At 39.6% G+C, this 288,358-nt stretch overlaps 4 protein-coding genes across 13 annotated transcripts; 3 read left to right on the forward strand and 1 right to left on the reverse strand.

Annotated features, from left to right (window-relative positions):
- Window positions 1–35,336: 35,336 nt before the first annotated feature.
- LOC102777429 (glucocorticoid receptor-like) lies at window positions 35,337–97,726 on the forward strand. Of its 4 annotated transcripts, XM_006784962.3 has the most exons (11): window positions 35,337–35,828; window positions 37,512–38,755; window positions 72,767–72,936; window positions 75,239–75,265; window positions 79,218–79,334; window positions 82,468–82,521; window positions 82,994–83,266; window positions 85,442–85,586; window positions 87,343–87,473; window positions 92,650–92,807; window positions 93,132–97,726. In XM_006784962.3, exons 2-11 carry the CDS (start codon window positions 37,521–37,523, stop codon window positions 93,282–93,284), a joined length of 2,463 nt encoding a protein of 820 aa, XP_006785025.2. In that variant the 5' UTR covers window positions 35,337–35,828; window positions 37,512–37,520; the 3' UTR covers window positions 93,285–97,726. The 4 variants fall into 4 exon arrangements, with proteins under 4 accessions (XP_006785025.2, XP_006785026.2, XP_006785027.2 ...); XM_006784963.3 differs by lacking the exon at window positions 82,468–82,521; XM_006784964.3 differs by lacking the exons at window positions 75,239–75,265; window positions 82,468–82,521.
- Window positions 97,727–100,502: 2,776 nt separating this feature from the next.
- Window positions 100,503–190,787, reverse strand: LOC102778086 (rho GTPase-activating protein 26-like). Of its 3 annotated transcripts, none has more exons than XM_006784965.3 (25): window positions 190,366–190,787; window positions 190,027–190,290; window positions 143,671–143,766; window positions 140,769–140,830; window positions 140,478–140,549; window positions 135,030–135,131; window positions 134,806–134,916; window positions 134,383–134,487; window positions 133,697–133,826; window positions 133,209–133,309; window positions 131,291–131,385; window positions 129,678–129,756; window positions 128,837–128,873; window positions 128,582–128,647; window positions 127,466–127,540; window positions 127,254–127,338; window positions 126,016–126,074; window positions 120,927–121,032; window positions 117,998–118,157; window positions 117,065–117,203; window positions 116,231–116,414; window positions 106,920–106,955; window positions 106,666–106,776; window positions 105,204–105,295; window positions 100,503–102,707 (listed from the first exon to the last, which is right to left on the reverse strand). In XM_006784965.3, exons 1-25 carry the CDS (start codon window positions 190,442–190,444, stop codon window positions 102,619–102,621), a joined length of 2,535 nt encoding a protein of 844 aa, XP_006785028.2. In that variant the 5' UTR covers window positions 190,445–190,787; the 3' UTR covers window positions 100,503–102,618. The 3 variants fall into 3 exon arrangements, with proteins under 3 accessions (XP_006785028.2, XP_006785030.2, XP_087703540.1); XM_006784967.3 differs by having other exon boundaries at window positions 190,534–190,785; XM_087847414.1 differs by having other exon boundaries at window positions 190,027–190,785.
- A 4,540-nt stretch (window positions 190,788–195,327) lies between these two features.
- LOC102778774 (putative fibroblast growth factor 1) lies at window positions 195,328–200,285 on the forward strand. 5 transcript variants are annotated; one of them, XM_006784968.3, is made up of 4 exons: window positions 195,328–195,464; window positions 197,521–197,737; window positions 198,225–198,328; window positions 198,795–200,282. In XM_006784968.3, exons 1-4 carry the CDS (start codon window positions 195,423–195,425, stop codon window positions 198,978–198,980), a joined length of 549 nt encoding a protein of 182 aa, XP_006785031.1. In that variant the 5' UTR covers window positions 195,328–195,422; the 3' UTR covers window positions 198,981–200,282. The 5 variants fall into 5 exon arrangements, with proteins under 5 accessions (XP_006785031.1, XP_006785032.1, XP_035761223.1 ...); XM_006784969.2 differs by lacking the exon at window positions 195,328–195,464 and adding an exon at window positions 196,448–196,508; XM_035905330.1 differs by lacking the exon at window positions 195,328–195,464 and adding an exon at window positions 196,459–196,512.
- Window positions 200,286–248,271: 47,986 nt separating this feature from the next.
- spry4 (sprouty homolog 4 (Drosophila)) lies at window positions 248,272–255,149 on the forward strand. The gene is made up of 2 exons (XM_006784971.3): window positions 248,272–248,515; window positions 250,656–255,149. The coding sequence occupies exon 2, from the start codon at window positions 250,703–250,705 to the stop codon at window positions 251,849–251,851; it is 1,149 nt and encodes a 382-aa protein (XP_006785034.2). The 5' UTR covers window positions 248,272–248,515; window positions 250,656–250,702; the 3' UTR covers window positions 251,852–255,149.
- The last annotated feature ends 33,209 nt before the right edge of the window (window positions 255,150–288,358 follow it).

Here is a 288,358-nt window from a genome sequence, read left to right on the forward strand (position 1 = left end):
GTGTGTGGAGGACATTAGAAAGATTACACTGAAATCCAATTTGTTCTGAAACAATGCCACATGTCTGCAAATGCAAGAACCTGCAGCTTCCTATTGAAATAATGGATTCAAACCGGTTCTTTTCTTCCCTCTTTTAGCTTTTCTTTGTTTTATACACACGCATACAAAGAGCATCCTTAAATGGATAATAACCCACTTTAGATAGATGAATAATTCAACAATTTAAAAAGGACCCTTTTTTTCTGTTCCAACAAACTTAACACCATAACAGACCTAGCATTTCAAGAAGACCTAGTGGGAGAAGTCTGATCCAAGGCCCCTTCATATAGACATTCTGTGTATGTGTGGTCTTAATTTGAGTGTCAATTTCAACCTGTACTTTTATAACGTGTCAAAGCTATTAATGGATGGAAGACTGTAATGTTGCACTTTGATGCAGATGTTCTCAGTTTCTCGATTAATAAAAGATGAGTCATTTCAGGAATTTTTAACTCATGTTCACCGCATTGAGTGTCTCGGGTGCTCCAAATTATTATGCAGTTATGCATCGACTCAGCTCTGGGGATCAATGAAGCCTTCTCTGTACGATAGAAGCGAACAGGATGTTGACATTCAAACATTCTAACGTACAGTATTTGCTTTCAGGCGGTTTCCAGAGCTCATAGATTTCAGTGCCTTGCATCTCCATTCACTCAGAGGTTCACTGTTACATTTTCCTCTTGGGCTTAGTTTTTTTTCTCCTTCTTTCTGTCAGTAGTTGCTGTGGGAATACTCTGCGCCCGTGGCAGTCCTGTGGTAATGTTAAGGAAAGGAAGTTGATACGTCTCATTTCCTATTTGTAAAGTAGTTCCTCAAAATCATTTTAGTCACGATTTAACTGTTTTGTTTCTGTTTTTGAACATCAGTTCACAGCTGGATACAGCATTCACTGAGAGGCAATAGTCACTCTTCTAAACACATTTCTCTACAGTTTCCCAATTGCAGAATTGCAACACCCTGGAACATCAAAATTCCTCTGGAAAACCCCCAAAATGTAAAAAAAAAAAGATTTAAGTGTGTATCCAACAGAGGCAAAAAATATTTAAACACCACGAAGTTGAGATTCCTAAAGTCTAATAGTTAAGAATTGTCAACAAGATCAAGTACTGTTTAAAAGAGAATCCAGCTTTTCCCTTTTTCATCGCCTCCTGAATATTTACACACAGGCGCCTCCAGGTGACAGTGTTGAGTTACTGTCCTTATGACTCACTGGATTTTGTGTTTTTCATGTACTCACTGGTTACAATATGAAGTATATATCCCCTGGAGCAATGACTGCATCCTCGCTTCTTTTCACATTTAGTCATAAAATTTATGTCTCACTCTAGCCCAAGATCTTCCGGTAGCCAAACACACCCATCCCATTTTACTCTGTACTCTGACTTTTTTTTTTGTTCATTTTTCGTTTTTGTGATTGGCTTTTAAACTTTCGGTTTGTTTCTTTTGTAATTACTTAAGTGCCTCAAGTAGGAGAATATATCCAAATCCAAATCTTTTTCACCCATGTAAAGTTCCTATGAATAAATAAATAATTGTTTGAAATCAAAACCATTTTATTTTACGACATGGGCGCAAAGTAATATTAATCTTTGTATTCACTGGAATAGATATATAGTGCCACTTTTGCTGCTTCTGTTGTGCCAGTACTTGTATAGCTAGTAAAATATTACTAATCCTAAAATTCATCTTCACCTTCATGCTGTTTTAGGAGTAGCTTATCATTCTGTTTGTCTCTGAGGAATAAGGCCCACCATTATGTCATCTAATGTTGGATAATCTCACCTCCATCTGGCTGGCCTGGGACACAGTCTGTCCTACCCAGCAAGCATGCCTGGCTGACCAGTGAGCTGCAGATAATATTGAAACTGTCCCCAAGAAAACACCCCATTTTTACACAGAGCTTGAGAGAAATACATAGAGCGATAAAAGCTTCTGAGATTACAAAAGAAGGGGAAGAAACTATTATGGGGAAACCACTTAAAGCTCATTGTTTAAGAAAGATTGTGATAATATTGCGGGTCGCTTGCAGGCTGAATCATTGTAAATCAGGATGCAAGTGGCATTCGTGCAGCCTTGGAAAACAAAAGTCAGCATTTCAACTTTTTCTTTAAAAAAAAGCCACATTGGAACCTGGAATTTGTTTTCCATTTCCTTCCTACAGTTAACATGGTTAGCATGTGCAGTGCCTTCATGGGAAGATTTTCATTACTCAGGTTTAAAAACAAAAAAAAAATCAAAGAAGCCACAAAATTGTCATTGCTGGATTTGGGCGGGGGGATGCAAATTGAAAGTCACTGTGTAACTCCTAACTCTATTTATTGAGAATGTCATTTTTTTCTTGTCTAAATGAAAATGTTCATTTTCAACTAATTAAAAAAACATCAGCAATACATAATTGAGTTCATGCATCTACTTCTATAACATTTTTTTTTTTTAAAAAAACATGTTTAAATATCATATTTTATGAGAAATTATTTTTATTTTAGGTCACTGACAGCAGCAGATTTTACTGGATAAGAGGTGTAGCTTGTGTAAGCAATACACTCCAAAAGGCCTTGGCGCAGTGAGGCTGATAAGGATGTCATCTTCAGTGAGGTGCCAGAGAAGCGACGGGTGGAAATGTAACAATTTGTATTCAGCAACGCAGTGCTGCCTTTTAATGCATCTACAAAGCCAACAGCACATGAATATTCACTGAGCAACTGTTAGCACAGCACTGAGTGTGATATGCTCCTGCACTTCATTAGGCTAATTGTACCCCTCATTGTACTGTGGACTCTTCTAACAGTTGATTCAGAACTCAATGAACTAATGCAAACACTGCAAGGCCCGATCAGCCGAGTCTGGCTAAGATGAAATATGGATGTGTATGTGAGCGCGTGCATGTACTTCAGTGCATGCTCCTGTGTATTCATGAGTCTAAGTGTAATTTGTGTACAAGCACTCCTGCACAAGCATGTACTTCTGTGTGCATATTGCATATTTGTGTGTTCTAAGCGACATGCTCACAGGAACTCCTAATTCTTTATGTAAAAAGATTGTGATCTTTTTTTGAGAGCAAGGACAAATGCATGCATAAGCTAAACATATTTTAAGAAACAAATGCATTTACACATCAACATACACTCACCACAAACCTTATTAGGACTCCCTTTGATCTTCAGAACTGCATTAATTCAGTTCATGTTGCAGATTCGACAAGGTGCTGAAAACATTCCTCACAAATTCTGTCTTATTTAATGAATCATTTCAATGTAAGCAGCTATCTCCTGGAAGTTTTCAGTCTTTTGAATATGTGGCTTTACAGCTGAAGGCCCCATTCAAAGTTGTGTTTCTTAATTTTTACAGGCCTCCCAAATACTGCACAGACTTTTTTAATGATCTCAGTGAACTGCTGTCTGTGATCTGTGTTGATTTCGACTGTGTAATTATTGTTGGAGATTTTAACATCCATGTGGACAACCCTCAGGACAAAGGGACTAAAGGCCTGAGTAACACTCTGGGCAACTTTGGGCTGACTCAGCATGTACCAGAGGCCATACATAATAGAGGACACACTCTTGACCTACTGATCTCCAAGGGCCTAAGCGTTTCAAAGGTTACTGTGTCTGATGTGGGTCTGTCTGATCATTACTGTGTTTTCTTTGAAAGTAAAATTTCAGCCCACACAAATATATCAACAGCAGTGATCACAAAACGGTGTATAACTGAATACAGTAGTGAGATCTTTAACCAGGTCTTCCCATTAACACCTGACCTGTCCAGAGGTTCAGTCAATGAGTTCGTCAATAGCTTCAGTGCTAAAATGTTAAATCTCATGGACACTATTGCTCCCATTAAGGTGAAGGTTATCTCTAGAAGGAAAAAGTCTCCATGGAGAAACTCCACACTGGTGAAAAATGAAAAAAGACAGTGTAGGAAAGCTGAGTGCAAATGGAGAAAAACAAACCTCCAGGTTCATTATGACATCTATAAAGAGAAACTTCACAATTATAATTTACAACTGAGGAGTGAAAGAAGGTCCTACTTCTCTGACATCATCTCCAAAAACAGTCATAACGCTCGGGTCTTATTTTCTACAGTTGACAGGCTAACAAACCCTCCTGTGTCAGTGGCAGCTGAACTTCATTCGACCATGGCCTGCAACGATTTTGCCAAATTCTTCACAGAAAAAATCCAAAAGATTAGACAAGCAATTGGTACATCAACGGCAGATTCACATCTGTAACTTCACATCTGAGCAGACAAGTATCACATGTGGAGTTCCCCAAGGTTCCATCTTGGGACCCCTTCTGTTTAATATTTACATACTCCCACTGGCACAGATTATAAAGAACAACAAAATAAACTATCATAGCTATGCAGATGACACACAAATATATATCACAATGTTACCAGGAGACCGAGGCCCTGTAAAGGCTCTTGGTAAATGCATTGAAGAAATTAATGACTGGCTGTGCCACAATTTTCACCAGCTAAACAAAAACAAAACTGAGGTAGTAGTCTTTGGTGCCAAAGAAAAACGATTACAGGTCACCAGAGAACTTCAATCTATACACCCAAACACCACAAACCAGGTGAGAAATTTGGGTGTAGTGATGGATGCAGACCTAAACTTAGAAAAACACATTAAGACAATAACAAAATCAGCTTACTATCACCTCAAGAATATTTCAAGGATAAAAGATCTGATGTCTCAACAGGACCTGGAAAAACTAGTCCATGCATTCATCTTTAGTAGGCGTGACTACTGTAACAGCATCTTTACAGGTCTACCTAAAAAATCAGTCAGACAACTACAGCTCATTCAGAACTCTGCTGCTCGAGTCCTCACTAAGACCAAAAAAGTGGACCACATCAGTCCAGCTCTGAGGTCTTTACACTGGCTGCCTGTCCGTCAGAGGATAGACTTTAAAGTTCTGATGCTGGTCTATAAAGCTCTGAATGGTTTAGGACCAAAATACATCAGTGACCTCCTGACCCAGTATGAACCTTCCAGATCCCTCAGGTCATCTGGATCCATTTTTTTATCAGTTCCCAGAGTCAGAACCAGACACGGAGAAGCTGCATTCAGCTTTTATGCTCCATATATCTGGAACAAACTCCCAGAAAGCCTCAGATCAGCTGAAACACTCAGTTTATTTAAATCCAGGTTGAAGACTCACCTATTCTCAGCTGCATTTGAATAAAACACCAAATCCCCACTGTTAAGCTTAAATTTCAAAACTTACATTTTAACTACTGATTTTATCTACTGTTCTGATTTTATCTACTGTTTTTTAATCAATTTTAAATCATGCTTTTTATTTGTTTTTGTTCTTTAATGTCTCTGTAAAGCACTTTGAATCACCTTGTTGTTGAATTGTGCTATATAAATAAACTTGCCTTGCCTTGCCTTCCATATTGACCTGATTGAATCGCACAGTTGCTGCAGATTTGTTAGCTGCACATCAATCATGTGAATTTCTCATTCCACCACTCCAAAGGTCCTCTGTTGGATTGTCATTGTCATGTTCAAAAAGCCAGTTAGAGATGTTGGAAGCAGTCATCATTACACTGCGGTCATGAAGGGGTGGACATGGTCAGCAACAATACTCAGGTAGGCTGCGATGTTTAAACTATGCTCAGTTGGTACTAAAGGGCTCAAAGCATGTCAAAAAACACTATTACCACCAGCCTGAATTGTTGCTACAAGGGAGGCTGAATCCATGATTTCATGTTGTTTATTACACATTCTGACTCTAACTTCTGAATTTTGGAGCCTGTTTGAATTGTAGCTACAGATTCCCTTTCCTAACTGAGAGGAGTGTTGTCTCCTGCTGCTGTAGTCCATCTGCTCCAAGGTCAATGTGTTACGCATTCAAAGATGCTCTTTTGCATACATTGTTTGCAAAAAGGGGTTATTTGAATTGTTGTTGTCCTCCTATCAACTGGATGTGGCCATTCTCCACTGAACTCATGTACATTTCCAAATGTACATAAGCATGTGCAGAAACACAAACTTATAGCAGTGACATCATATGTATGGCCAGAACCGGTTTGCTGAGTGTTCCCGTCAGGTCCACTTAATGGCTTTGCAATATGTGTAAAGTACAGGAAAATCACTAATAATTTCTTAATTCATTAATGAAGTTTTCAGTAAATTGCCATTCTAGTAAACATACAAAAAAATCAGGTTATTTCTAGGCCTTACCATTATCTGAAAAATAAATAAGTAAATTATAAAAGTGGTTTACTTCCTAAATTCCATACATAAGCAATGCCTTGGTATAAACTGTACTGTTAATGTAAACTCTAAAGTTTTAAAGTTTTGTAACTGATTGAAAGCAGGCATTGAACTTGTTTTTGTTAAGACATCTCATGGTGCTCATCATTTGTTTTGTGCAAAAGCCTCAAGACTGAGCCACTTGAGATGAAATCGATCTCAAGTGTGCCAGAGTTGATCTCAAGCAGCTGTACATGGCTCATGAAATAACATCTGAATTTATGATTAAGTAACACTGATTTGCGTTTCCTTCTTCCAATAATCAGCTGTGTCTCATATGTATGTTTGAGAACAAAACTCCTCTATGTGAAAATAAATAAGAAGAAACAATAAATAATACAATTGTAGTTGAACTTACAAACAAACAAAAAACATGTGTAACTTAGAAAAACTATTTAGACAAAAATCAGGATAAAAAAACAACTGCACATATGTGAAGCCATGATCCCTTCACCAAAGACAGATTTTCAGGCACTCCACATTCTCTGAGCAAGAAATAATGAATCACTCCTGAGACACCATTGTACTCTTCAAACCATGCTTTCTTTTTGAAACCATCTGTACAGCTGGGAACCATCCACAGTCTAGAAGAAGAGCTAATTTTCTCCTGCCTTCTCTTAATTATTCACAAAATGTGTGTTTGCAGTAGTAATGCATCTTTGCGACTGTGTTTGTGAAAGTGCTCTCCTCTGAGCCAAAATGGAGTTTTCAGGATGCCAGAGACAATTACCAGGCTTTAAATGGCCCGTCATTACAGTAGTTTTTATGTCAACATCGAGAAAGAAGGAACAAAAAACCTTGGTGTCATATTTAGCTTTGACATAAAGATTACTAAGAAATACTGACTGACAGTTCTGTCCTCATGCAGTTTCTGTTTAGGCCTTTCTGCCTGAAGGCCTTGTAAAATGACTTTAGGCTTTAGAAGAACTGAAATCCAACTTTACTTGCTGCAGCTGTTCTTAAAAAGTACATACTAAATAAAATGTTCACGGTATTTACAGTGAATATGTCTGCTCTTATACATATTCACTAATGTTTCATGTATGATTAAATTAAAGGCTCCACCAATAAATAATATGCACACTATAAGGATATGATGGAGAGTATGTTGAAACTGCACTATAGAGTGTCAGGGCTGCTTCTGAAAAGTTGCTAGTAAATCCACTGCTGCTAGAATTTATTTAGCCTTTTCTTTCTGTTTGTGATTTAGATTTCTGCAGCAGGCCTGGATTCTTACATAACATCCAGACAAAAAACAAACGGCTTAAACAGCATTTGTAGCTTCAAAACGCAGACACAATGCCAGGTGCAGTTGTGCACATTTTCAGTATATTTAGATATAATATTTATATACTTAATTATCAATTTGTGTGTCATGTTGACCAAATAACATCAAAATGTGCACAAAGTTTCACAGGAAAATACAGTAATGGAGTATAAATAAACTCTAATGACGGTCCAAATATGATGTCAGCTGAGTTGCTGCTTGCTGTGTTAGGATAATGTTTTGAATTATGATGCTTGTGCCATGCATTTTTAATGCTCTGGATTAGAATAGAGAACAAAAAAACTGTTTATTATATTATCGTTCTATTTAGTTTGGGCCAGGCTATCAGTTGGATTTATTATTTATTGTTTAGGAAAGTAGAGATAAAATCACCATCATTTTAGGACTTTTAAACTCAGTAGTCCATGCTATGTCTGCAGCTGTGTCTTGAACCACTCTTTTTTATCCAGGAACCTGGAAGTAATTGTCAACATACTGGAGAGCTGCAAACAGCCATGGACTTTATTGCAAGTCCAAAGGGAAGAGCTCAGGCAGAAGAAAAATTCTTCACATGGTTGAATAACCTTGTGGTTTTAATTATTTATAAATGATCCAGTGACCAGAATGTTGGGTTTCACGCACTTGACCAAAGGGTGGAGTAAGGAAAAAGAGAAGCTAAAAAAGAAAAGAAAAATGGAAAAATGCATCCATCCATCTTCTTCCTCTTTATCCGGGGCCGGGTCACGGGGGCAGCAGCCTAAGCAGAGAAGCCCAGACCTCCCTCTCCCCAGCCACCTCCTAGCCTATCCGGGGGAACACCAAGGCGTTCCCAGGCCAGCCGAGAGATATAATCTCTCTAGCATGTCCTGGGTCTGCCCCGGGGCCTCCTCCCAGTGGGACATGCCTGGAACACCTCACCCAGGAGGTGCCCAGGAGACATCCTTGTCAGATGCCCGAACCACCTCAGCTGGCTCCTTTCGATGTGGAGGAGAAGCGGCTCTACTCTGAGCCCCTCCCGGATGAATGAACTTCTCACCCTATCTCTAAGGGAGAGGCCAGCCATCCTTCGGAGGAAACTCATTTCCACCGCTTGGATCCGTGATCTCATTCTTTCGGTCACTACCCACAGCTTACGGCCATAGGTGAGGGTAGGGGCGTAGATCGACCGGTAAATTGAGAGCCTTGCTTTTACGCTCAGCTATCTCTTCATCAGGATGGACCAGTGCAGCGTCCGCATCACTGTGGCCGCAGCACCAATCCGTCTGTCAATCTCAGGCTCCCTTCTCCCATCACTCGCGAACCAGACCCTGAGATACTTGAACTCCTACACTTGGGGCAGGAATTCATTCCCGACCCGGAGTGGGCACTCCACCCTTTTCCGGCTGGAAAAATGCCACTCTAAAAATGAATATATAAGTAAATAAACAAAAAGCTACAACATATACAGACCACCACCATGTCAGTATATGACTTTGATTTATCCATCCAGACATCCATCAATTTTATCCCACTTATCTGGGGCCAGGTCACTGGTATTATAGCCTGATTGGAAGTCTCCTTCTCTCAAGTCACCGTCCAGTATATCCTGGGTTTTCCCTGGGGCTTCCACCCAGGAGGACGTGCCTGGGACACCTTGCTTAGGAGGAGTCCAGGAGGCATCCTAGCCAAATGCTTGAATTCCCTCCACTGGTCCCTTCCAATGTGGAGTGCTTGCCTCCACATTGGAACTGACAAAGAGTAGCCCTGGTGAAGTCCAACACTCACAATAAGTCTGACTTATTGCCAGAAATGCAGACTGAGCTGTCTCTGTATTTCTACAGCAATGGATCAGATACAAAATTGAAGCACATCTTACAGGATGCCCCAAAGAATGTGGCTGAATGCCTTTTCCAAGCCCAAAAGGACATGTAGATGTCTGGGGAAAGTTTGACGCACCATAGAATATCCATGAAAGGATCAAGAGTTTCATCAAGACTCTGCTGGAGGTAGGAATTGATGATCTCACTAGTGCCTACACCAGATGCTTCCTGAGAAACCTCACTATATGTCTAGGTAAACCAGCATTCTCTCCTGCCACCTGATCCAACTCACCACCAGGTATTAATCCTCTCTTTACTTGAGTGTCCAAGAGTTGCAACTGTAGATTTGAAGACTTGATTACAAAATTGTTCATCAACATGAGTATGGCATTATGGACAAAATGTGGATTGCATAAAAGTTCTAAAACAGAGCACACATCAGGTTCAGGTTCATTACAGACACTCAATTGCCCAATTAAATGTCTTAACACAATCTTAAGTCTGAATAAAGATACATGAACACTCACTGATTAGTTGGATGACTGAAAGGGGGGAAAAAAGCTTATGAACCAAATCAAACTGTTTTCACCATTTTTCCTCTGCTACTCAACCTGATTGGAACAGTGCAGGTCACTGAGTAATTTGAATTGCACAGCTGAATAAGTGCATTTCAGTGAGTAATATAATATACTGAAGTACAAACTAATCATACCCTCTGCAAAGTGGGTTGCATGCTTGTCAGGATCTGTTTGTTTGTTTTCTGTATTGCTTAAGTCCATGACAGTTTCATTAGACGGTGAAATGTTAATAGCAGCCACTCAGTACAGAGAGCACAACAGAGAGTGTACTTATTTTTAGGTTATAAAATAGGGAAGCAGATATACCCAAATACTCTTTTACTTTAAAGCACTGAAATATGCAGTGCTTTAATCCAGGACATGTTCCTCCCACCTTGTCTTTGCTGTGGTTTTGTGTGACACTGTAGCTTTGGTTCTTGATTTTATTTCATAAGACTGAATATTTACCCTTTGTTTCTACTGGAGCTTACTACACATCAAGATTAATGCCTTAGTGAGATATGATGATTTTAAAGCAGTGCTATCAAGCATGAAGCCTGCAAAAGGTTCCAATCCAATGTCTTTTCATAGATTACAAAAAACCCAGCAAAGTTATTAATAATTATATTTATCCATCCATTTATTTCCACTAATCTTAAAAGATTTTAGATTCACCAGTGTGAGTGATATCAAGCAGAAAGGGGGTTTTAGGGAATCTGGAGACTGTAAATCATGCTATGTCTGTGTGTATTATTTATGGGACAGTGGTGACAGAGTTGAACAGGCACCTGGACACTGTCATGAGAACTCTCTGTGTTCCCACCACATTTGCCCAGAAAGGTAGCTGCTGGTCAGCTTGAAGGGTCACGTACGAAACTCCAGGCAGTGAAATAGTTAAATAATACAGCTCTTCATACACAATGCAAGAACTCACTCTGAAACTCATGATTTCCAACAGCTTGCAGAACAGTTTACCCCTGGATCAAGCAAAGCAAAGCGCAAGCATGCGGTCTGGGCAATCCTCGCGCATTAACATACTTAATGATAACTTTTAGAAATTAAGAAAGACTGGACAAATATAGTCCCCATAAAGACAATGAACAGGCACAATAAATGGCATAGTGCACATACAGAGCGGCAGCCAGCGCAATACAAATTTTGGGTTATCTGATGGAGCTATAGGAGTGATCATAAACGGTGCACAAAAGGGAAACAGGTCATGGAGAGGTCAAAGGGTGCCTAGGCATAGATGAGATCTGTACTTCCAAGCACAAGTACCCGCAGAGAAGCTAAATAATTCAAAAATGAACAAATTAAAATAAAAACGTTTGTAAAGACAACTGACAGCTGTCATTTCAATGACTGTGGGAAAACACAGGTGCAAGTCCCAAACCCACAAGGTTTCATATCAGTGCTGTAAATGCACAGACTAGTTTGTGTTAAGCAGTTTTCATGTTTTGTGTGATAAGTGTTAATTAATGCTGAATATTGATAATTTTAGATAGATGATGGATGTGTTCATTAGTGTTTAACAGTTGTAATGGTTGCACATAATTACACAAATAAATCAGAAGTCAATTCCTGAATGTTCTTGCATTTTCACTTTTAATAAGATATATTTAACTTATTATTCCTGTTGTGTTTTTGTGATATTGCATGATGCTGTGTGATAGTAGATTTTTTTCTCAAACATTTCTTTTCCTTCTTTGCACTAAAATAAATTTGGAAAGTTTCAAATAGGGCTGTTTGTGTGTATCATGCTCAGAGCTGTTTGTTCACGCTGGAGTTAATGCTTTCATTTTTGGTGTTATTGGCACTTTTAACTGTATATTGGCTATTGGGTCTGGCTTTGGGGATCGTGGCAGGGACACTTCTTCCCACACCTTTGGTTGTTTTACTTTCTGTCTTTGCCTTTTCCCTACATTTCTCCTGGCTTCCATGATCTTCCCATTCTGTAATTCCCACTTTTTCTCCAACTTTGGTCTAGCATAAGTTGTCTTGTTTGGGTGCTTTGTCTGATTTACTGACCAAGAGGTTTTGGAAAATTACACTTTGTTTGTAATTTGGTCTCTGTACACCACTACAGTGGATTTAAAATCAGCCAATTAAGAAGCAATTGAAGAGCAGAATTTCAGCTTTAATTCAGTGGGTTTATCAAAAGTAGTCCATGAACTGTTCAGGACTTACAGATGTTTTTGTATATATACTACTCCAGTTTTAGAGGCTCAAAAGTAATTGGACAATTGACAGACAATAATTTGATATCCAGTTGGAGCCTGTTTAGTTGCTATTCAGTTACAAATAAGTGTTGCACTTGCATTTGATAGAGAGAGATCCATACAGATAGAAGATGCACTATCATGGTGACTATCATTGGGCTCAAAAAAAAAAAAAAGAATTTGTTGCAAATCACATCTAAACAAGCCTGCAACGCTTTAACAAACAACTCGTTAGACAGATGAAACTTATAGCAGAATGATAGGAAGAGAACAGTATGAAGAAGGAAAGGAACAGTGATCTGAATTGTACCACATCATCTGTCAAACATGGCAGAAGCAATGTTATGGCATGACATGGCTGATACAGCCAAATGCTGCAAAACTGATTGGAATCTTCACAGTGCAAATGACCCACAGCATGATGTAAAGGCAACCCAAGAGTCTATCATTGCAAAGAAATGGGATGTTCTTCAGTGGTCACTCAACCCAAAGCATGCTTTTCTGGTTAAACAGTTAATGCAATGCTTTTGTCAGCCCCCTTGAGAAGCCCAGACTTGAGAAGTCGGTACTTTAATCACGAAGGCAAAACAGCAAAAGTTGTGTCATTTCCCAAAAACTAGTTTTAAGAAGCATTATTTTCTCCTAAAAGCTAAAAACTACATTATGCAATTACAGGATTTTGGTAACTATCTCTTTAGGTAAAGCAATAAAGAAAGCAACATTTAATACAGATAAGGAACCTTTATCCATATATTTTATTTTGAACTGGCCATCCAGCTCAGCAGGGGGCTGGAGCCTATCCGGGTTTTCATTGGGCAAGAGGTGGAATATGCCCTGGGCAGTTTGCCAGTCTGTCGCAGGGCTAACACAGAGAGACAGGCAGCCACAAACTCTCACATCCACACCTAGGGACAATTTACAATCATCACTTCACAAAACAAGCATGTCTTTGTGCTGTGGGAGGACACCAGAGAACTCAGAGGAAGCCCACACCGGCACATGGAGAACACGCACACTTCACACAGAACAAAAGTGAAAAGATACTATAACAGAGTATGAGATTAAAATGAATGAAATTTAATTTACAGTTGAGCGGTTACATGATTTCACTGTATCATTTCCTTATCGCCATTATCTCATTAGTCTCTTTTACTGTACTGTACAGGAAGTAGGTCTTTGTCTTTAACTGTTCACGCATGATGCACAACAAAAGAACAAACTGGATCATTGTGTTCAGTTCGTTAGAGCACTAATGAGCTTCTTCCTCAAACAAGTAGATTTTTCCATGTATACTAATATCAGGAAATGAAAAGTAGGCTGAGTAGACATCACTGCATCACCAAATTTTATCAGTACAAAATAGACTTTAAATAATTTAAGGGAGGTGACTGTATGAGCTGCATTCATATTGGACAAATTCTGTTTAATGTGCTGACTGGGTACAGACAGCACATTAAACAAGCGTTTAATGCACATTAAACAAGCGTTAAAAAATGGTAGCTTTGCTGTGCAGCACTCCAGCGATGTTTCCTCTTTCATTATGCAATCAGATAGGCATTGTATTGCTCCCAAATTCCCAACTATTGTAATGTTCCCAACATGCAAACATCACAATAATAATAAGCATAATAAATGTTTTCTGTTCACCATGTATGTAACAGAAACAGTCAGTTTGCATATAGTTTATCCCACAAAGGCACCCAGATTTAATGCAACAGCTAAATGTAGTATTCACTGTGAGATTTAGAGTGGTAAGGTATGGTTTTTAATCTTGTACATATGTTTGGAAAGAGACCAGGACCCAGATGTTAAATAATAAAAGAAGCATTGTGTTAGTTCACTGAAGTTGCACTTTTTTGGCTCTTTCATACCATCTGTTTGCAGTATGCTTTAAAATACCTAAATAATTTATCACTGTGGGGCTAGTAACATCCTATCACATAAATCCTGGTTCCCAGGGCGGGATTAAAGTCATTCTCGTTCTAACACAGTTTGTTTGTTAAGTGGTATTTTGTACAGTCCATTTAACAATTGATTAAGGTTTAGTTTTAATGTATGTTCTTAGTTGGGATATTCACGCATAAGCAGTAGTTTATTTGAGTGGTTGTAATTACTACGAGTTCGCATAAATAGCAAAGACATATCATGTGTACAGAACAAAAGAAGGTGGAAAAAAAGGTTTTCACAGAAGTTCTGTGAGGAAACAAAGGACACCTTTACTGGTTCGGTAAGAATTAAGAGGGTAAGTAGCAGCCAGTTGCTGTAAACCAAATGCACTTGATTAACTTAATCATCAGCAAGTGTAAGCAGCACTCTAAAAGCAGATATTTTTGGCAGCTTGCCAGGAGTGGATCTAGAAGGGTGGCACCCTAAAGTGATCTCTTGCCACCCCTAGTGCCACCCTAGTTTTGCATATGACAGCGTTGTTTATTAAAATAAGATAGCATTAACACTTTGAGCCTAGCTACAGTTAACACTGAATATAAATTATAAAACTGAATACATTGTATAGTGTTACTAAATTCAGAGTTGTGATATAAAATATATATATAAGCCATTCTTTTTTCTAAATACTACCATCATGGTTTAAAAAAAAGAGCATTATCTAAGGACAGCGCGAAAACAGTAAAGAAACACAAAAAAAAAGCCGCCTCGTTCCTATTGGTGGAAAAATGTCGACCAATAAAAAAATGGCAACACATGGGATTTGGTTGTTTAGGAAGAGGGGAATGTTTCTGGAGTGTCAGTGAGACAGAGCGAGTGAGAGGGAGAGAGAGAGAGACATCAATAGCGAGTTCTGAGATGTGAGAGATTTGTGACGTTTAGCGTGAAAAATGTATTGTTAGTGTGTTGTGTAGTCGTTATTTTGTGTGTCAGTGAGGGCACTAATGAATGTCACAAGGGCAGATTTCAATGTAAACATTGTCTCCAGGTGGAAAACCAGAGGAGTGATACACCTCCTGCTGTCAGGCCTGCAGGGTTTATCCCTGTGGTGTTCTTCTCTGTCTTCTGGCAGACTTTTTTTTTTTTACCGTTTCAAATAATTTGTGGGGAATCTTATTGTGACACCTGATTGTTCTCTCTAGTTTTATATAACTTCTCGTTTACAAAATTTCCACATGAGTTTTCAGAATTCATAATTTATATTTGCATTTCAAGTTATGGAAATAATTCACTAAACATGCCTGTGGTTTTTACATATGTATATATATATATATATATATATATTAGAGAGAGAGAGAGAGAGCTAGGATTTCATGTTTCTTGTGTGATTTCGGTTGCGTTAATGCAGTATGTCAATGAAAAAATAACTGTAAATTCAGACATGTGAGATTGAGCTGAAAAGAATGATACCAAGAAGCAAGGCAAGGAAAAAAAAATAAAATGAAACAATTTGAGGATGAAATACAGAAGTAAATCAAAAGTAGTCAAAAACGGGCAGTTATATTTTGGACCTGAGAGGGTTAATCCAACAAATCATGAAAAATTAGGTTTACATTTTTTTCACAACAGTGCAGCTTTCTGACATTTTGTGTAAATTTAAGCAACAATTTGATTTTTTTCTAACAAAAGATATTGTGAAACTTAAGTTAGACTTGTGTTTGTAAGTGAACCGCCCCATGTTGTGTAGCCTTCTGGATTTTATACTTATTGGGCTACATATTTATTTATTATACAGGCTATACAGAACATAAAACCAAAAATTCACGTTTTATGTAACTGAAGTGTTTAATTATGACAAAAAAATGCAGAAAATAATTTAGTTATAGACAATATTTATATGGCAAATGTGCATACTTACTGGATTTGAATAATTTTAGCCATATTTAACACCTGCATATGTGTTTTTAAAAAAAAGGCTCTGCTTTTGCCACCCAATTTGATTTCCATGCTACCGTCATGCCACCCTAAGAAGATTTCTCTAGGTCCACCCCTGCAGCTTGCTGTTCTGGAGTAGGAGTGTGTCACAATGTCACAATCTTCCAGGACCGGATGTCCCAGTAAATTCACTCCAAGGTCAGACTGTGTAAAACCCAGGGTCAAATTCTACAGGCCTTTGTTTGTATGTTAAATGTTAAAGTTCATGACAGTACAGTTAGAAAAAGACTAAGCAAGAAAGGCTTGTTTGGAAGGCTTGCCAGGAGAAAGATTCATCTCTCTAAAAGGAACATGGCAGCAGAGCTTAGGTTTGCAAAGCTGTACCTAAGCACAACACAAGACTTCCTTTGAAGCCGTCCTTTGAAGTCTTGTGGTTTGTCTTTTGAACAGATAAGACCAAAGTAGAAATTTTTAGCCATAACACAATGAAAACAACACAGCATATCAGCATAAACACAAATATCAAATGTCAAGCATGGTAGTAGGCTACTGATTTGAGCTTGATTTACCCAGTACCTGTGCACCTTGCAGTCATCGAGTCAACCCTGAACATTATGCCAAAGTATTCTTTGTGAGGCCATATGCCTGACAGCTGAAGCTTGGCCAAAAGTGGGTCATGCAACAAGACAACAATCTCAAGAACAGCAGCAAATCTGCAAAACAATGACCTAAAAAGAAAAAAAAATCAAGGGCCCCTTTAAAATCTAAACTTCAACCTGACTGAAACTCTGTAGCAGGACCATAAGAGCTGTGCATAAATAAAGCCTGCAAGAGAACTGACGCAACACTGTCGAGAAGAGTGGGCCAGAAATAATTTTTTTTGTTTGTTTTTTATTTTTTCTCCTACAGGACCGCACAGTTATGACAACGTTCTTCTTCACGCGACTGTATAACTGTTTTCTATAAATGGCTGATTCCTTGACAAAGCTCTGGCTGTCTGGACTCTATATTCTGTATTCATATACTGCTACCAAGACACTCTTATTTGGACTAAGCACTAAAATATATTTTCTGTTCCTGAGTGGCCAGGTTACGAGAACTCATCCCCCTCTGTCTTGGGGCAAATTGTGCAAAGTATCTTTCATAAAAGCTGTGCCCAATCTGGAGTAGGCATGGGAACATTCTTTCTGGCTGCATCCTAATGCCAGATTAAAACGCCATGGGCCTAATTGATGCTTAATGACACATCTAATTACTCCTCCTAGATAAACAAGCTTCTCATTAGTGCAACAATTACCAAGGTAATGAAACCCTTGTTTTGGATGACTTCTCAATGTTATAAATGATAAAACAGGAAGTGAAAAATGCTTAGGAAACAGGGACATTTTTGTACAACTGATGCATGAGAAACCTTCTTGAGGCTATTGTCTTGAAAGGATGACTTGTTTTCTGTGTCTCATTTAATATGAAGTAATCTGTCTGCAAAGTCTTTCTACTTAAGCTTCTCTAAACTGAAGCTTTTTTTTCTTACCTGATTGTTGTTATGTGTTTGTGTTTAGCGAGCTAGTGTGTTATAACTTACCTCTCCTTGTTACAGTAATTATACAAAGAGCTATTTTAGTTATGTGTGTGCATGCCTGCCACCTCAAATAAATATTATTCTTCTAAATGCTCATTATTAACGTTACTGCTGCCAAGACATTTGGCAGCAAATTAATATGTAAGGTAGTATCACAAAAGCTTTAACCCCAACATATTATTTCAGCCAAATCTGGCAAGTTAAGACTATTTACAGAGGTCATAAAGAGGTCAAAGAGGGTGCATTGGCATAGACACAGATTCTGCACATGCAAGCGCAAACATCTAAAATGTAGCTTGAGCTACAACCTAACCCTAACCTTGTAGCTCTTATGTTTTAAGTTCTAAGGGTTAATTAATTAATGTTGCACTAATATTGATAATTAGTTATGAGAATGTTTTAGAGCTGGGGGAGTTTTTAAAAAACATCGATATATTTTTATACGAGATATAAGATGTGACAATATCCTTTATATCGATATAGTCTATGTTACGTTATAACTATACTTGTGGAGCCGCAAGTTTGCCTCTCTTTCGTCCACTTTTGTCTTTATGCAACATTACTCGGCCTCGCCTCTCCTTCACTGAACACAACTCCCCCTCCTCCCCCATCGCATCACCTGCAGGAAGCGACAAGATGGACACGGCAAATCTCCGTTAACGAGTTACTGCACTCGCCCCGTGCGTGGGGCTGGACGCCGTCAACGTGTTAGCTAGCTAACCACGCTAACGAGCTAACCACGCTAACGCCATGCAGCCCAGAGGCGCTGCACAGCCTAAAATCCTTTCATTTTCTCAAAAGTTGACAGTGTGCCTTATGTATGAATTCTGGTTGTGCTTGATGGCCGCGAACCGATTTTATGTGGTACACAGCGCTCAGCAATCTCTCAAAAAATGTTTTAGTACGACTTTGGTAAGCTACGGAGCTGCACCGCTTGATGGATTGTCGGAGCATTACGGCTACCGAGGAGCCTCGCGGAGTGATACGTACTGTGCTTCAACGTAATATTACCCTACTGTGTATAAGAACCATAAATGGCACCTGTTAAGAGACGTGGTTACGAAGAGGATTTCAAACTCCAGGCTGTCAGTCACGCAGTAGAAGTTGGGAACAGAGCAGCTGTGAAATCTGTCTTTGTTACTATGCTCAGCGTCTGTTAGTTTACATTTTGACTGCACAATTGTGAGCTTTTTGTTATGCACAAAAACAACATTGTTTTATTTATGGAGCATTATTATTTAATAAATGCGCATAATTTATTTTTGAGTAAATTTTATGTACATCTATGCTCTATGTTAATAAAAGTGCCTGTGTGACATCTGGGACACAGCTTTGACTAAGAACTCTCTTTTTGTTCTTACTTTATGGCTTTAAAAAAAATATATCGAGATATATATCTTATATCGCCGTCCAGGTAAAAAATATCGAGATATGAATTTTGGGTCATATCGCCCAGCCCTAGGATGTTTTATGATAAAGCACTGAGGATAGTGTCTAATGGTTATAATGGTTTACATGGTCATTTAAGAATTTATAACAGTTCCAGAATGCCTGATTCACATTCACATTCTGAAATCCTTATTGTACTATTATAAGTTTAGAAAACCTAAAAATTACACTTTTGCTCCTCTCTAAAACAGCAAGTGAAGTCATTAGAGGGATGAAATACAAACTCTATGTTCTTTTTTTTAACCCTAGGTTCAACTGTTAACATTATTGCAGTTGTGAGAATGTGTCTTTGTCTCTATGTTGCTAGCTTCATTGATTTCTGTTTGGATTACTGTGATGGCTTTTATTATATTTTTTACACTATGGCAAACACTATTTTCAAATGAACTCAAATAAAGTCCTAATTGTTTTACTCTTGTAATTTAAAGACACAAATTAGCTGTTTTTGCATAGGCAGTTTAAACTGACATCACTTTGTAAGTGAGGTTGTGTTTTTTTTTTTAATGTAATATAGAAATATTGTATTTACCGTTGGGATGTGATGGAACTCCGGTACTGCAGTTAGCATTGTTGCCTCAGAGCAAGAAGGTCAAATCCACCAGTTGCCTGGGACAATTCTGTGCAGTTAGAATGTTGTCCCCATGCATATCGGTTAGGTTAGGGATATGCTGGCTTCCTGTCCTGGTCAAAAGTCAAAATACTTTTACTGGTGACTCTAAATTGGCTGCAGGTGTGAATGGTTTGTTTGGCTCCCTGTGTCAGACCTGCAATAGATTAGCGACTTGTCCAGTATGAATCCCACCTCTCACCATATGAAAGTTTGAGCGTAACCAAACGCTAAACGTGGCCTTGAATTGGACAAATAGGAGAAAATAGAGGGATTCAGATGGGTGAATCTGATGGACAGACTCACCCAAGGACACACCAACCTAAGTCAAAACAACACTAATTACATTTTGTGTAGCTCTAGGTTTTATTAATTAAGTTAATTTAAATATGAAGAATGAGGAGGCCTGTAGAAAAACTGAAGGTCCTGAGGAAAGCTAAACAGTGAAAACACTCAGACTAGCATACAGCTAACACGTGCACATTTTTAAAGATCTTTGGAGTGAAGAAAGAAAACAATAAAGTGCCCACACACAACAAACGTAAGGAAGAAAGAGACAGAGCAAAACTAAGTCTGAAAGATATAAATGTGTTTGCTTCATTATCCTACAGCGTCAGATGAAAAAAATGTGTCCATGATTTTAGAAGCATATGAAAAGCATTCTGATCCATGATGGAAACTGTTTAATGTTTCAGTTGGGGTGAATTTACTACTGTGTGACTCATTGCATCAGATCACCCTCCAACCACACAAATGTTTCCCGACTTGGGTGTGTGCATGTGTGGATCTGCCAACCACGACCAACCCCTTCCTCCAGCATGACTCTTACTCAGTCTTCGATGATTAATATATGAGATATGCACAATCATTTAGGAACAGATAGCATCATCTTCTGCAGAGTCATAAGTCGAAGTTGAAAAGGACTCCAAAAAACGGCACATGATGAGCCGCAATATAAAACCACTGACGAGTGAAGTGAATAAAATTGCTACACTTTAAATATTTTTGTGAATCCAGACCAAAGAGACCCCATATTGGCAGTTGCATTATGCTTCGTCAGCAGCCTCCCACTCTGCTCTTTGCAGAGTTAAGGAACAAAAAACACAACAAATAGCCATCTTGATCAAATATCCATGTGCGAGAACCAGCTCTACCCTGCATCCCACAGGACCTAAAAGATTCAGTGCCAACATCCAGATGCCTTTAGAGGTCACATACTGTATCCATCCCCTCATCAGAGTTGTTTTGGTGGCATTGGCTCTCAATGGCTCAAAAGAACTAGAATGAAAGGTGTGCGTTTCTAAAGAACAAAAAAGCTTCCTCCATTTCTCACAAACTTTTATACCTTTGTGATGAAGACTGAATCATCAGTACATGAATCACAGTTCAGTTCTACCTTTTTGAAGTTAGATTCTTCAGATTCACTGAACTCTTTCAGTTGCCTGTAATCCTCTTACTATTACATATAAGCAGCTATTTGGTTAAGAATAGGAGGTAAAAGAATGAGCCTAACTGAATGTCCAGAATAACCCAATCAAGGAATTACAAGAAAATATTAGACAGCTATAACTAAATATTTAATCAACAGTGTTGGGGAGTAACGGAATACATGTACCGCCGTTACGTATTTAAAATACAAAATATGAGTAACTGTATTCCGTTACAGTTACCGTTTAAAAAGGTGGTATTTAGAATACAGTTACTTTGTTGAAATAAATGGATTACACGGCGGTACTTCCCTGTTTCATATTGTCGCAGGTCAGGCCTGTTTGGGTTTTGTTTGACAGCTACGTTCTGTTGTTCCAGGCGGCAGCGTTACGGTTGCCATGGTTACAGGGTGACGCTCTCTCTCTGCGTGTTTCCTGGGTGAGAGAGCGCCTGTTGTTGTTGTTGTGCTAAGCTAATAGGCAGAATGCTACAGGTATAGCTCTAAAGAATGTAGCATCATAGGCAGTGTAGTCCGTGCTGCAGGGAGAATGGACTGCCATACCCGTTATGTGTCTGTGAGCGAGGGAGGGAGATAAAGGAAAAGTACGAGCTGTCATCGAGCAAAAACGGGAGCTGGAACCATGGAAATATAATAATAACCACTGCAGCCAAGAAGAGTGCCAGACGAGCCCAGTTGTAAGTAAGCTATTAAGACTCGACTGTACACTGTGTTCGTGTTTTCCTCCAAAAACAATAAGTTCTGTTGGAGCAGCCTTTCAATGCCTCTCTCTGTCTCTGCTAGCAAAGTTGACCCAGACAACAAAGTAAAGCTAGTTTTTGGCTACGAGCCGACACAGAACTCACCGTATTAGCCAGAGGTCCCTTTACTACGGTTCGGAGCCGCGGACCTTCAGTAACAGTAATAAATCACAGCAATAGTACATTCATGTAGTTGTAAACAGCATGATAATATATTAAGTAATCCAAAGTATTCAGAATACGTTACTCTCATTGAGTAACGTAACGGAATACGTTACAGAATACATTTTGGGGCATGTATTCTGTATTCTGTAATGGAATACATTTTAAAAGTAACCTTCCCAACACTGTTAATCAATTCTTATTTTGTTATAAAACATGTATATAGAAGTTAAAGAGCTGATGTTAAGAGTTGTTGAAACTAGATTAAGAAGAGAGGTGATAATCAGTGAGCATCAGTAGGGCTTCATTGCTCTTGCACTACAGATGCAATGTTTTCTTTGAGTGTTGATGGAGACGTCAAACCTGGTCAAAAGTGCACTGTGTCTTAATGGATCCAGGAAGCATATAATGGGGTGCCAAGAGATGAACTGTAGTTCTGCATGAGGAAGTCAGGAATGGCAGAGAAATATGTGAGGGTGGTGCAGAACATGTATGAGGACAGCTAGACAGTTATTATGTGAGGTGTGTGGTAGCAGTGACAGATGGGGTTCAAGGTCAGGGTGGGATTGGCCCTGCGTTCCTTCTTGTTTGCAGTGGTGATGGACAGGCTGAGAGACGAGATCAGGCAGGTGTTTCTGTGAACTGTGATGTTTGCAGAGGACATATGTAGTGAGAAGAGGGAGGAGAATGATAGCCTGGAGAGGTGGAGGTATATTACGGAGAGAAGAGTAGAAATAAGTCAGTAGTACATGTGTGTAAGTGAGAGGGAAGCAGATTAAAATGCAATGATGTAAAGAGCAGAGGTAGTGAAGGTGGATGAGATTAAATGTCTGGAGTCAGGCACCCAAGGCAACGGGCAGTGCACAAGACAGGTGAAGAAGAGAGTGCAGGCAGAATGTAGTGGGTGGAGACAAGAGTTAGGTGTGATTTATGATGCAAGGATAACACCAACAGTGAAAAGGAAGGTTTACAATGTGGTAGTGAGACCTGAGGCACTGCTGAAGGTGGCAGAGTTGAAGTTTCTCAGATTTTCATTGGGAGTGATGTGAATGCACAAGATTAGAAATAAGTATCAGAGGAACAGCTGACGCTGAGCAGTTGGGAGACAAAGTTCGAGAAGTGAAGTTGAGATAGTTTGGACATGTGCAGAAGAGGGATAGTGGATATATTAGAACAAGGAAGCTGCCAAGCAGAAGGAAAAGAGGAAGCCCTTAGACAAGACTCGTGATGTAGTGAAGGAGGACATGGAGGGGGTTGGTGTGGCAGAGGAGGTTAGTTAAAAGTTCCAAATCAATATTTATTTGTAGTGGTGGTCGTGACCACTCTTAAATTTAAGTTCTATTTGCTTTCTTTCAGTTCAATTTAGAGCTTCACAAATCTGCTGAAAGAGCCAAATTTGGGTCAAAAGTAGTTGAGTGGCAGATCTAAGTGTTCTAGCAGGAGTATGTGATTTGAGAAGTTCACTAAGATAACTTGGCGCTAATTTATTAATAGTTTTGAATGTAAGGAGTAATATTTTAAATTGAATACGGTACTTTATGGGCAGCCAATGCAAGCTAGCTAGAACAGGAGTAATAGGGCAAAATTTCCTGGTACCAGTCAAGAGGCGGGCTGCTGCATTTTGGACTGTTTGCAGTCTAAGAAGAAGAGAAGAGGGAAGACCGTAGTACAAGGAGTTACAATAATTCAACCTGGAGGTCACAAAAGCGTGAATAACGTTCTCCAGGTCCTCATGCGGAACATAATGCCTAGCCTTAGAGATAAGGTGCAGTTGGTGGAAGCTAGATCTCCCTACAGCAGGCACTTGCTTATCGAGTTTGAGAGAGCTATCCAGCAGTACACCCAAGTTACTGACATAGTCACAAGAAAAGCTAGCAAAGGAACCCTGGGCAAATGTTCCACTGCTTTGCATCATCCATAAAATGTTTGGCACGCACCTGAGCCAGATATGACTTTTCTGTTTTCATGGCAGTCAAAGCATAGTTTCCAGTAGGCTGTAACTAATGAGTAGTTGTGTACCGGTAGTGGACTAGTAAGGGCCAACTCTTTAATTTTGCCCTCTCTGTTTTATACAGCTCTTGTATACACCTCACACCTGTGACTCTGAAGGGCAACTTGCTGTTGAGTCATTGTAGGCAATCTAAATTGTGTCACGCTGGCCTTCTGTCTCGACTATGTAAATTAGTCTGCATGCTGTTGCTATCCATCTGGCAAATGACACTGTTAATTTCCTGGAGGCTGATTTGTCCATTGTTTACCACCAAACACTAGCGTGCATGGTCTGCACGTATGACCAGGGCTAACAATATCACCGTTAGCTGCGTGCTGGGCTTGCGCGCACCCTACATGCATTCAGCGACGGCTAGCTTTCAACTTCTAAAGATGAAACTTCCCATTCAAGAGGTCATTTTATATCATTCACTGTGAAACATTAATAACATTAATTGCTAAAGTGATATTGCAGTAACATGTTACAATAGTAATATGTTACTATGGCTACATTATTATGTCAACATTAGAATTCCTTTAAAAAGCTCACTGACTAATCATTTCTGCCTCTCTTTAACGTTGTTAAACGTCTATCTGGCTTACAATATTGTAGCCATACATACAGATATACTGCATTGATAATTATGTCTAAACCAGCAGACACTAGGCAATCTTTTTAAGACTGCTGCAGGTATATATTGTATATGAGCTTTATTATTTAAATGTGTAATGACTGTTAAAACAACATAAAGGTTGAGGCCTGATGTGTCTGTGCAGCACTTTTGCTTGTGTGAGTAAGTGTGTGCTTGTGGGTGTGCTACTACAACCCTGCACAGCCATGTCCTCAGTGCTTAGAGTATGCTAGCCACTTTACCCATCATAAGTTGACTCCAGAAGGTCACAACAGAACATGTAGCCATGGTGACAGCTTTGCCAGTTTAAGAAATGGAATAAACTAGGCAACAAAATGAAACCAAATCTGCTCAGAAATCTGTGTGTCATATTAAATAAACACACAAAATTCATGCACACGCACACTCAAGAAAATCATGTTCAGGAAAAAAATATGTTGCAAATGAAGGAGAAGGAGCATGACGAATTATTGTTTAAACTAAAAAGCTAGCTGAGATGTGCTATTTGTTCTTCACTTTTATCCTCACACGGCACCAGAGAGCGCCGGGGACACAGATGTGTTCGTTTCACGAGTGTACATTTTATTTTGTCTTTTCATTTTTTAAATAGATCTTGACGATTAAAAAAAGCATTCCAGTTCTTCCCCCAAAAAAGCTTCTATTCATAAAAGATTTTGCTTATTGTCAAGTGATTTCCACAGCTGGTTGAGCTTGGGCGCCAGCCTGAATCAGTTATTGCTGAGACAAAAAGAGAAATCAAATGAACCAGACTCTTCAAGGTTACTTTGCAATGACCAAACATCAAGTTATTATCTATATGGTTAATCTGTCACTTTAGATATTCACCTTTCATCCAAAGATGGTTTAAAACTAATACAATTCCAGTAAGCTACAGCTTTATCTTCTTATTAAGTGAATATATTGTCACCTCCTATGAATGTGCTTTACAAATATTTCACACCAGTGTCACTTTGGCCTACTAGTCATCAACACAAGACCCTGCTCTTCTCACTTAATCTGAACTTATATTTATTAACTTCTTTGTATTTGCTGGAAGGCATATCTTCTATAAACGCTGGCAAATAAAGCTGCATTGGTTCACACTCTCACACAGGAAGTGCTTACTTTGTTGTCACCTCACACCAGCAAAATCCTCCTACGATAGGAGCAAAGCTACAGTTGTTATGCATTGGGTTAAACGTTGAACAGAAGTCGCACAAGATGTATTTAGTCAACAGTTTATTATCTAAGTACTATACAAATAATGTTTCTGCTTTATTTATTTATTTATTTATTTTAATCTCTTTTTGCTTTATGAGGTTGGTGTTTTTGAAAGGTTCTTTTTTTAGACATAGTGGCTGTTAAACCTCCCAAAATCCATTTACAAAACTGGGGATTTGTTACCTGATCATGTTTCACTCTCTTTCTCTCTTCCATAAAAGAATACGAGAATGGGATCTGTCTCTGTATGTCTCTCCAGCACTCTGATTGCCAGGTGAGTAAGTCACCCTGTTAAATAGAACATCTGTTTGCCACGTGTCAGCTGTGAAAACAACAGCTGGCTAAATCCTAAAAACAAAAAAGCAAAGGACCCAATGAGAATTGCACACATGAGATAGTTTTAAAAACTAGGTCAACCTGTCCATATATTCATACGCATTATGCCAATAGTGACACATTAAAGGAAAATGTTCATGCTTGTCATAAGTGAGGACTCAGCTAAACTGCTGAGGACATTTACCTTATACACATTTTCCCTTTAGAGCAGAGATGTCAAACTCATTTTACATCATGGGCCACATAAGCCCAATTTGATCTTAAGTGGGCCTTTATGTCAGTGTAAATAAGTTTAACTGCACATTTAAGCCCTGAGACATCTTAATATAAGAAAAGAAGTGCAGTTTCAACAGATAAAGGAATGTTGCTCTAATAAATGAAATAAGTCTTTTAGCACAACTCTTTGGGCACAAAATATAAGAAACGAATCTGTAAAATTACAAAGGTTTTGTTGGCTCGTTGCCCAGACTGACCTGCAATTATAAAATAAATATTTAAAAAGTTATTCCTGTTAATACACAGAAAATGTCCTATTTGTTTCCGCTGTGGATTGATTAAAAAAATCTATAGTAGATATTGAAAAAAAAAAACAGGAGCTTTTCTGTCATTTATCAGTTAATCTATTACTTTATTACTTTGGCTCAGTATGAATGGCCACTGGGGAGGACTTTGTCAGTAAGAAAATCTGTAAATGTTGTGAAAAATCTGCTAAAAGTCCAAAATTTATGCTCTCCTTCACATTTTCATATTCTTTAAGGGGCCAGCGCTGTGCACCCTAACTCGTATTCATTAGATAACACCTGAGTGTTGCCCTGTTCTCTTCACAGATAATTCATGCTTTGGTACTCAGTATAATTTAACCGCACCCTTTAATGTAATAGGTACTTTAGAAAAAAATCATTCTGACTCAGACACAAAGTTGCTTCCGACTTGTTCCCTAATCTCTTATCTACACGTTTTCCCTGATGTTCATGATATAAGTATCCTGTATAACTCAAAAACACTGTTATCTAAATAATTACTTCATACTTTTGACAGCAAAAGTTAGGACGATTATAATGTGGCAAAAGTAAAAAAAGAAACAAGTTATCCACAAAAAGAAGAGTACTCTCCTATATGGCACGTTATTAACCATACAACAGAATAGCGGTGAGAGAACTTAATAGATCTGGATTTGGCTTCGGAGTTCTCCGAAAAGACACACATCATTGTACAGTTCTCATAACTGACTTTAGATTTCTCAAACGTGGTTTGATTTGGTGTGTACTGGCTGCTGTGTTGCCAAAATGCTAAAACCCACATTTAGTTTCATGTTCATCTTAATGCCTGAAACTGGAATCAGACATTGACTTTGTTTAGGCAAAAAAATTGACCTACTTTACAATAACTGCATGTGGGTGTAGAGTAGACCTAAAAAAATTAGATTTTTCTTTGGAGGAACATTGGTCTGTGGTTGCCTTGAGATTTCTGAAACAGCCGCATAGTCGCTGCTGATTTCCTTAGATAACTCAAGGGATATTGGTTAGCTAAATTTGTGCTGACAACATGAACAAAAATATAAATGCGCTATGGAGGCAGCAATACAAATGGAAAACTAAGCACAGTGAAACATCCAAATAGGTTATCAGATGATGGAAACAACGAGGAACATAAAGTTACTGAAGCTTTCGATGAGCCAGAAAATCAAACGAGGTTAGGGTGACATTGGGTTTCATTTCTTAATTCACTGCTGCTCAGGGTGAGCTTTAATCCACAAATTAGAAGGCCAGACAATCAGTCTGAACAACATGTGCACTCAGTTTTTAAAATGCCCTACTGTGGAGGTTGTTTATAAAAGCTGCATAAATGCCATCGAAAGATGTCTTTGTCATTTAGTTCTAACTCAGAAATGAATCAGATGCATAAAATGTGTGTAAATGTTGAGGATGAACAAACTGCAAAACACTGAATTACATGGAAAGGCATTTAAGCTTAGCAATATATTTCTTTATTTACTAATATTTTGAATATGGAATCAATTACTATTTTATTTATTTTTATATAAAGAACCCCATTAGCTTCCACAATAGTTGTTGCTAGTCTTCCTTTAGCCCAAGCCATCGAGTATAATCTAATAAAACATTATAAAATAAAGTAGATGCAAAAATGTCCACATAATTTGGCTCTTACATCCACAGTAAGGTTTTACAGCTGTAATAATATAAGCATGCAAATATCAATAATAATGAGGCACAATACACAAGAATCAAACAGGTCACAGCATTGCCCTCCTACAATATTTACAGTAATGAAAAACTGTAAATAGGCTTTTAAATATTTGTTTTTAAATTGCTACTTTACTATAGACTTCAAGGTACTGTAAGATGTTTTAAAACATATTTTTACTTGCATTAGCAATATAGTGTCTAATTATTCTGGATTGGAGGCTTAATTAATGATAGTCAGACATGGTTTTTAGATTTAGTTGTGTCTGGCCTTTCAGATGATTTTATGTGTTGTTTTTTCAGGTTTATTTCTCCAAATAAAATATTAAAAAGAAAAAAGAAATGAGGATCTAAAGGAGCTATAAAAACTGCTCTTGCATTATTAAAGTGGGTGCATTATTTAGCGACGTTAAGGGCTGGCTTGTCTGATTCTGCTGGGACAAATACAGGCAAGCCTTTACAATAAGGTCTGCATTCCACTCTTAATGACTGTGCTTCTGTAGAAAAGAATCATCCCGTGTTTTGTTTTGTTGTTGTTGTTGTTGTTTTCCCACAAAAAAATCACGTGTGCTCAAGTTTTTATGGATTTTTCTTTACTTTTCTGTTCCGTATTAGAAAATGCATCGTAATAGAGCATCGATCGCATTAATTCTCCTTCTGATTGCACCACGACACGATCCTTTGGGGGAAACTACAGTAACAGTCGCTTACTCAACTGTCTCAACTGTTTTGTGTATGGCAGCAGTGGCAGTTGGCTGTTTTTTTTCCCCCTCCGGATGTTTGTAGTTGTACATAAAGCATAGCGGACTCATTCCTCAGCCTTATGTTCTGTTTATATGCTCACACATTTACTGTTCTGTGTCATCCTGACTGTCTGTGTGTGTACAAAAGCCATGTGTCACATTTGCATCTTTGTGTGTGTGCGCATGCGTGTGTGTATAAGTGATTGTGGAGAATACTAAGTTTAGAAATGACTGGACTAGATGCAGGCTGCAGCTTGTGCAAAGTGTAAGTTTGGTGGTTCCAGCTGTCAGAATTTGCTGTTCTGAACGTGAGTGGCACACTCTGTTACTCAGACCCCAAAAAGTTGCCATCATTTTTAAAACAGATATCCAGAAATCCAAATTGAGTTATTTGGTCTAAGAACAAAATAAAATGAACAGTGTGTTCCAATCTTGCATTTAGTACAAACCCTTAAAAAGCTGATTTCCCGTACTAGGTTAGGTAAACATCCACTCATTACTTTTTGAGTTCTTACTGGGGATGCAGGAAACAATAGGCTTCAATGTGATGCCACTGTTACTGGCATCATGCATGATGTGACATGGAAGGCACACCAAAGTGAAACTTTTCGTTCTTCCTTCCTGTATCGCTGCCTTTCTGTCCTTCTTTTGAACTGTCTCTTTCTGTGTTAGCCACAGGGTACATCTGATAATTAGCAACACCAAAAGTGAAATTTGTGGTTTGCTCACAGAAATGTAAACAGCACATCGGCTAACCCGACAGGATAGTTGCAGGGAACTAAGCAACTAGTTGTCCAGATAAAGTGCTTAAAGAATACATTTACAGTTTGAACAACAACAACCGGTATCTTGTCACTCGGCCTTCTCTTGAGACCTTTGTCTTTCCTTATGTCAGGTTCTTATTACAGGTACGTTGGGTCTGGATCTTTGTCCTCCAGGACATTCTAATTTTGCTTTTTGTCCCTTTCTTTTTCACGTCCACCTCTCTCCAGTATGTTTATTTAATTTGTGAGTGATGTGATGTCAAGTTTGGCTCTTGTTTGTTTGTAGTCTGTTCTTCCTCAAGATCTCTGTTGTGATCATGTGTTCCAGGTCTGTTTTGGGGGTCCTGGAGTTCTTGAGGTCCTTCCAGATCACATTTCTCATTCAGTATACAATTCTGTAATTTTATCATCTTAATTGTTATTACTGTGTTTTCCCATTGTGTATACACAACATCGATTTTATGTCTGTCTGTCTCTTCTGGAGAGGCCACGTCCCCTCTGTTATTCTTACTGAGGTTTATTGCATTGTTCGCCTTTATTTTGTTGTGTAAGAACAGAGGTTGTTGTATAATCTGTATATTATAGAAACAACTAAACTGACTTGCTTTGAATGCAAAATCCGTTTTCTTTGAAACGCTACTCGTGCATTCGACATATTGAATTTTGTAACATTAATAGCTTTCATCTCAGTGTTCTGATTCGTAAAATTCGAGCTTTGAAAAGCAGATAATGGTACTGATAATGTTATCATTTTGCAAAGCTAGTCACAAAAGAAGAAGAAATATCTGTTGGACATGTTTTAGATTTGTGCTGTGACATTTCTGCCTCTGGGGGAGTGTGAGAGTGGGTGTGAGAATGCAACAACAAAAGAAACAAATGAGCAGGATGGAATCAAGTCAAAACAAGGTGTTCTATCCCAAAGTTTAAAACTTCTAAAGTTATTTTTGTTACAGTAAAAAAAAAAGGCCAAATGTTGCTAAATGATAACTAAGTGATGAGTTAACAGTAGCTTATCTAGACAGTATGAATGTTCACAGATGAGGACGGATAAAAGAGCACATACTTTGTTAAATGTGTAATTTTTTTCCCAGCATGGTAGTTTCACTACACAAAAAGCAACTTGAATATAATGTTTTCTAATCATACAGCTGTGTAGATGTATAATAAATGGCTTCTACTTTTGACTTTGACATGCACTCATCTGTCACTTCATTAGTTAAATCTTCTCAGTATTGGGTTGTACCTTTTTTTTTTTACCTTCTCAACTCCATTAATTCTTCATGGCACACATTCAAAGTGCCGGAAACATTCCTTTGAGATTTTGGTCCACATTGACATGATGGCATCGCACAGTTACTGCACATTTGTTGTCGCACATCAACAATGAGAATCGCTTGTTCCACCACATCCCAAAGGTCCTCTACTCAACTGAGATCTGTTCACTGTGGAGGTCATTTGAAGACAGTGAACTCATTGTCATGTCCAAGAAACCAGTTGGAGATGAGCTGAGCTTTGTGACATGGTGCTGGAAGCTCACTGCGGTAATAAAGGGATGGAAACGGTAGGCAAGAACACTCTGGTAGGTGGTAGTGTTTAAAGAGTGCGCTCAATTTGCACTAAGGGAAAGAGTGTGTCAAGAAAATATCCCCCCACCTGTGACCAACAACCACGCCACAATCTAATGCTCAGTGTGAACTTCAACAGGTCATCTTGACCATATCTGCATGCCTAAATGCATTGAATTGCTGCCATGTGATTGACTGATTAGATAATTGGGTTAACTAGCAGTTGAACAAGTGGAATACATGAATTGGATAGTGGGTGTTTATTAAGGGTTAAAATTGTATCATTTTTAATCTTTTTTTGTTTAGAACAAAGAATTATATGTTAATGGAAAATGCCTATGCCACATCCTTGCACTTTCTGTATTCAAAATATTCACTACACTTGAGTTCTGGGCTTTGAGGTATACTTTAGAGTAGTGTTTTGATGCAAAAGCATCACTTTTCATCCAAAATGTACTATCAAGTGGGATCAATTCTTCCGTATCTCTTCCGATGTTTCCTATGCCATTGACTCAGACTAAAACATGACATTTTCTCCACTGATGCAAAACAAGTTGGCAACATGTTTTTTTAATCAAATGCTGCTCCTGTCCTTTTTTCCCAGTATTACTCTGACTCAACCAGATGCTAATTTGCATACTTCAGATATAGACTTTTCTAAAAGGTTATACGTTTGTGGTCGTGGTTAACTAGTGGAAAAATACACTGCCACTTCTATGCCAGTTCATCCACTCTACAGGTCATATGGTGGTGCTTTGTCAGTTTCATTTAGCAGTTTTCTTTCATAATTTGCAAACTTTCATTTCTTAGTAGTTTCTTGGACTGACGTAATGGACCCAGGGGTCCTTTGACATGTTTCAAAATTATTTGACATTAAAATAATTTCCCCTAGGAATCAATAAAGTATTCTGATTCTGATTCTGATTTCCTATAGTCCTCACTTTATAGGCTGTTGTCATGTTTTGATCAGTCAGATGCTGTTGTTGTTACCACATAAGAATGAGGCTGAAATACTTGATGTCAGTTCTTGACCTTGCTCTAAAAGTCCTGTTGAGTTTTACAAGGTCTAATCAGTTCATTAAAGTCTGAGTCACTCTGCAGATTTCACAGTATTTTTAACCGTTACGTAAGATCGCAAAAGAAAAGAAAAGTGTACTCTAACAATTCAAGAAATTACATTTTAGCTCATTTGTATTTAGGGTGTATTTCTTTAAAAGATAAGCAAAGGTTATATTTTATCCAATTAGTTCCCAAATATTATTGGCTGACTTGTGAAGTGATGTGACTTTTGGTGTGACTGCTTTGTAACTTTCTCCTTTCCCCTGAACTTTAATTTGAAATGTGCCTTTTTATTGTGTCCTTTGTGTCGGCCCATGTACTTAATGGAACCTAATGGACAATTAAAATCACAGGGCAGATGTTTATCAAGTTTTTGCACAATAAATCCCAATCGCTGCAAAAAAAACAAAAAAGCAAAACAACAACAACAACCAGCTACTACTACCATTATTACTACTACTGGCTCTAACCGCACTGGAGACCTAAATGATTAACAAAGCATAATGAAGAAGATAAAAGGAGACACTGAACTCATTCACAGAATAATGAACACAAACACATCTGATGGAATGCTAGATAATTAAGCCCGGCCGGCTTTCATCACTGAAATAAAAAAATAAAGGAAAGAAGAAATAAACAAATACACGCAAATACCAGTGACACCAACGATTATTCTAGTATACAGTGGAAGACACAAGCGAGCTATATTACACAACCACGATAGCATACTTCTACATGTACAAGTTGAACATACATGCACATGGAGCACGGCATGTCCAATGTTTTTATTGCTTATTGGTAAATAGGATCACCCATTGTTACCCAGCATTAAAAACTCACTGTGTTCCCGGTGATGTTTTGAGAACAGTGTGGTTTTCTCAGGCCCTGGGGAGCTCCTGCATCTCTCCAGCCACACGGCCGTTAATGAGACATCCGCATGCACTGGACACACTTTACTCCTCCTAATAGGATGACATACATGGACGGCCACGCCTGCTACATCTTCCCATTTTCCTCCCGCCCCTTTAGCTTGTCTGTCTTTCTTCTTTAGGCTGTTGGTTTGGATCAAGTTATCCTATTTTATTTCTTCCCACCTGTCTGCACAGACTCAGCTGTCCCCCCTTTCCTTTCCTCACCTTGTATGTCTTGCTGAACAGTCATTGTTGCAGTCCACTGAATAAATGGGAAATAAATGTCAAAAATAAAGGCTTTTTTCTGGTAGAAGAGACCAACAGAATCATATTGCTAGGCTATTCTCACTCAAGACTCACTATTACACTTGACTGTAAAGACTGATCAGCAAGAGTATTGCCATAATTACTAGCTAATGCTTTCTATAAAAACGTATGCCCTTGCTCTTAATGCCTCCTAAATGAATAAGGTAAAATATACTGGGTCAGTTTAATTTTCTAGTGTCTACTGAAATGTGTTTTTTTAAGATGCAAGTGAAATGACCAGGCTGCAGCTCTCTCAACTTGCTCAAAAAAAGATTCAGATCTGTTGAACCCTCCTAGTTCTTGAAATAGACTCAGCCATTTAATTTGCAGCTATTCTCCTGAAAAATGAGTCACTGTAACTGTGCTTCTTTTAAAATTCTGCTGCATTGCCTGCCCGGGTAGTTTGACCTCTTATTTGTTTTTGGTTTTTTTTACAACTGCCATTTACAGATGTCCCGCAAACGCAACGCGTGCGCACACACCCACAGACATGAGAGATTATGCCTGTTCAAGATGTGCTTGTGCAGAACAGCTAGATTGTGTGTTGCAGCTTTATCAAGACGCATTCGTCCAAAAAACATGAGTAAGTGATTGAAGTCATTTATAACAGGAAACCAGATATATAAAAAAAGGCTCAATAAAAACATAAAGCAATATAGTGTGAGTTTTATCCAGTTATCTCTGAGAGCCTGTTTCAGCTCTAATAACATGACAGTGATACAAAATTAGGGATAAAACCTGATAAAAGCACTTACGTGGGTGTGTTTGCTGAAGTTTACTTTTGGAGGGTTTCTCTGTCCTCTTCTTCAGCAGCTCCTGTAAGTTCATTGCCTGTCAGTAGATTTTCGGTTGCTTCAGGCAAGACTTCACTTCATTTGTTACAAGTGTGGGATGAACAATGTCTTAAGTGACATGACACAAGGTATCATAATAAGCAGGTTTCATATGTTTTACTTACATTGCATATGATGCGTGTCTAAGAACCCTCAAGGTACTTTTGCAATTTAAGACGTTTCATAGCAGCAAAGATTTGGGATATTTTAATCAATCTCTGACATGAACTATGAAAGGCGAGTCTTTTAATAACTAGGCTTTTAAAGGATTTGATCTGAGATTTTCTCCTTTATTATTTTCACCTTAACTCTAAATAGAACCCCAAGCTCAAGTAATTGTTATTAGCAGCCTTGATTTGATGTCTGAGGAGCTGTAGCGGGACATAGGTCATATGGCCTAAGAACTGTCTGTTTAGTCCTGTGCCTGGTGGATATAAGGGGCCGATGAAGACACGTTTTGACAGATTTTCCTGCAGTTTTCAGTGGGCAAAGGGGCGTTCACCAAGTGTCAAACCAACTGCGTCAAGGTGGCACAGACAAACACGGGGATATGGGAACACACGACATCCTGCCTTACACTAAAAGCGAAAAGGTTTGATGTGGAATAAACCTTAATAGAATAGTATGAAAAGAACAAAAGCTGGTGCGTTTCAATCTGTAAAAAGCGGATATTTATGTTGATTATTAAATACCTCGGCACACATTTTCATTTAATGCTAGTAAAGACGATTGCAGCAGAGAAGGCTTTTATTTTTGAGAGCTAAAGGAAGTGCGGATCGCCTTCTGTTTTAGCTGTCACCATTTCACTAAACGATCGCCCTGCCCTGTGCCTGAGTTTGCAGTTGAGTGCGCTAGGGATCGCGGCTCTATTATATAACTTTAGAATACTGGCGCTTTTAATGGCGCATAAGCAGAACATTGTGCCATAGATATGTCGATTTCCTGCGGATTTATTCCGAGTTCTGTGAGCGATCGGTCACTTTTTTTCGCCCCCTCCTGCCGGTGGTGAGCATTAAAAAGTTATCGAGTGATCCGTGAAACGGCGCACACGGCGGATCTCGCCAGCTCGAGCTGGGTCAGCGTCGGGCTGTTGATTTTACAGTTAGATATATTGCGGAGAATGTATTCTTGCCATACGGGCACAGAGGCAGCAACAAATACAGCTGATACTTCACCACAAAACAAAACTGCAACGAAGGGGTTTTATTCAAGCGCTTCACCTTGTGGACGTTGCGGCATTTCTTACATTTTTTCCAAGTTGGACTACTAAAAGATGACCTAACCGGTGGAGTACAGGTCAGGTACTCATACTACAGGTATGAAATCTTTTCAAGTGGAAACACTTGTCTTCTCGTTTGGTCACTGCAGAAATGTTGGCAGGGGTGAAACTGGCTGTTCCGTGGAGTAGGCCGACGGTGAGGGTCGTGCGCGCTGACAGCTCTGTTTGACAGATCGCCACGAGCGCTCGAGGAAAGCGTCTCTTTTGGGTCGGAAGAATTTGTGTAAGAAATGGGAAAACGTTGCACAAACTTCAGCCTACCAGCTGCTTATCAGGCTTTGCGGCTAGCAAGCGTGTGATCTGTGCAGTTTCCCATATAACCAACAGGTTGCACTAATGGTGTTGTCATGCTTGGTGGGAGTACCATGTAGAAAGTCAGGAAATCCCAAAGTTCTTTTTAAAAAAAATATATATATAACTTTAGCATCCAACTGGTATTTATTGGTCAAAGTGAAGTTGGAAAGAAATGGTTGATCTCATTAGCTTCAGTTTTGAAGCTGTGCATGACAGCTGGCAATAATGCGTTGTGGGTGTGGAAAAGTTGTTGAACCTTACGGCCAAAACATAAATCGTTTTTTGCATTTTCTGTAAGATGCTCAATAAAACAAAGGAAAAAAATAATCATGTGTGCACGGTAATCCCGCGCAGCCACAAAAAACCCTTCATAAATCCTTGGACTTCAAGCACAATACTGCAGTGCTATAGCTATTTTAGACGCTTTAAAGTGTTTATGAATGTTATATAAAGTATTCCGGAGGAAGAATGTCACCGCTGCGCCTCAAGAACTGGAAAAGATGTAGCAGAAAAGACCCCGGCGACTTGCATTGATCAAAACATCACCGGAAATTATCCGGTCGTCACGCACGATTCGGCAGTGCGTTATTTTAAGGTTTTGACATTTACAGCGTATCAAATGGTCGACGAAGTTTGCGAGCTAATATGCTGGCCTATTTGTGTTCCCGCTTTATTTTTAATATATAGTTTATTCAGGGACACCGCTTCGAAACACTCCAGACCGATCCTCGTTTTAATCGGTTTAAAACTTCTAAATTGGACTTTGAATGTATTATTTACTCGCTCCTTCTTGCAAGTGGGCAGAGGCAGACGTTCACGCCAGATGCCTAACGTGGTTTAGTGTCTCACGAGTCCAACGGATGCATGTTGTTACAAACGCTCAATGGGGGGCTGACGGTGCGGATACCAGTAACGCAAGTTGTCCGGGCATGTCTTGAACTTCTTTTCCCTGTTCACGGAGGAAAAGACGCAGTTCCTAGAAATAGCACACATATTTTAGTCATTTATTTCACGCAAGCCTAATAGCTCTGGTCTGATTTTGCAAGTCGGTTTTAAGTGTTCTCCCATTTGTGTGTCTGCCACATTGTTGGAGTGTGGGTGTTGGGGGAGGGGGTCATTCAGCTGCTGTCATTTATATAAAGATGAAAAAATAAATAAGTAGAAGCAGAAGAGCGTAGGCAGAAGCACAGCAGCGGAACACTGCTTTTAAAGAGCGCCACTTTGTAATGCAGATGTTTTCAAACACCTGTCAACATCAGTGATTAGTATTTCAGTAAGATTTTCTGTTTGTTTCGCTTCTTCATTATCTACTGTATGGGTCATCTCATTCAAGGCAAATTTTGTCTCTTTAGTGTGCATGTGTGTCCTTGTGTGTGTGTGTGTTGTGTTTTTGATTCACCCTGGCTGTCCTCACTGTTACCCACAGGACAAAGAAATGGATCAGAGTGGACTGAAGCGCAATGGTAATCGAGACGACGGCCTGACATTTGCGGAGATAGGAGGTACTGGTGACACACCTGGTTCACTGTTCCAGACTGCAATGCATCTGCCTGGGTCTCTGCCCCCTGCCACAGTGGCCCCCAATAGACAGGGTGGAACCAATGGCCAGGGGAAGCTTGGAGGCTTGTTTGAGTCTCATCAGCACCATGTTCTGGGTGAGGGGACAGACATGAAGGAGGGTAAAATGATTCGAATGCAGAAACAACAACAACAGCAGCAACAGGATATTGGTATATTCGGCATGGGGGACAGCTTGCCATTGTTTAACCAGTGTATTTCCGATACACCCACATCTGTCATCAACACCTCAGACACTTCCGTCCTAGGCAACCTTCCTCTGCCTGACCTTTTTTCCCACCCCATAAAGACGGAAAGCATTCTTTCTCTGGACAAAGACTTGGGAACTTATAGTGGGCACACAGGCACTGGTCCATGCGATTTGGATGGCAACAGTGGCCGCCTGATTGAGGATACAGAGATTTGGCAAGATCTGGACCTTCCCAGCTCACTGCCAGAAATCAGTGCTTTTGAGTTGGATTCAGAAGTGGCACACTTGGATAACATTCTACAAGAGAGCACCGGTGGTGGCTGTCCTGTCAGTGGCTTGCCAAAGGAAATAAAGCCTCTCATGGGTAACGGAGAAAACTGTACCAGTGTTAATGGCACAGAGCAGCAACACCATGCCCTACACCCCCATCAACAACAACAGCAGCAGCACCACCAACTAATACATCACCAGCAACATCAGCCCCAGCATCACCAGCCTCAGGCCCTTCTCTCCACTGTCATCATCAAGGAAGAGAAGGATCCTGATGAGTCTTTCCTCCAAATCTGTACCCCTGGTGTGATAAAACAGGAGAAGCAGGATAATGGTTTCTGCCAGCCTCAGTGTCTCCAGAGCGGCATCAGCTCTCTCCATGGAGGAGGACCACGCCCCATGTCCTCACCTGTGAGTGTCGGCGCAGTGCCCGGCTACCACTACAGAGCCAACCCGAGCTCAACAATGGACATACAAGACCAGAAGCCTTTTGACATGTACTCAAACATGCCTCTGATGGGGGATGACTGGGCCCGGGGGAAAAGGTATGGAGAGACATCTGGGATTCAGAGCAGCGATGATGGGCTCACTCCTGTCGCGTCCTTGGCACCTTTTTCTGTTGGCTTCTCTGGGTAGGTTGAACTTTATCCCACTATGTTTGCTTTTGACTTCATTGCAACGTTTGTCGTTATTCTCAGTCATCATATGATTGGCTTTGTATTGACAAAGAAGAGTATGGCTGTGCTTTGAAAAAAGAAGTTTAATTGTAAGGAGAAGGGAAGCTGATAATGCGTTATTTGCTGCAGTCTTAGGTGTGAATACTCTAAATACAAACTGTGAAGACTAACTACTGCTTTTTAGTCCACTAGATGGTCAATTAACTTTAGTAGTATATAAGCACAATGATTGCAGCGCTTCCTTTTCCACTGCGCTACAAAGATTTTTGTGCTGCTCACTTAGCTCCTGAAATGCTAAGTTCAGTCTGGCAACTTGACATCTCAGTCAGTTTTTTCATAACATTTAACACAATGTCCTCTAGTGTGATGATTTTTTTTAACACAAAATCACTTGAATAAGTCAGAAAAGATGCTCAGGAGCTGTTGTATGCTTCCCTGTGACATTCTTAACAGAATTTGGATGCAGGGCGTCTGGTGCTCATCACATCTGCAGACACTGCAGAGCATACTCTTAATACATCCACTTTGCAGCACATTGTAAATCTGAATCGAGTTTAAATTAAGAGTAAACACTACGTATAATATGTATGCAAGAATAGGAGACTGATATAAGAGAAATATTTTGCTGTTTTTGACGAGGCGCAAGGTGACAGTAGGGAAAGTAAGCGGTCTAACTGAAGACTTGATATGAGAAGGTGTGTGAGAATAGCCATCCAGGTGAGATCTTATGTTTTCCAGTGTCACAGTATTGGGGATTCTGGATTCCAATGTCTGACTAAGCTATATTGCTTAAATGTTCTCATATAAGGTATCCAAGAACTATTCATTTGGTATTTTTCCTCTATTGTTTTGTTTTTGTTTTGCTTGTTAGAGAGCAAAACGTGTCATCCCACCACGATTTATTAGAAAACGTGTTATTTGCATCTCTAAAAATGCAGTGTGCTCCTGTTTAATTTGATGGAAATGAACGCTGTGAGAAAGTTGTGTACGTGCAGCTTGGTGAGCATGAAAAGTGTCTGGTCGACACGCCTCGCTTCAGCTTGGAAAGACTATCTGATAACTGAACCAACTAAGAGCGTGACATTGATAGAGGTTGAATTTTTAGTTTTATGAGTCTACATGGTTATATGTGAAAGTACAAAGATGGTGTTTGATTAATGTCTAGTAATAATGTGAGCCCGTACTGGCCTTCTCAAAGAGCTGTTAAGGGATTTAGCTCAGGTCAGCTGTAAACAAGTTGTATATGAACGAGTTTCAGCTATCGCTAGCTCTTTTCCGTCAGTCTGATTTTCTGTTGATCACATCTCTTTGTTCTGGTAAATAGTGCAAGTCTCAGTCTTCCCAAGCCACTGTCGTTCTCCTGTATAATAAACTGTAGTGAACTTTATTGCTAAACACGGACACGGGACTTTTGTAACCGACTTCCTGCTGTGTTGATCCCTGTTGCACCAGCATGAAGTGTGATAACGTACTGTGATGCTCTTCGGGACCTGAACACTGCAATGAAAAATCTCTTACAGTACAAACAGCTTAATGCAAAAACAAACTCACCTAACAGTCCACTGACCAAGCAAGTATAACTGGACTATACGATTTATATATCCTCATTTAGCAGTTAAGCTGTTCCCATGATGTATAAATTATTTAAATCAACACTTTAGATTTACCAATGAACAGTAGTGACACTTTAATTGACACTAAGCTGATTATTTCAAATGCGATTTCACATAGATGGATGATTATTTTAAAATAAAACTTTTAAATCATACACAGCTAATAATAATTCAGTATATGAAATCATTAAATATTTAAAAATGTTTCATTTTGTGTTAAATTGATTTTAGTTTTTTTTTTTTTTTTTAGTATGAGCAACAACCCGGAAACAAAATGAATCAGCTTTTACATGAAATAAAGTAAAGCATTAGATTTTCACAGTCAGAAGTTAAAATACTGAATTTTGAGAAATTGTTAATGATTTTTTTTAGCTATATTATACATATTTCTTTTTAGGGTCTCTGTTTTAGCTACAGACTTTCTTTAAGGAATTATACACTGTGAATTATAAAAGTGGCAGGGATCAACTATAAAAAAAATTGAACAGTTATGCAACATAACAAAGAACAGCATAAGAAAAAAGAAACTGGTCATTCTGACTGAGTCGTTTAATACTTTAGAATTGAATAAAGATGCACTGGATAAGATAATCAAGCAAAAATGAACTTTTAGACAGTGCTGAATTTTATTTTAATAATAAATTACTAAACTTTACAAACTGCACCAAACTGCAGCAAGTCGCAGGACGATCTCTCACTTAAACAACTGGAAAGAAAGTGCTCTGCCACTGGAAGGAGGTACAGCTAATTCACCAAAATATTTTATATATTTAACCTTATTAAACAAAACCGAGTGCAGAAGATTTACACTACAAAATTTTCAGGTACTTCATTTTCCAGTAAGCTTAGCTCTAGTCTCTGGCTAGCCTTAGCCACTTTTCCTTTGTTAGCTTCTTCAAATTGGGCATGTTTAGCTGGGTCTAGGTCATATAAGAGTCTCATAGGTTTGTTGTTACGAATGTTTTCATGGTGGTTCCCCTGTGGTTTACTTTGTCTTCCTCACTTACAGTTAAGATCTCGGCTCAGTCTGTGAGACTGTGAGTGTGAGAACAACTATTTGCCTGTGTTGCTGTGCATGTGCTGTGCATGCATGAAACACACTGGCTGGTAATCAGACATATGCGTGATTAACAGGGTGAAAGTGCTGAAATTTGTCCGTTTCGGGTCCCTGGAGAGTCGATTGATGCGTCTCTAAAGCAGAACTGTATGTATAGAAATGTATAGTGTTGCTGTACGTTACGGTGCTTTTGCATTAGATCACATTATACTGTATTATTTCACAGCTATGTGTGTGATACATGCCATATCTTAACGGAGGGATGAAAACGGTGACTGGTGGCTATATTATATATCATATATCATATCATATCAACTACACCCTTCATATCATTTAGGCCACAGGTGTCGAACTCCAGGCCTCGAGGGCCGGTGTCCTGCAGGTTTTAGATGTGTCCTTGATCCAACACAGTTTATTTAAATGGCTAAATGTACCTCCTCAACATGTCTTGAAGTTCTCCAGATTCCTGGTAATGAACTAATCATTTGATTCAAGTGTGTTGACCCAGGGTGAGATGCTAAAACCTGCAGGACAGCGGCCCTCGAGGCTTGGAGTTCGACACCCCTGATTTAGGCCATCTAGCTGTTCTATGAGAATTTTCGACACAGTTTGAATGCAATTTGGCCCAACCACATTTCTTGGCACAGGATTTGTGTTACATAACTGATAATCAAATAGACAAATGTTTGTTGCTGCATGCCCAGGGTAAAAGGAGGCACTTACAAGATGCATATCAATTCTAGAAATAGCATGACACACCCTCTTATTAGGAGACATTTGTTTTTACTTGTTTTAACCTGTTATACCTCCCAGTCTTCTTATTTGTGTGATGCTAAGTTCAAAATGTTGTGAGTCATGCAAAGTAAAAAAGGGTTAAAAAGCTGATGTCAACTCTTCTCTGTTGCTCCGTTGCCTGCATCCGTGTGTGTAAGAGCACAGCTGAGGATAGCAAGCTGTGTGTGTGTTTGTGTATTTGTGTGAATGTGTGAATGTGTGTAGTGTACACAGCGAAGCTGGGAGGCCACGTGTACATATCTGCTATGGTGTGCTGCTGTCTCGCTCTCCTTACGCTGTCACTCAGTCACTTTTTTTCTCTTCACCTACTTACCCTCGCTGGCCCCCTCAAAGCTCTTTATTTAACAGAGGCATGCAAATGCTGTACACACACAGTTGTCACGTAAACACAGACACACACACACACAACCACATTCATGTTAGAAGTACAGATTGTGGTAAAGCTGAGACATTTTTTTTCTTTTTTTTTGTTCTTTTTGCATGTTTTTTGCTCTTTTTTTTAACAGGAAAATTATGCTTTTGTTTGACAGTTGGGTGTGTTGCGATTTGCATCATAAAGTAGTTGTTACTGTTACTGAGGACTGCAGATGCTTTGTGTTATTGTTAAGTGGTTTTCACACTCTGTTTTAAAAAAAAAAAGTCAGCATATGTCATAGACTGTTATTTACATTTTTTTAGAAAATATATTCTGGAATCATTGCAGCACATTATATAATATAAACTTTAAGACAAGAGATTAGAGAGACCACATGTTTGACAGCATGTTTTGCAGCCATGCCCTGCACACACAGTTCTGGAGCATGCATGTTAGATTTCTCATAAACTGTCAAAACCACTGTTGCTAATGCAAAACATATGTGTTACAGGGTCCAAAATAAGTGATATCTGCTATAAAGGTTGTTAGGCACAGCAATATACTGTATAGTATATAATATACCGTGCTGTGCAAAAGTCTTTAACCATTCCTTATTTATTTATATTGTGCAAGGACAGTGGGAAACATACATGGAAATACAGAGTGTTATGCCAAAGCGTTCTCAGCCAATATGACTCCATACTGCTTCAATAATACTGAGGTCCACCTTTTGGGAAACTCAGTTCACAACTGATAGTGATCCACTGTGGGTTTTTGTTGGGGTTTTTCAGTATCATGCTGAGAAAAAGAGCTTTTAGAGTCAGATGGTATTGCATGGTGTATCAAAATCTGATGTTATTTTCTGCATTCATAGTTTCATCAATTTTGCATTGCAACACCCCTGGCTGAAATGCAACCCCAATCACGACAGAGCCTCCACCGTGCTTTACAGATGGCTGTAGACACTCACTGTTGTAGCTCGCTCCTGACCTTCTCTGTAGATATTCACGATTTGAACCAAAACATTCGCATTTTGATTAATTACTCCGTAAGATCTGTTGCCACTGAATTTGAATCCAGTTCCTGTGTAATTTGGCATAGCTTAGCCTTTTCTCCAAGTTTCCTTTCCTTAAAAAATGGCTTCTTAACACCTTCCTTTGAGACTATTTCTGATGAGGCTTCAGTGAACACTAGTTAACTGAAGGGCCAACTGCATCACTGTGGTCCTGTGTCAGGCCTTTGTTGGATACTTTTCCAACTTTCAGATGCTGTTTATATGCTGTACATGGTTTTTACAGGCCTGCCACTTCTTCTTTTCTCTTCCACTTGACCGTTAGGTTTAAGGGTTCACTGCACGCCATGTCAAGTTTTTGGCTAATAGTCCTTTGAAAATAACATTGTTGGTGCAAAAATTCTATTTTATGTCTGCCAAACTGTGTTATCGTTGGCATTTTTTTATGGTTTCAGCTGAAGAAATGTGACCAAATGAAGTGTTTTTGCAACAAGTGGCTTCAAACAAGGTGCCTAAAGATAAAAATAAACCAAAATAAATTGGTTCTGTGCTAAGTTGCCTTGAGTTAGATGCATTTTCTATGATTCATAGGTCAGTGTTAATGACCTTCAGCATGAAGAGTATTGTAGGCTATAGCAGCAGGGGAAAACACTAAATTATACTTAACCGTGTTCAAATACAGTTATTACTGATTGTTTTTTAAAACCATAATTAGTGAACTTAAATACACAGATGTCACCCGAACACCTGAAAGAAAAAAATCTTTTAAATCATACTATTAGTCTGATATTTTTTTTAACTACTTTATATTTCTGTAAATTCTTCCATGCATTGTGTTTATATATGTAACAAGGAGAATAATAAGATGTATTAGCTCAGTTATCTGTAGTGGCTTGTGTCTAAAAATAATAATAATTATCATCATCATTACTGTAATTATCAGACTTAGGCCCCGAAGAGGGATAACTTGAAATTGAATGACATTGATCACTTATTTATTAGCATTTGTAAACACAAGGAACTGTATGCCAAGATTCACCATTGCTGATTTACATAATAACAGTAATTGTGCTGAGCGTGATCAGTTTCTCGTACAGTATATTATCTTAAATAGAAGTATACATTGCAAAATAACAGGATTGCTTTGTATTGCCTTGCTTAGCACTATTTACCTCACTGCCTGAAGGTTCATCTGAGGTTTTTCTGTGTTGAGGTTGCCTGTTTTCCCTGTGTGTGTTTGGGATTCCTCCCACAGACCAAAGACATTCTTGTTATATAAACGGCAGGCTGGGAAACTCGAGTCAAACCGACAGCCGCTATAATTTTTAAAACGGGAACTACCAACAAAAGGTCGCTAAACTACGGCAAAAACTAGGTCAGCTTCACATCTGTTGTGTCAGTTTCCTGTATTTCTAATCTCCGAGATAATCCCACCCTCAGTCAGCTTTGTTTGTTTGAGTTCAGGTTACTTAATATCTGTACAAATAGCTATTTGCTGTTTGATTAGCTGTATAAAACATTGCATTTCTCTTTACTGGCTGATTGATTTTAGGTACTTAGTATTAGCCAGACAGTTCATGTGGGATCCAGATATCCAGGCTGAGTAATGTGAAGTGTGTTGAAATGTTCTGTGATACGTTATATTAATTCACGTTAATGTTGTACAATTCTCCTCTTTCTGTTTGTCTTGCTATCTGGCACTTTCTTTGGTTTTGTTTTTTTCTAGTTCCTATTGTGAGTCTTTGAAGCACAGGGTCAGAGTGGTGCAAAGAGCTAAACTGAGGTGTAGTCCTGTTCCAGCCAAGCTGTTTCCTTTTTGAAGACTATTTTGGTGGCTGCCAGCTTGCTGCTGTTGTCATCTGTAAATGTCTACATAGATTTTAACATGTATTAATCACTGTGTATGGGAACTCTCATACAATGTCAAAGTTTTGTTTCACTTTCTCTCTCTCTGAAATGACTAGTCTGTGCTGGGAAATTCAGATTTTTCATTTGAGCATTACTTCCTTCTCTTCCTGTATTTTTACATTTTCTTTTTCACAAGAACCGTTGTTGAAAAGCCAGATTTATTTGGAAAATGTTTGTGGGCTTTCCAATTTATAATAGAATTTTTGGATGATTGGACACTCACTGACTTCTTAGATTTACTTTAAATCTGAGAAGCTTTGTATGCACAACACCCACCAACATACTTAATTGATCAGACAAAGACTCAGAAATGCGTCATTACTCATTGTGAGATGATTGTGCATTGTGAACAAAGCTAGCTGGGCAGGGGAACATTTCTTGGTATAGAATACCTGTACTCCGAAAAGATTCTTGTCGTATTCTCAAGAACCTATTCTTAATAATGTAATGACTATCAGCACTACGATTCAAAATTCCTGAGTGCATAGCTGTCTCTGTCACATGTCTAACCTCTCACTTCTTTTGATGACTAACCTACCAATGCAAACTAGCTGAACCTGGAAAAACTGGAGGGAGACGGTAATGGGGCTTGTTTGTGACACTTTTATGTCCTTCTTGGCGATGCTTTCGCGAACGTTTTAATATCGTAATACGTGCGAAAGCACCAGGTTCTGGTAACCGTATGAGACAGACCAAATGGCAAAAGCTATAGGCACTGGAAATGTCTACATGCTGCAAATAGAATCACAAGGTTTTCCACAGGAAATTGGTTAGTGGAGGTGGTGAGCGAAGTCCCACCACTTCATTCAGCACCCCTGTCACCCGCACACTAAAAACATCCCCTAGCATGCAAAGTATACATTTGGGTGACAGGTTAGAGAAAGAAGCCAACAGTCTTAATAATAATGACAGTGGGAGTGCTGGGTGGTGGCTGTCTGATATAATGCTGAATCTTTCAGGGTGATTTGAAATGCCGCATTAAATCGTTTTATATAAATTTTTGTGCTCCTTACGCATATCCTAACTTCTCAGCTGTCAATTGACTTTAACAAACTTTGTACTGCAACATAGGATTTAACCTGTTGTTCAGAGCCTGAATCACAGAAATCCTGATGCATTTCCTCATCCATTTCTCAAAATCAGATTAGTAACACATTAACTGCACACTTTCCTCAGTTGCGTTATGCTAGTTATGTTTCCCGTTAAAGGGGAGTTCACTTTGTTTTGCATTCCTAAAAAATCTCAGCATTTGATAATGGTTTGCCAACACAAATGTCACAGACAAGTTGTATTTTTGACTGAAGCTGAACGTTGACAAACCGACAAGTATTAAACATTATGACATCATCCCTATCTACTGCATCTGTTACCTCTCTCTACAGTCTTTCTGCATTTCTCTCTTTACATAACTCTGTCGCCTTTGGGATTTTTGGAGACCAGTAGAAAGTTCAGCATAAAAATTATAATTGGACTTTGTAGGCATTGTAAATAGTAAATGACGTGTCATAACTTATTTTCTTATTGAGTCGAGTTGGAGGAATTTCCTGCTCGTCGCCAAATATAAAAAAAAAAATCCTCAGAGCAGTGTGGGCACTGTGCCATGGTGCGCTCTTTCAGTTCTGAGAGTGAGAGTTATTAGATTTGTTTGTTTGTGAGATATTTTTGTAGCTGTGTTGCTTTCGTGCTGCCTGTCTGCCTAAATGTGGGTCATCTAGTCTGTGATAACCTTTAATCCAGTCTTCCTGACTCAACGAGAGGCGGTTAAACTCTAGAGGGAATACAAATGTCTCCTGTGTTGACACAGTTGTTTTTTCAGTGTTACTGCTCAGATTAAAACTCGCTTAGGTGCAGCACGGTTCGACCGCCAAATTTCTGTTAATTTTTTACAGCAGAAGCAAAAGGTGGAGCACTCTTGAAGTTTGGGTTCAGCTTGGTCAGCGTTTTTCTGTCTAGACAAGATTCATAATTCCTGTTAATGTAACTGACTTATGCTTTATTGATCCTTCTTATCTTGCATCGTAAAAATTTAAGGGTAATTTAAAATCTGTATTTCAGCACATTTATATTTCACTAGGAATAGGCTTCAATTTTGATAAGATTTAAACTGAATTATAAGTCGTTCAACAGGGTTGAACTGGATCTCTTGCTCCTTCTTTTGTATCTCTTTGAGGATCACTTTTCGAGAATGCTGTATAAATAAATTAAGACTCCTTTGTTTGTAACTGTGTACACTATTTAGATATGAGAAACTAGATTACAGCAGGGCTGCTGTTCTTTTATTCCAAGGTGGGAAAAAACTTTGAACACCATTTTAACTTTGGGATTTTTATATTTACCTACATTCAGTTTTTAACATCTCAAATATATTTAATTCTATTTATTTATATAATAATTAGCAGCATAGAAACATTGATTTATGAGTTGAGCTGAAAAAAAAAAACCTTAAGAGTTAAGTGTTTGGTTTTTTTTTTTTTTTAATTTACTTTTTTTTCCGTACAATAAAATATTGTAGTACGGTATTTGTCATAAGTTCAACTAAATTTTAACTGATGTAAGTTTATCAAATGTTATCTTATCAAATCTTATCTACTTATGCAAAAACTGCTAAAACAAATTCCCCCAAACTTAAGGGAAAGGGCAAAGGAAAATCCTAATAACCCTCAAGCTGATTGAGCTTATCATGCTCATGCCGTTTCGTTTATCTATGCCAGATATTCTAAAAGATTCTAACATAGTTTAATCATGATTTCTATGCAAAATGAATTTTCAGCATCACAGTTCTTCCATATTTTTATGCCATACTCGGGTGGTTTAGACTGAAAACAATTTGCACCTGCCTCTGGAAACTGCCAGCTGTTTATCTGCCAATTTGATATCTAAATTTGAATTTAAGTCTGTTAGCCGTGGTTCACAGCAAAGCATTATAATCTTCTGATCAGAAGTATGCAATTACAATAAAATTAAAGCCTGTGATGTTGAACATATATTTGACCCCACTCGTTTTTTTATTGTCGTTGCTGAACCAGTTGTTTTAGTAGAGCATATATCGTAAATGACCCATTAGGTCACTCAAAAGCGAAGTTTGGAGGCAGATCAGAAACAAATTCATTAAAATTACAACACTTTAATATTTTATGGTATATGCACTCTTTGAATACCTTTCAAGCATTACAGTAAAATGCATTTTATCGTATTTTATTATCTTAGACCTACCAATAAACATCTTCTTAACGTTTGCATGTAGTGATGCACGCAATCTATTTCCTAAAAAGTATTTACATCTTCATATTCTCAGCTCTCTTTGCCACATGCATACAAAGTTTAATGTATGAGGTTGCCAAGGACCTTGAACCATAGGCCCGTCAATTATTTACCTAACCAGGCTTACTGTACATGTTGAGGCAAACATTCTCTCCCTGAAGCCTTTGTTCAGACTTGCACTTGTGTAGTCTCGCATTTCAATCCAGCTTTGAGGGAAAACTTGACAATGGCCCCGCTTAAAACACTATTAAGGAAATTAACAAGTTACTCCTGGTGACTAACTTGTGATCATGTGATTGTAGAAATGCTGCTACATTCTTAAATTCAGCTTTAGGTTGAGATGACACACCAATATTAAGAACTGATTGCATGCTCATTATCGGTGTGTTTATTTGCATTGTTTCTGAGCAAACTAAAAGCATTTTGCATGAGTCCTAATTTCTTTTGCAACCACTAAATAAGCATGTTTTGAAGTTAGTTCGATTCTGACCACAGGTTGTCTGATAAGTCAGCAGCAAGTGTGGATGAAACTGCAGCTTGTGATAGTAAAACTGTACTGAATGGATGGAGTTATGCTGATCCGGCATGTGTTGGTATCAGCGCTGGTCGTATCGAACAGGCGTAGACTTTGTTTATCATCCTGACTAAACAAGCAGCTGATTGAACGACTGGTTGGTGAGTGCGTTTATCACCGGCTGGTGTTTGTGCAAGACACATGGGAGGGGGGGCGGGACACAATGGTAGATCTATCTGTTTCAAACGTTTTCTAACAATCAAATCTGTTCAGTTTGAATTGAACTAAAGCACTTTAAAAATAAATTATAAATTCACATAATAACAACCATAACAGTAGAGTTTAATACATTTATGGAATAACTGAGTAAAGATGGGGCAAAATATCAGTACAGCAATACAATATATCTCTTCCTATTCCAATACCATTATTAATGCACTGGTCCAGTATCAGTTGTTCTGAATTAATTACTAATATGTCATGCATTTGTCTGATATTGACCTACCTCTCAGACACTCTTATTTCATCATTTAAAACAGAAGCCCCCGTGTGTCTGGAGGTTATGTATTTTCCGCACAGCTACTGGTAAGGCCAGTCTACTATTTTTAAAGGTGCTTGTTGTGATGATGTTACATTGTGCCAGTTTTGTGTTGCCAAAGCAATGTTAGAAATAGACCTGTGTGCTGGAAGAAGCATGCCAGCCATGCCGTTTATTGTATCTCTATTGACATGAGTTGGCCATAATTCATATTTGTCAACAACACATAAGATTTTTAAAGCTTATGCTTTTTTTTAGGTTGTTGTCGAATCACTAACCTGCCCATGGCAGGGGTTATTTTGAGGGGGGAAAAAAATCGCACAGGCATTCACCATCAGTGCATTTTGCATTCACCAGTGTTTTGGTTTATGGAAGTTAGCATGTTAACTCGCCTCAGTTACACAGGCCTAGACCATCTGGCAGTCACCAGTTGCTAAGGAAAAAGAGTGTATACTGGTTGAAGAATGGTGGCTGGAAGTTTCGCACAGCTGGTGTGAATTTGTTTGCAAAGAGGTGCACAATGCTGCACGAAAAAACCTTCTTGCAATTTGCTCTGCTGGGGTGTTGACAGGGCATCACTGACCAATTGCCGGGCATGTGAGACTGAGGCCTTTATTGCATGTTGGCAATCTGAGTTTACAGTTAGCTGAAAGCATTGCTGTGCCTTAATCTCAATGTGCCGCCAGTAAGACTGAACACTTTTAAGAGCAGTTTAGCAGTTTTGGTATTTACTAATGATTTACTAATGAGCTGTAGTGACTGAAAGCCCAGAAGGGCTTCTTCTGTTTTTTGTGTGTGTCGCTGGTCTTACTGCATATGCATCTGCAGGAATTTTCTCTTTCAGGTTTGCTGCTTGCAATTCACTGAAAGTTGTGCCAAATTTAGTGATGTGAAAAAGGACGTTTTATTTTGCACCTGTTGTGCCTGTGATAGTAGCTGTTAGGAGGGTTAATACAGTTGGAATGCCAGAGGCTGATGTTATCAGGACGAGAGCAAAGCTCGGGGTGAATGATGGATGTCAAAGCTGTGCGCCAAAGCTTAAACTCCTGCAAGCTCTTCACTGAGTAAAGAGCTTAATAATGCTGGTACTTTTGTGTAGCAGAGCAGAACTTATCTAAACGGAATCAAAGTTAGCATAGATCGTCAGCTTAAAAGGGAAAGCCCCAACACAAGTCGCTTTTTATAGCACGCTGGAGGGTTTTCAGTATTTTAGGTTGTTAGTCACATTTCTGTACAGAATGATACATAATGGAAACCATAATTGGCAGAACTAATGGAAGACTCTGTTTGCTGGCATTTTTATTGTAAATTGCAATATTATTAGATCACCCCCTAGAACTTCAACTTACCCTCTGGACATTTTAGTGATTGTGGCCTAAGTAACAGTGCTTTGTAGTCTTATTTGTCTGTCATGTGTCATGTTGTCATCGTCTTCCTAGACCTTAAGTGGCTCTTTCAACATTTTACATACAGTGCTTAACGCATTTATTAGACCACCTGTCATAAAAACAAGAAAACACTAAATATAGTAATAATGTTATTATAGTAAATAACTATAACAACTGTAATTTGATGTCTCTACTCAATATATTATTGATGATGATAATAATAATAATAATAATAATAATAATAATAATAATAATAATAATAATGTGCCTTACCTTTTTTTTCCTGCTTTCAATTAAATTAATTGATAACGACATTATATTTTTTCTTATATGTTTTTGTTTTTGTTTTTTTGCATGATGCATACCTCTGTTGGGTGGCAGTAGTTCAGGTGGTAGAGCAGGTTATCCACTTATTGGGAGGTTGGTGGTTTGATCCCTGGCATGCTCCAGTGCATGCCAATGAGATGTGAATGTGTCTGTCTGCATGCGTGTGACCTTGTGTGACTGTTAGACAGAAGCATAGAAGTGCTTGTGGAAATATGGGTGAATGAAGCATGTTTTATAAAGTGGTTTGAGTGCTCAGTAGTAGAAAAGCACTATATAAGAGCAAGTCTACTGCATAAGAGTATACTTGCCACAACCTCCATATACCCTCAAGACAGATCAAGCTTTATTGTACTGTGCTTTTTAAAAACAGAGTAATTAACAAACATTTAGGCTGTGTAACCAGCTCCAGCCCACACATCATACCCTTGTTCCTTTCCTTCAGAGTCTCTCTCTCTTCTTTGATGTCACCTACTTTGACTGTCTTCTTTTATAAAGGTTTCCTTTTACACTTTAAGTTTCTTTCTATGCCGTTGCCTTCATTTTCTGTCCCTGCTTGGCCCCGACGTTTGATTTCAAATCCTCCACTGCACTCAGTCGACAGTAGAAATCATTAAGCAGATTACACGCCTTCAGTACTGTGGCAGTAATTTCAAAGGTAAAGGAAAACGGTGGTCACTGCACGCCAAGGCACCCTTGAAAACAAGAGTTTGATTCTCTGCAGGAGGGAATGAAGTAGCAAAGACTACTTTATCCATTTCTCACACTTTCAGACATACTGAGCAGGATAATAGATCGCCAGCAATAAATCACCTACTTGACATTTACTGCAACAGTAAGGTGTGGATCAATTACCTTCACTCTCTGTGTTAAACTGAGAGGACTGTGGGCTTGTATGAGAAAGTTATACTATATTTCCTAAATAGGACACAACTAAAAATTAGATTTTTGGGTCAGATACCTACTGAATTGGGCTCCAACAGTAGCCTAATTTCATTGCTAATATGTTTCTATTATTCAATTCCTTTTTATTTATTATAAAAGTTACATTTTCTGTTTTTACTGGCAAAGTAGAGGCCGTTCTGCCAATGGTTTGAGTGAAAGTAAGTAAATCCCTTGCTGCTTTGAAGTGGTGCTAGGCCACTGTAGCAGGAAGAATCATATATTACTGCGGTCATCACTCTTCTCTATAGATCAGTCATCAGCTCTAAATTTAGAATAGTGGCCTTGGTTTCTCAGGCACAGTGATTCAGGTTATTCCATCATAACATAACAGCAGTGCATCAACTCTGAGATTTGTCGCAGGCATTTTGAGAAAAGTATCCCAGTATGGACTGCTTGGGTTTGGAAAATCCTGCATATTTCAGTTACCCAGCAGCTGGACTGGTGCAGGTTGCCTGCTTAGCCCATAGCTGCTAACATTAAAGGACCTCATTCTACCAAAGCTGGAGTTTGAATAATCTAGAATGGCAGTTATCCTCTCAGTTATGTAGACTCAAAGCTACATGTTTGTTTCATGTAATGTTACGTGACAGATCTTGATGAAATGTCTTACTTTTCTTTATCCCCATCCAATTGTAGAGTAGTTGTATGACAAGAACGAACAAGTGCAGGTTTACTTGACTTGAATGCTTTTGCATTTGTACACTGCATGCTGATGAGGACCGCAAAGGTACACTTTGATTCTGATTCTGAATTAATTTAAAGAACTTTTGGTCTTAACTTTCATTTAATCTTGTGTCATCTCTTGTAAGAGAAAGCAAAATGCTGTGGCAACTATATCTGGAGGTATGCACTCATTCAGATGCGAAGTGAAACATGCGTTTTTCTGTCCAGGCTGAAACAGACTGACAGAATGCTTTTGTTTCTTGCATTCGGAGCGAGATCATTCTGCCTTACTTGCTGGTACTTTCGATATGTTTGAATTTGTTCTTGAGCAAATTCAAACCCCCCCTATATCTGATTCTTTGTGTTCTTTTGCTAACACTTGGAAACCAGCCAGTAGTTTTATGTAACCACTTTTTTTGCAGCAGACAGTTGCAGTGAATTGTTAGTTTGGTGCAACCTTCTTATGCATGCCTTGAAGTGCACCACAGAATACCATTATTATATGCAAGTGGATTTTTCCTTTATGCATTACATGCATCATCCATCCAGTGCTAGTCAACTATGGATGATAAACTCTCATGAATTTTGATGCATAATGCCTATTTAGCAATTTAATAGTACAGTTATTTCACATTGTAGTAGAGTTAGGTTGTGATGGAAGATCTTCTCTCGCTGTGGGTAAAACTGCCACAGCTGCCGGTGACCTTTCCTATCCAGCCTCTATAAAAGGACACGTTAGTAAGAGATGTAATAAGGAAGCTATATGACATGAAATCAGTTGTATTTCCTCTTGATTGGCAGTAATATGTAAGAAAAGCACTGACAAATTGTCTATTGTGAGTAATGTTCTTTTCCTCCTTTTCTTTCTGCCTGTAAATACAGGTCTCCTTAATTCTACTCTGTTCCTCCTTTAACTGTCATCAACATGGGAGCTGGGCGATGAAGAAGGGGAGGAGTCCAGCTCTACTGTAAATGGGCCATAATCCAGCTGGGCCAAACTCTGCCTCTATATCTGACTGCAGCTTTCTCTCCCGTGGCTTTTCTCACTTTCCTCTTTCTCACTCTTTCCTCATCTTAGCCCTTCTTTTTTCTCACACTCTGGGACACTAGAACTTCCCCTTTTTTATATTATATCTCACCTCATTTCAGTTTGCTTTAAGCTACTGTAACTTTCTCTGGACTACTGTTCTGCTTCTAACCTACTTTCAACACTTTGTGTTTTCTTTGTAGATGAAAGCTGCCCAACAGGCCTCAGCTTTGTTTGTGTATTGTACTTTCATGTTCATTGAGAGCCTTTCTCACCTTGTTATTGTTCTGAAATGGTAGACCAGGGCTGGAATTCCTGACGAGCTTCCCATTTCTCAAATAATGTAGACTATTTCTTCCTATATTCCTGCAAGCAAGCTCGACTTAAGGGGCAAATTCTCAGGTGAGCAGTCCCAAAAAGTTGACACAAAAAGAGAAGAAAAAAAAAAACATGAGCGTTTGTACACAGCAGTGCTGATTGCCACTGGTCCTAAAATGAATAAACCATCAACGACTCTTTTTTTGTGCTCCACCTTGCACATTGCAGGACTTGAATAACCTGCTGCTAACGTCCTGGTGCAGACAGCAAGATTTTCCATGTTCACAGGTGGCACACAAAGGACAAACATCCTGCAGTATAGCAGCCTAACTACCAATTTTAAAATCTATATCTATATATATAACGAATCAAAATGGCGGTCACCTCAAGGCGCTTTATATTGTAAAGACCCTACAATATTGGAGAAAGCCCAGACAATCACAACGTCTTATGAGCATGTTGATGGTGGGAAGGAAAAACTCCCTTTTAATGTTACGAAACTTCCTGCAGAGGCTGAGGGAGGGAGGGAGGGAGCCCTCTGCTGTGACTGGTTGGGGTTAATGGGAGGGAGACAGGACAAAATTCACACTGTCTAATGATTAACTGTATCATTAGTCATTATTAAATCCAGAATTGATATTGTTTTTGTTGTTGTTGTTGTTGTTGATCTAAGTCAGCCATTAGCGCCATTATGCTTTGGCATAATAATGCATAATTACACTTGGAATAGATGCATGTATGCATATGCAGTAAAAATAATACAAGATGGAGATCTTTTGGGTCTGAAATATGAAGCCAGTGCAAAAATGTGTACAATTTCCCTGTCACTTTGCAGTAAGTGCATTCTGTGCACGCACGCACACACTCACATTAGACCGCCACTTGCCCAAGTGAATATGATGTAATAAATTAAGAACTGGGAACCTGTACATAAGTAAGAATGCAATTTGATGTCTGTAACTTGACACAAAGTGCTTTTCTGTTACAAAAAAAAAATGTGAACATTATTACACCCCCTCAGGCCTGTTTCACTTTCATGAGTTTGGATTTTGCCATTTAATGTCTTGCATGTTTAATGCTGGTCATTGCTCAGCTGCTGTGTGCTCGCTGCTGCTTTTGTACATTAAATAAATTCAGCTTGTACAGCGACAGTCTGAGGCCTCGTCATAATGTCTGCTCTTCTCTTTCCTGCACATTTCCCTCCTCACTGCATGGTCTATCAGCCTTTCAGCCATTAATTACAGCTGACACTCTATGCATTTTCCTCAATCTGCTCTTCGCTGTACTCTCTCCTTTCTCTGTGTCTGTGCTCTCTCACCACTGATTCATCACTCTTTACTCTCAGTCCACCCCCTCTTGCACAAAAACGATAAATTGTGTTTGTCAGAATACATTAGCTTTGCCACTACAGCTCATCTCTCATCTGCATGATTTTAGTCAATAACATTATTATTGCCTATTACAGAGAAAATGTGTTTAATTTATCTTGGCAGTTAAAAAAAAGAAAGGGAAAAAAAAAAACGCATTCATTTTTAGACATTTATTGTAATGGATGTTACAGTTCAAGATAATTTTTTTTTTGCATTCATGTTTTATCTGTGCCACATAATCCGCTAATAATTTTCTACATAATTTTAGATTATTTCTGGTGATCTTCCACATGCTTGCTGCTAGCCCCCCCCCACCCCCTAAAGAAATCCTGCAGTCAGGTGCCAGAGATTTAAAAAATGTAATCTGAGAGATATGGTCACAAGTTCGTGGACACGAGACAAGAATTATTAGGAAAAGATCGTCTTGCTTACGATTGCTGGATGTCTGCAGCCTAGCCCTAAAAATCACAACAGTACGAGTGAGGCGGCTTCACTGCACTTAGTCATGCTGTTCTTTCACTGCTGTTGCTATGGAGCTGAACTTCAGGTTCAAGTTTTTGTTTTTTTGTTTTTTTAAATAACTCTGAAATCGGATGCATTTTGAGTTGAAGTGAGCATCATGCCATCCAGAGTAGACAGTAGACAGTTTTCTTAAAGCTAAGGGGTTTTTTTGTGCTCCTGGTGGAGATCAGAAATTGGTGCTGCTGCAATCGGTCATATGTCCATATTATGAATGGGGACTTGTTTAGAGTGCAAATGAAGGCAGGATTATATGATGTAGCAGATCTGCAGCTGCATCACAGTGCACTGCTGGATAACACTCTGCCTCGTCTACAGCACACAAATTGTGACAGTGTGCCTATCTCAATGAAATAGATGGCTACAGAATAACGTCATCTGGAGGTCTGTATGATTATAAAGTGTCTTCACTGAATTGTGAGTCATGGCTATCAGTGGAAGTTGAAAATAAGTCCAAGCTTATCAGTCCCTCCTGTCAAATCAGGCATGTTTTTAGCTCATCCGGTTGAAGGACCGATGAGCTCATGCAGTGGGAAGGTGTCTGTCATCCTTCCTGCTCTGTCCACAATTCACAATAACTGCTACTTCCCTTAGAGTATTGGTCAGGTTTTAGTGAAACTTGCAAACACAATCCTCACCTAATGGATTTTCAGTATTTTCAAAATATGCCCAAGGACAAGGTTTGTCATCTTACAGGCAGTTTTTGTGCTTTTTCTGGCTGTGTTTACTACTCACTGTGCCACAATACTCCTGAACTCAAACACTTTTGTTTGGTGTTGAGCAACATCACAACATTTGTGCAGGATATGATTGTTTGAGAGCCTCCTTGACTTCTCAGTGGATTTCAATTATCATTAGTTTGTGCAGTACAGCCTATCAATGACACTGAAAGTTAGATTTTTCTTTGTGTCCAATTCTATGAGCTGTGAGCTGTGGTGGATCATGAGCCAGATGAGCTGCTGTGTCACTGACATTAAAAAATAATTTGGCCAGACTCATAACACTGGAGCTTTTTCATGTCTGAGTCACAGGCCAGCTTGTGTTCAGGCACACAGATAGTAAAGCAATTGCACTGAAAATGTACAGGCCTTCTTGTTTCAACACAGAAAATTCACCAAGAATTAAAAAAGGTCTCGACTGAGCAGAAAGTCCAAACATCAAAATGGGCTCTTTTCTATTTTCATTTGCTGTATTATTATTATATTGATAAGTTAACATGTACGCAGCATTTAAAGATTGTAGGCAACTGAGCTAGAGCTGGTTTTATTTTTATTTTTTGTATATACCATCTGGTGACTTACTTTGCTGCATAATAAGACACTGAATTTTGTATCTTTCTAGTTTGACTGCGCATTATTTCAGATGGAAATACAGTTACCCAAGAGATGAGAATGTAATATAATGACTGATGCATAACATTTAAATTCTTAAGTAAAGTCCAAACACCTCATCATGGTTAAATTACAGTAAATTCATTATACTCAAGGTATGGCCTTTGGTTTTGGTGATGTTCAGTGGTCCTATCTGTCCACACCTTTGAAAGATTTCTGGGACTGGAGAATTGAAGTGAATCTCCACCAAATTAATTCTGTAAATACTAAAATATTCAACTGTAAGTTTAGCTTAGAGTTTGTATGCTTTTATTAAAAAATGGACTTGAGTTTATCCTCCATTGGTTATTTGTGCTTTAGACTTCTGTGTTACTGTATTGTGATGGGTATACCCACTGCACTGCAAAAGCAGTCTTACTCACTATACACCAGCATACACTGATTTCACCTGACATCAGAAAATAAGCACTGAGTGTGGTTTGCAAAACATTTCAACCCACTTGTTAAATGAAACAAAGCTGATAAAACTGAGTGGTAGTCAGTTTAAACATGGGGTGAAATAAGCAATGGGGGGTCTGTCTTTAAAAGATCCTTGCAAGCCTTTTGACATATGTTTACTATGCACTGAAATGAGAAGACTACAGGATGGGTATGGTCAGATAAGCAGTGATTTCAACAGGCAGGAGGACCTGGGCAAAATGGAAATTGGGTAAGTGTGTATGTGTATTCAGTTAAAACACACGTGTGCTTCCAGCTTACCTCTAATGCATTTGCTAGCGAAGTCTATGCTTTACTGTGTTTGCTCAATTATGGTTGACCCGCAGTGAAAAATGCTACTTTTTGCCATTAATGGTTCTGTTTACTTGTATTAAATCAATGCTGCAGATGGGATCCGGAAGGAGACAATTTGGGGAGATTTTTTGTTTACGTGTGGCTGACATTTCCTTTTTTATATTATTTTTTAAGCTATCTGTTCCCTGTGTGTGTTTCTAAACAAGCTAGAAAGCATATGGGTTCATTAATGTTAATAATTCCAAAAAATAGATTGTTTTTCAAGCTGACGCCAACTACTGGAAATCTAATATCAAACCTATTGTTTTTTTCAGTGTTTTTTCTCATAACTTACCAATTACCCTCTTACATACTGGAAATTGTTGATAGCAATAGAAGCAGGGTTATCAGACACACCTTCTCTAAGGTCTTCTCTCTTATCTTATCTGCTCCTCTTCATCAAGTCAATGAGTTTGCTTGAGCAAAATCTGACACATGGAGGTTTCTTTCCTCCCTCACCCTGGGCCCAAAATCAGCTTAGAGGCTCATATTCCACTTGCTTTTCTCAGAGGAAACCGAAATGTGCGGTAGGGAGGGCAGTGTCCGAAGGGTGGGGCCTTCAGTAGTCCGACCGCAAATCAGAATCTACACATCTAATTTCTTCCAGGGGTTTTTACAGTGGTTTCTGTGGAAAACCACATTTCATCACTTTTCAAGACATCGGCTCATCCTCATCCTGCTTTTCTGTTTCCTTCTTTCACAACTTACTTATCTGTCTTCAAATAAGGCCATCTGAGTTGTGAAATCTGTGAAACAATTCTTGCAATGGAATGATCTCCCAATTAAAAAAAAAAATATATATATATATAATCTTATATAAGCAAATCAGTTTTCTCTTCATGTTTTCTCTGCTTTTTTATTTTTGCTTTCCCTTTCGGCTCAGCGGGTTCGTTAAGGGGCTTTGTGACTGCTTTTTAAGCGCACTTTAGTGGGTTAACGATCAGCCTGTTTAATCCCGTGGGTGTGTTTGAGCATGCATGGGTGTGTCTGGTGTGAGTGTGTGCATGTGTGTAAGAGATAGAGAGGAGGAGGACGATAACCTTGAGTGAATTAGAATCAGAATATCCAAAGAAAAGTAGCACTGTCCCTCATGGACTCGAGGTAAAAGTCTGCTTTTGCACCTTTGATGCTTCCCACAGAAACACAGCAGGAGAGTAAAGCTGTGCCAGCAAGGACCACAGGAGTCTCGCATCAAACTCACAACCCATAAAAATCTATTATTTTTCGGGCTTTCACAAGCTTTTATTAAGGCTCTTCCAAGCTTGTGTGTGCATTTGCTTGGTTACGTGCTTGATTTGTTTTGTTTATTGTCTCTTTGTTTTGAGCTCTGTTGTTGTTGTCATAATGTATTAGCTTTCAATGAGTTTGGTACAGGCTAAGAAAACTATTGCTGCACTTTGACAGCTAAACAGATGCTGTTTCAGTTTTCTAATAGACGGTAAATATTTAATTGAAGTTGGTCGTTACGCTCCAGACTGTACTGTTTGCAGTGCGCCTTGGGCTAGAGCGGATTAAAATTACATACCCATGCATGCTTTAATTTGCCGGTGTTTTTGGCCAGAACAGGTTATGTAAACCGCAGTTGTGTGGTGTTTTAGTTTTGTTTTTATTAAGCATGACACCACCTGATTTTCAACCACATTTCTGGCCTCCATTAGCAACTTTTCTTACAAGATATTTTGCTCCGTTGTTTTGTTTCTCCTCTTCTTAGGTTTAAGCGGGTTAGATTGTCCTAACCTATATTAGTGTCAGCTTGAAATTAGTTTACTACAGATAAAAAGACAGTGATAAATTCATGAGTAAACATGACACGCAGTAACTTGTGACATATAATGTCAATTCTTTTGAGAACTGGGGGAAAGCTCTTAGCTTGTCTGTAAAATCAACATGTTATTTTATAAGGGTCTCCTCCTGAGTACGACTGATAAAACAAACCACCTACTTTTTACAATAATTATTTTTTTCCCTTTGCAAATCTTGCACATAATGCTCACGAGTTAAACATTTATGATGAAGTGATGATATGTGGGAGCAGCACAGCTGCTTGCTTACTAACAGTCCAGTGGCGCTCTACGCAACTTAATATACTGTTTAAAGTAATCATTTGAGACTTTGTAGAACTGCTGTTTCTTTTTAACTGTAAAGCAAACAGAAAGGCAGCACAACTACATGAAAACAAGTTTTCCACTCTGCAGTTGCAGGCTGCAGACCAAAGCAGATTGACTGACAGGTCTAAAGTAGACTTATCACTTAATCTTCTAACTGTATTTTCCAGCAGAATTATTTTGAATTAAGGAATAAACTGTCGTCTGATGTGTATCAGATCACATCAGCCTTGTTATTTCCACTTTCCAGTGGTCTGCTGATAATGCGGGATACGTTTCAGTGTTAGAAAGAAATCATGTGGGTAAATCATAAACCCCTTATTAGCTTTTAAGAGAGTTCTAGGCTCTGTATCAGAATAGCAAAACATTTTAATTATAATTCTTCTTTTTTTTTCTTCTGTACTGTTAATGACTGATTATCATTTCATGGTGCAATAAGCACTTGGTCAGAGTTCTTTGTGAGAGGAAACTAGTTTAACAGAGTGATTACATTGGGTTTCCAATGCATCAGAGGCACACAAAAAAGAAATTAAATAGTTCTTTGAACAAATTCCAGCTTGTTGTAAATTTAAAACCCTTCTTTTTATTTAGTGTCGATTCCTGAAACCAGTTCCCGTGTCCCCCCCGCGCAAGCAAACTCTTACTGCCCTGCTTCTGTGCTCCCATAGTTTTCTCACTGTACATCGACAGATTTCACTTTGCATCTACCAACTTCATTAATCTTTTTGCAGACAGAGGTGGGCGTATGTAAATGTAACCCTCTATTAGTCAGCCAAAGCCATCACCACTCTTCTCTGCTAATGCTTCCAATGTAGCTGGAGACATTTTCTCTGGCCTGGCCTCTAGTAAGACTACATGCATGTTTCCTTTTTTTCCCCTCAGACCTCAGAAATTGATCTAAATGATAATAAAGTTAACCAACAGGCTGGTGAACCTAAATAATCTCAGCCAAGATAAACGTCAGGGAAAATGATCACTTTCCCTGCCGTGCTTCCTTTAAATTGTCACTCTCAGCACTTTTTGCTTGTTAGCGGGTAATGATATAGAAATCAAAGACGAGTCAGTCAGTATTCTTACTGCCATCTCTGTCTATGACTTCAGAAACATTTAACTTTTTTCATGCGGCGTGTCAGGACAGACACTGAGGTGATACCGGCGTTTCAGCTTCTTCTGCATTTACAAAAATAAGTCTCACAGTCTAGTATTTCATTGAGCCACTTTTTACTTTTGATGCTAAGGTTATGGTTGCTTCTATTCTTACGCAGTGTTGCAGAGTGGAATTCATTTGTTTTTGAAATCTTGTATTGATGATGGGAGAGTCAGACCGCTGCATGAAGCCTTCTCCATCACATCCTAGAGATTCACAGTGGGTTAAGGTCTGGACTCTGTGGTTGCCAGTCCATGTGTGAAATAAAGAAAACACTTGTGACCTGGCCAGTATTGACACCCCTCCTGAATCACCATGAGTGTGCTTCTGAAAAGTTTTGTCCTGATCTATCCCCGGTGTCCAAAGCTCTAAGCTTTGCCATGTAGTTTTCCAGCCCCAGTACATTTCCTTATTATTATTTACACGTTCTGTACTATAATTACACATGAAGAAGGTTACTTTCAGTTACTTCCTTGTAACAAGGGGTCACTGCAGCAGATAGTTCTGCACAGATAATCTGGGAGATTTCTACACCAGATGCCAGGGGTTTTGTTTCTCTGGCTGAAATCTTTTACTTGACAAGTAAATGTGTGAACTACTACACTGCAGAGGCATCTTTTTCATTCATTCATTTATGTTTGCCTTTATCTCTTCTTCTTTTATTATTATTTTATTGAATAAAGCCTTCGCGTAGCCACAAAATTGCAAGTTCTTCGACATGCAACACACACACATACTAACCTTAATGAAATATGAAATATACGAATCTGTATTTTTTTCTTTTTCTTTTGTTTCCTTTCTTGTTTCTTTCCAGTTCTTTGTCTCTGTTTAGTATTGTGTTTTTTTAATAACATATTGCGAAAACAAAGACAGAAAGAAAATGATGTCTCATGCTCCCTGAACCACTCTTTCTCAGTGTGAGTCTGATGAATCCTGGCGTTGTCATCTTGGAATATGTTTTAATCTCCTGCTTACTTCACTAATTCTTTCTTCATAATAAAAAAGCAATGTTATATTCTGAGAAAACACGTGTTTGGGCTTCTTATCCCAGCATTATCATTTTTTCCAGTTCTCTTAAACAGTCGGATGTTCACGTCTCTGTACAGTCCTTTACATGTTTATGCCATAATAAATATTTATTTAGCGTAAATATTCTGTTAGGTAACTGCTTCTTGCTTAACATTGCATATGTTGTAAAAGGAAAAGCAGCATGATAAGGAAATACTTTCTGTCACCCTTTCAGTACTTTTTAGACAGCAGTACAATATTTCTGACATAATGTTAAAAATAGTGGTAATGATGACATTTATGGTAATTAGTCATGAGTTGCTGAGAGGAAAAGTGTCTTTCCTGTCAAAATGCTGTTGTGAGAGAGAAAGAGGAAAAGGTGCATGAAAGGAGAGAGGAGACTTTCTTCTGAGGCCGAAGCATTAAAGTCCTAAATGAAGGCTAATTACATAAGAGGACAAGGGGAAATGCTGTGCACCCTGAGGCCTTGGCCATCTATCTGATTTAAGACACACAATGTGTCAGCGGTAAATCGAATCTGCAGGGAGCAATTGGAGGTTCTCTGCACACACACACACACACACGCTTGTATTGTGATAAGGCTGCGCAGCACACAGGATTTATTGCACTGGAATTATCCTGTCATCTTCTTTATTTTATTAATCAGCTTTTGGGCAAAGATGTGATGGGAAAAATGTTGAGCATTTGTTCCACAGTGAGGTTTTAGAGCACAGTGTTTGGCTTTGTGGTATCGGTAAAAGTGAGACAATTTTAGATGTGATGACTAGAAAATCTGTTTTATTTAAATTTTGACATTTTGTCTCCTTTAATTAACAAATTAGCAACAAACTGACTATTTGTGATTTTTAATCAGTGATGACAAGTTCTTTTTGTGTTGTTTTGCCGAATCAATTTAGACTGCTTTGTAAAGAAGTGTATAATATTTTGAAATGTACTAAAGTAGAACAGGGTTGTAGGAAAAAAAGGTGACACGTGAGTGGTTGTACTTGAAATATTCCATTCTTTCACAGTTATATATGTTAAATAGCAAATTATTAACTTTTCCTTTTTAAATGTAATTGTTTAGCTGCTCCTGGGCTTTATTGTATTTAAAAAAAATCATCTATTAAAAGCTGCCTGTTGTATTGAAATGACACACTGTATTTTATTATACACTGTATATACTTATAAAAATGTAACATGCTACTGGTCTGAAAAAGTAGATCATCTGTATCTCACACTGGAATAAACTTGCAAGATTGTGCCATTGCCCTTCATTTTGCTCCCTGTGGTCGACACCATGTGGCCCAATTTCCTGTAAAGCTCCACATTCCAATACAGCATAACTTCTCTCCAGGGATTTAGCACGTGACCTCATCTAGCCTAAACCATGCCCTTCTCAGAGAGAAACAGTAGAAGTTTTGTCTCTTGGTTAACTGCTCTCCTCTGTTCTGCAAATTATCTTGTACATCAAAGTGGAGAAGGGCCTTACTGTTAACACACTTTGCAGTTTGACTCTTACTGTAGCTTTGATTTGTTCCTTCCTGGCTTCGTCTGCCTACACACATGCGCTTGTCTTTGCTGACTGTGTAACTGAAGTGGGGCACAGAGACGAGACTCCTGCGGGGTAGTTTTGGTGATGCTGCACGCTCTCTGCCATCTGTCTGTCTGTCTGGATCTTAGTAATGACATGCACGACATCATTACTGTAAATGATAAAGTACAAGAGAAATGGTGAAAAGAATAGCAGGGATTAATTGCTGCGATGGGGGATTAGCAGAAACAAGGAAAGATAAACAAAGTATTAGCCCTTCCACAACCAACTGTCCTACTCTACTGTATCCTACCCACCCAATCTCTTCTTTGTTTTTGTTTTTTATTTTTGGTTGTTGTTTATATCTTTTTTCCCTAAAATATTAAAGCGTGTAAGCTGCTAATGTCATTATACACTCACAGGTCATTATATTAGTTACACATTGTTAGTGGGTTCCTCGTTCATGCTCAGAACTGCTTTAATTCTTCGTGGCATTGCTTCAACAAAGTGCTGGAAAGACCCACATTGACATGATAGTATCACACAGTTGCTGCAGACTTGTCAGGTGCACCTTAATGATGTGAATTTCCTGTTCTACCACATCCCAAAGGTGCACTGCTAGATTGGGATCTAGTGACTACGAAGGTCTTTTGAGTGCAGTGAACTCATTGTCATCAAGAAACCAGTTTAAGATTATTTGAGATTTGTGACATGGTGCATTATCCTGTAGCCATTGTAAGATGGGTACACTGTGGTCGTAAAGGGACACACGTGGTCAGGCTGCGGTGTGGTGGTGTAAACCAGCGGTCTCCAACACCCGGGCCTCGGACCGGTACCGGTCCGTGAGTCGTTTGGTACCGGGCCGCGAGAGTAGAGGCTCAGGTGTGAAATGTATGGTTTTCAGGGTTTTTATCGGTTTTCAGCGTTATTTTGTTATCATTTTTATCGTTAACTCTGTTTTCCTGGGTCTTTTCACATGTGTTATGAATAAATCTTCTTTTTTCAGTACCGGTACTAGTTTTATTTTGTTGTATTTATCCGCGACACCTTAAAGGCCGGTCCTTGAAAATATTGTCGGGCATAAACCGGTCCGTGGCGCAAAAAAGGTTGGGGACCACTGGTGTAAACAATGCTCAGTTGGTACTAAGGGACCCAAAGTGTGCCAAGAAAATATCCCCCCATACCATTACACCACTAGCAGCAGTCTCAGCTAGTAACACAAGGCAGGAAGGATCCATGCCTTCATATTTTTAAGCCAATTTCTGACCTCGCAATTGAAGCAAACAAAATGTGGCAGCAGAAACTGAGACTCATCAGGCCAGGCAACATTTTTCTAATCTTCTGTTGTTCAATTTTGTTAAGCCTCTGTGAATTGTAGACTCAGTTCCTTGTTCTTACCTGACTGGAATGGTACTTTTGTGGCTTTCTGCTGCTCTAGCCCATCTGCTACAAGATTTGATGAAGCTTTCAGAGATGCTCTTCTGCACACCTTGGTTGCAAAAAGTGGTTATTTAAATAACCATTGCATTCCTATCAGCTCAAGTCAGTCTGGCTATTCTCCTCTGGCATCAACAGGACATTTTTTGCCCCAATAAACTGCCGCCCACTCAATATTTTATCTTTGATGGACCATTCTCAGTAAACTCTAGAGATAGCTGTGTGGGAAAATCCCAGCAGATTCGGCAGTTTCTTAAATACTCAGACTCGCCCATCTGGCATCAACAACCATGCCACTGAAATCACCTTTAATCCTCATTGTGAAACTTGTTTTGAACTTTAGGTCATCCTGACCGTTACTACATGCATAAATGCAATAGATTGCTGCCATGTGATTGGCCGAACAGGCATCAGGGCAGCTGGACAGGTCTTCCTAATAAAGTGTAGTCATAATGTTGAATATTCCCTATAAACAGTTTTTAGATAGTCTAGTTATTTGTTTTCACAACACAACAGCATATCATAAATCCCCAAAGCCTTAGAAAATCCAAAACACGAAGCTACTGAGAGAGAAAAACCTTTAAAGCTAAACTATTTTGCAGCAGCTCTGAATCAGGTCATTCACTGCTTTAATTCTCTTCTCTTGTAATTCTTGTTCTTGTAAAATAACTACTTCCTAACGTAATGTTATGCTTAATCATAACATTAAGGTGATTGCTGTGCAGCGCTTTGCATTGTTTACTTCACTACTGAGCAACCCTGACAACACAGTGCAAGTTGAAGGAATAAATTCCACTAATTCCTGATGAAAAAAGGTGACAGAACAGATTGAAGTAACTCATTTAGTTCTAAAAATTCCCCAGTTCACTGCCTGCCACAGTGGAAATGAGTGCTAATGAGAAGTCTTTGTGTCCACTTTGCCAATAATTCTTTGTGGGCATCTGTGTCCGGTGTATATTTGAGAATAGCAGCATTGAGGGAAGGAGAAGGAGAAGACGCAGTAGCAATAGCATGGCACAAACTGTTGCTACATGTGAGAGGAAGTCAAACTGTTAGGCTGAGGTACTTATTTGTGCTTTGTGTGCTATCTTTTTGAACTTCATTTTAAAACCATCCTCAAAAAGAGCTGGTGGACAATTTGTTGAGTAGGATTTTTTGAAGTTATGTTCATGTCATAGTAGTTGAGACATAATTTACGCTTGATATTTACGCATTCTCTAGTATTATCAAATTGAGGGGACTATAGTTCAGCACTCCTTGCATGAAGGTGAGATGGGATGCCAGCAACAGATTTGAGTGCCGTACACTTTCCTTCTTACAGTGTGCAGTCACAGACTGCATGGCACAAAGACTTTTTCAGGGAAGTATAAATGCAACATTTGAAGAAACCGTCATGCTTTCATTTTTTTCTATTGAGTCTCACATCTGTTTGATGTTTGCTTCGAAGATACTTTGAAAATACTTTGTGAGGATAGTCGCGAACAAATGTTCAAGTTTTAGGTTGGGGAAGAAGGGACTGATGCTATGAAATGATGATTGAAATGACAGCCGTGCGTAGGAGATTTAGACATTCACGTGCGAGGATGGCAGAGTTGGTGGGTGAGTGTTGTTTAGCAAGAGGAAGAAGGGAGACGAAAAGAGGGAGCCATGACACAATCACATGACAATTTTTGAAACAAGGGTAGCTTTATAACCCCGCTCCTCTCTGGCAACCAAAGGCTCTGCTTAAGTAATTTGAAGACCAGATCAACAAACCCACACAGGTTCCTATTAGCAACACAAACTGAAAACACACACACACGTACGCCGTGTATTCCCGTTCCCGGGTAGGTGAGTTGGATAATCCCATGACTCGCCTGACCTCCTCCATACTCCCTGCAAGTAGTGAATCTGGATTGGCTGAGAGGCCGGGCCGGGGTGGGGTTGGAGGGTGTCTGCCCCAGCGGCCGTAATGCGAATATTATATAACTTGGAAAATGAGGTGGAGTGAGGGGGGTGAGCAGTGAGAAAGGAAGAGAGAGTTAGTGAGAGACGGATGTGAAGAGAGTGAGGAAGTGAGAGTAGCAGGAGGCAACAAAGGAAGAGTACAGTAAAATGGTAAAATTACACAATGGCTTAAAAAAATGGAGAACAGACTTATTGTTTTTATATTTTACTACACTGACTAATATTTGCTAGAGCAGGGAGGCAGGCTACTTTTCCTGTGCCATCTTATGTGAAACTGTCAGACTTCCTTTCTTTTCAAAACCCAGGGCTTTTGTTACACAACAGATTTCAAATTTGAAACTGTGCTCCGTGTCAAGAATTATTTGCAGCATTTGTTGTTTTGTTTTGTTTTGCAAATATCATTCATAAAAATTACATGTTTACGATCAAATATATCTAAAATAAACCTGCAAATCTCAGTTAAAATCATAAATCAGTGTCCAAACAGCTTTTTATTTTTTGCTTGTCAGTTTAAAATTCCACATAAAAATGTTGACGTTTTATCGAATGGAGCAGCTAGTCACTTTTGGTATGTGTCAGGATCCAACACTGAATGCTCTTATTTTCTACATCCCTCCCATGGGCACCTCATACTTTCTGCTCCCACACATTAGCCTAAAAAAGCTTTGATCTGAATGGAAAAACTAGGCTTACTGTATATCAGTTCCCACTGTAGTTACTGCTATATGATTCCCCAGTGACAGATCAGGTCAGCTCAGTTCACGCAGTCTCTCCATGGTTGCTACGGGCAATTTATTTATTTAAGACTGTTGTCCATGCTGCTCTATGTCTTCTACTGCTATATCACATAATATAATTTTTACTGGTGTCCATTAAACAACACGTTACTGCGATTAGTTATAAATCAGGATCTATTTTAATGGAATGTAGTTTACAATGAACACCATATGCTATTTTTAGACACATACTCTTTCTTAGCATGTGTTCAAACACAAACACATGCAGCGAAAGCGATGTTTGTAGGTAGAAGTAAAAGGATGTGGGAAATCACTGTCATCATGGGCCCAGCCTTTACTTTCCTTCATTTTCCTTTTAAGACCAGGTTCTAGACTGATACAGCAAAGTCCGTGCAGTAAATCACAAATACACACAGGCTCCAAAGGCAGTTTGGGTGATGAAAGAGCAGCAAAGGGCCATGAACTGCAACCTGCTTTTTGTTTATTCGTGCCTTTTGCTCAAACCCCCCCACTGGAAAGTATTGGCTAATGCGTACGTATTTGTGTAGGTGACTTAATACCCTTCTCTTTTCTGCATGTGTACATACTTTGTGTCTTAATCACTGTGCAGAGTTGGCTTGTTTGTCAGTACATACAAACCCTGTTGCCCGTGTGAGTGTGTGCATCAGAGAACGATCGACTGTGTGCACGTCTGCTGTGCTCTAGCCCAGTATGCATTCCTAATGAGGCTTGACTCTGTGCTACATGGCTCAAAGCCACACATGATGTCTCAGCAGTGGGAGGAGCATATGAAATGGCTCGCAAGTAGGGGTGGGGGGTTATAAATCTTTAATCCAAACACCACCCTGTGGTCATTTTACATTACCAGCAGTTGAGTCATGTCGTAACAGACCAGAGCAGAAATTTGTAGCATGTGACATTTTGTTGTTGTTGTTGTACTGTTGTTGTTTACTGAACTTTTAAACCTTAAAAATGAGAATAAAAGAAGTGATAAGATTTTTTTTTTTTTTAAAAATATAGCTACTCTACATTGCAGTTGTGTTAATTTTGACAGGATATTTTGTTTTAGTCTTAGCCATAATTTTGGCATCTAAATTCTTTTATTTTTAATCTAGCTTAAGTTGATTAAATATTATAACATTATAGTAGACTCAATATGAGATTTATTCAGTTGACCCAAAATAAAAAGTGTAAAAGTTGGTCATGAGGGTTGCTCCATACGGTTTTCAAAGCATCTTCTTTTCAGTGATATCAAATACAAAATGTGTCCATATGTCTACTGCCCTCTTCTTCCCAAGCGGTTGATATTTTGTCACATTTTCATGACAAACAGGGAACATGAAAGCTAGCTGTATTATTTGCCAGTGCAAGAGACTTCTTCAGTTTTAATAAGATCAACTACAATTGTGAGCTAGATGGCTGGAAATCTAAACAGACACATTGCCTCCACTTCAGCTGCAGAGGATGAGATGCCTGCATTTGCCAGTCTTTCTAAACTTCTGTGTTTACATTTGTTCAAATCGGATGATTGGTCTCAGGTGGTCTCCCACTTCACTGGCCACTTTTTTGAGGTCTCCTAGAAGTCCAGATATTTACAGATCAAGCTCTGCCCCATAATAAGTGTCCACAGTTTCGTCAGTTGCTCCTTTAAGTAGACGAGTAATGAGAGCACCAGAAAGATGAGCACATAGCAGGAGCATGTGCCAACATTCACAGAGATCCAGTGTGGCAAATAAAGTTTAAACACATTGAAAGTTGATTTGATTTCCATCAGTCTATACTCTTCCGTTTATCCTTAGAAGCAACGACCATAGGATGAGAGGCAGGGTACACCCTGGACAGGTTGCAAGTCTGCTTCAGGGCTAACAGACAGACAAACCATTCACACTTATATTCAAACCTATGTGCAATTTAAATTCACCAATTAACTTAACCCCACTAACTGGATGTATTTGGACTGTGAGAGGAAGCCAGAGTACCTGGAGAGGCAACAGTGCTAACCATCATGTCACTGCGCTGTCATAATTAATTTTATTATGCTATAACAATAAAGAGCTAAATTTGTGTTTTCACTTGAACACATCAGGTTGTAAATTAATCTGCATTTGTTCAAAGCAGATGTCTCAGAAAAAAAAGAAATAAAGGGGTTTATGTCCACTGAAATGCTTGGGCTTTTAACTCTTTTAAGGTCTGCTTGAATTTGTATTGTAGCATCCCAAACGGGCGCGTTGGGGAAATTCCACATTTGCAAAAGCAGCAAATTTATAGACTTCATCTACAATATTATGCAATTCCTGTCATAATTAGGTGTTCTGTGTTTGTTTCCTTACGATTATGGCTCAGTTGCTCATGCTGGAAATGATTTACCTAATGACTTCAGATTTGAACAGCTGTGACACCACAAGTGCAGTTGTTTGCCAGGTTGATGATGAACAAATAGCATAGATGTTTGTTTTTGGTATGATCCTCATTGTTAAAACAACTAATTTAAAAAGTCCTGTGAAAGGACTGCATCGAGCCCTTTGAGAACATGACTGTAGCAGAAATGAAAAATAATCGCCCATCAGTATATTTGTGTAAAACTCTGCCAGATCCCTTGTGACAAGGAAGCATCCGAATGTAGCACACACACTAGCATATCGATATTTTGGCTATGTAATGACAATAGCCTTTTAACTGACATATCATGTAATTAAAATTAGCAGTCATTCAGTTATTATAAAAATCCTTATAAGTAATCCCATCTTGCATCAGGATCAGTGGTGTGTCCTAATATATGGACTATGTACAGGATCAACTGAACAATAAGGGGAAAAGGACTGTTTTGTATATACATTGTCTGCACGTAACCTATATGTGCAAAATTTGATTTGACTATTGAAGCAGATTACTGTACTTCTAGCTAAAACTCCTAATAGTTTCAATTTGTGGGTTTAATGAACCATACTTAGCCTCTGAGGTTATAGTGATGCAGAAAACTAGGTCTGAAATTGAGGTATGCATATTTAACAGAGGTGCATTTATTTTTGTGGTGCAATGGAACAGTACTTGTGAAAAAGTATTCTGTGTTTTGTGATTGCATACTTTGCTCAGATGGGGATCAGAAGTTGAGCTGGGACTGCATTCCGAATCCAGATACCATTCGAACTTGGCTGCGTTGGAGTCATCTTGACTAGCTCACCATAGATATGAATAGACATCTTAGCTTAAGGTGTCTTCCAAGATCCATCAATGCTACTCCCCTTGGTTGCGGTCCAATTTACATAAGCAAGTGTCGTCTTTCCAGTGACCATCAGAAACCAGGCCTTGTGAATTTGGGTCATGCTTTTTTAGATAGCAGTGCTGCTGATCTGTGAGGTGGATTCAGAGTTCCAGTTAATGTAATCCACTGTACTTTCCAGTTCTGATTGAACAAGTGGAGAAAATGGACAGCAAAACACTTGAAGCCTTAGTTGAGAAGTGATGTTGTATCAGCACTGGAGCCAAGATATCTGTAGACCTAAATGCAAAGTCATTGTCAGGCTTAGCAAGCTAATCCTATTACATAATCCCTATATACATTCCAACTAGTGTGCTACCAAAACAAACAACAGGGGAAAGATTTAAGTCCTTTAATGCGGTCAAATTCCTGTGATGGATTACACGGCAGTGTCAGTCGAACACAGCAGACGTAATGTATTCTTGGTTTGCATCCTGCCACTTGACTTGCAGTGCAGCTGTCAAGTTGGTCTTAGTGACTAGTTAAGCCTCACAGTGCACTTCATGTGTGTAAATCTCTCAGTTGGAAATAACAACGTGTATGACTGTGTGTGATTACACTTTTCAAGAAGTATAAAATTCTTTACTTTGTATCGTAACACACTTAGAAGATTGGACTGAGATTTAGAGCCTAGATACCGCACAGAGAAGCTGTTAGTGATAGGCTTCATTGGATTTGGCTTACAGTTGATTTGTTTTTCACTTTAAGCATTCATTAATGAAAAGACATCTGGCTCATCACTGGGTTGTGTCAACCTGGGGAAAACACTGCAAACACTATGAGGGTTTGAATTCCGATGAGGGATGCATTTTTTTTTTATCACCCTAAGATTTGAGTCGGTTCTTTGTTGTGTCTCTGTAATAATATGTATATTTGGGATCCCTTTTCAGAAAATTGCATGACTAAATTTGGGCTCATTCAAAGGTGGTGTGAATGAGTCACCCTACACATGACATTTCCATGCTGCAAATCAGCATTCTTGACATATGTTTTCCCCCTCTTTCCTCTCTCTACATATTACAGTTCATCACCCAGAGAAGGAGAGATTAGCAGCTCTGTGGTACCTGCCCAATCCAAGACCAGCGGGCAGACTCATAAGATCTGTTTGGTGTGCTCAGATGAGGCCTCTGGATGCCATTACGGGGTGGTAACATGTGGCAGCTGCAAGGTTTTCTTCAAGAGAGCCGTTGAAGGTTGGTCTCCCGCAATCTGCACCCACTGCCTCAATCACTCAGACACGACACACTCCTCATTAATGCTGGAAATTCAGTTTTACTTTGAATAATGGTACTAAGGATGTTTAAATTGCATATGCTTATATACATATGCACTAAATTGTTAGTATTTATTACAAGTTTTCTCCTGTTACACTACAGCTCTTGATGCTTCTGCACATCTCTGCCTATGTCCTGAAGAAGAAAATTTAATGATTTCTCCAAGTTCAGGGTCACAGTTGAATAGTAGAGTGCATGGTGAGATCTTATGTCTTCAATTGTTTGTGTGTTTAGTACATTAGTTGTATTTCTCCACCTCTTTTATTCCCCTTCCTGTTTGTTATGCCTCAAAGCAGGGACTGCTTACAACTGGTTTTGATTACCAACAAAACAAAAGCGTGCAGAGGAAAGGCCGTAATCCAGAAATGTTATCTTTCCATTTTCTTTTCCAGCTTTCCAATAAAGTGGCCACGCTCTCTAGCCAATTTATTAGGTACACCTTACCATACTGGTTTAGACCCCCTTTTGCCCTAATTGTTCATGGCATCGATTCAGAAAGGTGCTGGAAACAATCCTCAGAGATTTCAGTACATGACCTGTTAGCATCACACAGTCGCTGCAGATTTGTTGGCTGACACGACTCTCCGGTTCCACCACAGGCCGATGTGCTTGGGATTATTCAAGCTTTGTGAGGCTGAGGCGTTTAAGCAATGCTCAGTTGGTGTGAAGGGACCAAAAATGTGCCAAGAAAGTATCCCCCACACTGTTGCAACACCACCACCAGCCTGACCGCTTTTATACAAGGCAGAAGGGATCCATGTTGTTTACACTATATTCTGACCCTGTTGTTTTCAAATGTTTCCAGTTGTCCAATTTTGTTGAGTCCATGTGAATGTGTAGCTTTAGTTTCCCATTCTTAGCTGGCAGGAGTGGGACCTTGTGGGTTCTTCTGCTGCTGTAGTTCATCTGCATCAGAGTTTGACACGCTGTGCGTTCGGAGATACTCTTCACCATATCTTGATTGGAACAGGTTATTGTTGGTTTCCTAGCAGCTCAAAGCAGGGTGGCCATTTCTCTGACCTCTGGCAAAAATACCCAGAGAATGCCAGGGCATTCTAGAGACTTGCCACTCATTAGATATTTTCTCTTTATTGGACCATTTTCTGTAGCCCCCAGAGATGGTTCTGTGGGAAAATCTCAGCTCAGAATACTCAGACCAGCCAGCTGCTGCCATGCAACTGGCTGTGTACATATCTGTGTTAACAAGCAGTTGAGCAGGTGTACCTAATGAAATGTCCAGTGAGCGTATCTTCTAATGGGGTACTTGGTTCTTGTCACAGGCAAAGTATTTGATTTGATTTGATTATATTTTTGTTGAATCACAGTGGTTACATAGACCTATTTAATATGTGCACAAACAAGTAAGAAACGGTTAGCTACATATGTACTTCAATGTGCATATTTATCTCTAAATGCTTTGTGTGTCAGAATGCTTTGGAGGGAAGGGCAAGAAGGCATTTGACAAACCGTATTTTGCATTAAATGCTTTTACTGTCATGCATTCCTCCCTGAGCTTCTCTTCTTCTCTCTTTCCATCCCCTTTCTTTCTACAAGCTGCCTCTGCAGATGTGTTACAGGTTGCTTAGACAGGGTTTTCTGAGGTGTATTTTAAGTCATTATTAGCGACTAACCCTAACCCTAAGACATCAACTTCAATTTATCATTGGCCAAACTTACTGAAGATGCACAGAAATGACTCATTTAATTTCAGGTATCAGTTAACATAGCCCTGTCCTTTTCTTTCATTTCTATGCGTTGCTGGTGAAAGAATACCTTGCGATAAGACTTGCTTTAGGGAAATCATTACTCTGAATATTTGGGGACACGGTGTAGATGGATTATTTGACTTCTGCAGCAGTTAAGGATTAACTGGGCCAGTTTTTAATGGAATTTATTATAGAAACATTTCGCAGTCTCCAACATAGAAAAGGAAAAAAGTATCAGACAAACTGATACAGATAGACTAAAACTGTAAACAAGAACCCTTGGTATGCCCTGAATTATATCCTGATATCTACGATATTTACTTCTATGGTATACTAAGATTATGATTAACGGTTATCCAGCATGTCGGTATTTGTTATGCAGTGCTGGTGTAACTGCCAAGCATTCGATATGAAGTGCAATTTCACTGCCTACAGTAATAATGAGAAAGTCATACCTGTCATTTTTGTTTTTCTCTCCCCCTCTTCCTTCTCTGGTCATTGTCTCTATGGGGAAGGATGGAGAGCACGACAAAACACAGATGGTAAATAAATACACTTTTAATAATAATAATAATAGTAATAATGATAGTAATAATAATGATTATTATTTTGATGATGATGATGATGATGACGATGATGGAAATTTTAGCATTCATGATTTGCCCATGTCCCCTGTACTTTTTCAGCACTGATCAATCTGCCTAGAAACATGCATAGCCTGTTCTGCCAACTGTCTGTTAATGCATGCAAATGTACTGATTTGGTCATTTAAATCAGCATAAATTGCCTGTGAATGATTTTTGCACTCTTCATTTTCTGTCTGGAATGCCCCTCATCTTATCTTCCTCTACGATGATAGATCTAAACGCAATCACATTTCAGCACTTAACCCGCATTACTTCCTGAGATCTGACATGAGAAATGAAACCTTTGCCACCCCTGTAGTTACATTTTTCCTTCTGTTAATTATGAAGCGAATTATGAAATACTAAACATTTGGCGGTTTACCTTTACAGAATCAAAAAGTGGATTCCCTTCCACTGGTCACGTTTAAGCTCAGGACCTCCTGACTTTGAGTTCACAGTGCCAACCACTAACCCTGTATGCCAGTATTGGTTACAAACTCAGCTACAGGCTTCACCATCCACTGCTGATGGGTCGTGCCAGACCCTTGTTAGCAGATTAGGGCAGGATAAGGGAGGGAGAATACCAGTGGGATTCAGTTGGCACTTTTGACACTACAGATGGCTGTTTACGCCGTTGTTTGCAATGACTCTTTGTGATATCAGCGACGGCTGCAACATGCAGCTCCAATCTTGTCATCACACCACCAATTTTTATTGTGGAATATAATGATTATTACTGGGTTTCGTAGCGAATTTATCATGATTTCTATGTGGACATCTGGATTAGTTTTGCCACCTGTAATATGCAATATAGCAGCGCTGATCCCTGCTTTTTGTGCTAATTTTCTCTGTGTATGTGCTGGCAGGCAGGGAAAAATGACTCTGTTTAAGCTTCAGTTCTTTTTCAGCTTCTGCCTGGATCACTGTAGCTTCTGTATGCATCCCCGTTTGTACAACCATATCTGTGAACATATTTTACTGTTTACAGATCATTTTCAGCCATGTTCATTCCTTGTTAATGCAAACCAAACCCTTCCTGCTGCTCATTCTTCACAGTATAAGCTGCCCACTCGTGGACCAGCAGGATGCTACTGTTGTAAAGAAGTTACTTGTAAATAGAGAGGGAAAATCATAGTTAGCAGAGCTTCATTAAGCCTAGTTAAGGCTCTGGATTTCAGTCAGGTTGAGATAATTTGGCATTACCTTAAAACAGGTCATTCATGCTTGAAAACCCTCCAGTGTGGCTGAATTAAAACAATTCCACAAAGAAGAGTGGGCCAAAATTCCTCCACAGTAATGTAAAAGGCTCAATGACAGTTAAACACTTGATTGGAGCTCTTGATGCCAACGGTGGCACAACCAGTTATTAGGTTTAGGGGGCAATTAGTTATTCACAAAGGGACAGGGAGGCTTAGATCATCATTTAAAAGCACCATTTTATACTTACTTACTTTATACTTACTTTGCTTGTCTTTATCTAATATTCAAATTTGTTTTATGACCTGAAACATGTGTCAAATATGCAAGAAAACAGCACTGGATAAGCTTTGCTGTATACAAAGGCACGTACTATTTGTTATGTTGTCAATTGAATAATATGATTCTTTGTGCTTCTTTTCATATTTATATAGTGTTCCTTTCCTTTTTAAGTGCCCACGAAATTTAAGTTGTCACACACTGTGCAATATTGCTCTTCCATTTTATTACATGTCTCCAGCAGTATAATTAAATGCCCTTTAGGTCAAAAAGCATCAAAAGCATTACATTTCAAAGATCAGGGTAGATTAGGAGATCAGTGTTCATCCTCCACCCTAGGGGGAATACTGACGCTGGTGACTCTGTATACAGTCAGTGAGTTTTTCTGCAGTCATGCAGGTTTTCAGCGGGTCTATAAAAAAATGAACGAATGGTATCTGGAGAGTTTGTTGTATCATCTATTATAATGAGTTTCAGTAACAGGAAAAGACTATTTATTGAATCCTCTGCTTTTGCCACTCGTCATAATGTGTAGAACAGCCATTACACCATGATGAGTAATGCTATTATAACACGAGTGACTAATAAGTAGGCTTTTCACCGTTCCCCACCATAGTAAGCTACAATGTAGAAATTCAATCGCACAGAACGGACATATTCGTTTGATAAGATAGGATGAACTTATCAAACAATTTTTCACAAGAACACCACAAATGATAGAGGAGGGATGTTTTTGTGTTGCAGAGCTGGAGCAGACTATAGTCTGACGCTTGGTGCTTTGCAGCACAAATCCAGTGAGTAAACACAAAGTCGAAAAAGTAGCCTGCATTCCTGATATTTTTTTTAACTCTTCTAATTTGTGATTTTTGCATTTTATAGTGTGTCCTATGTATAAGCAGTCTTATTGAGGACAAAGATACACAATTCCATCTGTGAGAAAAGCAGACTTGTAAAGCCAGTAGAAATGAAATATAGAAATGTGCTGACTTTCAATTGACAGTGGCTGGTAACTGAAGGAAGTGGTGAAAAAAATGTGAATCCTTTGCTCTGGCAGATGTCAATTAGTTGCAACTTTTCTAAATCACTGGCCATGGTCTGTTTTTCAGAGTAAACACCACCAACACTTCATATGAAATTCTTGGTTGGGTTAGTTACTCATATAGGGAAAATCAAAGACACTTCTAGTTAATCATCTCATTTTGATTTCAAAGAAGTGTCACAGTGAAACTTTAAACTATGACCAATTCCACAGCATAGGTTATCTACTGAATAGTCATCACAAAAATAAAAAGCACATCTGTTGCTAGAAGGAAAGTGGTTAATCTGATGTTTCCAGGTCGTATAGTTGTTATATGCACTGGAACAAAAATGCTCAAGACTACATAACTGAGACATAAAATAGATTTTCAAGCATAGCCCATAAAATATTGAGCAACAGCCCAATGATTTAGTGAGGCCTTTCACAGCTAAAAAATACAGACCTGACAATTATATTGACAAAATGCTGCAGATTGTGATCTTAAAAGTGTTCAAGAGGCAATGTTAATGTACGAAATGCCAAATTCATCCTCAGGCATGTTTGTCCTTCCGCTGTACACTTGCAATGAGGATCATTTTGGGGCAAATTTTAATAAGCAAAAAGAACGCGCAAGAAACAAAGTAACTTAGTGCTTTGACATGTCATCATCTCTGAGACTCATGCGTATCCGGATCGAAATATTATCTTTTATTTGAAAAAATACAAGATATTGCAATTAAAGTATTTTAACCAAAGATAACAAAGCTAAGAGAATTGCTGACAACCAGGCCAAAATGTGCTTTATAGAAAAGTGCAGAGAATAAGGTTCGGTTGGATATCTCAGAGAATCAAAGTTGCTCTGTCGTAAGACATACTGCCACAATATGAAAGCATTTAATATGTCTTCAGTGAATTTACAAACATTAAACAAGTAAGAAGTTTCAGTGCAACCAAGGACTAGTTGTGCACATCTGTAAAATATAGAATTATATATGCATTCATAATTCTCACAAATCAACTGTTCCTTCTTGTGTAACAAAGGATTATTAAGAAATCAAAAGTATCCATGCTCTATAATCAAATGTGGACCTGTTTTATAATCTGGTGCATGCTCCATAATAGGAATGTCGATAATATGGACTGTGCGTTACTCTCAAAGACCAATGCCGTGGATTTTGTCGTCTAGTCTAAGTGCATAGTTGTGGAAGTGAAGCTGTTAACACCAAAGGGATCCCACAAGCCTGTTAGGCTTGCTGTAGAATCAACAGGTGATTAGTGTGGTCATAGATATTGCTCGTGCTAATCCTTCTCAAACATTCTTTGCTAGCTAATGTCTTCTTTTCCCCCTCCTTCTTCTCCTTCTTCTATTTACAGGCCAGCACAACTACCTGTGTGCAGGGAGAAATGACTGCATCATTGATAAGATCCGCAGGAAGAACTGTCCAGCCTGCCGCTTCAGAAAATGTCTTCAAGCTGGAATGAACTTGGAAGGTAAATGATCAGACACATCTTTAAATGAGTCCAGCCAACGTTCAATGCTTTAATGAAAAACTGGGCATCTTTATCTTGTCTTATGTGCAACATTGTGAAGTAAAGTAAAGTACCTGTGCTGGTTATATTTTCAGCAGGGCTTTGATTGGATCATTCACACAAAGGTGGATGTTGCAGTTCTGCTCTTAAAGTGTGAATTACTCTGTTCTTGGACTCTCATCTGTATGTGCAAGGGCTTGTTGCTGATTGGTGCTTCCACTTGGCTTATGTTCAGCCTATAATATTGACTGCTCTTCTTTCATCTTGGCTTCCACCATGACTAGACCAGCGCCACAGCCAAACTGCAGCAGTAATCCCTGCAGCTGCTTCAAAGTGCAGCCAATTTGTCATTCAGGGGCAGCTGTGATTCAGTGTGAGCAGCTTTAGTTTAGGGCAGTGGTTCTTAAAGTTTTTCGGGAAGCCCCAGCTTCAGAAGCTGAAAAAAGTTCATGTCGCACACAATTTGTAATCAATCATTAATAAAAACTTATCCAAATTGGTTCATTTAATTAAATTAATTGTACCAGTAACCTAATTTTCCCTTCAAGTATTAATTTCACTTAGTGTCACACTTTCTCCTTGGATGTCCATGTTCTACTTGCAGTGGTTTGTTTAAAGAAACGCTGGTCTAGGCAGTATAATTCTCGCAAGAGGTCTCTGGTCAAAATCCTAGATGATCCAGTGAATATGAGCCAAGTGGAAACACCAATCAGGATAAGGAGCTTGCACATATAACTCTGATTGAAAAACAAACAATCACATTACTTAGTAAAAGGAAGCCAGTGATACAGAGCTGTAACAACAGATAAGAAAGGCGCATTCTAGCAGTGTGGTCTCAGTGAAAGAGTGGTTGCCATGAAATCATTCATAAGGAATGGAAATCATATAAAAAAACTGAGGTAAACTGAGGCCAAATTACACAAGAACTGGACAGAAAATCTTTGACAATAAGTCTTATCGACTGAATAATACTAATTTGAATTAAATTCTGGTTTAAATTATCATCAGTACGCATGGAGGAGGTCAGACGAGAGGTCCAACAGTGAGCATATACAGCCATCTGTAAAATGTAGTGGAGGATCTGTCATGGTTTGGGGCTGCATTTCAGCCAGTGTTGTCAAAATTGATGAAATTGTAAACACAGAAGTAGCGTCAGATTTTGATTAGCCATGCAATACCATTTGGAAAGCATCTCATTAGCAACAGCTAAATTTTTTAGTGCAGCAACGATCCCAAGCACACTGCCAGTACAATAAAAGCGTATAAAAAATGAAAAACACAAACTGAAACACTCATGGATTGGTCTAAAGAGACCAGACCTCAACATTATTGAACCAGTGTGTAATCATCCTGGTAGAAAAGGGGAAAAAGCAGTCAGCATCCAAATAACTTTGAGTACTTTAATTACAAGAAAGCTGTGGTGAAAAGTAAAGGTGGTTAAACCATATATTGTTGCCTTAAATCCAGGTTTTCCAGTTAAGTTTGCACACATTTCAATAAATTGCTGCACTTATTTCCCATTTTTTTTAGCAAGATATAAATAAATTGGAGTGGCTTGAAACTTTTGCACAGTAGTTTATTTCACTTTAAATTTGTTATAAATCCAATGACACAGAAATTTCCCCCCCAAAATAGGTAAACTATCATTCTTTTATTTTAGCTTAAAAATTGAGCTAAATGACAGATTACTGACTATGTAAAGAACATTTAAATTACAGATGAGATTAGTAGTTTAGTATAAAAATAAAGGAAGAACAAAGGAAAAAAACAAACATACATTAAATATGGCCTGATGGCTAATATGGCCTTTATGGTTCTGTATGGTTCACACTGATCACTGCTTAATTCACTACTAAGTCCAAGCCTCCAAAACTTCTATTACCTGATGATCTTTCACTTTTTTCTACTTGATCTAATTGATGTTTAGGACATAGTGCAAAGTTAGGTTGTGACAGGGTTAAGGAAGATGGACATGGGAAGCAACAGGTTGTAAACAAAACAACAGCTTTATAACCAAGAACCTGCTTGTTGTGCTGTTTCCGCTTGATGCTCCCTAAGGGGAATGAAATTGCTGTTACTAGTTTGTATGAATCAGCGTTGAGTGAGATTACATGTTAAAAGTGCAGTTTTGGTCACAGGGTGAAGGTAGGTTCACACACAGAGAGTGAGAGGAACAAAGACAGAGAGAGGGATTTGATGGAAGTCAGCGCATCAGCAGACAGACTCCCAGCAGAAAGGCTCTTAGTTGCCATAGAAACACCAAGAGAGGAAATTAAAAAAGGTAGAGTAGGAAAAACACGTTTTTTCATGGTATCCTCTCAAAGTCTGACGTTTTGTACATTTAGTAGCAGAAAATGTTCAAATGAGGCTTAGATAATGTACAGTTGTGGGCAAAAAACACAGGAATTTGCCATTTCTGTTGTTTTACTGATGTCACATTGATGGAGAGAAGCTGCAAAACAAAAAAAGCGACAAGAAAAATCCACTGTTAAGTCATATATCCTCATAAATGGAATTCTTTTTGTGATTTTGTAACTATTTGCTGGGCAGAGACCAGCATGTGGCACTCTCCTGATCTTTTTAACTGGTTTGTTAAAACTCAAAGTGAAATTTCTTCATCCATGTTGTAAGGTGGGGCGAAGCAAGCGTGTAACTTAAATAACTTATTAGCGTTAACTGGGAATATATAAGTGTTTATACAGTACATGGATGCATTACGATGTTGATTTTCTAGGTTAATTACACTGTGCAGTAAAACAGTGAAAGCTAATTTTGAGTTGATTATTCACTTTGTGACATAATAGCCTGTCTTTATGTCACAAAGTAACTTTTTTGTATTCTGTGTGTTTCTAGAGCCAGATAATTTGGTCAGATCCGTTGATTTCAATTGTTTTTATAGTTCTAGTTTCACTGACTGTATATGCTTTTTCCATTGCCCAGCCCATGGAGAAGCAACCCTTCCGTCCAGGGTTTGCTCCTTGTGCATGTCTGGATCTCTTCCAGAGATGCTGTTGTTCCTAGAAGTATGTCTGCAATACCCATTGGGTCTCCAATTCGTCAAAATCACGAGCCTTTATCTTGCATTATTTTTTAGTTGTGAGGACGAGCTTCCGGAGAGTCCAGTCTGACATCTGCAGAAGAACTGCAGGTGTGGCAAAAATTGTGTTTATGTGGCAAAAATACTACCTATTACATATTGAGCTGAGCACACAAAGGGCATGTACCACAGCAGAAACCATTTGAGCTCAATATTTTTGGCTCTTGAACTGATGTTCAGTTTGGACACTGCACACTCTTCCAAGAAAAAAACCCATTTGTTCTTGGAGTCATAATTGATCTTTGAGCTGCACAGTGAAGGATTTTCAGAAAGCGATCTAAAAACAATAGCAGTGCCTAGAAAGGAGATGAAACTTGAAAGGTCAAAATTAGCCAGTCAGCCTGAAATGAGGTAAAATGAGGTAGAGATTATGCTTTTTATGCATAGAATTGCTGACTTTTTTGATTGCACCTTGCACAAAACATTTGTATAAAACACAATGCTTGTGAACAATTTATTTTATTGAAGCATCTTCTGATTTTTTTTCTGTACCTCTCTTTTATTGCTATGTCTCACCTCACAGCAAGGAAAAACAAAAAGCTGATCAAGATGAAAGTGCACCGGGCTGGGGCATCAGAGCCCACCATTAGCAACATGCCTGTTCCAGTCGTACCCAGGAGCATGCCCCAACTCGTGCCGACCATGCTGTCCATACTGAAGGCCATAGAACCAGAGATCATCTACTCGGGCTATGACAGCACACTGCCAGATACTTCATCACGGCTCATGTCTACTCTCAACAGGCTAGGGGGACAGCAGGTTGTCTCTGCAGTCAAGTGGGCCAAGTCACTACCAGGTAACAGAAAAGCTCTTTACCATGGATTCCCTTTGGTTTAGTTTATATGCACAGACTTGCTCAAACAGACTCCATCACTGGTGGTAAATCCATCTAGAAAATTTAACTAATGGGTCTCAAGTCGATGATGAAAAACAACTACATCCACTTTCATTTGTCTATTTCTTTTAACACGTGATGCCAGTTAAGGAAGTTGCCTCAGTCGTACGTCCCCACTTAGGCCTTAGTCATATAGGCCTATAGACTGACCAACAACAATGTGGCTACCTCCAGTTGTTATTTTAAAAAATGGGGGACGAGTTTCCAGCACTGGTTAGCATGAAATTGGTCACAAAGAAGCATATGCCACTATACCGAAAACATTGTCGCAAGTAGATTGCTAATAGCACAAAAGGCAGTACTTTTACTTTGAAGGCATATGTTCTCTTATTATGGTTTGTATTGGACTTCTCAGTTTCGCTACTACCTGGTGAGTAGTTTGCGAGTGTTTCAGCAGTACATACTTCTGTAGTGCTCTTCTGGTTAAGACCACAGCCTTTATTTGTCTGAGTGTTGTCATAAAAAGCAGATAACGAGCGAAAGTGCAGTTGTGGCTCAGTTCAGTAGCCAGTTGGGTGTCATCCTAATGATAGGGTGACCAATAAGGAAGTGTTTAATGCATCTCACTTCAGACTGCACAAAAGGTAAATTTTAGATTTTTTTTTTTTGATTCCTGTTTCCTCGTTCCTTTTTTTTTAAACAGTTGTTGTTTAGTTACCAATGTCATGTCACCTTTTTAATGGCTGAATCCATAATTACAGATGGAGGAGTAATTGTATCTAATGGCCAGAGTTTTTAGAAGCCTAGCACTTCCAAGGTATAAGGTCATGACCGATGTTAATAACTCATTAACTCTTACATTTTGGGGATCACTGCATTGTTTTTGAAGCTTGTCACGAGAGCTCAAGAGCAGCACATGTAGTTCGTGCATTGCAGTGGTACTGAACACACGTGTGCACCCCTTGATACCGAAGGGAAATATGCCACTGCTAAAAATGCAGCTTATACACAATAATTTGTATATTAACAAGGGGAATGTGCTTGTAACTATAGATTTGACAGAAAACTACAAGTCCATGATATAATCTCAGATCCACACATATAGAATGTATCTTTGTACTATTTATTTGTGGATGTTGAAATGCATGGAAAATGAGAATTGGAAAAAACTTTCTTTGCCATGTTTGGGGACTCTTTTGCTCTAAGTGGAGCAAGACACTACACCAAAACATAGGATTCAGCACATAAATGGATATACTTAAATTTTATTGTTGTCAATATAACTTAAATTCATGGTTTAAATGTCAAGAAAATACGATAATTGCTGGATTTTATTCCTACGCCGTTTCCATTTCACCAAAACAAAAATGGAAACAAAATGAATTTGAAACTCCATCCGCTCGTGCTAGTTTCTACTCATGAGAAAAGAAAACACATGACCTGCTAATCAGTCCAAGAAGTTGCCTGTATTTCTGCTCCTGAGAAATCTGCCAGAAAACTATAACATTGGCTTATGTTTTTGTAATTTCTCTTTATATGACAAGGGGGAAAATGAAGAGAAAATCTGGTTTTAAATCTTATGTATGTGATGTCCAGAACTGGCAAGTCGATCGAGAGGAGAAGCACTAAAAGGAGGAGGAGGGGTCTCACATAGCTGAGCCATATTTCAAGGAAACAGAAAATGAAAGGACTTAATGTGCAGTTCAACTTTTATTGTTTTGAGAGCAGAAACAACTGAACAGCAACTCAATTTAAATATCCAATTAACTGTATGGTCCATTTCTAGTATTTCTTAGCTCTTGTGTGGTAGTTTTAATAAAAGAGTTGAGCAATTACTTCCGCTTGTCTTTAATGTCTGTATTCTCTGAAATGAAAACATGAAAATATTCTGCACTGCTGTTTTAAAAGTATGCACAACTAATGACTTTCACCTGAAACATATGCAATCATATCTGCATATCTGCATATCTGCTATCTGCTGTTTTGAAGACCGTCAGTCCTAGAGAGAGAAAAAAATCACAGACAGTATTTGGTGTCTCTTTTTGATGTTGCATCTTTGAAATTGTTATTGTGGTTGTTTTATGAACTTCTGTTTATCTGGTTTTAGTTGTTCTAACAGTCTTTTTACGTCCATAGGCTTCCGCAATCTGCACCTTGATGACCAGATGACTCTGCTGCAGTGCTCCTGGCTCTTTCTCATGTCTTTCAGTCTTGGCTGGAGGTCATACGAGCAGTGTAATGGCAGCATGCTTTGTTTCGCCCCTGATCTTGTCATCAACAAGTGGGTAACAATCACAGCTGTTCTAATATTTGAGCAGTTTTGTTTTTCCATTTGCTCATTTCACGGTGTTAGTCTCACTTCATCATTTGACTTACAAAAGTTAACCATTTATCTGTGACTCAGCTTTGTGACTCAGTATAGAAATGAGGTGACAAGGCTGAGGGATAAAGTCACATGTAAATAAGAATTTGCTGTCCAACAATGAGAATATGGTTATAGTTTTTGCTGAAATCTAAACTCCAGTTCTGTGTTTTATTATGAGGGACGTGGGAAAGGGTGTTCGCTAGTTTTTGCTGATCGTCAAGCTGTGTAGGCTGCTTAACACTTCATCCAGTTTCTACGTTAATCTTCTTAAGAAGCAGACATGAGCCCAGGAGTGACCTTCTCACCTAATTTTCAGAAGCAACAAAAAGGCCCCATGAATAAATAAACTAGGCCAGCACATCAGCTATTATTGCCATGGTTCGCAGGTTCCTGGTCCAAATGCACTTTTTCTGAGGCAAACTTCATAAACACAAAAAACCCTTGATTAAGGCAATGCCGAAAAAGGGGGGAAAATAAAAATAATAGTAAATATTTAAAACCATTAATCCTGCAGATAGCACGCCCAGGAACACAGTATGACTCAACAAGGAACAAATACAAACTGAGGTTTTTAATATACACAGGAGTTAATCAGGAAGAGTGGAAACGCCAGGGTAACAAGACACGGCTGAAACTAATTAAGACATAAACGGATAAACGGAGACATAAAAGGAGATAAAACTAATATCAAAGCACATGGGGACTAATAAAATAAAACAGGAAGTAACTAAATAGGAAATCATATACAAGAGACAATGACTAGGGAGGCTAGAAAAAAATAAAGTATAAGGAATCAAATATCTGTAATAGTCTGTAAACACTTCAAGAGTTGCACTACTCAGGTAATTCAAAAAAATACAGGAACAACTGCATTATGAACTATACTGTAAATATTTTTCTATGCCACAGAGGCAGGGCTCAGGTTAGATTGCAGTATGTTGATTACATAGACTCATTTTTTTTTTTTTTTGCAATTTGCCATTTATTTGTAACAGCAAGTGACTACCCCTCCCTGAGTCTGGTCTCTTCCTGTTAATAGGGAGCTCTTCCCTCCCACTATTGCTTGCTAGGGGATCATATGATTGTTGGGGGTTTTTTTCTTACAGTAGAAAGCAAATTCAGGTAAATAGAACTGAACTATTAAGCTATTTAAATACCTCCTGGGATTTCTGAAAGACCCATCCAGTTGTTCTACATTTGTAAACAGTGCTAAAACATCGACATCTTGCGAACAGCTCAACCTTTTTATTGAAAATGGTTAGAAAGAAAGCCCTGATCGGTGAAGAGTCGCGTCCGAAAACTCCAGAGAGGAGTAAAAAATAGATATGAAATGTGAAGGAGTCATTGCCGATTGCACTGCAGTTGGTCAGAAAGAGTAGACAGTGCTCAGCCCAAGGGTATGTATCAGGAGAATGTGCTGTATTGATTTTCTAAGAAAAAAAGTAATGTGGGCCGTGTGTTAGTGGAAGTGAGGTGTGAAAATCCATCATGACTGATTTTAGAGTCTGTATTTCTCCTGCAAGGATGTAGCAGATCCCTGCCAGGGCTATTTATTGGGAATTGAATAACAGCATGAGTGAAAAAGCTCCAACTCTAACCTGTGTGTCTCTTTTAATTCTGTTTTCTTCTGTTTCTTGTCTTCACCTGCTCTACATTTCCTCTCCTCTCACAGAGATCGCATGAAGCTGCCCTTCATGACTGACCAGTGCGAGCAGATGCTGAAGATCTGTAATGAGTTTGTCAGACTGCAGGTGTCCTATGAAGAGTACCTGTGCATGAAGGTGCTGTTACTGCTCAGTACAGGTAATGGAACACAACTCACTTAGAAAAATGACAGCAGTGTTTTTCAAAAGTCTCTCTGCTGGACTGGAAAAATCACTTTTTATTGTATCTACTATGTTATACAGCTGCAGCTTTTTTCCATTTCCTTGCAGTTTGTCACAGTAGGGCTGTTCTGGTCATGTTCCTCTTGATAAATGTGCAGAGGATTTTGATTTCTGCTACTAAAGGCCACAAATTTCATTACTTATCATTAATGCATCGCCTTAGTGGCAAAGATTCAACAGGGTGCTGGAAACATTCATCAGAGGTTTTGGTCCATATTGGCATGATAGCATCACACAGTTGCTTTAGATTTGTCAGCTGCACATCCATGAGGCAAACCTCCTGTTCCACCGCATCCCAAAGGTGCTCTTTTGGCTTGAGATTGATGACTGTTAAGGCTATTTGAGTACAGTGAACTCACTGTCAAATTCAAGAAACCCATTTGAGATCATCTGATATTTGTGACATGGCATGTTGTCCTGCTGGAAGTAGCTTTCAGGATTGATCATAATATGGTCATTAAGGGATTGGCATGGTCAGCAACAATACTCAGGTATGCTGTGGTGTTTAAATAATGATCAGTTGGTACTAAGTTGCCAATTGGGCCAAGAAAATATCCTCTAACTTCTACCACTGATACAAGATAGGGGGTATCCATGCTGACTTGTTGTTTACACTAAATTTTGAAATGTCACATCAGAAATCGAGGCTCATCAGACCAGGCAGTACTTTTCCAATCTTCTATTGCCCATGCAAATTGCAGCCTCAGTTTCCTTTTCTTAGCCAACAGGAGTGGCACTTTGTGTAGTCTTCTACTGCTGTAGCTCATCTGCTTCCAAGGTTTGATGTGTTGTCCATTCAGAGATGCTCATCTGCACACTTTGCCTGTAATCAGGGCTAATTGAGTTACTTTTGTCTTCCTATCGGCGCAATCTGGCCATTCTCCTCTGACCTGTGTCATCAGCGAGGAATTTTTGCCAAGGGAACTGTCACTCACTAAATATTTTCTCCTTTTTTCGATCACTCTCTGTAAACCCTATAACAGAAACATCCTAGCAGATCACCGGTTTCTGAAATATTCAGATCAGCCCATGTGCACTTGCATCACCTTTTTTCTCCCCAATTCTGATGCTCAGTTTGAACCTTCAGCAGGTCATCTACATATGTAAATATGCTATATGATTGGCTGGTTAGATATTTGCATTACAAGCAGATCAACTTGTATACCTAATGAAGTGGCCGGTGGTTGTATGTTTTAATACTGCAGTTTAAAGATCCTGTTTAAAATCACTGCTGACAGCAGCAAATGGTAAGCATGCCGCAAGTGTCTACACTGTCAGAAGCATAACGGCAGAACAGTAACATTCCTGTCTGCAATAATTTAAACCCAGTCTGCTGACAAAAGCACAGTAGATGTTTTGTTCTGTAGATGCATTATTATGTGTGTCTGTCAGTGCTCGCTGGACCTTTATTTCACTTTACGTTCACAGGGTGCTATGTACCTTAAACCATTTCAAGCACTTGTCTTGCATTTTCTTTAACTTCATTGTTTGGTTTAAAGTGTATCTTAAGTGTTTACTTTCAGGGGTCTCCTTCAGTTCTGAAATTCAGCGATCGAACACGGAGCCATTTCTTTGTAGAAGGACACATGAATTCAAAATGCCACAGAAAAGACCGGGTGTTACTGTTGCTATCAAAATATGCAAGTTTGATGTTCTTTTGACATTCTTCACCAATCTGCGATGTAACAATGTGATATTTTCTTTTAGATGCCTTCTGTTAAATGTTACTGCTCTGTGAAAGTGCAGTCCTTTCACAGATCTTACCTTGGTAGAGAGTCATTTAATTTCCGTACCAGAGGGTCCACTGAGAGTTGAATTAGTATAACTTTTGTGTTTCTTATCTCACTGAATAAAAACAGTTAGCTTTTTTTATTACTGCTGTTTAATCTTCTTTTATCTACGATTGTCCAGTGAAAGCACATTATTAAAAAAAATATAAAAACTCATTTTCTTTTTTTTTAACAATTTAGTTGAACTAAAATTGGATTCAGAAGACATTTTTACAAATTGTAAATTTATTCCAACTGCATTTTATTTGCTGTGTATAAATTAGTAAAGGCTGTTAAAGGACAGACTCAAATAGGCAGTGTTCACCAGGCCTCTCTTTATTTAATGTTTGAAGAGGTCAAATAATGAGAGCTGTGGGTTACCAATCAGTAACCTAGCCCTAAATACTACACAAGGAAACAGTATCACTAAATCAGACCTTTCTCACTTATTTCAAATATTCTTGTCTGTGATGGAGAGCATTATTCTCAGAGAATGGCGAAGAAGAGGATGCACTTCAGAAGCAATTAGCTTGTTATGCAGAGGAAATTACATTTCCATACTGTGCACCGGCTGCATTTTTGTACTTTAGAGCGATTTCCATCCGTTTCCCTCGGGGATGGAAATACTATTAGATGGGACAACTTTGGTTTGAGCTGTTTTTATCCATTCTCGCACACATTATATGGAATTTCAAGCCACTTTTAAGACTATTTGATATACTGTCATATTTAGTTAAATAGAGAAAATAGAGAATGCTCAGCAGCGTGAAAGCACCACAAAACATAAATAACTCAATAAAGAATTTATCGGTCATAGAATAAGAAAACACAAGTTGTTTAATGGGTTTGCAGTGCCATTGTTGCCTAGCACAATCACTGCAAGTCACTGCTAAACTGTGCGGCTCACTGCCTGACACCAGACTGACAAGAGTCCACAATGTGCTGATACAACTGTATTGCTTTTCAAGTTTGCAGTTTTTGCTTTTCAGCAGTGACCGGCACAGTGAAAGTCCTCAGTGTGTCCTCTTTAATATATCATTTAAACGCAGAGAATCATTTTGAAGGGTATTCAAATGTCCTAATTTAAAAAGCTAAAGTGACACCTTGCACAGCAGCTGGTACTACCTTTAACCCCAATTCCAAAACTTTGGAACATTTTAAGCAAACTGCAATTATTTTCAAATCTCATAAATCTGTATTTCATTCATAACAGTACACAGAAAACATACTTTTTTTTTTACCAAAAAATAAAATAAGGTCATTTTGAATTTGTTGGCAGCAACAGCTACAACAGCTTAGTACCATGACTGGGAATAAAAAGAGCATGTTAGAGAGGCAGAGTTTCTCAGAAGTAAAGAAAAGTAGATGTTCACCAGTCTGCTAAAAACTTTGTCTACAAATTGTGGAATAATTTTAGGAAAATGTTCCGCAATGTAAAATTGCAAAGACTGTTGGATATCTCAAAGAATCTCATTATCTACAGTCAGTGTTGGGGAGTAACGGAATACATGTACCGCCGTTACGTATTTAAAATACAAAATATGAGTAACTGTATTCCGTTACAGTTACCGTTTAAAAAGGTGGTATTTAGAATACAGTTACTTTGTTTAAATAAATGGATTACACGGCGGTACTTCCGTGTTTCATGTTGTCGCGGGTCAGGCCTGTTTGGGTTTTGTTTGACAGCTACGTTCTGTTGTTCCAGGTGGCAGCGTTACGGTTGCCATGGTTACAGGGTGACGCTCTCTCTGCGTGTTTCCTGGGTGAGAGAGGCATTTTTGTTGTTGTTGTGCTAAGCTAATAGGCAGAATGCTACAGGTATAGCTCTAAAGAATGTAGCATCATAGGCAGTGTAGTCCGTGCCGCAGGGAGAATGGACTGCCATACACGTTATGTGTCTGTGAGCGAGGGAGGGAGAAAAAGGAAAAGTACGAGCTGTCATCGAGCAAAAACGGGAGCTGGAAGCATGCAAATATAATAATAACCACTGCAGCCAAGAAGAGTGCCTGACGAGCCCAGTTGTAAGTAAGCTATTAAGACTGGACTGTACACCGTGTTCGTGTTTTCCTCCAAAAACAATAAGTTCCGTTGGAGCAGCCTTTCAACGCCTCTCTCTGTCTCTCGCTAGCAAAGTTGACCCAGACAACAAAGTAAAGCTAGTTTTCGGCTACGAGCCCGACACAGAACCCGCCGTGTTAGCCAGAGGTCCCTTTACTACAGTTCGGAGCCGCGGACCTTCAGTAACAGTAATAAATCACAGCAATAGTACATTCATGTAGTTGTAAACAGCATGATAATATATTAAGTAATCCAAAGTATTCAGAATACGTTACTCTCATTGAGTAACGTAACGGAATACGTTACAGAATACATTTTGGGGCATGTATTCTGTATTCTGTAATGGAATACATTTTAAAAGTAACCTTCCCAACACTGTCTACAGTACATGTGCAAGGGACAAGGCCAAAAATCAATATTGAATGCCTCTGATCTTTGGCCCCTCAGGCAGCACTGCATTAAAAAGCGGCTAAATTATGTCATGGAAATCACGGCATGGGCACAGGAACACTTCCAGAAATCGCTGTCTGTCAATACAGTTCACTGAGCCATCCGCAAATGCAGGTTAACGCTCCATCATGCAAAGAGGAAGCGATGTGTGTGATCATGATCCAGAAGCGCTGTCATCTTCTCAGGACTAAAGTTTATTTAAAATGGACTGAGGAAAAGTGGAAACTGTTCTGTGGTTTGAAGTTCTTTTTGGAAAATTGGAGACCATCCTGTTTGTCATCAGAACTCAGTGCATTAGACCCTCAGGCACTATCAATACTGAGAGGTGTATACAGGCTTCAGGGTATATGATTCCATCCACATAACCTCTTTTACAGGCAAGGCTGGCATATTTGAGCAAGACAATCCTAAACATCAGCTGTTAAAAAGTAATATTAGCAAAGCCTGCCTGTAGTTCAAACCTTTAAGCAACTGAAAACATTTGGCACCTGATGAAATGCAAAATATACTCTGTTGTCAGTCTTCTCTGATCCAGAAGAGTGTTGATCATTTGTGTCTGAATCCAAACTTCTCACCTAACTCTTTTTGCCGCACGAACAGCAGACACAGACCTGATTAGGATAAATTGTGTGTGTGTTTTTTTTATTTATACCTTCAGAACCCCTTCCTATGTTAACCACTAGCCTAACAGAGCAACAGTGTCCTTGAAGCTTACCAGCTTCAAATGAACATGGGAAAAAATCTTATTTTTATTTTTTTTTAAATGATACTGATATATCGCTCTGTGTTGTATTCTCTGTCTGTGTGTGTGTGCAGTACCAAAAGATGGCCTGAAGAGTCAAGCAGTTTTTGATGAGATCAGGATGACCTATATCAAGGAGCTGGGAAAAGCCATCGTCAAGAGAGAGGAGAACCCTAGTCAGAACTGGCAACGCTTCTACCAGCTAACTAAGCTTCTTGACTCCATGCAGGAGGCAAGTGAAACACACACACATGTTTAAGTGTTTTTACGCTACTTTGTTTCATATAGCATTTTCTTGATATTTATCCCGTAGATTGGCTTTCTTTGTTTTTTTTAATACCAGCCAGGTCTTTTCCACCTAAAGAATACACTCATATTCTGTGTAGTGCATGAAGTTTCAATCAAGTTAGTTTTTAGCACTCTCCCCTTCTGCCTCTCTGTAAAAACTTGTTGCAGACGTAAAGATCTTGCATTTAGAACCTACTCCACTTTAAGGGCAATCCTTTTAAGTAAAGTCAGTAAACAACTCTTACTAATCTCTTTGTGTCTTAACCAGATGGTCGAGGGTCTTCTCCAGATCTGTTTCTACACCTTTGTGAATAAAACCCTGAGTGTGGAATTTCCGGAGATGCTGGCAGAGATCATTTCCAACCAGATACCAAAATTCAAAGATGGAAACGTCAAAGCTCTGCTGTTTCATCAGAAATGACTGCCTTAAATTGTGAATCAATGCCTTAAATCCTGCCCTGCACATTTACCTCTCCAGGGGCCCCTAGCTTGCATATCCTGCCTCCCTCATCGCTCTGATTCAGTTTCTCAGTTTTTCCTGGGCCTTCTAGAAATTCTGCCACGCCCCTTCGGGGCTCAGTCATTCAGCCTAATCTTGGAGCACAATACCTGTGGCCTCAAGCCCCCATCCCAGTCCTAGTCCTGCCATAGTATCTTATCACCGACCTATAGCCCTTCCTCTTAGTTGGACTCTGAATATCTCTTGGGGTGGATGCATTTTGGGCAATTTTTTTTTTCAGTCCTCCCTCACCTACTCTACACCCGTAGCCCTGTGCTTGTATTTTTAATGCTTTCTTACAATGGCTATGTGCCTCATATTAATTCAAGCCTCTAGTATTTTACTGCAGTTTTCACAGAGAAGCTAACATATACAGTACAAACATCTTTTCCTCCAAGAACATTACACCTGGTATACTTTGCAACTTGAAAGGATTAGGATTAGCAGTTCAAGCCTAGTGTTCCTCCCGCTGTGAATTACTTATAACTTCAGAAATTATTCAAATCACAATTCGACACAAGACCACTGAGAAAAGAAATCAGCTAGAGACATGTTCTCTATTTATTTTATGCAGGCACACAATTCAAGTCACATACAGAAGCAAGACACACACACGCACACACTCACTCAGCCAAATGTTTACACAGGATGTACCTGAGGGAAAAACCAGTGCCTTTTAGTTTTTACGCTCTTCATAGCCATCCACTATAAGCTGTAGGTTTTTTTGCATTAGAAGTTGATGTCGACATCTTTCCACATGATTTGTCCGTTTCTCTATTTCCGCGTTGTAATTTCTGTTTTCTATTTCCAAGCTGCCATTTCAGTGTTTTTAATGTGGAAAACTCTCCCTTTTGTTCTTATCTCCTGTTCTCCATGTAGGAACACAGCCTATGGTACAGAAAAGTAATGTTAAATGTTCAGTTTTATCACTTTGCAAAAAAAAAAAAGTCCCAAAACAAATTTTTTTGGTCTTTTATTATCCATGTGAAGTATATTAGATAAATTTGCTGCCTCTCCCAGTTAGCATTAAATTCTGTTAAAAGTTTACCCAGCATATACAATGAATGCACCTACAAATAGCTTTTTTTCTCGCTTAAGAATTCAGCCTGCTTTTATCTAAATGGGTACTGCTAAAATTCAAATTAAAGACACATTTAATGTTTTGTACTACTTGGGAGCAGACTGACTTAAATTTTAGGATTTCTATCTTTAAAAAGTTTTTTTAATGCTTTAATTGCATTTGGAAAATGCAATTTGGTGTTTTATAACCAAAATGCATTTGAAAAAGCCATCCGAAGTATCGAAGGGCCTGCTGTCTGTTTGAAAAGTGACATAATGAGTCAATTAAATCTGGCTTGAAGTTAAACCGTCCTTTATGTTTCCAGCTGCATTCAGACTGAGGTTGGTAGTTTAGTAAATGCACTATATGGACAAAAGTACTGGGCCGCATACACATTACACCTACTGTACAGGAGCTTTTCAGCCGTGGAAACCCATGCCATGAAGCTCCTGGTTCACAGCTTTTGTGCTGATGTTAATACCAGAGGTGGGTTGGGAACTCTGCAGTTATTGAGTCAGCAGAGCGACTTTTACATGCTACAGTGCTCCGTGATCCCGCTCTTTAACTTAACGTGGTAAATCACTTAATGGTTGAGTTACTTTGGTTCTTAAACACATCCACTCTGCAATAAAGCCACTTACGGTTGATGATGGAATATCAAGGAGGGAAGAAATTTCATGTCACGTTGCAACAGTCACTTGCAGCTATTATAACACCACCCTCATTCCTTTCACAAAAGTTTGTAAAAGCATTTGGTGCTTGATTTTGTGTGCCTAAGGTAATGGGACTGAAAATACCTTTTGTTCATATAATGCAGCTTTAACCAAATATAATTGAGGTAGGAGTGACTTGCTAGTTCGTATTGCTTGTCTGCTCTTCAAAAATTTGTGTGAGGTCATAAAACAATAGAAAAAACGTCAATATGTCAGACCCCAAAAGGTACTACCGTTAGGATTGTTGTCATTTTTTCATTTTTCAAAGTAAAAGGTTTAACTGACTCAAAAGCAGCAACATAGCACTTATGATAGGAAATTAAGGCATAACATTGATGGTTTCCTTCAAGATACCATTTTGATTTAATATTTCCCTTTAATTACAATTATCTGAATGTACTTGCAAAATCAGGACTTAGGACTTGGAGCTGCTGTGCCAACATTGTGAAAATACAAAAAATATATTTGTTTAAAATAAAATATTTATTTTGTATACTGGACGTGAAAATGGATACCCAGAATTGATGAAACCTATGTTTTAAAAACATTTCCCCTCTAAAGCTCAAAACGTTGGTCTATTGATTTGTGAATCCAACCTCAGGAAGTGAGTGATTACTTCACATGGATGTGCTCTACTTGTTCCTAATGTAATGGAAATACCCGTTTTGTTTTTGGTTTTTTCTTTTCTGGAGATGTGAAAGAGTACTTCTGATCCGACATTAAGTGGTTGTTGTAACTTTGCTTCAGGGTGCTCATTTATTTACAAAAAAAAAAATTACAAAAAAAAAGAAAAAAGGATTGTTCAGTGTCACACCTACACCAGCTTAAAGTACTGATTGTTATCATTTAGCCCATTGTACGATAAACCTTTTTGTGATCAACAAAAAAATTGTATTTTTGAATTTTCAAAATACATTTGTAATGTGAAAATCCATACCAGCTTGTGTGATGGCCAAAGCAAAATGCAGTGCAGTTGTATGCTGGCTTCTGCTGGAAGTGTTAAAACAAAATGCCCTTCACCACCTCCTGTAGAGTACAGTTACTTTCCTCCGTATGTGTCTTATGACTGTCAGGCCTCTCTGCCTAAATTTCAACTGTACAGATTTTCAGCTGTTTACTCTGAACAGTACTCACCCCTCTGCTGCACATAACTCTGAATGCCAATTAGCAGAGACCAGGTAAGCAGGTTGCCATAGAGACTGGTCATTTGTATGTTAGTTACGGCTAACAGCACAGTGGGCACTGGAAGCATACAAGCCACTGCTGAATAAGAGCCATCTTTTTTTTCTTCTTTTTTTTTTTTTCTTTTAGGGGTGGTCACTCGCTTCAGGGTTGTTTCATTGACAGTGCAGGCTTTCAGCTCCACCTTCTAACTGTGCTGTGTGTCCTTGTGCTGTAAAAAACATGGGCTTGTTGCTGCTCGCATCACTGTGTGTTGATTATTCTAGAGAAAATCTGACTAAACTATTTGTTTGGATAACTTGGAGATGGTATTACAGTTGTTCCAAGGTGGTGGTGCTTCAGAAAACCAGCTTTAACATGTAGATGTAACCATATCGATGCTTATTTCTGAATGGCTATAGACGCATATAGCAATGCTGGCATATCTAGTGCAATGTAAACATCATCTAAGACTACAAACCATTTTTGCATTTCACCTTCATGCTCGATTAAAGGCCTTGCGAAAGGGAGCCAGAGAGCCATAGAAATAAGATTTCACATCAGGAAATAGATAAACCCTTAACATATATCGATGCTTTTAGAGATTGATCTATTGTAAAAATGATATTTTCTGTGATTTTGATTACATCGGCTTGATCCTCTTTGATATGACTAATTTTGCTCAGTCGTTTTTGTACATTGAATGAGTCAAGAAAGTAAATATTTTTCTGTTTGTTGGTTTGTGTTTGATAAAGGTAGATGTGTTAAATCCATAAGGAAGTGTTGAACATGTTTGTCTTGTGAAGTAAATGTAAATTCTACGAGTCCATGAAAAAGTCTACATGAAAGCTCACTGTGTTTTTGAAGATAAGGAAATGAGGGAGAGGGACAGAGAAAGACTGGTGGAGATTTATATAAGAGTGACCAAAGCAGAGGAGAAAACAAAAATTAACAAAAGAAGTATTCAAGTTACATTTTGAGTAGCACTTACTATCCAACTTCTAGTACTTCTTGTTTTATTTTAAAGATGTCTTTTGTAAAGGTCGTGGCTTTGGACCCCATGTATTGTTCTGTGAGGATTTACTGGTCACTTTAAAAAGAAAATTTAAAATGTTGACTCTCCATATGAAAGTAAAATTTACCAGAGCCTGACAGAATTGCACTACCCTGATATTGTTTGATATAATCTATTTTGTATAAAATACATGCAAATGTTATCTTTAAAGATTAAGGGCAGATCATGTTTCACTGGTATATATGGCTATAGCTTTCACTAAAGTCTGTTTTCTTCGTATTTCAGTTATGTAAATGTAATCCAATGTTTAAAAAAATACAAACCATTAAAAAAACAGTAGTTTGTATTACTTCTGTATTACACTTCCTGTAGTCTGTGTCAATAGTTTCACCTATTTGATTAAATGTTGAATTAAGTTATGTGTCGTTCTCTGACATTGGGTTTGACATCGAGAGTGGAAATTTGGAAGAACTGATTGCTCTTTAGTTAAAAGCATCTTACACAATAAAGTCTCCTGTTTTTCAACACTCAGCTACATGGATTTCATTTTTTTGACTTGGAACAGAGTTAAGGAAAATAAGCTTCCTTTTGATATATCAAAACAGGTCTCACTGCCCAATCTGGAATCATGTACTGGAAACATGATTTGATAAACATACACGTGAAAACATGCATATGTCCTTTCACTGCCACGGATTCCTTTTATGTGTTGGATTAAATTTATTGAACCATTATTATCTGACATTTTTACGTTACCAGTACATGCCCGTGATATTGTTAAGTCTGAGATTTTAGTCTGTTGTTAAGTGGTCGCCAGCCAAGCCGATGGCATAGTAATATATCACGCATAATGAAAGTTTGAAGTTATGAGTTAGATACTTCTGCCATGAAAATAAAATTATACAATGCTTTTATAAGCTATTCCAGGTGCATAAACATTGCAAAGGGTTTATTTTAGTCCATTGGATGGTGGTTGCTTGGCAACATGACTAGCCTTAAAATGTGATAGATAAATAAGACTCTTCAGGGGGACGATGTGCCAATTTTGGTTGCTCAATTCCTGATCATGTAAAACACAAACATGGAAACAGACTTTGTGTTGAGGCCACACTTTATCTTGCTAATTTGTATATATTATCAGACATACATAATGTTAAAAATGTTTAGCCTGACTTTTACAGAACTACTAAAAATAATATTTTAGCTATTAGTTCATTTTTATGAGTTATCTTTTTCAAAATTAAAGAAACAGTTATATTTTAGTTTTATTTTGTTCATTTCACATTTTTCCTTCTTTTTAAAATTATGTAACTAATTAAATTAAACACACACACATTTATGTGTAGTGTATTGTGTTCTATGAATGTGCAGAATGAAGTCGTCCCATTCCTTCCTTTCACAATAAAATTCCCTAAATATGAAGTGTGGCTTCTGTGCCTAATATTAGTGGAGAAGTTTAAACTTGCATAGTTGTATAAAGTAACTATAGAAATTAATATAAACTTGCACTACTATTCTTTAAATTGTGAAAAAAAAAGTTATTTACTATTGTTATTTTAACTATTATTGTTATTATTATTACATGTTTTTAATATATGGTATGTCCAAAGGCGCAAAACTGGTAATTTCATTAGACACACCTTGCTAGTTCCAGGCTGGATCCCCTTTTGTCTTCTAAATTTACCTTAATTCTTCATGGCGTAGCTCTAACAAGGTGCACAGACCTCTTTGTAGAAAAAAAAGAAACAAGCCCAAACATACAAGTAAACTATATTCCCAAAAGTTTTTGCTCATCTACTTTTACACAACTCTGACCTGGAGTGACTTTTTTAATCCTCACGGTTTAATATGATGTTGGCTCAAGCTTTGCAGCAATAACATCTTCAAGTCCTTTGGGAAGGTTTTCCACATGGTTTAGGAGTGCGTTTTATTTTTGACCGACAAGTCCTGACTCGCAGTCTCCGCACTAATTCATCCCCAAGGTGTTCTGTCAGGTTGAGGTCAGGACTCTGTGCAGGCCAGTCAGGTTCTTCCACACCAAATTTGCTCATCCACGTCTTTATGGACCTTGCTTTGTGCACTGGTGTGCAGCTGTGTTGGAACAGGAAGGGGTCACCCTAATCCCCAAACTGTTCCCACAAAGTGGAGAACATGAAGTTGTTCAAAATGTCTTGGTTTGCTGAAGCGTTAAGAGTCCTGTGTCATATAGCTATTATGCTAAGCTAAACTACATGTAAGCTATTTTCCTCCTGATGCTAGCCCCATACGTAATGCACTGGTATCAGTCTCTTTGTCTTTTATGAGAAAGAAAGCATGTAAATGCATTTATAAATTAACTAATAAGTGCTAATGAATTAGCCTGCAGTCACGAGTGCTTGAAACTTAAAGCTTACATTTTCATGTCGTCTTAGCTGCAAGTTATGACTCACCACAAGTAGATTCTAAATTTAAATAAACATCACTAAACATTTAGTTAAAAGGAATCCAAACTGTAAAAACGTGACTTAATATGAAGTCCAGTGCAGCTGACTGATGGCATAACCTTGTGTCAAAGTGCTGTTTAGCAAGAGAGAATAGTTCTGCTTACCTATGAGCCAATCCACTCAAATTCTAGTGTAGCGCATCAAAGTTGTTCTAGTCAACTAAAACAAATCTATTTTGTTAACTTTAAAAACAACCTAAAACAAAAATATTACAGAAATATCTTTAGTTTTTATATTTTTTAGTTTGGTAAAATGTTATTACAGCTTGTCTGATGAGTCATCAATGGACATGATTATTGAGACTATGGATGTCTACATTGCCTTCAAAAGGTTATGCGCTTTTATTGCTATACCTATGCTGATTTTCTCAAGTCTTGCCTCTGTATGCTCTCTATACAGTAATACGTTAAAAGCCTAAATCTAACATTTAAACTTATTTAAAAAAAAAAAAAAAATTCAAACAATAAAAACTCAACTTAAACCTACAACTCCACTCTGGAAACTAACTGAAAATAAACCGTATTAAACAAAAATAAAATAAAAATAAAAATGAATAAAAAGGATAAAACAATAATAGCTGTTTTTATGCATCATTTTTTAAATATAAAGTAAGGATTACAGGATGAATAATTATACATTATTAATAATAAACCAGAAAAGAAAATTCAGAATCAGGATTGGAAACTAGAAAGAAAACTTAAAGCTACAGCTGTTCAAGATTTGTCTTTAATTCTGCGCATTTTTCACAAAAACATTCGAAAGAATATTTAAGGCTGCAGGATTTAAATGATACAAAAAATCAGGGCAACAAAGATGGAATTAAGGAATTAAATTAGTATACTAAAAATACAAAATATAAAATTTCATAATGAAAAAAGTATACCTTATCAAATACTGTGTATTTATTTACAAAGTCAAGAAAACACCCCAAAAAGAATGCCGTGCAGGATTTAGCCTTTAAGTAATCTCATAAATAAAAAATTTCAATTTGAATAAAGTAGTCTTATTTCACATTTAAGCTTTTTTTACTCTCCCATTTGATTTTTCTGTTGAATTTATAAGCTGGATACTGGATAAAGTGGGGAAAAAAGAAAACAAACTTTTCTTAACAAGTGGTTCAAGGAATGAGCAAGAAAATGGCAACATTCATTGGAGCCACAAAGCTGACCAGCTTTTATACACAAGTAAAAACAATTCTGAAAAATCTATTACCTTTTCCCCCTTCAAGTATCTGAACTGAATGTATTTACAAATTACAGGCTGGCCAGTAAATTTTTGATCAAAGAATAACTCAAATAGGTCAGCCATGGTTAAATTAGATAATCATGTAATCTTGTTTCCTACACAGGAAAGCCCTGGTAAAATTAGGTTATGTTCAACTCTTGAGGGATGCTTAACTTTACATTTTTTTGAAATATAAAGTAAAGCGATGAGGTATAAAGGGCATGGAACAACAAAGACTGTGTGATACCTTGACTTTCAAAATTATTTCAATTTTTCAGTCACGCCGTGCTGTCAAGATTTAAGCATCCAAGATAACCAAGTAACTAAATCTGCATAATGGCTAAAACTAAAAGAAAATATTATAAATAAACGTTCTCCAAAAGTTGATTCTGTTCATCCAAGTGACTTCTTCAGTCACTTGGATGAGTGACGAAACGTTTCTCCCAGAAAACGCTACGTCCAGATGAACAGAACCAACTTTTGGAGATTTATTTTCCTGGATGATTGAGAATGCATCAAGACGATATAAATAAACATGTTTTTCCCAAGTTCATTCAATCTTCCTCAATGGACTGAAATGGTGCATACATGCCTCCATACAGCGTGATGCCTCACAGCTGGGCTTGTTTTAACTGACAGGAATCAGCTGTTCTGCCTTTGTTGCATTTTAAATTGCTGATCGGCTTGTGGGGATTATTTGAAATTTTTCGCATTTTATGCGAGGGCTCTGCAGGGGAAAAATTTGAAATAAAGAGAAACCCATAGCTGACCTTTAAGCAAACTAGTTCCAAAGAAACCTCATCCTGTGCTGACCTGCCCGGGGGCTCCTGATGCTTAACTGGAGCTCTGAAATATTAGCCAGGTTGAGTCTTGTCCCAGGCAATAACTGCACTTCTGCAGCAAGTGCTCACACATTTACAGCCATAAAGCCAAACCCAATCATTTAAGTCAACTTTTAAAGCTTAACTGTCCCATTTGGCATTACTAATCAATTCTACAATAGGTGAAGTCCAAAGTTAATATGTCCTGTCAACATCTCTGCAGAAAGAGTTGCCTATTTATACCTAACCAAAAAAAGGAGTGTGTGGAAAAGGTGGTTGGGGTGAGGGACAGTGCAGTTCAAAATATAAAAGCAAAAAACTCACACACATTGCAGCTGAAAAATATCAAATCATTTATACAAGTTTGTCTAACTTCCTCCCACTGTTCTCTCTCTCTTTCGCTCACACACACACAAATTTGGGTTTGTTCCCATATAGTCTTCACCAAGACTAAAAGCCACGCACACTAATCAAATAAAATCAGTCTCGTCTTTTTATATATATTTTCATTCCCCAGTGCAATTCAGGGTTCTCTCCCCACTTCGGTATGCTTTGTTTTTGTGTCATATCTATTGGATATGGTTCTGCTTGGTCCAGTTTCAGTTTCCAGTCTGATCAAAACAAAAAGTCACCTTATCTGCGTTGGTCCGTCCAGTACAATAGAAGTGATTGAGCCTGTATCCTCAATCTGTTTAGTTTTCTGAAGTTAAATATAGTTCATTAAAATCCAGTTTGGTCTACTCCCATCCACAATCTTCCAGTTCATGTATGCCGTTAAATTATACAAACTCAACATAGTTCTCTGGTATCAGTCCTGTTCGCCCATCAAGAGTCCCTTCCAACCAGCCAGGCTCCCTGGAAGTATGAACTAGACAGAAGGGGGAAAACATGGATATTGTTGAAATGCATTGACATAGAACTGAAATGTTCATAAACATGTGAAGACACTATGCATACTGAGGGTGAGAGGGTGGAGAAGCAAGCTTAAGATGATGGTTAACACTTCCACATGTTCCCCATCGAGTGTTTAATGTCTAAATATTTTGGAGAGGATATCTCTGGCATCACAGATTGGCTGTTGTTTACTTGTGAGCATGAAACACAGTATGAGCCCGAAACGTCAGGCACGCGTCCTGCAACAGGAAACTCTTTTCTGTACATGAGCCTACAAACATGTAAGTTCATTCTTGTGAAATCATTCATGCAGGAATGAAATTGTTAAAACAAACATACCACTTTTGATGGTTTGTTCCAACAGCTTGGTAAAAGTGCAGTGCAGTTTTAAATTGGAAACATAATTAGATTAGTTTGGGGTTGCTGTGGTGGTTAAACATCCTATAAATACGAAAGTGCAACATTGCTATAGGGTTAGATTGTGTGTTCACCAGATTTGTCCACACCAGGAATCTAATTTGCACCAAGCTGCGCACCACATTTCCATCAAAGACAGAAAAATGAAACCATGTAAGCCTTTGCACGTATTTGATTCTTATTATTTATGTAGGGGGAAAATGTTAAATTCAGCAAACCTGTAGAATGAATATTATACCGTTGCTTTATTCTTGTAAATGTCAAGAAAGCACTAAGAGGTTGTATTATGAGCTCCGTGTGGACAGCTGGGATGCTTCATCCTTCGCCAGCCGTGAGCAGACTGCATTGCTGAGATACCACGTTAAGGATTGGATGTCCCCAAGGACACATTTTGACCCAAAGGGCTCAGATAACATGAGTCTGCATTACATACGTCTAAATAGTCTTTATGCAGTTAATTCTATTTTGGTTTGGGTTTGAAACTACATCCCACCAACATGGAGTATATGTCTACAAGGAAACTTTACTCAGGCCAACTATAATTATAATAGCCAGCAAAGCAGAAGACCCAGTATAGTTATTGTTCTTAAATTTATAAGGAAGCCCAGATCTGCACAAAGAAACTGAGATTATATAATCAGAGTCCTAATGGCTCATTCACAGTAGAATAAAAAATGGATTGCAGTCTTCATTCCAGTTGGGAAAAATCAGTAGTTACTCAGTGATTGCATTGAATTTTTTCATATTCGGCGTCTGTTTGCAAGTAGCTGCAGCAAATATTTTGATTGCAAGTCTTATAAATATTCATGCTCAAAATGCCGACTTTAACTCGTTTAATTACATCTAAATTTTCCACGTAATGTTATTACATACATACAAATGTAAAATGTTAGATTTATCAGTGTCTAGTTAAATGAAAATTACTCCAGTGGTATATATTAAGTTTATACCGAGCACTTTTCCTTTAATAATGAATTATTTGAATGAATAAACCTTTGTTTTTATATACTTCTGTTAGATTTTACGTAAAATTATTGCTTCATGGTTACTGAGGGTGAAGAATCTTTTTTTTTTTGAGTGAAGGTAATAATTTATCTACACTGTGTCTCTTTGAAGAGGGACTAGACTCAGCTGGTTGTCAGCTAGTTTTATTCTGCCTATATTTTCTTATAAAAGCAAAGTTTTCTACATCATTTGGCTGTAAGTTGCCAGGAAAATTTCAGAATTTCCTTTCAAATTAATGAAGTTCTTGCTAAACTCTAATTGTAAGCAGTTAAAGTTCATTGTTTTATCAGTAAATTGCCGCCTGCATTCAATCAAAAACTGACAGCACACCAACTCTAGCTTACTGCCCACTTGACACACCAAAGTGCTTTGAAGACAGAAATTGACAGCGAGTGCTCACAGACCTGGTGTCCGTCTTCAAAGGACCCATTTCATAGGAAACGAGAACACTAGATCATTGCACACGGTGACAATAATTTTAGTTACGCAGCAGTGTCCAACCATTATTTTCCCTTGGTAAGGTGGGTAAATAGGAAAGTAAAGAAAGGGGAAAATATTTAACATTTCCCTTTATCATGGTTTGTATGTCTTTGGGTAACTTTCATATATATAGTATGTATGTCTTTGCTGTTTGTTACATATGCAGTCCAGTGTATTGCTTTAGCAGCTTGTCTGCTTGCCAGATTCCTAAGTCTCAGCACATTTTATTGCCAGATGCCAGATAAAATATGTTAAACAAATGTTCTGTGGATTCAGTCTCTGGAATTAGCAGTGTACATTCCTCTATGCTCCTTCATATTCGCTTCATATCATAAAGAAGAAGTTCCAGAAGTTCTAGTCAAGGGAAAGTGGCGCTATAAGCCTATCATATATAATTTTTGGACGGCTGACTATTTGGATAAACGTCGAGGATTTTTTGAAAGCCTCAGCACCAAGGCCAAGCAAATTCCCAAGCCTGGATTTTTGTTTTGACAACAAATAGTTTCTATACGCCAACCCACATTCTTTCCTTTTTCCTTTCTGCTGGCAAGTCCAGATTGTGACTCACCATTCTCAAAGATGGTCCCAGCGATGAAGGACAGCTCAGAGTCGTGCTCTGCCTTGCAGGCGTACAGAGCTCGAGCTTTTCTGCCCGTGAAACTGGAAATAAAAAGAGAGTTACACTGAGCCAGTAATCAGACACCAAAGTAGTACCTCAATTTAACACAAATGGCAGGTTGCTCACTTTATATGATCTGTTTATTAAGTATCAGATGGTTAAATTCACACATAGACTTTTCCTGATTTTAGAGTAGGTATGAAATATTAGTGCATGACTATACATCATGCAAAGCAACACTTAGCAGAGGATTAACAGCCCTACAGTTGATCCTCTGTGGAAACAGGCCTATGTCCAGAAATCTCAGGGGGAGCACCCAGTGCTTGTGAGAACTACCCTATCCTTTTGCTTGTGTGGAGGATCTGAAGATAAAGATAATGAAGCTTTTTGTTCTATATCAGGAATGACAAAAAAATGATCTGTACATGTTCAAACCTGAACCAGGTCTTTGATATGAAACTGGACAGGAATGAACCCACCACAGCGTTTCTGTTTGGTAAATAATACGCTCATTACCTGCTTATTGTGTGACATGACTCTGAATTAGTCTTTAAAAATAAGCTGTACGTCAGTGTTAACCGCACATGAGGATGTGTTTGCATATGTTTACTTAATTATTTGACACTCTGGACATGGTTTTATTTCGACACTGTAATATTCCATGTTGTTGTATGTCTTTAAAGTTCTAGCTTGTCATTTCTTTCTGCCTTGTAAACTTTACCTTTTCATTCAGATATAATTTATTGTTATATCTGTCTATCGTCTCCTACTGAGTCAGGCATTTAGAGGTCACAGCTTTAAAGACCTGATATTTTGAGGGTGCAAAGCACTTGAAAAGAATACTATCTGTTATCAGCTTCTAAAACAGCACCAGGACACTTAAGGCTTAAAATGTTAAGCACTGAAATGAACTATAGTGACAGACACTATATATCTACCAAGGTTCAGATGAATAACTGCATCAAATTAAGACGTATTTTTATTGCCGTTTCAATAGAGAGGCTCATATTAGAATGACTGCTGCTTGACGTGTCCTTGATTTGAGATACTGCAGTGATACCCCGAGGGACGAGTTAGCTCTTAAGCTCTCTCGTTTCATGGGGAAGAGGAGAGGTCAGTCACATCCACTGCACCAATGCTTCTTGAGCTCTGCTGGCTGGAAGTGTGTTGATCAAATAAACTACAATAATGGAGATCCATAAGCTTTCAGATAAGGTTTTTTAACTAGTTAATTTTTCTGAATAATAATTGATGACAACTGCTGTCATCTTTCAAAAGTTCCATCTTTTATACTTTCATGCAGTCCTAGACTTTTGCAGTTTAAGGTTTCTTAGAATGAGCACAGTTTGCAGTTTCATTCTGATTGCTGGCAAGTCAGCATCATGTCATTTCATAAATACTGTGCACTAACCTGACAGGGGAGGAGTCACTGGAGGCAGAAGATATTGGCTGTGGACTGGAAGGGGCTGAGAACATCGGCCAGGAGGGCGAACGTGGTGAAGTGGGACTGGAAGACGTTGCACTGAAGGACAAATTTACAGAGAATGACATGTTGATAGAATTGGATAAAAACAGGATAAATAACACCTCATGTTTATACCCTAAAGTACTGGAAATTAGGTGTGACAAGTGGTAAGTGTGACTTTAAAGCAGTTTTAAATGTACCTTGTTGGTATGCTGGCGCGAGGCTTCGGGTTCAGCCTGGAAACACACACACAAGAAAAGAAGACAAAGTGAATCAATCACTCGTTATCAGTGCATTTTATTACACACAGAAGTGTTTCTGGACTTGGGGAAATACATTGTGGAATGAATTTGTACATTATAAATTGAGAGACAGTGATGTCCACAGTTCTACATGAGAGTTTTCCACCACATGAGGAATAAATGACAACTCAGCAAAGTAGCCCTCCAATCCCGCTTAGCTAAAATAGTGAATCCAAAAGCCAAACCATACCAGGAGAAATTCTGTAAAAGTGTACTGTGCTTCGTGTTCAACTAAAACAACAAGAATAATGGAGGCTAATATGGAGGCTGTTTGAATTTTCCCTTGGTGAAGTCCTAACACAGTCCCAGTTGAATCCTGCGGTCTGTAAACACAGTGGGTAGAGGTCAGAGTGTGGATGTTCTCCCTGTGGTTGCACAGGTTTAATTTTCCACTCATGCTGCCCTTGACCAAGGAATTGGTGTGCATTTGTAGTTGTCTCCTGGGTGCTGCAGAGTTGATTCCCACTGCCCCTAATAATTAGGATGGGTTAAATGCAAAGACATAGGAGGATAAACAAGATATCCTTATATTTATCCTTACATGTAACAAAAAACAAGACTTTAATTAGGTGGGGTGAGGGATAAAAAAAAAATCACTACAAAGGACTGATCCAAGAATCAGTTGTAGTGATACTCTTTGTAAGAGAATAGTCATAGATGCAGTTTTGGTCAACGTGGTGATGTTAAATGTATTTCAACTTTCTCAGCAAGATCCATGTCTTCACCAGAGATGGGCAGTAGCGTGTTAAAAGTAACATGTTACTGTAATCTGATTACTTTTTAAGTAAAGTAAGACTTTAGTTACTTACTAAAGTTACTTTCCCATAAGCATGCTACGTTACCGCATTACTAAACCGTGATTTTGTTTGTGATGTTTGTGGGAGTGTGATAATGACGAACGAGCGTGCAGCGTCCGTGGCAGCAACAGACGTGTGTAGATCAACAATGGATAATATGGATTGTGAAGGAGAGTACGACCATGCAGCGTTTAAAGCTCGAAGTACGGACTTTACTTTGAGTTCGATTCTGTAAAAAAGTGACAAAAACATTAGCGTCTGCTGTACACTCTGCGTGGGAAAAAAAAAACTTTTCCTACAGCGAAAAATTAAACTTCAAATCTGAGCAAGCACCTAGCACGCTGCCATGGGAATGCGAAATTCACAGAGAAACCCCCGGATCCCTCCACTGACATGACTGCTGTGGCACCGGGCAAACCTCCACATGCCCCACTCGTGCTAAACAGGTAAAAATAGATTTAAGAACGACTGTACTTAGTGCCGCTGAATCTTTGCATCTTGCAAGTACTTGCATCTATTTGAGTGTAAACACAAAACATTGTTTTAGTTCATATGCTGAAATATGCAGAGAATAGGTTAAAATGTTAAACAAATTTCTTCAAGTCAAAGACTGTTGCGTATAATTTAATTTTTGCTTGATGCGAAGTGCATAAAGTTAAAAGATTCAAACTAAAACAAGCTTTAAAAAGAGACTTTCTCATTTGATTCAATTTTATATGATGGATAATGCAGAAAAAAATAGAATTGGGCTGAAAGATATATTGATTTATAACACATTCAGGTTGCGTATTTAAGAATAATAAGAATAAGAAAAACTATTTTTTTTAGAACTTTTTTTTTTTTTTTATTTACCCCGCGGGAAATTCTTTTGTCATACACATGCTCAATGCAGCAAGAGAGACAGAGGAACAGCGTAATAAGTTTATGTTATGTTTTGTTTTTAAAAAGTCACAAAGTAATAAAGTAACTATTTACCTCAGAAAAGTAATGGGATAACTTTCTTAGAGAAATAATAATAAAGGAACTTGACCAACACTGGTCTTCCCCAAAAAATTTTTCATTTAGTCTTTCTAATCCAATGATGTAGGATGCAGATGAACTGACACTTTTAACACACAAAGATTACATAAAAGGCAACACCAGATTGTTTCAGAGATTAAAACGTAAATGCATCACAGAAAACTGGCATGTAAATTAAGCCAGCAGAGTCACAAAGAACCAGAACACCCACTGTTGTGCATTCACAGCACTGAAAACACAGCCATGCTGCTGTGCATCATCCCCTACGTCAATGTTTATTTTGGGCTTTCTTTTGGCAGCCTTTGCTTCTTCTTACTTGTATTACTCATAAAAGCTAAATACTAAAAAAAAGTGGTATATTTATAGACCTATTTCTAAAATGAATTTTTCCTGGGAGTCTTATTTGCAGGTCTTCTTATACTTATTCTTAATAGCACAAGCAATTTGCCTCAATTGTTTAAAAAGATTTCAAACTGATTCTTGAGCTACTTCTGATTGCTTCAATCACCAGGAATCCAACAAGTGAACACATTTAACTGGCTTTTAAAATACTCAATTTGCCCCCATAATCATTGACAATTTATTAGAAGAATGGAGTTAAAAGGACATATTATAGCCAACAGTGACAACATAGTAGCATTTGATATGTTATAGTGGATTCAAAAGGTAGCCAGAAAGTACAGGAAATCTGAGTAGAAGTTTCTATTTATGAAATACTTTGAGAGGTAATTTTAAATTCTATGAAGATTTTTTTTACCATACCAAAAAGAAGAAGTAATTTGAATGAACAGTGAGGTGAAAAATTCTATATATCCTTCCACTAAAAATGGTAAAAAGAGAGAAACTCTAATAAATGGGCTGCTGTAAAGATATGGCATCTTTATTATTTTATTTTAACAATCTGCACCTGCCTAGCAAAAGCAGACTGTACTCTTTTTCTTCCAGTGTCAGATCAATCTTCTCATTCATTTTATATAACATCACATTGGTGAGTCAGAGGATTATTATTTTTTTCCTCTTATCTCCCTCTCTGCAGATTCATAGTCGGCTCTATTCTATATTATAACAGCCTTTCCCTTTTTTTGATGATGTAACATATGGTTGCTATGGTGATGTAGCTATATTTAAAAGTTAGTTTTGTGATGCTTTGTTTCAGGGACCCTGTGACAGACTGGCAACCTGTCCAGGGAAACTGAATAAGCTGAGGATGGATAGATGGATGGATGGATGTTTTAGGGACACTACAATAAAAGCATCAGTAAAATAGCTTTTAGATCAGTAACTCAGTGCACACAGAACAAGACAAACACAAAATCAAAGATGATAAGTGATACATATATATTTGTTGACCTTAGAAACATCTAGAAACAGTTTCACCCCCTCCATAATTATTTTGGAGCTTTTCTTACACCATCAGTATTTGGCAACTCCAGAGTGAGAGAAGTACGAGTTGGAAGATCAATCTTGCAACTTCTAACTTCTAACTTGTTAATTTACTTTTAAAAATAAATTATTAGAAAGTCAAACTATTTCAACTTGATGTTAAATCTGAACTCTGGTAAATAAACTAGTAACAGGACAGGAAGTGAGATCATTTGGTTTAAATAAGCTCAAAAAGGCACTTTGATATTATCACCGTGGCTTTATCAGGATCAGTGGAGTCACAGTAACTGATCCACCCTTTTCTACTTTATTCTCCACTCAGAGATAAATCAACATTAAAAAAAAAAATCAATCAGTGTGGACAGCACCCTTTAACTGTCACTAATCACAGATCACTGTGATAGACACGGCAAGATTTTGAGTCTGTTTTAATTTTAAATCGTTAACAATGCAATTATAAATAATCGGAATATTTCATGGTGAATCTCGTGTTTATTCTGCAACAAATATGACCTGTACTCATTGAATCAGCTGCCTGATTTTTTTTCTTTTGTTTTTAAAGTGGACTTCATGCTGCTGAGTCACAACACCACCATGCAGTGTTTGCCTCTGCAGATGTGAGAGCAACAAATACAGTTTACAGCCTTAAACGAGAATTTATAGTTTAACAAATAAATCAGATTGACCCCAGAATTGGCTGCAAATGTTGAGTCTGGACTCAAAACACAAGGGTGCAAAACGCTCTGTGAACATTTTAGTAATGAGAATCATAAATTTTACTTCCTTCTTTTGTCACAGAGCCCAGCATTACTTGTACACTCTGAGAGCGAGGGAAGATTAAAGTAGTGCAGAGAAAAGTGAGAGGCTGGTTTTTACTTATACTACATGTCCATTTTTACTGATGGTGGCATGAATTTATCCCTTATTAGAGGTCTGAAGTAATCAGTGTAATATCTGTAGATCTGAGAGCAGGAAGGAGAAAAAATATTTATATAAACGAGCTGTTTATCAATACAAGCAGCCAAAGCAGACACATGTAATCTGGTATTGCATGTGTGTAAAAGGGTGTTATGCTGTTAGGAGGGAGTATCTTGATGACAGCCTGTCTACAAATCCTTAATGGATGTTTTTATTCTTCCTCTCATTGATGGCATGTGAGTGTGTGTTTTTCAATCACTCTCTCTATACTAATCAATCTCCACTAAACAATTGTTTTTTTGCTTTGCTTTCTTTTCATTAAAAATATAAAACAGCACGATAAAGACAAAACAGTTCACTGACTTTCACAAAGAGACAAGAGCAGAGCAGAGCAGAGCAGAGCAGAGCAGGAGGTTTTTGGCATTTACATTTTCACCTTAGCACATCAGGTCCAGGCCACCGTTGACCTCGTAGATTTGACCCAACTCAGACCCCAGTGCATTGCAGACTGACATCTCTTTTAGGTTTGCCTCTAGACATAGTCAAAGGTTTGCAGGTTTGTAAAAAGCACCTGACAAATAGTAGTAGGGAATAGGAGAACAGACAGAGCTAACGATGTCAACCGGTTGCTCTGTAGCTCTGCACATATGATGAGGTCGCTGAGGCTGGTTTTTCCTGCCAATTTGTGATGTGGCTCTTGGAGAATATGAAATGATGATCCGAGCTGGGATCAGAGTCAGGTACACATATCTATCTTTGCCTTGGCAGCTCGTTTGTGTTTCGCACTTTTCTGGCTACTCCAGTCCAGCAGCTTAGGAAAGACTCTCTTTTCCCCAAGGCGTAGTGTATTCGCTCTGGCTGAAAATCCTTCAACAGCTAAATCGAAAATCCTCTAATGTGTGTCTGTTCACACTGAGCTGGTAGAGGTTTGATTCCATGCTGGTCATTTTTTTCTTTTCTTTCTCGATTGTAGGAATTTTAAAGGCCTTATTTTCAGAGGATGGGTAGGCAGGAAAGCAGGGAGACAGCAAATGACACCCAAACCTCAAACCAAGGACCCTGCAGTAACCTTTGGCATATACACCAAAAAGCAGAAGTAAATAAAAGCAAAGTAAGTTCGAATTTACCTTTAACATGCTTGGAGACATACAGTGCAAACAGAAAGGGACATAAAGTATAAAAAACAATTACATCAAACATACGGTTCTGCCCAAGCACAACTATAAGGGGATAAAAGGAAAAAACATAAGAATAGCAGGCTTTGAACATATAATTGCATACACCATTAGGTGCTCTATCATAGCTCACAGGTTGTTCACTACAGTCATTAAATGCTTCTTCCTTGTGACTCATAAAGCAAAGACTTTCCAAAAAAGCCCCTTTCTCTGTCCACTGTTCTCTGTATTCTTCAGAGTATCTCTTAAAGCGCCAGTTCCTGCTGTGCATTCTTATTTCTCCCCTCATTTTACATATCACAAATAACACTTCTCTAGACACCCTAATGTGGACCCTGGTCTCAGTTAAAAAAAAAAAAAATCCCAAATACATTTATTATTACACCTGGAATATAAAGTATGTGTTTTCTATGAATTGTGTGCACAAATCACTCAAATTATTAAAAGATGAAAAATGTAAGTTGTGACATTTTGTATCATTAGTTCTTATGTAAACCCTCTTGTGAGGTGTTTGCATAAACATTTTTTTTATCCGTTAGCTTTCTCTCCATCAAGCAGAGCAGCAGTTGCATGGGGCCCATTAAATTTCAATTGTGTCACCACAGCATACGGGCATACATCTTTTGTTTTATGTTGTGCACACAATATAGAGTATACTGTCTATATACAGCCATTGGCTTTCGTTTGGAAAAAAAAAATGCTTTCAGTAATATTAGTATTAAAGATAAAATGATGATTTTTTTTTTTTTTTTTGGGGGGGGGGGGTTACTTACCATGAGTTTCCAAATAATCTTGCAAGTGCTGGTGCTCTGTACTTTTTAATGATTGCTCTATTGTGATTCGTAAAGATAACATTTAAGCCAAATATAAGCAGACCATAAGAAACAGGAAAATACTTCAAATACATCATAAGGATGGCTCCAACCGACCGCGTGCTCAGTGAATACCTCAGGCAGCAGAAACCCAAGAAAGAAGAGGATAAGGAGGATCCATCATGGACTATACTGTACTATACTATCTGTACCACCAGCAGACCGAGGAAGTGGCTGACATCCAGAAGTCCTACCAGTGGCTGGACAAAGCTGGACTGAAAGACAGCACAGAGGCAGTAATCATGGCAGCACAGGAACAAGCTCTGAGCTGGGGTCTATCACATCAGGCAAGACCTCAGGTGCAGGCTGTGTAAAGATGCCCCTGAGACAATCCAGCACATAACAGCAGGGTGCAAGATGCTAGCAGGCAGGGCATACATGGAACGCCATAACCAAGTGGCCGGCATAGTGTACAGGAACATCTGTGGCGAGTATGGCCTGGAAGTTCTGAGGTCAAAATGGGAGATGGCCCCAAGGGTGGTGAAAAATGACCGAGATAAGATCCTGTGGGACTTCCAGATAAAGAGAGACAAAATAGTGATGGCTATCCAACCGGACATAGTGGTGGTAGACAGACGGAGGAAGACGGCCGTAGTGATAGATGTAACAGTTCTGAATGACAGCAACATCAGGAAGAAGGAAGCTGCAGAAGTATCAAGGGGTCAGAGAAGATGTGGAGGGTGAAGGTAACAGTGGTGTTGAGTCTGTGTTTCCACAGGCCCCGCTAGTTTAGAGACTTAATCCTCATTAAGAACGAAAACAAGACAGAACATCTTCAACCGGTCTTTTACTCGCTAACGAGGGAGAGCTTTGGTCAGAACGAGGCAGTGGAGCAATGCTCCTCACCTGTCTCTAGCCCAAATCCTTCAAAAAGCAGCTCCCCTTGTAGACTTTTTATTGACATGACGGTTACAATACACATCACAGCACAAGCACCTCCCACCGTAAACCAATGGTTCTAAGACAAGGCACTATGTGTGTCTGTGTATGTGTGTGCAAGAACTTGTGTGTGTGTGTGTGTGTGTGTCATGGGGGTGCATTTGTGTGACCTGCTCACCAAAAGGGTCATAAAAGCAGGAAACTTACAACAAAAGAAACAGATCTTTCAGATAAGATGTATCTACAATAAAACCTCCCTCCCTCCAGAGTGGCTGGAGAGGTCTACTGCTTGAACTAAGACTTTACAAATTTAAGAAACACAATGACAACATTCAACAATTTGACTTAACAAGTGGTCCCAGTGGTAATAGGAGCATTAGGTGCAGTGACTCCCAAGCTAGGCAAGTGGCTCCAGTGAATCCCAGGAACAACATCATCAACAAGGGCAAGAGGTATGTTTCTGTTCTGTTACAGTCCACAGCCATACTCAAGTATTCAGCAGCCAAAAGTATTTTTGTTGTTTGAGGAAGGAAACCTTACAGTACTGATCGCCGTTCATTTCTAACATTAATCAAAGTTCAGATTGAAGATGCAAAATTGACACAGAACTCACACAAATAACAAAGTTAATAAACAAAGGCTGGGTGGAACAATAGCAGGCTGTTAAATTAAAAAATGAATTCCAAGCCGTGGGAGATAATAAAGGAGAATGAGTGGCAGTATCAGTGGAAGAGAAGGAGAAACAATTATTGGTGACAGACTGGGCCTGCAGTCTTTATAACTAGGTGTATGTTAACAACAAACACCATAAAATAATATCAGGATGACAGACAGAAGATATTGTTTGTGTTCCTGTACATTTGTGTGTCAGACTATATGCGTGGCCAACCTTTGTCTCTGTGAGTTCCAGGTTTAACATTTACATAAAAACATAGTTATTTTCAGCAGGAGACAGGTTCAGTCATCCCTGTGATAATATTTTTTATCTCAGCTGGTTTCAATTCTTAAACTGTCAATCAGACAAGATAATCTGACAAGCGAACACACTGTGAGAGGTAAATCTGAGATACTTATTACCATACCAACTTTTTAATGCCATAAATTGAGTTTTAAACTAAAAGTGACTAACTAAAACTGAAAAAACCAAAGTCACAATCTTTTAGAAGTTGGATTTAAGGTGCACTGACTCCACATGGGACATGTCATCTGCTGCATGTCACCCTCTCGTCAGTGAAGAAAGGGGTTTATGACTGGATGTACGTTTGCCACTTTTGTCATGCTGCTTTGCAACAGATCGTGAAAGAAAGAAAAAAAACTCAGCTTTTGCACAGCATGACAAATATCAAGTACTATTTATGCTTTTTCATTGTATCAAAACCTGCTTGGCTAGATTATGCAGCAGCTATTTTTAAATTTTATTCATTCAGGAGAAGCAGACAGCTGCAGAACTTCACCAGAATCTTTTGGGATTTAACCAGCCAGTCAAAAGTATACTTCACTAAGCTCCTGGCAACCATAAATGGAGATGTATACTGATATACAAATATGTGGCACAGTGTTTCATCAGTGTGATTGAAAACAGTTTACATAGTGTATATATATATTTTAGTTTGTATGTATATTTGAAGTTAAATGTTTTCATATTTGTGCACAGAGCTTTATCTGCTGTACCTCATATTAATATGTTCAAAATACCCTTTAAAAAACCATTAGACTGCTAAGTTATCTTTACTACCTTAATTTTCTTCTTAAAATTCTTGTTAATTTTATGTAAATCACCAACTGATAGATGCTTTCAGTGAACAAAACAAGTCCATCACAGCTGTCACAGGGCGAGAGGCTGCGTACACCCAGGTCACTACTCTAATGGACAGAAACAGCTCGCTCACATCTACTGCCGATTTAGAATCACCAGTTAGCCTAACAAGCATGCTTTTGGACTGTGGGATTGAGCCAGAGTCCCTTATAAAAGATGCACACTCCACACAGAAACGTCCCAGCTCTCCAGTGCATTCGAATCAAGGACACTCTTGCTGTGAGGTGACAGTGCAAACCACCACACCACTGTGCCATTTTAATGTTTAAATCGAGTGCACGTATTTATGCTGGTGCATCTGTTAGAAACTACTTGGGTTAACCTTATTTCGTAATGCTGTCCTACTCACAGTGATGTGGGCCGGTTCTGCCGGCTGTCCTGCTCTCCATCATTGCTTGTCAGGCTGTGTCTCGGGGTTCGACCTTGGCTGCTGCTGCTGCTACTGCTGCTGCTGCTGTTACAGTTAGCAGACGAGGACACCGAGTGTTGCAGGTCAGAAGCTGTGGCGTTGCCAACACTGTTCCTTTTCTCACCTGTAAGAGTAACTGTGTGAGTGATGTATTCCTTGGGCCTTTCTCATTTCATAAAAATGGTTTAAACTATTTAGAAAAACTGGCAACCACTCTCACTGAGATTAAAACTCATCTGAGATTTTTAGTAGATGCACCTATGGTATTAATTTGAAAATCCTACGTTGCCTTGTTCTCAGGTTATCATATTCACTAAGTCGGGTGTCAACGCCACCCGTTCTTCCGCTCACCTGGTGGTGTGACGAAAATACTCCAACAGCCTTTTACAGCTGAGAGGTAAAAACCTTCCATTCTTATTCAGTGTAACAGATTACTGACCTTTAGGGGTCACTTTTTTACGTTTTTCACCCCCCCACCTTACAGCATTATTTTGGGTGCTTTATTCAAAAGTACAAAAGGTCATTATGAGGTTTACTTATCAAAGCTGTTAGCAAGGAAAATTCTGCTGCAATCCTGCATGTCTGACAAACTTTCTCCCTTTAATAGGTGGCTGAAGGAATTAGGATTAGGAATTGTTCTGTTTGTTGTTCGGTTTGCGTTGTCTATGTTTTAATGCAAACAAACAGATGCTTTTAAAAAACCCAAAAATTAAATAAAGAAATCCTAAAAAAAATAAATAAATCATTTGCATGAGGTCATGTCCTTCATCTTACCCTTGTGGGCATGTGTCGGGGTGTGGAAAAGCGTGAGTGGCCTTTCGCTGCAAGAAGGAGTTTTGCTGTCTGTGCTCCTCCTCCTGGGCGTTTTCAGCTGCGTGTTGGACAAAGAAGAATTCGGCATGTCCCTGAATATCTGCACAAACAAGACAATCAGAATTAAATACAAACTAAGAAACAGCACAGTGCATAAATATGTAAATAGTGCTTTGGCAAATTTAAACTTGATTCCAGTGATATAAAAGCAAACAATAATTCACCGCCCTTGCCCATTATGTTGAGGACAGACATTAATTCATTTGTGAGCAGAAGCATTACACTGAATATTAGTTCCTGGATTTTTTTATTTTGCAGCAGAGCTTCAACCATTGCAATTACAGAACACTGCAACAAAGCTGCTTGCAGCTGCGTGTGAAATGTCTTTTAAATGAGAGTAATTACATATGTAGAGATTTAACAACAGGGGACATTGCTGGGTCTAGTCTGAGACTTGTGGCAGTGATCATGGCATTACTGAAATTTTCTTCCACTTTAAGTACAGTCAGGAAAGTAAAATCCCCACGACGTGATAAAAATAAACACAGGCAGTAATTTTTTTTACCTCCGCCTTCCTCGAACCGATTACATAAGTCTATTAGTTTTCAAATATGCTTTTCAGTTTTTATTGCAGGCTGTGTTAATCGCCTGTGACACTGTACATGCTTGTTCACTATGGTGAGACAAGCGTGTTAAAGATTTTTGCATTCTTTTACTATATTTTCACACATTCCAGTAGATATAGCAGTGGTCTGGGAAAGTCAAAAGACTGAGGAGTGCCAACTTGAGCTGTGTGTTTGTCTATGTGTCTGTATAAATACACAATGTCCGTATAACGGGTGCATTTAATCTCTCTGCAGTTATGCTACTCATTAAGGTTATGCATCATCTTACCCTCTCATGGTGCTCTATGAGGATCTCCACAACAATGTTCTGGAATTTAATGTCCATGATGGCTGCAACAGTCTCCTCCTGTGGGCGGAGCAGAGTTGGTCCAAAGACTACACCCAGATTGGCAATGGTCATGAGGTTTTGTTGATGGTGACTGGCCACACTATTAAGGTTACACAAAGAAAAGGGCGACACAGTAAATCCAAATTAGAAACGTGGAACTTGACACGATTTGAAGCTACAGTTCCCGACAGTTTTTTTCTTACATTAACAAAGTCTCAAACGACGCATTACTCACATAATTATTACCTAAATATACAGCCTCACTTATTTTACCCATTTTCAGGAGAAGCAACTCTTGTTTTTTTTCTCCTGTCTGTAATAACAGAAGTAACACTAACATATATGAATAAACAAACAGACAAAAGAAACACATGAACAAGAGGAGCCTACAGAGAATTTATAGAGCTTATCTTGGAAAAGCAAATGTGTTTTCACTGCATTCAGATCACAATCCTGATTTCAAAAGCTGCCAAACAACACAGGTTACAAAAAAAAAAAAGAAACTCATATAAAATGTAAGAGCTCAGTCAAGATCGATCGGAGCATTGCCTGAGCAGTCCAAAAAAAAATGGCATTAAAGCAGGAAAATCATAATGAGGGAGAATATGTTAAACCTGATTGTGACATAATAATACATTTGGCTTACACTTATGCTCTCATTAAATCTCAACCATTACAAACCTCATTGTATACACTGAACAATGCAATAAATCTTAAATCATGCATGAACAAAATGACACAGGGAGCTGAGCTACAGTGTGATCCAGCTACCTATGAGCCTGTGATGATAATAGCTATTGGCAGCTGTAATCCACTAAACCCAGGTAACATGTCCTCAGAACTCTCTGCAAATGCGCTCACCTACATGTGGTTTAAATGTGGCTTATGTCCTCATTACCACAGATTGTATCATGCTGTTGCTGTTGAAGAAAAGCCAGATAAAGCCATGGGGGCTTAGATGCGGGTTTACACTGAAAACACAAAGCAAGGTGGGTGCTTTGGAGAAATAAGTAGACTTAAGCTAGCGGTATGATGCTATCTCTGCTTATATGTTACAGCAACTTGCAGAATGTGACCTGCAGAAAGACAATGGGTTTTATTCACAATTTCTCTCACCTGTACAATACAAAGCACCACTGCTTGTGTACAGTACAGCAGCATCTAAAGCATTGAAGCAAAAGTCTAAATTGTGACAAGGGGTTTTACAGACAATCTGATATCCTCGTGTTGGCGTTGTTCCCACATCATCATAATAAATGTTGTTCCAGGTTCAACATCGCGAGTGACCTTCTTGTGACGTCATACTTCTGCGACTTCGAAATACCCACCTTAAAACAAATTTTCTTCACTTGTGCCCACCTCTTTCTGTCAATCTGGCGCTCTGCTTCACTCGCGAGAAACCGCCGCCTAAGCATTATACATATGTTCCTCACTTGGCTTGCTGTTTGTTTGCTAGTGATAGGCTACTTGACGACAGCATTAGCTAACAGTGTTCTCTAGACCAGCGTTCCCCAACTTTTTTGGTGTTTCGTGGCCCGGGGGTTGGGTCAGGCAAAATTGCAGTAGCTTCCCTGATCATTTTACAAACATAAGTGAATAGAATTTGAACTAAAAGGCCTAGACTAATGATTGTGTGCTGAATCTACGAATCGAAATATCACCTGGAAACATAATTAACTGGTCAATAGCTGTGAAACTGGACATGAGTTCTTGATTCTATGGAGATTAACAGTAATCCAGAAATTTACAAATTTGTCCTGGGACATCGTGTAATTTGTAAATTTCTGGAATACTGTTAATCTCCATAGAATCAAGAACTCATGTCCAGTTTCACAGCTATGGACCAGTTAATTATGTTTCCAGGTGATATTTCGATTCATAGATTCAGCACACAACCATTAGTCTAGGTCTTTTAGTTCAAATTCTATTCATTTGTGTTTGTAAAATGATCATGGAAGCTACTGCAATTTTGCCTGACAACATTTTTATGACAGCTATATTCACCTGTACATTTATTATATATCATAATACATTGACACGCAATTCTCTGTCTGGAGAACACTGGTTCGCAAGTAGCCTATCACTAGCAAACAAACAGCTATCCATTTCAGCCATTTAAAGGAAAATATATGTATAATGCTTACCGTTTATTAAAGAAAAGTATCTTGAGTGGAATTCAAATTGCTGGATCAGCGGATCGGCGGACAAAAGGCAGTTTCTCGAAAAACATTTGTTTTTGAAGGCGGGTATTTTTCGCAAAAGTATGACGTCACAAGAAGGTGATTGGTCACTTGTAATGTGGACCCTGGAAAAACATTAATTATGATGATGTGGGAACAACGCCAACACGAGGATATCAGATCGTCCGGGTTTTACTAGGTGGGTGAACTTAAAGTGGAGCGCTAATCTTGCTGGGAAAGTCGGGATTGGCATCAGATACAACTAAAGTTTAAAATTACATTACATAGAAAATATATGTGCAATTTCTTAACCTTTTAACCACTTTTAATCCAATTGTAAACTAGACACTGAGAATAAGGTCTGATTAACTCTTCTTGGTACTGACAGAAATACCTGCATCCTGCCACTAGCTCGTCTTTCTTTTTAAAGGCCCAAGTCCAGAAATAGATTTCGCCTAGTGGTTAGCGGATGGGTTTCTATTTTCAGTACACACAGCATTAGCGTGTGTGGTCAACAGATTACGCTGAGCATTAATTCTTTTGGACAGCAATTAAGCAAAGAAGCATTATAGCATTTTAAATGGAGTCGCTAATGCTAACAACACTACACAGTGTTAAACTGCTTTAGAAATGAACAGCGTATAATGCAGTTACACCTCTTGTCCCATGTGTGCAATTCTTCCACTTACTTGGCCAGGTGCTTCACCAGCAGCTCCAGCATCTGTCTGTTCTTCTCTGGTAGCCGATGCACTAGCGCGTGGACCTCTGTTACTCTAGCCTCTGGATTGTCCATCTCTGGATAGAGACACATATTAAGACTTCAGGGATTCAAGTATGTCGCTGATTATTATATCTTTATTGACACAAACAAGCACATACAAAACCATCAAACAGGTAATTTTGTAACCATGCAAAGCAGTCGTGATCCCTTTTTTATTTTTCCTTTTTAAATTAATGTAGACACTAAAAAGCAGTCATTCCAATACACGCCACAGAAATTAAACAAATATACCCAAGATTTCAATAAAATCAAAGTCTGAATAACATCCAGACTCGGTGGAGTTCTTAGATGTCACACAGATATTTCACATCCTTTTTCCTGTCACTATAACCAACTATCATCCTAACACAGTCTTAAGCTGCTTATATTCTTTGGTAAACACATTGTTTGCCCAACAATAATTAAAAATCAGACCCACATATGCCATCTTGGCATTCTATATAATCACTATGAGTATCAACCTGCAGTTCTATAAAAACGCACCATAAACTCATGTTTGTGCCATTTTTGTGAAAAAAATAGTCCAGCTGATTTAGGAAACCAACTGACGTAATGGGCTTGAGTGTCATAAACAAGGTTAGGTAGGTGATAAATATTCAGAGGGAATCAGGGTTTCTGTGTATCACTGCCAAACTAGTTATGAAGCGCATATTAAAACGTTTATCTCCACAAGATGCAGAGACAGAGCAGAGGATACATGTGGGTATTTATTGGCACTGTGTGTTTAATACTGTTACAAAGTGGAAAAGCTCCGTGGCAAGCAGGGCAGAACAGCCTGTTGCTGATGAATAACTATAATAACTCAAGCCTGCAGGGCTAGTCAATAAAGAGATGACAGCAGACTCACACTATATCAACCTTCAGGCCCCAGCTGTCAGTGCCAGGCAACGCTCCCACAACTGACAGAGCATCTTATACACAGGCAACCATAATTTTATTATTTTCTTACACAACTGGGCTGGGCTCCAGCAGACACACATATATATACTAAAAAAAATAAAAATAAAAATCAGCATTCCTTATTATGGTGCCCACAGCTTTACACACATGCACAAAGGGACAAAAAAACAAAACTCTGTTTTTCTTCAAACCTCAGCCCAGACATGTGTAGTCACGGCACAGTATAAATACACAATCGGTTTTACAGTACTGAAGACCTTTAATTTTATTCGGAGTAGATTTAGGACACCATCAAACGCTTTCTGAATTTAATAAGAGTAGGAATCCAGCCAACATCAACCGCATCCCAGGAGGGAGATAAACAAGGAAATTACACTTGATTCACCAATAACCTGTTTTCTCATTATTGAGGAAGCTGCTAATGTGATGCAAGTTGAGTTTTGGGTGCTTTTAAGACCGTAGGGAAGCAGTTACTTACATCGATGGATCAAGATGATTATGTACAGCAGCCAAAACGAATCCGTTCTTAATAAATATGTCAAATGGCACAAACGTTTGTTTTCAATCGTCATTCGGTTGTTTCAAACATTTAACTGACATTTTGAAAAGACTTTAAGCTTAGCATTAAAACTGAAATATTGCTACTACCAGCTTTTCTTCTGTTTTACCTCTTCATCTGCCCTAAATATCCACAAAGACACACTGCTCTAGTTACTGGTGTGTATGCGCTGCTAGCAGCAATGTAACAGTTTAGTCTGCAGAATGTCTTTATAAACAGCCTGTGTGTCTTGCCCATGCTGGTGGTGACTGGCTAATCATTAATCCTGCTATGGTGTTCACTGGACACAATGCTGTTCAGCCAGGATGTCAGATGAGTGAGTCATTTAAAATGAGTGAACAGGCCAATATGTCTGAACTCACACAGGAGGAAGTGATTAAATATAGAGAAATATCTCACTAGATATACTGATTAAAAAAATAAATTAAGAAAAATCTTGTACATCTGTGACTGATGAAGTGGTTTGCTGATGTCACAACTGGATGATTTTTAGACCATGTTCCATGGCCCGCAACTTTAATGTTTAATTAAAGTTTAATGTATCCTGGCACGCATAATGTACCAAAATAAGGGTTAAATCATAGAAAATGTAGGGATAGAAGAAAAATATTGCAAACATAGTATAATGTGTTTATAACCTACAGATCAGGGTATTTCCTGACCTATTATTTTTCAGAAATTTGCCTATTCAGCTTTAAGACTATCTGACACTTTTGTAGAAAAGGCGGCAAACAACTCCGTCTATCATGCATAATCGTGCTTTAGAAAGTTAATGTCAATTAGTACTTGTTAAATTGGCTTCTTAAAAAAAATAAGACTTTGATTTACGTGTCACAGAGATGAGGCTCATCTCAGGTCTTTCTTATGGACTGCATTAAGTAATGCAAGTGAATAAAGTTTGGTAGATCTTTGTAGATGCCTTACAAAATATCACTCCTCCTAGTAGGAGTGAGAAATAAAGCCCAATTGGAAGGAATTCTGGTGATGTACATAAATATTAGACACAAGATGGACAGAGTCTATACTTTCTTTTCTATTCTGCCTCTCGTGAAATTTGAGAAGGAGGAAGAGCACGATGCAATATCAGATCTTGTGGGCGGAGTTGGTGAATACATGTAAAAGAGAGGAGGGAAAAAAAGGGAGGACCTAAAAGAGAGAGTTCAGATGAGGACGCTGTCTTTAAAAAACACCCTGCTGCTTCGGCAGAATTCCACCTTGGAAAAAAATTCAAAAGCTAAGTCACACAGACAGAGGCGCCTTCTTGCACATATGCATTCTGAAAGAAATTCACAACGTCAACCGAAACTAATGAGTGCCGCGGAAAAGAGGTCAGGTCAGGCACACAACTGTAAACTTATACAGCAACTTCACAAACACAAGTATTTTTTAATGATTACTAAAAAACCATAATCGCATGCATTATCACATGGGTGGTCCGGCTTGTTTTCAACCGAGCTATCTTGGTAGACTTATCTGCCATCCTCTTTTCCTTTCTCTAAATACACTCATAAAAAACAATCTTTATTGGATTCACTGCAGAGCCTTTCTTGGTACCGTGGCCAGAAACAGACAGTCGTTTCCTGGACTTCCTTCCTATGTCAGCTTGGCATCCGATACGATTAGCTACTGCCAAACAAAGAAAACAAATCACTAAAGCATCCTCCAACACTAGAATTGTACTAATCTACTTTGTCTGTGTCGAATATTCATTAAAAAATAGGAAGCAGCTACATGGATAACCATGGTTAATCGACCCAAGCAAGCTAAACTATGGTTAAACAGAGTCAGAAAAACAAGGAAATCCAAATGAACAGATTTAGCAAAGGAGGGGTTCATGCAAAGTCTCCATTTCATGTTCTAGATCAGTTGGTGCTTGCAAAAGTTTATTTTGTAGCCTAGCAGCCTCATGACAAGAATCTAATACACTGAAATGATTGCCATGGCTGTTGGAGAGTTCAGGCAATCTATCTTCCAGGCAGCTGAGGGTTTTTTTTCTTTTAATAAAATATGTTTCCTGAATCAAACCACACCCATCAGGTGCAGTTACCAAAAAGGAGCATTTTGCAGCTGCTATGTGATCCACCGAAATTCAAAACAGTAAACCTTTAATTGGCTGTCAGTTTCTGATAAGCTCTCCAGGCTTCTTATAATATTGTATAACCCACACCGGATAGACAGAGTTACCAGTTCCCCACTATATATGCATGTAAACTGTTTAATTAAAAACCGTCTAACAAGACAGGAACACCATAAAACACCGTATTTAGAGAATAAAGAGAGTTTTTCAGTGAATATATTGTCACTCTCCTAATTCTACTAAAGAACAAGGGCAAATAAACAGCAACCATAAACTTTAAACTACTTATAAACATATGGGAGCATATTAAATGTTCGACCAGCAAAGGATTTGTGAAAATAGAACATCTCTATGATAGTAATTCAGAAGCCAGAGTAGTTCTAGATACTCTGAGGCCTGGTGAACTGTTATTACTGCTGTCAATGTGATAATAGAATAATTATGAATTTCAACTAACCAAATTTAGGACGTTTAGCCTATTTTCCTCTTTAAACACAGCTGATCATATCCAGCGATACAAATAACCATTTGCCCATCTATGTTATTTAACTATTCTAAAGACAGTGGTCTAATTTCAAGACAGATTTTTTTTTTCCTGCCTTCCTGGGAAGCGTGGTCTACAGCACACCGCCCTCTTTTACCACATCTGGAAATCTGCATACAGCAAAGGAGGCACCATGTTAATGTACTGACATTAAAAAAGCAGAGTTTCAGAGTATTTATGAAACTCTGTTTCATAATTCTCGGCTCTGCAACGTATTCTGCAATGTGCATTGTGCCACAATGGACAGCGGAGTGTGGCTGCTGCTCCAATCAGCCCATCACAGCAGACGCACCATCGGCAGCAAAGCCAACAAACCGTGTGCACAACATTTAGTTAGAAAACACTTCTTTGTAAGACTCTCTAACTGTGAGATAACGGCCATGCTGCAATTTAACAAGTTTAAATAAGAAGCTGCAGGTCTCACCTTCTAGGGAATCCTGATGTTTAACACCCAGGAGGAATACTTCCTGGATTTTTGAGTCTCCTGTAAAATCTGACTCTCTGAATCTGAATTTTCATTTCTCTTTTACATAGTTAGAGGCAGCTTTCACACTGACACAGCTGTGCATTTTAGCCTGTTGAAAAGTTGGCATGGAGCAGGATCCGGATCTGGGTCATTCCCCCAACACAGTGTCATTGTTTGTTTTTGTGTTTGTGCAAGACTTTTTATTCTCAGAACCAACATAATGCAAAATTTCACCAACTCCAATCAACCATTTATAAACTGAAATGAATCAACAGGATTAGCTTAATTTAAAAACAAACAAAAGCTATTTAAGCATTGTCTAGTCGATTTTTATCCAATGTAGCCTTGAAGAGAAGTTTGCACTATTTAATATCAAGGTTGGCTTTAAAGAACTTAAACAGACATTTTGTGAAGAAAACGAGATATCAGGAGGCAAAAGGAAACTACTCACTGGCAGCTTTTATAAAGCTCCTCTGGTACTGGTATGTCATGAGAGGTGCAGGTAGCATTCTGGAAACATAAGATGTCAGGAGAAGATTATCAGCAAGGAAAATGGAACAAGAGCTTAGGATTGGCTTCTCTGGAAAAACCAATAAATCTGAAGAGTTCTGTATGAGCACTCATCTCACTACAGTTTGGAGAGAAATTAAAGGAAACACCAGGATGAAGTGTCTTAGTATGGTATTGGACCACCATGTGTAGCCAGAACAGCTCTAATCTGCCTTGGCAGTCATTCTAGAAGTCTGGAACTCTACTTGAGGAAGGAAAGACTATTCTTACAAAAGATACTCCTTCTTTTTATGATAGTGGAGACTGCTATCTAGTAGCTTAGACCAAAATAATTCCTAGGTGTTTAGTTGGGACATTTTTTCTTCAATTTATCTTTTTCTATTTTCTTCTCCTTCTGATATTTTCTCTCTACACACCAGCTTGACATGAGCTTTCTCCTACTGCCTGATGTGAATAATGGCACCTGCTGGTCTTCAGTGAGGCCTGACTTGAGGTCTTGATGGTGTAAATGGGTGTATGTACGAGAGAATTGACAGCAGGTGTTTCTATAAATCTGTCTGTTTATGTACCGGCGAAGTGCTTGCGGGCAACCGAATGAATACGAATCTTCGTATGCCTGTGGATTTGTGTTGTGAACAGCATAGATTCATTTAGCTACAGCAGATTGAGCACAGCATGAACACCTCTGCTACTCTCATCCCTTTCTTACATTTTCTTTCCATTTCAGCTGCTCATCTCTGGCTTACCACAATCACAATCCTTCTCTTATTGTTGCACAGCACCAGAGGAAGTAATTTAACTATGACGTGCAATATAATGACCAGAATATCGGGCAGTTTTGACACAGCATTAACTCTGAGTAAATAACATGTATAAAATGAAGAAAAACAGACCACAAATGATAGAAATGACAGCAAAATCAAGCAAAATATATTCAGGCCAGAGGTCTTTTTAACAAGTTATTATGTGATAAGTGCAGAAAAGTGCTATAATTTAGAATAAGAGGAATAATTCCAAGACACAAAAAGCACATTTAATTCATTTATCACGGTCACAGAGGTTAAAATGCACTCATGCTCAGTGAACACTGGAATAATTATTTTTTTGCTAATAATTCTTAGTAGAAGAACAAATGAAATCACTGTGAGTTTGCATTTATGTAAGAGTTTTCACACAAACCTGAGATAGTGCTTGATAGCACTAGTTATTGTTTTAATCTCCCACTCTGGGCTTTCCAGCTCTACGTCAGCACACGTCTTTGGATCTGATGGACAAAAATATGAAGAGAAAAAGAAAGAAACAAAAGAGATCAATTTTTTTAAAAGATATTTTAATTACTGTTTTGATACAACTTAAACATGTGCTTTTTATTCATGTGCTTCAGTGTTTACCCATAGCCAAGCTCAGTAGTTTTTGTATTTTGGAGTTGACGCCAGCGATTCTGTACAAGCCCTGTTCATCGATACCTGAAGGAGGAGACAAGAGATCATCTGTAACTGATATGATAAGATCAGGACTTTAGGATACTTCAAAATTCTCCCTCAAGCAAGCACGTAGAGATTTCAGCAAGGGGACTTTTACCAGCGAAACTTTAGTTCCTCTACTTTGATAAATGCTTTAGATGCTCTTCTGTATGTGTTAAAGTGTTATTAATGTACTACGATGTGTCTTCCTCTCACCAACTTAAAATCACTGCCAAATAAGGCACGAACAGAAAAAAAGGCACCACACCGTTGTGATTTGATGCACTTTTTTGGCATCAGCATGAATCTCATATCAATTTAATGTGTTTAATCTTTATCTGTCCCATTGCAAACCTGTCCCAGCTAAGAAATCCAAGGTTACCTTCATATACAAGCTAAATACAAATCCAGCTGACAAAGCAATGAAAAGGTACAGAGTGACCAGAAATGGGTGCTCTTAGTGCAACAGATAAAAGGAGGTATTGATATTGTAGACCTGTGAACGTGTACGGTGACAGAAAATCTGTAGGGAGTGATGTCCAGACACATCAGGAAGGTTTAAATCGCACTCATAGCTCCTGAACAGAATTTCAATTCATGCAGACCAATGTTCTGCATTTTAAAAATTCATATTCATTTATTTTTTAGATTATTTGCAATAATTTTGGTGCAAATATTTAAAAAAGAGAGAAATAATAATCCTAAAAATTCTAAATTTAGTATCAAATGAACTGAGAAAAACTTCAGTTCTACTAAGATAAACCCTTAAAAACGCATGGCAGCAAAGAGAGATTTACGGTGACTGCAACACTGAATGCACTAAAAATATTCACGACAAGACTGTAAACAAGTAAGGTGGTCCACAAACAGTATTATCTTCTGATATTTATTGAAACTACTGTCAATGATTTGAATACAGCAGACGATAAAGTTTATTGGATAATCTTCATCGCTAAAAAAAAATACAGTGTATCACAGCAAAGAAGCAAAAAGATTTACAGAGCATTAAAAAACAAAAGGAAATAACGTGGGTTGACAGTGTACCTCGCGTTTCCACCGCATAGATGAATTTTTTCATCACGTTAAACCCAATGACATCCAGCTGGGCCACTGATGGAGAGGGAAGCGACAAGAATGAATCTGAGCCAACTATCAATTTGTTTTAACATCACTAAAAACACAGTGTTCCAGCCTAAAAGTTTGTTGGCACTTTTTAGGCACAAGTATTATTAGGTCTTATATATTAATTGAAGATTGCAACGATAATCAACTCAATCCAAATAAATTAAAGACACTTACTGCCTTCACTCTGGTTATCTTTATTGAGGTTGTACACCTGCAGAAATAAAGAACAGAACACTTCACAGTTATGCTTAATTAGGAAAGCAAACATAAGTACATTACCAGTGTTTCACATGCTATAATATAAATATAAATATAGATAAATCTAGTTATGCAAGCATATAGTCAGGGTTCTTTAGGGAATATCCACTTATTATTTCTATCAAAAGTCACATTATATAGAAAATACAGTAGCTATGACTCTAATGCTCAGATCCATCCTTTTGTCTGCTGCTGCTATTTCACAGTCATGACTGTGGCGAGCTTGTAATGAAGAGAAGTGGGAGCCAGAGAACAAGATCGCCAGCATTTTTTAATTTTATGACCGTTCCCCTGAACTCTGCAACCGCGTGTTCCAACTTGTGGTGAGCTCCTGAATGTGGATTACCTTTGCATACTTGAATGCAGACATGAGGGAGGTGTTGGGACAAGAACACATCTGAATAAGAGTGTTAAAATAGACTTCCAGCCAAAGAGCAAAAATGCTGTACACCGAGGAGGTATAAACCAAGTGCTGAGGAAGTTGGTTGGCAGAAAGCTGTTGTGTTGATTGTTGTGGAGCATAAAGACCAAATGTTCCCTCTCAGACTTATGTGGTGTCTCTCTAAATGTGACCAGACATGGACAGCATGTGCTGAGGAAAAGACGCAGAATTTGAGCCAACAGTTTTCCAATTACACCTCGTGGTTTGTTTAGCTCTCATCCCATCCCCTTTTCTTTTCTCTCCTTCTCTGTCTCGGCCTCACTCTCCTGTTTGTCTGTGTCACACGAGAACAAACTGGTAACCATGGCAACCTACCGGTTCTCTCCCATCCATGGCCTCCATCCACAATCTACGGTCTTCTTCCGACAGAGCCTGCATGGTGATCACTCCCGGCCTTCGCACACAAGCAATAACAGGAAAGGCACATAAGCTTATCAAACCATACAGGTGAGCGGCAAACATTAGGTGTTAGATCATCAAACCTCAAGAATACTCAACAAACACACACAAAGACAAACATGTCCATAACTGGTGCAACAAGGGGCACCTATAAATCGAACCACAGCTGTAATAAAATCATCGTATTTAATAAAAAGTTTATCAACTAAAGAAATTCTTATGAAGGTTTTCAACTAAGTAGTTATATGTTCTAACTAAAAACTACTTAATAGATGTGCCCATTCTTAAATAAATGCCAATCTTGTTCTTTTTATAGCAAAACATATTCATTTATGGGTGCCAGAGCTATGACTATACTACTGTGTTCCAGTAAATCACATGATCAGCAGCTCCGATCAGATTTTTCCCCTTAAAAGGATAACAAAAAGATGACGAATACAGCATGAAAATTCAGCATCTAACAAGAATTCATTAGGCTAAGCAGCGAAAAATCATCCACAGAGGCAACGTGTGATGCGCACGTGCTCATGATTTAAACTGAGACCAGCTCTTCGGAGGTTATAAAGCCTGAAAATCGTAAAAATCCTAGATAATAAAGCCGGCTCTGTTAATTCCATGATTTTGTATTTTGCATAGAGAATATGTAATGTATTGCTCCTATTACCGTCTTCTTCATACTTTTCGTTTTTTTGTGTGCAATTTTTTCTGGCCTTTGTTTTTATTTTGTGCTGCTTTAAATTCTGTGTTTGCATGGGAAACTCATCACAGAGATGATCACCGTTCCCTCCTCTTATTCCGAGTCACTGTGATGGAAAAAGAATGAATAAGCACTGACGCAGTCTGTAACTCTGTCAGTGTAGCCACTCTTCCCTTTGTGTTATAAACGCCCCCTCCTTGTGTTAAAAGCTCTGTTAAAAGTTGTCTAATATGCCAAACAAATGATTTATGCAGTCTCTATTGCTCTTGATAATTTGCTACATTTCCCCCCCCATCAGGATCCTGCAGGAACGAGTCTGTGTATGCAGTGATCAGACTGTTTTGATCATTTTGAAGATTTATGTTGTAGAGCTGGCTCTCTAAAATAAACCTGCTTCACGGAGCATGAGTTACTGTACCACAGCAATCTGTTCCGCTTAAGAGTGAGACTGCTTTGTGTTCCTAAAGGACCTGAGTTAAGCCTAAAGATGGATGGTTAACAGATAGGCAGGGTGTGACAGAGGATAGCTGAAGTTGTGTGTGAGTGGACAGGAACAGTGGAGGCGGTATAAGAAGGGAAATGCCACAGAGGGCTGAGTCAGACAGGAAAAAGAGCCTCAATCTTCAAGCTCACACTAACTGTGCAGTGCCCTCATGTGTCGGTTCGCTGTAATTACATCCTGCTTTAAAAAAAAAAAAAAAAAAAGGAAAAAAAGCCCATGCTAATCCTGAGATTGTGAGCTGGGACTGAACCACATTTAACCAAATCTTTCATATTGATGACACATAAAGTAAAACCTGGTGAAAAGAAAGCTGGGTGAATATTCACTAACCTGTCCACAGCCTCCACATCGAAACAGAACCGCTTTTCTATCGAGTCAGTCTTCCTTCTGGTGCACGACTTGAGAATAAAGCTCTCCTCCTCTCCCTGACACAACAAAAGCAAGAAGCAATGTAGTACATTAATAACACATGAAGAGCATTTAAGACATCATAATGCAACCATGCTGTTTGAGTGGAATTTAATAGCCAGGACGGTAATTTTCAGCTCCATACTAAGACTAGCTCTGCAAGATTCACTGATTAAAATATTCTGTACTTTTCCCATATGGAGTCTTGGTGCAGGTCGTCAATATATCCTGTCTGAAACGAGCACATTTAGCTCCCTTCCTCCTCTCTTTAAGCCAACTTTTGTCTAATTGGCTGCCCGTCGCAAACAGAAGACCTCAATAGCAGTTTATTCTGTGCTCCAAGGCTTGTCCAATAAGGCGTATTATACAGAGGCAAGGGCAGAAAAACAAACAAACAAACAGACAAAAAAAAACAGTATGTAGCATATAGTTATTATTATTAGAAATGAATCACTGGTTGAAATATATCTTACGTTGGAGTAAAACTGAAGATTTAGCATTTTAAATTTACCTTGACTTCCAATTTAGAAGTAAGACTTGCTGTTTGAACTGGGCAATGAATCATATGCGCTTTAAAAAGAACAATATGAAGAAATAGACACTATAAACTAATGTGTGGGGAGTGCCATCTGGCAGTTTTATAACCAATATAAAGGATTACAGCAATATTATTTCCATTTCACACATTATCCATGAGACACTCGGCTTCTTAGCTTTTCAAAAGCTTAGTTTTCTTATAAGTAAAGAAAACACAGACAGACAATGTTGCTACCTGTAGCAACAATATTATACAATTTATGCTATGGTGACATCACTTCTGTTCAAAGGTAATAACAATTGTTTCTACCTAGTTGAAACAATTGATGGGTATACTGGTATACTGGTTTTGAATCTGCAAGCCTGCTGGGGCCTTCATGGATTCTTTGTGTGTGCCTATGCTGGTTCTCTCCAGATGCTCCTGCTTCTTCCCACAGCCTAACTTAGTAGTAACTAGTACTTAGTTTTATTGGTGATTCTAAAATGGCCACAGACGGGGAAGAAAATGGATGGGTAGATGAGTGTGATAACTCACAATCTACAGATGACTACACACTCTGGTGTCATACCAATTCAAAGTACAGGTTTTATTGCCATACTCTAAAGCAAAGCGCAGATGGGCCAAGTTTGATGTCATTAGTGAGTGCTTTTTACTTTCAGTGCAGTCCACCTACTCTTTATTTGCTATTTTGGTTTTCAGAGCTTTGTGTTAAAGCCAAAGGGTTTTCTATGACTTTTAATGTTTCCAAGTTTCCTTCAGTTACTCAAAATGAAACTGTGGCAACTTTCTCAGAACTGAGCTGCACTTCAGGCTCATATCAGCTTTGGCTTAATCGGTTTGTAGGTGGAGGGCGATCAGAGATAGGTCTCTGAGAAAACAGTTGGAGACAACATTTTCTGCTTACTGCTGCTTACTCAGAACATTATTCACCCACACTGCACTCTCACCTATTAAGGGTGACGTGGAAGAAGTCGTTAGCACTTGCTCGTAAAACCCATATCTCGCTATGTGACTGTGCGACCGAATGAAAACGCACAGCTTTTTGAGCTGATTGCTGAAAACAGTGGTACGGGTATGGGGAATAATAAAAACTAACTAAATAAAAACACACACTAAGTGGTGCTTATCCACACTGGGACGAAGCACATTTGCATGAGCGCCTGTATATGAGGGCGCTTGTGAAGTGAACCTGATTGTGTACTTTTTTTTCTCCCATACAAAAAATGTTTGCAAGTCCAAACCTGGATTTTGTTAGTGAACTTGTGATTTTATCTGTATATTTTAACAGCACAGGCTACTCACCGTTTTACCTCCAGACTTAGGGTCAAACAGGACCATGGTGACTTTCTTGGACTCACGGTAGTATGTACAGTAGTACTTCACCCAAGTAGATACAAATGAGCCTAAAGATAGATAGAAAACATAGAGATGAAGAGTGGTAAAAAAAACAAAAACACAAGAAAGGAGAAGAGAAAAAAAGAAAATGGGTGAATTGGAGACAGGGTCAAAACAACAAGAACCAAAAAAAAAGAAAAAGAAAAGGACGAGTCCTGGTCAGACCTCTTTTAGTGCTTTAGTGTTACCATGGCTACCGCACGTGGACAGAGCTGCTGTCACGTCTCCAACAGATCGGACTTGAGTTTGTCAGCCATTGGTTCATTATGGCTTGTTTGTTCTGCTGCTCTGACACCGTGTGAGCCAAACAAGATGCCACTAACATCCACACACTTTACCTCGTTACACACCCACACACACACACACTCGTTCACTGTTGTATGTGGCTTACTTACGCTTTTCCTGCACATACAGGTAGCCCTCCATCGTGTGCTGGCTGACACTCTTGTGTTCATGTGGATTCTCCTTCATCTTCCTCATCAAACTCTCAACCTCTGACCGCGTGCTCTCAAAACGGTTCCTCGTCTGCCAACAAAAGCAGAATTCCTCAGAAATTCAACTTGTAGATGGGAAAGTACATAACAAGCCTTATATGTTGCAGAATGAACAGGTTTTGAAGGCCTATTTTAAAGCTGAAAGTTGAGAATCTTTGGTTTAAAAACACACATCACAAGTAAGGGCTATTCATCAGGTTTATTCTAACTGGACCATATAATGCTAAATAAATATTGTTATATACTACATGAGGCCATTAACTCATCAAAAAAGTGCTTTCTCTTGTAATAAATTAAATTAGCTGTGGGGTCATTAACATAGAAACAATTTTCTTTGGAAAACCAAGTGGCAACAAACAGGTTAGTTATCTGCTGTTTGCACTGTGGAGACATGTTTTCCTTATAGGAGAAACAACAGGAAGTACTCATCAGGCGATTTTAAGGTCAATTTGGGTCATGGTTAAGATTATGGTTAGACAAGTAGTAAATATGGTTAAGAATAGAGAACGTCTTCAAAAATGATATAATGCCCCATTGATACACTACTGTGTGTGTGTGTGTGTGTGTGTGTGTGTACTTGATCTTACATTCTGTATGCTGATGGTGAGGTCGGTCTTGAAGTGATTAAAGTCCTTTGCCAACTCGTAGCCATGGTGATAGTAGGTGAAAAGGCCTTGAAGAAATGCCAACAGCTACAGGAAGAAGAAAAAAACAGAATGAAGGTAAAGATCAAAAAAAGATGAACAACACGGGGATAGGGGGAAAGGTACGTCAGAAAAAATTAATGCACATGTCTGGGTGGAGGAAAGAAAATATAACAGGAAGACTGAGTAAAAGGTTGGCAATTTAGAAGAAGTAAGGGAAAACAGAGAATACCTCAACAAAAGTTAGCACTGAGTAGCTAATGTGCTTGGTTATCTTAAAGTGTGACTATAACACAAATCACTGCTACAAAAAGTGCGCAACATCTTTAAAGAAGAAGAAGAAGAGCTTTTTTAGTAGCATCTTACAGGCTCCACAAAGTCAAACATCTTCCTCTCTTGGACTTCCTGCACCTTGAAGACGTATTCCAAAGAAACCTCGTAGAAGTGCTGCCTCACGTTATCTACCTGGTTGTCCGCCTACAACAGAGAAGGAAATTAAGAAAACGGACACACCGATAATCAAGGGTTACACGTAAAACCTGCTCGCTCAGAGAAACCAGCAAGGTCTAAACTCAGACACGGCATCTTACCTCAAGTAGATGTGCCTCTTTCTTCTTTGCTGAGAGGCTAAGGTGCTTTTCCAGTACTGCACAATACTTCTCCGTCTCTTTGTCATATTTTTTCTTGGCGTCCTGTCACAGGGGGGAAAAATTTAAAATAAAATACAAATCTTTTGGCTGAGCTTAATGAAACTGTCTCAACACTTGTACCGGGGAGTTTTTCTCCAGTTTTAATAAACCAACACATGTACTCTGATCCTCTTCATAATGCTGGTGTACATGCTGTAGTATATTTTACCAGTTATCTGCAGTCGGGATTTTAGAACAGGGAGCACAGCAAACTTCATATAATGCAGATTTCTTTTATCTTTCTAATAACAAATTCCCTTTTTTTAGGGAGTAAAGCAATGAAAATTTTCCTCCAGGGAGCACAGCTGGTTATTAAACAACAGACTGTTTCATCAGAAATGAGATCAGCGACATGAGAGACAGACATGATTTGATAGATGATGAACCTGGGACAGAGAGCTCAGGGTGTGTATTTATGGAATGAAAGCAACAGAAAGAAACTGTTTCACAGGCAATGTTGGAATTACCAGTCAGATTAGGATCATTAAACTTAAAATTTTGTCACTTCAACAGGAAGATAGAGATATCAGTACAGTAAGACACATAAAGAGAAACCAGCCTGTTAATCTTATTTACTTTGAAGCAACAAACTGGGGTATGAGAGAAGTGCTTACTGAATGTGAATACTTGACACTTCTGTTCTAAATGATATATATACACAAGACAAAACAATATATATTAAATTGTTTGGTCATTAAACAAAAAATAACTTGGACTTATTTCAAAAGTCAAAGAGAAATTTCTGAACATCAGTGAGCCGCATGTGCATTTGCTGATTTCATTTTGCCTTTATTATTCCTTTTAACCATTTCTTTAACAACGCTGGAACTGGCATAGAGATGGACCGATCCGATATTACGTATCGGTATCGGTCCGATACTCACCTAAATTACTGGATCGGATATCGGAGAGAAATAAAAAATGTAATCCGATCCATTAAATATAAAAAAAGCACCTCACAAAACTTGCAACACGGCGTAACTCGGCTCATAACCGTAGCTCGTAGGAGCAGTATGCATCACGTGATAGAGCGGCTGTGTGTATTTGTAGCCTGCTAGCAAACATTTCATCTCCGAGGAAGTTATCTCAGAGAGAAGTAAAGCAAGTGTGTAAGTTCATCTCTGAATGGTTGTAAAGTATTCCCGCGTTAAGCTTAACAACCAATATATAGAGCAACTGCCTCTTCTCTCTCTCTCCTGCTGCTACTTCAATCGTGAAACTGATTAATGATCAGCTGATCGGCTTTTCTGTTGCGAGTCCGTCTCTCTTCTTTGTTTTTGGCTCACTTTGCACCAGAAAGAGGAAACCAGCGGCTGAACAACTGCAGCACTATTAAGCTTGATAAGCTGTTGTTAGAATTTATTTAATATTACTTTCTAGACCAGGATCCTTTTCTATGCAGCTGACGGATCTAGCAAAGTTTAGCCTGGGGGGCCGATAGGGCATTAACAGGGAAAAGGGGGCACAAAGACATACTTTTCTTTCTTATTCTCATTTAAAATATCTAGCTTTTAATAAATAATTATCTGAATCTTACACCCAAAGTTTTAATCTGATGTAAAATGTATAGAAGTCCATTACTGTATATAATAACTGTTAAGTCTAATATACCCTAGTAAGCTGTAGTACTTTTTCCTTTGGGAAGGTACCATCTGTGAATTCTGCAATTCTGTTGAAGAAAGATGTTGAATCTATTTAATTATTCTTGAAAAATAATTTATTTCTGTGAATTTTTATCACCCTGCATCAAATTAAAGTTGATTACATTGATTAAGCATCATGAGGAGGAGGGTGGTTCCCTATTTTCTTTTGCTGGGAGTTTGCAACCCTATTAGTTAGGTTGCTTAATATTTCTGCTAAGTACTCTTTAAAATACCTGAATAGGGAGGATGGAGTAGGTTTAACTTTATTAGATTGATCAGTGTTGCTGATCTATGAAATATTTTGGGTGCAGTGTGTTTTTTTTACATACAGGTGTAACAGAATAGCTTTAGTGTTGTTGTTTTTTTTAACTTGAGTATAAACTTTTACAAAATACAGCAAGATATTAAAAAAAACGTTTTATTGATTAAAAAACACACTATATCGGATTCATATCGGTATCGGCAGATATCCAAATTTATGATATCGGTATCGGTATCGGACACAAAAAAGTGGTATCGTGCCATCTCTAAACTGGCACTAAAATAATACGATGTGTACTGTAAGATGATCTCTGCTCACTGCCGAGCTGGTTTCAGAAACAAGAAGCTGAGTGCTCTTGGCCAGAGGACGAACAGACAGCAGCTGTGGAAAGCATCAGAAATGATGAACGCCTCTCTAAACAACAAGGCCTCTGTTTAAAGTCTGCCTCTCTGATTTGTCATATTCTCTGCGGAAATCATGTCTGAAACGAGTGTCGTGGCAGCCCTCTCCCATGTGTTCATTATTAGGGATTTCATTACAGCCTTTTGAAAAATTTTAAACTAAATAAATGACAGGCTTCCTTCATGAAAGGAATTCATTACGTGAGACAAATCATCAGGAAAGGTTTTATAACATTAAAATGACTTGTTTCTATTTTCCATAACGCTTGGGTTAAAAAGTTAAAGGTGTTAAACTTCATTTACTTTAGGTTACTTCCACCCTCAGCCAGCAGGTGGCAGTGTCTTCACAGTATGATAAAATGTCTTCTTTTTTTATTTATTTCATTTTTCCCAGAAATATAAGGTAATTGAAAATGTTTTGATGCACGACCATACCCCACCAGACTGACTCATCACAGATCAAATCAGGTTCTTTTGCAACAGCTACATAGAAGTCCCAGTCAAATCTAAAGCCAACAAATGCACCAACAATCCTTTGTTTACAAGACGTGCATTATTAAAACACATCTTTTTAACAAAAGCAGCACTTCCTGTCACTTGCAGCAACTTGGAACGACTTTAAAGTGGATAACTGACTACAAACACAAGAGCAAAGTGATTCCTGACAACATATTCTCAACAACTAAAAGGATTTCTGGAAATGATGATGTTCTCAGTGTGTTTTAACAGAAATCCGTCATTGTTGCATGAGTGAAGTGTTTTTATACAAAAAGACCTTGAATTGCAAACAGCATTTTTGTTTTAAATTTAGTCTTACACTTAAGCTCTATGTAAAGATTTCTTGTCTAATGTTTCCTACTGGCTGCAGTAATCTGATTGGTGTAAATTCCTCTGTGAATAAGATTAGAATCAGAACCTTGAGTTTTCCTTAAATAAACTGTGATGTGTAAACCCCCCCCCCCCCCCCCCCCACCCCCCACACACACACACACACATTTTAAACATATTTATCTTTTATCTGTTAGCCATTCGCTGCTATTTTGGTCAAACTGGTCCCGTGCAAGACGGCTGCCAGCTCTGCAGCTTTGGGACAAGGTGAAACTGTGCCATGCCAAGATATTATCGGTTCTTTTGGGGCTAAACTAGGATTAGTGCATCACTCGCGGTGACTTAACTGAAGTGATTATGCTTCACACTTTAATCTGACCATAATGTCAAAATCAGACAGTGACCTGCAACATGGGCATGTTTTAATAGATCATGTACTGATAAAACACTGAATGCATCAGGGGAACCCCCTGCCGCCCTATGGCTAATGACAGCATGGAGCAAACACACCATGACCCTATATAAGGAGATTAAAGACGCTGAGGCGTGGTATATTAACTGCACAGGGGCCGGCATTATTTAAAAATGTACAGTTCAGTGTTCATCCTTTATCTTTTTAAAGAATTTCTATTTTTCTGGAGTGTGAAAAAATAAAAATTAACACAATCATAACATCAAAAAACTTTGTATACTTATGTTTTACTTCTATAGAATAAGAAGCAAATGAAGAGATTTAAGCACACTTTAAAAAAAAGAAAAAAGAAAAATCACACACAGACCTGCTAGAGGGAGCCCAGCCTGCATGTAAGAGGGAATCAGTGATTTATGGCAGCATTTATGTCTTCCTCTAATCTCTTATCCAGGTCATTTAGTAATGGTTCAGACCTTAACATACACCAATCACGTAAGGAGAGGGAGACCCTGAGCCTCGTGAGAAGTGTGCTGCCTTTTATTCCAAGCATACATGAAAAGCACCTATTAGTTCCATGTCACTGTGCAGCGGTAACAACAACCGTAACTAAACTCATGTGTTTGAGTTCCAAACACGAAATTTTATCATCAAAATAAAATCTTTAAGCATTGTATTTTATATTTATCATCGTATTATATTCTATCATTGGTATATTTGGAAATTCTTAAAGGTTGCCCTGTATTCTGAACCATCTCTCAACAACTCTACAAACTGTATAGCCAATTTTTTTAAAAATGCATCGAGACACTCTCTGGTAATTATAGTATAATTATAGTATATTATTGTATTAAAGTCAGATATTATGCAGTAATGCTAACCAGGTGAGAGTAATCTGGAATGTTTCTCTGGATTAAAAATCTTGTACATACATCTACTCTAACAGTTTCTGCAAATTATTCCTAGAGCATCAGACACACATGTAGTCCAAAGTCTTGGGCCGCTGAAGGTTCTTACCCTAGATCAGCTATAATGCCATGATCGTACCAAGCAACTGCCTAGCAATGGGCTAAAATATCACGTTTTTAGTATTTACTCACCTGTAAAGTATTTGTATTGTGTTTATTTTGTGAGAAAAGCTGAATTTTGAATGATATATTGTGACACCATTACACTGCCTAGCCACCACCTAAAAACAGGCTCAAATGACCCGTTTTTAGACTTTATGCATGTACAGCACCTTATATGAAAATGTGCTATTGCTTTAATTTGACAACAATAACATCTTATTCATATCGACATATACTTAATTATGCATGATATAATATGATATTATTATGCTGCCAGGCTACCACCTATCAATGGGCTTAAATGACCTCTTTTCAATGTATAAACAAAATCCACCTCCCCTATTCATTTAAACGTGATTACATATTGCGGTTTACCAACAGCTAAACAGGCCAGACAATGGGCATGTATTAGTTGTAGTAAAGCAAAGTTTCAAAATCGAAGGCATTGCATTCACGAGTTAATGTGAAACTGTATGCATGTGTCCCTGGCAACCAGCAAAAGGCACAAAAAACAATAAAAATGAGAACAAAAAAAGAGAGAGAAAAATCTGAATGTTTTTCTGATCTGTATGTTTTGAGTAGGTGCTGTCTGACACAGATCCTTTAATAGCTCCAGAAGCACTAAAGGCCATTATTGATTTATTCTTCATGCTAGCATACATGTATCAATACAAACCCACAGCTCATGTACAGTTAAAAGTCATTTCTGTGGCCCATGTACTGTCACCCTTCTTACCTTGGCTGCACTGATTTGCTCCTTCCTGAACCGCTCCAGCGGCAAAATTAACACATCATTGGCATTCTCGATCTACAAGGCAGATATACAAACCAAAAAAATCCATGTTACAGACACACCAGTATACACCAGGTATTTTAATATTGGTATCATTTGTACCAGCAGTTTCTATTACAGCTGCCAGTCATTTTCTGGAGAGGACTAGTGCTTCCATGGTTATAAAAGACCAAACGTTCACTCTCATTAAGAATAGCCTATAATATACACAATATAGCTAGTTAGGTCACTCACCATTCGTGTCCGTTCATCCTCCAGGTTCTGTAAAACTGCTGCAAACTCCTGAAGTGACTTGGCTAGGGACAGTCATGTTGGTAGATGGGGTGAATGAGAAAGAGACAAAAGAGATCATTGAAAATAAAAAAAAGGCAGAAAAGCAAAGCACTGCTATTTTTAATGCTGATAAAGAGCGAGACAAAAAAAAGATGCTTTGTTTCTGCTTCGGTACCACTTATTTAGAGGTTTTGAAATGTTTCTAAACTCATGACATAGCAGAGTAATTAACTGGAAATGAAACCGCAACTTAAAGGGTTTGTTTCTATGGTGCTTTCACAGTCAGCATGGATCGGTGCAAGGTTCCCCCATTCACTGGCAAACGAGCCACAGCTACATTGTTTAGGTCAGAGTTTCCACTTCAGTTGCCTCTGACCCTGTCCAACACTTCACACACACGAACACACAGACTTGTTCTTCAGGCACACTGAGCGCACCTCAAGTAATTGAAGAGTGTGCCTACAGAACATGTGTTCCTTATGCACAGAAATGCAGGAATTGTATGCGCACTGTGATAATCCATTCCACAGTTATCCATTTTATCCTCATTAACATCAAACTTCATGTTTCTGGAAGTTATAGGTTTTGTATTTGGCTATTAAAAAGGAGGTGTAGGCCTTAAACGTCCAGGTTTGAGTGGAATCTAATAGCAGAAATGTGATATAATTGTAGTTGTGTTTTCATTAGCGTAGAATTGAATTTTTAGTGTAGGAGACAATTTTTCTTTGCCTCAGAATAAGCTCTTTATCTACAGAGCCTGCAGGTACACGTCCAGGTGCTTCTATAGAAGCCCAGAATGGACAAACCATACAGAGGGCCTTTTCCATTTTGTGTTTTAGCACCAACTCTAGGATCACCAGAATACAGAAATTAATCAGGTTGCAATCTGTACTGTCAGCTGACACTACACCCTACACATGGCTTCTTTCATCCATTATTAGAAGAAAAAAATTCCATCCATCTTCTGACGCGTATAGGTAGGTGTGTGTGTGTGTGGGGGGGGGGGGGGGGGGGGGGGGATAGCAGTCTAAGTACAAATGACCAGACCACAGCCCTCCCTCTCCTGTCACCTACTTCAACTCTTCTAAGGGGACATCAAAGCACTCCCAAGCCAGCCGGGAAATGTAATCTCTCCAATGTGTCCTGGGTCTGCTCTGAGGTCTCCAGCTACTGGGACAAGCCCAAAACACAGCACCTCGGAAGCATCCCAGTCAGATCCCCAAGCCACCTCAACTGGGACCTTTTGATGTGGAGGAGTAGCAGCTCTACTCTAAATTCCTCCCAAATGGCTGGGCTCCTCACTCTATCTAGGAGAGCTCAGACATCCTACAGAGGAAGCTCATTTCTGCCACCTGTGATCTGACACCCACAACTCACAGCCAAAGGTGAAGGTAGGAATGTAGATCAACTGGTAAACGGACGGCTTTGCTTTCATGCTCATCTCTCTCTCCACAACAGGAAGGTACGACATCCAGATTACTGCAGACGCTGCGCCAATCTGTGTGTCCATCTCCCCCTTCCTTCTCCCCTCACTTGTGAACAAGACCCTAAAACCTAAAAAACTCCCACACTTAGAGCAGCAACTCATTCCCGACCCATGTGACTCTTTTTCAGATGAGAACCATGGTCTAAGACTTTGAGGTGCTAATTCCAATCCCTGCTGCTTCAGATTTGGCTGCAAACCTCCCAACTACAAGCTGGAGGTCATCATTCAGTGAAGCCAACAGAACCACATCATCTGCGGAAAGGAGAGATGACATCCAGAGAGAGACCACAGAATCTAACACATCCACCCTGGGCTACAAATTCAGTCCATAAAAATTATAACCAAAATCCATGACAGATGAAAGTCCTGGTGGCGTATAATACTCGCAAACAAATGTGTCCGACTTATTGAGACAATGCAGACAAAGTTCTTTCTACAAATAAATCCTGATGTCTTAAAAATAGTATAAAATTGTAATACGGCTCATATTGTGCAATCAAAGCTTGACGATTAATCTAAACTCTTTCATGTTGACACATTGACGTAAATCGGTACCTATTGTTTTTTTCCACATTGTTCTAAGAGGACTTATTATAGCATCAGAGAGATGAAGATGGGTTTTGACATGAGTCTCACCATGAATAGCCTAACAGCAACAGTGCTGCAACCCAGCTGAGCACCAAGCTGTTCAGGAAAGATAGCCAGCGATAGTGAAACAACAGTAGGGTTGTAGGTCAGAATCAGGGCAGCAAAGAGCTGCAGACTGACACAGAGAGGGTGTGGTGACTGCACAGACTCTCACACAGCATGCTGTTTGCGCAGAAACAGCCGGATGAGTTCAGGGAACTCATATTTTACACACCAATACCACAAACTTTTGTGTAATGACATTTTATTTCAAATAACTACAACATTTATGAAGACTAACTGTAGCTATCAAAAATAATGAAATTATACCAAAAGGGCTGCAAAATCTGAGCCAATGTCCAGTTTTTTCCTTTTTTACAGTGTTACTATTAGACTGTCCATCAGCTGCTGAAAATCATTTCAATTTTTGAACTATTTTAAGCCACAAGTCAGATGGATCAAAAGCTAAAATTACCCCCATTTTCAAAATGTGCCAGTAGTTTTATTAAGTACAGAATAAGCTTTGATTTTTTAACAAAAATAGCACATTCAGGGCAGATACCTAATCTGAGACTCATCAGTTTCCTCTCCAGCAGCACTGAAATGAAAATCAAGCTGACCTTGAAGTCAACGCTGATTTGGCTATTCTATTTTAGGGATGAGACATGATACAACATCATTTGATGTCTATTTAGAGGCTTTCCTCTTCTGGTGCACCGACTGTATTGGATTTCACATCCGCACACTCACCTATGCATATCTCATCATCCGTCTCAGCATCTCCAATGCACTGGAATTTAAAGTCATTGAGAGAGTCAGCAAACTTCCTCTTCGCTGTCGACAGACCTGAGAGAACAGAAAAAATAAGAACGTTAAGGTCGTATTTTATGTTGGTCCACCTCACTTTAAGTGAGTTTGTAATAATGTAATAACAAGCTGTACCAAAAAATCTTAATCTGAACTGCAGCAAACCTAGTACTAGATAATGTGATAAGATTATGGACGAGAATAGCTGTTTTGTCCCGATTATGCTTTTAATGCAGGTACTGAAAGTGAGTGGAAAGGCGGACAACACAAGTGGGTCCCCTGTGGCGTCAGTGATGGAGGTTGACAGCTCATATATTTGTGTGTGTTCGTGCTGAGAAGTGCAAAAAAAAAAAAAGTTCCATTTGACTTAAGTCACATTAGCCAGGCGAGGAACTGAAAAGCCTTAGACAGCTGGATGCCTTTCAAATAATACATGAGGCGCTAAGAGCTCCTAGGAGACAGACACTCACGGCGAGCTTGGCTTCCCTTGCATTTAAACTCAACGCAGGGTCACCTCCACTACAACATTTCCTGTTGCTTGACTGGCTTAGGTCAGCAACATTCAAAGGATCACGATGAAATAGTGGAAGGATGAAGAGGAAGACACACAAAAAAGAAACAGACTTTACATAACTTTCTTGTAAATCGCATGCTGTGGAACAGCACCCCGCAACAATGGCTTGCTCGCCATTCTGACACCGACCCCGAAGGAATGGATTAAAATAATTATCATTTTATACTGAATAAAGTGTTCTTTTACTTTAACATTCAAAAAAAGAAAAGAAACTTATGCATGATGCGGTCAGCTTCAGCAGGGAAACCCACGTCGATAGGGAGGAGGACAAAATTTATACAAAAGCTACACAAGCAAATATGTATTTGTGGCATTTTGCAAAATAAAGATAGAAAGTATAATTAAATCCAGGCAAGAGGAGAGATCAAGAGTAAAAATGCGCATGGGAGTCAGGGAAAGGACAGCAAGCGCAGACAGAAGAAAGACAGAGAGTAATTGGCCATGTTCAAGTAAATACCACTGCTCCTCCGTGTAGATCAGTGCAGTTTGCCAGTCACAGAAATGAAACGCAGGCCCAGCAGCTCCGCTTAAATGTGCTGCCAGAAAAACGTGCACGCTGGCACAGAGAAACGCACACAGACCACGGACTGACTCAAAAAAAACATTTAGGATGTCCGTGAGCAGTGAGTCACAGTAGCCCTGTGTCATCAAAATAACTAAAGTATGACCAAAATAAGACCACACTCCAAACTTGAAGGATAAACTGTGGTTTTACGGTGCCAGTCAGTGTCCAGTATTTAAAAAAAAACCAAAAACCCACTGTACTTTCACAGTATTTCCCCAATTCTCAATATTTTACTGCAATTACACAACAGAAATCATGTGACATATTTTAATAAAATTAAATATATAACAATGTTTAAAGGTAAACATGTATATAGTGAAGCAAATATGTTTTTCCAATAGAAAATTACAATGAAAACCAAATGTTGTCTATAATGTCATATTGTTAATGAATTTACAGCATAAATAACTAACTAATATAAGTAGCATACATAAAGTAATATAACCTTTTCTTCAGTTGCTTTGAAAGCCAGCAGGTCTCAGCTCTCAAACGTTTCAGGGTGTTTTTAGGTTTAAATGATTAAACATGCTGTTTTCAGGCTTTATAATCACTGCCATTACATATTGGCAAATGAGGCTGCACTGAGTGATCTCAGGTACGAGCCAGATCTTAGGTAACCGAGGCGCCTGCTTTCTATCACACATTTCAGTAAACTTTAGTTTCTATAACTTATTTGTTTTGTGTAGTAGCATGGGTGATTCATTTTCAGCACGGGTGGCCTCAGCGGGAATCACATCCAGCCCTGGTAACAGTGACATCACATCCACTGAGCTGTATAAAACCATATCTCTCTCTACACTCTCTCATTCTTACGTCTCCGCTCTCTTATTTTTGGCCTCCACCTCCCTTAGGTCTCCTTTTTGACAGTTTTTTTTTTTCCCCTCCTTTATTCCCACTGACAGTTCTTCTCAGCACCCCGTGAGTGAAACGTGCCCATCGATGATTTCTCCTCTCCAGCTTCAGCCACACTCTGTGTGCTCTCCTGCACACAAATCACAACTAACCACAAACACACACTAAGTGCCCCTTTCTGATTTTGCATATTTAAACACTTACATGTTTCAGAGTATTGAACAAATTCTAACATTAGACAACCTGGAGCAAAATAACCTGAATAAATACAAAAGGCAGTTCTTAAATGGTGATTTTTAATTTTCTTAAAGGGAAAAAAACTATCCAAACCTTCCTGACCCCATGAAAAAAGTATATCACTTGATAAGTATGTCAGCAGAAAAATCAGCAGTTTCCATCCAGGGAAGAACTGGTAGCCCATAAAAAAACTAAAGGTTTGAACACAACATAAAGTTTTATTCCTCCTAGAAATCTCATTTTCATGTCATGGAAACCCCAAGCACGTTGACAAATACATTATAAACACCAGTGTGTAGCACACTAGATAAAGTAGACAACTCATATGCTGCAAGGCTATTGCAGAGGCCTGAGTTCAAATCTGGCCCCAAGGCCATTCACTGCATGTCTTCCCTGGTCTTTCTCCCAGCCGTTTCTCTATTGTCCTATTGAAATAAAAAAAAAAGTAGTATTACTAGCCTTAAGAAGAATTCCTTCGAGAAATCTTATCTCCTAGATAAGATCTTTCAGGTTTTCTCAGAGAAAATTGAAATGGACACTGTGTTTGTTATTTGTAGCAAAGTATCATCATTAAGACAGGACAAAAAATAATTTGATATAATTGCATAATTTTTCAGACACACCATCATAGCACTTCTGCACGAAAGTTTAAGGTTTGTTTCCCCCTTGAATCACTTAAAAATGTGATGGAAAAATAAAAATCAAAGTGCGAAATTCTGTTTAACCTACTTTCCCTTGGAGAGTCTCACGCTACATTTTGGCAAACAGTGTGATAAGGTAACTTTTTACTCTGCCTCATAAATACAGATACGCATCAGGAGTGGACCAGCGCTCCCTATAGTCAGCAGTTTTGGCAGCAATGACACAACAGGACACACATATATATATTCACACATTTATGCACGCGCACATACACGTGTCAGCCCCATGCGGGTCTCTCGGCTTATATGAACCATGTTTTCAAATCAAAACCACATTGTTGGCTGATTAGATTCTGTAAAATCCTGCCAACACAAAGGAATCACTATAAAACAAAAAAAAATGAATCACACACCACAACAAGTACATTGTCCAGAAAGCTTTAGGAAAAGGGAAAGTCTACTTACAGATGTAGCAAGAAGTGATGCTTGCCATTTATGGCATCCAATTTAATGCGGTAAGACACATGTTCAAGCTCCAGGTTAAAAGAAACGTTGTAACTGGCTGACAGGCTGAGCTATAACACTGGTCAGTCATTTGTACGCATGAGTCCAATTTCTGGCTAGGTACTAAAAAGGAAAGGGAAAAGTAGATGGTTTACATTACTAAAGTTATACAAAAACTATTAACACGATAGCAGACTGTGTGCTTCAAATTTTTGGGCAGCTTGTTGCTACTTTTAACCACCAAACAGAACTGAACTGCATGTTTGCCACTACAGCACCGTCCCATTATCGTTATTAGTGCATAGGTCAGCTGTCAATGTGATAAAAATCTTAAAATTCTAAGAGAAAATATGTAAACCATTTTAAATATGCTGAATCAGATTAGAAGCTAAAATAAAAACACACAGTGGGATGTGTTGATGCCCTGCCGTCAGTATGTGTGTATTTGTATGTGCGCGCCTGTATGTCTGTGCCCAGGCAGGAAGGACAGCAAAGGACAAGGACAACTAAAAATAGATGACCCTGTTGACACTTGCCTCTCCGTCTTTTCTCTCACACTCACAGGACAAAATTCCTGCCATGCTTCGCTCCTTTAATTCTGAGCTCAAGACACCAACGAAAAAGAGACACACAAACGGAAACACACAAACATGCACCGATAGGACAAACGCCCTGCTGCAAGAGAACTCCACAAGAACAGTTTGATGAACATGATGATGAAGACATGGCCTCCATACTCCACCCATCCATCAATCGAGCTCTTCTGCAGGAATATTATGGTGCTGCCAAAGCAACCCAGATATTTAGTAGCCCAAGGGCTCCTCTCAGCTGGGACATGCCTGAACTTCCTCACCTAAGACGCAATCTCATCAGAAGCACTTCAACTAACTTTCTGTTTGGAGGAGTACTCTGAACCCCTCCTGAATGACTGTCACTCTATAATTAGGGGTAAGCTAAGACACACTTAGCATTTTCTTTCAGGCACTAATCAGAGCACTCGTGAACAAATGTAAAAAGAAAATGTGGGTAGGCGGCCATATAAATGTAAACACTCCCAGCTCAATTTCCACTTTTTTTTAAACCTTCTCTGAAGCAGTAACTTATCCCCAACATTAAACTCTTTTCATCTGAAGTCCATGGCCTTGAACTTGAAGGTTCTAATTTATAGTGACGTGACACACAAAGCATCAACCACTGCTAATGAAAAATGTTATCTTATTCGCTAACAGGCTAATTGCAATCAACAAGGCTGATTCCAGCAAATAGCGATCTTGGGTCATTTTATTAGCACACACCTAATCATTCGTTTTGGCTGGTTCAACTTCAACCCAGCAGCAGCAGCATTTATGTCCACATTTTGTTCTTCATTAGGGAATTATTACAGTATTTAGGATTTTATTTCCAATTTAGAAAATCTCTCTTAGAGATTCTTTGACCATTTTATTTATTTATTTTATTTATGCTCGGTAATAAAAAAGTTTAAACTTTGATTTGATGAAGTATTGTGAGTTTACCCACCTAAGAATGCAGAGCTTTTTGAACATATGCAAGTACGGCTGGGCCATATCATACCATTAACGGTAATACCGGTATAATGCTAGGTAATGGTAAGAAAATGAAATATCGCGATAGAATATGGGTAAAACGCGCATGCGCAGTGCCTTTGTTTTCATACGTACATGGCGGAAAAAGCATGGCGGCAACGGAGAATGAGAAGGGTGAAGGTGGATCATTGAACAAAACAGATGAACCAGAATTGGTTTGTAAAAATGGTGCAACTTCAGTAGTGTGGAACTGGTTTGGCTTTCGTCCGTCAGATACACAACAAAGCACATTTTTTTGGTAGAGCATGCAAGCGGGCTGTCGTTATTACAGTTCTTACTGAACCAATTTTATGTGGTACACAGCGCTCAAAAATCTGTCAAAAATGTTTTAGTACGACTTTGTTAAGCTACGAAGCCGCACCGCTCGATGGATTGTCGGAGCATTATGGCTACCGTAGTCAGGAGCCTTGCTGAGTATTACGTACTGTGTATTGTGTGCGTATAACCTTTTTTTTCAATTTCCACTGGAAATGCCTTTTGGTTAAACTGTCAGCAAGGAATTTGCATTTGCACTGTTAAATTTTTATATAGCTTAAATGCACATAAGAAACAGCTGCTTGTTTAAGTGAAAATACATTGATGGGGGGTTTTTTGCACTAATAAAGTTGTGGAGTTGTAAAGTATTTTGTCTCGCATCAATTATATCGTCAGTTATATCGTTATCGCAAATTTTCAAATATATATCGTGATAAATATTTTGTCAAAATTGGATAAAATCACTTTTAAAGACAGTACTCTGAGTCACAGTGGAAAATCTCACTGCAAAAGTAGAAAAATCCTCTCAGTGCTGCATTTTAACGAAGGTATTTGTATGACAGTGACTTGGATACTGCTGAAATGTTGCATCTTACTCAAAAAACTCAGAGAAACACACACACAGAGCACTGTAAGCTACACAAAAGGAATCTGTAATTAACCACAACCATGCAGCAGCTCTACAACGGCCGCTATGTGTGTCACAAACACACACATACACGGTCAAAAGAATGGGCCTGTGTGATATCAACAGGATATCCAACAGTAGCTTGAACTCTACAGAAGCTTTGTTCCATGAGCATGTGAATAGAAACTTTATTCATCAAGTAGGACAAGTACACACACACACACACACACACACACACACACACACACACACACACACACACACACACACACACTATTCATCTGGGAGACAAAGACAGATTTCAGTCTCCTCATCTAATTCTTTACATGACCCAGCAGCCAAGCAAGGAGAGGAACTGATGGACTCAATTATAGTGGAAGGAATGTAAAAATCACTACGTAGTGTACGAGGCACTGTATGGGAGTTTACTTTGGGACGCATATTTTTATGATGTTACTGGCAGTGTATATGTTGCTTCACGGTTAATATTGTACGAAATAAGGACCATCATTATTTTATGTTAATTTAATATACATGTAACTTCAAAACCCTATTTTTAAAAGGTCCATATGAATAAAGCATTTTTCATAATGGCCGACTTCCAACTCTGTTTGACGGGAATTTGTCAGGAACTTGAAAATTAACTGTTCACAGTCTGATACGGAGGTCAAATTAAATTCTCTAACCATTTAATGCAAATTTTCTCTGTTTAAACACTGATGCAGTAAAGGCCGTAGTAACACAGGCTTAGGGACTAGTTAGCAACGCCCTGCTTTTTCCCCTCTCACTAGGTGAAAAGTGTCCATGCCTCAACTAGTTGGCTAGTGGTTGTTGGAGGGTGCTGAATGTCACCACATGTAATTGGTGCAAAGAAGGTTCTGCACCAAAAACCTCCTTGTGATTGCTTTTTTAAACTGCAGGAAGCAGTTGCAGTATTCCCCTGAAAGATAGGTGTCGCCACTGAGACAATATCCCTACATCCTATCTGATATAGGAAGAGGAGTCATCAAAACTGGAAGCAAAGACTTGGTGATAAAAACACTCGGCAAAGTCTCAAGTTTTCAGAGATTTAAATCTTCCTCTGCACATCTGTATATCTCTGAGCTTCTGTAGGGGAATACCATTAAAATGACAGTAAAAACCAACATTATCATACACTTGTGCCCTTCCATTTTCATATCCAGAGAATAAGCTAAGCTGGCTACTAGATATTAAATGCCAAAACTGCTTTCAAATACATACAAGTGCATTTTTTTAGCTAAATCACCCTTAAATATAAAAAAAAAAAAAAGTGTTTGAAAAGGCACACTCTTGGGCCTTGCTTCCCCTTTAGTGAACAAATAGAGAGTTTCTTATACATGAATCATTATACTGAAGACAAGATTTAACATTGGGTTTTGGCTACGTTTATGTCAGTTGTCATTTGGCAAGTAGTCATTAGGTTTAGTGCTAAAACACATCTAGGAAATGAATAGAAGTCAATGTAAAGTCCTCTCCAGTGTTGCTTAGCTTGTAAGTTAATATAATTGTTACCCATTGACTCCTTATTGAATTATACCTTAAAATCCATCTTCATCCGCTTTATCCGGGGCCGGGTCGCGGGGGCAGCAGCCTAAGCAAAGAGGCCCCGACCTCCCTCTCCCCAGCCACCTCCTCCAGCTCATCCGGGGGAACACCAAGGCGTTCCCAGGCCAGCCGAGAGATATAATCTCTCCAGCGTGTCCTGGGTCTGCCCCGGGGCCTCCTCCCGGTGGGACATGCCTGGAACACCTCACCCAGGAGGCGCCCAGGGGGCATCCTTACCAGATGCCCAAACCACCTCAGCTGGCTCCTTTCGATGTGGAGAAGCAGCGGCTCTACTCTGAGCCCCTCCCGGATGGCCGAACTTCTCACCCTATCTCTAAGGGAGATGCCAGCCACCCTTCGGAGGAAGCTCATTTCCGCCGCTTGTATCCGCGATCTCGTCCTTTCGGTCACTACCCACAGCTCGTGGCCATAGGTGAGGGTAGGGACGTAGATCGACCGGTAAATTGAGAGCTTCGCTTTTACGCTCAGCTCCCTCTTCACCACGACGGACCGGTGCAGCGTCTGCATTACTGCAGCTGCAGCCCCAATCCGTCTGTCGATCTCCGGCTCCCTTCTCCCATCACTCGCGAACAAGACCCCGAGATACTTGAACTCCTCCACTTGGGGCAGGACCTCATCCCCGACCCGGAGTGGGCACTCCACCCTTTTCCGGCTGAGAACCATGGCCTCAGATTTGGAGGTGCTGATCCTCATTCCCGCTGCTTCACACTCGGCTGCGAACCGCTCCAGTGCAAGCTGGAGGCCCTCACCCGATGAAGCCAACAGAACCACATCATCCGCAAAAATCAGAGATGAGATCCTGAGGCCACCAAAGCGAAAGCCCTCCGCCACTTGGCTGCGCCTAGAAATCCTGTCCATAAAAATTATGAACAGAACCGGTGACAAAGGGCAACCCTGGCGGAGCCCATTACCCACCGGGAATGAGTCCGACTTATTGCCGGCAATGCGAACCAAGCTCTCGCAACGGTTGTATAGGGATCGAATGGCCCGTAGCAATGGGCCAGACACCCCATACTCCCGCAACACCTCCCACAGGACACCCCGAGGGACACGGTCGAATGCCTTCTCCAAGTCCACAAAACACATGTAGACTGGTTGGGCAAACTCCCATGCCCCCTCAAGTATCCTCGAGAGGATGAAGAGCTGGTCCAGTGTTCCGCGACCAGGACGAAAACCGCATTGTTCCTCCTGCATCAGAGGTTCGACTAGCGGACGAACTCTCCTTTCCAGCACCCTGGCATAGACTTTCCCGGGGAGGCTGAGGAGTGTGATCCCCCTGTAGTTGGAACACACCCTCCGGTCCCCCTTCTTAAAGATGGGGACCACCACCCCGGTCTGCCAATCCACAGGTACTGCCCCTGATCTCCACGCAACATTGCAGAGGCGTGTCAGCCAGGACAGCCCTACAACGTCCAGAGCCTTCAGGAACTCGGGGCGGACCTCATCAACACCAGGGGCTCTGCCACCAAGGAGTTGTTTAACTGCCTCAGTGACCTCGCCCCCAGAAATTGGCGGGTCATTCCCCTCATCCCCAGACTCTGCTTCCTCCTTGGAACACGCGTCAGTGGGATTAAGGAGGTCCTCGAAGTATTCCTTCCACCGCCTGACAATTTTCTCAGTCGACGTCAGCAGCGCTCCGCCAGCACTATACACAGTGCAGGTAGAGCACCGCTTTCCCCTCCTGAGACGCCTGACGGTTTGCCAGAACCTCTTTGAGGCAGTCCGAAAGTCTTTTTCCATGGCCTCTCCGAACTCCTCCCACACCCGAGTTTTTGCTTCAGCCACTGCCCGAGCCGCATTCCGCTTGGCCTGTCGATACCTGTCGGCTGCCTCCGGAGTCCCACAGGCTAACCAAGCCCGATAGGACTCCTTCTTCAGCCTGGTGGCTCCCTTCACCTCTGGTGTCCACCATTTGGTTCGGGGATTACCACCACGGCAGGCACTAACCACCTTGCGGCCGCAGCTCAATGCAGCAGCTTCGGCAATGGAGGCGCTGAACATGGTCCATTCGGACTCAATGTCCCCCGCCTCCCTCGGAATGCTGTTGAAGCTCTGCCGGAGGTGTGCGTTGAAGATCTCGCGGACTGGGGCCTCTGCTAGTCGTTCCCAGCACACCCTCACTACGCGTTTAGGTGCACCAGGTCTGTCCAGCGTCCTCCCCCGCCACCTGATCCAACTCACCACCAGGTGGTGATCAGTTGACAGCTCAGTCCCTCTCTTTACCCGAGTGTCCAGAACATATGGTCGCAGGTCTGGTGATACGATTACAAAATCGATCATCGACCTACGGCCTAGAGCGTCCTGGTGCCACGTGCACTTATGGACACTCTTATGTTCGAACAAGGTGTTCGTTATGGCCAAACTGTGATTAGCACAGAAGTCCAATAACAAAGCACCGCTCGGGTTCAGATCAGGGAGGCCGTTCCTCCCAATCACGCCCCTCCAGGTCTCGCTGTCGTTACCCACGTGAGCATTGAAGTCTCCCAGCAGGACAACAGAGTCTCCAGGTGGAGCACCTTCCAGCACCCCCCCCAGGGACTCTAAGAAGGCTGGGTACTCCGAACTGCCACTCGGCGCATAAGCGCAGATGACAGTCAGGACCCGTTCCCCGACCCTAAGGCGCAGGGAACAAACCCTCTCGTCCACCGGGAAAAACCCCAACGTACCGGCAGCAAGCCGAGGGGATATTAGAATACCCACCCCAGCCCGCCGCCTCTCACCAGGGGCAACTCCAGACTGAGACAGAGTCCAGCCCCTCTCCAGGAGACTGGTTCCAGAGCCCAAGCCGTGCGTAGAGGTGAGCCCGACTATATCTAGCCGGTACCTCTCAACCTCACGCACTAACTCAGGCTCCTTCCCCACCAGAGAGGTGACATTCCATGTCCCTATTGCCAGTCTTGGCAGCCGGGGGTCAGTCCGCCAGGGCCTCCGCTCCTGGCCGCCACCCGGCACACAATGCACCCGACCCCTATGGCGCCTCCTGCGGGTGGTGGGCCTGCGGGAGGATGGGCCCATGTCTCCTCTTCGGGCTGTGCCCGGCCGGGCCCCATAGACTAAGGCCCGGCCACCAGACGCTCGCCCTCGGGCACCCTCCCCGGGCCTGGCTCCAGGGCGGGGCCCCGGTAACCCTATCCCGGGCAGGGTAAACTGTTCCCTCTGTGTTTTCTTCATAGGGGTCTTCTGAATCGCTCTTTGTCTGGTCCCTCACCCAGGACCAATTTGCCATGGGAGACCCTACCAGGGGGCAAAAGCCCCCAGACAACATAGCCCCTGGGATCCCTGGGACACACAAACCCCTCCACCACGATAAGGTTGCGATTCACGGAGGAGATACCTTAAAATACATCTATCAATTTGAAACAAAACTATGCCAACAGTCAAAACAAAACTGTATTAATCTTATAATTATTATACCTCTATACTGCCATGTCTTACTGCATGTACTGAAGGATGCATACTATTGTACAGTGGGGCAAAAAAGTATTTAGTCAGCCACCGATTGTGCAAGTTCCCCCACTTAAAATGATGACAGAGGTCAGTAATTTGCACCAGAGGTACACTTCAACTGTGAGAGACAGAATGTGAAAAAAAAAATCCATGAATTCACATGGTAGGATTTGTAAAGAATTTATTCGTAAATCATGTGGATTCATGGATTTTTTTTTCACATTCTGTCTCTCACAGTTGAAGTGTACCTCTGGTGCAAATTACTGACCTCTGTCATCATTTTAAGTGGGGGAACTTGCACAATCGGTGGCTGACTAAATACTTTTTTGCCCCACTGTATAAGGGACTCTATTTTTCCTAATTTGCCTTTGTGCTTTTATTAGTGATAGTCAAGTTGAGTGACACTTTAATCAGATCTAAAGCAACAAATGCATTATCAGTGCCTTAAAGCTCATTAGTAAAGCAGACATGTCACAAGAACCATAAATGAAAAGGAAAAGACGCTTGCAATGAGTAAACATCATCAAGCTGAGCAGGAATGTCTGTATATGGGCAGGCTTTCCTGTTGGACGCAGCACACAAGGTCAAACTGATGCGCAGTGGAGAGGAAGCACTCCTTTCACAGCAACAACAGGCCACAGAAGCAGGGAAAGTGTGAGAGCATAAAAAGGCAAGGAAGTGGAAATGGCTTTTTTTCCAGGCGTTACCATGGTGAGTGCAGGTTGGGGGGGGGAGCAAGGTTCATAGGTCACGTTGTGTCTGTCCACTCAGCTCAGCCAGCTTTATTGGAAGCTAACTGGGTAGGGCGTTCATTGTCGCACAACACAGCTCATCACTATCATTTTGAAGCATATATGGGTGATTAAGGTCAAATCTGGCCATGAGTGTAGATCCTGTTACGCATCCACATTTCATATCTGTCATCTGCTTGTAATACAACCCACCATCACAGCGGGGGGCCACAGGAAAAAAAGCTCACCGCTGTCTGCTAATATTAAGTCCATACCATGTAATACCTTGCCATGCATTCCCTGAGGACTGTGCGGAATGGGTTGATGTTCAGAGGTTAAATTAAGGTGGAATCAAATTCAGCCTCTTCAGTGATTAAAATATTGCACCAAGAGTGATGGTAATTTGTTTTATGTGAAAAAATGCTATGTGAGTGTACGAACAAAAAATGTAGAGTTTAGAGCTTTGTTATGGCATGGGAGAACGTTTGAGTTGTATGCGACGACAATAACGTCACCTTAGAGATCAAAAGAAAGAGTCAGAGATTGGCAGAGAAATGAAGAGAAAGAGAGAAAAACAGCTTAGAGTTATATTTTATATCATTCCCTCCAAAGTCCAGCCTGGCTGTCTTTACAGCAAGTATGTCATCACGACAAGCTGCTGCCAAGATGCATGAAACAACCCCCGGGCTGTAGCTTGGACTCTTTATGCTAACATCCTCACAGATGCAGGAGACACACGCATAGCCTACTTATGCAGTCTACATGGACGCAAGCACACATGCACATATAGGTTACATTTCCTTTATTAGAATGTTGTATACAGCAATACAACTAAAAGTCTGGAGCCAGGCTGGTGGTCCTTGATGTCGTCCTTCAGGTAAATGTTAATGCCAGCATGCAAAATGTAAGTAAATACAAAGTACAGCTAAGGTTAGTGGATTAGCTGTCATAAACAAAAATGATTAAAAGTACATTTTAAAACTGATGATGGTTCAGGAGATCAAGAACTTTATTACACCTCATCAGGCTAAGACTGAATTACCTTACCAACCTTTACAATATTTGTTAGGGGTCACCCAGTTCTTGGTCTGGTTGATATTCTTTCTCCTGAAGTTGTGTAACATGGACTGTGTGCCAGTTTATTGGTAATACGAATGTATGGCCTCTTATTAACACTAAAATGGCTGAAAAATGGCTGCCATAATGGCTGAGCTAAGGTTACGACTAAGATGCTTACAGTCAAAAGTAGTCTAACAATCTGCTCTAACAGACACATTTGCCCCTCTTATAATTTGTAACGGTATCTGCCGTAAAAAAGCTGTATTGCTAGTATCCATCCAATAGCTGCCAATAACTGAAGGGGGAATATCTCAACATCTGTACAAAATTTCATGGATTGCTCCAAGGTAAGAGCATGCAATGCTCAAAGAGTTTACAAAAAAGAGATTGCATCTCAGACTCTAGAGGCCTCAATTAGTATGTAGCATGTTAAAGTTAATGACAGACAAACGGCAAGACTTCTGGAAGACAGACCAAGACCAAAGAGGAGATTTTTGGCCATGATATACAGTTTAGTTCAAATCAAATACACCACATCAGCACAAACACCTCATACCGACTTTCATGCACCCCTTAACCACCTTTATCCTGTTGTTGTAGAACTTCAAGTCCTCTGGTTGGTAATCACTTGACTCAGACTGAAACTGACCCGGGCATCTTGAAGTCATTGAGTCCACCATGAACTCATCTGTATACCAAAATATTCTAGAGTTAAATATAAGGCCATCTGTCCAACAGCTAAAGCTCGGCCCAAAAATGTGTCACACAGCAGGAGAACAATACAAACTTTATCAGCTTTCAACAGGCTGATAAAGAAAAGAATCAAATTGCTGCAATGGGCCAGTCAAAGTCCAGACCTCAAGTAATTTAAATGCTGTGGTCAACCTTAAGAGGGTTGCGCCTAAACAAATACCCCCAAACCTCAATGAACTAAAGCACCATTGTAAAGAAGAGTGGGCCAAAATTCGTCCACCATGACGTGAGAGATTGATAAAGTCAAACAGAGACTATTGCTTCAAGTTATTGCTGCTAAAGGTGGTTCAGCAAGCAAGAATCATAGGATGTACTTACTTTAATCACAGGACTCCATGGAGACCTATCAAAGCTTTCTTTTTCACATGATTGCTTATTTTTTAAAGATCTATTCACCTTTAAATATTTCTTGTAACTTTTGAAATTACATAGAATAATTCTTTGCACTTTATTGGGATCTGTCAGAGGAAGAATGCAGCTTCAGTAATGTACTGGCCCCATTGCTTCACCTTCTATAGCATGGGAACTACAGATGTGAGCTCCAGGGCAAATCAAAACATCTTATACCAAATCAGCTACCAAATACAGACGCCCACAGGTGCATGTTCACTCACTCACACACACACATACAGTTTCTGCATACTTCTCAATCATACACTAATTGCTGCCACTTGTATAAATATTCCTGCTGGTGGTTTAACTACAGGCTGACACAGGCATGAGGTCCAGTGCGTCAGCCACATACACCCCCTCCAACTGCCACCAACAGCAGCCATTCACTGTCAATTTTATTTTAAACACGTGTTTAACCAAAGAGAGCAATGAAGACGGGAAAGGTCATTTCGAAGCTACAACACTAAAAATGAACACTGGCTAGAATATTTTTCTGCATTTAATAACAATGAATTACATTTTCTCTAAAAAACATTTGTCTTTCAGACTATACAAAAAGGTATGATTTATATTTTTCCATCAACTTTAATTATTAAAACCTCCAAAATCCTAAATTGTAAAAATCTAGCATGGTTATAGTTTTGGTGACAAATGCATTTTGTTTACATGAGCAGATCAGGGTAATTGCTTGTGTATTTGGGGTTTTTTTGTAGTTATTACAATAATGTTGTGAAATTTTGCATGTGTCAACAGCAAATCCATGATACATAAACACCCTTCAGTCCCCTTGAATGTGAGAGTTGACAGTGCACACACAGACTCACACAAACATGCACAAACTACATGAGCTGTCATTGGCCTGCATTTGGAAGCATTTATAAAAGCAAAGACAGGCCAACACATGACACAGCAGTGGGGTTAACAAAGCAGACTCATCATTGTTACACACACACACACACACACACACACCCACACACACACACACTGGAAACACTCACTTTGTCTGTCTCAGCAGATGGCTTTCATCACATCTGAATGAGGGTACACGTGTTATGTGTGCACTGTAGGAGTTCATTGTAATTAGCTTTTATTTTTCCCCATATTTCAAATTGAAACACACACACACACACACACACACACACACACACACACACACACACACACACACACACACACACACACACACACACACACACACACACAGTACACACCCAACAACATCTTCATTCCTGTTTAATGAGTGTCAAACTGCCCATCCCAAAGAAGAATCTCATGGAAAGTATTTAAAGATGGAACAAGAGAAAGAAAGAAAAACAGGAGGAAAAAAAAACACTTTTTTAAAAATCCTCTGAATCGTACAGAGATTATAAAGTCTACACTAGTTTATGGTGGCCTTTAGTTACACTGCAATAGTACTTGGCTCATCAGAAACTGTTTCAATGGTGGTCAGAACCCAACAAAGTGATGAACAATGGCTAAATAAAGCCTGGGAACAAAAAAGACCCTAACAATGACAAAGTCCCAACCAGAATGAACTGAGAGTTGTATGTTGGAGTGGGGGCAGGAAGGTTCAGGGGAAACACATAGGCACAAGAGGAAGAAAGTCAAAGGTTTAGTGAACGAAGGAGGGAACTAAGCTGAGAAACAGCTGTAAGAGAAGGAAATGTGAACTATTTCTTGCCAGTTTAAGGACTCAGGGAGGAAGTGGAATAAACAGAATTTAGGGATCTGGGTATATCAAAGTACCTAGATCCCTAAATTCTAGATACTAGGGATCTAGTATCAAAGTAGAATTAAGTGGGATTAATAAATCCCACTTAATTCCATAATTAAATAACAACATTTAAAATTGTCTGAGTAGGTTTTCAGTCATCCAGGTCATGGTCATCTAAGGAGCTTGAAAAGAAAAGCAAATGGACTTCTTTAAAAAAAAAAAAAATTAAATCTGGCACCAAACTTGATTTCACATTTCTCACATTTAAAGACAGTAATCTTTCCCACACCAGATTTCAATGCTCATGCTCCATCTGTCCACCAAATTTTTGTGAATTTCTCCGATGAACTGTTACTCTCTTCCCTATTCCAGCCTGCATATGTCATGCACGTCGAGCACTTTTGCAGTGGGTGAGAACCCTTCTCTATTTAGTGTCGAAACAGACTGGGTTCGCAAACGGGCAAATCTGCCACAATGACTCTTTAGAATACATCATCGTATGCATGTGTGTGAGAGACTGGGTCAGCTGGGCCACAGTCAGTCCATAGTCTTGTTAACAAACAGACAGAAAGGGAGAAACACCAGATTAAGGTCCCACAGGTGGCAGCTTCTAACTACTGTTTGGTATTAAGGCTATATTACATTTTCTCCGATCACATATATAAATGAAAATATAAAGACAGAAAAATAACAACTGAATTACGTCTAATGTAAATATCAAACTGGATCAAGTGGCATTTAAATCAGACACCCTCAAATACTGCCATCAGTACTGCCTCAAAAATGAGACCTGTGAGACATGAATTAGTAATTTCTCAGTCTGACCACTTTCTATTTTCTTAGTAAATCAAACAGTCATGAATTATCTGTGCAGCTTTGGACAAGAGAGAAACACTGTACATCACAGAGGCTTTCACACTCTCCCTCCTCTTGTCCCAGGCCACATAGCTATCGTATCCTAGCAACTGGCACAAAGAAGCCAGACCACGACGACAAGCAGAAAGTTTAGTTTGTGTCATCATTTGTGTCTCCCTTACAGTTCAGCTTTCTCTTTGACACGTTTTTCTCTATGTCTTTCCATCGTTAGCTTTTACATTTCACTGTTTTGTTGTTTTTAGTCCCCATCGGCTTCTCTTAGTTTTACATTCAATCCCACTCTGTCCCCTTCCTGCCTCACACACTGTCTGTAGTTCCCTTTCAAACTCTCATTTTGGCACTGCCACACCTGCTGCTGACACAGCGAACAGAGACAACCGGGGAGGTTTTCCTCTCTCCTTTTTTAAAAAGAGCATCTGCAGGGTGAAATCATCCTGCAGACCGCCGACTGCCGCTGGAAAAATCCGCAGCAGGAATGTGGGACAATCTAAGCTGGAATCCAAGCGGAGGACTCGGGGCCAGAAATGCCCTACTCTGGCTAAAACTTACCTCATAATTTAAAGGAAAACACCAAGATTTCAGCCAGTTTTATAACATTCTTGTGAAATGTGGAGAACACAGACACCACAAGTATCCGAGTGTCCCCAGGATCATTTGCCCTGGAGCCCTGTTCACAATGTTGAAACCATCTGCAACAAGCATTAAAAAAGTGGTTTTAGTCTGAAGACAGCCTCAGGTCACCTGTTTCCTGTGATAAATAATTGAGTACTCATCATAATTTTGAACTTATGCTCAAATTTTGGGCTTTCAAAATTTTCAGATGCACCGTTTCAGAGATTTTATGACTTTAAACAGAATATTTAGACATTTTGTATAACAATACAACAATTTTATAACATTTATTTTAAAAAAAAAGAACAAAATAATATTTATTTCAGGTCACTAGGGTTCTGGACTTTGACTCAGTTGCAAACTGAAGACATCTCCAGTAACGGCAGCCCTTCATATGACAACCATGACTTACTTAAAGCCCAAGCGCACTCTTCATAACAGGAAACGTAAGAGAATATATGACTTTCCCTTTGCACAGAGCTCACAGGGAGTGCAGGCGATGATAGATACAGACACAGAGTGACAGAGCAGAGGAAAGCAGCCCATCGTACAGAAGGTAAGAAACAGAAGAAAACAAGGATGATGGAGTAGTTTTCCTTCTGTTGTGTACAGTTTTGCTGAGCTGCCTGAGAGACTTGACCCATTAGAGGTCATTGCTGGTAACAAACACCCTAAATACTGTTCCAACACAAACAGTGGGAAAAGAATAATTACACTTCATTATTATTTGAAGAATTTGTGAATAAATCACATTATGCAACAACGGTGAGGACATCTTTCACACATTTTTTATACAAGTTACTCTCAAAAAACTTCCAGTTTCACAAGGCAGTGTTCTCAGTGATGAAGCAAGACAATTCAACTGCCCTGGGTCCCAACTTGTGGCTACAAAACAACCAGTTACTACAAAACAATAGGAAACACATCTTGAAAGTGCTTTTCCCTTGAGTTAAACAACATCCAAGCAGCAGCCTACAGTTTGAATGCCTGTTGGACGCATTACAGATCAGACCAGTAAGGCAACAGCAGTGATACGAAAGAGAAGAGAGGGTGGAAACCACACTAACCAGATTAGTGCCAGTCTCCAAATAGCCTTCGTCCACTTCCTCCACTACGCCCGACACAAACTTGACCTCTGTTCCAGACAGAAACACAAACATGCTGCAAAACAATGCCTACAACTCTCCCTGAGAGCTGAACTGTCACCTTGTTAATTCAGTTTAATTCTGAAGTTATTACTGTTTACTGCTGGTTTTTAACCTATTAGCACTGAGAGGTATATTCATTGTCTAATGTTTGACTGGTTATGTAAGTCCTACTTATGCAGTACTGCTTAATGTAAACCTTATCTAGCTTGGATCTAAGACAATCTAAACCACTGTGTATTTTATGATTTCGTGCAAACATTAATGGAAAGGGTTTTTTAGTATCATCTGAAAGCCGGAAAAAAAAAATCACTGGTTTTCTACAGCAGATATTTTAATGTCTGCATATTGCCAGTTGTGTAAAGATACCAATTATTTTCACACAATCTTCATAGTTCCTTCCAGCACTTACTAATTATTTACCAAAATGCATTATGTATCATGGGATGTTCAGTGTTCATCTACACTAACTAACACAAGACCTGAACTTTCAGTTTATGTTAGTATTAGATCAAAAGCTACACTTTAATCGTCTCAAATATGCTTAAAAAAGAGGATCTAGTCAGAGGACATTACTGCCATACAGTGTAATGGAGTTTTAACAAAGTTTAGATGAGCAGAATGTAGGCTATTATAACTAGAACATCTGCCATACCAGTTTTAAACACATTAAAAGGTTCTCCTTTACATGCCATACAGCATGGCAACTTGCCTTGTATGGAAGGGAAGCCAAACTCACTAACAGCTAAATACTTGTGTTTGAATTGGCTGCCAATATAGAGCAAGAGTGCCAGTGCTGACTGGATTGGAGGTGTTCGTAAAGCTGCCAGTGTTTTCTGTCCAAGACAACAGAGGACAACACTGGACAGCAGCTCTAAGCAAAGACTCTGTGTGACATCAACCAGGAAATAAATCAGCTGTCTCCAGTGGGCCTGGGTGAAATCCTCTGACCTCATTCCATCAACTCTTATGAGACAGATGAAGGAAAGAATAAAGAGAGGAACAAAAAAACCAAACAGAAAAGCATGAAACTCACAAATGAAGCAAAATCAAAGGAAAAAAACAAAAAAAAGAAAGCTGTGTTTGACCGAGTAGTGCATAAAACAATGACAAGTCCTGGTCTATTTTTTATTAACTCCAATATATATACCCTGTAATGCAGTGAAAACTGGCAGTGAACTAAGAATTTGGAATGCGGAATGTGGTCCGCAGCACAATGGTGCAGTGGGTAGCATTGTCGCCTCACTGAAGGTCCTGGGTTTGAATCCAGTTCCTACCACAGTCCAAAGATCTGCATGTTAGGTTAACTGCTGATTCCAAATTGACTGCAAGTGTGACTGCAAGTGTGAATGCAAGCATGCGTCGTCTGCTTCTCTGTGCCCTGTGATACACTGGTGACCTGACTGTGGTCTTGCACTCTATCAAACTTGGGATAGGTTACAGTCCAGACACTAAATTGGATAAGCAGTTAAATGGATGAATGGATGGCAGTCATAAAAATGTAAGTTTGCATCTTTGAATAAGTACTACTCAGAAAGATCATAAGACCCCACAAAGCTGTGTAAAATAGACTTAGAAAGATCCTTTTATCCGTTCCTTTTTTTCTCTAAAATGTTGCCAAAACAGATGGACTGCATATTTGATCTGGCATGGATGCCCTTCCTGACACAACGGACCCATTTACCCAAGGCTGGAACCAGCACTAGTACACTAGCTTACAACCCCCTGAGGAGGTCATTTCTCCTTTGGTGTACAAGCCAAATGTGTTAACCACAATGCTACAGACCTCTGACATCTAAAGAAAATAATAATTTAAATAGCCAATTACTCAATCAAGAGAAACTTTATTGCTTACAATCGTAACAAAAAATAAGAATTGGAAGTCAAGTTTCTTTGTCTTTTTGTGTATTTATTATATTTTTGATTATTACTTTATTAGTTAACAGAGCAATGACTGATTTAAACTACGACTACTTGATAACTGAGCATTTGACCACAGAGAGGATGACGATGTAAACAAGACGCAGGAAAAAGCCAGAAATACAATTAGTAGGTAAGGTCAACCGAGATAGACAGTCATTTTTCATAAACTTATTGCCTCTCACTGTTTTTTTTAAGTACTTAAGCCTATAAATAAACTGCTTCTTGGCCATTTGTGACTGGCCAGAAAAAAATGATATCTGAAGCTTAGGTTCTAGAAAATTACTATGATTCCTGATTTAGTCATGTTCCACATAACACTACTTGATAAGTCAAATAAACCTAAATATAGCCCTGAATATTTTGTCTGTGTTTAACAAAACAATTTTCCAGGCTGTGAGATTTCAACCCGCACTTTGCCTATTTTCTTTGTCATAGCTCTGGGAAGTCAGGAACAAGAAAGGCCACACAGGAACAGGAAGAGGAAGTAGGTTCTCGATCTAGACAGTTTTCCAGCCAGAAAAACTGAAGCAATGTTCTTACACTGCAAAGTTTGGTTGGAAAAGTTTCCATCCTGGCATTTTAGTGAATGTTATTTTGAAATCATCCATCTAAACATGGTCACATGCCCCCATGGCAACATTATTCAATGGCAAAAACATCCCCAAGAAGGAAAATGTTTCCCATCATTTCTTAAAGCGCTCAGATCCTGCACGAGCAACGTGATAAGGAGCCCGAGATACTGATGCTGGCTCCACAAGTCATCATCAGAACTCAGTGTTCGCTACAGCCCTGCACGCAAAAGCTCTTTTGGAATGCGAGGACCAACACAATATCATGCTGCTGATTTTTATGTTATGCGTGACAAACTGTAATTCTGACCCAATAACCTTGCATACTTAACCAACTATGCTTTCATTAATTTATCACTTTAAACATTTTTATAGTCTAAGGAAACCAAAAATTTCACTTAATTCTGACGTTCATAAAGTCAAATAACAAAGATCTCAGTATTCGCCAAAAATAACTGATTATGCCAAAATTGAACACCCACAGCAAGAAGTCATCTTATTTTTATGAAGCACTACCCACACTGATTGAAAGGCTGCCACACAGGGCGACCTTTAACTTGGCCTAAGACCAGTTGTCCTCTGAGCACAAAACTCATCTCATTGGATGGCATTGGATACAGCACCCCCTTCAATACCTCAATGCCTTTTATGTGTTTTGACAGCAGAAAATTTTCAAGGGATCAGAGGATAGTCAGAGAAATCTAGCTTCAAAAAGAATCTGCACACAGTAATAAAAAAAGAAATTGCACCTTGATCTTTCCCACAACCTTTAAATATGAGCAACATTTTTATAAACCTCTTTCTCTCTCTCTCGCTTATCTGTATTCCCTCTTTCTGTCTCCCTAGAGTCAGAGAAATATGCATTTAAATTAATATTCTTTTGGCTCTATGAATGGGCCTCAATGTCTGTCCCATCAATACCCAACCCCCAACCAACCCCCACCATCTCCAGCACTAAAACCTCGACCTATAGTAAGCCAAACCCCACGCGGACCAAGCACCTCGAAGTTGTCATCTCCCTTCCCTCTCCTCTCTGCTTTTCTCATTAATCTGTCGCTCTCCCATTCGGTCTGTTCCTGTGAAGATCTTACTAGGTCATCAGGCCAATCCTATTAAATCACCAAGATTTTAGTGTTATATTCAACCCCTTAAGCTCTCATTTCTTACCGCATAGCATGTGTCATCATGAAGAGCACTTTCAGAGAGTCACTTGCAAATTTGTAAATGTTCTGAATATTGCATCACCAATGCTACAAGGCGATGACAGTTAATGAGTTGTGTGTCTCAGTGTGTGTTTGAGTATATGCTGCTGTGTGTATCCAGGCATGTGTGGACAAGCTGTCCCTGACACCTGCTGCAGCCCTGCGCAAGAAGCTGTGAGGTTAAGAAAGGCACAGAGCAAATCCATCGATATGATGATTGATATTAAATAGGTTAAGGGTCGGAAAAGGTCAACAATAGCTGTGTTTATGTAACAGCACAAAAAAATGTCACTCGGTATGTCAATGAATAGGATCCCTTCACAACAAAATAACACTTAACACAAAATGCCAGTAACCCAATATGCTTGCATGCAGTTCTCCTGTTTAAAAAAAAAAAAGTTGTTGCAGCTTTCAAAAATTGTTTAATCCACCATGTTTGGTCTGAGGAAAAACAATCCCTCTATAGTACGTCCAACAGCCATCTCTAATCAGCTAACTTTAGACCCTTCATTGATCACTCCATCCATCCATCCATCCATCCATCCATCTAAGCTGTCATCAAGCAAAAGTGTGCAAACTTTAAAATATAAAAATAATGGAAGAAATAACCGGAAAAACTGCAAAAGTAAACAAGTCACACAGAAATACAGAAATGGAAACACTGCCGATGAGCTATAGTTAAACAGTATATCTGACGTATTTCAGAAAACACGCAAGCTCAACTTCCTTCCTCAAAAATCTCTTTCAGTAGAAGACTAAAAGCAGCCCCGAAGGCATCCACATATTCTTTATTACCAACTGCACGCACAGGCATAGCCTGCTTTTCTCTTCAGCGCCTATTACACAAATACCAGAAATAAAGACGGAGTACATGTTGTGCCCTCCAACTCTTTTGTTAGCATAGCCATCACTGCCTCTCTCTCGTCCTCTTCACCCTGGTTCTCTCGCTTTGTCTCTGTCAGAATGGATCACAGCAGCCTGGGGGATGTGCAACTGAGTGGCTTGTCTGCTTAAGCTCTTCCTCTGAGGCCGATGTGGCAGGTTCATGGCCCGCAAATGTCCGCTTCATCTTTATAAGATGACAGATTAAAACTGACACATGTAAAGCATGGAGGGGAGACATAACAAACTGTCAGGTTATCTGTTATTTCCCAGGAAGCTAAGACTTGAAGGTTTTTTACCAACTGCTTGGGGATCACATACTTTTCCCTAGCAACAGGTGGTTGCCAGGGGCTCACAGGTCAGTCTCTGGGCCTGTGTGACTGGGGGGGTTTAGTTATCATTTTCTGCTATCAACCTCCAGCAGCCACTTTCAGCCAGCTGGGGAATACTCATTTTTCCCCTCACAACTGATGGTTGTCAGATAGTCACAGACCAGTCTCCAAGCCTGCGTGGTTGGCTTTTTCACTTGATCCTATATTGCCACCTGCCCAAAATGGCCAACAAGTTAACATCACATGTTAGCAATCACAAGTCTGCAAAACCTCAATAAATATGAGAGATAGAGATTGCCTTAGTCTTACCCACAACATTAATTACGGACATAAAATTCACTAAACTGTGTAAAAATGGTGCATGTAGTGGTGAAAGCGCATTTTAATGAAACCACAACAAATGGACCAAAACTAATTGAGGAGAGACAGAATTTAGAGTATTTTTAAATGGAGGCCAACATCCCAGTTTAAGACTTCAGCGTCAGTGTGGAAAATGATAGCGAACAAGGAACAAATAAGATGCGGGAATGGTTTACAGACAAACCGAAAGGGGATTTCCACTTAATTTAGCATCTTAACAAGTTGTTCGCTTAGTTTAGGGTTAACAGTCTGATCAATAGCCACTGAAAGAAACTGGAAAACCTCCGATTAGCTGATCACACAAAGAATTCTACATGTGATGGTCTGTTGACAGTAGATGGGAAACTGACTCAGTGTAACCAACAGCACACAGAGAGACAAATGAGCCTCACATTATTGTGGTTTTTGTGTTTCAGTTCTGGGCCAGAAAATTTGCTTTTATCACCATATGATCCTCCGCAGCATTCCTGTGGTCAGCGTTTGATTTTCACAGAATGCCTCTCAATGTTAGAGCTCCACTTTGAATCTTGATTTATTCACTTATTGATTAATTTATTGCCAGATGCATGAAGCAAAGCAAAAATATTAAACTGCTGCATCATTTAAAAGGTTTTTCCTTTTACTGTTTTATAGTTTAGAGAATGTACCCCCCCCCAATTCCATTTGTTTAGTTTTGGTCAGAGATTAGTTGGCATTTGCCCTCATTTTCCTCTTCAAATGAAGCCACAACAGAACAAATCGCATTTGGAAAGACTGTGTCCCGTTATACAAGGGTCTAAATTTAGAAGAGAGAAGAATTTTGCCAGTGCAAACTTCCAAAATAAATGTCTAATTGGATTAGGCAACTCCTCTGTCAGGCAAGACAGGCAAGCCCATATGGCTTTTTGTGTCAATACAGAGAGTGACACGATAATATTTCTATTGCAATTAAATTTGTGCCAAAATATTTTCATTCTGTAACATTATAACATCTGTGTAAGGGTAAATATTAACTTTTTCTCTGAGACCAGTAAAATTATATAACACTGACATATTCTCTGAGATCGTGCACGTCAAGGAGAACAATAATAATATCAAAAAAGTACAACTTTTCGTTATGTACTAATTTCTGACCAATGGAATAAGATGCACAGATGTTTTCAGAACTCATAAGTGTTGGTATGGTACAGTGCTGAAGACCCATGCTTATGTACTGCTTCCTAGAATATATTTCTAAATGCTCAGAGGTATTTAACATATCTAGGTGATAGGGATGGGTACCGGTATCCGGTGCCATGATGGCACCGGTGTCTGACATAAACAGTAGTAACCAGACCGAAAAGCAGCGCACATTTCGGTGCTTTTTTTTTTTCTGAGATGTCACACACGTTGAATTCTAGCCAATTATTTTTACGTTTCCGAGGATAGTAGGCGGGTCCAGGTACGTACGTTCTTTTAGAGCAGAGCTACAGATTGAAAATGCCCAAGGCGAAGCGGTCAAAAGTCTGGCTGTACTTCACAGCAAAATATGCAAACTCAGCAGCCTGCAACATGTGCTTTAAGGTGATACTGTGCAAAGGAAGTAACACCTCAAATCCGATGAAACACTTGGCGACGCATAGCGTTTTTTTTTTTAAAGCCAAAAAATGCGCCGTATTTGATAGCTTGCTGCGAGACCTCCCACCGAGCGCATCTACTGCGGATGTGGTGCCTGTTATCGGACCCGGAGTTAGCAACATCCCCCAAAAACCCGAAGAGGACAGTCCTGGCCCCTAGCCCTGCCAGTGTAGCAGAAATGATGAGGATGATGATGGCAGCAGCAGCCGTTCTTCTCTGCGTGAGTAGCTTAATGTTGTTCGTGTGTAATTTACGTTGAGTAGGCTAACCACGTTATTACATTTATGCATGTAAGGTGAACTAGCAAACACTGCCGTAGTTACATGCGGCTCTCTTCTTGGATGGCAGATACTCCCTTCACCCTGGCCAAAAAGGCTAAAATGACCAAAGAAAAAGTGGAAAACAGCTAAACATGAGAGGTTTTTGAACAAAGTTTGTGTTTTTTCCATTGTTTAAGCTCTGCTTCCAGCCAAGAGTGATACCATATATGCCCTATAGCTGCAGAAAAGGCTAACATTGTTATCTTTTTACAAAAAAAAAAACAAACAGCTGAACATGAGAGGTTATTGGACCAATTTTGTGTTCTCCATTCTTTAAGCACCGGTTTGAGCACCGTTACCGTTTCAAAAGTACCGGTTTGGCACCGATATCGGATAAAACCTAAACGATACCCATCCCTACTAGATGACAATGGGAATCCATGAAACTCATAATTTAAGTCTATTATTTACAAAAAAAGCAAAAAAGTACCATTTCTGTCCCATTTGCTGCATGCATATCACCTAATAAGAGTAAGAAATACAGTAAGTCTTTTTTGACTTTCAAGTCGAGCTTTAAATGGCACTCACACAGCCATAATTAAAGATATAAATGATTATATATGACACCATATAAATAAACCCTAATTAAATAGAACTGGTATTCTTTGGTATTGCAATAATCAGTTGGTGTAGCGGTTAAAAAAATGCACACAAGCACATTAAATATGGTAAACTAAAATGCTTATTTGAGATATATCTATATATATAGCTGCCTTTCAGCTTTCCATTTCAGGTTAAGTAGAGCTAATAGTGCAAAGATCATACTGAACCCCAATGAGTCATTCACCTGAAGTGCGACCTTGAATGGATGTTGCACTGCATTAAGTCAAAATTCATGAGTCAACCATCATACTGAAATATACAGTTGGTCAACCAGCTTAATCAACCCCTTCCCCCACACCCTTCTGCCATCATCATCAACCAAACTACCCAAAAAGCTGTGTTTACTACAATTTCCTGCTGAGATCATTAATCCCAGCCTGCCATACTCAATCCTCTTCCACCTACATCACCCTAACCCTTCAGTTTTTGAGCATTAGTCTTGACATCCTGACCCTCTAAATCTGTTAAAGACCAAAAGTGCTCTAAAAAAAAAATCCTTAAAAAAAGATTTAAATAAATATATTATAAAATATTTAAATATCAAACAGTGTAATCTCACTCTCCTCTAGAGCGAGAGCCAGACATTAAATCAAGCCAATACCACTTTACACCCAGACAGAGTAAAGCAACACTCACCAACCAGATTACCCCCACTAAGCCAAAGAGTTTTGGCTGGCTATACACCAGGAGACCCCCAGCCCACTTAGCCCTGCACGTGTGTGTATGAGTGTGTAAAATATGTATATCAAATGTGTGAGGGTGAGATAAAGAGCGAGATGGAGAAGAGCGGTAACCTGGGGATTAAATATTCTTAGCGGGAGGTTATTTCTGGAGGACAAAACAGACCGGAGCTGAATGCAGACACACACTCGGTTTAATAGACATGCACGCACACACGCACACCCTCGCTCACCATGCCAGGGGACTGTGGTTTGCTTGGGTTGGCTCTGGGTAGTCTCAGCCCACCCCTGCACGCGCTCCCGTCTCGTAGACTCATACGCACACAGTCAAAGTGAAATAAAAATGTGTGCCTTCGGTGTTCTAGCGAAAGCATGCTGCATACTAAACACCATTAAGAGGTAAAGTGGGTGAGCGAGATAATATATTAGGTTTGTTGCATTACATGCATAAATTGCCTTAACTGGATGGAGGAAAAAAGGCGCTGGAAGTTGAGGCGTAGCACACTTCCTTCCACCCACAAACTACGCTCTAAACAAGTGCAGGATGCATGTCTTGGAGTATATTCTGTTGACCTGTATTTCATCATTTCATCTTAATTAATAACAACCGCACAAAGACTATGGAATTCTTTTTCTTCTTCTTTTGCATCAACCTAACCCACTATCCTTTCCTATTATTTGGTTAATTATCGGCCGTCACACAGCATGTCAGCTGGCGTCATGTGCTAGGAAGACACCGTGTATCAGATTTACTGGAAAAACCTACGAGGGTGGGTGAGACGAATGTGATTAACATACAAAGGAACAAGACAATAATACAAAAAAAATGACATTTAAAAAAAAAAAAAAGCTCATTGCTACAGGTGGCCTCTGAGTCATAAAAACATCTTTCAACGCAAAACAAACACTCTTTTGTTTCACAGAACATTAGACTTAACAGTGCAATGATGTGGTACACAAAGGCTTTTTTAAAACACAACACATCTGTATCTTGGTTTGCACTACGATGGGTCTATCTGACAGCCTTGAAACCTGAAACTTTGGCTTCTTCCACTGACTTTGCATAAGCTTGCATCCACTCTAGCTGTTCTCCTGATTCCTTCTGATCATACAGTGGGACAACTATGCTGACTCTAAACATGCAAACCATCTCTTTCACCGTAAATAAAATATAGCAAAACTTCTATAAATCTTTATTTGATTATCTCCCTTTTTCTTCTGCTTTCATATCTGCGCCTGCTGACTCTCACGAGACAGCACAGCAATAGTTACAGAAAGGCCACACCTCAGCTCGGGTCACTGCACTGTGTTCAATAATTCAGTGCATCTGTTCCTTTTTAGGACTGTTTTGCATTCATCTCAAGCTAAATCTGGTGGGTTGGAAAAACCAAAAAGTACAGTCCACTAATCACAGGGTTGCTGGTTCAATTCCCACCTACTAAGTGCAACACTGGCAAAGACGCTAACCCCAAAAGTCCAACCTAATCTGTTGGCTCACTCACACATGTGGCCTGTATCTGTGAGCGTTACTGTAAAAGCAAATGTCTGGATACGTGTGATTAGACATTTGACGTTCCAGTCACAATTTCATACATACAGGAATGTGCAAAATTCTTGAGCCAACCCAGTTTCCTTCACTTTTTCTTCCAATGAGCCAGACTGGCTTGTGATTTTTTAAGTATTCTTAAGCAATACTTCTTCAGGCTTTCTGGAAACCTTTTAAAGGGTTTTTTTTGACTGATTTTCTGAGTAGTCCTTGTACTATTTTTAGACCATTTTTGTAAGTTTAAGCCACTTAACACTAACCTATTCAAGCTTTAAAAAGGCCCCTAACTCAAAGTATGAGTTCCACTTTCTTAATAGCAGTCTCTCCTAAAAAAAAAAATACAAAAAGCACATAATTGTTTCCATTTCTTTAGCTGCATCTATGAAAAATCTCAAAGTAAACATAGTTTGACAGGCATAAAAATAGGATTTTTGTACCAATAAGTCTTAAGGGCTTGAAAAAGAAGGTGACCGACTTTTCTTGTTCTCCACCAACTTAAACAACTCACGTTGCTTTCTTTTTCAAGCTCTTTTGACTAATATCATGACTTGGATGACTGAGAGCCAGAACACAGACATATGCACCAGTGAGGTGATCTCCAAAGGGCTATTAGCTGAAAACTTGCACATCAACAGTATTAAAGCAGTGTGGGATCATCTTGACAAATAACAGAAAAAAAAATGGCAGCCAATATCCAGAGAAGAGCTTTAAATGTCTTTCAAGCAGCCTGGAAAACTATTCCTGAAAGCTGCTTAAAGAAATTACAACAAAGCTTATCTAAGAGAGTTGGGCTATGTTTAAGAATAAAGGTAGACATATCAAATATTGACTTTCAAGCAGGTTAGAATTATACAAACTCTGTTTTTGTCTTATATACTGTATTTTCATGTATTTTTACTACTGTAGATTCTAGTATGTGTTTTTTAAGACTGCCAGTACTCATGGCATTACAGAAGTCTCCCGTGTTTGCATCGGACTGATGCCCAGTGTGATTACTTCAGCACAGTGGGGGTTTGCTCATGTCTAGTTTTTATAAAAATAACACAGGTTCTGGCAAAAATGGCACCATAAAGCCGGGCCAAGAAAGCAGACATTGCTGTTGTGGTACAAAATAAAACAATGGGAGTGATGGAGACACTTAAAGGCTCCTGCACCTCATTTGAAACGCACTCCTTCACTCATCCGCCACGCCATTTTTAATAATGTCCAACTCACAATGTCTCAACACAAAACAGGGTAACTACACAGAAGGAAACAGAGTAAGAGACGATGGAGGAAGGAAGAAGGCTAATAGGCATTTCCATGTCAGGCTGATGAAAGGAAATGAGGAAGGACATGAGGAGGGGAAAAAGAAGAGGATGACGAAGGATGGGATTAATATATTTACAATACAATGATCAAAAACTTTCACCTTAAAAAAAATGTAACGCAGGAGAAAGAAGATTGGAAAGCAGAAAGAAGAAATTATTGTTTTGGAAGGTCTTCCTTAAACGTTAGATTCATTTTTCATTAATCATTTCTTCTCTTAGCAGATTAAGCTGAAATTAAGAGCATTTTTAAAGGTGGCGAGCTGGATGTTGACATCACGCAAGTTACTCGCGGCCTGTTTTAACACTACATTTAAATTCTTTATCAAAACCAAAAATGTGTGACAAGAGAGAGCTGATAAATCTCACTCTGGTAAAAGACGCCACAAGGGGAAGGAAGGGCGTGATTTCAGCGCTAGTAAGGAAGCCACTGAGAATACAAAGTTGAAGAGTTTGAATTCTGAATTCGCCATTCCATAAAAATAGGCCAAAATGAAATGTCAGCCTTTCGGAGAAGTGCAGTCATACATCATAAGCATAAAACCTAGTGAAATGTGAAACAGACAGAAGTTAGCTCAGGAGGAGAAATCCCACACGTTTTAGGGTCTCCCCTCAAAGAGTTTTGGAAAGACAATCTTCACTAATTAATAATAATAATGGATTGGATTTATATAGCGCTTTTCAAGGCACCCAAAGCGCTTTACAATGCCACTATTCATTCACTCTCACATTCACACACTGGTGGAGGCAAGTTACAGTTGTAGCCACAGCTGCCCTGGGGCAGACTGACAGAAGCGAGGCTGCCACATCGCGCCATCGGCCCCTCTGGCCAACACCAGTAGGCGGTAGGGTAAAGTGTCTTGCCCAAGGACACAACGACCAGGACAGAGAGCCTGGGGATCGAACCGGCGACCTTCCGGTTACAGATACGCTCCCCAACCCCCTGAGCCACGGTCGCCCCCTAATTCAACAGTTATCTTATCTTGGCATGCCCCCTCAAGGCTTTCTGTCATCTTCTAGATCACTTAGATTATCTGCAGTAGAGATGTCTTTTTACAGCTTCAGACACATGCCCCAGCTTGCCACATTCATACTGACAGGAATGTGGCAATGACAGGAATAACAGAGAGGAGGAGACACAGTTTCACCAATGCTTTCTGAGGCTGTGTTGCATTGTGGTATATTAAAACCATTTTTGTGGAAAAGGTTCACTTCTCAGTTTTAGTAAGATGTGGCCAGGAAATGAAAAAGTCAGTCGGATTTACACCTCGTTCAGTAAGTAATACTTTAGCAACTATTAAAATGCAACCACTGATCTCAAATTACAGCGGCAGCTGGATACCAAACTCCCTGCAAAAAGGCTTTCAACCGAAACTCGATTAACCTGAAAAAGACTCCACATTACACGCGAGAAAGAGGAAGCGTCCGCTCCTGTATGAAAGGCAGCATCTGCACTTCTGGACACGGCAACCACCTGCTTTAACCTCACAACCTCCGGACTCACAGTTCCCTGGAAAGAGAGGACAGAGCCCAACCACACTCCAGCTGTGACATGCAACAAAGGCTCCTCTCTCCTTTTGTTCTGACTCATTTCAAGGGCTTTGATGTGAAGGCAAAATAGACGGTTTTATTAACAACATGTGTCAGCAAGAGAAGGCGTGTGTGTTGATGCATTTGTGCATTTATCTCATTTAAGCCACATCTGTCTTCTTGCTTCTGCAAGTGTTCCCAGACAGATCTTAATATGTCAGAGGGTTAAACCCATCCTGCTGAATATGCAAGTCTGGGCATCGGCTACAGAGGCCTGAGGTTCCTCATTGAAAGGTGTATCAACTGTGAGCAACACCTTTTCTCCACCGCAGGCTGAGAGTTTCCAGGACATTATCACAGACATGGTGAATTTGGATATGACGGTTCAGCGCTCCAGGCTATGAAATAAACACCTTAAACTGCAAATTGACTTTAAAGAGGTTTGCTGGGGGTAAATAAATCTCACTAAATTCCACCAATATATTCCTTTAGGGTCGCAGATACCCATTACTATTACTACATAACTTAAGTATCTGGGAATTACTGCACTGAAGCACATTTTCCAACCTAACCTTCACACGTGACGCTTTATAGAGAGCCAGACCCAGCACACTCACGCGGATGACATTTCTAAGGTGTTTCTTTATTAACATTCTCAGTAAAGTCTTCAGACTTGTAGCCAGTGGTATGTTAACATTTTTGCAGGGTGCAAATTGACTATAAAAATCCTGGTTCAACATGAATCCTTTCGCTAAATGTGCAACATCACTCACAAGGGTGGGTTGTCAGGTACAGCCATTCACCAACATCACCTTCGATAGTTGCAATTAAACAATTTGCTCCCGTAACCTCTTGCAGTAAAAGTAAATTTTTAAACAGCTGTGAAAACTGCAGCTGTCTCTTTTATGACCGAACAGCAGCAATCAGTTATCCGAGTACAGAAAGTAAAAGAGCATTCCTGAGAGTTCAGCTTCCCTTCTCACTTCCTGCTCGATTCCGGGTGTTTTATGATCTTTAGAGTACACCAATGTGAAAACATGAATGTAGAGCCGGTTAAATGTACTCGCCACACATCACGTTTACCCTTTAAGCAGCATTTTTCTTAAAGTTGACAGATCCCTTACTGCCTTTAAGGGAGAAAAAGGCAGACTGCTACTACACCTGCAGAAGCATGAAGAAACTGAAGCCAAATTCAAAAACGTTCTTTAATCAAGTTGGTTTTTATTGGATTGCAAGTGACAGTTTTCCACTACTGGCAGCTGGATTCATTTGCTTTACGCAGAGAAATGAGTCCTAAGGTTAATGAACAATTTCACTTGTTAAAATGGCATTTCCTCCATGCATCTGTAAAGATCCAAAGTATAGTCAGGAGTCAGCAAAAAGTTGTAAGTGCTCTACACATTTTATTCCCCCATATTTTCCTGCACTTTAATATTAAAACTTAAATGGCAAAGAAAAAATATCAGTTTTGCTTTCCCAAGTATTTTGTTTTTGAAAGCAGGAATTACTGAATACTACATACATAATGACAATATGTCATGTAAAAAAAAAAAACAAAAAACATGACAGTAACCCACCATGTACTTTTGTGTACACCATGAAAGTATACCACATGATTCAGCAGCTTATAAACCACCAGCAGCAGCTACTGTTTATGACTTTCACGAGTCTCTCAAAAGGTTGAGTCTCACTCTTTTTTTAAGACATTGAGATTGGTTGAGATTTGGACTTTGGGACAAAGTATCACCTTGATTCTTTTCTTTGTCAGCTGTTTTGTTGGGATCATTGTCCAGTTTTGGCAACGCTTTAGCTATCTGACAGTCTTATATACACAGGAGTTCATGGTTGACTCATTGTCAGGGTCCAGGTCCTGTGGCTGTAAAACAAACCTAAATCATCACCGTCCCACCACCGTGATTAAAACCCCTCATACAAGCCTTTTTTAAATGACCAGAACACCTTTACTCTTTGTGCAAGAGACAAAATTCAAAAGGTTTTGGAAAGAAGAGAAGATGAGCTTTAGGGCATTACAAACAGTGTAACCAACTCATTTAGCAGAGTAACAATAGGTTGTACAACTTGGTTTTAAGTGTATTTCAGTCAAAATATGTTGCAAAAAGGGAGAAAGAAGAACTTGCACAGTATTTTGCGGCAATGCAATAATTTAGGTTAAAGTAGTGCAAGATGCCTTTAAATTATTTCAGTAGTTCCTGTAAACAAAACTGTAACTTTGTGGCTAAGCAGATAAGGAGCCTCTATCATTGACACACATGACTTCATGCATATGTAAAGGCTCACCACATGCACCAGTTCTGCAATTAACTCACTGTACGTGTCAGAGAATGATGTATGGGTTGTGAGGAGTGCAAGAGTTGTAAATTTAAAAAAGCTTACATTTATCTGCAAATCCCACTTCCTCTTTACAGTTTCATGAACGATCAACTATAATTAATTCATGATGGGTTTTGTGCATTTCTAACCATGGCATGAGAGCAACAAACGAACTTGTTGCTTTGCAGTTCCTTTTTCAGTTCCTTGAGTGACTTCTCTTTGCATCTCTACATTGTGACTATAAATTCATACTGAATCATTTTAGGTTTAACAGGGCAAGGAACAGATAACAAAAAAGAGAAATGGCATTTTTATTTTTATGCATGCTTCACACCTCGTGAAGACTGCCTCTACATTAATATATGGTCAAATGTGTGAATTTGCGAGTAGGCGCAACCACGGAGAAAAAAGGAAATATGTCATCCTGGTCTGTATGCATCTATTGAGCCTATACTGGACGTAGAAGATGAACCAAAAACAAAAAGTCAGAATTATCACAACACACAAGTACTCACTACATCGAGGGGTTGAGTTACTGTATTGCTGCCAAGCAATGTAACTGAATAACCATAAGCTAAAATATTTACAAGCCTTCGTCCAGCTTGAATACTGGACAAGTATTCGGATTCTAACTGATTCTGAATCCAATACTCCACGTCAAAGTTTCAATTAATCAGATGACAGGGCAGCAGTAGTAATGCCAATTTAAAACTGATATAGATGAACAAGCCATTTCTGCTTCAAATTGCTTGTCTTTGTCACGATTGCGGGGCGATCGTGGCTCAAGAGTTGGGAGTTCGCCTTGTAATCGGAAGGTTGCCGGTTCGAGCCCCGGCTTGGATAGTCTCGGTCGTTGTGTCCTTGGGCAAGACACTTCACCCGTTGCCTACTGGTGGTGGTCAGCCAGTGTCCGGCAGCCTCGCCTCTGTCAGTGCGCCCCAGGGTGGCTGTGGCTACAATATAGCTTGCCATCACCAGTGTGTGAATGGGTGGATGACTGGATGTGTAAAGCGCTTCAGGGTCCTTAGGGACTAGTAAAGCGCTATACAAATACAGGCCATTTACCATTTTACATTTAAATGACCTGATACGACCCTACTAGATTTTTAATGAGGATATTTATTACACTGCAACATGAATGTTTCTCCAAAAGTTGATTCTGTTTGTCTTAGACGTAGCGTTTTCAGTGGGAGAAACGTTTCGTCACTCATCCAAGTGACTTCTTCAGTCTCAGCTGACTGCAGGTTTCCCCAATCTTATAAACAGTACATTTGCATAATGACTGAAACCAGCCCACTGAAGGAAAAATGGACTGGGAGGTCAGTTCCTTCATCATGATTATGCAAATTCTCATGACCATTGATCAACAACCACTGATCAATTCCTTCAGTGGGCTGCAGTCATTATGCAAATGTACTGTTTATAAGATGGGGGAAAGCTGCAGTCAGCTGAGACTGAAGAAGTCACAAGCCGTTTTAAACATGAATGTTTATAACACACACAGAGTCTACTGATGTCCTTACTTTGAGCAAACTCTAGAGTTCAATGCTAATGTGCAATAAATACACAATGTGAGATGGATATCTTTTCATGTGCATTAAAACATATCCATCACAAATTACTGACCAATTTTCAAATGGCCCAAAAAAAAAAAAAAAATCCACTATTGATCGCATGAGGGCACACATGGAATAGAAGTAGCAATAAAGTAGGCAAACTTGCAGATTTGCACAATTATGAAGCAATGACTGCTGGTCTGACAAAAAGATAGAGATTATGAAATCCTTTTTGCCTTACATACATCATACTCACTAGACATTTTTTTTAATTTACACAACCTTTAAATTTCTTCTTGTGTGTACAAATGTGTGTGTGTGTGTGTGTGTGTGTGTGTGTGTGTGTGTGTGTGTGTGTGTGTGTGTGTGTGTCTCAGACTGTCTCCAGTGTCAATGCAAGACAACAATAGCAAAATAGCAGGGCTGTGTCGTGCCCTAATTTCCTTTTCATCCATGCTACGTCACAGATAGAGGAAGACCCCCAGCCCCCACTGTGCTGTGCTGCGGTGGAAACACGCACACACACACACGTTTACTGTATGCATACAAATCTTCTGCAAGCAGAAATGTGCCTCTATTAGGAAACACACACGATGTACAGCGTGCACAGTTAGAGTATAACTGCACGCATACACACGTAACTGTATCATCTTTGTTCTTATGCAACATATGCAGAGGAAAGAATGAGACGCCTCTTTTCTGTCTCCATTTTTTACTCTTTTCCACACATTTCTTTTTCTACTCTTTTGTTTCACCAAGCCAGAGGCTCCTCTATAGACACTTTTTGAAAAAAAACAAGGTCATGTTAGCTTTTAAACAGTGTGAAACACAACCGCACCCCCCACCTCCTTTCCTCCTTACGTACTGGTTCTTTCATTTGCCTCCCAGCACAAACTCTTCTTTTGCTCTGGATGTTAAAAAGAAGAAGAAAGAAAGAAAGGTTCAGTCGTGCCATAATTGAGAATTAGTTATGGTGTGGTGTGCACTTGTGTGTGCGTATAACCCTCATCCATCAGAATAGTTGACAGCTGAACTACTGAATAACCGCCATTACCCCTGTTGTTACTAACCAAAAACACAGTGGGTGGCTACGGAAAAAAGAAAGACAGAAGGTGACGTGAGAAGAAGAATGAAGCCTTTTTCACTCACAGATTTTACCTTTAAGAACAGCTCGCTTTACAGCGCAATTGCATGTTTACACTTAAACACACCAAGCCAGCGCGATGGCACCAAAGTGTGTGATTTTACATAGCGTGCCGGTGTTAAAGAACCAGAGGGGTGTGGCACCAAATGCAACAGCATCACAGTGAATTGGCTCTGTCACTACACAGACTGCTGGCTAAAAGGCGTTTTATACAGAACAGCAACATGGAGTAGAAGCATAATATTCCCGCCATTAACAGACGGTCTCAGAGCTCCAGGGAACTCCTGCTTCTTCTTCTTCTTCTCCTCTGGGACATTTACACATTCACTTAGCCAGCAGCCTATTTGTGAGGTTGCCAACGACAGTTAAAGGTCAATTTGAAGTCAGAGTAAATGCTTGAAAAGAAAGCCATTATCAAGATGGCCCTAATGGGTGGAAAGCCTGTTTTTAAACCAGTAACAGACAGCATGCAGCTAAGCACACATGCCTGAACAATATGCTTGTGCTTTTAGTTAGCCTTTAATATATGCACACACTATATTTTTGCAGCCAGGAAGCATTACAGGTTTACTACAACATGTTCGTGTAGCTGTAATTCTTAGGGAGTAAATTTACTTTAATAAAGTTTAGCCATCAACTATTTCTTCTACAGACCCAGCTCTGGCATTGTTTTACTGGCTAAACCTGGTCTGCACATCATAACAATCACAGTTAAAATACTGTGGTCATCAAAAATTTTACTATTCAGCCATTTGTGTCCAAGCTACAACAGAGACAGGGGTCCTTATAAAGCCATAGCTACACCAACTTATGCAGATGCCTTAACTTTCCTTACACTCCAACAAAATTTAAAAATTTTAAGTTACTTAGTGATTGAAAATCACATGAAAATCAAACACGATTCACTTCTTTGTCCCTCGTCTCTGGGTTGTAAAGGAGCACAGTTTGTCCTCCTGGCATCTTTATCGTCCGTCTGGTAGCAACATCTCATCAAAAGTGTAAATCCAACTAAACAACATATATATTACACACAGACCTCATACTTAAAGAATGCACTATGTCCATATTCTCAACATGTGCAACCTGGCATGCATGGTTAAGGAACATTATCTGTATGGATGTCATGCTGTCCTTTTCTGCACATCCACGCCTGCACGACAGTCTGATTTTAACATATCATATTCATAAACCATCAGACTAAAACAGTTATATACACACTGAGTAGTCACCAGAAAATATTCTATGAGCGTTGAGCTTTTTGGTGGGGGGCTTGCTGTTATAATACATCAGCAAGTTGCTTTCTACTCAATTCACAAAAAACTGTGGGTGTTAAAATTTGTCTTATTTATATACAGTGACCACATACATAATGTGTGGCCTTACAGGATGGCTATAGATCAGTAGGTAGAGTAGGTCATCTACTGAATGCAAAGTTGGTGGTTCAGTGGCTGATTGGCTGCTCCATTCTTCATGCTTCATCCTTCAGCAAGATACCCCAAGTAACTCTCTGATGTGTGAATGGGTGAATAAGGCATGTTGTATAAAACGTTTTGAGTGCTCAAGTAAAAAAGTACTATAGAAGACTCAGTTCATTTACCACTGGAACCAGTATAGGGTTCAAGGGGAGGCTAGACCAGGCGGTGACCTCCTGGTGATCACTGATCCCTAGAGAAAAGTGTTCACAAAAAGAGGTATATGGTGATGTCACTAGCAGACTGCTGTGATCGCCTGTAGTTTGCATTGTGCACAATGCAAATTCATGCAATTCATCTGTAAGCAGTCGCCAACTGCTTGTAGAGTGGAAGCAGGAAGTGTGAAAACCAGAAACCGAGACTATTTTCTTCCAAAGTAAAAGCCTCATCTTTTCAAGTGTGTTAGTGGCAGCAATAAGGTAAAAGTTAGATTTTGAAGACAAACACTCTCCATTTCTGGCTAGCAGCACACTTTTTCCAAGTTTCAGTACTGCTTGGCAAGTAAATTGTTTGCTGATGAATCTGTAACATCCACTAAAACAATCTGCTACCAACAAAATCAATCATCAGGAGGTTTTTGGTGTAGCACCCTATTTACACCCAGGTTCACCCAGCGAGAGTCCTCACCCACTCGACACATTTCACTTGTGACCACTGGTGGACAGGGAGTCGTTGACTGATCCCCAGGATTATGAGACTGAGGTCTAACACAGAGAGAAAGTTGGGATAGTACCTAGGAAGAAAAACAACTTGTGGGGCTTGGGCCCAAAAAAATAAATCAAACCAAAACACACATTAGTGGCTGATCTACAAAGACTATGGCCAGATTGTTTAAAAAATTGTCACAATTGAGCTCCGAGACTCCAAACTGGAATATAATTACAGGCTGAAGCATTGTTTAAATAACTGAAACATAAACAGCAGTTAAGACTGTGAAACAGTATTGGGCAAAAATGGCAATGGTGAATTGTTGGGGTGGTCATGTTAGGTTCAATTTCAATTTCAATTTTATTTATATAGCGCCAAATCACAACAAATGTCGCCTCAAGGCGCTTCATAGATACAGAGAAAAGCCCAACAATCATATGACCCCCTATGAGCGAGCACTTTGGCGACAGTGGGAAGGAAAAACTCCCTTTTAACAGGAAGAAACCTCCGGCAGAACCAGGCTCAGGGAGGGGCGGCCATCTGCTGCGACCGGTTGGGGTGAGAGAAGGAAGACAGGATAAAAGACATGCTGTGGAAGAGAGACAGAGATTAATAACAGATACGATTCAATACAGAGAGGTCTATTAACACATAGTGAGTGAGAAAGGTGACTGGAAAGGAAAAACTCAATGCATCATGGGAATCCCCCGGCAGCCTACATCTATTGCAGCATAACTAAGGGAGGATTCAGGGTCACCTGGTCCAGCCCTAACTATATGCTTTAGCAAAAAGGAAAGTTTTAAGCCTAATCTTAAAAGTAGAGATAGTGTCTGTCTCCCGAATCCAAACTGGAAGCTGGTTCCACAGAAGAGGGGCCTGAAAACTGAAGGCTCTCCCTCCCATTCTACTTTTAAATACTCTAGGAACAACAAGTAGGCCTGCAGAGCGGGAGCGAAGTGCTCTAATAGGGTGATATGGTACTACAAGGTCATTAAGATAAGATGGGGCCTGATTATTTAAGACCTTGTATGTGAGGAGCAGGATTTTGAATTCAATTCTGGATTTAACAGGAAGCCAATGAAGGGAAGCCAAAACAGGAGAAATCTCTCTTTCTAGTCCCTGTCAGTACTCTTGCTGCAGCATTTTGGATTAACTGAAGGCTTTTCAGTGAGTTTTTTGGACATCCTGATAATAATGAATTGCAGTAGTCCAGCCTGGAAGTAATAAATGCATGAACTAGTTTTTCAGCATCACTCTGAGACAGGATATTTCTAATTTTAGAGATGTTGCGCAAATGGAAGAACGCAGTCTTACATATTTGTTTAATATGTGCGTTGAAGGACATATCCTGGTCAAAAATGACTCCAAGGTTCCTCACAGTGTTACTGGAGGCCAAGGTAATGCCATCCAGAGTAAGAATCTGGTTAGATACCATATTTCTAAGCTTTTCAGCGCCGATTACAATGACCTCAGTTTTATCTGAGTTAAGAAGCAGAAAGTTAGTGGCCATCCAAGTCTTTATGTCTTTAAGACATTCCTGCAGTTTAACTAATTGGTGTGTGTTATCTGGCTTCATGGACAGATAGAGCTGGGTGTCATCTGCATAGCAGTGAAAATGTATGCTATGTCTTCTAATGATGCTGCCTAGGGGAAGCATGTATAATGTAAATACAGGTCCTTTGTCTTTAACTGGTTACAATAATTACAGCAGTTTTGTCATTATGTGTCTTAGACAGGTTCCAAAAACAACTAGACCTTTTAGCTTATCACAAGAACCAAGATAAGGCTATTACAAATCAAAACACTTGCATAGTATGTTTTCAATCAATAGTGTTAATACCAGAACTAAATCACTGAGTTATATTTCCACATTTAAGATGTGAAACAAAAAATGATCAAGTATCACAACAGATTATAGAAGTCACAACCCTGAACCTTGAGACACACTTTTAGCTGAAAACATGGCAAAAATCACGTGTTGCTGTCATGCAAGCGTCTGAACACACTGCCTCGTTTCCTTCGGAGCTCCAGTGAACACTTAGCTGGTAATTACGATTTGCTTGGCTGATTGAGCCGTGTCATGTTAGAGGTGGAGCAGAGAGCCAAACATTTCTACAGCCTCAGTAATAACAAGCTAGGTCGACCCTAAAATGACATCTGGCTAACACACGCAATCGCATCAACATCTGCGTGTGCGCACACATGGGCATCTGCTCGTGCGCATGTTCATCTCACATCCCACGTTTGTGCACGCTTCGAAACTACTTATTCAAGTGAGGGTTTATGGCTGTCAGAGTCTATACTAAAACACAGTTTGTGTGCGTTTGCATGTGTACAGGCTTTGGTCTGAATGTGTCTACATCTGTAATTGCTACATAAGCCAGTCTGTTACCCTCAAACAGGATGGAGCTGCTGTTAATTTGCAACAGTGGCAATGGCACCTCTGCAAGCAACATTCCTTTTTTGGTAAATAATATGATGACTATGTGATGAGCAATTACATATCAAATGTGGAGACTCTGTAAAAAATGAAAAATAATTTGGGAAGAATATTAAAAAAATAAATGCAGAAAAAATAAAGACATTGTCATTCCAGTCCAGTGTTAAGCTTTGCTGTTTTGTTCTGCTCTACCTCTACTTTATTAATGTGGAAGTTTATTGACTAGGGCAAAAAAGAAAAAGAAAATACAGTAAAATCCCCCCACTACATTTATATGTTTGGGGGAATTAAGCCAGTTCTTACAGGAAATGCTTAACAAGGCTTCAAATATGAATGCTGCTGGAAAAGAAGGTATAAAGTCTAAACATGAGTATATCTGGAGCAGAGGAAGGTATATAAAACCGCCACAGTTTCTGTTTGGTCACCCAAAATAGCATCACCAACATTGAGTCTGGCCAAAAGTGACATATGGTCATAAGCACACTTTTAGTTTGCAAGTAGTCAGAAAGTCCTTTCTACAGAGCCTCACAACGTGCCAGTCAGATTGACCTTTTGACATAGAGGCTATCGTGGGCATGGTGGCATACAAATGGACTGTGCAGAAAGGGGATTTCAGGATATAGCAGGCAAAACAGTTTTGCTTAACTGTAACTGCTGTCAAAAGAAACAGAACCTTGACAAAAACATTAAAGAAACTCCTCTGACCCACATGTTTAACTCACCAGTCTCATCACATGACGAACTCTACTCAACTGAAAACCAGAAAGTGACAGGAACAGGCATATTTTACAGTAAGCCCAAGGTTAAAACTGTCATAATAAAAACACAAGTGAAAGCTGTCAGGCTACCCCAGGCAAACAGCAGCAAACTGTAACCAGCTAAACCTTAGGGGCTTCCCGGGACAGTCACACATCCCCCTCACTGTTTACAGAAAAGCCGAGGAGGTGGAGGTGTGTGTGCGCAGACAGTTACTTATGTAACTGCAAAGAGGACTCTGACATGCTGTTAGATATTACAGACCTGTTGCAACGGATTCAAAAGCACATGACGCAGCACAGCGCAGGTATACAAAGATTAACTCAAAAAATTTGCTGACTTGCTCTTTATTTGCCAGCACCCTGCTACAATGGCACAGAACACGCAACAACTTCTCCCTCTCTCATCCCGGCCTTAGTGAATCAGGTCACGCCGTCTGATTTCTGGATCCCACATTGGACAAAAGCGGAATTGTCTTCGTAGCCGCACATCAGCTGACCAGCGCTTTGTCGTGAAAGAGAATTGGGCTAGTTTGCTGTTAAAAAGGTATATTTAGCAGAGTGGAACATCTGCCCTTTGCAGGTTCTGTCCTATCTGAACAGTGTAAATAATAAACTACTTTGAACAAGCATGTTCAAGCTCCATCCCTGTTTGTGGTTTGCAAGGATCACTCTGTGCTGCAACAGCGAGGCCAAGTAATCCAAACAATTTACCTAACAGAGCAAGAAGGTCCATCATGATGTCTTTTGTGGTGTTAAGTTGTAGCCAAGAATTTTTGACAATTTGTCAATGACCAACTTCAGAGACTGGTTCAACTCTGCTCACGACAACAAACGGGCAATGGATATACTGTTTGTGCACTCTGGCCCTCTCATTAATGAGCAATGAGGATCTTCCCCATGGAAGACACGTTGGACAAACATCTTCCTGCTGCATCAACAGTTCTTCAGCAACATCTCCCAGGAGGAAACAGACCTCTGTTTCAGTCTCCAAGTGACACAACTTCCAATTTGGTCATGCACAAAAGCAGCCGTAGCATGCCTGAGTTCCTCTTAACTGGTAATTCAATAACTAGGGTTCATTCCCCAGAGGAATTTGGAAGACTTTTTCCAGTGCCATCATAACAGATTTTGTTAAACACATTACTACTGGTCATCTTAGCATCGGCACACCACTGAATATGTTGTTGAATACAATAATCTATTAAGCTTTAGCCAAAGAGATGATTTCACATATGGTTAAACCAAATTTCTGAGTCACTTTAAAAGTACTTAACTCATCTCTGTGGTATTATCCAGTTCTGGAGTACCAGTCATAGTTTCATTCATTCTTGCATGACATTCTATTATTTCTAGAAACCAGAATCATGGTCAAATACTGCCTGTATTATGAAAATTGTTAATGCTCAACAACAGCCAGTTTAATTTCCCATCACACAATCCTTTCAACTACAATTCTTTGAGCTGTACAAATGAAAGTACCCTTTATCTTTGTCATTATACCGCTGCAGCAGCAACATTGGTAAAGGTTTGACCTCCAAACTACGACTTTTATCAGTTCATTAGACAAAACAGAAACGGAGAGTAGACGTGTAGTGGCATCAACCTTGGCAAATTTGAATTTGGATGCCTTGCTCTTGTGCTCAAAGACTTAATAAAGAATATATATTTGTATTTTATCGACAACCAAAACATTTTACAGATCTTTTGAGAACTAATTTTTATTGCCATTTGTAGATGTGATAGGCTAAACTTGGATTGGGAGCTAAATATCCATGAAAATTTCAAAAACATACCCCCAAAAGCTTTTGATTTACTGGACGCTTTTGAACTCACCCATCTCGCACCATCAAGCAGGTTTTTTTGTGTCTTCTCTCTCTTGTAGTTCATACTTTTTCCTTCCCGTTGTCCCTTTCCTTCCATCTATCTGCAGGGATCTCTGGCTCCAGGTAACCAAGCTACTCTGTGTTTATTGTTTGTTGTTGCTCATTACTTTTCTTTCTTTTCTTTCCCCACACCTCAAACAGTCCTGGCTGTCTCCACATTGTTGTCATGCATTACAGCAGCAGAGAACACTGGCTTTTCTCTGTAATGCTTCAAGGTCTTAATCTTACTTTGCTCTAACACCGTTTTCACACAAAAGCCATGTGACTTATTTCAAAGCACTTTAATAATAATGGATTTTATATAAGTGCTTTTCGGGGCCCTCAAAGCGCTGTACAATTCCATTATTCATTTCTCTCACATTCACACACTGGTGGAGGCAAGCTACAGTTGTAGCCACAGCTACAGGGTCTACAGGGCAGACTGACAGAAGCGAGGCTGCCATATCGCGTCATCAGCCCCTCTGGCCATCACCAGTAGGCGGTAGGTGAAGTGTCTTGCCCAAGGACACAACGACCGAGACTGTCCGAGCCGGGGCTCGAACCGGCAACCTTCCGGTTACAAGACAAACTGCCAACTCTTTGAGCCACGATGGCCCACGATCACTTTGAACATGATTTTGTTGATAAATTATTATCTTTATTATTATTATTATTATTATTATTATTATTATTATTATTATTATTATTATTATTATTATTATTATTATTATTATTATTATTATTATTATTAGTAGTAGTAGCAGTAGTAGTAGTATTACAGAACAATTTTAGCACTGTATCCTCCTGAGAACCGAGGAAAAAAGAATCTTCCCATTAAACGTTTTTTTCTTTGGAGCTAAAAGAGGTAACCCAAATACAGGAGATATCAATGCAAAGCCCAGGATGTCCTCTATGTAGTACATCAGGACTTAATAGGGTACCTGAAATAAGTCAAAAGATATAGACTAAAAACAAATGTCCATTACAGAGAACATGCATTAAACAGTACTTTTGCACCAACAAGGGGATTCCCAAAGAGCTACTGGGAAACTGGCATAACACAGCACGTTGTTTAATGTGTCCTTAAAAAGAATTGAGGAAACAAGCGGAGGACAAAAGAAGAAGCGGCAGGTCTAAATATATACACATCTATAGCAGATGAGCAGCATCTGAAAATCATATCTTACGAACCAGTGGTCTTTGATTTTTTTTCCTATCAATCATAGATTGGTCTCCCCAGAGCCCTCACCTCAGTGTGGGATCATCTCAACAGTGAAGAGAGCAAAATTCAGCCAACATCCACAGACGAGCTTGGAATGTCCTTCAAGATTCTTGGAGAACTATTCATGAAGATGACTGAGGTAACATGAAATGTTACCTAAGAGAGTTCAGGCTGTGTTAAAGAATTAAAGTTGATCTTATCCGACATCGACCGTCATGCTCATTACAATTGTAAAAACTCTGTTTTTGCCTTGGACACTGGATTTCCATGTATCTTTGCACAGTTTCAGTGAAATCTCTGCACCCATTTCCCATTTTCTTAGGAAGATATAAAGAAATGTGGGGTGGCTCAAGACTGTAGCACATCACTGTATGCAAGCAAACTACACTGAGTAAAAACAGCTGCTAACTGTCAATTTTAGTATAGTTGAACCATGACATCACAAATTCTGAATGTGTTCATTTGTTAAAGTTTATGCCAGAATACGATTTCATGCTGGTCAGTGCAGACATTTGGACCAGCCTCTAGAACATACCACAGTAATACTGACCACCGAATCTTCCCTCCTTACTGCATGTCATTTTGAGCCCTGCCCGTCATTAACTTTACATCAATGCAGACTTAAAAGGCGCAATAAAAAGTTAGACTTGAATAGTACTGACAGGACTATTAAAGACACAGCAAGTCTTTAATGGCACTTGTTTGTCTTTGCACATGCTGATGAAAACTGTGTAGGCACAAGAATGAACTTTACACTACACCGAAGCAGGAAGTGCTGTCACAGCCTCTGAGGTGCTCGTGACTCCCTACCAAAAGTGAAAGCCTTGGATTTCATATTTTTGAATGGAAAAAACTATTAGTTTAATCTTTTACTAGGGAGGTGGGATTATGCTTAGCCTTAGCTGAACCGTGGTTCACTGAAGTAAAGATACGCATAAAAGTTACACATTAATGTTTTGTTTAAGGTTAGTAGCCATGGTTCACCCAGTGTTATGTGATAGGAGCTGCCCTGATTAGGATGATAAGATTAACATTTGAATGTTGGACATTTGCTGTTATTGAAATTCATATCTTCTTGCTTTTGAAGAATAAACATTAGATAAACCTTGGCATTAAATGTATACACTAGCATGCATTTTCCGACCTTCTTTGTCGTACACGTCATGCATTAATGTTTGCTTTTTCCTCATTATTTCTCTTGTAAATATGGTCTTGGCCTGTAATGCTGATCGTGACTCCAAGTTTGACCTTTAGAGAAACAGAAATATTTTACCACCACACCTAAAAGTCATATTCCGTTCAATCCCACTCTGATTTTTACGCCTTTCTACAATAAAATTTTTTAATGTGAAATAAAGGCTTTTGTTTTTAGATTAAAGGACAACGTTTGTAGCGTATCACAGCCTCAAATCCCATCAGATGAACAGCAGCAGATATCAATGTGGATGAAACACAGTGCACACCCTCTCTCTCACTGTAAACGCCTCACAATGTACGCTAATGGGAACAAATGTGCTGACAACATGAGAGGACACTATGCACTGTGATCAGTCAAATTCCCCCGCCTAGCCTCTCAGCATGCCTTATCAGAAACACACACACACACACACAAAGCAGAGTGTAAGCCTTTCACATGAATCCAATGAAACTGAGACTTTCACACCTGGAGGCTTCTCACCTCTCAATCCTTGTGATTCTATCAAGCCCACATGAACCAGATTTGACTGTTTTCCCCTTTATTTCAATAATTAGGGATATCACATATAACTGTCAACTGCAACCTCCTCACACACATTTTATCAGTCTCACACACTCACGCCCCTTCCAACCTCCACTTACTTTTCAAAGCCTGGATCAGAGCCTTGCTGTCTTTAATCAGCTCTTTGATGAACTTGTTGGTTTTGTCCAGCTCTAGTTCGTGGGACTTGAGTCTCTCCCTGAACTGTGGACTGTCCAGGTAGCAGTCGCTGAATTCCAGGGCAGGTAATCCCATCTTCTGCACCACCACCCGGCAAAAGAATAAACGATTGGGACAGCAGGAGGAAAGAGGAACGAGATGATGATGATGGAGGGAGAAAACCTGTTGTTCTGGTGCTGCTTTTGCTGTTGTAAATGATAGAAAATCCAATTACAACATGAAAACAACAGGGCGGAGATGGATCCGAGAGAAATCCCTACCTACATAACCTCGTTTTTCTTTGCAAAGGAAAACACTCAGGCAGACACACAAGGCAGTAGCAGTAACACAACAAGACATCCAATTAAAATTAAATTTCAAAAGGGGGGGGGAAGACAGAGCTGAATAAGTGTCTGGAAATGGCTTTCAAAGAAAAGGTGTCCACTTGCTCAGGTAAGCCGGTGCTGCATTCCTCTCGAACGACTCATTCTGGACCGGACAGACTGAAACAGGGCCGAGGAGGAGGGAGGCAGCAAAAAAACAAAACTCCGCTCGTAAATGCGGTGTCTTCCCTGGGCGGTTTTAAATGCACTGTTTTCTCCCAGCACCGCTCAGCTCAGCGCCGCAGACCGTAATCAACCTACCCCGACAAGGATAATCTACTGATTGACGTCTGTCTAGACCAATGAGATGGCAAGGCACGACGTGGAGGGCAGTTTCGACCGTTTAGGGGCGGATCAAGCGGTGAGCTTCTCCAGAGCAAAGATGGGTGGGATAAAAGAAGAAGGGTCCACTCTGACGAAGTTTCCTGAAACTGCATTGGAAAAGTGAACTCTCAGACTTAGATGGAAAGAGCAGCACCCAGCATATAAACAGTGAACATATTCGCACATTACTACTTCATTCATAATTAATTAGTAATTATTTCTTAGCAGGTAGGCTTAATTTTAGAAAGTCAACATTCTACCTTTGATACTTCAACCAATGTCAGCATGTTACACTCTAAACAGAAAAACAAAGAAAGTAAATCACTGGAAGAAAAGTTAATAGCTCACCAAAGCCAACACACATCTGATCTCCTAAGACCTGTAAATGTATGTACTGTATTTTATCCCGGTCCACTGGACCACTTCTGAACATCACCAACCACTACCCCAGCTTTGCCATCCTACATACCTGTGCCACTAGTTTACAAATCTCAGGTGTGGTTAATTAGTGCAATGAAAAATTATATGCCAATAGTTTATGTCATTAAAGTATGAAGTTAAGCGACAAAGTGGTTGTCTGCTTTTGGTTTGTTTCTATGCAGTTATATTCGTTGTGTTTCATTACCACTAGATTCATCATATTAATGAAAAGCTAATGCAAGTCATCTATTTGAGTAATCCCATTAAAAGGCTGTTTTTCTGGAGATGATGTCACTCACAGTGCTTCACAAGCTAGGTCAATCAGCATACTATATCATGCACTTCTGTCCCACTACAGTGTACATGGAGGAAAATAAAGGGAGTATCAGGTACACAACAGTTACCTTTAAACCGAAATGATGAGCTGATTACTTTCTTTATTAATTTCTTGGTTTTTCCAAAAGCTCAAACACCAAAAATATTTGGTTACTATTGTATAAAATAAGGATTTCTGAAAGATTGGAAGGCATATCTTTACATCTGAAGAAGCGAACGGTTTACATTTTGAGTCAAAATTGCTTAATTGTTTCTATTGAATGGTGTGAACTTAAACCCGTGGGGTAAAACAATGTCAATTGGAGCTTCCCAGAAAGTAGGCTCGCTCTGGGATGAAAGACTAATAACTGGGTCACATGTATGAAATACTTTTCATTCATTTTATTTCAATGACTGGAACATGTTTCAGCTTAAAAGCGTCCCACAGGTCAAAACCTGTCAAAGGCCGAGTGAACCATCTTTTTGTGAATAAACGATCTGTGTATGCAGCGGCTCCGGAGTCTGGTTGGTGGGAGGAGACGGTGATGTCATTTCAACCAGAGCGGGGGGTTTCTGTAGAGAGGAGAGGTACCCACCAAGGCTCCATCACCTCTGGCGCCCTCTACTGGTAAGATGCTGCATAAACAGAGAGGGGGCATTACGTGTAAGAGGTGGGAACTCGGAGACCCTTGCGACTCACCCTGTCGTATATGTATTTCCGGGAGGAGTATGCAAACTGAGTTACTGTCGATTGCGACACGCCAATTTACTGTTAATTTCGCAGTAAAAGAGCATACCTTATTTTTTGCACTGGATACTGGGAAAAACTGGCTGCGAGTTTTGTATTTATCGCGTAAAACCAACCACACCTGAGCGCACTAGTTTGCCTTTTCTGAAAATCTGGTCCATAGTTGTTTGCATCACATTAAAACAGCTGTGATATTTTAAAATATAATGTAAAAAAATACGCCATATCATCAAAAATATATAAACATGTAACAGGCTGTAATAAATATGGTTCCAGATGGCTCTAAACTGGTAGTTTTAGATATGTTTTTTACACTCTATGGCTCTCTTTGATAAGAGGGAACATCCTTAATATAGTGATCTGATCTAGCTGTGAGCACTACAGGTGGGCTGATAGATCGATAGTATCGATATTTGATGGAAAGGCGTGATTTGTTGCATTAGCTAATAACTGTGGCAAGTAAAAATGAAAGCGATTTATCTTTGTGTTCAAAATTGTTCAAATTAATAGTGATTTATCTTACTATGACTCACTGTTCTCCCCTACATAGGCTATTGGCTTTGGCAATACTTGCTCTGTATTTATTTGATATCAGCTTGATACTGATCTACTGGGAGATCCAGTAAAGCTTGATACAACTGTTATTTGAAGAGGCCTAATGCATTTCCGCCACTGATTCCTGTCCTGAGATCTCACTTCATGTCACTGATACATGCACACTAAGTGCATGTGGCTATTGTGTGAAAACAGCTCATATTTAGAAGTGTCACTTCCTCTGTCAGAGTAGAGCACTGCATCTAGTCGCTTGCTCATTACCCCATCTGTCACAGTCTGGTGTACGCAGACGTGCAATGTACAGGAAGTCACCTGTTGTTTATGTATAAATTTTAAAAATCCAGGAGGCTAGTTTAAGAACCAGAATTAACCACCACACAATGAGGTGATGCAGGAAACAGATTTTTCTTTAGGATTAGCATTTGGTCTTAATAATTTTCTGATAAAGCCAAGAAAAAATAGACCAGAAAAAACTGAAAGGGAAGAAATTGTATCTGAAATGGAGAACATAGCACTTAATAAGACAACTGAAACAAATGCATTTTGATGACAAGCCCAAGACTGTCAGGAACTCAAGAATTTAGGTGGAATTGTCTAGAGAAAAAGAAAGCACTGTTACAAACCTGCCTCAAGCATCAGACACATTATTGGGGATTTAATTTTTGGCAGAATACTTGTAGATTAATGGCACTTAATCAGCAGCATGTCAGAGATAAAAGCATATGATGACTAAGTGTCAGTTAGCCTTTTAAAGCCCCATAAAATGAATTCATGCAATATGAACTGAGATGAACCCAAGGAGAATTATCAGACTTTAGCTTTTTAATCTGTAACTTGTAGTTTGTTGGTTCACTCACACCAATTTTTGGTGCCAAAGCTCTGACAAACAACACTATCTGCACACAATCTCACTGGCAGGCAAGGCTGGTGTACAAACTACAAAATTAAGAAGCTAATTAGCCACATATTTGTTTCAGGAATGGAAATATTGAAGTTGATATTCACCAGCTGATCACACTCAAACACACAAACACCCAATAAATGCTAGCGTGTAAATGTTCATTTGATACTACTTTCACTGTTCTGATACCGTGCCAATAAAAAACTGAGAATGCAGGTTTAATGAGAATGCAGTATAATGGTGCATGCTCTAAATATGCCTGTGTCAGCTCTGTGGACATGAACAACAGACTTGATTTTTGCAGACTGAAGCACCTCTAAGGTTAACCCATTCTGCCATCTTGTGGTTAATAGAAGCAAAGAAAAAGAAGCAGTTCAATGCTGATGGAACAGGTGAGAGAAAAGTAGGTCAGATTCCTCAGTTTTTGGTTATCACTCTTTTTTTTCTGCACATTCTTGACACGGTCTTGTGTTTTGTGATCACTTGACTTCAAAGGGATGGTTTTAACCTTTAGATGCACTGCAGAGGATGAATTGCGGAGAGAAAAATCCATTAGAAGAAGACGGGGACAAAGTAGTCAGTGTGAATATATCACCTAGCCTGCACACCGCCACTGTTTATTCTCACATAGCTGCAGGACAGACAGTGAACGGCTGCAAAAATAGATCTTGAGATTGCCATGTCTTGGAAGCCATTTCCACCATTTTTAGAAATGTCAGCGCATCACAGTGCATATCCAAAAATGTCTATTTTTATAGGCTTTGGAAAATGCTTTTAATATGTCCTGCAGCATTTTGAATCATAAATTCCTATCACTCCCCCCAAATTCCCAACATTAACCTTGTGTAAGAGCTAATGTGAGGCTGTCGATCATTACTGTGTTATCTTCTGGACTTACATTTCTTTTTTTAATGTTTTTTCCTCTCAGAGCTGCTTCAGTGTTTCTGCCAGTCAAAAATCCGCCTCATATCTTTTGGTTAACCTTTTAGGAAAGTATGTCTGTTCATTTTCAAGATTACAGAGCCATTTCCTTCTTTCTGTTTTTTTTTTTTTTAATGAATCTTTGTTTTGGAAATGAAGTATTTTGTTGAAAATACAACTTTGTTTTTCCTTAATGCCTCATTTAAGTACAGTATTCCTCCATTTACACCCCACATACTTTTACTGTATACATGTAATGCACTCGTACTTTTGACACCTGAGCATTATATGTTTTGCAGGAATTTAATGGAATCCTATTATCCTTTAATATGGGAAGCAGAACTTGGAATCCAAAGGCACTGGGATTATGTTAAATCTGGGAGCTGAAGTCATTCCCTTTGTGTCTCTTATAAATGTTTATATTGTGTTGCCTGCCAGTGTCTCCAGGAGGACACCACTACAAGAATGTATCAGTGCTCAGTCAGACAGGCGGCCTGGCTCATTTCTAGGGTCTGGCTTGTCCTCCTTCTCCCTCTCCAGTCGTGGATGGTAATTTTAGTCCTGACGTTAGCCTGTTAAAATGCGTCCTCTGACGTTGTTAGAAGAGGGGGTGAGGTGAGGGAGGAGTGGATGGAGTTCAAATTCATACTTAAGAAGCCCGTATAAAGGCCAGACACTTCACTGACAGAGAAAGGAGGAAGACAGTTTGGCACAAGAGGCCCCAAAAACTTTGTTTCAGTTAAGCCTCAGTTAAGAGGAAAAAAAGAGGACATGCTGGCTCAACGGGGGCACTGTCACATGACATTGTCACAGGTAGGTGAAGATGGCTTATTGTTTGTGTGGTAATCAAGTTGGCTAGTAATTAGTGCTGCAGAGTTAAATAAGGACCTTCATAACACAAAATGAAGTTAATGTTTGTCTTTCTTTGTGTTTTCTTTTTGACTGTCTGGTCTGTGAGTGTACATATCTGTAACATAACTCTTCCCCTGCTTTTTGATACTTCTGTATCTATCTATCTATCTATCTATATATATATATATATATATATATATATATATATATACATATATATATATCTATATATATATATATATATAGATATATATATATCGATAAAGATGTGGTTTGATGACCGTTAGAACAGCTTCTGGGTTTTTCCAAGGGTAGATGTATAGGTTAGTGGTCACTGTCACTAACCTAGTTGTTTTGTTCTATAGGCAGGCCTGAAATATGAAAGAAACTGCTCAGTCAGAAAAGAGTGTTACTTAAGGGGTAAAGAGTTAAAGACAAGATAACAACCAGTAGAGTGCAGGTGAGAATAATGAAATATTGTGGTAGATGAGTGGTTACAGTATGTGGTACAGTCCGTTTTACCACACAGTACAATCTGTTAGTCAAAGGCCAAAACAACTTACAGTGAAGCCAATTCAAATGAAATAAGAGAAAACGTCTTGTGAAGCACATGTAGAACTATTGCAAAGTGATTCAAAGTAAAAGAGGTGCTAGAAGCGTGCAAACTAAAGGTTGTTTACTCGGACCACTGCAGGGTCAACGGAAAGCCTCTTATTTTTGTGGCTTTCATTGCAACCCCCCCACCCTCCACCGTTTTTTTTTTTTTCAAACTTTACTTTAGCTCACCGTCATGCTCTTCATCTTTACACTGAAATAAACACTAAAATACACACAGATTCAAGCTCTCCTCCCACACATCTGTACTCTGACTCGGTCATTGGTTGGACTTTTGACGTCATTCCCACTTGCTGCTCTGTCCGAAGGTCCCCAAGCCAGTCTGGCACAAGCTCTCATATCCAGTAATCCTGTCCTCCAGATCTTGTTCTTAGGAAAAACAGACCGCCAGTGGGTAGGCCTTACATTCCTCCTGTGGCTTTCACTTTCCCTCTCTCTCTCTCTTTTTCCCCTTCTTCTCTCTGCTTCTTCCAAGACATTCCAGATGTGGGCTAACTTGGCTCTTCAGCAGCTATACCTCCGGTTTCAAATGATAACAAAGACCCGTGCGTGTTAGAGTATCCCCACTGGCTTGGTCTGCCACTGCTGTTTCTGGACTGGATTGACTTTATGACAGCTACCGCTGCTCTGGGATCTCAAGCATCCAGGAAATAAAAACTATACTGACAGTGTGGCTTTAAAATGAGCTTGACTGTTTTTTGGAAAAGCTGTTGAGGAAGCAGGGAATCCAGGGGTAAGACCAAGAGGGCTGCCTGGGCTCTAAATTCTCATATTGATAGTCGCTGATTTGTTGACGTGTTAACATGTCTGTTAAATCCAGCTGAAACGATAGATTAGTGTTAATGCTTCAGAGAGTGTAGGAAAAATGTCAAGGGTCCAGTATCCCACTAGTAGAATTCAGCGTCATGTGTTTGCACCTATTTGTAAGATTATGCTGGCTAATATAAAACTTACTAAAAGGAAGTTAAACAATTACCACAAATTTCTCTCTTGGCTGTTATGTCCATGTGTTGGTTATTTTGTTGTCTAGCCTCACACTGATTTCAGGTGTAAGATTACATCACCCACCATCTGGAAATTATTTTTCCAAAGAGAATCAAAGTGATGATCAGTTCTAAAACAAGTCCGGTCATGTTGCTGCCCCTCCTGGCCTTCATCCAGAACTGATCCCTGGATGGTTTTATCACTTCATAATAAAGCGTGTTCCTTAAAAGGCTGACAGAAAGTAACAGAGAGCCAGGCAGATGGAGAAAGTGATTAGGCGAGGGTAGGAAAGGGGAGAATTTCCTGTAATCATATTATGAAGGCGACGTTGTCCTCCCCTTCCTGTTTCGTCTTGTGTCTCAGCCGCAGTCCAGGTGACGTGAACAGTGAACACGTTGGATCTTCTCTGTCGTTGCAGACACAGGGACATCACGCTACTCCGTCCATCCCTCAAACTCTCTGTGTGATGTCTGAGGGAGACATTACAGTGCTGCCTTTTGGACCTGGGTCCCTGGACCTGTCCAAGCAGGAAGCCCAGACGCTGACCAGGCTCTACAGTATGAATGGAGGCTATCACCTAAGGATTTTACCAGATGGAACCGTCAATGGTGGGAGGCAAGAAAATGACACATATGGTGAGGAAAAAAACAAAAGAACTGTTTGATTTGTGATCGCTGGTTATATTTCAAAATCAGGAGCCAGAGATTACGTGCGAGATATGAAGGGGAGGCTTTTAACTTTAGTTTCAACATTAGGTTAAAAGTCTTCGTGATTGTTATAACGATGGTAAACAAAAGAGAATGGATAAACTTAAGATGTTTTGATTAAAGGTTATGAGGGTATGAGGAAAAGAGGACATCTTACCACTAAAGGAATAATAATTAGGCTGCTGGTAAAGCTGCTCAGTGATTTGGTTTTGCAATAATAACATCTTAACCTGTGTACACATTTGGACAGCAGGGCCTAGTTTCCCTGAAAAATACTTACTAAACTTTTATTCTGGGATATCACAGTTACATTGTTTTTACATGATTTGATCTTCCAGTTAGCCTTGAAAAGAAAACAAAAAAAAACAAAAAAGCAATAACGCTGTGGTGTTGCGTTGCGTAATGTGTGTTGCAGACATCCTGAGGCTGAAGGCTGTGAGTGCGGGGGTGGTGGTCATCAAAGGTGAGGCGACAGGAAGGTATCTGGCTATGAACAGAAATGGACGCCTCTGTGGAGTAGTGAGTTGTGTTTTTTTATATATATATTGCAGTTTGACTTAAAAATGAATTTTGGATGGAAAGGTTGAACACTTACAGATTGCAACAAATGCTCACTGGTCCCGTTTGTCTTTCTGTGTAACAGTTTCAATTCTTTTTTCATCAAATCACACAATTGTTCATTCATTTCTCAGCGTAAGTTTAAACTCGCTGATTGTTACAGTTTTGTAACAAGTTGTGCAAAACAACCTAGATTGCAAAACAGTGGAAAGTTTCAGTGTAATTAGCAAATTGCTGTGACTAATAATTTGTCACTGGGATGTCTAAAATAAAACAGACAAGCTTTATTTTGGAGGGTTGTTATGTCGATTATTATTTTGGTGATTCAGTATGTTACACTATTCCTTGTTGTATCCTGCTCAGTTACCTTTAACCGTATATTAGAGATATAATCAATCCTTCCCCCCCTTTCATTTTCCTACTTCAGCAAGCTCTGAACGATGAGTGTTACTTCCTGGAGAAATACGAAGAGAACCATCACAACACGTATCGTTCTCAGAAGTACAACTGGTACGTCGCCTTGAAGAGGAACGGCCAGCCCAAAGCCGGACCAGACACCCACCAGGGTCAGAAGGCCGTTTTTTTCCTGCCAAGGCCTGCAGGAAACATGTAAAGCCAGATGTCAGCAGGCACTGTATATTCGCTAAAATGTTTAAATGCACATTATTAGTGTAAAATTACACTTGACAAATGATTATGAGGTCACTGAAAATCTGTTATTTCTGGTAATGGCTGAGGCAAAACTCTTACTGGGCTAAATGTCGCTCTTCATACACAAATTTAACATTTGACTGAACAGTTTATAAATGATCATTGTATGGATATGTGATCATATCCAGCACAGTTTTGTTTGTTTTTTTGTAAGTGCATAGCATATATACTTTATCTCACTGCAGATAGAAAATATATAAAGTGATTCATTTAAACCCTGATTTGAAATACCACAGGGAGGAAAAAATATGCAATTTACATACATAAATGTATTTAGCATTACTAATGTCTGGCACAAAAAATATATATAATTAAAGAATAAAACCAAAAATATGGCATTGAATTCAAAATTTAAGAAAGGAAAGATATTCAAGGTTTACAGTAGTAATCTAAAAATGTCTTATATGGATTGAATTAATAATAATAATTGAATTTCAATCAATAGATATTTAGTCTTCCCAAACAATTCCTCATTTTGTAATGAATATGTCGATCGAGGGAGTCAAGAGAGCAAAGATGATATGGTGTTACTGTGAAGCCAGAATTCTTCCTTTTAAAACAGCAGCTCTTAAATAATTTGTGTTGCTAAGAATTATTATTGTATTAATATATTGTATTTGTGTGACTGTTGGAAGGCTGACAGACCTATAAAAGCAGATGTGAAAACTTTGTCAGAGAAACGAGTGAAGCTTTTATTAAGTGTGTTTATGTACGATGTATAGCAGGTATATAACGTAAGCTTTCTTTTATTTTGTAAAATGCTTCGCAGTTCAAGTAAATTCCCCCCTTTTTAATTTTGATTTAAAATCCTGTTACTGTAACTTTATCCTAGATTATTATGAATATGTATTTATAAAGATTTATTGCTAATTGCTAATTGCTAACATTTTCTAAATAATGTATGCTTACAGTGAAGGAATAAAAAGGTAACTATATCACCTTTTCACAAAGTAATACATATTGTATTCACTCTATTTAAATGTAATGAATAAGCCTGTATTATTATACATGAATGAATAAATACTATTTTTGATTTACTGTATTTATGATAGTTATTACCTCTGCCAAGGAGCAATATGTTATTGGTAGGAGTTTGGTTGTGTGCCTGCCATTCTTTCGTTTTGTCTGTTGTAGCGTGGGTGCGTGTTAACGATCCATTAAAATCTGGCATGCATCCACTAAAGTCTTCACGGTCTTCAAATGATCAAGTTATTGCTCAAAAACTGACAAAAAGCATTTTAACCTAGAAGCTATGATTCTTGCAAATGTGGTGTGTATTGATTGCATGTACTACAATTACACAAATAAAAAATAACAACAAATAATTACACTAAAAATGATGTCAAGTATATAAAAATAGGTTTCAACATGGCAGATACCAAAAGCCTCCACTTTGCACTTGTTTTTACAACACGAGAAACTTCTTGCATTTAAAAAACAAAATCAGTATATACAAAATATAATATTACTATTGAGCTGCCTTGGCGGATGTTTGCGCTCTTGTAGTGCCTTTAGTTTTGTATTTAGTCTGTTTCTGATGTAATCTCTATGACATTATTCCAATGTGAAAACTGGTGTTTTATTGATAAATTACACTGTTAAAGATATTTACTAGAGGCAAAAAAAATACATTTGGCCACAAGATGGAGGCATTGTCTAAGCTTCTATGTATTGTTCTTGGGTTTACACGTCCAAATCCAAGTAAAGACGACTCGTGTATATAACAGGCATACCTAACAATTGATATAGTATATTTTTATATATTAACTGTCTTATAGTATGTCACACAAATCAATGTAAATTAAACCATCTGAAAAAGCAGAAGGAAAATGATCAAGGAAAGCAATCCCAGGAGTCATTCTACTATCTAACTCATTAACTAAATATAATTACATTTTGAAGGACTGGAATTTTATTTTTCATTTCTACCTAAAATAAGATTATGCCGTTAAAATGTTATTCCACCACCAAAATATCTGAAATAGCTGAACTTCCCCATAGATGCCAAACATCCAGTGTCAATTTCCTGCTGTTGACAGATTTTCATTCTTAGACACAATATGTGTACCGAGTAGTTGCATAACAAAACACTTGCAGCTAACTTTTTGAAAACTGTAAGGAAGCCCCATATGCACTAGTTTTAGTGAAGACTTTCTCCACTCCAGTCGAAACGATTGTAACCACAAAGCTGTGACAGATGCTACCAGCCCCATTCACCCCGATCAAGTATTTTCACCACATTTTTGGAAGCAGTGGCATTCTTCATCTAATCCACACTTAATGTGTAACGGCTGAAACAGAACATGGCCTGAAACGTTGTTTTAGAGTCAACTGTGCCAGGAAAATATCCTGGAGGAAACACTGGAACGTGGTTTAAAATGTTTGGGAGGACTGGAGCTGATTCATGTCTCCAACAAGTCCCATATTATTGTGGGATTTAAACAGAGTTGGCAGGGAACATTACAGTAGGATTATTACTTATCCAAGCACCATGAGTGTGACAAATTACTGTTTCAAGTTGAGCAATAGGTCTGCCCTTTCCTACTGAAATAATCATTTTGTGCATAAGTTAAATTAGAGCTAAATTAAAATACTTGTATTCCGTCTCCCCATACAATTTTTTCAGGAAATCTTAAATTCTCTATTGATCAACTTTTGTCATTGTCAACTATTTACACTATTTATATGGGACATAGATAATTCGTTTAGAACAAACAATGCATTATAACATTTAAACTAAACTAAACTAATAGTAATTTAGATATGAAGCTCTCTGTAAAGGGCAATTCTGCATAGCAATTGCCTTTGCTTTCTGTATGAGTTCCTTATGTATAGTCCCTGACTTAAGGAGAATAAATATAAACATGCTTTAAAAAAAATGTTTTCTGCTTTTTAAATTTGTTTTCTGTCACAAAAGTGCTGTGAAGACATTTCATGTGCAGAAGAAGAAAAAAAAATGGTAGACCTCTCTTTCTTAAGGACTCTAAGTGGACACATGGCTGTTGGTGGACAAACACTGCCGATTACACAACTTGTGACCTCTCATTTACAGGACAGTGTCTCTCCTTCATTCCAGCAGGCCACCCTATGAAGCAGCTCAGTACACAAACACCCAGAGACACACACATATACACACAAACCTGGTTGGCCATTGGCCTGCAGGGCTGTGCAGGGCAGGAAGGGAATCATTCACTGTAAACTGAACAAGGACTGGCTTCCTCTGGGAGTCCCCTAGCCTGACAGCAGCCAAGATCCCTGCAACACAAACCACTCTAGCAGACACACACACACACACAGCAATCAGCACGTACACACGCTGGAACTAGGACACATTCTCTCATCTGTTACTCGTCTCTCTTTCCTCAATTCCGTCTTTTTTTTACTCTCCCTTCCTGCCCTTCTCTCAATTTCCAGCCTACTTTCATCTCCTGCTCCATCCTACTACGTTCCTGCATCAATTTTCTTCAAACAGCTCTTCTTCCTTATTTTGTTTTTGTTTTATCTTCTGTTTTTAATTTTTATGGTTCTTTTTTCTCTTCTCTTTCTTTCTCTCTGTTGCTTCCTCCCTCCTATCAGGGAAGTTTACAAAGTTTGTATAGTAAAGAGAGGATACCTCTGGAAAGTTTGCATTGCATTTTCTTATTAGACAGATGCAGATTTGGTTAAGCAACTATCTTAATAATCAAGCCCTAGAAACAAATACAGTCTATTGCTTTTTAAAGCAGGCCAAAGAAATAATAATTCATGATATTAAAAAGGGATTGCTCTACATGTTACCTTTCTGCCATGTCACCTTTCTCCTCCACACAAGCAAACATTTACACACCAACAGGAACGGAAGCAGGGGATGCATATCCGTCAGCTGATCCAACTGGAAATGCTGACACTTGTCTCCCCATCTGCTACTGCACTCTGAAACAAAGGGGGAGGAAGGCAGACTAGGGGGACAGAGAAAGCGAGAAGGAGCATTTTGACAACTCAGAGAATCGTCCGGATGCTTGTGGTTTACCCTATTGCAAATGTTTTCCTAATAAATGATTTGTGCTGGATAGACACATTCTGCTGGGCTGCAAAAATGCATCTTTTACTCAGAGCAGAAGAAAATGGTACGGTTCAACAAATAAACTCGACTACTATATAGCAAAGGGAGTCCTTTCTAGATTGTTTAAAAAAAACAAAGGAAAGAAAGAAATAATCCTGAGAAGATCAAAACCTTTCGTAAGTGCAAACCCCGTCTGCAGACTGTAATATCAACACAAAGAAAGGTTTTATTAGAACACTACTAATAATAATTACTGTCACTGCATAATAAACTAGCGCAACTGCTAACACGCCTTGGTTGTGGAACTTTTCAGGGAAAAGAATAGTGAGTTAAAGCATAATAAATGTCTTTATGAGCTTTACATCTGCTGATGTGTCGATATGCTCCCAAAAAAACTGAACTTCCTATCAAACAAGCTGTTTTCCCACATGAAATATTGTCCTAAACTTTACTATACATAGCCCAGCAGAACAAAACAACCTCCCTACTGCAAAGTCTTTATAAAGCCCAACTGAGCCAATGTCAGGGTATTGCATCCTGTCTATTACTCGCACTCCTATAGCAGCACCCTGACCTAAACTAAGCTAAGTCTTTCCACTAGTAATATCTTGATCGTCCCAACATTATCCAGTGTTGAAAGCTCATGTTTTAAAACAGCTATACGGACATGAGAGTAGTGTAAATCTTTCAATCTAACTTTTGACAAGAAAGCAAATTAGTGTATTTCCCATCCATCCATTTTCTAATTCTTATCTGGGTCGGGGTTGGGGCAGCAGACTAAGCAAAGACACTTGGACTGCCTCCTTTTGTTATTCTGTTGGGACACAGAAGCCTTTTCAAGCCAGCTTGAGAGACTCAATCTTTCCAGAGTTTCCTGCTTCTTTCCAGGATCGTCTACCATTTAGAAATGGACGAAATCACCTCACCTAGAAGGCATCTAAGAGGCATATTACTAAGATTCCCCAACTGCCCCAACTGGCTCCTTTCAATGTGTAGGAGTAGGGGCTGCTGTCACTTTTTTTCCTTTTAATGACCTTTATGAAACATGTGAAACATGATCTCATTACAAAAGGCATTTAAATTACGAGTTGAGGCGACTCACGGATCTGACTATGATGCCTCCTGGACGCCTCCTAGGTGAGGTATTACGGGCATGTCCTACCTGGAGGAGCCCCCGGGGCAGACAGAGGGCTCAATGGAGAGATTGCATTTCTCAGCTGTCTTGGGAACGTCTCGGTGTCCCCCAGGATGAGCTAGAAGAGGTGGGTGAGGGAAGTCTCAGCTTCTCTGCTCAGAGTGCTTCCCCCCGCAAACCCAAATCTGGATAAGTGATAGAAAATGAATAGATGGATGGATGAGTGGATGGATTACAGGTTGCTAGGGTATACCCATGATTTTAATTATTTGTGTTCATGAGACATTGTTTCTCTTAAACAAATTGATTTTTTTCACCGTTAATTCACTTTTAATAACAGCAATGTTGAATTAGGTTACTCGGACTGACATGCAAGAGTTTGCAATCCATTACAAACCTGCAAGTTATTCTTGCTTACTACAAATTATAACCATAATCTTTAATCTTTATTTTTAATATTCAATCTTTTTTTAATGTAAGTAGTCTCATAGATTGCTAATTTATATATGGTCTATATAAATATAGCCATTTAAGGAAGCAGCTGATCCACTGAGTCGACCCCTAAAGGTGTCAGCTTCAACAAGAAGATTTAAGCTTTTAAAAGGTTCCAATGAAATAAAAGAATTAAACTCCACAGTAGGCAGCAGCGGTATTTCAATTCTCTTTTAACAAGTTCAGTGTGAATAAAAGGCAAAGCTATTGTTTAAATGTCCTGTTATATGACATTGTAAGCACTGTGTAACTGGGTCTTTCTAATTGATAAGGAAAACAATACCCTTTTTACATAAGATATAGAGAGGAGTGGGAAAAGGATCACCTCTGATAAAATATTATGAAAAGGTTTGTATGTGAAGGCGAAAGTATGCATATGACCAATATCATCAAAATCAAGTGCAGACAAAAGTGTAACATAACCACAGATACCAGATATTGCAAAGCAGTACTTTCTAAACATTCATATCCTGCAAATTTCCTAAAAATAGTAAGAGAGGGACGACAATAACAGTGTGATTGTTTCCCCTGTCACACCTGCACTCGGTATGACTTGTACACAGACACCCACAGTCCTACACGTGCTAAGTGTGACTCTCTAAATCACTGTTTGTACTTCCACAAATGTGGGAGCAGTGTCATCTATTGTTTTAGTTGGGAAGCCAACACACACACACCCACCCACACACACACACATTTTATCAAGACCGGAAGCTGGCCTGTCGTCTCAGCTGCGATGTCTCACATACACAAATACATTCTCACACTTAGACCAACTGCAGCTATGACGCCTGCGAATGGTCAAAAATATCCCGAGTGGAATAATTAGGAGTTAAGTCACATTGCTTTTTGTTTTTTTTAATCCTTTTCAACGCTCTGGAATTTTACACTACTGACACTGCACTCTGCCACAACAGATGATTTAAAAAAACATTCACAGATACACTCTGTGATGAAAGCTACAATACACAATCTACAATCTTTAGAGGACACGCAGGCACCTCACAGTATCCTATGCAGGAAACTGAGTTAACTGAGTTATGGTCCCTTCCACTGAAAACACCTTTTATTACTTCATTTTTCCAAGTATGACTGACGTTTGAGACTTCCTGATGACGTTCAGAACAAAGGAAAGGGCTTGCTATTAAGTTGTTTAAGTATTATTCACTTCTAAACCATAAAAAAATCATCAGCTTTCCCATAACTTTGAGAAAAAGTAATTAAACTATGAGTTTCTTTTTTCATTCCTTTATTAATAACTCAATTGTTTTTTTAAACACATAATATTATATAATACAACATAATATAATACATTATGTTTCTTTATGTGGCAATGGGAACAGAAAGCCTGTTCCTCTAAGTAAAACCATGACTTCACAAATGTCAGGAACATGATGAAAAAGCCATTACAGTATCCTCTTTTCATTCCCCTGGAAGTGATCATGGAATAGTTCTTATTCTGGCACTAAATGCGTAAGCAAAGCCATTACTCCCACTCTTCTCTGTGCTGCTGCCCAGTCTCCTGTCTGGGAAAGAAATGTCTGAGTTTAACCTCTTATCTCTTCCTTTTCCTTTTCCTTTCATTCAGGACACAAAAATAAAAAGGAGAAAAAAAACCTGTCAGACCAAAGGAAAAATAGAGTTCTGAACAAACAGCTGGACCCTATTTATGGCAAATATCTTAAATACCACACATCCCAGATAACTCAGAGTGTTTGGCTGTGGCCGCAGCCATGTCATTGCAGGATACTGTGGCTTCCTCTCTCTCTTTCTTTATGTCTTACTCACTCCCTATTTTATCCTGTTGCCACTTCCTTTCATTTCTGTTTTTAGGTGACATCCTTTTTGCGTGTTCCCAGACCAAAGGAGTAGCTATAATTGTTCTCTCCTTCTCCAAAAAGGAATGTCTAAAGCAAACCAACCTTTTGAAGTGGTTCATTGTTTGCCGACTTCAGTAGGTGAAGAGGTGGTGAACACTGAGGGCAACGAGGGAGAGGTCGGGAGTGTTGGAAAAATGTACAAATAGGACAGAAGAGAGAAGGAAGGAGAGACTGGGTTAGAAAATAAAGATTATTAGTAATCTGCATTGTAATTGGATTATACTGGTTCAAAATCACAGAGATGTTATTCAATATTGAAAATGAAAACAGTGCCATAAGTACTCTGAGTTGCTTAAACATGACCATTTACACATGACCATATTACTCCTTTTTCATACATCAAACTGAAAGCAAATGAAATACACTCACCGGACACTTCATTAGGTACACCATGCTAGTGCCATGTTGGGCCCCCTTTTGCCGTCATTAGTGTTTAATTCTTCAAGATTCAATTAGTTGCTAGAAACATTCCTCAGACATTTTTGGTCCATATTGACATGACAGCAGCACATCCACAATGCTGGATAGTTTGAGATTATTTTAGTTTGCTTCACACAGTTCATTATCCAGCTATCAGAAGATACTGTGGTTTATTGTGGTCATAAAAGGATCACCATGGTCAGCAAAAATACTCAGTGAGGCTGTGGCCTTCAAACAATGCTCAGTTTGTTGTAGGATGCAAAGAAAATGTCCTCCACAGCATTACACCACTAGCAATACTACCCCCGACTACTTCTCTTTAAACCTTAGTGATGGTTGTGTGGGAAATTCCCAGTAGATCATCAGTTTCTGAAATACTCACACCCACATCCACCCGATCAGACACCAACAACTATTCGGTCTTTTAGTAATGAACTGTGCTCCCGGTTCCCAACTGCTCTGAGTTTATTAAGGCTGTTGTGTTTTTAACATGTTTTAATGCTTTGTATCTTGTTCTATTTAATCTGAACAAGCCCCTAAAAAAAGGTCAGTGACCATTGTCGGCCTCTCTCGGTTTTTATTATCACTGTTCATTTTAAAGCTCAGTTTTTAAAACCTTACAATCTTACTACAGCCCAGCCCATGCAGCAGTATATTAATGACTAACCTCATATTGTGTATTGATTATCTCAATTGTTCTCCTGACTGAGGTTTGGTCAGTTTAAAGCATCCTGGCATGAAATTGAAATTTGTCCCTAACCACCCTCGTGTTAACTTTTATCGAGTGGAAAAAAGTTAGCATACATTAGCTTCACTGTGTTTATATCATGCTAACCATATAGCTAGCAACCACCTAGCACATAATTATATACCAGTTAGCCTGACTTCAGCAACCCTGCAAACATCACTGCTGTTTAGTTTTCTGTCTTCATTTATGTCGGAAGTGATAGCAGATCTGTACGTTTTAATTTTTCAGTCAGAACATGGTGTATCATCTTTAGATAGGAACCAGCAAGCTAACTCCCTGCTAAATTCTAACTCTATTAAATTTCATAAATTCTATTTTCATGGATGCCTTGATTTTAAACTTAAAATATAAGTTTAAACTTAACTTTAAACTTATGTTTCCCCTGGTAGAGCAGCCACACTGATCATTTTATTAAAGACGAAAGAATTTAGTGTTTCTTTGGCTTTGGGACCTGAAGCAGAGTTTGGACCCGGAAACAGCTAATGACAGCAGACTTAAAGACCGGATACCATGTTCAGAGCCACAGCACACTTTTTTCCAGTCTACTAGGAGTCTGCCTGATGGACACCTGTGTAGTTGTTGTATTATATAGTAGTGTCTTATTGATAAATCAAGGGTATCACAAAAAAATATGGCATTTTCCACATTTTCCACTACAATTCCACCTTATGTGTATCCACTCAACGTGGCTGAAATTCCCGTGAAGTCAGTAATTGAGGATGTCGAGGCAAAGGTATACCTGCTACCCGGTCTAAGGCTTTTTGTCAAACTCCAGGACCGGGGTGTTTGTATAGCCATTTCCCTCGCTGTCAGGTTTCAAAAATGGCGGTTTTGGTTTTCTGTGATTAGTAGTGCTTCACACAGGAAGGATACATGAATGAGGCATGTGGAGTTAGTGTGTTGCAGTGTAGTGTCTCATGGAAAAGTCCAGGGGTCACAAAAAACTGCAACCCATGTGGATGTCCACATGTCTGCCTCATGTTCACCCAGATGATGAAATTTCACGCTGACCCAAGCAAACCCTCGGCAAGCAAACCCATAGTAAACATAACACTGGCATGGAAGACATTTAACAGAGTGCCTCTGTATGTTTGGAGCTGAATCTGGGACTGGTTGGTTAAATCCTCGATGATATAAGTTACAGTTATTTATTATAAAACCTTTAAATGTGGTTAATGCTGTTAGATTTTCAGGCTTTGTCAACTATTTTAAAAGACATGTCAGAATTATTTTTTTTGTAGTCAAGTCAGCAAAAATGCTGCAAACGTTTCTCTCATCCAACCTAAAACTGTGTAAGGGTATAAGCAATAAAGTAACAAGGTTAAGAAAAAATAAAAACATGCAGTACTATCCATTTACTGTAAGTGCATTGGAGCTGCAAGCAATTCTTGTTAAGGTGAAAGCTCCACGTGATGTCTGTTCAAAGTGCTGCTGCGGGCCAAGGTGGACTGCAGTGCCAGCATGGTTTTATGTTTGATTTATATGGGAACTGCTTCAGGCACAATCTCAACATTGTTTTACAGCTTCATGCTGCTATCCAGTGTTATTGCCCTGGGCTTAGGGCACAGGCAGAGCTTACAGGTACAAGAGGGGAGGCGGGGAGGGTGGATCTCATTTTTCTCAGTGGTTTAGTTATTGTCAGATTCCCTTTGATCCAGTCTCTCCTCTTTGCTCCTGTCTGAGAGAGTTTTAAAGTATAATTTTGTTTAAAATGAATACCAAGAACTAGCTTTAAATAACACATATACTCAGGTTACAAAAACTGTGGGAATTTTTAAAATCAGTTCTCTAACATCTACGCAAACATGGCTAACTTTTTGTCCTTTGCTTGCTACTCAAAGGTTCAAGAAAATTCAAGAAAATTCAATTCAATTAAACAGTTTTAGTTATAGTTACATACTTATAAAATATATTAGTAATACCTCAGTACCAGAAAGGTTTTCAACAACATTTACAGATACTGCATGCAAACAAATCAAGTTTTAAATATAAGCTATTATTCCATCCACTTTCTTCTGCCCCACTAACTGCATTCTTGGACTGTGGGAGGAAGTGAGAGGAAACCAGAGCACACAGAGAGAACAGGCAAACAAACACAGAAAGCCCAGATGCTGAAGTTCAACCTAGGATCTTCTTGCTGTGCTGTGCTAACCAACGTTGCACCGTGCTGCCTTAGATATTTAACAATTTCAGTTATGTGAGTTTTGTACTGAAATCATTTGACACAAACGTATCATGTATTTTAATATCACTTATACAGGTTTTCATTCTCAGACTTAAATAAGACTGATGTCTACTCATGTTGTCAACCATATATCACACATACGGTAAGAGAAAACTGAGACTAATAAAGCCTATCTTAAGCGGTCTTAGCAAATTTTGAAGATGACGATCCAGGAAGCTGAAAGTCAATACAGGGAGGAGGTCAGGGTGGATGGATGGGATGACATGGAACGTTCCACACTGAGGTTCAACATTTCTCTAAATTATGCCCATTATTTAAATTTGTATTTATTATGAAAACTGTGAAAACAAATTTCTTTTTTTAAGGTAATCTCAAATCTTTCCCTAAGCCTAACCATAAATACAAAACCAAATGAAACAGATGAGAAAAGTATGCAAGACATATATGCTTGATTTCCTGCTCATGATGCAAGAAATAAAGGTTGTGTTTTACTAATGTTATTTGCAGAAATTAAATGTAAGTCATACTTAGATTTATCAGTGCTAAGGTATTTACTGTACATTTATTAAGTTCTGGGCACAAAACTAGCCTATGGCTCCATACTGAGGAATATAGCTGATTAAAATGCTGTTTCAAATACACAGATTAGGTTAGAGGACTTGCTGATATATAACATTTATGTCCAAAAAACTGCATATAACCACAAAAAAACATGATCATAACTGGACCATAGTTAAGTGAACATATTGTATGGTGCAAACACTTCAAATTAAACTTTATTGGAACAAATTTCACAATCATCCCACTACTGTCTCTCTCCTCCTCTTCTTTCCATTTGTGTCTCTCATTCAAAAAGATAACCTACTTGCTACTCACACACATTTTCACACTCATACACACACACACACGCACACTCTGCCATGGCCCAAGGCACACAGTGTACAGTTACCCACATCGCCAGGAAGCGGAGGTATGACATCACCTTGTCTCCTGTGGGCTGTGGGCCCATGGGAAGACCGGAGGGGGAAGAGACTTAGAAGAGGGGGGATGCAGAGCAGAATAAAGTCAAATGGAGGCAGAGTAAGAGCGATAAGAGGAGGGAAGAGAGAGATATAGGGTGAAAGAAAGCAAAGTGAAGTGAAATGTTTGTTGTTGTGTCAAGTGAAGCAAATATGGTGAATGGACGGTTTTCCTCTTATATGAATTCTGAATTAGAGCCATTACAGTTAATCTCTTTCTCACACACAGACACACAGACACACGCATTTACTTTATATTGAACATGTTAAAACTGAAATCAGTCAATGCAGTTGGTGTAATAATCCTAGTTATGCATGCTCTAAAAAGAGGTCAAGTTGAGGAAATAAACAGTGTGCTGGACTTTATTACTCACACATGACCAAGAATCACTCATTATCAGGACTGACAGCACACATGGAGCTAGTGCTTTCCTTTTTAGAAAAAATAATACTCATATAGGGAGAGATCATGTTGTATATTAATATTATTAATATCATTATATTTATGCACAAAATGCTATTTTCCCACCATCTATTAAATTTTTTACCAAATTTCAGAGCGATTGCTTGTCTAACATATGGACAAAGCATTAAAATATGTCCTGTGCTACAAGGGTGACCGTGACGGTGACATGATTATATCAGTAGTTTTTACCCCAGGGCTCATGTGTTGAAAAAAAAGCAAGGCTAGCGCTATTGCTGTTGTCCTGAGTAGGATATAGATGGCCCGCTTTTGGGATGTTGCAATATAAAACTGTCTGTCCTGGAAGCCATTACTCCTTTTTCTTCTGGTGTGTCACCTTTGACACCACAAACCTAGTGAAAGGGAGATTACTCATGTAAACCTAGCTCTGCCCTCACGCCATCAGAATATGTCATGTTTTTGTTAAATTGTTCTCAATCAAAGACCAAATTTGTTTTTGTTTTGGTCCTTGGCAAGGTAGAGTCCTTCAGGTATCACTATCAGTACAGCATAATACATGTTTTTCTTTGTGCTTAAAAGTGCTGCTGCAGCACATTCATGGATAAAGTCTTTTTAGCAAGACAAAAATACACAACAGTGGCAGTACAGATGAAAAGTTTAAGTGTTTTACAGCCTGTTTACACTCCTTGCCGCCATCTAGGATTGTTAACTCAGGGTTTCTGAGATTCCTTCTACTTTCCTGAGTTGGAAGTTGAGAAGGTTTTCCAGATTCAAATTCTGCACCAGAATCTGCTGAACAATGGGTCAATAGACAGTTTTCTCTTCTCCTATAATATATGTGCTTTATTCTGAAGTAGGAATTTGTGAGAATAGAGTCTCCGTATATGTAACCCTGTTTCTTGTTAGCACAGATTTTTCTTCTGCAGTCAACATAGTTTTAATATCTGCATGTATTATTTTTGCAAGCAGTCTAGCAAGATAAATGCAAGAGATATGTCTACGGGTGGGCAACAGGAATATGTGAGCCCATCTACAGAATAATCTCCGATGTTAGTCTATTTCAGTGTTCATAGTTTGGCAGTTGTGTCACCTGCCATTAAAATGTATTGCTTTCCTATAGGCCATTTTCAAGATGAGGGTGTGCATAGTCAGTGCTCCTCCCCAAGGCACAACACTTCCGCATGTGATTCAGACACGGTTAAGTGAACTACCAGCTTCTTTGGTGGCTATTGATTTAGTGATTAGTGAGCTAATGGATCCGGATCTGCCTTCTAAGACTGGAAGCTGTAATTGTATTCTTTCTTCCTATCCCTCACCCATCCCCTTCCTCCTTTTTCAAAACTCAAACTAGGCTCCTGCCCAAATAGCCCACCTAAATAGTTCAAAATGCCACAGAAATACGACACTATAGCAACACCTCTGACTCCAGTGATCACTAATAACCGCAGTCCAATATGACCAAATATTGGGTTATGATCCAATAAGCAGCTGAACTGAAAAGGATTAAATATTTTTGAGGTTTTTGAGAGTGAGCACAGTAGTAACACGGAACTGCTCAATCTGCTGTGTCTAATTCTCGACATGACATATCATTACATTGCCTGATGTCCAGAAACTGCATCAGATTTCCCAGTGTTGTATGTCACCAAGAGCTGCCTTCACTGTCAGTGTTGTAAGTCCTCAGAAAAAGAGATCTCTAGCACTTCCCTTCCCCTTGGGCCCAAAAAAGATTTCTTAGAAGGTCAAATGCTTTTCTCAAAACGTAGAAATTTGAATTTTTTTAGTTGAAAATAAGTTTTTTGTACTTTGGTACTGCTGTGAACATCTCCAGTTGATGTTAAAAATAAATAAATAAATGGCTTTAAGAGAGAGATGAAGAAAAATTATGAGCGAGGTGTAAAAACACCTTGTTTACTCGATAAACAGAGTTTTTCCAAAAGTTATTATTAATATGAAATTAAATAAATGCATATATACACGCCTAACCCTTGGAAGACATTAACAGGATAAAAATATCTTTGATTAACGTCATTTGGGCCGAAATAGATCACTGGAAAATTCATCAGAAACAGTCAATTGTGCGTTTGTGACTCTGTTTGAATCAGGCACAATGAGAGGAAAAAACATTTAGACTGAGTCAGTGGAGCTTTCTTGGTGGGTGGGAAAAGTGTAAAGAGCTTGGTCTGTGCTATAATATCGCTCAAGTCCAAACAACCCAGATAACAAATGACTTCTGTCAACTCTACTCAGAAATTTGCCTGTTAACTGTAAGAAAATGTTATTCAACTGTATTTTCACAAGAGAAAAAAAAAGACCCCTTAAACTCTGTGATCTCATCTTTTTTTATTCGGTTTAGCAAATCTAGCAGGAGGGAAAGTTACCGTTTCGCTGTAGCTTTATAAAACACACAGATTTGTGAGTTTGATTACAGGAGTTTTGTAACTGTGGTGTGAATGGGCGTCATAAACAGCACTGACAGCACCTCTGATGTTTCCATTCAGATAAAAGTTGAGCTGCTACAGGAATCTTTGTACAAATAAAACAAGCGGTTAGGCTAATGAATGATAGAGGGGAAGGGTTTTTCATTATACTCGCACTTTTTCATTTCTTCATACTAGGAAATTCTGCACATATAACATGACATCAATCAAACTAAGGCAGGCACTTTTTTGATTCTGAGAATCTATGCCAATCAAGTTATTGGTATCTGTGAACAAAGAAAACATGTCTTCACTACTGAACTTTAGCCCTGAACTCTTCTACACAGAAAATCCTAATGTAGTCAGATCAGACATTAAACAGCCTCTAACCTGGCAGCTCCCAAATACAAAGTCCAGGTGGAGATATAACCTATAACACAGGTTATAGTCTGGTGTCTGCCTTAAGCCAAAACAATCATTTTCACAAGACATTAAAGTGTAGCCAACTGTTAGGGAGTGCAGTATACAGTAGATTAGCTTTTCCACAACAAAAAAAAAATCCACTCTGTACTGACAGCATATAAGATATTCAATCATTCTGCTAATCTGCTTGGCTGTCAGCAAAATAATGGAAAAATCAACAGGCCGAATTTCATGAAATGTGATTGGTGGGGTGGAGTACGGGCAAGGAAAGTTCCAGCTAAACTTTAGTCCAGCTCCAAATCACTGAAATATAATGGGCTGGCTATGGTGGAGAGTGTACTCTGCGTGCCCTTTTAAGTGTTTGAATGTTTTGTTTCAAACCTCACGGAGGAAGCAGATGTTTGCTTAGTAGTTGTGCAACACAGAGAATTTCACACACATCAAGTCTGAGGTCAATTGTGGCAAGTTTGGTCTCCATATAGAGAGCAGATATGCATACGCTCAGGGAAACAGAATGCAACCGGCAAGATGACGTCTACAATGATGGGTTCAAGAAGAAAACAGTGGGCGAGGGCTTCAGCATGTGCCTATTTGAAGAAACTCATAGTCAGTAGATGCTAGTGTATGAGAGCTGGAGTCATCTTCTTTTTGTTAAAAAAAAAAAAAAAAAAAGTAAATATATTATCTCTACTTGTATGTTTTCTAATAATACACATTTTCCTTTTCTTGTAAATCTCTGTACAACAGCAATGTAAAGAAATATAAAAGAATAACACTGAGACATAATCCTATTTTGAAAAAGCAACATTACTGCATCACAGTGTGGCATTGGTGTATAAATGGCTCCAGGTCTATTTATAGACCAGTGCATGGATAGATAGCTGTAACTCCTCTCAATGTCACAGAAAGCAATGACATAACAGGAGCTGATGTGCCACTACCATTGTGCTGTGCTAGTAATACCCTTTCAAAATAAGCAGGCTGTTTACACAGTGGTAACTGCAAACATATTTTGAGGACTGCCTGTAAATCAGACAAGCCGCATAATTTTCAAACCCACATTTTCTTCCTAGTAGTAAAAGAATAGTATGACAATGAGTTCAACCATCACTGCTGAGCTTTTTCTTTGTGTGGGTGATGATGTTTAATATCACAATTGCAATCTAAGCAAGCAGGGCTGTACACCGTCTTACTCACTATGATGTGGCTCTTTCCATGTCCGTGTGGGAGTTTGTATCCACATTTATGCATCCATGTTTTTGTGTGTTTCAATATGTGTGTGTGTGTTTTACTAAAAATAGCCTTGTTTCCCTGGTAACACCTGAGGATCATACTAATACCTTTTGAACATCACCCCTCGTGAACATTTTTGGTCAATGAAAGTCTATTATTTATGAACCCATTCAAGAAAACACCCCGGCCTTTGAATGGGTTGCTAAAAATGACGTTTCTACTTTCGCATGCTTTCTCCGAGAACGTGCACTTATAGATGCAAACAAACGCACACTCCCCTCCACCTCTCAACATGCATCTGTGATCACACAAAGTCAGATACGCTCCAGAGGGGGCGTGCCGAAAACAGATCCATTATTTTAGCTTCTGCCTGGCGCTTTTGTTTGCAGCTCAGCAGCTGAAAGGGAGCGATCAGCCAACCATAACAGTTCATAATGGCTTTTCTGCCTCATCCACAAGTCTAGAAGCGTGCCTCCGGTTGGGGCTATCCCCATGCGCTCCCCACCTCCGGCTTCAGCCTCCACCACCACCCCTGATGTCTGTGAGAGTGTGCGCGCACATATGGGTGGATTGGAAGGGGCCGTGTATGTGTGTACGGGAATGGGAATTCAGGGCCATGGCTGTGACTATGACAGCGGAAGACCCCATTGAAAAGGAGTGGAGTCAGCCAGTGCAACCAGGGGCCTCTGAGACTGTCTGATCACGCAACAACAGCAGGGAAACAAACTCAGGAATGGTGCAGAGCTGGAACAGCATGTAGTTTGTGGCAAAGGGACTCCTTGTACCCTGACTATAATGCAACCACACACCATGTCGTGATTGTTTGATCTACAGGTTATTGACTGTGTAAAGCAAGCTGCTCCCGTTTTCGGCTGGTGTTCTGCTCACTTTAAAATCTGGCAACATATAGTCCAAAACCTTTAGTATAACAAGTAGATGCTTTTCCATATTTTAGCTGAAAATAGCCCAAAATGTTTGTGCAGTAAGTTTGCAGGTAATGTGGAGCACTTAAGAAACCATGAGACCTAGCTTTCCAAGTGTGGTAATCAAGCTGAATATGACAAACCGTGTTAATCAGTTTTAATTAAGACAGGAAATCCTTTTAGGACCTTTTGAGTGCCTGTCTCATCTACCTCAACTGCCAACACCTAATACCTCCTTGAATTAACAGCCTTCATTTAAGGAGCATCAGTGTTCAGCTCTACAGTAAGTTCCTCCTACTTCCTCTGTTCTCTGCTGACCACTCCCCAGGGAACAGCATCCATTTTAGAGAGGAAAGGAGCAACGGAAGAAGAACAAAATGATAGAGGAAGAGAAATGAGAGGAAGGACCACGAGACTTAAGGTTATAAAGGGGTGGGCGAGCTGGAGGCCAGTAGAGAGAGTGAAAATAAGAGGAGATGAGAAGAAGGGGGAGAAAGAAGAGCAGACAGAGAGAAAGAGAGGCAAATCAAGTAGCCATCCGGTGATCATTTTACAGGCTAAGGGGAAGTGTTCCTGGGGAGGGGAAGGAGCCAGACAAATGGCTGAGTGAGAGCAAAGTAGGTGGCAATACTGGCCTATAACAGAGCATGGTCCAACAGGTAGACAAGAGGAAGCACAGAGATAAATTGCGGCTTGCGAGCGATGAAATACTAACAGAAAAAAGCAACAACTTTAGATTTCCTCTAGCTGACAAGCGGAAAAGAGGAGTTACAGGTACATACAAGGCAACATTGTGGCCACCTTTTTGTGAACTAACAGGATTTCTAAACCTTTGTGGAACTGGACAGCACAAACATGCTTCGATTCATGACTTGTGTCTTGTTTCTGCCGTGCCCTTGCGCCCTGCTGTGTTTGCATCATTTAAATAGTGTTTACTTGCATTATGTGTCTTGCCCCAGTGATGCTGCACAAAAATCTTTTTAGAATTTAGGATTTAAAGGTGACCTCCCTTCAGTCTCCCTTTCTCCATTACTTCTGATACGCACTCCTCCTCTACAACAACCAGGCCGCTCTGCATTACACATTATAAATTAATAGCCCCATTTGTTGACATGAAAAATCGAGCCTGCGGCGCACTTCGAGCACCCGAGAAATCGCGACGTTTTTTTTTAGACAGAGTTGAATGTCGCAAAGCAAAACAGTCCACGCCATTGTTATCGTAAGCAGTGAGGCAGATGGAGAGGCAAAGGAGGTGAGTTTACATATAGAAGAATATGAGACAGCTGGTCATTTGTTGACTAATCGCTCACAGGCTACCTTTTGCACTGTAACAGTGTTGCCAGACTTGGCTGATTAGAGAACTTTCTTTTTTGCTCTTTTTTCATGGATGTCATCCCACATCCTTTCTAATATGTTTATTTTTTAAATCCTTCTGACATATAACAATATTTCTTTTCCCCATTAACAGGTTTCATGCCCCCAAAGGAACTATAAATGTCAGATTCCTCTGGCTGTACTCAATGTCTACAACTCTGCCAAAAGTTCACAATAGGATGAATCCAAATGAGGTGTGATGATGATGAGAAAACAGAGCACCAGGTGTCGCCGTCTACCCCCCCCCCCCCCCCCCCCCCAACCCCACCCCTCTGTCTGCTCCCACTTAAAAACAGACACCTTCACCTCTCTTTATATATTTCACTATTTGGCAGCGTCATTGTCCTGGGAAGTGAGTGAAAGATGCTGGAGAGCATTTGGTAACAGATACCATAAACTTCTGGCTTGAATCTAATAAGGAAAGTGCTCTGGCCCTCGGTCTCTGGAAGACAGAATAATGCAGGAAGCAAGGTATCAGAAATTTTTATTGCCTGTCTACCTGTCTGTGGTTGTGGAAACTTTTGGTAGTGCAGGTATGAGAGTTGTTTCAGCCATGAAACTTTTCAAAATGAAAACAGGGGGGGAAAGGTCCAAAATCAGAGTGTTCCATTTGTGGTTTTCCCTGTCAGTGAGAATGCTTGTTTGTATCTATGATTTTGCCTGTGCATTCGTGTCTGCGTTTGTCTGTGTACATGCACGAGTGTGTGCGTGCATGCATGTGTGTGTGTGTAAGGCCTCTGGTATCGAGCAGAGGAATGCAGCAGTCTCTTGAAAAGTAGTTATCAGCTAATGAGAATTCCACTCGGAGCAGGAAGGAAGGGCTTAGAATGCGTGTCCCTCAGCGAATTGGGGCGAATGTTAATCACAATGCCTTTAAGTGCGCACACACGCACACACATGCACACGCACTCATATGCTTGCATGCATACACACAAAGGAGTCTAGACCCAGCAGAGAGCTGCAGAGCCTGACACATGAATGGACAGGAGGGGGGAAGATGAGGGGAAAGAGAGAGGATGTTTTTAAAAACTAGGCTTGGTGTTGTCTTCGTGGTTTGGAACTAATTGGTTTCAGATGAAAATCAACGCACACAAACTTGAGAAGGCCTTAATGTTCTTTGCCTTGCACTTCATCTCCCTTTCCCCCTTCTCTTCTCCGTCTTTCCCTCACGTTCTCTTTCTTCCTGGCTCTTCGTCTTCCTTCCTGCTGCACTGATTGGTCAATTAATCAAACTTCATCATGTTTTAGTGCGGAAACTCATAGCTCAAATATGCGAGGCTCTGCCAGTCAACTTTCCTTGCTCTAAGTTTGCTTTTTCTCCCTCTCTTTCAGTTTCTCCTTCAGTCCCCCTCATTCTCACTCTCTCTCGCTCCCTCTGTCTCACTTTTTCCTTGTTTTGCCATGAAGGACACCAGCCCTCTAGAGATCCCGTCCCTCAGGAAGAAAGCAAGCATCCCCCCCTCCCTCCGTCTGTTTTTTCATAACCTATTATTTATGTCTGACAGACCTCCTCCAGACAAATGGCTGCCATATGGAGAAAGAAAGACAGAGAGGCAGAGAAGAAGGAAAGGAAGAAAAACTCTCTGCTGTATCTTCATACTTTATGGTCTTGTAGGAGGTTTTCTTCAAGGGTTTTTAAATTTCAATCTTTTTTTTTTTTTTTTTTTGGATGATGCTACGGTAGCATGTTAATATTAATATTTCCTGTTGCATGGGTTCAGGTCTCGTGCCACATGAACGTGAGGGATGCATCTGAGCTGCCTGCTGTCTCATCGAGCTGATGGAGATATCAATACTAGTGGCTCATTGTAAAGAGATGTACAGCTTCTGTGGGCCGTAAACCATGACCACATTCATTCTGTCTCTGCGGTCTATAGGGACACATTTCTCTGCCACACATGACACATTAAGTAAAACTAAACTTGGTACATAACGCTAGAGACACTGTTGTATGGAGAGTTTCAGTAATGGTGCCAAATGCATCTTATATTATCTAATTTTAATAAAATGATTCCCAATTTATCACCAGTGCAAGTGCATTTAATAACTTGTGAATAAATGCAAAATACATTTTTTTGGAAGTAATATTTTTTATTTATGACTCATATATAACTTATTTTTTACTATTTCACAATAATGGTGGCACAATAAAATGGCATTATTCAGGCAGAGGGTTAGGTTTATAATTTGCTGGTCAAAGAGACAATCCTAGTACGTTTTCCCTTGTACACAATCATAGTGGTGTACAGAGCAAGGTTTTAATCAAACTTTAATTCTAGGAGGTTTCCAAAAAGAAAAAAACGAAACAATTTGCCAATAGTAGCACAGTTTCGTATAAAGGTTTGTATCCACCACTGAAAAAAACCCATCAGGAAGAGCTACGTTATTATCTCAAAACTTCAAGTTTCACATTTAAAAACGTTCAACTGACTGGCTCAAGCTTGGCAGCACGGTGGCATGGTGGTTAGCACTGTTGCTGCACAGCAAGAAGGTCCTGAGTTCAATTCCACCATCAGGCCGGGGCCTTTCTGTGTGAAGTTTGCATGTTCCCCTCGTCTTTGTGTGGAGATCCCGCACAAAGATGGTGCGGGATCTTCCACCATCCAAAGACATGCAGTTTGTGGGGATGGGTTAACTGATTAATCCAAATTGCCCGTGGGAGTGAATATGAGCGGGAATGGTTGTCTGTCTCTGCGACAGACTGGCGACCTGTCCAGGGTGTACTCTGTGACAGCTGGGATAGGCTCCAGCGCCCCTGAAAAGGATAAATGGAAGCGAATGGATGGATGGCTCAAACTTCTGAGTAAGTAGAAACTTTCAGATAATACAAAATTTTGAGATAACCTGAAACTTTGTTCCTGTTTGAGTATGTAAGTTCACACAGGGTCAACATTACAACGAAATGTGTTTGGCGAGATGAAAGACAAAACAAAGCATTCAACATCTGAAAATTTCACAAGATAAAAAGGAAAGCAACACAAGTTTTAAAAAAAAACAAGATGAAAAAAGTAGCAAAAAATATGATAAATAAGATAAAATAAGTAATAAGTAAGGCTTTTTTTAAAAAAAAAACAAAAAACAAAAAAAACTAAGAAATAAATAAACATTGTTGAATATTCACATGTAGATAAGGTGGGAGGTCAGTGCTAAGCAGCATGTTGCACATGAGAGATCTGACAGTTGTAAGCAGCAGTCAGGTGTCAGGTGTTGCAGGTGAGGAGTCCGATGGCTTGACAATAAAAATCGCTCTTTAATCTGGTAATCCCTGCAGCCACACTCCTGTATCGTCTACCTGACAGTAACCAGGAGAATAGCTGGTGTACTGGATGGCTATGATACCCAATAATACTGCGGGTCTTACGTAAGCACCACTGGAGGTAGAGGATCTTAATGGCAGGAAGGCTCTTAAAAATATGTCCTCTGCCACCTCTACCACAATCTGTAGTGATTTCGGCTGTTGGAAGAGCCACTCCCATACCAAACTGTCATTCAGCCTGTCAGCAGGGTTTCTGTAGAAGGTTGACATAATGACACATTTTGAGATAATAGCACTTTTATTTTACGGATGTATGGCAAAAAACAAACAAAAGCAAAAAAGTTATCAATGCTAAAAGATAGATTCCATAGTTTTCCATCGTGTTTTATTGCTATTTTTCTAGCTTATGTACCCCTAGTGTTGAACCAAAGCAGCATTACATCAAGAAGGGCATCTAGCATAAAAATCTGTGTCTAATCAAATGCTTGGATCGATCATTTCTTCTCTCCTTTCTGTAAAAGTTACCAAAAAAGGAGGTTTACTGCTTTAGGGGACAGAAAATATTGAAATATTAGATCAATAAACAGTTAATGTTCTGTATTAGTAGGTGCTCTGTGTGTTTTCACTAAATTACAATGCCTGTGATTCTGACAGAAGACTAATGCAAAGGGTCAAAGATGGTGACCAATGAGACAACAAGTGCTCAGGTGAAGGTTCCTGGCCATAGACAGGTAGTTTGTTGTCCTAAAGTGAGTGATAATAAGCATGCCGAAAAGAAAAAGGAAACTACAGGGTCACTAAGACTTGATTTGTTGCTTTATTTAGCTCATTTTCTCAGTTACATTCAAAGTGTGCTGTCTTGAATCTGAAACTCCTGGCCATGACACTGGATGGACTCCGGCCATGCCTGCTAGCTAAATGAACACCTTAAATTAAATTTTATCCCCTCCCAGTTGTCCTTCTGTTATCCCTCAACTTCTTTCAGTTATTCTTTCTGTTTCTTCTTCGCTGCTCTCTCGAGCTGCTCTTCCTATCAGAATAAAAGTGTCGCTCATGTCTGGTCCCTGAGGGAGCAGCTGGCTGGTTAATCCCTGACGGGGTCTTCTCCCGCCTTCTCCTTCTCCTCCTCCTCTTCTACTCACCACCCACTGATGATTCTCCCTTCCTTTCTGCAGCTCCGATGTAATAGCTCCCTTATTTCTGCTTAAAAAAACACCTATTTGTCCTCCTCCTCTGCCTCGCTAACCATCTCTCTAGCACAACCACACCCTTTTTTTGGGAGGTAAAGCCACATTTAAGCAGGAGCAGGGAAACAGCCGAGGCAGAGTCCAGCAGGGTTCAGTGTCAAACGGAGCAGAGAAGCAGGCTTTTGTTACTGGGGGATTAGTTAAGGTGGTGAGGCTGAGGTTGCCACCTCCAACACCATACTTCTCACACCTCCACAATTATCACCAGCACCAGAATAGCACACTTAACTCCGCACATACATGGAATGAAAAAAACAAAATGCCATGTGTGCACAGATGTGAACGGGGTTTTATTTTGAAATTTAGGATCCATTCTAGCACTTGAAAACAGCACTTTCATGTTATACCCACTAATGTTTACTTGGTTTGATTTGTTGGATTACTTGCTCATTGTGGATCTCTGAACACTGTTATTGTTAAAGTTATATGAGAAAGATTTGTGTTTAACATTTGGAAGGAAACCCGATCATTGCCTGGACTGACTACAAGAAACACTATGACTCAGTGGATGTTGGAGTGCTTTGCACTACAAGGGTAGCAACTTTCTGGTAAACTTCAGTAACTCAGCTGAGCTGTGGAAAAACAACACCAGAATGAAGGTGAAGTACTGTGGCCACTGCGAATCCTATATTCTTTACATGTATATAACATAAGTGTTCACCTTTGTAATTGCATATACTACACTCAGTGGTCACTTTATTAGGTATACCTTGCTAGTAGCAGGTTGGACCCCCTTTTGTCTCCAAAACTACCTTAAGCCTTCATGGCAAAGATCCAACAAGGTGCTGGACTCATTGCTCAGACATTCCAGTCACATTCCACATTCATATTTGTGACTCCCCTGTTCCACCATATTCCTAAGGTGGTCTACTGCAGCACTCCCCAACCCCCGGGCAACGGACCAGCACCAGTCTGTCAGTCGTTTGAGGCGGGTGTGAGAGTTGAGGCTCGGGTGTGAAATGTATGGTTTTCAGGGTTTTTTATCGTTAACTCTGTTTCCCTGGGTCTTTTCCCGTGCTGTAGTTGTTGGTCTCATTTTGAAAGAAATAATTACACATTACCATAGCGACCAGAAAGCATTAAGGGACAGAGAGGAGGATGTTACTCTCAGTATTGGCGCGATTCAGGAGGACGCTGCTAATAAAGTTACACAATTACACAGTTAATTCGCTTTTATTGTTCTATTTACAAAATACCACCATTTTTGTCTTGGTTGTATCATTTTATTTTGTTGTATTTATCCATGACACCTTAAAGGGTGGTCCGTGAAAATATTGTCTGACATTAAAGTGGTCCGTGGCAGAAAAAAAGGTTGGGGACCGCTGGTCTGCTGGACTGAGATCTGGTGATTGCAGAGGACTTTTAAATCCAGAAAGGCCATGTTCATGCTCAAGAAACCAGTTTGAGACTACTGAAGTTTTGCAACATGCAAGCAGCCACTAGATGGGTACACTGTGGTCAATAAGCATTAGTTGGTTCTAAAGGGCCCAAAGTAATCTGAATAAACATATTTCTCTAACTGGTTTGACGTGAAACAAATGATATGAATCAAATGGAGATATTTTACTGGATTTCTTTTTTTAACCTTTTATTTTTTAATATCCAAGCTATGGCTTTAAAGCATTTTGGAAAGAAAATGTACCTCGCCACCTTTGATTTGCAGCCATTAATTAAAAACACAGTAGGTGTCTGCCTGTGTCTGCCTTTGTGCCAGATGATTCAGCTGAGGCTTTAAATCTTTGCACTATACTGGAAAGGTGTACAAAAGGGCAAACCATCAGCACTGGCCATTGTTTCTGCTTTAACCAAACATCAGTACCTCGCTGTAAATCACGAAATGACATTTCCTGTCTTCAGAAGAAATCCCTGGCATATGGCTGGAAGGTGTGTGCCCTAAAAACGCACGTGCAAACTGGTGAGGTTGATCAAACACCACGGCTGGGATTGATGTGCGTCGGGTGGGGGGAGAATGACAACCTCATGTTGGAGATTTAGCATCGAGATGGAAATGCAAAGTGCGGCAGGTTAGTATCGCTCTTTGATGAAAGATATCAAATAGCTTTTGAGGGTTTTCCTCTCTTTCCTTTTATGTTTCGTTCTCACTTTCCTCCCCCCCCCCCCCCCCCCCCCCCCCCCCCCCCCCCCGCTCTCTCTTCCACTGTCTCACTGTTGGTTTTGCGCTGAACTTTCCATCCACGGCCTGTGTGTGTGCTTTGAACTCTTCAAACTGTTCTTTTGAAGGGCAGAGTCATAAAATGTCCTTTTATGCAGGCCCAGTCTCTTTGATGGGGTTGTCACTTTGTACAATGCTCTGCTCTGAACTTCAGAAACTTCAGACAGCCATGACCACACCCACACAGACGGACAGACAGATTGCAGGTAGACCCCATGAATGACTGGAAAACTGTCAGATTAGGGCCTTTGCATGGTTTAGTTTTTTTTTCTCTCTGTAGTTCCTCAGATTGAAGCCTGCAGATTTAGATTGTAGCTTGCTAAAGCTGCCAATACTTTACTCATGTGTAAATGGGCAGTGGGAAGATTTGGGAAATCCAGTTGTTTGTTTTTTTTAACCAATACAAATCATTTGGAACAGGAACAATGCATCTCTCTGAATACAGTAAGTCTAGCGTGCCAGGGTAAAGGTTGGACTTGTCAGAAAACGTGAATGCTCTAATAATGACGAAAGATTAAGTTTATAGGTTTCCAAAACTCAGGTTAATTTTTAAGGCATGACTCTTTGTTGTTAAGTGCAGCTAACGTTTATCTTGTATCCATTAACTGATTGCCCTTGCCATCCATCTGTTTTCTTAACCGCTTATCCAGCTCAGGGTTGCAGAGGGGATGGGTCCTATCCCTGTAGTTATAAGACAAGATGTTGGAGTGCACACAGACAATTGTTCACATTAATACCTATGAGCAATTTAAATTCATTTGCATGTATTTCAAACAGAGGCACAGGGAAAACATAGAAACAAAGACAGGCCTCAACCAACCAGGAGGATTAATCTCGACTTTCTTGTCGTGAGGTAACTCAGTACCATGTGCAAAGAATTTTCGGATATGGTAGATCGACTGAAAAAAGTCAGTTTTCCTATCTACACAGATATGTACAGGGAAAAGTTTTACACACACAAATTTATGATTAGTAGGTAATTGACTAAAACATTCAAATCCCTGAGCATGTCACTCACAGAGTACTGAGAAACAGGCCAAGCCTACAGTTTCTAACCCAAAGTAGAAAGTCTGTTTCGGAGTTGAGGCAGTCACTAGACCCCAAACCAGCACACATGTTTACCATTGGACTCTCTGTTGTGGTGTCACACCCGATGAATAATGCACTTTCAACCATTCATCACCTGTTTTTGTTTTTTTGAGGTGGGGTTTACGCATGTCTCCTGTTTGCTTTTACCATCTGTTTTCTCTCCGCATGATCTTCAATATTGTTGGGTTTCTGTTCAAAGAAAATGATGGTTTGCTGCCATGGCAAGTCTGACCAGCTCAGGATGCAATGATTGGGGCACGTACCACAAAATAACAAGACACAGTGTTTGATTTCTGGATGCGCAGACCTTTACTTCATGTCATTCTCTATTACATCTCTAGTAAATCATAGAAATATCTCCCAAAATCATGTTCTGTCTTGGATTTAACCAGCTATCATTTAACAAAATTGAGTACCCAGTCAGTTTTGGAAACTAGTCCAAGATAGAAAGCTCCTTCTTGCTCTTTCTCAGATTTAATTTTATTCTCTGGTATGGTAGCACAGGATGGGATTCATGCACATTCATGCTGAATCGAACTGTTTGCCACTATATCCATTATAGCAGTGCTGGTATGTTACAAAAGTTATTTATCTTGATAAATGGTGGGAGGTATGTTCTTCCTAACTACCTGTCATACAGCCTGGCCCGCCACTCCCCCACATCGTGCCCTCTTTTGGACTCACGCTGGGCCTGTGCCGATAATCCCTTCTCATCATGATTAGGCTTTAGTTGAAAGGTGAGAGAAGAGTGGAGGATTCTTCTCCTCAGCAACATTTGTTTCTTACTGTGGTTGTAGTCCCTGAGGCAGCTGAAGCTCTCTCGTTCTCGTTGTTTGTAACATGGCTGGCAGTAAATCTTACAAATTAGTTTGGGCTATACTATAGACTAATCTCTGGACTAAATTGCTAAAACATGTTATCTGATCATGTTAAGTATTTTACTGTACAAAAGCATAATATGAACTTGCTTGGAGCACTGCCACATCTTCTGGGAATAACCATAATGCAGACAGACATCACAGCATAATATTAAGAATAATAAGACTAACAGCACTGTATTAAATTGTAATTTTGATATTGGGTATCATAATATTTATGTGTGATATTAAAACACTATTAAAGTGTAGAAATCTAATTTCCCAGGCTTTATACAGTAGGTCCAGGCTTCCATTCAGTCTCTTCTTAGTTCCCAGTTGTCAAACTGTGCCCATTATAGTTTGGGTTTGGTTTCCCAGAAGCATTACAACACTGAGACAATCTTTGTTCCATTGTAAAATCTGAGCACTGAGAGGCTTTTGGGAAGCTGGAACCTGGCTGTTCCCAGGATCCCTTTCACCTGAGAAGAAGAACAACGGGGGGGAAAGGGGTAACACAGAGTGGAAGCTGTTTGAGAGCAGGAGTACATGTGAATAGACACATGCATGCAGACATGGGGTTACACCTGAACTTGTTGTAAAGATTATTAATCAAGAAAGATTCCAAATCTTCCTACAATACATACGTAATTACGTTTTTTTTAATGCCACCTTTCAAGGTAAATATCAAAAAGTGATGCACAACAACAATCCTAAAACAAAAAAATAAATAGTTTTAGCTGCTTTTTAAGCACAGTCCAGAGTTCTCAGGCTCAGTGGGAGAGAGTTCCAGAGTCTGGGGGCCAATGTTACACAAGCGCTCTTTTCTTTAGTTTTCAGGCTTGTATGATGCACAGTCAGCAGCCCCTGACCTCCATACAGCCCTCTCAGGGACTTGCTGGAGATGTATGGATGTAAAGGTTTGCTGATGTACACTGGTATTTGTCTATGCAGGGCTCTAAAAGTCATTATCAGAATCTTAAATAGGACTCTAAAGTTAATTAGGGGTCAGTGCAACTGAATTAGCAACAGTGTGACGGCAGGAAACATTGTACAGGTACAAAGTCAGAAGCCTGACAGAGTTATGCAAGTGTTCCAAGGAAACTGTGAGACAAGTGAATAGTGAATTCAGATGTGATGAAATAAATGCATGCATAACAGTTTCCAAAATAGAGTGTGACACAACGGAACACAACTTGGAAATATTTCCTAAGTGATAAAACCAAGAGATTTAACATGAGCATCCAGAGTGAAAGCAGAGTCAAAACCTACCCTAAGGTTTATGAGAGAAGAATTCATAAACATGGCAAGAGAATAAACAAGGAGTTTTGTTTTCCCTTCCCTTTATTCAGAGGTAATTGTCAGCCATATACCGCTGAATGTCATCTGCATAGCAGTGATATGACATGTCCTAAAAAGTGCTCAAAATGTGCTGAAGAGAAAACTGATATACAGTGCTATAAAAAATATTTGCCCCCTTCCAGATTTAGCTTTGCAACAATCTGGATTCTAACATACAGCGCAAAAGTGCACATTCTCATATTGACTTCTTTGAAAAGTCAGAAATTAATCGAGCATAACATACAATGACTAAAGCTAATTCTTCTGTCCAGGAACAATTGTCATTTTATTAATAATTATTAATATAATATTATTAAGTCATAGCATCTGAAAGTTCTTTACTTAAATACCTTCCACCTATAGCTCTAATACATGGCCCAATTAGGTTTTTTCTGCATAAAATATCTCACCTGTATCTCCTGCCCTATTTTCTGGTTCCTTCTCACCGACAAAAATTTTCTGATGGAAAGTTAAGGTGACAATATGAACAAATGTCTCTGCAAATGTATTTTTTCTCTTTTGATGATGCTAATCAATTTACTAAAAATCCCCTTGATGAGCTCTCATCACTTCGACCATTGTTGATCCCCAACATTGTCGCCCATCTGCCCAAAAGTAATACATACAGCATTCTGTGAACAAGCAAGTAGCTGTTGGCTTTCTGAAGCACTCCATGAGGGGTATCTGACGTCCCATAATCCATAGCGGTGAGCTAACTAACGCCTTGATTATATTCCGTTGCGGATTTGGAAACAGACAGTTGCGAACCAGATTCTGCCAAGTAGTCGTTCCTGTTATACTTCTTTGATGTCCGCTGCCTGGGGTGCGTGCACTCTTGGTGCGCTGTCATGAAAATTCTCCGCAGAGAAGTACACGTAGTCACAAAAATAGACATTCATATGGATGTTTGCATGTGTCCTCTGACGCTCACTGTTTCATGATTAAATTTATATCAAACGGACCCATGTGAACCCAGTAGACTCATGGATGTGGAAAATATATTCAAGGCTTAACACCAGAGAACGAGGCAGTCTTTAGTATCTAAACTCATACAGCTACATTTACAGTAAATGTAAATGTAGTTTTGAATATGATTAAAATGCATATTTTCTAAAAATTGCATAATTTGAGGGGAATTGAAAATGGTGTATTTTAACCACACATAAACTCATGAAATAACAATATTTCCATTATAAAATGTTTCAAATGGATTAAATGGTCCTTAACACTAAAAACATAATACTGGAGCTCCACTGATTCATACGACCATGTTACAGTTCTCCTTTTCATTTAGCTTGGAAATGTGATGATAGGCCAGAGGTGTTTATCGTATGTATTAATCTGGGTAACACTTACCGCCTTCTTTGTATACATTGTGCTTACTATTTCCTGTCAGCATGTTGAACTGGAGGAGGAAATTACAGCACATCAGACTTCCTGGACTAACTTATTAAGCATTTGTATTTGTCATGGTGAAATGTTCCTGAAACAAACCAAAGAAAAAACTTAGCAGTTTATTTCTCACGATACAAGGTGTGACTTAAAAATGCTGTCAAAGTGAATTGTGGCTTCAGGCCCGGTCTTAAACCTGTGCCAAGAATCCAGTCGTTACAGAAACAGAATGCATGTGTGACAGGACTCTGCTAACTTCTGAAATATCCATCACGCTCACATTCAGAGTTCAGCGGAAGTGCTGTCAGGGTTGAGTATGTGAAACAGATTTTGTAGGACAAGAACTCTATACAAACATCTTGAGGCCTCTGTTAAACCAGTTTGATCATCAACCTGTTTTCTTGCTGAGCACGTCTTCCGCTCTTTTGGCCTGTGCAATGTGGCTTTTGTGTGTGTGTGTGTGTGTGTGTTTTTGTATGTGAGTTACTCATGCTGTGGGGACCTAAATCAAGTTATACGGTCACATTTATGGGAAAGACGAACTGTAGTCATTAAAATTTTAAGGTAAAATCTAAGGTTGGGGAAAGGTTTGGGTTAGGCTAGTTGTAGTTGTGGTCAAGGTTGGAGTAAGTCTCTAGAAAGCATGCATATGTTTGTGTGTGTGTGTGTGCGTGTGGGTTTGTGTGATTCCTCAGTAAGAATCTCTAGGAGGATGTAAATCACCCTGTCAAACCTGAGTGCTGAGAAAACATCCTGAGTACGTGCTGACACACACACACACACACACACACACTCTAATACAAGAAATGTCCATGTGAGGTGAGTAATACCTCAGCTGATGTAAAAGGAAAGCATAACATTCAGTTTTTAACATAAACTGCCTATCTATGCATCCCAGGCAGTCTAGATGTATATCTAATGAATGGATGAGTCAAATGACACTTCTCATGTTTTGTCAGCATGGCAAAACATGCATCAGCAAACCACATCTATCATGAAGATCTACGGATAACCTTTAAGATTAAACCGCAGCATCTTTTTAAAGACCTTTTGTCCAAACATCTTAACACATGCATATGTCATGACATCATGTTTCATCAGCAAATCTGGTCACAGAAGCAGCGTATCAGTGGTTTGTTTCCATCTTTCTCACCTCGGAAACTTTTTTGGTTTCCTGTGTCACAGAAAGCTGAAAGTGCTGCTACCCCAGAGAGCTAAATATAACACAGAGACATCTGCGGTGGGATGGTTTTTAAATCATGCAAATAAGCACTTTGGAGAGAGGTAGGCTGTGAAAATGTGAGTTCTGCAGTTATTGTAAGATGGCTTATAAAGAGGTTAGTGAGTAAGTTTAGTATATACAGAAGACTTGGCTTTGTTTGAAGAAGCACAAGAAGGTTCAGGAATTTGGAACCGTAATTTTAAGTTTCTCCTGCTGATCATTATAGACCTGTAATTTGAGTTATGATGGACTAAGATAGTTCGTTGGCCATATAACATAACAAACACAGACAAAAGTATATAATAGAAGGACAAAAATAATTTTGAAGTTATACTTTTAGAGGCCCGTATGAAGTTAAAATACCACAATACTCTTTGGTTGGAATTTATATATTTCTTTAACGTATGAAATAACAAAATGCTTTGCCAGCTTTCAAAAGATAGATCATATGGGTCATAAAGTAAATTGTTGCAGGTGCCACAGAGGAGTGTGTGTGTGTGTGTGTGTGTGTGTGTGTGTGTGTGTGTGTGTGTGTGTGTGTGTGTGTGTGTGTGTGTGTGTGTGTGTGTGTGTGTGTGTTATATTGGTAAAAGATAATAAGTATAAAATAGCTCATCAGAAACCCCAGTGGTTGTCTATTGCCTCTGGAGGGACATCTGAACTATCTCTAATAATATATAATAATAGACATTTTCACAGGTAGATATACTGAACCAAACTTATCAGTGAGCATCAAAGAGCAACCACTGCAAAATTATCAAAAACTGAATTTACTATTCAGCCACCAGAAGTTCATTCAAAAAAACAATCATTCCCTAATGACTTTCAAGACTTTTAAACACCATTTTATGGACTCACAATTATTTTGATAATGGAGTGTTTATTAAACCTTCTGACGATTTTTTTAAAAATGGATTTAATATTAATTTGCATATATGAGTTTTAATTAGTATCATATTTACCACACAATATTTTATTTTATTTTATTTTATTTTATTTTATTTTATTTTATTTTGTGCAATTTATGTACGTTTGTGAGGGACGAAAAAAAATCACACTGATGATGTAGAAGTCTCAACCGCTCTCAAAAGCACATATATCAAGTATAATATAATAGGCATTAATGAGTTTTTTGTTGTTGGTTTTATTTTCATTTAGTTTGTCCTTGTATTATCCAATCTGACTATAATCCTGTGCCCTTAGGTGTTTTATATTTTACTGAAATATGTTGCTGCAAGAGCATCAATTATCTGTTATAATTTTATATAAAAAGAAGACTCAAACTGACAACTCAGCAGACTTTTAATCTTTAACATTTCAAAGCACTGAGGTGGTAACTGTGGTACTGGAAGATAATCTGAGAGGAAATAAGAAAAAGTGTGACATTTGGCAGAACTCTTCACCATATAATTGAAATGGGCAGATACAGGAAGAAATGAGGCAGACTAGTTAGCAGTTGTGTGTCACTGTATTACTGTGACAGACCAAAATGACAGAAAAGAAAGTGTATGCATGTAGGTGGGGTCTCTGAAGCTGGCAAGACAAAGTAAACAAGCTCCTTTGTTTCATTAAAGGAAGAACCATATAAAGGTGAATAAGATGATAGTGACTTGAGGTTAAAGTGTGCTAGACTGAAAATCAGAGAACAGGTAGGAAGCAAGGCAGTGGGTGGGTGGTGTGAGTGTCATGAAAGGTTAATCTACTGTTTAGTCGGGTGGGAGCTGCAGACGAGATGGGTGACTGACACATGGATGGAGATGACTAGCAGGGGGTGGTAGGAGGTGCCAGAGACAGAATAATGATGACAGGATGTGGATGTGCTGCACTGATAAGGGTGTGTGTGCTGAGTATGTTCGCGTCAAAGTGTGTGTGAGTGGCACCTGAGGGTATGCGCGGTGTCCATGTTGTTTCAGGTGTCCATACACCCCCAGACAACCAGCAGGCCCTGAAGGGACTCTGGCAGCTCATTAGCCTGATCAAAGACTCCACTTCGCCCCTCAGGTTTAAAACACACACACACACACAGACACACATGCTGCTGTGTTTACCTGGTTAATCCAAAGCTAATCGGCCTGATATGCAGGATGTGGGGATCAATTAAGGTAATGAAGGTGTGGTGATGAAGAGAGGGGTGTAAGGAAGGAGAAGGAAAAGGCCACTTACATCAGTCTTACAAGTTTCTCAGTGAGTTTGTTTGCACGAAGGTCAAAGAAGTGCAAACATCATACGAAACAACTACATTTTGCTCTGTTATAAACCAAATGCTAACTTTTAGCATTTTGCATGAACACGAGCAGACAAACGCATCAGTTTAAGATAGAAGGATTTGTTAACTGCCTTTTTTCTTCATTTTGACTACAATCGTTCCAGCTCTATCAATACAAACTGACTTATTAGACTTTTTCATTTGTCTGCCTTTATTTGTTGACATTTGATTCCTTGAAAGTAATGTTGGTGTCACGAGCTGTGAGGAGAAGACACAGATACAGGTGACAGATGTTGGTGGTAAAACAAGCAAAAGCTTTTGTTGGTGACACAAAAGTCCAGAAAAGGGGACATTAGCAGAAATTCCAGAGTCAGCAGAGGGAAGAGAAACATTCAGAGATAAATCGGGTGGATTTGGCAAAGGGAGAGACAGGACTATATATACACAGAAGACTAACACCTAGTTTATGATAGACTTTTTAAATGGCAGCGCAATATAAAAGTGACATACCAGATGGCATGCATCATGATCTGGTATTGTTTTGACTTCTAACACACTTCTGGAGAGTTTTTAGTTTAACTTGGTACTCATAGCAAGGCCAAGTTGAAGACACGAGTGTACATTTGTATCAGTTTTTAACAAGAGTTTGGTAAAATATCAGTAGAGGCACCCAGAGATTACCAGATTACACAAAGGAAGATGTGACATTATGGAAAAATCTTGGGGATATCTTTGCTTAATGTTTCTACTTCCTCTGCTTCTATACCAGTGCTGATGCAGAGGTTGTTCCTGATTTGCAAAACCTGTCATTCAGGACAAGACTGTATTGAATCCGCATACCCTTAAGTGTCAGTATAAATTACACTTCATAGTGAAATCAGAAATACCCAAAATACAACTAGCACTTTGACATGACATGGCATGAAATCTAACACTAAACAAGAAGTCATGGGCAGGAAAGCACATAAGACCCAAACAGCAAAAGTGAACATTTTAAAAAATTTGAACAGCGATAAAACCAAGCAGGAACGCAAACTGTAAAATACAGCACATTTAAAGTTAAACGTTGATACAATTACAATAAAACCAAAACCATAATTCAAAACTTAGGTAAGATAAACCTTTGTTAATTTTTTGGTCACAGCAGAACCCTGGTAAATGACATTAGGTTACTTGTGACAGCTGATAGTAACCAGATTACTTTCCTACAAGAAAATGCACCAAGTGACATTTTCATCGAAGTCAGACACGTGTTCTTTGTAACCTATGTGGAGGTTACCTGACTGTTAGGATATAATCACTGCAACTGACTCAGCTCCTGAAACTGAGATGATTCATTTTAGTGAGAACTGTAAAAATAGACCTTATAGTGAAGAGCTGCTGTTTATTTTCTTTTCATATTGAATCTGATCCTGATTCATATCCTGTATTGACTGGGGCTGCGTTCAGAAATTGACCACCTCATCATCCATTACAACAAAAGAGCTGATGACTCAAAGCATCCCCCCTTGAGCCACATCCTCTCAGCTCAGGGGGAGATCTTGTTATATTAATCAGAGGCCCGTGAAGCACATTCACCATGCACACAATGCACACAAACGCACACCACCTGTCAGGTCTTATATTTGATTTACATACGCCTTTACAGATGGTAAACTGATAAAACCCAATTTCAGGGTGGTCTATGTTATCAGTTATTCTTTAATATCACTGAAGTTAAAGGCGCAGAGGTTTATGGTCAGGTTTATGTTAATCATCTAGACCAGGAGTGTCAAACATAAGGCCCAGGGGCCAAAATTGTCCCAAGGGCCAAAATCGTATCTTCATTGGATTACTAACACACAATGTGAAGCTTTCTTAAAAAAAAAAAAAAAACACACCAACAGACAGCAGTCATTATCAGGTGTACTGTCTCTAATATATGAACATCTATCAGCCCAGGAGTTAGTGGACTTTAAGAAAAATCTCAGCACCACATCAAATGTTATCCTGCTCCCTTCCTTTGTAAGCCTTCATCTGCATTTCACAACCGACCAGACTGAAAAATCTTTGCAGTCATGTTGCAAACATGGAACTGATTTTCCTTTGTTAGCCACCCACTTCATTTGCTTCACTTCCTCTCCAGGTTTATGGCTCACAGGAAGTTACTGTTCACCATCTCCTCTCCTCCTGTTCTAACTTCTTCCAAACACACGTTTTCCCCCGTGATCATTTTATACTCATCTCCTTCTTATCTTCCTCTCACCTCCATCCCCTTTTCCCTTTCTTTGATCTTCCCTCCTCCTTAGCCATTCTCCTACACTTTCCTATTTGCTTCCTTTTCCACTCATCTGATGCTCTTGTCTTTCCTTCTCTCCCTCACTTCTTTGGTGTCCTGGTGTCTTCCTATTTTTCCTCTGACCACTTGATTTAAGCTTGTCCTCAGAGTGTGTGAGAGTTGGGGTTGGATACTGTTGATGCTTCTGCCATAAATTTGATGTCCACTCCTGATTGTATAAAATGTATTATTTCCTTTTTTCAGTCTTTTAATTTAACAGAAAAGGAAGAGAGAAGAAAAAAACCTGAAATTAATTTGTTTCACACAGCTTAAAAATAAAGTTTTGGGGATTTCTCAGAGTTTCAGCTGTATGTGTGTGGTTTCTTTGCCCTTTTTTTGTATCTGAGAAGAAGCCTGGTGTTAATTTTTCCATGTCCGATTTGGAATTTTTTTTTTGCACTTGGTTTTGCTTTGTTTGGATTTTCTGGTTAGATTAAGGCATCCAGAACTACATAGTTGGTTTTAGGCAATAAAAACTACTTGGTTAGGTTTGGGAGTACATAGATCATGGCTTGGGTGAAAATACTTTACTGCCCAGAAAGTGCTATTTACCCAGTGTGTCTCACTATTCCTATAACTTAGTTACTCATTGCACTGACATCAAATTACATCTTGTGAGCAACTATGAATTGTCATTGGCTTTTGACATCCCATGAAAATGTTGTATGCTAAGTCATTAAGTAAAAAGTCACGGTAAAAAGAGATGTACACTCTCTTTCTCAGGTTTTACAGATCAGGGAATAACAACAATTTACCTCGTCTTTTCTAGTGTTAAAATTGCTACATGACACACAACACAGTGCCATTAAGAAAAATTACACAAACTACAGAAGCAAAGTGTGAAGAACTAAGTACACCCCATGATTCAGTAGCTTATGGAACGACCTGTAGCAGCATTAACTTGAAGTAATGTTTTTTTGTATAACTTGATCAGTCTCTCACATTGTTGTGGAGGAATTTTGACCCGCTCTTCTTTATGCTGTTGGTTCATTCAGGTTTGTGGGCATTTGTTTATCCACAGCTCTCTTAAAGTCAATTACAGCATTCAATATAGTTGAGGTCTGGACTTTGACTAGGCCGTTTCAACACCGTGATTCTTTTCTTTTTCAGCCATTCTGTTGCACATTTGTTGCTGTGCTTGGGATCATTGTCGTGTTGCATGAAAAAGTTTGGGTCACGCTTTAGCCGTTGGACAGATGGCCTCCCATTTGACTCTAGAATACTTTTGTATATGGAGGGGTTGATGGTTGACTCATTGGCTGCAAGGTGTCAGGGCACTGTCGCTCCAAAACAAGCCCAAATCGTCACCACTCCACCACCATGCTTGACAGTTGGAATGTTCATGCTGATATGCTGTGTCAATAGTGGCCAAACAGTTTTGGTTTTGTCTGTCCGAGGACATTGTTTCAGAAGTCTCGTGCTTTGTTTAGACACATGTCTCCAAACCTACGCTGTGCTGCCATGAGAGAACAGGCTGTCTCATTCAGTCTATTTCTAAGTGTACTGACATGAACATTAAAATTTAACATGTTACCTGATGCATGTAGAGTCTTTGTAGTTTCTCTTGGCATTGCTGGTCTGACCTTGAAGTGAATTTGCTGGGTGAATGTTTTCAACTTGTGAATAAGCTTAATCATTTCAAATTGTTCCGCCTTATAACCTTGTTTGGCCTTCAGAGACTGATAGGTAGTCTCTAAGATCTATGGAAAGAGTAATGGTGTACTTTGTTTTTCACAGACGTCTTTTTAGCATTTTGGCTTAGTTTTTTAGAAAAAATTCAATTCAATTCAATTCAATTAAATAAATGATGCAGTATAATATTCATGTTTTGTATTTCAGCTGCAGTTGTATTTACCTAATTTTAAGACCTGATACAATTTTTTTAGTATATTATTTATGTGATGTTTCGTTTTATAAAGAGGCTGTGTTTTCCTTTTTGAGTGTAAGAAAATCAGTGGCACATGCTGGTGAGATTATTGGAAAGGAAACTAATTTTGAACTATGTATAATAGTATGAGTCACCTGTTTTACAAATTAAGACGATGGTAACTGTTAGTCATGAGATAGGAAAAGTTAGAAATACCTGCATCAAAGTTGAGAGATTGGTTACAAAACTAACACTGCAAACTCCAGATAAGTTTAAAGCGTTAAAGCTGTTAATCAGCAAAAACAGAGGTTGTATAAAAAGCATCATTCACCCTTCACATTGATATACATTATGGGGAAAAAAACATAGTTCTGCTTGAGCTTCTTTCATGTAGGACACTTCATTAATTCAAGTCATCATTGAACCAGTAATAACATTTGTTTCAACCATGTAACTGGTAAATCGTATAAATAATGTATGTAATTTCTCAGTAAAAGTTGACAATTGTATCCTGCCATTGGGAGTCATTTGTCTTACACACTGAAACTAATAATGAAGTTGCTTCAGGGTTTAAATATTTTCAGATTAGTAGTTCGTTTTGTCAGCTGTGGTCATGTACTAGTTTCCACCTTTTTTCCACTTTTCTTGCACGCGTGCAGAGAGAAAGCTTTCATTCTGCTCTTTTGAAAAGTCCTGAAAACACTTCAGCTTTGATTTTGCGGCTCTCGTGTAACCTGGAAGAGCCCTGCTGAGCGAGAGGAGGAAAGAAGAGCTCCAGTGGAAGCTGACCTCTGACCTTTCTTCAATGGAACGACAGGACCCCAACTGCACTCTGACCCCTAGGGACCAACCAATTACTATAGCGTGACCTGCCGTCAGAGGCGGGGCTTCCTCCTCACCACACCTCACATTCTGGGCATTCCAAGTGTCACTGTACACACATATCATCCAGGATCTCCAAGATAATGTACATACATACATATACCCGACACAGATGGGGTGAAAAATTGACTGAAGGTGTTTGCACGCCAAAATTTCTTTACCCTACTCAAACTTAGCCGATGAGTTTGTAAATGTCTGTGAGCTTTTCAATGCTGATAGAGTATAACAAGTTACACAAGAAAGCCTTTAATTTATGAACACTCTCTCAAATTTGCTGGAACAAGTCTGACAAATGTAAGACGTTTTTAGTTGTCTTCCACCTTAGTTTGGCAGATGCACGAGTTTTAATATGAGGCATGTGTATGTTTTGTGGCTGTCTGGTAAAACACATCGCCCCTTTCGGTTGTTCTTTGCTATTTGTGTATTACTGCTCGAGTATTCCTGGAACAAGAGTACCAAGGATTGACCTGAGAGTGTGTATGTATGTGTGTGTTCAGTAAACTGTTTTTTCAGCTTTAAGCAGTGTAGTCTGTATCCCATTCTTTGGTGCTAGCCAACATCAGACATATACTCGCACACACAGCTGCACACACTCACACACACATACACGTACCACTCATACACACACATATAGTAAAAGCGCACACCGCCCTTACATACACACGCAGTCTCGACACTGCCCCAGACAGAACCAAAGCAGGCTACACACTAATTACATGCCTGAAATTAGACATAATATCAGCCAACCAGTTGACTCTGGAAACAGTGTTGGAGGGCCAAGTTAGAGATGTGTGTTCATGTGTGATTTCTGCTTGTACTAGCTATTCATAGATTTTTATGGATGACTTCAGTGCTTGTACATATAGAGTAAATATGGTATGTAAATGCTCTGTTTACTATATATACTGTGCAATGTATATGTTTACTGTTGTTGTGTTTAAGAGGTCAAATGTAGAAACAGCAGGGCCAGACAAAAGCGGGTCAAAAGATGCTGAAAATAATATTGTACTTGACTAAACACAGAAGTTAGTCAGTGATGCCACAATGTTCTTCAAAAAAACCCCTACAAAACAGAGTTTCCATTAGGGTTTAAATGATGACCCTGTTCAAAAATAGCTTTTCCAGTGTTTGGTATAGCGCAGGGCTGGGGCAGGAAAATGTGGAAAGGATATGAACACTTTGTTTTCAAACCCAACAATGAAAGGCGTTCCATACAGAACGTACATGTGGCTCAAGGATGCAAAAATCACATTTTCATTTTACAGACAGAGTTCACATGTGAATCTGTGGCCTAACTTTATTGAAAAAGTGATTAAAAATATGCTCTTTTAACTTAAAAATACCATTGGAGCTGTTGGTCTTGGAGTCTGTCTTTTTGTCATTAAATATGTTTTATTTGCCGTAACAAAAAAAGAAAAGAAACAATTTTTGCACTTTAAGTATTGAGATTGATGTGAGCAGGACTAATGCTAGAAGTTAGAAGGTGGATGTAGAGTTATATCCATAACTTGTTGAACAATGACAACTTTTTCCAATGTTACTTTTTTATAGCACCATGGTGGATTTTAAATCAACTGAAGTATAATAAAAGTGCAAAAGTTCAGCTTTAATTCAAAGGAACAAAATTATTACATTTACTGTTTTGTAATTACAGACATTTCTATGTAGTTCCCCCAAAAGTAATTGGACAAACTAACATAACTTAAAATGTAAGAACAGATTTTAGTGATTAGATGAAAGTGACTGGGATGACTATGAAGTCTAAAGTCTCGCTGACATCACCGGATACTGTGTTGTGGGTCTTTGCCTTCAGTTTTGTACTGTATGTAATTACTGAAACACGTGTTCTGTTGGCTTGAGAGCAGGTGTCTGCCTTGACTATTGAAGAAAATCCCATTTCTTTCTCCTGAGAAACTCTTGGGTCTCTTTTACAGTGTGCTTCGATCACTATCTATTTGCATTGTGAAGCACTGTCCAGTCAGTTCTGAAGCATCTGTCTGAATCTGAGCAAAGTATAGCCCTGTACACTTCAGAATTCATTATGTTACTTCTATCATCAATAAACACTAATGACAGCAACACATGCCCATGCAGTAACATTACCTTCATCATTTTTGACAGATAATGGGGTATTCTTTCAATCACGATCTGGTCCCTCCTTTCTCCGCGCTTCCACTGCAAAGTCTAATCTGACCTTCTTGTACATCAGTGTAACCAACGAGTTGCATCTTGTTGTAAACCCTCTATACTCCCCTTCTTAAATGCATCTCTTAATTGAAGAACTTAATAATGATACCCATTCCACGTCAAGAGATTTCTTGACTTGGTTAGATGTTGTGAAGTTGTTTTCCTTAACCATGGAAATAATTCTGCGAACATGCATTTCAATTGTCTTCTGAGGTCTATTGTGTGTTTGATTTAAAATCCACTGTGATTGTATGCACAAAATTACACAAAATTACACAAAATCTATTTTTGTGCAACAAATTATTGACATAACTGTATTATGTCACAACTGAGTTGAGCACATTCCAGCAATAGCATGTTGGAAAACGAAGATTAATATGTGTGAATGGTTTCTCTGTGTCTCTGTGTTTGTAGTAGACTGGCACTGCTTTTTTGCCCTGTGGCAGCTTAAAACGCCTTCAGCAACTCTGGTTGAATAAGCGGATGGATGCATGGATGGATGCATGGATGGATGGATGGATGGATGGATGGATGGATGGATGGATGGGTGGATGGATGGATGGATGCTTGACATTTGCTTGCCTTACATGTTATGGTCTACAGTGTTGGTTTCCTTGTGGAAATCCATGCAACAAATGTATCACAGTGTTTTAATTAGATGGTTTCATTGATCCCTGCAGAGAATTTTTTATTGCTTTTCCACCAGCCCAGGAAGTTCAGAGGTCAGGGTCAGCAACAGTGCAGTACCCCTGCAGCTGACATAAAATCAGGGTCTTGTTTGCGACCAACATGGATGCCAAGTCATTAAAATATAGTCTACTCAACCTCAAGGTCAGGGATCTTCAAGTTTGAGTCATCAGGCTCATAGACTTTAACCTGATAGATTTTAAACCTACATTTAATTCATGTGCAATTTGTCACATGTGAAAACATAAATGAACTGATCACAGCATATGGCCTTTGCTTAATATCATGTTCTTGCAACTATAGATAAATGTTTATGCTAAACAACGTGTTTCTTGATATTCTCTTAAAGGTAACAAAGTCAGATCATAAGAGCCTTTATTTTCTGCAATGGCCTCCCAGTGAAAATAAATAACTGCTGACTGGATAAAGTTCTGTTAAGGGAGAAGGCTTTGTGGATGTGAAACTACAAGGAGAAAACCCATTTTCTTCCTACACAGCCATGTCAAATAATCACTTACAAGATTTGTCTGGAATAAAGTCATATAAGCACTGACCAGACTGGCAAAAAATATATTGGCTTTGGTAAAATAAGTGCTATTTTCATTCTGCTTTGTTAGAACAACTGTGTCTCCAGGGTTTGATTCCAGGCCGTGGTCTTTCTTTGTTTGCATGTTCTCCCCATGTTCTCTCCAGGTACTCCAGCTTGCTCCTACAGTCCAAACACATGCCCATCAACATGAATGTGAGTTTGAATGGTTGTCTATCTCTACGTGCTCACCTGGTGACAGATTGGTGACCTGTCTAGGGTGTAACATTGCGTCTCACCCTATGACAGCTGCTATAGGCTCCAGCCCAACTGAAAACCTGATAAAAGAACCTGGATAGAATATGGTTTAGCTACAGATGTCCTATTAAAATACAAACATGAAAAACAGACATTAAAAGAAACAAGTCAAATGAATGCACTTATGGTATGTTAAATATTCCAACATTAAACCATATATATATTATGAAGAAGATAATACAAGTGAAAATATTCTAGCAAGAAGCAGAAGTAATACACAATATTTGCAAAATGATTCACTTGGTCGGACGACAAGTCAATACTGCACTTGCTGAAAGAAATGTTTTTTTACTGGCAGTTTCTTTGTAATTTGAAGTTAGGAACGATTTCAACTTATAGAGCAAAACAAATTTTTAAGTAAAATGGAACAAGAACATTTGATTTCGCAAAGTCTACAAATACGTTTGATTAAAATGAATACAATGGGATGCTGTTACAAATCAATCTGTTGTAAAACTCCTGTGGCAGCAGACCCAGTGCAGCTCATTTGGCCTCTGTGTTGTTTTTCCTTTACAGGAATTTTTGAGCTCTCTAATGGCTCTAAGTGAATTAGGTCTAATGTATCCTATTATGGTGCAATGAGGGCAGGCCAAAGTCATCAGACTCTTTATTTTGATGGATGTGGACACACAGACTCACACAACCACACATACATGCTCCCCCACCACCCCTTCCTACCTCTCTTACCACACACCTCTCCTGACTCCAAAGCACACAAACACACCCCCCGAGCAGGCGGGCAGCGAGGAAGGAAGTCAATATTTGAGGAGTTGGGCTACCTGGCCTCATGGTCAAGATTTTACTGTAGGCAAACTATAGTGTTTCCTACAATGCAGCTCTTGGCTTGCTCGTCTTGAGTGTTACTGTAAGTTAACACGTCATTACATTTGCTAATTCTGTTAGCTTTGGCTCTAATCTTACCCTACTGTTCAAGAAAAACCCACTTTTACTGTAAGACTTAAGAAAAACACATACTGGTGATCTGCTCTGGTGCAATGATTTCCAATGGGTTTTTTTTTTTTTTTGCCTGGCATTCCCTCACAATCCCTTAAAATACACCCTTCCTGACACCATCATACATTTTCAAAATACATGGAATCTATGACAAACTATAATGTTTATGAGGCCCACAAGTCAATACTGATTAAAATAAATACTGCTCCTATCAAGTCTGGCCATTAGCACAACCAATAACTACATATTTCTTTGATTTACCTCAGTGTCTACATAGTATCAGTTTATTTTTAGCTACTTATTTAATGTGTTTATTTATTACTCTGTTTTTACCTTTTTAATTGTGCTTTCAGTATGTTTTGCCAGTCTTAGGTGTGTATCTGTTACTGCTTTTAGAAAATGATGCATTGTTTTATTCACTCCCTCTGGTGTGTTTTGTTTTAGTGTTGTCTTTTTTTGTTTTTCTACCAGCTTTTTAGTGGTTTAGCAACATGTTCACCTATCTGTTACTTTAGTTTCAATCATTAAGCCACTAGTTTGTACTTTTTTGTGAACTATTTCAACAATTGTGACTCAAGTTAATGGAAATTTCAGTTTGCTGTCTAATTGTTGTTTTATTGTAGTGGTTTACAAATTTGTTTAGCAAGTAAAAAGCTGCTGGTTTAGAAACGCCAATCTCCTTTGGGACAGAAGGGGCATGTGGGTTAAAAACTCAAAGAAGGAGCTAAAAGTAGTGTTTTTTTGGTCTATTTGCCAAAAATATGACGATATCTTTAATCGCAAGCCTTCCGTAAAGCACGGTTACTCCTGCTAACACTCATATATTGATGCAAACATTTAAATATCACATACAGATAAATAACATGAAAATTTGTGGGAGGAGTATTTTTGCATCAACGTGCTTTTGTAAATTTGACTAGCAAACACTCTGCTCCACAGCCAGGCACAATACCATAACAAGCAAACAGAGTTGTTGTGATTTGTAGGAAATAGCCATCTTTCTGAATGCACCAAAGGTCCCCTGCTTACAGCCAGGAGGTTGAATTGGACTGCTGAGTACTCCTTAACAACTCAAATATTTACAGGAAGTAGACAGAGGAAATTTGCCAACTAAGTGACAGAGCTCTAAAGTGAGCTGAGGATTTATGTGGAGCTGTGGTTTTTATTGACATTTGTATTTGATTTTAAAATGCAGGCTTTTTCCTGCTGGTATTGTGTAATCAAGTTCAGATTTCTGATGGGCAAATTTTGTTCAATTGCATCAAATGTTAATGTTTGATTAACATTTCTTCATCACTGGTTATAAATCTATTTGTCAAGGTTGATTCTTGCTCCACAGCTATTTCATGTGTTTGGGGAAAGCTGTGAGCACACAAACATGGTGTGACCTTGGAATGCACTATGAAAGCATTCAAACTCTTGAGTTTGTATTTCTGCATGAGCCCCACACAACTGGTGTTAATTGTTGAAAGATTTTGAAACGTGAAACAGGGGAAGGGGTGGGCAGAAAAAATAAATGGTGGTTTACCTGCAAGAGGAAGCTTTAGATTTAAGGTGTGAGTACCCTGTAAGGCTGTTACTGTGATTTGCATTGAAGGGCCGTCACCTAACACCTTTAACATGCTAAGACACACAAATACAGATATTAGACAGACAAACAGCAACAGATTAGTGAAAAACAAAGACAGACAGACCTAAGTGATAAGCAAAAGGTGTACTGATGCTGTAATTTGATTTAGACTGAGACATTTGGGGATTGGAGCACATCTAAAACAGAGCTGAGGATAACAATTCATACAGTAGAAGTATTTTACATTACAAATAATGAAGACTTTCCAAAGTTTGCTCAGTGACATGGTAGAAAATACTTTTAACATTAAGTATGTCAAACTGCTCGCGAAGCAGATGGGGCTGTCCATTATAATCTCAAACTCACAGCAGTAGCCAGCAGATGTGGCAGGAAGAAAAGTAGGGAGGGAAGACTCTGGAGAGAAATCCGGGCCTTTCCTTCTGTGCATGTATGCCTGGATGATCACACCGATGAGAAATCTACAATTCAACGAGCACTTCATGTGGGCCATGCCTGGAAACCAGCCAGCTGCAGAAAGAAATCTTCAAGTATCCACAGTGTGTGTCTTTGTGCATGTCTGCACATCTGTGTGTGCAAGAGACATACAAAAATGTGAGCTAAAGGAAAAGGGTGCCGCCATTTCCTAATGTTTTATTATGTCTTCAGTTTTTTTTGTTTTTTTTACAGTACTCTTTTAAGATAGCTTTACACTGAAAATACCCCTGCAGACTAACAAGCCAGCACACTGTCATGGTCCATTCATCTATTTTTTCCTATTCCTCCAAATATGGATCAGAGGAGGGAGCAGTCTAGGAAGAGATGACCTCCTCCATTTCAGCCACCTCCTCCAGCTTTTCTGAAGGGGAAACCAAAATGTTCTTAAACCAGCTGAGAGATACAGTCACAGTCTGTTCTGTGCTGGCTCCAAAGGCCTCCTTCCAGCTCGACATATCTCTAGCATCTCACCCAGGAGACATCCTACTCTGAACCCCGAACCACCTCAACTGAGGTGTCGCACAACATAAAAAATTATTAACAGAATCAATGACAAAGGACAGTCCTGGCAGAGTGCACCTGTCACCAGGAGTTAGACAGATTTATTGCCAGCAATGCAAAACAAGCTCTCACTACAGCTGAACAGGGGTCAAAGAGCCCATAACACTGAGCCCTTTAACCCATATTTCCGATGCACTGCCCAAAGTATGAACTCAAATGCTTCCTCGAGGTCCACAAAACACACGTAGATTCTTGAGAGGATAAAGAGCTGGTCCACTGATCTACAAACAGAACAGCTGCACAACATCCAGAGCCTTAAGGGACTTCAGGCAAATCAAATCAACCCCAGGGGCCTGGCTGCTGTGGAGTTTTTAATTACCTTGGTGAACTCAGCTACAGCAATGGGCAATTTATTCCCAATACAGAAGGTGTATCAGCAGGATTCAGGGGCTTCTTGAATTATTCTTTCCACCAGCTGACTAGGTTGAGTTCAGCAGCACCTGATCCCAAATGGTTAGGAAACTGCTTCCTAGTCCTGAGTCACCTGATGGGTTGCACCAATCTCCTTGAGGCTAACCAATAGTCTTGTTCCGTGTCCACGGTAAATGTCCCTCACACCCAAGCTTTTTGCTTCAGCTACTGCCCTATCCTCACAACTCCAGAGTTTCACAAGCCAACCAAGTTCCTTTCCCAACCTGTTTTATCATCCTCCCCCACCACCTGATCAACTGACAGTTCAGTTCTTCTCTTGGTGACATCCTTATGCTCGAACAGTGAGAATGAAGAACATGTGACCAGCAGAGGTCCAGTAACATAACACCAGCCAGATTTCGACTGGGCCAGCCTATCGTGGCCCTTTCATGTCACCCAGTAGGTCAATGGCATCCCCAGAAAAGGCAACCTAAACCACCAGTGACTCCAATATGCCCGTGCGCTCTGAACTCATTCAGCACATAAGCACAAACAACAGTCAAAGCCAGTTCGTTGACCCAGAGATACAGGAAAGCAAGACTCTCATTCACTGGTAAAAATCCCAATGCACTGAGGGCAACTCCAGCACTGAGTAGTCCAGCCCCTCTCCAGAAGACTGGTTCCAGAACTCAAACTCTCCACTCAGGTAAGCCCAACTATATCTAGCTAATATCTCTCAGCCTCATGCACCAGCTTAGGCTCCCTCTCCACCCGAGAGGTGACATTCCATGTATCAAAAACCAGTTTCAGCAACTGGAGATCACAACCACCAAAGCCCTAACTTCTGATTGCTATGGACCCCTATGGCCTTTTCTGTATATGTAGGCCCGCATGAGGGCTAGCCCATATGGCACATTCAGGCTAGGCCTTGTGAGATAAGCCCCTCCCCCAGAACTGGATGCAGAGAGTGGCCTCAATAATCCTGTTCTGGGAGAGGTAACAAGGACCATTGTTTTCTTTGTCAAGGGGATCTTGTGAATCGCACTTACTCCAGCTTCTCACCTTGGCAGACCCTACCATGTGCAAAACAATACAACTCCTGGGACCACACAGGTTTGCACACCGCTTCACCATGATAGGGTGATACTTCATCTATTTATGGACTCATTTATATGTTTAGGTCCATAAGCATTTAGACAGTGGTACAATATTTGTAATTTTGTACACCACCACCAGTGAATTTAAAATCAAACTGTTAAGATGTGAATAAAATGCAGACTTTCTGTTTTAATTCAAATGGGTTAAACGGCCATTTTAGAAATAGATCTGATTAAAACCTGCACTTCAATCATATCTTGATGGTTTGATTTAAAATTCACTGTGGTGGTGTACAGAGCCAAAGCTCCACAAAAAAATGTGGTCCAAGTATGTTGATCTTATAAAATAACTCCCACCAGAGCAAAACAAGACACTACAAGAAACTACAAAAGTTCTCTTAAACTTAGTCATTTATGCAATGTAAATTAAATAATAGGCTATTCTTTGCAGGTGTGATTGTTTTCATATGTCTCCTACTGCCGTACCTGACCATTTGAAACACCTCAGACTAAATTCAAATTCTTTTCAATACATGTTTTACCGACATATCACAGTAATACGCCAGTCCATCCAAACACATATTCAAAAATTTAATGCTGACTTAATTCCCTTTCTTTCTTTTATTCTTTCTTTTTTCTTCCTCCTTTTTCTTCAAAACAATAATCCCAATTTGGAGATGTAGTGGTTTCCATGGTGATGAGTGCAAATGGATAATAGGGCAACTGTTAACCTTTGACTGGTTAAAAGCCCCAAGCTGAGGGAGGGGAGGTAGGATAGTGGTGGGGAGTTTACAGGGAAACACACACACACACACACACACACACACACACACACACACACACACTAGGATGTCAGTGAGAAAGGAAATTCGCACTCATTTCCTCCGTGTGGTTTCGGTACAAATCAACAACATCCTGTCCTTTTGTGAATCCTGCCTGCCCTCATGCTGGTTTGTGTTTCAGAGTAGGCGTTAAACCCCCCGCCGTTCTCCTACCCCTCCTCCTTCTCCTCCTCATCTTCTCCTTTTTTTCTTTCTTTTTTTTTTAACATTGCCATAGAGGCTGTAGTCATACCTCACATTGTTGCCGAGGAAGGAAGGGCACGTCCTTGTTCGCAATAAATGTCTTTAGCTGGAACAGGAACACAAGGGGAGCGGCTATTATTAAGTCTAATCGAGCAGAGGCATGTGACCTCCGGTATCTTGATATCCTCGTTGAGAATCCGCTGAATGAGGCAAAAAATAAACCTCAGACATCCACTATATTTATTAAACGTTTTATATTCTCGCAGATTCTGGTATGTATTGTTTTTCTGCATCTGCATGTTTTCCATTTGACACAGTTCGCCATCCATTCGTCAGAATCAATACCAGAGATCATATCTGTCAGCAATGAAAAAAAATTAATTAATTCATTGCAGATTTGGCCCACTCACATTCCGCTCTATCGCCTTTCTGTTACCATATTATAATCATAACAACATGTAGCATCGCTGGCTTTGTATATAAATAAATTAGGGGGATAAAAGGGTGTGGGGGGGGGGGGACATCAGAGCCCACTCTTTATGTAAATCAGGCCTGACATTGCCCTTGTGACCAAAAAAAAAAACCCACCTCCTTCTCATTTCCTCGCCCCCTCCTTTTTCTTACACACACGCCTCATTCGCTATTTCTTCCCATTCATAAAAACGTAGGTATGGCGCCTGCGCAATGGTATTCGGAGTCCTCCCCATTCATAAAAATGTAACATCCGCATTTCAGCCCTCCCCAGTCGCGCGGCCCTGCCATTCACAAAAAAACAGAGAAAAAAAGACGAGGCATCTGCGCAGTGCCGTCCCTTTCCTTTCCTCTACCCTCCCATTCATAAAAACTCACTTCCCTCCCCCTCGGTGGTTGCAACATCATATCCAAAGCTCCGAGTCCACAACCGCAGTCGTCTTTTATGCACCAGCGAGTGGAGAATAGTGCGGGGCACCAGTTCGCCGTCCCCATACCTTGTTCTTATTACCCTGTAAAGTTTGGACTTATCTTTATCCATTATTCCTGGAGCTACTCGCTGCCTTGGAATAAAGCCTGTGCGTAAACGTCGCACGCAGCGGAGAGATGAAAATTGTATCCTGAAACAACAGTAAGTGATCACCTCTCGTGTTTTTCCTTTCTTTCCTCTCTAGATGTTTGTAACTAGTAAGTGTGTCACTGTAAAGAGAAACTGTTCGGTACTGTTCAGTGTTGCTTTCACTTGACTGGTCCTCTCAGTCTACTCAATCGCGTGCACTAAAACGCTCCTGCAAACTCTATTTTGCAACAAGCTGTTTCCGAGGGCTTGCAGTTTAGGTCAATATTTAACCACCGACTTCGGACCAAAAGCAAGGTGAAGGTATCAGAGATGGAGAACGACGCGTAGTCCAAACCGCCGCTTTTTTCTTTTCTTTTCTTTCTTTTTTTTATATCAAATACGCATTTCAGCAGCTGTCGCATCGCTTCGTACATCCCCTCTTTTTTTTCTTGTCTTTATTTTTTTTTTCAAAGACACAATAAAAAGCAGCGGGGCAGACCCACACTTCAATCTCTGCGTGATTCGCCCTTCTCTCCAAAGCCTGTAGGTACGTTTATCTCTCGGGCGGCTCGGTTGCGTGTGTCCTTCTCGCTCTGCAGCGACTGCCTGGCTGGCACGCCATCGATGGTGTCAGGTGTTTATGCCATTAGTTTTTTCGTTTTAGCCCACTGGCTGTCGACAAATCTTGTATTAATTTTCTACAATGCATTTTTTGTTGTTTTTGTTTTTTGCGTTTTGGTTTTTTGAGTGCCGTGGACGTATAATGTCCAGCTTTACACACACAGCTACGCACCGAACAGCCGCCTATCAAAACGACTCTACATTCCCGTGTCTGGTGGCACGCAATGTACCATTTCCTTTATTAAGCTTGTGTGTATTTTTTTGACATTTTACAAAAACTGTTTGAATACCTGCTTATAACGCCTATATAAACATGCTATTTGTGTAAGTCGAGCTGCCGCCTCCGGTTTTTATGACTCAGTCATTGACATGTAGGGAGGGACGCGCACACACAGACACACACGCACACATTCGGGCTTGCACACGCATAGTTCCGGCTTGGAGCTTATAATAGTCTAGATTTGACGATCACAAGCGCTTGTGTCGGTGCCAGCTATGTCGCAACAGGTTTCTCAACCGGGCTTCTGAAAATATGAGGAATGGGAGAATCACACTGACAGCTGACGGTCAAGCAAAGCTGTGTCTACCACTGATACATTTGCGAAAAAATAATACAGATGTATATATTTGCTGGGTGATGTGCGCAAGCCCAATAAATCACAAGACGAGCATAATCAAACGAAAATGGTCTGAACAACCTGATTTTTTCGTTGGTATATTTTGTTATAAGGTAACCCAAATGAATACTGTAGACAGCAGGTCGGTGAGCTGCTTTTCGTCAATATATATGTAAATAAAATGGATAAAATAAATCTGCCGAGCGCTCATTGATGAAACGGATGAAACCGATTTCTTTCAGCCTCTCCATGACTGGAGCGTCTTGATTCATGCTTGCAACACCGAGTGCAGCCAGCAGCCCATTCACAAAAAAACTGCAGTTCATAAAATCAACCCCATTCACAAATCCCAGGGTCTGATCTCTGATTCAGATTCGTGTTTATGCAGTTTGCACACTGACAGATCAAATTTAAAAATACAACATTAGGTCAACTTGTATTACATGAAATAGCTGTGATTCTATAAAAAGACCTAATTTCCTTTGCCTCTTGCATTCATTTAGTCACCGTTGAAGTCTCTTTTCTGGCAACCTTCTTGTTACTTTGCCTTGTTTTGCATCTTTGAGTCTTTTGCATGCAAACCCTGCTCTCTGGTGCTCCCTGCTCTTTGGAGGGGAGGCAGTGAGAGCCCAACTTCTATTGTTCTAATGTCAAAGTTAGAATGGAGGAGGCTTAGACTGAATACCCTGTCGGTATTCAGTCTAAAAATCACCATGGTTTGGAAACTCTACATTCAAATAATTGCAAAGATCCGGTCTGGAGAAAAAAAAAAGATTTCTATGGAGAGACTCGTTTTAAAGATTCAGTATTTGTTTTCTGTGAAGTGAACTACTTATATCAAATGTCACGTTCGCATGCTGTTAGAGGTGTTGATCTGACATCTAACCATCTTTAATTCTCTAGTTTATTGCCATTACTTTTATATTTTAAGATGAGATTAGTCTTAAGTGTCTCTTTTGTATCTGTTTCTGCAGTATTGCTAAATGCTGCTTTAGAGAGAAGTCGAGGCACCAGCCTACATATGGAGTCCAGGGTTCCCCACCACATCCCCGGAGTGTCCTCCTCCCTCATATCTCAACCCCTGCTGGACAGTCGTGTGCCCTACGGTCGTCTTCAGCACCCTGTCACTATTTACCCCATCGACCAGATAAAGTCATCACACGTGGAGAACGACTACATTGACAGCCCCGCTGTTGTTTCTCAGCAGCCTCCCAGCCAGAAATCTTTGAACCCAAGAATCACCTGGCTAGGTCAGAATCAAGAAGCCTTTCTTGGTGCAAACCACAACCATCATCACAATCACCAACACCAACCTCCCCAGCATAATAGGTGCGAGCCCCACCTTCATCAGGACACCACCACCCACCCTTGGATTTCCTTCAGTGGAAGGCCCAGCTCTATCAGCAGCAGCAGCAGTACCTCATCTGACCAGAGGCTGCTGGAACACGCTGCGCCCACTCCAACAGTGGACCACCACCCTAAATTGCACCCTCACCCCGGCCCCATCAGTACAATCACTACCCAAACTCCGGGCTGCTTAAGTTCCTCAGAATCTAAGGTCCTCACTTCTTCCTCCTCTGCTTCGTCCTGCTCCTCCTCCTCTAAATCCCTTGACCTCAAGTCCGCAAAGATGCCTGTGGGAGGTGTATGCTCCGTTGGAGGTCAGCAAGGGTTGGCAGTGATTCCTTCCTCTCCGACCGAGAAGAAGCACCTCCTTCTTTGCGAGCACTGCGGGAAGTGCAGGTGCACAGAATGCACACTTCCCCGAACCCTTCCTTCTTGCTGGGTCTGCAACCAGGAGTGCCTGTGCTCTGCTCAGAGCATGGTAGATACCGCCACCTGCATGTGCCTGGTCAAAGGGATCTTCTACCACTGCACCGAAGACGAGGATGATGAGGGCTCCTGTGCCGACAAGCCCTGCTCGTGCTCGCAGGCCAACTGTTGTGCACGCTGGTCCTTCATGGCTGCCCTTTCTTTTGTCCTGCCTTGCCTGGTCTGCTATCTACCAGCGATGGGCCTAGCCAAACTGGGACAGAAATGTTATGACAATATTAGCAGGCCTGGCTGCCGCTGTAAAAACTCACAGAGCGGCGTGAGTGTCCCCGTGTGTAAAAGTGGAGCCACAGAAGCAAAATCTGGCACTCTGGAGAAGCAGCAGGAAGGATCATGATAGTGGACCAAACTGTGTGGTGGTGACCTTGCTAAAAAAAAAAAAAAAGTGGACTAGACTATACCATACTTGTTTGCTCTCTATGGATTGGACAATCCAACACCAACCCATTAAACTATCCCGTTAAACTGCTGGAAGATGACTTATGTAAAAAAAAGGTACAAAGATGTTTAATAGGGTGTATGATCAAAAATGGGCCTTATATGAGGGAGATGGCAAGTAGGAATAGCCAACAGGCCCTCTGAGATGTTTTTGTTCTTCTTTGTAAGAGTGACAAAAGAACAAGAGACAAGCTTGTGGGACTGGTATTTGTGTTTTGCGAAGATGGCCGTAGGCACAAAGTCATTGTACCTCTCTGCTGCTCAATATTTCTCAGCTAATTTTGTAATGCTTACTAAACAGAAGCTGGTTGCTGATCCACAGAATACATAGAAATTATTGATGGATGGTTAATATCTATACTTAGCCCCCACCCCCTACTCCCCACCCCAACCCAAAAGCACAGCCCAGCGTTAAACATGAAAACAAGTGATTATCTATAGCGTGGTTTCAATGACAGGCCATTGCAGGAGTGAAACTAACACTTTTAACTACTCACTCGCTGCAAGGTTACCGTGGCCACCAATCCTTTAGCGTTTCCCCTCTCTTACACCTGAAAGATGCTACCTTGGTATTGCTGACATTTGATCTCCATTGAGTTTTTATGTCCAGAGTGGAGCTGTAAAAACAAACCTTTCTAGACTTTAAAATAATAGCAATTCCCCTTAACTCTCACCATGTATTGTGCATAAGCAGTTGAGATGATCACCTTACAGTGTGTTTTCCACTACGAGGTGGTGAAGCCTAGACATTCTCAAATATTTTGAATGCTGTTCACCAGTCACCTTTGACATAATGCATGTCATGACTTGCATGCTTTAGTCTAATGGTTACCCACTGTACTAGAAGTCGATTTGTAGTAGAGAAATGTGTTTAAAGAAAAAAAAAAGTAAAGTACACTCAACCTTCTCAGGGACAGTTACAGTAATCCTCTCTAGAACTTGGCCTACACCGCATGTTGATTACTAAACTGCCTAAGAGCCTGGTCTACTTCCTCTTTGCACAAAAAAAGGCAAAGAAATATTTAGGGGCAAAAAGGCAAGAGTGAATCATTTAAAACGAGTAAGCTAAGCTAGAGACAAACTGGCCAGAAAAAAGTGTTTCCAGACGAGAGGGGGTGCAAGTGATAGAGAGCAAAGAGGGGGAAGAGAAGGCATAGCAAAGTCGCTGTTGTGTATGTCTGCAGTCAGCCTTTGTAGAGTAAACCTGCCACTTGCACAACCTTTTTAGGAAGACGCAAACCCCTTAAAGGATGTACTAAAGCACAGTATTAACCACCTCAGCTATCTCACATTACGTTGGTGTGCACTACATTTAGTCCCCACCCCACTGCCCCCACACACAGAGCGTCTTCATCACGTTTAAATCATTATGCTGCGTAGCTGCATACGTTGAATAGCCTCTTTTTTTTAATTCTTAAAGTCTATTTTTGTGGCTTGCGTGACATTTTTAGGACTTTGCCAAAGGAAGCTGTTATACAGTAGCATGCTTTTCCTGTCAGAATGATCACAGTCACGCCAGTCTCGCCACGTGGTGTTGACGGCAGCTGGTCATTATTAAAGGTGGGCTGCCCTTTAATACAGATGGCCATTTCCATTTGGCATAAAAGCATACTGTCTTTGCGACTCCATAACACACACCTCTGCTTCACGTCGGACCTGTGACTTTCATTAGGGTGCCTAACTTTGCTTTTACTTGTACTTGTCTAGTTGCACAAAGCTATCAGATGGGGGGAAAGGGAGGGAAAAAACACACACGGTCCTTAGTCTTGAATGTATGAGGCAATATTTTCAAAACCTAGCAATTCAGCCTGAGAGAAAAGGTGCCAAAATGGGATTGGGTGCAGGACCGGGCAAAGGCCTGGTCGTCTCTAGGTGGGCAGCAAAAATCACAAATGTTTTGACAATATATTTAGTACTAGAGCTATGCAGGTGAAATGTTATTTGCTGTAAATAGTTTCACAACATTTGTGTTCTTTAGAAGACACTTTTAAATGTCCTTGAAAGATTGCATGGTACATTATAGCTACGATTCAGTACAAAATATATAGAGAATATATTAGATATATATTTTGAGGGTAAGAATACGATGTTTTTGTGGTTGTGAGGAAAAGGAAAAAGGAGAGTTTCAAGAAGAAAGTTGGGGAAAGGGGTAACAGAAATAGCAGACGTTTCTATTACTAGCACTTGATTTAGAAAAGTGTGCCCGGCAATAAATTAAAGAAGAAAAAAAAGGAGAAGAAGCAGAAAAAAAACTCCTGCTGTTTATGCTATCCATGGCTCATTAGCAGTCGAGAGGCTAAGCTAATTCCCTGGTTCCTCTCCGAGTCCTAAAGACTGTGGACTCATTGAATCCACACAGGGAGCACAATCTACCCCCATCAGCCCATTTCCTGCCGTTACTCCTCGGTGTTTCAGCTCCCTCTTTTTCTCTTCTTGCTTTTCTTTCTTCCTCGCTTCCCTCTTTCCTGCCCCGAGAAATTGCCCAACAAACATCCCTGACCTTCCATGATTGACAAACACAGCTGCTGTGCATAAACTTGTCATACCACAGAGACATGGAAAGACATGTCTGTCTCTCTTTCACTCTCAACTTGGTTTTTCCTCTCCAGTTGTGTTCTGCGCCATCTCTTCTCACCAGAGGACATTTATTTCCAACAGTTGCTGCCTTTTTTCTTTTCTTCTTTTGCTGTTACTCAGCTCCGTCACTGCAAAAGCAATGCTCCTAACTTCATGTTGGCTTTATACAATCACGTGCTCGCTATCCTGTTTAAGGTGTGGAATAATCATCCAACAGCTCAAACATTAAAACCTTTTCTTTACGCTATGACTTTTACACACCAATCCCCCTGTGTGTCATTCATTTGTGAACACGGTTTTCTTTATTTTTCCTTTTTCCTTTTTTTTTATTTAAACCCAAACAAGAGGAAAGGTCTCAAACAGTTGGGTGATGCTACTCCATTCTTTTATACCTTTACAATGTCATTGTTGGGTATTGAGAAACAAGATCTGTGCTTTTGTTTTGTGTAGATATAACAAAAAGATAAAAATCTCATATAAAAGGTTCCCTTTATAGATATATTTATTTTGAAGTTCTATTTTATATAGTATTTATTTAGATGCCAACTTTTTGTTTGTGAAGAAAGCTTATGTCGAAATGGAATGTACATTGACAATGGAAATATATATTGTTAAATATACCAAGCTGTTTGTGTCGTTACTGTTTCAACTACATAACACAGACACACACTGATACACCATGCCATCATAACGATCATAAAGTCAGAGGATTTATACTAATATGAAGTATTACCACTGAAAAAGTTGACTTATACTGACATAAAAATAGCAGCACCAACAAACTATTACACCCCCCCCCCCCCCCCCCCCCCCCCGATATCATTTGTGACCCAAAGTTTCCGCCACTCAAAGTTAATCGTTTTCTTCTTTTTGGCTGCTCCCTTTAGGGGTCGCCACAGCGGATCATCTGCCTCGATCTGACCCTGTCCCTAGCATCCTCCTCTTGGGCACCAACCCCATTACTCACAGTAGTGCTGCATATGTACATCCCAAAAGGTTGATATGCTTCTGTAGGTCAAGATTTCCATCTACCGGTCCCTGTTTACAAACCTAAGGTGAATTTTAAAAGTTAATGAAACCCTCAATCTGGAGATAGATGATTTTCAACAAATACAGTTGGGGTTTTTTTGCTCTTGACATACATACATAAGTTCAATAGAACTCAAGCTACAAGTGGACTACAAATGAAACCAGAAAGCATCTGCTACCAAACAGTTTGGTGAATACAGACACCTGCAGAATCACATGCACATATCTAAACAGGAGATATGTTTGTATGTGGGGTTTTTTTTAACTGCTTACAATAGCAACCGCTCACTTATAAGCTGAATTGGAAGATTTTTTTTTTAACATTATGCAGTCTGTAAAAGACCAGCTAGGCGCTTTAGTCTCTTTATTTCAACAGTTCAAATTCCCGAGGTCTCCCTTCCTGTGTCTGAATAGGTCGCTCTCTATAAAACACTGGTAGAGCAGCAAAGGCCAAATAAATCTGTATGACCTTAAACAGAAAGAAAACATTACATAAGGAACAGGAAATGATCCGCAGACCCCTCAGGACGACGTAACATGAGACAGGAACTAGTCAGGATGCTTAATTCATATCAGAGCTTGATGACTGCAGTGTGTGTGTGTAGGTTTAAGTGTGTGTTTGACTTGTAGGTTAAACTCACTTCCTTTTAGTTTGAAGGGGTGGTCTGTTATAATCTGGATGTGTAACATTCCTTTCTCTCAAAAGCGCCACCTTATAAAGCCAGAGCACATACGGCTTCTTCCTGTCACACACACCTACACACACATTGTTGTCATCCCCCAACCCCCTCCCCCAGAACACCTGTGCTGCTCTTACCTTTTGGTGTTCTTCCTCCCTTTATGCAACCCCCCAGCTCCCAACCCCACCACCTCCCGCGCATGTACTCGTGTACTGGGTGTTCACCTGGATGCACCTGGGAGAGGAAAGTGAATGAATTACAACTGAGTTTGTTAGGAAGAGAAGAGAAGAGAAGAGAAGAGAAGAGAAGAGAAGAGAAGAGAAGAGAAGAGAAGAGAAGAGAAGAGAAGAGAAGAGAAGAGAAGGGCCTGGCCTTCCAGCATCACATAAAGAAGATGTTTCCGCTGTAAAAGCCCTGCAGGCGCTGCTGTGTCTGCTCCAACAGGTGAGATCAGAGACCAACCTGCCTGTTTACCTGCCGGTCTGTCAGCACCCACCTGGGACAGCACACATACACACACACACACACACGCACGCACATGCAAACACCTGCATTTGACTTCCTCCACACCTACATTGTCATCTCCACCCTATCAGGCCACATACATATCATCAACACAGGAAGCTGCAGCACAGGCAAGTGGAAAAGAAAGCATTTATTATCAGCTAGTACTATGACACAGCCTAGATTCAGTGAAGAACCCATCCCGGGTCGGAAACTGTGCATGCAAATAATTATTTGTGCTGTGGTTTGGCTTGCTGTGCTACAAAAAGGTTGGGTTTACCGCAGAAGACAATGCAAGGACAGCAGCCAGAAACTGGTTGAAACTAATATTTCAAAGTTTTTGAATGTTTACAGTGCTTTTTTTTTTTTGAAGTTGCTAAGCTGTGCAAGTGAGAGAAACTAGTACAAGATTCAGGTCCTCTTGTTCTGCTTCATTTGCAATGTAATTGTTCAGTCGCAAGAATAAGGTCGTCACACCCAGCACACACAAACACATCATCATGTTGTAGTAGTTCTGTTGTGTGGGTCCTTTCTCACACAAGCAGGCTAATCAAAATAATGTAATAACACATAGAATAGATTTCATAACCAAGTGCAATCCTTGTTATTATATAAAAGGAGAATACGGGGAAATAGAGGGATTTTTATCTATGTATATTGTAAAAATGTGCTAGCGGCCCTCAGGCTGCCAGGGACTTTGTTCCAGCTAGTCACGTGATCAAGTGTGTGCGCTGGTTTACAGCGTCACTGAAAGCAGAAGTTGCGCTGCAATAACACAGGACAAAGGGATCATCAGGTGTGACATCCAGGCGGTATAATCTGACTTGAACCATCCCACATTTGTCTTCTTATCTGCTGCATTTCACAACCGGCAGAACTTGCTAAGTCATTGTATCAGCATACACAGATGTGACCTGAGATACCACTTAAAGGGATAAACCAACTTTTTTTTGTTTTCTTTCCAGTGTGAATCTGCATTTAGGTAACATATGTTAGACTAATTATTTAAGGCCGTGGGGAAAACCGCATGCCAGTTTCCTGCTATGAATGATGTTTCCCCTCAGCTGGTCTCCGAATCTGTTTGAGATTTTCAAGAAGCTAGCTGTAATTTCGACTCTCCCGCACTTATGTGCTTCAAGTTACCTCAAGTAAATCCCCTGCAGTTTGCTGTTTAGATGACATATTGCAAAAGCCATTTTCACATCTGGTGTAGCGCTCAAGCAGACCCCCGCGCACCACTGACAACCCCTTCGATACACACACACAGTTACACACTTCCCTCTCTTCCTCTTCTGTGCAGCCCATTTCTTCACTCCTCTCATTCTCTGTTTTATACATAAAAAAATACAAAAAAGGGAAAACACGTGAAAAATGTGTGTGACATGTATGTATATTTAATTAATCAGGATTAAATTAAGGTAGACTCTCTTTACCCGTGCACACAGAGGCCATAGTGTTCTCCTTACCTCAATCATTTATTTACCAGGTTTATTTACATTATAAATCAACATTATCTTTATGGTATGGATGAAATGAGACAGTGGCTACATATACATGTTCATATATAACTTGCATACATAGCAAGTGCATTTTTGTCCCCTATCAAACATGCACTCTTCCTCTGTCCCCTCCAGTCCTTCTCTCTTCTTTCCTTTGTGGAATTTGACAGTAAAATTAGCTTAAGTGCGGCTTGAAGAAAAACACACATTTCAGCACTTGGGAAGTAGCAGGGATAGCATAGAAGAGAGGACTGGGAGCTGGTGGGAGAGACGGAGGTGGAGAACAGGGAGAAAAGATTGTCTGGGAAGCTTGACCAAAACAGTCAATAAAAGCTGTGATAAATATATTATACACATTGCAATAAATAAAACTATATTTTTGTTGAGAGCTTCCAACTTGACAAGTATTGTCAAAAATCTAAGTAGTTTTCACTTTTACTAGCATGCCAAAAAAATAAAATAAAATAATCTAAAATTTCCAAATTCATAACTTAAGTGTTCTTATGGGCCCAAAATAGGCCAATGACAGAAAAAAAGACAGAAAGAAGAAGAGAAAAGAGAGATTAGCCACAATTTTTAATGCAACAGTTGCCTGCCTACCAGCAAGTCAACCAGGCAGTCAGCCTGTCCACCATGAAGCCAGTTACCCAGCCAGCAAACAAGCCAACCGGCCCGTTTCATTCAGTGAGACCACTGGCACGGGACCAAGTAATGCCACTAAACAAAGAGCTACTGTCTTGCATCACTTCCCCTCAGAGAGGCCAACCAGGCTGCAGCCTCTTATCACCAGGCACTGCCACTCTAAAGCACACCAAGGCCTCCGTCACACCGACCTCTTTACTGCTTTCTGGTACAGCCTTCTCCCATTATACTAACCCTGAACCCAAGGGGAGGGTTTTATTTCGGCTTTCACGAGCGTCAACGAAAGGGGCAGCACACAAAAAGAAAAACAAATTAAACCCACCGAGCAAACGGTTTTAACCGAATTTCACGTGGCCTGCGCTTCACTTGGTCACATGCTTCTTCTTTTTTTTCTTTTTTCTAGCATTTGTGAGGCTATACCACGTGATGTTGCATGGCGTTTGAGAAGTTTAGTCCCATCACTGGACTCTGACTTTAACACAGCGTACTGATTATATGATTTACTACAGAGAAGGACAAGTTAATGTTTTCTGTTCGACCCTATTTTATTTTTTTCTACTCGATTCCTTTCTATTCTATTCTAGACTGGTCTGTACTGTGATCCTATTATTTTCTTATTGCAGAAGTTAAGGAGTGAAAGTCTGGAATCTTAATGGGCAGCTTTGCTCCTCTGTCTTGATAAGTATTCTGCCGGTGTAGTTTGATACTTCCTTCCACTCCTCAACCTCCGTGTGTGTGTGTCTGTGTGTGTTTGTCATGGGTGCGTGCCTGTTTTCAACAGGCCCTGTGGCTGCCTGAGGGGGGGTGGACATGTGTAAAGGAACAGTTGCATTCCTTTCAGATCCTCCTCTCAAAGGGAAAACACATACACACACATTCAGATTTATACAAACTAAGCTTACAGGAACACACAAACCCTCTCCTTCTCTCCCGTCTTTCGCTCTCTTTTCCCTCTTTCTGAACAACAGCAGAGCGAGACGGTCCCCCGAGGTGTCGGAGGGGCCAAAACTGAACCGACCAAACTTGGCTTCCAACCCCGGAGCAGCGACACGCCCACTTGGCGGACGCCTGCAGTGCATTCCTGGTGAGAGCATTGTCAAAGACAAGCACTTCCTCTGGAGAAGGGCCAGCCCCACCACAATAACATTTTATACATTTATTTGCTGGCTTGAGTCACAAACAAACAACATGCGCACACACACACGTGCACAAGAAAGGATGTGTGCGTACTTGCATGCATGATGTACAACAGTATTGCAAAACACTGTTTTGATTCTTATCTTTGCTCCCATATCACTCCCTCTACTCCTCTCAGTCCAAGTGTTCCTATCGATGTTCCTTTTCTAATCTTGTTTTTGTTTTTTCTCTCCTCTTCAGTGAAGCTGTTGCACTGACTTTTCTCCTGTGTGATATTCAACAGATTACAAACAAAACCGTCCTCATCCTGACCTCTGCTTGTTCTGAGATAGAGCTGACATTCTATCCTCTATAGACTCATGGGTCTCACAACTTTTGCAACAGTAAAAAAAAAGTAGGATTGTTGCCTCATTTGATTTTTTTTAAAGTTTAAAAGAAACAGATTCAGTGACTATTTCCAGGGAAATGTTTGACATTTGGCGTATTGCAAAACCAGAAGGAGTAATTTAGCTTCCTCTGCTATTTTGCTCATTAATTTCCTTGTCAGTGAAAGAGGTAAACCTGCTATTCTCAATGTAAGTCAAATAGCAAGCAGTGATCACACTTTTAACCAGCAGATATTTGGAAATTTTCCTTGAGTAAAGCTAAAAGTCACAAAACTGACTCGTTTCAAACAAAACTTGAATTTCAAAGATGGAATACGAACGTAGGACTTTATTGTCCCAGTGGGGAATTTGTCTTGCTGCCTCTATTAAAATCAAGAAATCAAATGTATATTTAAAAACAATCTATCTAATCAACATAATGTTTGATAAATCAAATCGAAAATCAAAAACGTGATTCTCCTGCGTATACGTCCGTGCATCCGTGGCTTTTTGTTACCTATTGTGCTACACACGGTTCAGTCTGCTTTATTCATGTGTCTGCTTGTCATTTTGTGTTTGCAGTATCTGCTATGTCAGGACAAACACAAAAGGAGCCAAACACACTCTTATGTAACAAGCATGACTTCACAGGAAGTCAATCACAATGTCTGTGAGTGTGTGCCTCTGTGTGTATTTTTTTCCGTGGTGTTTATACCATTTGACCATGTTATTCGGTGCATGTTGTGCACATATGGGCATTAATTCATTGTGAATTATGTATGTAAGTGTGTGCAAGTGCTTGCTTGCTTCATGGTCCACAGTGAAGTTAGTCGACTCAGGAGAAGAGGACACAGTGTCCGCACTACCCTTGGATGTCAAGTCCCTGAACTGTACTGGTACTCTGATCAGAAGTGGTATGTTTGATTGTTTGATTTTTAAATATGTGTACTAGTGTGGTTCTTTATTTCTTTAGTCTTTAATAATTTTTGTTAGTTAAGAAAATCTGTTTTGATTTGTATATGAAAACAAAGGAACATATTTCTAAAGTGTCCATGCACAGCTTTTAAATTTCTGTATCCAGGTCCAGTTTATACATCAGACAGAGCCACAAGCACACACAGATTCCTCCAGCTATTAGAGAAATGTTTGCACTTACACACAGGCCAGCAGACTTGTGGAGTTAAGTTGTGAATGCTGGATATCTGATGGTAAACTTACAGCAGCTTTATATTACAAAACTAATGGCGGTTATGCCAGTTACTGGAGTAACACATCTGTGTTCTCTGGCAGAAGAAAGGAGAGGACCCTACTCTTGTGAAACTATCCCACTGTAAATCTAACACAGTCAAGTCTTCTCCTGCAGTCAACTGTGAACACTGTTTTTACCTGACAAGCACTCCCACCTTCCTGTTGCCATACATCTGTTTCACTAATTTCATTAACAACAAGGAAAATCACCAGAGCAACCCCTCAGACACAAGCAGACTCACTACCGCTAAAACTGGCACGCTTGTAGATAAAGAGGTCAAGTCATGTCTTCTTAGATATGTGAGAGTTTTGTGCATTCGTGCAAGGCAGAGTGCATGTGCATGTTTATGTGCGTGTGTGTGTGTGTGTTTGCGTGTGCATGTTTTCGACCTCAGGGTGGAGTATCTTGGCATGTCTCACCACAGTTTAATGTTTCCTTTTAGCTCAGCTGGCACTCTTGAGCTCCTGTTGGCTGACCTTTTCGCTTCCTGTGAAGTTCCTGTCATGCATTCTCAGTCGAAGGTCACAGATCTTTAAAGCCAGGCCAATTGTTCCATACGAAATACTTTAGAAGAAAGATATACTAGCTAGATTAGCCCAAGAATGGAGACTGCTTTTGAATATTTAGCACGCATGGTAGGTATACACTGCTGCATTTAGTTAACTAATAGCAAGCTAAAAAATAATAGTAATAATAATAATTCATTGTAATGAAAACTTGAAAGGCAAAGTGTGCATTTTACAACCTGCAATTGTGCAGATTTATTTTTGTAGGAAACACAAATGTAAGAATGCAAGCCTCCTCTGCCGCGCGGTTATCTGTCTTTTGACCAAAATCAGCTACCTGGATCGACTCTTGTAGTCAGATCTGCAAGAGTACCTTGCCAACTATAAATACCAGCTGTGAAAGGAAAAAACTACTACATACAGTGCATTTACATAGGTTTTAGCACACATTGCTATCTTTTGTATTTGAATAAAGATTATAATAAGTTTAATGACTTTTTAAAAGAAGTAACCAGTAACTAGCCACCTCACGTGATGAGGGGTTTTCATCAAAATCTCCTTTGATCAGTCTTCAGCCCCAGACAGGAACAATGTACCAGAAGCTCATTTAAGTGTACATTTTTCCTAAAGTTCATTCAAGAAATGGGTTTTGAAAATCTAATCATATGCCAAAGCCATAGAGGTATGAGCTAAACGAGACACATAATCAATTAAGTTAAGAAACAGCTTCTCAAATTCGCAATGTTGGGTCTGGGATACACACTGTAGACACGCACACTAAGACCATTTCCCACACCAGAAACATAAACTACTTTTTATACTACCGAGACTTTATTCACTTTTAGTCACTTACAGTTATTATACAGTTACAGTTACTTTAATTTTAAAACTGTGTAATTTTAAAACTCTATATTCTGTGTATTTATTATCTCACTCTTATTGCCTGTTCTTATTGTCCTTATCTTCAACGTTATGCTGCTCTGTTGTATGGTAATTGCCCCTTGGGGATAAATAAAGTCTTTCTGATTCTGATTCTGATTAAAACTCCACAATTCTCACAGCAAAATAGCAACAAGGCCCACAGACGTCCCTACAAATTTCCAGTGCAGTTCCACCACAGACAGCAGAGGACAGCACCCCTAGTTAAATGCAACCAGTTTACATAAATAATGCCTATACTTAGTCAAGCCTGTTTAATGTCCACATGGTTACTATGACAGTAAATACGTTCACATGAGCTTATTGTTGCAACTTATTGCATGTGTTTGAAAAATCAGTAACAAAAAACCCCCCAAAAGATAAAATATGAGGCTACTTTTCAGAGTAGTGCACAGTCCTGTCACACAGCAATGTAGGAAGGAAAGGGAGAATCCCAGCGGTACCACAATGTTTCCACATCTCTATAGACACGGCAGCTGGTTCTCACTTGTAAACTGCAACATGCAGAGAAAGCCTCCTCTGCTAACATTTCAGATGTCACACAGGCTTAAGCCAAATATGATATTAACATAGCACAAACATGTGACCACTGTATACAAACAGCAGCAGCAATGAGAACACACAAACAGAAGGCTAAAGCTGGATACAGTTATTCAGCTTAACCTGCTGCCATCAGTTTTTCTTAACAGCTGATAGCTGGCTTTCACAGTGAATGGGAGGGAGTGTCCATCACGGGGTGCCAAGAACAAGGTTGACAGTTTCACTACTGAAACTGGAGAGGAAAAAAATAGGCATTGTCACTTTTCTTGATAATTTAACTATTTCAAAAGTTTTCTTTGGGCTTGAGCCATTTAGGAAGTGTATGAGTAGATTTGTTTTAAAAGAAATGGGTACAAATGAATATGCAGTGGGCCACAGAGCTGAAAAATGCAATCTTGAAAGAAAAACAAAGTACACTCCTGTGGTTCAGTAGGATCTAGGGCCATCTTTAGTAGAAATTATTTGAATTCATCTATTTCTGTATGGTCAGTCTCATTGTTGTTGTTTACAGTGTTCTTTGGGCTGATTGAGGTTTTTTGGCATTGTGTGCACAGCTCTGTTAAGAGTTGAGGTCTGGACATTTGGCTCTAGAATGGTATACACAGGTCGACTCAATGATTACAAAGTGCCCAGTTCCTTTGGCTGCAAAACGAATCCATATCCTGAGCCCTTCGCCACCTTGCTAGAGAGCTGTTTTTTGTGCTGCCCTCAAACATGGTGCTGTCCATTATGAGCAAACATCTCCTTTTTGCTCTTTCCAAAGATCCTCCTTCCTGATGTTTTATGGTTTGTTCAGAGGCAACTTTGTAAACCGAAACCATGCTGCCATATTCTCTTTCAAGAGAACAGGCTTTCTTCTAACAAGCCTTCCAAACAAGCCAAACTTGGTCAGTCTTTTTTCTAATCACACTGTTATGAACTGTAATATTTAACATGCTAACGGAGGCCTGTGGAGTCAGAGTTGTAGTTCTTGGGTTTTCTTTGGTTTTCAAAGCATTGCACAGTTTGATCTTGTGGCCAGTTTGCTGGGATGTCATTATGGCATTGTTAACACAAACGTGAATGCTCCAGACCAAAAAACTGCATTAAGGGCCTAAAGGAAAGGAGTAGTTTGGTATGAATTTCTTTTTCAACCTACTCTATACAACATTGAATACAGCAGCCAATTGATGGGTCGCAGAGGACAGAACCTCTGAAAGCATGATGATGGGGAAATTAATTAAAAATCCTTTGGATATGCTTCCTGCCAGCCATTGTGAAAAGTGATGTGAGTAATGGTTTCCAAGAAAGGGAATCTCTAAGAACTACAGGAACAAGCTTAGCTGAGCCATATACTCACACACGTGCACATGTTCATGCGCAGTCATAGAAATGAGTATTAGAAGCAAACCCTGTAAATTTTGTGTCTGAGAGGTGGTCTGGCCTGTGAAGCCCTCTGGCCATGAATACTATTCTTGTGGCTGTGTATTTGAGTCTGTGGCTTAGCCAAGGATGTGGTTGAGCTCAGTGAAAAGCTTACAAGACGAATCATTTAAATCCCCATCTATAGTATGCTGCATGTGTGTCTTGTTGCACGCGTGAGTGTGCGCTTGTCAAAAAAGAGGAAAAGGGGCATCCTTCAACAGCTGCTCCTCCTTCCAGGAGCATAGTATATTGGATTAGTGTGTTAATCTCGCTCTCTCGTTCTTTTCTCAGCGTTCCTCTTTCCTACATTTGGGTTTATCTATGGTTGCATACATCTTCTGTCCTACTTGTTCTCAGGTCTGCTACATTTTTTCTTTTACTGCTGATGGCCTGTACACAAGAGGTCCATATACCCATATATCTCCTAACTGTTGTAAGACATAATGCTGTGCAGTAAGCACATGACTATAAAAAAAAAGGATCAGAAAATAGAAGCATGTTTTAAGTGAGGTTACACGTTTTTAGTAATAAATTAGCCATTGTTGCTCTGATATAAAGCTTTTATCAAAAGATAAGGACTAGACAATATTAGTGAGGTTATTCAAATGTATGCCCTAAAAGCTACCATTAGTGACTCTTCTTATTTGGAAAATTGATGGGATAAAAGGTCTGTTTTTCCCCAAAAGACAGAAGCCAGTGCATGTATTTCTGTGAGTGCATCTTTTGGTCTTATAAATGCTTTTTTTGCAAGCTAGCCACTACACTATCTGCTCTTTCAATGTAATTTATTTATTTAAGAGAGTATTAGAGACAAATCGCTCCAGCAACTAGACTGGACAAGACTAGATATGGACCACCACCCACAAAATCAAAGATGAACTATCAATCTTTCTGTGTCTGGACCAAGGGAGGGGTCTCATGGATTGAGTGTTGAGTCCATATAAGCTGCAGACATGACTAAGCAGCAGGGTTGGAATGGGTTTGAATCTACTGGTTAGCTGGGTCTCTTTCTGTGGGGAGTTTGCATGATTTCATTTTTTCCCAGTACTCTGGCTTCCTCCCACAACTCAAAGACATACATGTGAAGTTAGCTGGCAAGTCTAAGTTGGGTGTAGGTGTGAATGAGAGTGAGAATGGTTGTCTCTGTGTGTGTGTGTTAGCCCTGCTATAGTCTACCTTGCATCTCACTCCATTAAAAGTTGGGATAGGGGTAAAAGCCAGAATTAGGCATTCAGATTTTCTTCAGTTTACGTTTATAATAACTTGATAAAATACCTTGTATAAAAACTGTGGGTAAACTTGAACTTTTAGCTTTGATTCTGGGGTGTAAAATAATATATTAATAATAGCATCACTGAAACTGTAACTACAAGCCAATCAGCACATATATTCACACACAATAAAAAACCTCTAATGTTATAATGTTATTTGCACATTATGCATCTGAATTATCAACATTGGCCTGCATGGATGGAACAGTAGAAATCTGTTAGTATTATTCTCCCTTCATACTGGGCTCTTTTGAAGAAGGAGAACTCTCAGAAGTGGGAATGTTGTATGGATGTCAGTTGTCCGAAAAATGTAAAAACTTGTCTGTTTAGTTAGGCCTGAATCAGCTGACTCTGAATTCTCCCTTAGTTGTGCCATACTAGGCTTCTTCACTCACTTTTTTCATTCACTTTGCATTTAATCATTAGTTCTGGCTCTCTTCCACAGTGTGTCTTTTGTCCTGTCTCCCTCCCATCACCCCCAACCGGTCGCGGCAGATTGCTGCCCCTCCCTGAACCTGATTGTGCTGAAGGTTTCTTCCTGTTTAAACGGTGGGTTTTTTTTATCCCACTGTCACCAAGTGCTTGCCCGTAGGGAATCATCTGATCAGGTCTTTACCTATCATTCATGAGTGCAAGATCAAACAAACTCAAAGCATAACACATCCAGTTTAAATATATTTTTATTACATATCTAATCCAAAGATTGAACCTAACATGACATTAAAGCAAATACTTCAATTTAAGTTCTTTACAAAAACTTAAATTTGCACTTTATGATGTTCATATGTGCATAATCTCCAAAGGGGATGCGGCTAGAGCTTTTTGGAAAGTGAGAGGAAGCCAGATACAAAAACAAAGAACAGACAGAGTGACCGAGAGACACTGAGGGAACAGAGAGGGAGCACCTGCTCTGCGACCTCGGCCCAGACAAAGACACCTCTGTCCCACAATACAATGACGTCCAGGACACTGCAACTTCCTGTGTCTGGTGGGACGACCAAACAGCACAGCAAGATAGCTGTTTGTACAGAGTGAGTCTATTCACACATGCACACACACACACACACACACACACACACACACACACACACACACACACACACAAACACTTGTAGGCAGTAATCACACACAAAAGTTATATTCAGTGGAAAAAATGGTTCTTCACAGATTTTACTCTGTAGTGAATTCAAACAGGAACTTAGATTAAACGTTAATATCAGACCAACTTCATCTAAGTAATGTCAGAGCAAGGAAAAAGGCTTAATACAGAAAAATCACTGGCATCTGCTTGCAAAAGAAAGAGTTTCCTGGTTAGGTCCTTGGTTAGGTAGTAGACTAAAAGATTTGGGAGGGGGGTCTCACTGCAAAAAAATTAAACACATTAGATATATTATGTGCCAGAAAGGCTGCCCTCCCCCTGTTTCAGGGTGGGCTGAACTTTGGATGCTAAACTTGAAACTGCCATCCCCATGGAAACAGCTCAACAGTCAGTGAAGAAATCTAAGTAGTATTTCTGAAATTCAGCTCGTCACCAGTAGGAGGTCAAAACGAGAGAGAAGGAAAATCTGCAAAAGTGGGGCATTGCATTAGAGCTTAAATCGCTGGATTTATTTTCCTTTCATTTCATTCTTTTTTTTGGCCAGAGGTTTCAGCTCAGCAACAGGTCCATGATATGCAGTGTTACATAATTGTCCTCTACCTCCATTTATCACAAAGCCAGTAGCAATTCTGATTTTTAAAAAAGGAAGGCGACTCACATTTCTGAATTTCTGCACAGTTTAAGGAAATCAAGGCATGAATCTGTTCTTCAAATCATTAAATTCAGGTGTTCTAATCACTTCCATGGGCACAAACATCTAGACAAGGGATGGGGGAACTCCACGCCTCGAGGGCCAGTGTCCTGCAGGTCTTAGATGTGTCCTTGATCCAACGCAAATGATTTAAAATAGCTAAACCTCCTTAACATGCCTTGAAGTTCTCCAGAGGCCTGGTAAGGAACTAATCATTTGATTTAGGTGTGCAGAACCAGGGTGATATCGAAAACCTGCAGGACACCGGCCCTCAAGTCCTGGAGTTCTCCACCCCTGATCTCGAAATACAGACTGATTCTACAAATCTTTGTAAAAGAATGGGTCGCTCTCAGGAGCTCAGTGAATTCCAGCGTGATACCGTGATATGATGCCACCTGTGCAACAAGTCCAATTGTGAAATTTCCTCACTCCTTAGTATTATAACAAAGAGCAGGGTCAGCAGATGCTGAGGGGCATAGTGCGCACAGGTGACCAACTTTCGGTAGAGTCAGTCGCTACACATATCCAAACTTTACACAATTAGCTTAGATTAGCTCAAGAACAGTGTATAGGAAGCTTCAGGGCTTCCACGGCCGAGCAGCTGCATCCAAACCTTACATTGCCAAGTCTCATGCAAGGGTCTGGATGCAGTGGTGTAAAGCATGCAGTGGAGATGTGTTCTCTGGAGTGACAAATCATGCTTCTCCTATTGGGAGTTCGCTGGACAAGTCTAGGTTTGGCGGTTGCCAGGAGAACGGCACTTGTCTGGCTGCACTGTGCCAAGTGTAAATTTTGGTGGTTAATGCTTCATCCCCAACTTTGTAGTAACAGCTTGGGGATGGCCCCTTCCTATTCTAACATGACTGTACACCAATGCAAGGTCCTTTTAGATATTGATGAGCGAGTTTGGTGTGGCAATACTCGACTGGCCTGTGCAGAGTCCTGACCTCAACCCAACACAACACTTTTAGGATGAATTACAGCGGAGAGTGCGATCCATAGATTCATATGACGTGGGCCCATCCTTTCAAAGACTTTCGAAAGGATGGGCCCACGTCATATGAATCTATGGATTACGAATGGGATGTCACTCATGGGATGATCATATGCATGTCAATGCAGACAAGCAAATACTTTTGTCAAGGGTAGTGTAGTTGCCATGCACAAATGATGCCTCAGTTTATTTGTGCTCTTCATATCAACCCTAATCCAACCCTTACCCCTCGTTACAAGATAAGCAGTAACACTTTTGTAAGCAAAAGAAAGATAGACTAGAATAGGTGCATCAAATATTTTGCAGAAAGCAAGACAATTTCTCTAATCTTAAAATCCTTCTGTACGCTGTAACTACAACTAAGCTCGTTTCAGGCTTAGCATTACGTGCTCCATCAGCCCCTTAAAATGAGAGCATCATGTCATACAGACAAGTGTTAAGTGGCTTCATAATTTTGTGTCTTTATCCCATCCTGTTCTATCCCTTGATGCATTTGAATGCATTTTAAAGTTCTAAACTAATAAAAGTAAGACTGCATCACGATTTTTCCATAAAAGTGACAATGGCATTCATTCAGCCAACTCTTCAGATGTTGCCAGATCAGTGGAGTGTGATTTAATGAACAGTAAATGCAAATGATGTATGCCAAAACAAATATGCCACCCTAAACGGCAGGTAAAAAACATTTTTCAAAGCATGTCTGCAATTCTATTTACTACCCTGCAGATGTTTTTAATGCAGTTGTTGTAAACCGATTACATACATTCCAACCAAACCAAACCAAATCCTGTAGTAGCAGAGTTGTGTCACTGTCATTATGGCTCAAGATATATGGGAAAAGAACAGGGTACAAAACCTCACCGATGGGACATTGTGATTGAAGTTTGATACTGGCCAACAATTATGTGGTTGCTATGTTTCCTCTGTTGCTACCCTGGTATCTTCCTTTCACACGCTCAAGAGGAGCGAGGATATCATGAAACACGTGTCGTATGTAGACATGGAGTCAAAAATACATGTGTGACGGGACTAAAAATTAGTCATCTTTCAAGAGTTTACAAAGCAGGAGGAAATATTTTGTTTTGTGGAATTATGAAGGTTATGAAGATGTATTATTTGAGCACAGCTGAGAGAAAGGTTATAGAAAAATAAAGCATTAAGTAAGAGCTAACAGAACATATAAAATATGATAGTTCTTAGTTGGGTTAATATTCAATAAATTTGTATATCTTTTGTGGATCAGTTTAAAACCCGAGAAGAACTTTTTTTGGTTGCCAGGTGGAAAAAGTATTCACTCTATTTAATAAAGATTGTAAATGCTGTCAATAAATTAGGAAATTTTTAATTTTATCAAGTTAAATGTACACAAATGGCATTAAAATAAACACACAGGCACAGCCATACACACATAGATTGTATTGTTTTGTTGTTGTTTTTCTTTGTTTAGTGTCGGGACGTTATCAGTCATACAAAGTCTTTTTCCATCCTTGACAAATCCTGATTTGGTTGACATTAAAAAACCTCACATTTGCACAACGAATAGTTGACATTTTCTAGGCTTGCAGGCTGGCTCGGTCAGGGGCCTGCACGCGTGATGGTTAGCCCCGAAAACCACTTCTGACTATCTAAACTCTGAAAAAATCGCATCTATCTATGCAATTTCACTCTAAAGCCAACACAGACCCATTAAATCTTAGCCTTTGTATGGTGGTAAATTAGGCAGAATTGCTTTTAAGCACTTAATAGATACAGCCCAACCAATAAGTACTTTGTTTTACCCTGGGCTTATATGCATGAATTGTATTAAACTACAGCAGTGATGATTTTTTTTATTCATGCGAAAAGAACTGCACAGTAATTTTGATTGTTTTAAAATAATGTTTAATTTTATTGCAGCAAAACCGAATAATTTTACAAGTTTAAAAAGTTGTTTGGAATAACTGTAAATTCACTTTTGTAAGATCCAAGTGGTGCCGCTGCCGGAGCTGGTGAAGAAAAACTAGCTTAGCTTAGCATAAAGATAATAAAAAAAGAGAAAAGATGGGTTTTAAATAAAAATCAAATCAAATCAAATAACTGCATATTTAATAGGTTTTATTTCAGGTGTTTAATGAGGGAAAAAGTGTATTAATTTACCAAAATATCTATTTAATGAATTAATCATCCTTAAAATTACAGTTTGCAATCACTGTCTTAAAATCGTCATGTTTTTGTTTGGGGTTTTTTGCTGGTCTTTCCCACCTTACTTCATCTCACTGAAATTTTTAGCTTCACTGCCACTACTGACTCACCCAAGCGTGAATATTTCAGCTGCTTTTATGTTACTAAACAATAAATAATATGTACTGTAATTAAATTGCCAGCTACGAATCTATGACTCTTGGAATGTCCATATAGGTGGACGGGAAGAGAAATACAAACTTATAAATAAACGTCAGCTTATTTAAATGAGAAATGCTGTCTTGGTAAGTTCATTATGATAGTAAATGTTTCTACTTTTAACTGAAACACAGGAAAACTTGCAGAGGATGGAAACTTTGTCCAAAGAGGAAGTCGTCGACTTCTCCGAGACCCTAATTGTTGAGTGGACAATTTCCTTGACTTAACCTCTAAAATATGGGCATTAAATCTTTGTGGAATTGCTGGTTATCGCCTCCGATTCCTCCCTTCCCTCATCCTGTAACGGAAGGAGACGTTCACCCCTCAACAGTGGAAACCTCGGGACACTGAGTCCAAGCCCACAGGCCTCTCCGAGTGTCAGCTCGTAATATTGCTGCTTAATGAGGGAAGAAATAGCAGTGGTTACCCATTCGGTCTAAGTCCTCTTTCGGGCTTTCGGTTTGTGTGTCTGCACATGCCTGAATGCTTATGTGGGTCCTCGGGTATTTTTGCAGCACGGTTGTGCTCGAATGAATGCCTTTGTGTGGTTGTGTGTGTGTGCGTGTTTGTGTATAGGGGTAAATGAATGTGATTGTGTTTACTTGCTGGCTGCGTGTAGGATACAGGAAGCCTTGGGGGCCCAGGCTCTTGCTGTTTGTTATGGAGCGAGGAGGAGGTAGAGAGTGTGTACGTGTGACAGGGAGAAAAAGAGAGGGAGAGAGACGCAGTGGAAGTTATAGCCGTCTCTGCTGTCTGTAACTGCTGGGCACGGAGTCTCAGTGGAGCCAGAGCACGGTGCAAGTGCACACACACACAGACTCGCACAGTCACAAATGGTAACACTTTATTTGAAACATATACAAGTGATTTATAGCAGCCTAATGATCCACTCAGGCCTTGAGCTGATTCATCCCTTATGTCAACTCTTGCAGCGTTTTCATGTTGCATCTTCCTCATAAATGACATGAAAGTGGAATCCTGCATCGGTTTAACAGGCAGTAATGTCAAAATAAAAGCCTTCTTTTTGTCAGCAACTGCGTAAAAAGGTAAATATGCCAAGTGCTCCACCTCAGGTTATACAAATGAGATCTTAAGACCTTCTTTTCTATTTTTTAGTACAGATTCCAGAAGTGAACATTAAAAACAAACAAGCTGCAGCACTATGAGAGTAAGAAGAGTATGTTGTGAAGGGACCTAACAAGCAGCAGGAAGTTGGAGGAAGATGATGCCACCGACAGCTGTAAGTGAAAGAAACACCACTTCACATTTTACCTAACATTAGGAGATTTTGGATTGCAGTGTGGAGCAGTACGGGGAATTTATTTTTGTGAGCCTGTGAACAAATGATCAGTGATCGGTATTGTGAAATTATTAAGAATCCACAGTTTCACAACCCTGTTTTTTAAATGAAATGTTTTAGGATGATTTCAAAGGAACCGAGGTTTAGGTAAACACTGACCTGGATAAACACCAAGAAGTCTACAGCACATGGCATAAAAGTTATTTTTAATGAGTAGTGGAAACCCTCATCATCGCTAACTTTAACCAAAGTACATTCGAAAGGTCTTTGTACGCTCTCCATCTAGGCCAGGCAACTCCCTGCGACTACCATGCGGTGTAAAAACATAGCATTAGAGTGCATTCGGAGAAATGCTGCCAATAAACAGACTCATTAATTATGTTTCTTTCAAAATCAAATCTGCATTATATAATTATAATCTCAAAACCGGGACTGCAAATGGATGTGGTCTAGTGTTTCCTCATCAAAAGATTTACAAGGTTTACTCTTTCAATAAGACAGTTTTCATCGCTTTTACAGTAAAATCTAGACAACTTTATTGTTTTCGTCCCACTGATGTGGACGAATGGTCGTAGAAGTCACGTATGTCGTTTTTACATTACTTAAGAGCTCACGGTGGCTGGATTTGGATCTTAGAATAGAATTTAAGGAAAATGCACAGAAACCCTCTTCGATTCAAATCTCTCATCTTCGGGAAGCATCTTTTTTGCTTTGTTTTGTTTTCTGTGGTCATAAATGCTGTGGTCAATTATTTTAAAAGTATTTTGGGAAATTGTATTTAGGAGCTTACAGGAAATGAGACAACAGAGATATAAGGAATGCATCCAACAAAGAACCCCTGCTGGCTTTGACTTAAACGTTGTGGTTCATGGTCATCACCAAAGGCCTGTAGGCAAAAAAAAAAAATGAAATGTATCTATCAAGTAGCAGTATCGTGAAGAAGTTAATTATTTTTTGGATCAGTTCGTACTCATTAAAAAGACTTAAAAACTAAATCATGTAACAGAACTCTGCATGATACTGGAAAACAACGCAAACCCTGCCTGCATCTCTGCTGTCAGACCAACCAGCGCCAGGGCGCTTGAAAAGCAGCTCTGCACCACCAGGTATCCTCTTTGACAGCTTTTAACTAATAACTTAAAATTATTTTTGAAATAAAATTAGCTTTGCTTGTTTCACAACACACTGAAGAACTCCTCTCCCTGTCTGTTTTTTTGCCTCTTGAGGTTTTGCTGCAGTTTCCTTAAGTAATTTGACAGTTTCACCACATCCAGTTTGGTTTCTGGCCGGTGTCTTGGCCAGGAGCACTGGCATAGCTTTTTCTGGAGCCGCCTTCTTCTTCTTTTTCTACCCCCTGCTACAGCTTCAGTGTGTGGTTTCGTCCGTGAGGGCCTCCAAAGCACATGGCTGTCATCCCAGTGGGAAAGAAGGAACAAGAGAGCGAGGGGTGAAGGGGTGAAGGGGTGGGGGTAAAAAGAAAGTAAAACAAAAGTACAAGGATAGAGAAAAGGACTAAAGGAGAATACTGAAAATGTAAAATGACCACACTGACAGAGAACATTAGTTTCTGCAAGCAGACACGCTGGGGAAAGAAAAGGCTGTCACCCTTTAACTGTCTTTTCTTAAGCCCAGGACATAAACATCAGACAGGCAAAGAGGCAGACCTAAAGACGAAGAAACATTTCATTTAGCAATTTGTCCTTGTGTTCCCTGACCTCTGCTAACCTAACCTAACCCTGTGCTTTACAATTCACGGCTGGAACAGAGACAGAAAAAACCTCCCTGCAGCTCCCAAATGGAGGGTTTGGCTGTTTCATTGTTTAAAGGCAAAAACAAAATAGGCTTCTGATGACTGCGACTTGGTCTTGATATGGTTTTGTAAATCCAACTGCTCTGAAAGCAAAAGGACAGCTGGCTAATACATGCACATTCGCAGAAACATAGAATAAAACACAATGTCCTTGTAAAAAAAAGAAAAAGGATTAAGAATCAAAAGACACTATCAGAAATACTTTAAGTCTTCAGTTTTTCCTGGTACAAAGTTGTGTCTCTCAATAAATCTCATATTCATGAGGACTTATTATTAAAGGATTAAGGCTGTAAGTTGCATTACACAAAATAAACATTGTTGTATCTTACTAACTACAATCGTTCCATTTATCTGCTGTCAAACAAGCAAAAATACAACCGTATCAACTAAAACAAATTACACACAATGTAATAAGTTGTTTTGCAAGTCAGGATTATACTGAATTAGTAATCTGTTTAAGGAGTGCATTTTTTTTCCCTTTAAAACATCTCGTGTTGCAGCATCTTTAGTTACAGCAGTATAACCGCAACTTTTTGAGGGGTTTGTGTTCAGACACTCACAGCATGTGCTCTGGTTTAATAAGGGAAAAGTCCACCGTTGCTGCAGATACACTGTATTTATTTATGTAAATATCAATTACATCATTGTGGCTCTTTAACTGAATTAAGAACTTTTAGCTGGGTCAAATGTTAATGAAGTAACCACTTCAATTGCTAAACTTCATGACACTGTGAACTATTTGAGAACTTAACATAGACCACAGTGTTTTCCTGCACTTAAAGGGGGACTAATGCAGAAGCTTTCCAGGATTTAACATTTAAAATCACCCTTGTTTAATGGGCCTTGGTGCAGATCCTCAGTTCTGGACCACCCGAGTGAGGGTGGGCATCTTATGCCTGGTCTGATTGGGTCTCAGTTTCTACTGTGATATTCATATAGTATCATCAGAATTTAGTATAAACAACACAAAAGTAAGGATGTGAAAGGGTATTTTCTTGCCATGCTTTGAGCCCTTTAATAGCACCTGAGCATCATTTCAATGCCCCAGCCTGCCTGAGTATTTTTGCTAACCAAAGCTCAAATCATTTGAGCCTGGTGGTGTGGTGGAACTTCAGTTCTGAAGGCAAAAGAAGCCCAATCCTGTACTAGTAAGGTTCACCTAATGAAGCCATTGGCTAGTGTATAATATAATGATATCAACAACTTGATTTCTATCAGACTGATGTGGACAATTAAGAATTTTACTGGACTAATAATGATGGCATGAAGTTGTAGAAAGTCTGTTTTTCTCTTATAATCGGTTGTTTGTTTGTTTGTCTGTCTGTTTATTAACAGTAACTTTTTCAGTTTTCAATAGATTTCAATAGATTAAATTTGGTGTAATGTAAGATACCATTAACAACTTAATCTGACATACCATCATATTACCCCCACATTTTTAAGGCTCATGTTCAAACTTCACAACGATCTACGAGGCCTTGGGAGACAAAAACACGTAGGCTAGCTAAGCGTTTCACCTTGACCTTCATTATTCATCTTAGTTGACCCTGAGAGAAACAAGGAGATGGAGAGAGCTGCATAACACACTTTTTTTTTTCAATACAAAGCCCCACGGCATCATAACCATAACAGGCTGACTTCATCATGTTGTAATAAAAACATCATAAAACACAAAAGTTTTAGTGTAGCCCTTGCGTTTTGGGGGTGTTGCGCCCTCTGTTATCTTAACAATGTCAAGTTATTTTAAATCAGTTGTAAAAGGTTTCTTTCCTGCTAATCCACTGTTACAATTAGCCACAACCCATTTTTTCACAAGGCAGCCCAGGACGACTCGTCTTTATGATGCCCTTACTTGCTCGTTTAAAACCTGAACCTTGAATAGGCTGTGTGAATGGGGCTCGGGAGAAGAACAGAGGCAAAGCGAGAGAGGAAGCGGGTACGCAATTTGCACCAGGAAGTAATTATGTAAATTTTGAGCCGGGGCCTTCGAGTTTACAGTCCAGCCATAAACCCACTGTGATGTCTGGCTCGCAATAAACATTATTTATTTCTTTGTTTATTAATGCTCGCACTGCTGGTCCTCCCCCACATTCTTATGTTATGCTTTTAAAAGAAAGAAAGTACAATATAGAGGGGGAAAAACAAAACCCACTGACGAGGACTTGAGTTCAATGTTGAAATACTGGGTTCAAGCTTAAAAGCAAAAAAAAAAAAAAAGAGAGAGAGCGAGAGAGAGAGAAAGGGGCTATGTTAATGTAATTATTTTTTATGGAACAAACATGAGCCATTGATGTGGCTGCGTCACATGTGGTTCGAGATAGATTGTGAAATGAAAGGCTGTAGTTTCAGTCTTAGTCTTTTAATGGATTTAAAGGCCTCGGGACAAAGAAAGTGAAAAGTTAAGCTCGGATGAGGCCATCCTCAGCCGAGGAACGTTTGGTAATCAGTGAGGATGTCCAAGAATTTTCATTTGAAAAAGTGGGGAGAGAAAAAAAAGAGCAATAAGATGTTTATTAATGTTAACCCAATTGCTGTGGATACATGTTTTATTTAATGCCTTTTCCAACGGAAAAGCGTTTGGTGACTCAGAAAAAAAATCTTGCATAGCTTCGAAAAACAATAACTTAGACCTTTTTTTGTCTTTTCCTTATTAACCAGTTATAGCCATGTTTACTCAGGGATATAACAAAATATAAAAACTTTTCATTAAAGAGTTGTTTTTGTTTCAGCAAAATCAGATCAATAAACAAGAATTATGGCTAGAACAAGTCTACATGGCTGTCACATTTTTGACCCGGGGAAGTTCTTCATGTCTGTTTTTTTTTTTTTTTTTGGTAACATATTGGTTGCCTTGTCACAACATCCGCAAACCTCTGTTGGGTGCCAATAAAGCCCCTGCTGAAAAACACCAAGCAGAGGTTAAAGTCTGAAAAGACCCAGCAGCTTGTTTTCAACTGTCAGGGAGGCAGGATTCCTCAATGACATGTTGTATCCCATCCTAACAGTAACATCCTCCCCACAGGGTAAATAAAAGCTCAAAGTTAGTCCGTGTGTGTGTGTGTGTGTATGATCAGTAAGAGATATATGATCTGCCATCCTCAAAGACAAGAGCCTCCAGTGATGTACATGCGTAGATTATGTGCTCATAAGAAAGAAAGACCATATGCACAAATGCAAGTGTGAGCATGGATATTTATGTGTGTGTTTGTGTGTGTGTGTGTGTGTGTGTGTGCATGTGTGTGTGTGCATGCACAGCAGATAGCCTCTGTGTTTATTTAGTTTGAGGTGACAGCAGGAAGGAAGGCAGGTTAACGAGCTGCCGGCTCCAGGCACCCAGGCACATGGTGATTACGCAACCTCAGTCAACTCCTCTTTCACAAACACACACACAAACACATAAATACACACTTAAACACGCAGATAATGGGCTCACCTGGGTGAGGAAACAGATGCACTTACAAGTATGCAGGCACATTCAATGGTTCTTACACTAGCTCACTGGGATTTGGTCTTTGCACAATACTTGCATAACAAAGCAGAATAGCTAATGGTTCATTTGGTGTGAAGTGGATGGTCACTTTAAAAGCTTCTGACTCACGAAAGCAAAATGTTGAGAACAGCATTACTAAAGCGCGTCGTAGTGCTCTAGCAGTAAAAGCAGAGCATTACATACCTATGTGACCTTTTAGTCAGCTAATGCTAATCTCCAACTTCAGAAACAGCTTCACAACTACAACTAAATATAGTTGTATGATGCGTGTAAAAGACTCCCGGTTAAAGCATTGTGGCCAAAAAATCTAGATTTTTTAACACCAGATGTGGCCATATTGGTTCCAGATAGTATATCTGAGAGGTTTCAGCTGATGCAATGCACATCAATATTTCTATGTGATATCAAACGATGGGATAACTTTTGCAAACAGAACACAGAAAACAACCAAACGAGCTGTATCCACACACAAACAAAAGCTCGACATGGAACTAATCCTTTGTTTCTTAGACTTTACGGTAGGTCCCAATGTTGGGGTTTAAAGGCCACTGCAGGTGGGCTGCAGACAAACGGGTGTTCCTGGCCTCTCGACCTATAGCAGTTGGGATCCAATTCCTCCTGATCCAGCACCCTGCGAGTCCCATGAGGCCTGGACTCCAAGAAACAATTGATAAATACATAACTTCCAGCAGTCTTGAAGTGTATGACCACCAGATAGCTGAAACCAGACCCTTCCGAATACATCGCTTGAAACAGAAATGTAAATAGTTTCAGATTCTTATGATCGTGCTTTATGGGACCTGAGTCCAAGTATTGCTGACGTAGCACAAATGCAGCATCGGCTCCTGTTGGGAGCTCAGTCATACATTCTCACATGTACGCTCGCAGCATTGCACACGTGCACAAGCTCAGTAACACGTCTACCAGGTGCAGCGTCTGCAATTGTATTCTGTGCTGTGCTGAAACATCCAACCTGTGATTTACAGAGCCCAAGGCACAACACAGAGAGGGGACAGGAAAAAGACAGAGGTGACAGTGGAAAGGAAAGACAGACGAAGTCATTTTTTAATAAACATAGATGGTTGATTTTTGTTTGTTTTTTTCTCTGTGTGTGTGTGTGTGCCTGTGTGTGGTAGTGATGGTCATTCAAGCAGAAAAGACCCCCCATGTCACCCATTAACACATTCTCGCCTTTGACCCCAAACTCCACTGAATGGCTCTCAAATGGAAGCCAGACTTTTGGGAGTGTGTCCATGTTTGTGTGCATTTTCATGTGGTCACAATCAGTTGCGTCCTTCTGCATGAGATGGTGAAGGGCAGAGTGACAGAGTGAGTTTGCGAGCACAAAGAAAAAGCGAGTGCAGAAATTGGAGGAAGTTTACACAGCCGACTCTGCAGAGCTCCAGGAGCTGCTCTATTTATAAAGGCGGCAAATCCCCACTTACATATGTGTGCGTGTTTTAATTTAAGTACTTTTCAGCAACTCTGCATGTGTGTGTGTGTGTGTGTCTATGTCAGTGCGTGCGTTAAAATTAATAAATACGCGCAATTGAAGGTTTCCTGTTATTTAGCGGTGAGGCCAGAGGAAGTTATTTTGTGGTACACTGATAATTTTGGTCAGAACACTGGGCTATAAATACTGTCAGCGCTATGCACTCTATCCTGCCTTCCTCTCCTCGCTCCATCTCTCCATCACTTCCCAAAATGAAAAACTGGTGTGCTGCAGGAAAACAAGAGCAAAATAAGCATGCAAGGAGTTTGTTTTTAGATCTTTTACAGCATCTCTCCTTCTAGTCTGCTCTGATGTTAGGTTCATTGTAAGGAGAAGGCTTTGTGTGGCAACAAGCATGCCCCGAAGAAGTCCTGCTTTGATGTAAAATGTAAACCTATATTATCTCGGATAAGCTGAGTGATGCGAAATTTGCAGTTTAAGACATAGTATTAATAATGCACACAAGCACAGCTTCTGAGAAAAAAAATAATTACATTAAATTAAAAAGGTTTTACATTAAAGATTTATTTTTGTCTTATTCTCAACAAAACCCAAGAAAATATCAATACCTGCAATTCATTGATCCTCTTGAGTTTTTATCAACCAAAAGCTAGCTTTTCCCTGTATGCCCCAGACCTCCATTGTTGTCCAGAAAACTATAAAAAACCACATCAATGAGCCACACAGTTGCACCAGGTCTTTGGTTTTATTCATTGTGAGCACTGTAAATTGTTGTGACTCAAACCCACATGCATCATTTTGGTGGCGCAAACGCTCACGAGTGCAGAAAATGTTTATTGATCAGCACCTATAAATAGTTCCCCACAAATGATGTGACGTTTATAGCAATCTAGTGTGCGGAGCTGTTTGCTAAACATTTTTTTTTAATCATTATTGTGTATGTGTTACCTTTCCTCCTGTTTTTTCCTCTTTTTTGAGATTTTGTGTGTTGCTATAGTAGAGATTTAGTAGAAATGCCCTTCAGGTCATAGACATGGCAGAGAAATGAACGACAGAATAGTGCAATGTTGGCTGGTTTGGGTCAATTCTGACAAAAAGAAAGATGCTAACTTTGTCCTTGAAGGGAAAACTTGAAACAAATGTACAACTCAAAAGAACAAGTAGTGGCAAAAATACAAACTTTAAATAGGTAGTAATCAAGTATACATATTCGCTTTGACATGGCACTAAAATGTGCATGTGGTCACTGCATGAAGCGTGTCAGGAAATTCCTTCAAGGTCATGTTAATATTCCAGATGCTTTTGGACATAAACAAGAGTCCAAACCGTGGAGCGGAAATTCAATTTGAACGCAGCTCTGCATGGCGATGCAGAGATGTTTATCTCTCTGTGCCTATCTCCGTAGCTGGACGGCTGAGTGGCCGCTTAGTGTTTACCTATGATAAGGCTTCTCTGTTTGACTACCAGTTAAGCTGTAGTCAACAAGGGGGCCACAATGGGTAACATAGTTTCTAGAACAACCTAATTGTTAGTGAGCTGTGTTGGGCTGCTATATGACAGCTAGGAAAGACTCCAGTCTTCCCCTTCTCCTTTAAACCTGATTCAAATAATTGGGGAAAAATGGATGGATGAATAGAATGACATGATGAGTGATTCAACCGTCGATACTATTGATATCAAAACTGGTATTGGTGTCAGATCGATACTACCATGACAGGATCAATACTTTGTTTTAATCCTCTATTTTAAGTATTTTACCCACTGAACTGTGTTTTTTTGGGAAATGAGAAAATATGCTTCAAACATGCACTTTGAAAAATGTCATAAATTTCAGACTCGAGCCTCAACTTTCGCGGCCCAGCACCAAACGACTTACCGACCGGTACCGGTCCATGGCCCAGGGGTTGGGAGCCGCTGTTCTAAAGTACATTTATACAACAAAAGTTTACCCAAAAAGCTTCAGACATTTACCAAAATACACGAAAGGTTAAAAGGTGTGTTTTGTTGTGTTAGCTGATTATTGTGGAAAGTAAAAATCGCAATGATTTGTTGGTCATTAAAATGTGTTCAGAAATAGCAAATTGATAACGATTTATCTCACAAATAATGACACACTGCTCTCCACTACAGAAGCTGCTTTTATAAGTTCTGGTATTGATATTGGCACTACTGTTGCTGCAGTTTGCTTCGTATCAGATCAATACCAAAATTTTCAGTGAACAAGCAGAAAATGTTTAAAAAAAAAATTAATTGTCTTTACTGTTTGGTTAGCCCTACGATCATGGTTTTTGGTCACCATATTACATCACATGCCCTCTGTGACATCGCCACAGCCACATCACTGTTAATAGAGGTGCTTGAGGGCATGCAGTCTTCTCCTAAAAGATAGGTGTCACCACTCAGGAAAAACCTGTGCATCAGCGCTAGTGTAGAAATTGTATCAATCAAAAAAATTTGAAACAGGAAGCAAAGAAATCGTTTTGGGGTTTTCTTATCCTGAAAATCTTATCCTTTCATTTGTTTCCATGAACATGAATGTATAGATACATTTTTTGACTGTCTCACTAATACCCTTTAATGAATTACTCACTGAAAAGGTCAAACACACTTAAGAACATTTAAGACAACATAAGAAAACGCAGCAAATACACACGAAACCCAACGGAAGTTGAATGAAGCTGACAAACAGACAAACAAAGCTCACAAAACACAATGGAAGTGATTTTGGGGAGACGATAATGTGACAGCACAGCTGCAGAAGTGACAGAAACTAAAACATGAAGACTGCAGTCAGTATTGTTTGGTATTAGTTTACCGCAGCTGTTCTGTCGTGTTTCTGTCTACCGTAAAACACTTCCGTTGGGTTTTATGTGCCTTGTTCTACTTGCTGGTGTTTTCTTAAGTTGCAGTGCATTTGATCTCTCAGGGCCACCGTACTTTAGTATTGACACAATCTGTTTTCCATTTTAGTTAACAGGTAAAACTCTTGGAAAAGTTTAATGAAGAAACTCATTGTTCTATTCCTAGTATCTGAAGCAGTAATTACAACACAGCAGACACTACATGAGGTCATGTCATGTTATCGTTGGGGAAAACTGCTTTGCTGACAACAGCCTGACTCACAGCCTGAACCTTTACTTGTTTTCTGACATAGGCCATTTTGTCTGCAAAGACATTTTGGAAATCGACTCCTTCTGTAGATGCCGAGAATTAGATATATGCAATCAGGAATCCAGTCCGCGGTTCACACTCAGCAGGGTCGACATGCAGCTTTTTACTGCCAACATTTATGTACAGGTTAGTCTGAATGGCCTCCTGTCATTAAAGACAAAACAAGCACAGTCTAGATTTTATAGCAGGGCCACTCAAATCAGCAATCAACAGGAAGCTGTAGCTCTCCACAAACCGCTCTAGAAATCCCAAGGATAATTCAAGAGAATAATTACACACTCCCAGAGCTGTTTGAAGCCATATAATGCAATGATTTGACCACATCGAACTGAAGATGAAACCATCAAAACCATTTATTATCACGTGAATACATTAATGCTTCTGAAGTCCTGAAAAGGTCTTCTTCTCCTCCTTAGACATCAACAGACGTTAGTTGCAACTGACAAGTGTTCACTCTGCATTGTCAGTATCATTGCTCTCAATCAACCCTAGTTTATCCGGGGACTTTATCCCCCAGCAGCATCGGATCTCTCTGTTTACCCATCCCATAATAAGGCTCATTCAGCTGAGGACATCTTGATTAGGTCTGCTGAACGTCTGGTTCTCATTTAGCATGGAGGATGGGACGGAGAAAGAGAAGGAGGGTTAGCGAGCGAGAGGACACACAAAGTGAGGTGAATAAAAAAAAGAGAGGGCAAGTTTAGTTTAGTTAAAGTTTGATAAAGCTGGCATGAGCTTGATTTTATGCAACTGACATGAGGCCAGGAATACACAGGGAATTCTTGTCTTCCAAATTACTGGTGAGTCTGGGAGATATGGTACAGAATATGTAGGCTATCGATTGCATTTATTAGATTACAAAAAAAAGAAGCCTGACCCAGTTTGTTATCCTATTATGTAGCAAACTCTTGCTGATAATCTGTCCTGGGAAAGGTTGACACAGTACTTTCAGCAAACATCTGATAAATTCTGGTGTATTTGCGTTCACTTTGGGATATCCTTGAAAGACCTGCATGTCATCTCTTCCTGGTATATCACTAAACAAACTGGGCAGCTAGTTTATGGCGACATATCAGATATTAGACTTACGGTTATTTTGCAGGATACCAGGGTGTGTGTGATTTTCTGGAAAATAACAGTAAGTATACTTCACCTACACTGAAATCTGTCAGGTAGTTTTAAAGGAAATTTAAAGCATGTTTCATGATTTTATCACAACACGTGTCTAGTAAATTCGACACTACAGCCAAGACACAACTTACCTCAGCGTTACAAAAAACAGGACCCAACACCATGTTGTATCTGTTTTTTCTTCATATTTAAATGTGAAAAGTGATGTCGTTGGTGTTGAGAGTTAATTTTCTTTCAGTTCACAATATTTTTCATTTTGTTAGCCACTATAACAAAAAAAGTGAGTGTGCTATTGTTAAAGGTGACATAATGACTGAAACTAAATTTAAAAAATAAAGGAAGAGCAAAATTTTTGTTAGCAAAAACTAAATCATACAGCTAGATGGGTAAACAAATGAACAAATTACTGTTTTATACAGGATCTGTTATTGTACTACCCCTAGCTAGCATCTACGTCCTGACAACCCTACGTCGCTAGCTAAAAAAGTGTAATCTCTGACTGGTTGGTATGAGGTTCCTGGTGTTGTTAGCTGAAATTGGTTGCAAAGATGTGCTAGTTTTGGCTACTAGCAGATTGTCTGTGGTTAGCGGTGAGGACAGAATTGTCTGCAAACACTTGCCAACTACACACCAAGCAGTAGTGAAACTGTAAAAAGTGCAAAGCAAAACAGAAAAGGATACTATTCATCTTCAAATTAAAATCTATTAGTTGCAGCGGTAAGGCCTAACTTTTACTTTAAAAGTGGGCATTCTTTGTTTCTGGTTTGCATCTCAGTTTCACATTCAGGAGGTATTTGGCGTATATTGCCATCCTAGTATTATTAAACAAGGGCAGGTTTGCTCTGGGTGAGAAGCTAAGAACATGTCTGTGAATCCTAAGGTACCTGTTGACTCAAGAATATCCAGGTTTGTAGCCAAAGTGTGACCATAAATCACCCCAAACAAAGTTATTAGAAGGACTAGAAACCAACATTTGTACCCCATAAACCATAGACATGTAAGCAGTGTTGGGGAGTAACGGAATACACGTACTGTTGTTATGTATTTAAAATACAAAATATGAGTAACTATATTCTGTTACAGTTACCATTACCGTTAGAATACAGTTACTTTGTTGAAATAATTTTCCTGTTTCATATGTTAGGCTGTCCCCTCTCTATTTTTGGTAATTCCACGCCGGTGGAAACCCAAACAAAACACACATTAAGAGGATCTAATGGATGTGTCTCAATCTCGCGGCCAATGTCAGCCCTACTTGCGCCCACATAATGACATGAAGAAATATTTTTTAAAAGTATTATTCAAAAAATTATTTAATATGAAGGCAATAGCATGTATGAAGCATGTAAATATATTAATAACCATTGCAGCCAAAAAGAGTGCCTGATGAGCCCAGCTGTAAGTACAAAGTAAAGCTAGTTTTCGGCTACAAACCTGACATATTAGCCGAAGGTCCCTTTACGGTTCGGAGCCGCGGACCTGTTTTGTATACGCGCAAAATAGTTTTCTATGTGAGATCGATGCAAAAAGTGCAGCCTTACCTAATGTCCACGCTACTGTTACTCATTTTATATTAAGATTTAAAAATCTAGTGGTATTGGTATGGTGAGTAGCCTTCAGTAATAGCAATAAATCACAGAGCAATAGTACATTCATGTAGTTGTAAAAAGCTTGATAATATATTAACCTCCAGCAACCCCTTGCAACCAGTTGGATAATACTCATTATAATAATACTCACCCGTGGTTGACACCTCTGGTATTTTGCAGCCAGAGGTGTCGCCCCCTGCAGGTCATTAAAAATAAAGCAAGTTTCGGGTAGTGCTTTCTTTTTAAACTCACTAGTTATATCCAGCTTTTATATGATCTAACCGGGATGGGTTGCTTCTCTTTATGGGAAAGAATAGCTGCCTGTGCAAATACTAATCCTGTCTGAACAGGACTGAGAGAGTGCGAGAGAGAAAGGTTCTGTAACACTCCAGAGCATATCAACATTAATCAAGAAAATACTTTAAATATATCTCGTGCTTAACCATATAACTGCAATTCAGCTTCATAGGAAAAGCAATAGATATGAAAATGTGTTACACAAACACAGCGAATCCAGTCATGGTGTTGCATCAGAAAATGCTGGTGTCACATTCACTTGTCCTGCTGTTTCCTCTCGACCTCAGCAAAACACACACGCTCACAAACCCTCCCACTCTGAAAACCATACACATACAAATACATACTGTCGCGCACATATTCAACTGTTAAACCAGATGGAAACACACGGGGTAACATATATACACTCTTATAGCATGTGAGTGTTTATCCAAATTTGGAACGCACACATACCTGGAGCATGTTTATATGAAAGTATAGAGTTCGTGTAATAGATAAGGGATAGTAGAGTCAACAGTACTGTAGATAACCTGCTGATAGAGTGTTCCCTAGCTTCCGCTGCCCTTTGTTTACCTAATGATCAAGTGGCTCTATGTGTGTGTGTGTGTGTGTGTGTGTGTGTGTGTGTGTGTGTGTGTGTGTGTGTGTGTGTGTGCGTGTGTGTGTGTGTGTCTGCATGAACACTTGTTATGTGGGTGGATTCCAGCTTTCATTGTGCCACAAAGAGACCATATTTTTTTTAAGTTAATGTTTTTCCATTAATATACTATAGGAGAAAACACTTTCTTTTGTAAATTACATTGACATATGACTGATTTATTTTGCCAAATGCCTTCTGAGATTAATATCTTAGCTGACTATTTAGCAGCAGTAAGAAGTGCAGCAAAGTTTTGCATTGCATGTTAGTGTTACGGATGTGGTGGACGAGCAGGAGCTCATGCCTCACCTAATCTGACTGTGTGAAAACAGGAACAGCTTCAGCAGAGAGAGACAGAGTTGGAAAGACAGGCAGTTGTCATTCTTTCCCCTTTACAGTCTCCCATTGAACAAACAGCAGAGGAGGCATGCATCAGCAGAGGAAATTGGGAATGTGAAACATGCCAGATTAGAGAAGAAATCTGAGGGCCTGCAGACAAGCTCAATGGTTTCAACCATGGGAAAAAAACACGCACTCGGGCACAAACCCATACACACAAAACTCACACATGTGCACACGCACGCACACACACACATAACCGCAAAACCATTCAGATTTTGAGCCACCTGCTGCATTCCTGAGCCAATAAGTCAGCTACTTAAGGAGCCAGCTTATAACCATCCCAGTGAGTCAAAGAGTCACGCATTAACTATCCATTCCCTCAGTTAACCAGCAAGACAACAGCTCATATTTACTCATTTAATAATCTGCAAACAAGTATTCACAAGAAGCTTGAAGCAAAGTTTAAAAAAAAAACTACAGAGCAACACAAACAACTTGGTTGCTGCCTGATTGTTTGATTTACAGGAAACACAGAACTTTATTAGGTTTGATCAGACCCTCCCTGTGTTCGGTTAGTGTAGTTAGTGTAGTTATAATACTGCAGATGTGAACTGAGCATTGGTCAGTTTGTTAGGTGGCCAGCCAGCCACCCACACATCCAGCAAGTCAGCCAGCGAGCCAGCCTGCCAGGCCGAGAGCAGAGGAAGCAGTCATTATCGAGGAAGCTAGGGCGTCTTAAAGCCATTATAAGCCCCTCAGAGAGAGCCAGTCAGAGGCAACACAGCTGACTGGAGTGCTTCAAAGCAGGAAGGAGCCCAGCCACCATCACTACCACCACCTCCAGCTGCCTGCATGTTCAATGGGAAGTGAGGAGTTTATAGGGTAAGATGGGGTTATAGGGCAGGGAGGCTGACAAAAGATACAAAATACTTAGTAGCAACTAAATCTGCTTAAAAACAGAGTTTTGAGAATAAGCATATCAGATGTGCAGGTGGTGTGAACTGAGTTAAACATGCACTGGTGTCGTAAAGGAAAAGGAAAACTGCAAAACAAAAAGTCGAGCGGATATAAAACGAGGTGAGGTTCAATTTTCAGTCACAAGAGATTGCCTCCTTTTAATTTTGTTCATGTTAGTTAAGTTTCAGTGGTTTTGGTTTGTGCACGCTTAGCTGCTGTTGCTTTTGCTGCAGTGAGTCCCCCTGAGAAACACTTAGCATTTAGAAAAGCAAGTAAAATACTGGGGTCAGGTTTACACCAATGATTGTAACAAAGTGGTTTCAGACCAAATTATTCTACAGAAACTGTTTTGTTTGTTTGCTAGTTTGCTTTGTGGGAACAGTGTTCTTTGATCGGAAATAGACACTGTCGGCCATGACATACCTATACCTAAATAATCTAAAAGTACTCTCCACTTAAAAACATTTAATTCCTGAAGAATCAGTTCTTATCCCTCTATTTTAATTTATTTTCAGTTTATACCCAGAGGATAGCTACCAGCCTTATGCACTCACATATGTACAGCTAAGCCCTCAGGCACACAAGCCTAGAAACCAGTTGGCAACCCACTGGCAACTGCCACTTGCAAGGGAAAAATGTGTGTTCTCCAACCAACTGGTGAAAGGTTGCTGCCTGTTGCTGGTTGAAATCAGTTGCACATATGGTTCTCCATCAAAAACCTCCT

The sequence above is a fragment of the Neolamprologus brichardi genome, chromosome 10 (genome assembly GCF_056152115.1).
Source record: "Neolamprologus brichardi isolate AB-2024 chromosome 10, ASM5615211v1, whole genome shotgun sequence".
Lineage (NCBI taxonomy): Eukaryota > Metazoa > Chordata > Actinopteri > Cichliformes > Cichlidae > Neolamprologus > Neolamprologus brichardi.

Bases quoted from the DNA above. Each gene is read 5' to 3' on its own strand.
- LOC102777429 (XM_006784962.3), top strand. From the start codon at position 37,521: ATGGATCAGAGTGGACTGAAGCGCAATGGTAATCGAGACGACGGCCTG. The intron at 82,522-82,993 runs GTGTGGCAAAAA...CTCACCTCACAG, and splicing joins CATCTGCAGAAGAACTGCAG to CAAGGAAAAACAAAAAGCTG. The intron at 83,267-85,441 runs GTAACAGAAAAG...TTACGTCCATAG, and splicing joins GTGGGCCAAGTCACTACCAG to GCTTCCGCAATCTGCACCTT.
- spry4 (XM_006784971.3), top strand. From the start codon at position 250,703: ATGGAGTCCAGGGTTCCCCACCACATCCCCGGAGTGTCCTCCTCCCTC.
- LOC102778086 (XM_006784965.3), bottom strand. From the start codon at position 190,444: ATGTCTTGTTGTGTTACTGCTACTGCCTTGTGTGTCTGCCTGAGTGTT. The intron at 190,291-190,365 runs GTAGGGATTTCT...CATTTACAACAG, and splicing joins AGAAAAACGAGGTTATGTAG to CAAAAGCAGCACCAGAACAA. The intron at 121,033-126,015 runs GTGAGTAGTTTC...GTCTCTATCCAG, and splicing joins GAGCTTTATAAAAGCTGCCA to AGATGGACAATCCAGAGGCT.
- LOC102778774 (XM_087846893.1), top strand. From the start codon at position 197,419: ATGAAGGCGACGTTGTCCTCCCCTTCCTGTTTCGTCTTGTGTCTCAGC. The intron at 197,738-198,224 runs GTGAGGAAAAAA...TGTGTGTTGCAG, and splicing joins GCAAGAAAATGACACATATG to ACATCCTGAGGCTGAAGGCT. The intron at 198,329-198,794 runs GTGAGTTGTGTT...TTCCTACTTCAG, and splicing joins ATGGACGCCTCTGTGGAGTA to CAAGCTCTGAACGATGAGTG.